The sequence below is a fragment of the Balaenoptera musculus genome, chromosome 11 (genome assembly GCF_009873245.2).
Source record: "Balaenoptera musculus isolate JJ_BM4_2016_0621 chromosome 11, mBalMus1.pri.v3, whole genome shotgun sequence".
NCBI classification, from domain to species: domain Eukaryota; kingdom Metazoa; phylum Chordata; class Mammalia; order Artiodactyla; family Balaenopteridae; genus Balaenoptera; species Balaenoptera musculus.
Genome location: NC_045795.1, coordinates 86,101,883 through 86,356,333, shown reverse-complemented (window position 1 = coordinate 86,356,333; position 254,451 = coordinate 86,101,883). Strand labels below are relative to the sequence as shown.

Genomic DNA, 254,451 nt, shown 5'->3' with positions numbered 1-254,451 from the left:
TACTGTAGCTTTGTAGTATACTCTGAAGTCAGGGAGTCTGATTCCTCCAGCTCCGTTTTTTCCCCTCAAGACTGCTTTGGCTATTCGGGGCCTTTTGTGTCTCCATACAAATTTTAAGATTTTTTGTTCTAGTTCTGTAAAAAATGCCATTGGTACTTTGATAAGGATTGCATTGAATCTGTAGATTGCTTTGGGTAGTACAGTCATTTTCACAATGTTGATTCTTCCAATCCAAGAACATGGTATATCTCTCCATCTGTTGGTATCATCTTTAATTTCTTTCATCAGTGTCTTATAGTTTTCTGCATATAGGTCTTTTGTCTCCTTAGGTAGGTTTATTCCTTGGTATTTTATTCTTTTTGTTGCAATGGTAAATGGGAGTGTTTCCATAATTTCTCTTTCAGATTTTTCAACATTAGTGTATAGGAATGCAAGAGATTTCTGTGCATTAATTTTGTATCCTGCAACTTTACCAAATTCATTGATTAGCTCTAGTAGTTTTGTGGTGGCATCTTTAGGATTCTCTATGTATAGTATCATGTCATCTGCAAACAGTGAGAGTTTTACTTCTTCTTTTCCAATTTGTATTCCTTTTAATTCTTTTTCTTCTCTGACTGCCGTGGCTAGGACTTCCAAAACTATGTTGAATAATAGTGGTGAGAGTGGACATCCTTGTCCTGTTCCTGAACTTAGAGGAAATGCTTTCAGTTTTTCTCCATTGAGAATGATGTTTGCTGTGGGTTTGTGGTATATGACCTTTATTATGTTGAGGTAGGTTCCCTCTATGCCCACTTTCTGGACAGTTTTTATCATAAATGGGTGTTGAATTTTGTCAAAAGCTTTTTCTGCATCTATTGAGATGATCATATGGTTGTTATTCTTCCATCTGTTAATATGGTGTATCACACTGATTGATTTGCATATATTGAAGAATCCTTGCATCCCTGGGATAAATCCAACTTGATCATGGTGTATGATCCTTTTAAGGTGTTGTTGGATTCTGTTTGCTAGTATTTTGTTGAGGATTTTTGCATCTATATTCATCAGTAATATTGGTCTGTAATTTTCTTTTTTGGTGGTATCATTGTCTGGTTTTGGTATCAGGGTGATGCTGGCCTCATAGAATGAGTTTGGGAGTGTTCCATCCTCTGAAATTTTTTGGAAGAGTTTGAGAAGGATGGGTGTTAGCTCTTCTCTGAATGTTTGATAGAATTCACCTATGAAGCCATCTGGCCCTGGACTTTTGTTTGTTGGAAGATTTTTAATCACAGTTTCAATTTCATTATTTGTGATTGGTTTGTTCATATTTTCTATTTCTTCCTGGTTCAGTCTTGGAAGGTTATACCTTTCTAAGAATTTGTCCATTTCTTCCAGGTTGTCCATTTTATTGGCATAGAGTTGCTTGTAGTTGTCTCTTAGGATGCTTTGTATTTCTGGGGTGTCTGTTGTAACTTCTCCTTTTTCATTTCTAATTTTATTGATTTGAGTCCTCTCCCTCTTTTTCTTGATGAGTCTGGCTAATGGTTTATCAATTTTGTTTATCTTCTCAAAGAACGAGCTTTTAGTTTTATTGATCTTTGTTATCGTTTTCTTTGTTTCTATTTCACTTATTTCTGCTCTGATCTTTATGATTTCTTTCCTTCTGCTAATTTTGGGTTTTGATTGTTCTTCTTTCTCTAGTTCCTTTAGGTGTAAGGTTAAATTGTTTATTTGAGATTTTTCTTGTTTCTTGAGGTAGGCTTGTATAGCTATAAACTTCCCTCTTAGAACTGTTTTGCTGCATCCCATAGGTTTTGGATCATCGTGTTTTCATTGTCATTTGTCTCTAGGTATTTTTTGATTCCCTCTTTGATTTCTTCAGTGATCTCTTGGTTATTTAGTAACGTATTGTTTTGCTTCCATGTGTTTGTGTTTTTTACGTTTTTTTCCCTGTAATTGACTTCTAATCTCATAGCATTGTGGTCAGAAAAGATGCTTGATATGATTTCAATTTTCTTAAATTTACTGAGGCTTGATTTGTGACCCAAGATGTGATCTATCCTGGAGAATGTTCCGTGCGCACTTGAGAAGAAAGTGTAATCTGCTGTTTTTGGATGGAATGTCCTATAAATATCAATTAAATCTATCTGGTCGACTGTGTCCTTTAAAGCTTGTGTTTCCTTATTAATTTTCTGTCTGGATGATCTGTCCATTGGTGTAAGTAAGGTGTTAAAGTCCCCCACTATTATTGTGTTACTGTCAATTTCCTCTTTTATAGCTCTTAGCAGTCGCCTTATGTATTGAGGTGCTCCTATGTTGGGTGCATATAGATTTATAATTGTTATATCTTCTTCTTGGATTGATCCCTTGATCATTACATAGTGTCCTTCCTTGTCTCTTGTAACATTCTTTATTTTAAAGTCTATTTTATCTGATGTGAGTATTGCTACTCCAGCTTTCTTTTGGTTTCCATTTGCATGGAATATCTTTTCCCATCCCCTCAGTTTCAGTCTGTATATGTCCCTAGGTCTGAAGTGGGTCTCTTGTAGACAGCATATATATGGGTCCTGTTTTTGTATCCATTCAGCAAGCCTGTGTCTTTTGGTTGGAGCATTTAATCCATTCGCGTTGAAGGTAATTATCGATATGTATGTTCCTATTACCATTTTCTTAATTGTTTTGTGTTTGTTTTTGTAGGTCCTTTTCTTCTCTTGTGTTTCCCACTTAGAGAAGTTCCTTTAGCATTTGTTGTAGAGCTGGTTTGGTGGTGCTGAATTCTCTTAACTTTTGCTTGTCTGTAAAGCTTTTGATTTCTCCATCGAATCTGAATGACATCCTTGCCAGGTAGAGTAATCTTGGTTGTAGGTTCTTCCCTTTCATCACTTTAAATATATCATGCCACTCCCTTCTGGCTTGTAGAGTTTCTGCTGAGAAATCAGCTGTTAACCTTATGGGAGTTCCCTTGTATGTTATTTGTCGTTTTTCCCTTGCTGCTTTCAATAATTTTTCTTTGTCTTTAATTTTTGCCAATTTGATCACTATGTGTCTCGGCATGTTTCTCCTTGCGTTTATCCTGTATGGGACTCGCTGCGTTTCCTGGACTTGGGTGGCTATTTCCTTTCCCATGTTAGGGAAGTTTTCGACTATAATCTCTTCAAATATTTTCTCGGGTCCTCTCTCTCTCTCTTCTCCTTCTGGGACGCCTATAATGCAAATGTTGTTGTGTTTAATATTGTCCCAGAGGTCTCTTAGGCAGTCTTCATTTCTTTTCATTCTTTTTTCTTTATTCTGTTCCGCAGCAGTGAATTCCACCATTCTGTCTTCCAGGTCACTTATCTGTTCTTCTGCCTCAGTTATTCTGCTATTGATTCCTTCTAGTGTAGTTTTCATTTTAGTTATTGTATTGTTCATTCCTGTTTGCTTGTTCTTTATTTCTTCTAGGTCTTTGTTATACATTTCTTGCGTCTTCTCGATCTTTGCCTCCATTCTTTTTCTGAGGTTCTGGATCATCTTCACTATCATTATTCTGAATTCTTTTTCTGGAAGGTTGCCTATCTCCACTTCATTTAGTTGTTTTTCTGGGGTTTTATCTTGTTCCTTCATCTGGTACATAGTCCTCTGCCTTTTCATCTTGTCTATCTTTCTGTGAATGTGGTTTTTGTTCCACAGGCTGCAGGACTGTAATTCTTCTTGCTTCTGCTGTCTGGCCTCTGGTGGATGAGGCTATCTAAGAGGCTTGTGCAAGTTTCCTGATAGGAGGGACTGGTGGTGGGTAGAGCTGCCATAGTTTCTTATTCTTGACATGTTTCATGTCAATTGTGCTTGAGCTCCCTGCCATCTTAACTCTAGGACCGAGGGTCAGAGCAGCCCCCATATGGCTTACTTCGAGTTACCAGAGCAGAATGGAAGAGAAAATGGCCAACTGTGACTGCCTCTTAAAGCTTCCATTGGGAAGTTACACAGTCATTTGATTGTGCTGAAGTTTAAGGAGGGACAGGGGAATATAATCCTACCATGTTCCCAGACTAGGGGATATAAGATATTTAGACCATCCCCAGTGACTACCAGACATATGCTGGCTCCTATGAGAACACAGAGAAAAGAGCAACTAACCTCCCCTTGGAGTAGAAAGGGTCAGAGCTGGTTTTGCAGAGGAATAAATGCTAAGTATGAAGAGTTTTTTTTTGTTTTTTTTGTTTGTTTGTTTTTTTAGTTAATTTATCTATTTAATTTTGGCTGTGTTGGGTCTTCGTTTCTGTGCGAGAGCTTTCTCTAGTTGCGGGGCAAGCGGGGGCCACTCTTCATCGCGGTGCGCGGGCCTCTCATTGTCGCAGCCTCTCTTGTTGCGGAGCACAAGCTCCAGACGCGCAGGCTCAGTAGTTGTGGCTCACGGGCCTAGTTGCTCCGCGGCATGTGGGATCTTCCCAGACCAGGGCTTGAACCCGTGTCCCCTGCATTAGCAGGCAGATTCTCAACCACTGCGCCACCAGGGAAGCCCATGAAGAGTTTTTTAACTAGTCAAGAACAGAACAGTGGGCTTCCCTGGTGGCGCAGTGGTTGAGAATCTGCCTGCTAATGCAGGGGACACGGGTTCGAGCCCTGGTCTGGGAGGATCCCACATGCCGCGGAGCGACTGGGCCCGTGAGCCACAGCTACTGAGCCTGCGCGTCTGGAGCCTGTGCTCCGCAACGAGAGAGGCCGCGATAGTGAGAGGCCCGCGCACCGCGATGAAGAGTGGCCCCTGCTTGCCGCAACTAGAGACAGCCCTCGCACAGAAACGAAGACCCAACACAGCCAAAAATAAATAAATAAATAAAAAAATTTAAAAAAAAAAGAAAATCGGGCAATCCTGCAAAAAAAAAAAAAAAAAAAAAAAAAAAGAACAGAACAGCATTCCAGGTAGAAAAACACATAAACAGTTCATTTGCCCAATAAATTTGCATGTGTTGGAGAATAATAGGGAGCAGAAGGAAAGGGTATGTGTGTTAGGCTGAAAACACAGTCAGGGGTTAGGTCTGATGAGGGACCACAGGCAGGGTTAAGTTTACGCTGTGATGACCAACACTGTCGTTATCGAAAATTTGGTCCTTGTCCCTGATGCCAAACGAGAATAACAAGGACGAGGTTTTGAGGATAAAGGAAAGAGAACTTTATTGATCTGCCAGCAAATGAGGAGAGTAGCAGACTAGCGTCTTGAAAACTACCTTCCTGCCTTGTGGGGAGAAAGCAGGCGTATTTAAAGGAAAGTCTGGGGCTGGGGTTAAGATCAGAGGAACAAGCAAAAACAGCAAGAATGCCCACCCACATTAATCAGTAACAAAGACTGCACAGTAACAAAGGACGTAAGTTTTAGTTCCCAGCAACAGAGAGAGAGGATGGGAAAAGCAGTTTCGCTTAGAAATTATCCATCACACGGTTTTAGACTTGTGGCCCTGTTACAGTATTTCATGATGAGGACGTTTGGGGGTGGGGCAATTCTTTATGTCTGGAACTGTTCGATCCATTGCAGGATATTTAACATCCTGGGCATCAGACACTCCATGCCTGTAGCACCCCCAATAATTATGACATTCCCAACTCCCATACCCATTCCAAACAACCCCAGATTGGAAGGAATAACACACCCTGTTGAGAACCACTGGTAAGTGAGATTTACTTACATTTTCTTCTAAGATGCAGGAAGTATAACCACGTTTTGACAAAACTCAAGAAATGCCAAGAAGAAACAAATTATTGCTATAAACAATTGCCACAAAATATAAACTGTAAAACAGTAGCAGTTGGTTATTACGGTATAAACACATTAGGCAGTAGATAATATGCAATTTACATCATACTCCTCTAACTCTGCCCCTCAAGAAAGGATTGTTTTCTCGAAGAACACAAGTGATTGAGAGTAAAGGATGGGAGAGAACTGAATCTGCTCTAATTTATTTTTTTTAAATACACATCACCAAGTTTGCTGCTTGAATAACATTTTCCAACACAGCCCAAAATGATTGTGACACACCACTGCTAAGTGCTATTATAGAATTTAAGTTGGGGAATGACTTTGTCTAACTTATATTTTTAACAGATCATTCTGGTAGCCTGATGTAAAGTAAGAGCGGTTTGGACTTTTGCAGAAGTCCAGCAACCGGTACTGAGGAATAAGAAACAGAGTGAACTGGTTGGATTCAAAACACCTTTAGGGAGGAAGGATCAACAAGATTTGTTGCCCACTGACTAGAAAGAGTGAGTAAAAGGGAAGAGAGGAGGCTGAGGAGAAGCCAGAAGCCATTAAGGAAACAGATGATGAGAGAGAGCATAATATAGGCATACGGTTAAAGAAGGAAATTTACAGAAACTGACATAGTGAATCAGCCAGGCCAACAGTCTTGAGACCCTGTTCTGCAAAACTCTAGTCCTGCAAAATGTCCTACATAAAAAGCATTCTGTGGTCAATTAAGTTTGGGAAATACTGTATACTCTCCCCACATGGAGATTTACTATATGTATTAGTAAGAAACCAATTTAAACTTTAATATTTGGTCTCAGAACCCTTTTTACTCAAAAAGCCCATTAAGATTCTGCAGGGGACTTCCCTGGTGACACAGTGGTTAAGAATCCACCTGCCAATGCAGGGGACACAGGTTCGAGCCCTGGTCTGGGAAGATCCCACATGCTGCGGAGCAGCTAAGCCCGCCTGCCACAACTACTCAGCCTGCGCGCCTAGAGCCTGTGCTCCACAAGAGACGTCATCGCAATAAGAAGCTCGCACACCGCAACCGAGAGTAGCCCCCTCTCACCACAACTGGAGAAAGCCCGCACGCAGCAACAAAGACCCAACACAGCCAAAAAATAAATAAAATAAGTAAATAAAAATAAATAAATAAGATTCTGCAGAACCAGTGTTCCAAGGAACACACTTTGGGAAACAGTTCAAAATCCATGTAGGAGAACTCCTCCAACTTAACAACAAAATAAGTCAACTCAATTAAAAAATAGGCAAAGCACTTAAATAGACAGTTCTTCAAAGAAGATATACAGATGGCCAATAAGCATATGAAAAGATGCTCAACTCATTAGTCATTAGGGAAAAAGTAAGAGCATATCAAAACCACATGTGATACCACTTCTCACAGTTCTGAAGGCTGGAAATCCAGGATCAAAGTGTCAGCAGGGTTGATTTCTTCTGAGGCCTCTCTCCTTGGCTTGTAAACTTTGCCTTCTCACTGCGTCCTCATACTACCACCCCTCAGTCTATGTTGTCTGTGCCCTAATCTCTTCTTCTTGTAAGGATACCAGTCACAGCAGATTAGGGCCCACCCTAGTGACCTAATTTTACCATAATTACCTATCTAAAGCCCTATCTCCAAAAACAGTCACATTTTGAGGTCCTGAGGGTTAAACCTTCAACACAGGAATTTGAGGGGCCCACAATTTACCCCCTAACAGAGGATAAGGTGGAGAAGCAATTAGACAAATGGACAATGCCAATTTACGAAGGAGCAAAGTTGTACTCTGATATATATACTAAAACTGCCGGTAGAAAATGAAAAGGCTTCAGTAGGATAAGAAACTAGAAAAACCAGAACTAAGATTAAAAGGCAAAAAAACACCTTGAAGAGAAATGTTCGCAAGTTTTGTTAACAACAAAGACTTCACTCTTTGATGTGAAGAGAGTCTTTTAAATCAATTTTTTAAAAAAATCCAGATGGCCCTGTAGAAACATACTAAAAGACATGAAGAGGAAAATCCAGAGGAATACAAAAAGCAATTAAATACAATCATGTGTAATCACTAGTTATCAAAGAAAAACAAATTAACACAAAATATTTCACTTATCACACTGACACGTATTAAAAACGCTGATCTGGTAAGAAGTGATTGTGGGCAATGTGCAGAAAACACAAATTATCACGTAAGTTAGTTCCAACAGATAAATTAGCATTGCCCACTCAAAGTGTATAATCTATAAGCCAGCAATTCCACATCCATTGCACATGTAAATTCATTGCAGACTTGCTGACAGTAGCCCACAAATTTGAGACAACTTAAATGTCTATTGTTGTGGACTGAACGGTCTCCCCCCACAAATACATATGTCGGAGCCCTGACCCTAAAGTCACTGTATTTGGCAACAGGTCCTATAAGGAAGTAATGAAGGTTACATGAGGTTATAAGGGTAGGACCTCAGTCCTACAGGGCTGGTGTCCTTATAAGAAGAGGAAGAGATACCAGAGATCTCTTCCTCCACACAAGCCCAGAGGAAAGGCCATCTGAGGACACAGCAAGAAGGCAGCTGCTCACAAGCCGGGAAGAGAGTCCTCACCAGTAACTGAATCTGCCAGCACCTTGATCTTGGAATTCCAGCCTCCAGAACTGTGAAAAAATAAACGTCTGTTGTTTAAGCCACCCAGTCTGTGGTAGTTTGTTATGGCAAATGCAAAATATCAGTCAAAAGTTGGTTACATCAATTACAGCATATTCATACAACTGGAGTACCATGGACGCTTTCAGAAGAAACGCAGATTGATTCACATGTAACGCCATGGAAAGATGTTCCACCTTTATTATGCGATAAAATACAAGTTATCAATACGTGTATATCATGGTCCCATTGAAAAACAAAGTGCTATATAGGCTCATGCAGATTTTTCCAATCTGGAGAGATTGTGGAAACAAGGAGGGAAAAAGGGGTAAGAAAAAAAAAGAAATACTCGCAGAAGTTTCACTTTTTTAAGTCATACACATCTGTAACTCTTATATTTTAAGAAAAAGCAAGGTTTTATAGTTAATTTGTAAATATATATATTAAAAAATAACAAATTCATGTTGACAGAATTTTCCAAACTCCAGAGGTAATTAACACCCCTTGAGTTTGCCTGTAGCATTAAGAGTTAATTCATTCCATAGCCTGGGTTTTATCTGAGTGATAATCCTACGTGATAGAAACCTGCCCTTTTTCCCCCCCAATATTTTATTACAAAAATTTTCATACACACGTAAAAGTTGAATTTTACAGTGAATCTCTATATGCCCACTATGTAATTCTACAATTCACATTTTACTATTCTTGTTTTATCTCATATCTATCCACTGCTCTATTCCTTCACCCATCCATCTTATTTTTTATATAAGAAATATACATATATTTCAAAGTAAGTTGCAGACACAAGTATACTTCCCCCTAAATATTTCCATATGTGTAGCATGCTAACTGCTTTTAAACACATAATGAAAACCCTTTCACACACCAGAAGAGACCACACACTTAACCTGAGACTATCCAAGGGAGAGGCTTAGAAAGAAATGGGGTTTGGAGGGGACTTCAAAAGGACTAATTAGATTTTGTGTGCCACCTTAGTCTAACCTTCACTGAGAAAGTGCAGAGAAGCATGCACACCTCATAGCCAAACATCAATATGTTTGTAATTAATCAAAACTGCAAGTTAAGAAAAAATCAGAGGGAAAATAAGGATCTGGACAAATATACTGCTGTGAACCTTTTCCAAGAGGAGTTGGTGGCTCAGACTGGGAGGTTCTGCCCTGGTTGGCTGTAAGCCTCTAGCTTCTGGGAAGATAACACCAGCCAAGCATCCTTTCAAGTCCTTGAAGATATGGTCTGCTTCTGTTTGCCTATAAATATTTGCATGTTGGTATCATTGAAAGTTCTCAGTTTTTTTCAAGCACTGTTTTAACTACAGAAACTAACCCCAAACAGCTTAAGACTGTTATGTAACACGCAGTGTAACAACTTATCCACCCTAACCTGAGAGATTTATTTATTCATTTTCAAGGTAGACCCAGGTTTTAAATTTTCCAATTAGCAAGTAACCTAATAGAATTAAAAAGCCATGCAAATCACCTTCCCTTTGATAGACGGGCCTGCCTGCCAACCTGGTTTACGAGAAAGCAAAGCAAAGCATTTTTCTTCCTAAACCAGAGATAACACTGGCTCCTGCTTTGACGAAGGTGTCCAGCACGGTCCGTGAACATAACTGAAGAACGTAAACGCTCGGATTCTTTGCTATGACTGTGCCTTTCCACGGGTCCTCCCAGAATTAGAACTGTGAATACCTCAGCCCCTTCTCGGGAATGTGACACCTCTGGGAACCTCCCCAGAACTTTTGTTTCCTTGAGAGTAGGTGCCTTCTGTGATCATGGAAACACCTACAGTTCCGAAGCTTAAGACTGCCAGAACTTTCTGCAATGAGGCACTATTTAGTAGAATAAAAACACCAATAGAACATCTGCCACACAGATTAGAAAATCATGAGATTTAATTATTTCACTACCTGGCCAGGATGTTCCCCTCCGCCCGCATCCCCCAATGACAAACTACAGATGGTACATGTAAGTACAATCATGTGGGATTCGTGGGTGCTTGGACGGCATGCTTGCATAAGGAAGAGGAGAATCCAAGGGGGGAAAGCAACTTACATGTCCATTTAAACGTATCTGTTCTAACTTACATTCCCATTTCTTTTTCCTACTTAAAATTCAACAATCCATTAAAAGCTAAATCCACTAAGACTTTAAATGGCCTTCATGGAGAGGAATAAATGACATTGCATTTATCTGTTGAGAACATCAATGGAAAATTAACTGGAGAAAGGAAAGACTAATTAATAAGAGCAGAAATGACTACTTAACTTCCTTTGATGTTAGAAATTATGAAAGAGTAAAATAACCACTCTATTTTATCAGGCACAATAAAACAGAGGAGGCAAAGCAAGAGGAAGCAAATGAAGTATTGACCTAAAAAGACAGGGGCAAACGTTCTGCCCCACAGCCCAGACTGCTTGGGTTTTTGAACAGAACTCAGGACCCCTTATTACTGACCTTGGGGCCGCCCACTTCTGTCTCTACACCAGAGATGGAAGTCAAGTGCTCTGAGAACCTAGCTGTCCCCATGGATCAGCCCAGCTTTGGAGGGAGGACCCATCAAACCCCAGCCTAAGAACTTTGAGCAACTCCCTAGAAGCAGCCATAGTTCCTGATCTCAAATTCCTGACAATCTAGTTGGAAAGACTAAATAAACTCACATATAAACCAAAGCAGTACACTTGGAAAACAGGAATGGAAGACAGAGAGAAGCAACAAGAAAGGAAGGTCCAGGAAGCTTTAGATCTCTAGGGAAGAGGGAGCAGGTCTCTGGAACCTTGGAATACTGAGAAATTAAACATCCATGTCAAGCTTAATCAGATCTCCAAGGAGCAGGCAACTGACATCTGGGCTGCCCAGCCAATGCCTGTGCTAACATGGAATCAGTTTAATTATATTTACACAAACATGATGGAACAATATAATCACAGCATCAGACTCTCCCAACTTCCATCCTCCCAAAGCATTATTTGAATATCACAAAATTGCTTTGTAAACAGAAAGGCACGCATACAATTTCTATAAATCTTGTAACGGCGCAATTATAGCTTGACCATTCTTTTGTTGTTGTCGTTCACAGGACTTAGCAAAATGCCTGGTCCTTGGTAGGTGCCCAACTAAGAAAAGCTAAATAAATCATCACGATGATAAAAGCAAACTCTTTATAACTAAACTTAAAAACCACACAAAGGAACTAACAATTTTATATGTATTAACTGGGTATCTTTTAGGGTTATTTGATTTTGTTGATTTCTAAAAAGAAAAGAAAAAAAAAAGCACAAGAGATGTTTTCCTGAACTGAAATCGCTTTGTACAGGAATCTGACTTAAGGCTTCTAAATCTTCACACTTAACAGAACTTCCAAGTCCGTTCCCCTCACACAGGCCTTTGAAATAACTGATAGCCCCTCCACTCCCCAGGCTGAGGAGACAAAGCAGGAGTTCCATATTCGGACGCCAATGCACAGCCAACGACACACATCCAGCTTAGGATGGACCAGGCCTGCCGTCCCCATTAAGCTTATTGCCCGGAGAGCTCAGCGAATTTGCATACAGCCATTGAGAAAGAGAACTGATACCAGAAGTGACAGCTCCACACTGAGTGCCTTGATTCATAGAGTGTTCAGTGACATAAATTTAAAGGCCAGGGCCCTCAAGCAACGTTTTAGGTTGGGCTCTTTTCCCCTTAATTACAAAATAAACGAAAGCAAGGAAGGTCTCTGCTCTCCAGAGGCCCCCTTTGAAACACTGGAGCGGGCTGTTTCCAATTCAATCCTATGCCCACCGCCCCGGATCAATAGACCCTTTGGTTCACTATGTCATCGTCTGCCTTCCTCCACCGCAGGTGCAGATGGGTGGCGACAGAGCCCAGCTTCCCTCCCAGAGGTTCCTTCATCTACAAAAGGAATAAAACCAGAGGAATTGAGAGGCGGTACCAGGACACTCATGTGACCAGGCAGCTGCACGTGACAGGCCTGAGAGCTATTAAATTAACACACCCTCAGCCAGGAGGGAGGGCACCCCAATCAGAGGTGGGAGACATCTGCCCGCTAACAGAGCCACTCCACGTGTGATCCACAGACGAGCAGTGTCAGCGTCATGTGGCTAGTTCTGAGAAATGCAGAGTCCCGGGCCCCACCCCAGACCCACGGAGTCAGAATCCGTATTTTTACAAAATCCCCAAGGGATTCACAAGCGTACCGAAGTTTATGGGATACTGTGCTAGAAGATCGACAAAAGAAAAAAGTTTCAGCAGCAACACTCCCATAATTAGAAATGCCTGTTGATCTGGTTTGGAAAGAGCCCTTGATTTAAATGATCAGAAAGCTAAGCTTTAACGTAGCCTCCGTGCACAGGGCTGTCACAGTAAAATAGGACCAAACCTGTGTGAAGGCCATCAGTGAAATGCTGGCCCTGGTGCTGCGATTATCACCCCTGGAACATGTGAAAATTCTGATTCCATGGCCCTGCCACCAGACACCCATTCAAAGGACTTTGCTAAGACCTAGAAACCTGCCTGTTGTAACAGGCTTCCCAGATGATTCTGACGCAGATGGTCCCGAAACACACTATAATAAACACCTCAGGGCTTAACCATTACACCGTGAACTCAAAAGAAAATGATGTTGGTGTTAGACGTTCTCGTCCCCATCAGCCGGAGGGGGAGACATCAGGACTATGGCATGAAGCTGGACAAGAAGTGAACCTTGTCTACTCCTAAATACATCTCTCTCCCACACACACGCACCCCTCCACATCTATGCATGTGCTAAGCTGTAGAGCAAGGTGCTGCTGGGAACATGGGATTCCCGGGAATGATGGGGGCCGTGGGGATTGTTTATAAGGCGGCTGGTTGGTAATAAATCTGTTCCTAATGAGGACAGAAGGGGGTGTCTGAACCACAGCTGGTGCAGTTAATTGGTGGGAAAGTTTGGGGCTCTGTGGTTCACAGTTTAGGGAGTTCTGTTTAGTCTAAGACAGATGACGACACGGTATCTCTTGCAGATTCAGCCTGAAGGTGGGCAGTCAAACCTACACTAACTCTTAGTGGTCCAGGTAAGATGAGTTCTTATATACGATAGATACTGACGAAATGATTTCCGTTGAGAGTTGACAAGACTTTAGAAAGCCTCTGGCCCGTGGACCACCTACATCAGAATCACCTGGTGGGCGTGTGGGGGGCGCTAGTTAATCATGCATTAGACCCACACACCAGGACTACTGCAGAACTGCCAGAGGGAGACGCCGGGATTCATGTTGTTTTAGAAGCCCCCATGGGGTTCTGGTGATCATTGGGTTTAAGAACCACAAAGACGTCACCTTCTAGGTGAGAAAAACAAAGTGACATGCCACAGTCCCCAGCCCTGATTCCCCATTGAGCGCTCTACTAGGGGAGCTACCTAGACACCCTCCTCTGCCCCTGGGGCCGTCCTGGGAACCAGGAAAGCAGAAGCACCACTTTGAGGGGACTTTGTGCCAATTGTGGCCAGATCTTTCTCCCTATTTTTATTTGTTACAACCCCCAGTGGAATCCTTAGTGGATACTTAAAATGCAGCATCTTATACAATCCAGTGTCTCTGGCCTCACCCCAGAGCATGGCTCCAAGCTGGAAGAATCCGCCCTCGAGAAAAGAGCTGATGTTTATACCCACTCTACATCTGTTTGGGATTATACACAGTGTTTAGTATGAAAAAAAAGGAGCAATAAAATTTACACAGGCATTATCACAGTCTCTTTCTGAATTTTGCTCCGGAAAAGAATACAAACCTAGATTTTAAAACAAAAAGCAATGTTTCATATGCTACCATTTGTGTTAAAACAAAAAGGAAGATAATTGCATATACATGTTACCTGCTTTCATTTGCATAAAATTTCCTCTAAGTTACACAACAAACCAGAGGCCTGTGATGGGAGAGGGCTTTCCATTGTGCAACTTTTATACTTTTAAAGTTGTGAACCTTGGAATTGTACTGCCTACCTAAATTATTAAGTTCAGTTTTACTTTCTTTTTTAATTGACGTGTAGTTGATTGACAATGTTGTGTTACTTTCAGGTGTACAGCAAACTGATTCAGTTATTTTTTTTTCAGATTTTCCATTATAGGTTATTACAAGATATTGAATATAATTTCCTGTGCTATATAGTAAGTCCCTGTCGCTTATCTATTTTATGTATAGCAGTTTGTATCTATTAATCCCATACTCCTAATTTATTCCTGCCCCCTTTGGTAATCATAAGTTTGTTTTCTACATCTGTGAATCTGTTTGTTTTGTAAATAGACTCATTTGTATTATTTTTTAGATTCCACACATAAGTGATATCATATATTTGTCTTTGTCTTACTTCACTTAGTATATTCTCTAGGTCCATTCATGTTGCTGTAAATGGCAAAGTTTCCTTCTTCCTTACGGCTAATATTCCATTGTGTGTATGTATATGTATGTATGTGTATGTGTATGTGTGTGTGTGTGTGTGTGTGTGTGTGTGTGTGTGTGTGTGTGTGTGTGTGTGTGTGTGTGTGTGTGTGTGTGTGTGTGTGTGTGTATGTGTATGTGTGTGTGTGTGTGTGTGTGTGTGTGTGTGTGTGTGTGTGTGTGTGTGTGTGTGTGTGTGTGTGTGTGTGTGTGTGTGTATATATATATATATATCTCACATCTTCTTAAGCCAATCATCTGCTGATGGGCACTTGGGTTGTTTCCATGTCTTGGCTATTGTAAATAGTGTTGCTATGAACATTGGGGTGCATGTATCTTTTTGAATTAGAGTTTTCTTTTTTTCTGGATATATACCCAGGAGTGGGATTGCTGGGTCATATGGTAGCTCTATTTTTAGTCTTATAAGGAACGTCCATACTTTTCTCCATAGTGACTGTACCAATTTACACTCCCGCCAACAGTGTGGGAGGGTTCCCTTTTCTCCATGCCCTCTCCAGCATTTATTGTTTGTAGACTTTTTGATAATGGTCATTCTGACTGGTGTGAGGTGATACCTCATAGTGGTTTCGATTTGCATTTCTCTAATAATTAGCGATGTTGAGCATCTTTTCATGTGCCTGTTGGCCATCTGTATGTCTTCTTTGGAAAAATGTCTATTTAGGTCTTCTTCCCATTTTTTGATTGAGTTGTTTGTTTTTTGGATACTGAGTTGTATGAGCTATTTGTATATTTTGAATATTAATCCCTTGTCAGTTGCATCATTCACAAATATCTTCTCCCATTCCATAGGTTGTCTTTTCATTTTGCTGATGGTTTCCTTTGCTGTGTAAAAGTTAAGTTTGATTAGGTCCCATTTATTTATTTTTGCTTTTGTTTCTTTTGCCTTGGGAGACTGATCTAAGAAAATATTGCTACAATTAAAGTCTGACAATGTTTTGCCTATGTTCTCTTCTAGGAGTTTTATTATGTCATGTCTTATATTTAGGTCTTTAAACCATTTTGAGTTTATTTTTGTATATGGTGTGAGGGAGTGTTCTAATTTCACTGATTTACATGTAGCTGTCCAGCTTTCCCAACACCACTTTTTGAAGAGACTGTCCTTTCTGCATTGTATATTCTTGCCTCTTTTGTTGTAGATTAATTGACCGTAGGTGTGTGGGTTTATTTATGGGTTTTCTATTCTGTTCCATTGATCCATATGTCTGTTTATGTGCTAATACCACACTGTTCTGATTACTATAGATTTGTAGTAAAGTCTGAAATCTGAATGGGTTATGCCCCCAGCTTTGTTCTTTTTCCTCAGGACTGCTTTGGCAATTCTGGGTCTTTTGTGGCTCCCTATAAATTTTAGGATTATTAGTTCTGTGAAAAATGTCATGGGTATTTTGATAGGAACCACATTAATCTTTAGATTGCTTTGGGTAGTATGGCCATTTTTTTTAATTGGGGTATAGCTGTTTTACACTGTTGTGTTAGTTTCTGCTATACGACAAAGTGAATCAGCTATATGCATACATACATCCCCTCCCCCTTGGACCTCCCTCCTCCCCCCCATCCCACCCATCTAGGTCACCACAGAGTACCAAGCTGAGCTCCCTGAGCTATACAGGAGGTTCCCACTAGCTATCTGTTTTACACATGGTAGTGTAGATATGTCAATCCCAATCTCCCAGTTCATCCCATCCCACCCCACCTTCCCCCCAACCCCGGGGTCCACACATCCATTCTCTACGTCTGCGTCTCTATTCCTGCCCTGCAAATAGGTTCATCTGCATCATTTTTCTAAATTCCACATAAGGGGGAACCCTCGTGCAATGTTGGTGGGAATGTGGATTGGTGCAGCCACTATGGAGAACAGTATGGAGGTTCCTTAAAAAACTAGAAATAGTTCTACCATATGACCCAGCAATCCCACTACTGGGCATATACCCTGAGAAAACCATAATTCAAAAACAGACATGCACCGCAGTGTTCATTGCAGCACTGTTTGCGATGGCCAGGACGTGGTAGCAACCTGGATGTCCATCGACAGACGAATGGATAAAGAAGATGTGGTGCATGTATGCAATGGAATATTACTCAGCCATAAAAAGGAACAAAATTGGGTCATTTGTAGAGACGTGGATGGACCTAGAGTCTGTCATGCAGAGCGAAGTAAGTCAGAAAGAGTATGGCCATTTTAACAGTATTAATTCTTCCAATCCAAGAGCATGGGATGTCTTCCCATTTCTTTGAATCATCTTCAGTTTCCTTTATCAATGTTTCATAATTTTCAGCATATAAGTCTTTCACCTCCTTGGTTAGGCTTATTCCTAGACATTTTTTATGCAATTTTAAACAGATTGGGGTTATTTTTACTTTCTCCTTCTGATATTTCATTATTAGTGTAAAGAAGAGCAACAGACTTATGTACATTAATCTTGTATCCTGCTACCTTGCTGAAGTCAATTATTAGTTGTAACAGTTTTTGTATGGAGACTTTGAGGCTCTCTATATAGAGTATCATGGCATCCGCAAATAGTGACAGTTTTACCCCTTCCCTTCCAATTTGGATACTTTTTTTTTCTTGTCTGATTGCTGTGGCTAGAAATTCCAATACTATGTTGAATAGAAGTGGTAAGAGTAGGCATTCTTGCCTTATTCCTAAATTTAGCAGGAAGGCTTTCAGCTTTTGTTTTTAAGAAAAGATGACAATGAATGCTGCAAAGTTGATAATCTACAGCACAAGCTATTCTTAGTCCAGCAGGACCCTGTGACTCACCCAACTCTCCTGTTTGTCCCCCTTGCTGGCACCAAAAAAGAGCTGGGATGACGTTTCCCCACTGGGCATGGGATAAAGCCCTCCATCCCAAGCATGCCCCAACCCCTACTCACCATTCACTAACTTAATCTGCACAGGATTTCGTTTTCCTAAATAACTTCAGAATTATGGCCACAGAACTAACCTGCATAGTAAGGAGAGGGACTGATCAGAACACCACAGGCTGCATACCTGGCACCACTTACCTGGCATCTCTGGCATCCAGACACCAGCCAGAAGCCACCAAATAACAAAAATCCTCAGCTCACGGACAAGCAAATATTTGAGGACCACGAGGAGTCCTCAAATAGAAACCAACGAAACCTGGGTGTTTCCCTGCTTAATGCTCCCAGGTGAAACTACTTACCCATCCCTATAAAAAAAATTGTAGCAGGAGTTCTTAATATAAGATCATAAAACTCAGACATTTTCAGGAAAGAAAAAATATGTACATTGTTCTAAGAAGATTCTCAAGGATTTCTGACCCCAAAAGATTTAAGCATCATTGTTCTAGAACATGCATCTCCATGTGTGGTCCCAAGACTTCCCGTATCAGGGCCACCCAGATGAGAACACTTTTTAAAATGCATATTCCTACATGGAACAGTATTCGATTCCAACTTCCTTGAGCACACGATGCTAAGTGAAATAAGCCAGACACAGAAAGATAAACTCTGTAAGATCTTTGTTTATATGTGGAATCTGGGGGGAAAAAGACTCCAACTCATAGAAGCAGAGAGTAGAATGGTGGCTACCAGGACCTGGGGAGGGGGGGAGCTGTTGGTCAAGGGGCACAAAGGTTCTGTCATGCAAGATGAATAAGTTCTGGAGATTTAATACGCAGCACGGTGACTATAGTTAATAATACTGTATTGCATGCTTAAAATCTGCTAAGATAGTAGATCTGAAGTGTTATCACCGCACAAAAAAATAGTAACTCTGTGAGGTGATGGATGTGTTAATTAGCTTGATCATGGCAATCATTTCACAACGTAAATGGATATCAAATCATCACTTTTTACACCTTAAATATATACATTTTTTATTTATCAAGTATATCACAATAATGCTGGAAAAAAATAAAATTTAGAGGAAAAAAATGCATTGTGCAGAAGGCACAGCATTTCCTGTAGGTGAAGAATTTATTTTCTCCTTAGAAAACTCTTCAGGGTGGGATGGGGGTGGAGAATGAAACAAAAACTCCACTTTTTTTTTTTTTCTTGGCTGTACCAGGCACGTGGGATCTTAGTTCCCCAACCAGGGATTGAACCCGTTCCCCCTGCATTGGGAGAACAGAGTTTTAACCACTGGACTACCAAGGAAGTCCCCGTAACAGCTTTTTAAATGCCATATTCAAAGGGCCAAATCTCCATCCTTATAAACCCTTCTTTAAAAAACATGCCTGACTTATATTTAAAGATTAAAAGAGGGCTTCCCTGGTGGCGCAGTGGTTGAGAACCTGCCTGCCAATGCAGGGGACACGGGTTCGAGCCCTGGTCTGGGAAGATCCCACATGCCACGGAGCAACTAGGCCCGTGAGCCACAACTACTGAGCCTGCGCGTCTGGAGCCTGTGCTCCGCAACAAGAGAGGCCACGACAGTGAGAGGCCCCCGCACCGCGATAAAGAGTGGCCCCCGCTTGCCACAACTAGAGAAAGCCCTCGCACAGAAACGAAGACCCAACACAGCCAAAATAAATAAATAAATAAATAGCGTTCCGTTAAAAAAAAAAGAAAGGGTGTGGTTCATCTTGGTTGGTCTGTTACTCTATTAAAAAAAAAAAGATTAAAAGAAAGTCTGACCTGTTTACTGATCATTAACTTAATTACCAAATATAACAGTTTGCATTCTCAACGTATGATTTATTAAGAATGCAAACCTGTTATTAACTCATGCCCAACTTGGTACAATGAGAGATAGCCTAATACGTGGAACTCCAAACATGTTGCACTGTTTTTACACCCTTCCAAGGTTTAATCCCATCATATCTGTCAACTGAAAAACCTCCTCATCTGATCCAGAGGGTTTTTTCTCCCAAGTTTTCTTCTTATGAGTCAAGATTTGTCCATGTAAAATTCCTTTTATGTTGGTATTTTAATTGAACACTAAAAAATAATAGTTCATGGAATACAAGATTTAGTGTAGCACATAAAAAAATAAAATGACAATAATAAAAAAAAATCCATCTCGCTCACATAAATTAAGGCAAAGCCCTAAAAATTCAACCTATGACTATCATATATTCTGCAGTTGATTTTCCATTTTCACCCCCAAAATGCCATAAATTACAAAGTATTAGCATGCAGCAGTGCAACTTGGTACCGATCAGACACATAATTCTTCTCTAAAACATCTCAGCCATTTCTTATCCTATCTGCCTTTCCAAATCTTTATTAACTCCACCAAAAGACCTTATTGAAAGCCCACCTGCATTTTGACCTCAGGGGCTTTCAGCCAGTAAAAACAAAACAAATTAGAACTCTGATATTCACATACATACAGGGGAAAATCAATAGTTTTAATTTTCACATGGAGGCCCACAATTTTCAACTGACGGCCTCAGCAGGTTTTAATGGACACAAACAATTTACTTTTACTGTTTTAATTGTTTTTAGTCAATCACTTTTTATTGCCCCTCTCCATCTGACTAAACAAATTAATCGAGCAATATTCATAAATGATGACTGGGTAAAACGGCCAGTTATGTATATTTTACTATTTGAGTCTCAATTACAGGCAGCATTAGGAAGTAGCTGGCCCAAAAGGTAGCCTCGGTCATTAAAGCAGAAAAGGGAACAAGTCAGAAGGAAAATGACAGAACAGTGGCCCTCTGTTGGCTTAGGGCATCCGAGGGCAGCTGTTGGCAGTTCCCCATCTCCGCTCTGAGTGCAAAGCGGCCATCCGCTGTCCCCCAGGGAGGAGAAGGGGCAGAGTTTCAGGTTACTGGGGTGGCAAAGGCCTTGAGAGCCTGCAGGCAGGTGAGGGCTGTTTTGTGTCGAGTTAATTAGGAGACTCGGCTACAGCTCAGGCAAGCCTGAGGTCACATATGCAGACTATGGTGCACGCCACCCACTTTCTTTGGAAGCAAACCCTCTCCTCTCTCCAAAAACCTGTGAAATCCTGGAGCTGCAAGCTCTTGCCTCTAAACAGTTCATCTGGGGTAGTTCTATGCCTCGCAGGCAAGCATGAGAAACCCCCCTGCTCACTGAAAAAGCTTCAACACAACCCACATTTTCCTGCTTAAAAAAAAATCCCTAAAAGTTGATCTGTAAGAGCCTTATCAAAGACAAAAGTCTTTGCCACCAAGACATTGTTACATTTTAATTCCTACATCTGCTTTGATCACATGGTCCAGCCCTGGGCTTGACTGGAATCACTAGTGAAAGTTAATCAATCCCAGCTGTCATCATGGCTTATAGGATGGAATTTTCCAGAACTGTCACGAAAGTGCTTTCTAACTTTGAAGAGTCATGGCTTCTTGGTATCTCACTAGGGGATGGCTGTATCCTAGTGGGTTTGGCATTTGCAGATTCAATTACATGCACTGGCCAAAAAGAAAAAAAGAGGGAGAAGTGGAAAGGGAAATAATTGAAATAGTGCAAATGACTTTGCCCTCCATCCACTTGATGAGCGTATGTCCCAGAGAGAACATGAGATTGGAAATAAGACTCGGCTGTCCCCACAGTCACTCTAAGCCTGAGCCAACTCTTAATCACATCTGGTCTCAACTGAAGAAACCACAGAGAGTTCCAATTCAGGGGGGAGAAGGTCCCTGTGTTGGATTTACTGTGAGAAGGAACCGTGGTTCTGGGGCTGCCCTCCACGTGCTCCTGACGCACTGCCTTTAGACCCTTCCCCGGTGCAGGAATTAACTTCCCTGAGCACCCGTGGGCATCGCAGTTAGAAAGTTCTGCTGTGCCTAACAAATCCAGAAGACTCTTCTACAGTAGTGTGATTTATTTACACGTCACAGCAGTCAAACCCTCAGAATCTCTGATTGACCAAAGGGCAAATAATTACTCCTTTTAATTGTGATAAATCACCCTGGAGCAGGCAAATATTTGATTCTCAATTAATTTCCTCGGCACTCCCGACAGTGACAGCACAGCTGCTCTGTCACTCCTTTCCCTTCCCTATTAGGACTGGGTGCAGATCTGAGTGAAGGGACAGGTGGCTGACAGTGACTTATAGGGGACAGGCTATGCTCTGAGAGCATGTGATAAAAGCCCTGTGATAAAAGCCAAAATTACGAGGAAATTAAAATGCAGCTCAGAATTGGCATTTAGATACACCAGATAAATCAGAGGCCATCCTCTGATATTGCAAAACTGCTAGAGAAGAAAAGATGCTGAGTGTGGGAACAGCATGTGCCTCCAGTGTCAAAACAAGCAATCGTTTGAGAATTCAGTTGCCTGCTTTCCTCCTCTCCAAAGACTGGGGTTATATGGAAGAGCAGGGGACTAGGAGAGCATCTTTCAGGCTCCACTCCTCACTAGCTACGAGGTGGTATTCAAATTACATAAATTCCCTGTGCCTCAGTTTTCTCACCTGCAAAATGGGAAGAGTCACAGTGCATACTTCTTAGGGAGGTTATTAGGACCTAGTAAGTTTATATAAATATTTGTTGCATAAATGAATAAAGAAATGTTAGTTGCTCTTATTACTACTCACAGCAATATCATCTTCATTACTTCGGAAGTTTTAAATGCAGAGAATAAAGCAATAACAAAAGGAGCTAATACATACAGCACTTCTATGTACCTGACTTAGCAACATGGCAAAACGTCCTCCAACTATATACCCTTTCCACAGGTACAACCCCTTTCAGGAGGGTCAATGTATCCTAGTGGGTCTAGCATTTGCAAATTCAATGTGTGTGAGGAAGTTGTGACACAGTTCTCTCTTCTGTCTTCTTTCTATACAGTTGCATGGAGAGCTGTGAAATCCAAGTCTAGGGTACTGGGGAGATCAAATAAAGTCTCATAATCTTCTTTGGTCTGGATCCAAATGACTTAAGAGGAATAGGGAACTCTACATGTGCCAGCCCAGATTATCAGACTTCTCAGTACTGAGATATGGGGTCTGTGGTAGCCATTTTCACAGAAAGTTCAAGGGCAGCACACTCAACCATATTACATAGTAAAGATGCACACATAAATTTGGATCAATATTACTGCCTGGACTCTGAAATATGGCTGCATGGGATATCTGGGTCCGAATCTGCGCTTGGAGACCTACAGGGAAGAAGAACAAAGTGGCATCACGTTGACTGTGCATCCTGACAGAGACGGAAGATGCCACACCCCAGTGCTGTCGAATTCAACATATTTTGCTGAATTGCCTCCTCTAGACACTTAGGATATAGTAACTGACTTAAGTACATTGTCCCAACCCCTGTGAGGCTTCACAGCCCACAGAGGCATCAACTCTTAACCTAAGGATGGGATAGAAAATTGCATCATCTATGTTCCTTGTTTATAAGCAGGACTGACTCCAAACAAAAGAGGAGTTAACTAGAAGGACAACTGTGGTCGCTTGCAAAGACGGCCCTAAATTCTCACCCCTCCCAATCTCCATGCACTTTGCATGTAACGTTGCAGCACCCACCCACCATAGCTGGGCTGACCTGCTCCTCCCTTTGACAGTAAGCTCAACAGTGACTTGCTTTGGCCAAAGGGATGTTAGCATATGTGATATAAGCAGAGGCTAAAAATGGACTCTCTGGGTAACAAGATGGTGTCATTCTCTTTTCTCGCACCTGCCCTCTAAGTACAACCAAGTACCATAGCAGTAATTGAACAGATGACCACAAAAGGAGGACAGAGGAAGGTGGGCTGGCTAGGGACCTCAGGACTTCAGGAACAAAACACAGTAAGTTCCCTGGGTTTTCTTCTCCCACATGTCCCAGACCGGGTACCAGATAGTGCATAACCCAGAAACATCAACAGGCATTAAAAAACAAAATAAAACAAAAACCACAAGAAAGTCTGCTATATCCTGGGCCAAGTCCTCATCAGGGAATTAGAAAGGAGACCCATATCCAGTGACAGTGATAGCCTGATCTACCTGCAACATCAGCACCAGCAGAGCTCCAGGGAACAAGCCATTTTAATCTTCCCACAGCATCAATAAGAGAGAAACGTGGGCAGGTGGGATCAACCCACATCTCACACCAGGTTACACGGGCAGAACTAGCATCTCTGGCACTCCACACAAAAGGCAACCCAGATCTGGCATTTCCAGCCCTTCACTCAGTAGCAGAAGGTGAACGAGGCCTGGACCCTCCTGGTTCCCCACCCAGTGGCAGAGAACCACCAGAGCTTGTGACTCTTGGCCATCCACCCAGCTACAGGCACTTTCCTTCCTGAGGCACTGCCAGAGACAGAGTGAGAAGCCCACTTACACCAGGTGGCCAAAGAACAGATTAGGAGAAACCCTCTCTGTCCTGTAGGTCCAGAAACCTTCAAGTCCCACCTAACAACACCAGGTGGCACAGGAAAGTGCTCACTCTCCACCCCCCAACCCTGGGCAGCACCAGGAGGGTCCAGCAGCTGGGATCAGGAGGGAGCCAGAGAACAAAGTAGAGCAAAGTAAAACTAAACTGTCACTGAAACTACAGCCCACAAAAGTAGCCAGAACCTACACACTAAACCAAATGAAGTGACTTTCTGCTAAAATTAAAAAGAGTTAAATAGGATTAAAAATGAGGAAAACCTCAACTTGAATGAGAAAAAACAATCAACTGACACCAGGGCTGAGATGAATAAGACGTTTGAACTTGATGAAGATTTTAAAGTAGCTGTCCTAAAACTGCTTCAACGAGTAATTATTAATTCTCTTAAACACAGTAAAATTTTCTTAAATTAAAACTTCAACAAATAAATAAAACATTTTAAAATGGAAATTACAGAACTGGAAAAAACAAAAAGTGAAATTAAGAATTCAATGCATGGGCTCAAGAATAGTGTGGAGATGACAAAATGTAGAGTCAGTGTGAGGACAGATAAATAGAATTTGTTCAATCTGAGCAAAAGAGAGAAAATAGAAAAAAATGAACAGCATCTCAGGGACCTATGGGACACTAAGAGAAAGACATTTTAATCTTTGGAATCTTTAAAGGAAAAGAGAAAGCATGGAGCAAAAAAAATACAAAGAAAAGAAAAAGAAAGTTCAAAGAAACAATGGCTAACTTCCCAAATTTGACAAAAAATATAAACCTATGTATTCAAGAAGTTGTGTGAACACCAAATATGATAAACCCAAAGTAATCAACACAAAGACACGTCATAAACTCTTGAAAACTAAAAACAAAGAAAAACCTTAAAAGCAACCAGAGAGGAACTGGTTACTTAACATTACTTACAAAGGAATGCCAATTTAAACAATTTATTTCTCATCTGAAACCATAGGGACCAGAAACGAGAGGCACATTTTTCAATGGATAAAAGAAAATAACTGTCAACCATGAGTTCTGGAACTGGCAAAACTGTTGTTCAAGAAAAAAGGGGAAATAAAGACATTTCCAAATGAGAAAAAAAATGAAACTCTGTCACTAGCAGACCTACCCTTAAAGAATAGCTAAAGGAAACTCTCAGACCAGAATGAGAACGATAACAGAAGGATAAGAAATTCATTTTAGGGCTTCCTAAAGCACAGTGGTGGCACAGTGGTTAAGAATCTGCCTGCCAATGCAGGGGACACGGGTTCGAGCCCTGGTCTGGGAAGATCCCACATACCATGTAGCAACTAAGCCCGTGAGCCACAACTACTGAGCCTGCGCGTCTGGAGCCTGTGCTCCACAACAGGAGAGACCACAACAGTGAGAGGCCCGCGCACCGCGATGAAGAGTGGCCCCCGCTCGCCACAGCTGGAGAAAGCCCTCGCACAGAAACAAAGACTCAACACAACCAAAAATAAATAAATAAATAAATAAATAAATTTATTTTAAAAAAAAAAAGAAATTCATTTTAAAAAAAGGAAGAACAATGGAACTGGTTTAAAGGGGGTTAAAATAATAGACTATCCTCATACTCGTGAATTGTTTAAATCATATTTTATGGGTGAAGCAAACACTGCAACATCATTTGCTGTGGTGCTTAAGGCATGTAGAGGAAATACTTGAAACAACTGTATTTAAAAAGTAGGGGTGGGACTTCCCTGGCGGCACAGTGGATAAGAATCTGCCTGCCAATGCAGGGGACACAGGTTCGAGCCCTGGTCCTGGAAGATCCCACATGCTTCAGAGCAACTAAGCCCATGTGCCATAGCTACAGAGCCTGCGCTCTAGAGCCTGAGAGCCACAACTACTGAGCCCGCAAGCAACAACTACTGAAGCTCATGTGCCTAGAGCCCGTGCTCCTCAACAAGAGAAGCCACCGCAATGAGAAGGCTGTGCACCACAACAAAGAGTAGCCTCCGCTCACAGCAACTAGAAACAGCCCACATGCAGCAGCGAAGACCCAATGCAGCTAAAAATAAATAAAATTAAATCTTTTTTAAAAATAAATAAATTAATTAAAAGTAGGGGTGGTACAGAGACCTAAATAGAACTAAGGTTTCAATACTTCATTCAATGTGACAGACATCAATACCAGCAAGAGTTATGGGCTGTGATAAACTCCATACATATATTGTACAACCTAGGGAAGCCATTAAAATATATATATAAATTACAATATAAAAGATAATACAAACAATAAAATAGATACTAAAAAAAAAATAAAAGAATTCTTTAAAATATTCAAGTAATCATAGGAAGGCAAGAAAAGAGGAGCAGAGAAATGAGAAGCAGAGGAAACAAACAGAAAATAATAAAACGGCAGAGTTAAGCTCTAACATATCAACAGTTATTATAAATGTAGGTAGTCTAAATATACTACCTATTATACTACCTATTAAATACTAAATATTAAAAGGGATTCACGGAATCCACAGAATTCACAGAATCGATAAAGATACATGACCTACCAATAGACTGTCTACAAGAAACTCACTTCAAACACAATGACAGTGTTTGAAAGTAAAAGAATGGAAAAGGATATATCACGCTAACATAAGTAATAATTTTAAAAAGCAGAAGTGGCTACATTAATTTCAAGTAAAGTAGACTTCAGAACAAAGAAAATTACAGGGGACAAAGAAGAACATTACATAATGACAGAACAATCCATTCATCAAGAAGTCATAGTGATCCTAAATGTGGATGCACTAAAAAACAGAGTTTCAAAACACATGAAGCAAAAACTAAAAAGAGAAATAGGTAACTTTACAATTATCACTGGGGATGTCAACACCCTACTCTCAGTAACTGACACATCTATTAGATAGAAAATAGGCAAAAATATAGAATAATTGAACACTACCATCAACCAACAGGAACTAACTGGCATTTATACAACACCCAACAACAACAGAATACATTTTTCAAGTGCCCATGGAACATTTACCAAGATAAACCATATCCAGGAACATAAAATAAACCCCAACAAATTTAAAAGAATTAAACTCATACATTTTGTTTTTCAACTAAAATGGAATCAAACTATAAATCAATAACAGAAAGACAAAAGGAAAGTCTTCAAACACTTGGAGATTAAATAACATGCTTCCAAACAACCCATGAGTCAACGGGAAAGCCTCAAAGGAAATATTTTAAAGTACGCAAAAACCAAATGAAAATTAAAATATAACATTTTAAAATATGTGGGGTGTATTTAAAGCAATGCTGAGAAAAAAATTTACAACACCAACTGCTTAGATTAGAAAAGAGAAAAGGTCTCAAATTAATAATCTAAGTTACTACATCAAAAAAATTAGGAAAAGGAAAGAAAAATAAACCCAAGGCAAACAGAAAGAAGGAAATAAAAATAGTAAGTGCAGAACTCAATGAAATTGAAAATGAAGAAAATAGAGAAAACTAATGAAACCAAAACTGGTTATCGGGAGGGAAAAAAACCAACAAAATTTAAAAACTTCTAATAAGACTGACAAAAAGAAAAAGAAAAAAGACACAAATCACCAATATCAGGAATGAAACAGGCAGATCAGTACAGATCCTGAAGCCATAAAAAGGAAGATAATAAGGGCACACTAAAAACAACTCTACACATAAATGCAACAATTTAGAAGAAAAACATCAATTTCTTGTAAACCACCAACTATTAAAATTAACCAAGATGATAGGTAACTTGAATACTCCTATAATCATTTTAAAAAAACTGAATATACAATGTTAAAGCTACCTATAAAAGAAATGCTCTGGATTAGACAGCTTCCCTGCAGAATGTAAAGAAGAAACAACACCAACTTCACACAACCTCTTCATCCAGAAAAAAAGAGGAGAAAGAAATGCTTCTCAACTCATTTCATGAGGCCAGTATTACCTTGATACCAAAAACCGAAAAAGACAGTAATAAAAAAGGAAAATTACAGAATATCTCTCATGCTACCTAGATGCAAAAATCTTTAATGACATACTGCAAATAGAATCCAACAATGTACAAAAAGAATTATACACTATAATCAAGTGGGATTTATTCCAGGTATGCAAGGCTGGTTCAACATTTGAAAATCTATCAGTGTAATCCACCATACCAACAGGCTAAAGGAGAAAAATTATATGATCGTATCAATTGATGCAGTAAAAGCATTTGACAAAATCCAACACTTATTTATGATAAAAACTCACAGCAAGCTGGGAATAGAGTGGAACTACCTCATCTTGATAAAAAGCATCTATTACAAAAACCTACAGCTAATGTCATACTTCATGATGAAAGGTTGACTGCATCCCCCCTAATACTGGAAACAAAGTAAGATGTCCTCTGTCATAATTCTTATTTAACACAGCACTGAAATTTCTAGCCAGCACAATAAAGCAAGAAAAAGAAAGAAAAGTCATACAGATTGTAAAGTAAGGAGTAAAACTGTCCCTATTTGCAGATGTTATAACTGTCTATATAGAAAACCTCAAGGAGAAAGAAAGAAAAAGAGAGAGAGAGAGAGAAAGAAACAAAGAGAGAAAGAGAGAGAGAGAAAGAGAGAGAGAGAGAGAGAGAAAGAAAGAAAGAAAGAAAGAAAGAAAGAAAGAAAGAAAGAAAGAAAGAAAGAAAGAAAGAAAGAAAGAAAGAAGAAAAAAGCCTTCTAGAACTAACAGGTGAGTTCAGCAAGGTATTAGAGTACAGAATCAACCAACACACAAAAATCAATCACATTTCTACATGTTAGAAATGAACATGTGGTAACTGAAATTAAAAACACAACAGTGTTTACCATTGCACCAAAGAAAATGAAATGTTCAAATATACATACAACAAAATAGATATCGGATCTGTATGCTGAAAATCACAAAATTCTGATTAAAGAAACCAAACAAGACCTAAATAAATGGAAAGCTATACCAAATTCAAGGATTGTGTTTCAACACATTAAGGATATCTATTCTTTCCAAATTGATCTATAGGTTTCATGTCATTTTTATCAAAATCACAACAAGGCTTTTCATAGACATAGACAAGCTTATTGTAACATTTATATAGAAAGGCCTAAGACTTAAAAGAGCAAAAATAATCTTGAAAAAGAAGTACAGAGTGGGAGGATTCACTGTACCTCATATTAAGGCTTATTTTATGCCTACAGTCATCAAGACAATGTGGTATTGGTTTAGAGAGAGACACATTGATTGATACAACAGAACAGAGAACCCAGAAATATACACACAAATATATACAACTTATTTTTCACAAAAGTGCAAAAGCATTTTAATGAACGATGGCCTTTTCAACAATTGGTGCTGGAGCAAATGAGCATCCACAGGCTAAAAATGAACCATGACTTAAACTTTACACATTATGCAAGAATCAACTCAAAATGAATCATGAACATAAATGTAAAATGTAAAACTATAAAACATTTAAAACAGACATAGGAGAAAATGTTTGGGACCTAGGGCTAGGCAAAGAGCACTTAGACTTAACACCAAAAGCACAATCCACACAAGGAAAAATTGATAAATTGGACGGCATCAAAGTTGAAATCTTCTGCTCTTCAGAAGACCGTGTTAAGAATATGGAAAGACAAACTATAGGCTTGGAGACAATAAATCCATCAAAAGGTATACAGCATATATAGAGAACTCTCAAAACTCAACAGTAAAAAAAAAGCAAGCAATCCAATTTAAAAATGGGCAAAAGAGATGAACAGACATTGCACTGAAGATAATATACAGGTCGCAAATAAGGACATCAAAAGATTTTCAACTTTATTAGCCATTCGGAAAATGCATATTAACACCCCAATGAGATATCACTGCACACCTATCAAGTGTGAGAGAAAACACAGTGACAAGCAAATGCCAACAAGGATGCAGACAAACTAGGTCCTTCATACACTGCTGGGAATGATAAGTAGCAAAGCCACGTTGAGTTTGGCAGTTTCTTATACAGGTGACCCGTGAACAACATGGGTTTGAACTGCTCAAGTCCACTTATACGCAGATTGTTTTCAATAATAAATAGTACAGTACTACACCATCTGTGGTTGGTTAAATTGGCAGATACAGGGAAGCACGGATACAGACGGCCGACTGTAAGTTACAGGCAGATTTGTAACTTCAGGGAGGGTTAGCACCCCTAACCCTCACCTTGTTCAAGGGTCAACTCTACAACTAAACATGCAACTACCATATGCCCCCCACCCCAGCAACTGCACTTTTAGACATGTATCAAGAGAAACAGCAACTTATAATCACACAAAAACCTGTACGCAACAAAAAAGCAACTGTTAATAGCAGCTTTGTTCATAACAACCAAAAACTGGAAACAAACCAGATATTTCTCAGTCAGTGAATGCTTAAACTAGGTCGATTCTGTGGAATACTACTCAGAAATAAAAAGGAACAAACTTAAGAGAAAAACAAATACCGTATGCTAACACATATATATGGAATCTAAAAAAAAAAAAAAAGAAAAGAAAATGGTCAAAAGACCCTAGGGGCAGGACAGGAATAAAGATGCAGACCTACTAGAGAATGGACTTGAGGACACGGGGAGGGGGAAGGGGAAGCTGGGACGAAGTGAGAGAGTGGCATGGACATATATACACTACCAGATGTAAAATAGATAGCTAGTGGGAAGCAGCAGCATAGCACAGGGAGATCAGCTTGGTGCTTTGTGACCACCTAGAGGGGTGGGACAGGGAGGGTGGGAGGGAGGGTGGTAGGGAGGGAGATGCAAGAGGGAAGGGATATGGGGATATACATATATGTATAACTGATTCACTTTGTTATAAAGCAGAAACTGACACACCATTGTAAAGCAATTATACTCTAATAAAGATGTTATAAAATAAAAATTAAAAAATTAAAAAAACAAAAAAAAAACAACAGCAAAAAAGAAATAGAAAATTATATGTAAGTTAAATAAAAAAATTTTTTCTGTTGCAAAAAAAAAAAAAAAAGGAAAAAACTTGATATCTCAACAACTTGGATGAATGTCCAAAGAATAATGCTGCAAAAAAGCCAACCCCCGAAGATCATATACTGTATGATTCCATTTAAATAACACTCTTGAAATGACAAAATTACAGAAATGGAGAAAAGATGCATAGTTTCCAGGGGTTAAGGACTGGGGGTGGGGTGTAGGGGATAGAGAAAAGTGGTTATGGTTATAAAAAGGGATATTTGTCGTGTTGAAACTGCACTATATCTTGACCATAACGGTAGATACAGAAATCTACACTTGTGATAAAATTGCAAAGAACTAAATATATACATGCACACATAAGTGAGTGCAAGTAAACTGGGAAAATCTGAACAAGATCAGTGGGTTACATCAATGTCAATCTCCTAGTTGTGATCCTATAGTTTTGCAAGACATCATCACTGAGGGGAATTGGGTAAAGGGTGCATGGGATCTTGCCGTCTCTCTTACAACTTCATGTGAATCTTTAATCATCTCAAAATAGTTTTTTGAAGGGAAACATTAGAATTTTTTCAGTGGACTCGAGTATTAGGACTTTATCTCTTGTGCCTCTACCATCACCATGAAAACATGCCAGGACGAGCCTGCTGGAGGATGAGAGACATGTGATGCATAGTCAGTCACCTTAGTTGCCCAGCCAAGGCCACCCTAGATCTGCCGACAGCCAGCAGATCTGCCCCAGTCATGTGAGCAACCAGAGCAAATCAGCAAAGCCAAATGGCAGCTGACCCCAGACACACATGCAACTAAGGCTTATTGTTGAATGCTACTGAAGTTTTTGTGGCTGTTTCTCATGTAGCATTATTATCCCAACAGATAACTGATGCAATAACCAAATCTCAGAAAAGACACAATCAAGGTAACTCAGAAAGGTAGGCAGCCCAGCTGTAACAAGGCTCCCACACGCAGCGACACAACTGCTCCCACCATTTTTTGTACTTGAGTCCTTTGGCTCAATTACAAAAGATTCAAATTCCCAGGGGAGTATCTACCTGCCTTCACTTGAATCCTGTGCTCACCTCTTTGCAGGAAACAGCAGGACACCTTGACTGCATGCAAGGAGAGCGTGTGGGACCCCAAAGGAAAAGTGGGGTACAAGAAAAAGAAGGGATTATGGATGTTAGCCAGGCAAAAATGACAGATGTCCTCTGCCAGGATAGACGGGCTGTATTTAGTTACACTAGGGTGATGATCAGCTTTTAAACATAGATTTAGAATTCACAATTCTAATTTTTATCATTTTAGGGGAAAACGCCTTTGAGAAAATAGGCCACGTTAAGACACAGCGTGACAGAATGGTTTAATAAATATTTGGACCCTGGAACCAGATTGTGTGGGTCTGAATTCAGCTCTTCTGCAAAATTACAAACATCTTGACTTTGGACAATTAATTTGAAAAATGCCATATCCTCTACCCACATAGTAAAGATTTATAATTCTTATTACTACATTAAAAGTTCTGGAAATCTTATGCAGTCTCAGTTTACCACCCACTACCCTTGTGACCTTGGGTATGTCACTTAACCTCTCTGTGTCTCAGTGTCTTCATCCATAAAATGGGGATAATAACAGCACCTATCTCCTGGGGTTGTTGTTGAGACTTAGAGAATGCATCTGTAAAGCCTTTAGAAGGGTGTCTGTTCTGGGACTTCCCTGGTGGCGCAGTGGTTAAGAATCCGCCTGCCAGTGCAGGGGACACGTGTTCAGTCCCTGGTCCGGGAAGATCCCACATGCCGTGGAGCAGTTAAGCCCGTGCGCCACAACTACCGAGCCTGTGCTCTAGAGCCCGTGAGCCACAATTACTGAAGCCCACACACCTAGAGCCCGTGCTCTGCAACAAAAGAAGCCACTGCAATGAGAAGCCCATGCACCGCTATGAAGAGTAGCCCCCGCTCTCCACAACTAGAGAAAGCCCACGTGCAGCAACAAAGACCCAACACAGCCAAAAATAAATAAATAAAAATTTTTTTTAAAAAAAAAGAAGAATGGTGCCTATCCTAAATAACAGTGTTACCTGGGACATAAACTCTTTCATTCTTTGTTTGAATATGGAAGCCCCTTGCTTTATCATTCCTCCTGGTGAGAGACGACAGTTTATAACATTTGATCTGTGAGCTTTAACAACAAGAAAGGCCATATGTCACATCTCATCCCTCTGCAATTGGGGGAAATAACTAAAGAGCCGTAAATCCCTAAATCTTTATTTTAACGGCTGTAGTGACAGATCCTTTGATACCCAACATCCCATTTCACTATTGTAAATGTCTCATTCCTCTCAAGGTTTCAAAAGGATGCTTTACAGCCATTCCTTCATTGATCACATGGCTTATTGACATGGCCCAGCTGAGCCAACTGAGGCTTTTCAGCAGCATGGTGCAGCTCTCCCTCCATTTGGGGGCGTTTTGATTAATAGTCGATTACCACAACAGCTGTGTGGCCAGCGCACATCAGGCCCCAGTGGAATCAGATTAAGGGGAGCCTCCTGATGTAGTGGGTTAAAGAAGTAATTTTTCATCTCTGGAGACCTGGGTTCAAACCTCACTGAAGCCACAAGAGAAAACAGGTTTTGTGGCCTCAGTCCATCCCACAATTTGTCAACATCCAGCAGGAGCAAAATCCATCCTGAAAGCCATTAATCAAAGAAAGTGGAGTCATCAGAGCTTAGGATTGATGGGACGTGGGGAAGCTAAGAGGCTACAAGTGACACTCTCAGCCTAGTTAGAAAAGGGTTTGAGGACACAGGCTCAAAGGTGGATAAAGGTACAGACGATAACATTGTCTGTACTTCCACTTCCCCTTCCTCCACCTCTGGCAACCACCCATCTACCTTGTATCTCTGGAGATTTGCCCATTCTGGACATTTCACATAAATGGAATCATACAATGTACAGCCTTTGTGTCTGTCTTCTTTCACTGAGCATAAAGTTTTTAAGATTCATCCACGTAACAGTACTACATTCCTTTTCATAGTTGAATAATATTCCCTTGTATGTATATACCACATTTTGTTTTCCTGTTCATCGATTGATGGACATTTGGGTTCTTTCCATGTTTGGGCTATGATGAATAATGCCACTATGAAAATTCATATATGAGCTTTTGTGTGCACATACATTTCCAATTCCCTTGGGCATATACCTGGAGTGGAATTTCTGGGTCATATGGTAACTCTTTAATTTTTGAGGCAATGATAGGCTGTTTTCCAATGTGTCTGCACAATTTTACATTTCCACCAGCCAAGTAGGAGAGTTCCAATTTCTCCACATTCTCACCAACATTTATCATTATTTATCTATTTTACTGTAGCCATCCTAGTGGATGTGAATTGGTAATGTATTGTGGTTTTGATTTGTTAAGCATTGATTTGTTAACCATTATTGGCCATTTATGCCTCTTGTAGAAATGTCTAATCATATCTTTTGCCCATTTATTAACTGAGTCATCTTTATTGTTGAATTGTAAGAGTTCTTATATATTCTAGATACTAGCCCCTTATCACATACAGTGATACGCAAATATTATCTCCCAGCCTCTGAATAGCCTTTTCACCTTCCTGATGGTGTCTTTTGAATCACAAATGCTTATAGTTTTGGTAAAGTTCAGTTTATTTCTCTCTGGTTGCTTGTGCTTTTGGTTGGAGACTCTATGGCAAAGCCATAGAGAAGACAGGAAAAGAGGAGGATTTTGGATCACTCACAAATGTTATAAAGGCTGCTTATTTGCTTTTTTTTTTTCTAACATCTTTATTGGAGTAAAATTGCTTTACAATGGTGTGTTAGTTTCTGCTGTATAACAAAGTGAATCAGCTATACATATACATATATCCCCATATATGTATATCCACATATATCCCCATATCTCCTCCCTCTTGCATCTCACTCCAACCCTCCCTATCCCACCCCTCTAGGTGGACACAAAGCACCGAGCTGATCTCCCTGTGCTATGCGGCTGCTTCCCACTAGCTATTTATTTTACATTTGGTAGTGTATATATGTCCATGTCACTCTCTCACTTCGTCCCAGCTTACCCTTCCCCCTCCCCATGTCCTCAAGTCCATTCTCTACGTCTGCATCTTTATTCCTGTCCTGCCCCTAGGTTCTTAAGAACCATTTCTTTTATTTTTAGATTCCATATATATGTTCGGATATATATATCCTATATGTGCATATATATATTACCATAGGGTATTTGTTTTTCTCTTTCTGACTCATTTCACTCTGTATGACTGTCTTGAAGTCCATCCACCTCACTACAAATAACTCAATTTCATTTCTTTTTATGGCTGAGTAATATTCTATTGTATATATGTGCCACATCTTCTTTATCCATTCATCTGTCGATGGGCACTTAGGTTGCTTCTATGTCCTGACTATTGTAAATAGTGCTGCAATGAACCTTGTGGTACATGACTCTTTTTGAATTATGATTTTCTCAGGGTATATGCCAAGTAGTGGGATTGCTGGGTCCTATGGTAGTTCTATTTTTAGTTTTTTAAGGAACCTCCATGCTGTTCTCCATAGTGGCTGTATCAATTTACATTCCCACCAACAGTGCAAGAGGGTTCCCTTTTCTCCACACCCTCTCCAGCATTTGTTTGTAGATTTTTTTGATGATGGCCATTCTGACTGGTGTGAGGTGATACCTCATTGATTTGCATTTCTCTAATGATTAGTGATGTTGAGCATCCTTTCATGTGTTTGTTGGCAATCTGTATATCTTCTTGCATACAGAAATACAGACTTTGCGGAAATGTCTGTTTAGGTCTTCTGCCCATTTTTGGATTGGGTTGTTCGTTTTTTTGATATTGAGCTGCATGAGCTGCCTGTATAGTCTGGAGATTAATCCTTTGTCAGTTGCTTCATTGGCAAATATTTTCTCCCATTCGGACAGTTGTCTTTTCGTCTTGTTTATGGTTTCCTTTGCTGTGCAAAAGTTTTTAAGTTTCATTAGGTCCCATTTGTTTATTTTTGTTTTTATTTCCATTTCTCTAGGAGGTGGGTCAAAAAGGATCTTGCTGTGATTTATGTCATACAGTGTTCTGCCTATGTTTTCCTCTAAGACTTTTATAGTGTCTGGCCTTACCTTTAGGTCTTTAATCCATTTTGAGGTTATTTTCATGTATGGTATTAGGGAGTGTACTAATTTCATTGTTTTACATGTAGCTGTCCAGTTTTCCCTACACCACTTATTGAAGAGGCTGTCTTTTCTTCATTGTATATTCTTGCCTCCTTCATCAAAGATAAGGTGACCATAAGTGTGTGCGTTTATCTCTGGGCTCTCTATACTGTTCCACTGATCTATATTTCTGTCTTTGTGCCAGTACCATACTGTCCTGATTACTGTAACTTTGTAGTATAGTCTGAAGTCAGGGAGCCTGATTCCTCCAGCTCCATTTTTCTTTCTCAAGATTGCTTTGGCTATTCGGGGTCTTTTGTGTTTCCATACAAATTGTGAAATTTTTTGTTCTAGTTCTGTGAAAAATGCCAGTGGTAGTTTGATAGGGATTGCATTGAATCTGTAGATTACTTTGGGTAATATAGTCATTTTCACAATGTTGATTCTTCTAATCCAAGAACATGGTATATCTCTCCATCTGTTTGTATCATCTTTAATTTCTTTCATCAGTGTCTTATAGTTTTCTGCATACAGGTCTTTTGTCTCCTTAGGTAGGTTTATTCCTAGATATTTTATTCTTTTTGTTGCAATAGTAAATGGGAGTGATTCCTTAATTTCTCTTTCAGATTTTTCATCATTAGTAAAAAGGCACGGATCTTGCCTTTCTGGTGGGCAGGAATGCAAGAGATTTCTGTGCATTAATTTTGTATCCTGCAACTTTTTCAAATTCATTGACTAGCTCCAGTAATTTTCTGGTAGCATCTTTAGGATTCTCTATGTATAGTAGCATGTCATCTGCAAATAGTGACAGTTTTACTACTCCTTTTCCAATTTGGATTCCTTTTCTTCTTTTTCTTCTCTGATTGCTGGGGCTAAAACTTCCGAAACTATGTTGAATTATAGTGGTGAGATGGGCAACCTTGTCTTCTTCCTGATCTTAGTGGAAATGGTTTCAGTTTTTCACCATTGAGGATGATGTTGGCTGTGGGTTTGTCATATATGGTCTTTATTACGTTGAGGTAAGTTCCCTCTATGCCTACTTTCTGGAGGGTTTTTATCATAAATGGGTGTTGAATTTTGTCAAAAGCTTTCTCTGCATCTATTGAGATGATCATATGGGTTTTCTCCTTCAGTTTGTTAATATGGTGTATCACATTGATTGATTTGCATATATTGAAGAATCCTTGCACTCCTGGGATAATCGCCACTTGATCGTGATGTATGACCCTTTTAATGTGCTGCTGGATTCTGTTTGCTAGCACTTTGTTGAGGATTTTGCATCTATATTCATCAGTGATATTGGCCTGTAGTTTTCTTTTTTTGTGACATCTTTGCCTGGTTTTGGTATCAGGGTGATGGTGGCCTCATAGAATGGGTTTCAGACTGTTCCTCTCTCTGCTATATTTTGGAAGAGTTTGAGAAGGATAGGTGTTAGTGCTTCTCTAAATGTTTGATAGAATTTGCCTGTGAAGCCATTTGGTCCTGGGCTTTTCTTTGTTGGAAGACTTTTAATCACAGTCTCAATTTCAGGGCTTGTGATTGGTCTGTTTATATTTTCTATTTCTTCCTGGTTCAGTCTCAGAAGGCTTTGCTTTTCTAAGAAGTTGTCCATTTCTTCCAGGTTGTCCATTTTTTTTGGCATATAGTTGCTTGTAGTAATCTCTCATGATCCTTTGTATTTTGGCAGTGTCAGTTGTTACTTCTCCTTTTTCATTTCTAATCCTATTGATTTGAGTCTTCTCCCTTTTTTTCTTGATGAGTCTGGCTAGTGGTTTATCAATTTTGTTTATCTTCTCAAAGAACCAGCTCTTAGTTTTATTGATCTTTGCTATTGTTTTCTTCATATTTTTTCATTTATTTCTGATCTGATCTTTATGATTTCTTTCCTTCTGCTAATTTTGGGGGTTTTTTGTTCTTCTTTCTGTAATTGCTTTAGGTGTAAGGTTAGGTTGTTTATTTGAGATGTTTCTTGTTTCTTGAGGTAGGATTGTATTGCTATAAACTTCCCTCTTACAACTGCTTTTGCTGCATCCCATAGGTTTTGGGTCATCATGTTTTCACTATCGTTTGTCTCTAGGTATTTTTTGATTTCCTCTTTGATTTCTTCAGTGATCTCTTGGCTATTTAGTAGTGTATTGTTTAGCCTCCATGTGTTTGTATTTTTTACAGATTTTTTTCCTGTAATTGATATCTAGTCTCATAACATTGTGGTCAGAAAAGAGACTTGAAATGATTTCAATTTTCTTAAATTTACTGAGGCTTGATTTGTGACCCAAGATGTGATCTATCCTGGAGAATGTTCCATGAGCACTTGAGAAGAAAGTGTATTCTGTTGTTTTTGGATGGAATGTCCTATAAATATCAATTAAGTCAATCTTGTTTAATGTATCATTTAAACCTTGTGTTTCCTTTTTTATTTTCATTTTGGATGATCTGTCCATTGGTGAAAGTGGGCTGTTAAAGTCCCCTACTATGATTGTGTTACTGTCAATTTCCTCTTTTATGGCTGTTAGCATTTGCCTTATGTATTGAGGTGCTCCTATGTTGGGTGCATAAATATTTATAATTGCTATATCTTCTTCTTGGATTGATCCCTTGATCATTATGTAGTGCCCTTCTTTGTCTCTTGTAATAGTCTTTATTTTAAAGTCTGTTTTGTCTGATATGAATATTGCTACTCCAGCTTTCTTTTGATTTCCATTTGCATGGAATATCTTTTTCCATCCCCTCACTTTCAGTCTGTATGTGTCCCTAGGTCTGAAGTGGGTCTCTTGTAGACAGCATATATACAGGTCTTGTTTTTGTATCCATTCAGCCAGTCTGTGCCTTTTGGTTAGAGCATTTAATCCATTTTCTTTTAAGGTAGTTATCGACATGTGTGTTCCTATTACCATTTTCTTATTTGATTTGGGTTTGTTATTGTAGGTCTTTTCCCTCTCTTGTTTTTCCTGCCTAGAGGAGCTCCTTTAGCATTTGTTGTAAAGCTGGTTTGGTGGTACTGAATTCTCTTAGCTTTTGCTTGCCTGTAAAGGTTTTAATTTCTCCGTTGAATCTGAATGAGATCCTTGCTGGGTAGAGTAATCTTGGTTTTTGGGTTTTTCCCTTTCATCACTTTAAATATGTCCTGCCACTCCCTTCTGACTTGCAGAGTTTCTGCTGAAAGATCAGCTGTTAACCTTATGGGGATTCCCTTGTATGTTATTTGTTGCTTTTCCCTTGCTGCTTTTAATATTTTTTCTTTGTATTTAATTTTTGATAGTTTGATTAATATGTGTCTTGGTGTGTTTCTCCTTGGATCTATCCTGTATGGGACTCTCTGTGCTTCCTGGACTTGATTGACTATTTCCTTTCCCATATTAAGGAAGTTTTCAACTATAATCTCTTCAAATATTTTCTCAGTTCTTTTTTTTTTTCTCTTCTTCTTCTGGGGCCCTTATAGTTCAAATGTTGGTGCGTTTAATATTGCCCCAGAGGTCTCTGAGACTGTCCTCAATTCTTTTCATTCTTTTTTCTGTATTCTGCTCTGCGGTAGTTATTTCCAACATTTTATCCTCCAGGTCACTTATCCATTCTTCTGCCTCAGTTATTCTGCTATTGATTCCTTCTAGGGAATTTTTAATTTCATTTATTGTGGTTTTCATCATTTTTTTTTTTTTTGGTCTTTAGTTCTTCTAGTTCTTTGTTTCTTGTACTTTCTCCATTCTATTTCCAGAAATGGATCATCTTTACTGTCATTATTCTGAATACTTTTTCAGGTAGACTGCCTATTTCCTCTTCATTTGTTTGGTCTGGTAGGGTTTTAGCTTGCTCCTTCATCTGCTGTGTATTTCTCTGTCTTCTCATTTTGCATAACTTACTGCATTTGGGGTCTCCTTTTCACAGGCTGCAGGTTCATAGTTCCCATTGTTTTTGGTGTCTGCCCCCAGTGGGTAAGGTTGGTTCAGTGGGTTGTGTAGGCTTCCTGGTGGTGGGGACTGGTGCCTGTGTTCTGGTGGATGAGCCTGGATCTTGCCTTTCTGGTGGGCAGGACCACGTCCAGTGGTGTGTTTTGGGGTGTCTGTGAACTTATTATGATTTTAGGCAGCCTCTCTGCTAACGGGTGGTGTTGTGTTCCTGTCTTGCTAGTTGTTTGGCTTAGGGTGTCCAGCACTGTAGCTTGCTGGTTGTTGAGCGGAGTTGGGTCTTAGCGTTAAGGTGGAGATCTCTCAGAGAGCTTTCACTGTTTGATATTACGTGGGGTTGGGAGGTCTCTGGTGGACCAATGTCCTGAACTCAGCTCTCCCACCTCAGAGGCTCAGGCCTGACACCCGGCTGGAGCACCAAGACCCTGTCAGCCACACGGATGTTCGAGGGGCATGGTTCGTTACGGATGGGTCACGGAGCTCCCTGCAGTCAGCCATGTCAGACTCTGAGCAGAGCTTAGACTTCCTGATGGACTGTGCTTATTTGCTTTTATCAAAAGTCACAAACTCTCCAACCCAAGAGACCAACAGTGTGGGGTGTGCATATCTTTTAGTTGGCTCACAGAGTGGTACTGTTTTCATGGATTCAACATTTAAGAATCTGGATTCCCATCAACTCCAAAAATATTTGAAGGGCTGGCCATACAAGGCCATTTTTTTCCCATGCCCTGCAGGAACCAAGCAGAGGCTGCTGCTTTAGCTGGGCATGTACTGTCCTGTTCATCATGCTCATTTGTCAGCGCCTCCATGGGGACCCTCTACATATTTAAGGCTTAGTCCTGGCTGTGTTAAAGACATCTCAAGTCACCATTAGCCCCATCTTACAGATGAGACCACCGAGGCTCAGTGAAGAAATAACTAGCCCCAAGTTGCATAGCTAGAATTTGGTTGAAACGTGATTTAAGCCCAGTTCTGCCTCATTTCAATTGCACATTCTTGACCGCCATGCCCTTCTGCTTGTGTGTCAACCACTCAGACTCTGCTACTCATCCCTTCCGCCCTCAACAACAGCAGATCATCAATACAGTCACAAATATACACTGAGCACAATTCTAGGTCCTGAGGATGCAGCAGAAAACAAAACCAGTCCCTCCTCTTGTGGAAATGACCTTCTAGTGGGAGGTAGGGAGGGATATAAAGACAGGTGAAAACCTACAAGATATATAACGATATGATGAAAACAAAAGCTTGGCGAGGGGACAGAGAGGAATGGGAGTGATACTTTGGATAAGAGGGTCAGGGAGTAAAATAAAACAGAGGTGTAAAAGACAAGCTCAGGGGGCTTCCCTGGTGGCGCAGTGGTTGAGAATCTGCCTGCCAATGCAGGAGACACGGGTTCGGGCCCTGGTCTGGGAAGATCCCACATGCCACGGAGCAACTAAGCCCGTGAGCCACTATTACTGAGCCTGCGCGTCTGGAGCCTGTGCTCCACAACAAGAAAGGCTGCGATAGTGAGAGGCCTGCGCACTGCGATGAAGAGTGGACCCCGCTTGCCACAACTAGAGAAAGCCCTCGCACAGAAACGAAGACCCAACACAGCCAAAAAATAAATAAATTAAAAAAAAAAAAAAAAAAGACAAGCTCAGTGCCATAGAAACGGGAACGTGATGCTCAGGAGGCAGTGAAAGGAGCTGCAGCGCGCAAGTCACAGTAGAGGCTGGACCGGAGCTGAATCGTGAATGTAAAACGTGCTAGAATCCTCAGTGACTGTCTATCACGTTCACACGCTTTCCCAAGTGAAACCTTCCACCCTCAGCCACTGGAGCCGAGGTAGCCACACTGTATCCCCTCCCACCTGCACCGCACGCCCACCTTCCTTGGACAAAGCTGACTGGATGAACAAGGGGTGCAAGACCTAAGGGCAGCCAATCAACCCAAGAGCTGTCCAGTGACCAGTGATGTGGCCTAGCTCGTAAGACTGAGCAGAGCTAGTCAGGTTCTTCTGCGCACACGTTTGGTCTGAGAAACACAGAAACAGCGGCAGCGAGCTGTGAAAGCTGCACGAAAGAATGACAAGCCAAGGCCATTTATAAGTTGAGGTTATAAAGGGGAGAAACTGAGTAAGCACAGGGAGCTGCTCCAATGGGCATAGAAAGGATGGGCTGGATAGACTGTGCTCAGCACCCCTCGTGCCCTTTTCCAGGCATGCCTTCCTCTTGAAGGTACTACACTTCCCAGAGCGCCTTGCAACTGGGGCTTGTCATATAAACTAGGTTCCACCAGTCAGACCCAAGTGAGAAATGACACAGAGGTTTCTGCTACAGAGCAAGCAAGCATGATAGTGAAGATGGGGTTGAATTCTTCCACAGCCAGTCCCAGCGGGCTGAAGTCCTGTGGGCATCTGCTTTTCCTGGCTCAGTGTGGCTCTGGAGCCAGCACATAGAGCAGCACCTTCAGGATCTCCAGAGAGCAGCTGCCGTGCATGGTGGTGTTTCCAGAGACAACAGTTCCAGCAACAGCGTCCCCAGTCACCTCTTCCCTGATTGTGGAGGAGGCAGCAGCTCCCCTGGTGGCTGAGTCCTGCAGTGTTCCTCAGGCAGTCAATCTTGGTGCCTGCTCCTTCACCCCTTTTTATGCTTTGGAAGTACCGTGTCCCCTTTATTAAATCCCTGTCTGCTTAAGATACCTGGAGTGATCTCTGTTTTCTGCCACAGTTATGGGCTAAGTTGTGTCCCCACTCCCTCCCCCACCAAAAATTCATATGTTGAAGTCTTAATCCCCAGTACCTTAGAATGTGACCATATTTGAAGATGGAGGTCTTTAAAGAGGTACCTAAGTTAAAGTGAGGCCATTAGGGTGGGCCCTAATCCAATATGACTGGTGTCCTTATAAGAAGAGGAGGCTATGTGCTCCTAGAGCCCATGCTCCGCAACAAGAGAAGCCACCACAATGAGAAGCCCGCTCACTGCAACAAAGAGTAGCCCCCGCTCGCTGCAACTAGAGAAAGTCCGTGCACAGCAACGAAGACCCAGTGCAGCCAAAAATTAATTAATTAATTTAAAAAAAAAAAAAAAGAAGAGGAGGCTAGAGCACAGATACAGAGGAAAGACCTTAAAAAGACACAGGGTGAAGATGGTCATCTATGAGCCAAGGAGAAAGGCCTTGCTCTCTGCCAACACCTTGAGCTTGGACTTCCAGCCTTCAGAACTATGAGAAATAAATTTCTGTTGAAGCCACCCAACCTGTGGTAATTTGTTACAGCAGCCCTGGAAAACTAAGAAGGTCACCAAACGCTGACTTATACAGAAAAGGAATGGAGCAAAGACACAAATGGGCAAAGATTCCACGAGCAAGACCCTGGCACCTACAAGCAAGATGGAGAGTAACCCCTTAAAAAAGGGTTTCTCTGACAAGCTGCATACTCCTGGGAAAGTTCCTCACCCTCTCTGGGCCTCAGTTTCTTCATCTGTTAAATGGGGGTAATTGCAGTTGTGAGGATTAAATTACATAATCCATGTAAAGTGCTGGGCACTGTGCCTTTATCGTTACAATAAATCCTCTCTTTGTGGTCAACTGAATTTGTTGCTTATAGCCTACACACGCCCAATAAAACTCATGGAGCCAATGCAGGCGACACAGGTTTAATCCCTGATCCGGGGAGATCCCATTTGCCGCAGAGCAACTAAGCCCATGCACCACAACTACTGAGCCTGCGCTCTAGAGCCCACCAGCCACAACTACTGAGCCCGCATGGCACAACTACTGAAGCCCACGCACCTAGAGCCTGTGCTCCGCAACAAGAGAAGCCACCACAATGAGAAGCCTGCGCACCACAACGAAGAGTAGCCCCCGCTCGCCACAACTAGAGAAAGACTGTGCGCAGCAACGAAGACCCAACGCAGCCAAAAAATGAATAATTAATTAATTAAAAAAAAAAAAACTCATGGAGGATATCTTGGTAGGTAGACCCTTACGGAGAACATAACCCGCGAAGAGACAAAACCTCCGATGTCTGAGTCCTATCCCTCCTCACTCAGGCCCCTTCTGGAAGGGGCAGTGTCTCCACTCTTTCCTGCCCTGGGCTGGTGCATGTGTGGCCTCCAGCAGTGGACAGAAGCAGCAGGCAGGGGCAGTGGGTTCAGGACCAAATCCCTGGTCAGCCCCGCCTCAACAATTATGTTCAATCAAGGAGTCATATTAAAAAAAAATACAACAACAAGACAGAGCCTGGCACCTTAGCCGTTCTTAGCACTCTCGTTAGTTACAAATGATAGAAAACTTGACCCAAACAGCTCAGGCAAAAGGGTGGACTTTTTTGGCGCACGCTCCCAAACCACCGTGCCAGGGAATGGCTACTGCGATAGGCCCACCTGGGTCAGGACCCACCCTTCAACCAAGGACTCCAGTCAGAGAGACATGGTTCTGTCCTTCAGATCAAATGGCTGCCGAGGGGCAGGAGGAGGAAAGCAGCATGAACCTGCCACTGTGAGCTCTGCAGCCCCACCAAGATGCAAATTAACCTAATTTCTAAGAAATAATAAAAACAAGATGATGATAAAAGAAGAAAATAATGCTCTTACATTACTTAAATCTATATCGTCAATCTAGCACTTACATTGTTTCAAAGAGCATGTCATTCACTTTTTAATGGCTCTTGTGGTCTTGTGGGGCCGTTATTTTTTTCTTTACTTTACAAATGAGGAAATTAAGTCAAAGATAAATTAGTTAACTTATCTCAAGTTCCCAAATTAACAAGTGGCTTTTCTTCTACTCTGGATAACCCCAAAGTCCTTCCTTGTCTCACTGTATTCCATACTGAGTTTTCTGTTGTTGTTTTCCTTCTGGGATGACAAAGGTTTGGAAACAGCAGGAGAACCCATCAGGGGTAATGCTAAGTCCCACCACCCTGACACCCCGCCCCTCACAAGACAAGGTCCCTACAGATTTGGGTTACCAAACAGATCTCATCTTGCTGGCTAACTCTGACTGACAAAGACTGCTCTGAAACAATACAGAGAGACTTTCGAAGCTGCCTTGAGTTCAAAGGGAGAAAGATGCTGTCATCAATTCGCAATGTCTGCATGGGCAAAGGACATAAAACTTACCATAAGAGTGCTATGTGCTTGTTAACTTTACCCCACAATTCCTAGGCAAAGGAACATCAACCCTGATTCTTTAGGCTTCCAGCTTACTTTTTATTTTCCATCTCTATCCAACTTGCCTTTCAAAACACTTTGGAATAACACAGCATTCTTTCCTAGCATCCTTCTTCCTACACCCCCCCAAGTTCCTGGGACGTTGCCTTGGTTGAAACATTATTTATTAACATCCCGTTACTATGCATTGGTCTTCAGTATCTGGATCTTGTGGCCCCTCTGTTTCTCTTTTCCAAGCAGGGGTCTGACCCAGCACCTGCAGAGCTCAAAGCATGACTCTGCAGCCTACGGTCTCTTTCTTATTTATCAAGCCTTTCTAGGAAGAACAGGATCTTCACCATCTTCACCAATGTAACTTTCTCATAGTCCCTGCAATATATATAACCATACAAAAGCAAATAGTACACGAAGAGATTCCATCGCTGCTGAATTCTCACACAGGTACACGGATCCTGCATGTATGTATAAACGTGCACGCACAAACTTCAACCTCATTTTTCTCTTCCTTAACCCTACAGAGAAAAGCTATAAACTCCAACTGTCTATATGTGTGTATGTGTAGAGATTGAGAGAGTTTCCAAATGTATACATTCTGCTCCTGTCCATCAGTGAGGAACAGATGAAAAAACGCTGGCATGGGATACCATGCAGCCACAGACATTAAACAAATACAGCAATGAAGCAGTGCATCAGTAAGTCCCAATATGGAAAAATCTCCATGACAGATTATTAAGCAAGCAAAGCAGATCAGCGTGTGGAAAACTGTCAAGATGTCACGAGGCATTCAAAGATACAGGGCAGCCACAAATACAAATAACCACCAACAGTGAACAAAGTGAAGACATATGAACGGTGCCTTTCTGTTAAGACAATCAGGTTCGTTCTTACATCAAAAATAAATTTGGAAGGATATACACCAAACCATGCTAAGTCATTATCCTTGGGAAATGGGATCATGAGAGACGTTTATTTTTGAGATTATTTCTATAATGATTGAATTTTAATTAGCAGGGTGTATTAAGGTTTTTTAAATCTACTTCATAACATTTGAACTGTCATTTAGGTTTAAGAGTTCCACTGAGGACTTCTCTTAGAAAGGAAGGGAGAAAGGAGGAAAAAGAGGGTGAGGGGGATTGAGAGAAACTCAGCTCCCCCTTTGATGCAGGATCCGAACCACTCTCATCCCTCGAAGATTATTTTCAACTATTGCATAAACAGGAACAATCAAAGGCTAACGTTTTATAGTTGGAAATGAAGCACAGCAACGCCCCAGAATGTAAACAGCCCTGAAACTAGACGCAGCCTCTCTCTCTAAAAGCCTGGAGTATTGTGTTCCTGGATCAGCTTCTCTCGTCTTCGCCAAGCTCACCTACAGGCTGTCACAATCCACTCTCAGGCACCAGGGTTCGGGCGCACCCTAAGCAGGGCACAGACCTCTTCAGCACTTCAGTTCCCGAGGGAACCACCGGGAACTCTCTCCCAACGACGCTGGCACTTCAACTGCTCAGTCTTGAATGCGGCTATGTGGCCCCAACATTACTGCTCACATGGAAATGCACTTCTTGACATCTTTTTTCTCCGAACTATTTCTCCTTTAATTGTTCTGGATGCCAACGGATGCCATCAGCCCCTTGATGACAACCGGGCGTCACCGTGAACTTCTGCGGGAGACTTCCTCCAGCCACCTCCTAGTGGCCGTTTGCGGCACATCCAGACAGGGCGGGAATCCGTGATTCCATGCGGACAGTTCATTCCCTTCACCAAGTAACTCCCCGCTCCTTTCATGCAGGTTCCTGCTGTGTTATTGCTGTGACATGCTCCCATCCTTCTGGTGCAAAGTGGCCTTTTGTGGTTTTCCTCAAAACCTTGGTTTGCTACAATTCATGCCTTGATTAAAAATGTGCTGTCGGGGCTTCCCTGGTGGCGCAGTGGTTGGGAGTCTGCCTGCCAATGCAGGGGACGCGGGTTCGAGCCCTGGTCTGGGAAGATCCCACATGCCGCGGAGCGACTGGGCCCGTGAGCCACAATTACTGAGCCTGCGCGTCTGGAGCCTGAGCTCCACAACAAGAGAGGCCGCGATAGTGAGAGGCCCGCGCACTGCGATGAAGAATGGCCCCCACTTGCTGCAACTGGAGAGAGCCCTCACACAGAAACGAAGACCCAACACAGCCATAAATACATAAATAAATAAATAAAATATTAAAAAAAAAAAAAAAAAAAAAAAAAAAAAAATGTGCTGTCGGGTGAAACATGCCATTCAGGGGAGGGTTCTTTGTTGATTAGTAAAACAAATCAGGTCAAATGTTTTTCATATTTTTTTGCACGTCTACAATTCTGAAACAGCTTACATTTGGCTCCTCAAGTGGTTTTGTTTCATAAAGAAGGGAGGCAAGAGGAAATTTACTTTTTTCTTCGGCAAGGGCTAGGAGTGGCAAGAGACATTATTTTTCTCTGAATTAATATCATCACTCTCAGGACTTCCCTGGGGGTCCAGGAGATTAAGACTCTGCGCTTCCACTGCAGGGGATGCGGGTTCGATCCCTGGTTGGAGAACAAAGATCCCACATGCCGCATGACGCGGCCAAAATATATATATACACACACACATATATATGTATATATGTATGTATATATATCAACATATATGTATACATATATGTATGTATATATATATCATTGCTCTGTAATAACATCATGAAAATAATTATGTTTAAATTATGACAAGTTTGGTGCCAGTTTCTTTTGCTTGAACTTAAAAGTAGCAGCTACCTGTCTGAGGCCGGCCATCTGACCCCTCCTGTTTGGGGGGAAAGCTGTTCTTTGGGGCCATCCATCCAACATTCCATAAAATTTCGATCCTTCCTGGACGAGTGGCCCTCAAACTCAGGTTGATTCCGTTTATGCTCTACCTGTGCCTAAAAGTGTCCAGGCAAGCTCTGTATCCGTCTCATCACCTCTCTGTGAGGGCAGGGGTTTACCTGTCTCCATTCACGGCCGCTCTGCTAGCACAGGGCCTGGCATTGTAAATACGTGTTGCTTTCATGAACTGACCCCGTGTTATTTTAAGTATGTTCCCTCTTTGTTCTTGATTGGCCTTCCCTTGGGCGGTGGCTCTCACTAGCCTTGAAGAACTAAAGGCAACAGACTGTGTCTTACTCATCATTTTATTCCTAGAAACCAGCACAGAGGCCCTTAACACTTTTTAAATTTGTTGAGCCACCAACTATATGCCGGGTATGGTGGAAGATACAAAGAAAAATAAGATAGGATTACTGCCTGCGATAACCTTGCCATTTGCTGACAATAAGATAAAAATAACTGACATTTGAATATTTAATATGGAACCCTGTGAATGCCTTACAGGTGTTGCATTATTTCACTCTCCCAACAAGCCTTCAGGTAGGGTTTTTATTCCCATTTTACAAACAAGGCCACTGAGGCTCTGAGAAGGTAAGGAATTCGCTCTGCTTATAACTTGCTCATAGTTAGGAAGGGGCAGAGCAAGGACGCCCACCCAGTGGAGCTAGTTAGGAATATTGGGCAAGAAAAGGCAGTGGATGGGTCCATGCTAACGACCGTGGGAGGGCAGAGGAAGAGGACCAAACTGTAACTTAGAGGAACAGAGACAAGTGACTGTTTCAACAGAACTCCTGCAGTTGCAAGTGACAGAAATAGAAATCCAACTCCATGTGGCTTTAAAAAGAGAACAGGGAAACTCACTGGCTCATTAAATGGAAAAGTCCAGGAATTTGACAGTGGCTGGATCCCAGTGGCTCAAACAATGTCAGGAAGGCTCGTCTGTAAGTGTGGGCTCTGCTTACCTCTGGGTTCATTGCCATGCAGGCCTCTGCACTGACGATGGCACAGATGTCACTCGCTCCAGGCAGACATCCATCAGCTTAGCATTCCCAGCCAAAAGTCAGGGCACCATTCCCAGGGATGCCAGCGATGTCCTGAGCCCTACACGTATCCCTAAACCAATCACTGCATGTCAGAAGACATCAACTCTGGCCACAATGTATATCTGCTCTCTGAGCACAACAAAAGTATATCAATGTGTATATACACCCCACTATATTTAAAACAGATAACCAACAAGGACCTACTGTACAGCACAGGAAACTCTGCTCAATGTTATGTGGCAGCCTGGATGGGAGGGGAGTCTGGGGGAGAATGGATGCATGTATATTTATGGCTGAGTTGCTTTGCTGTGCACCTGAAACAATCATAACATTGTTAATCGGCTATATTCCAATATAAAATAAAAATTTTTTTTAAAGTATATCAAAACTAAACTAAACATAAAATTAGATTAGTAAAATACTAAACTTTCATTGGGTTATTTGTATGGAAATATGTTAATATAAATGTTTCAGACATTACATGAAATTTCTAAAAATGTTATATGTTCTGATATAATGTTATAAGTCATAATCCTAGTTATTACTTTAAAATGTATATCTCAGAAATAACTAATTTTCTTGTCAACTGCATTATTATGAACTTTCATCAAATCTTTAACCGTGGTTATTTTTAAGTCTTTTGTCATTTACAGACAGTTCTGGGTGTACTCTGATGATTTTGCAAATATGTTCCTATAAAAGGGTTTCATCTTCAAGAAATTCATGGAAAAGACTCTGACAAGTACAGGTTTCTGGTAACTGACTGTACTGCTGAACTGAATGAATAAGCATTTTCAGAACTCTAATGAAAAACTGATGAACTCATAAAAGTGCTAACAAAAGATCAAGATAAAAAAAATTAATTACATGGGACTGAGTGAACTGATGAGGATGAGTATAATTTTTGTGACTTTCTGTTTGAATTAAAAAAAAAAAAATCCCACAAGGACTCAGAGGCAAAGAATATACAAATCAATTTTCACTGCAAAGTAAAGGAGCTGTTACAGTGGAGGATTACTGGACTGAATGTCAATATTATGACATAGTATGGGTGTGTTTCGTGTTTGGTAATTGCAATCATTGTTGCTTTTGTTGTGGTCATCCATGTACAATGCTTGGTGTCAGTCTATTTATCTCTTGTAAAAATAAAATACAGTGTGTGTGTGTGAAAAAAAAAGTATATCAAAACTAAACATAAAATTAGATTAGTAAAAATAATTATATCACAAATTACTGAGAATAATTTCAATTTAAGTAATACAAATTTAAATTTTAAATAAATTTTTTAAAAATAAACTTTTAAAAACATGAGCAGCCCTATGATAGGGAAGCTGTGAGATGCGGACTGGAAAAGGAGAGAAAGTCCCCTGTAAAATCCTTCTTCTTCCATGTGACCAAGGTGGGAAGCATGATTACGTTCCCCCAAGTGCACTAGAAGCCCTCATGTCTCACTTTGAAAGGCTGGTACTTGGTGAGTTAATCAGGAGTCTGTCCAAGTGACAATATGAAAAACAATAAATACTGCATACATAGTATTCTTTAAGTAAACATTTCATTTATTTATTTGTTGTTGTTGTTGCATTGGGTCTTCATTGTTGCGCGCGGGCTTTCCCTAGTTATGGCGAGCGGGGGTTACTCTTCGTTGCAGTGCGCGGGCTTCTCATCGCGGTGGCTTCTCTTCGCGGTGGCTTCTCTTGTTGCGGAGCACGGGCTCTAGGTGCGCGGGCTTCAGTAGTTGTGGCTTGTGGGCTCAGTAGCTGTCGCTCGCGGGTTTAGTAGTGGTGGCACACGGGCTTAGTTGCTCCGTGGCATGTGGGATCTTCCCGGACCAGGGCTCGAACCCGTGTCCCCTGCATTGGCAGGTGGATTCTCAACCACTGTGCCACCAGGGAAGTCCCTAAGTAAACATTTTATTTTGGAATGATTTTAGATTTACAGAACAAAGTTGCAACAATAGAATGGAGAATCCCATATAGCCCTCGGCCAGCTTCCCCCATTACTAACATCTTCTAATTTCATGATACATTTGTCAAAACTAAGCTAACAGTGATACATTACTAATAATTCCAGACTTGAGGTGGATTTCGCCAGTTCTCTTCATTAATGTTCTCTTTCTGTTCCAGAATCCTCTCCTGGCTCCACATTGCATTTAGCAGTCTGGCCTCCCCAGCCTCCTCTGGTCTGTGAGAGTTTCCCAGTCTTTCCTTGTTTTCAAGTCTGTGACAGTCTTGAGGAGTCCTGGGCAGATATCCTGTAGAATGTTCTTCATTGTGGGCTTGACTGATGTTTTTCTCAAGATTAGATTGAGGTTATATATATAACATTTTATTTTAACTTAAAATACATCTATGTACCCTCACTAGCCAATATTTTGATGAATGCTCAATACTTCCAAGGACAGGTTTCCTGACTGGAGAGGTACACCATCTTTCTTGCATGAACCGTACCGATAATGTACCATTTGTAAATTTTGATTTCAAGCTCTTCGAAGAAGCTGTATCAATTAAGAATGCTTTGAGTTGTAACTAACAATGGCTGAAGCAATGCAGACATTTAGTTATTTAATATATCAAAGAGTTTGAAAGTTGGCATTTTGGCATTGATGCTGTGGCTCCATGATGCTGTGAAAGACCCATGCTTCTTCTCTCTTTCCACTCTACTAGCCTTAGGTGTTGGCTTGTAGCCTCATGGTCACAAAATGGTTGCTGCACTTCCAGATATTACATCTGCATTCAAGGCAGGAAGAAGATGAAACAGTAGAGCCTAACACATTTGTTCCTTATATCAGAAAAGCCTATTTTCTCGGAATCACTCCCTCCTCAGGACACTTGCACCTATTTTTCAGTCAGAACTGAATCACAGACATATCCAGTTCCAAAGAAAGCTTGGAATTTATGTACTTAGCTTCTATGGAAGTGTCAGACCAGGAGGAAAGAAGGTTGAAACAGATGTTGAGTTACACAGTCAACAGGGTCTGCCAAAATAGAGAAAACCTACGAGCATTTCAAAGCCATCTGAATGCAGACTACTTCTACATTTTCACAAACTTTTTCAATATTTCAGTTTTCTTGCCCACATCTAATTCAACAGCATTTTTCCAGCAAATTATCTTTCTAATTCATTCATCTTAGTTTTCATAGAAATGAAAATTTTTGCACTTTTATCTAATTGGATTACATGATATTCAATTTAATTCATTTATTTATTAATCCATTTAATTGAATTGATTTATTCTAAATTACAACACAATCGACATAAACAGGTTTGGGAGCAAACTCAGTCCGAGGGGGGTTGGGGCATGGGTGCAGAGACATTCAGCTCAGTCAGCTGAGAACTACCTGGTGGGCAAACTGAGGGCCTCACTTAGAACCTTTCCTGAGGCATGAACACCACCAGCTGATCAGATGTTATGTGGGGTCGCTTGTGAGAGCTTCTACTGAGCAAGCACCATGCTATGCTCTGTGAGAAATATAGATAGAAACGCCATTTAGATGCTTCTAACAGCACTATCCGTCTATCTCACAAGGAAGATGGAGCAAACATAGATGGGCTTGAATGATAAGGAAGGTGCTGGCACAAAAACAGAACCATCCAGGTAGAAGAGACAAAGGATGCTGCCAGTACCAGCCCATATCCTCTTGGCCACTTCAGCACACATAGGTCAGACCTCCAATGACCAGCACCTGCGTCTCTTTACCTGGAGATTTCTCTGAGTACCACACTTTTCTCTGGCCCAAAATACTGGAGAATTCCCAGATGGCCAGCAGGAGCTGTTGTATAAATACCCTAGGCCCCTTGCCCTGTGGTGGGATAATGCTGGGAGGTGTGATTCCAACAGGATTAAGCTCCAGGTTCCTGCAGTGGTTGCTGGCTTGATAAGACAGACAATCTAGATTGATTCTTTTCCTGCCCTGTCTTACTTCTTAATTCCCCTAAAGATGTTTCTTGGGATTACCTCCCAAATAAGCTACTGGTACCTAAATCCCCATCACAGGATCTGAGAAGTAACAAATTAAGAAAAAGAGTATTAATAATAGCTTCCATTCATTGAGACTTTACATGCCTAGAATTATGCCAGGCAACTTATATGTGTTCTCTCACTCATCTTCACAACAATTCAACAAAGTAGGAACTACCATTATTGTGATCAGATAAAAAGTTGTGGCTCAGATATGTTAAGTAACTTGTTCAACAACACACTGCTCAAAAAATGGCAGACATCAACAGATGAACAAACTGTAGTATATCCATACAATGGAATATTATTCAGCCATAAAAAGGAATGAAGTACCGATACATGCTACAGCATGGATCTCACAAACATCACGCTAAGTGAAAGAAGCTAGACAGAAAAGACCACACTAGTATGATTCCATTTATATGAAATACCCAGAACAGATGAAATTCATAGAGACAGAATTCAAATAGGTAGTTGCCTGGGGCCATGGGGAGGAAGGGAATAGGGAGAAATTTCTTAGTCAGCACAAGATTTACTTTGGAATGATGGAAATATTTTGAAACAAGACAGAGGCAGTGATTGCACACCAGTGTAAATAAACTAAATGCCACTGAATTGCTCACTTTAAAAATGCTGATTTTAGGGGTTACAATTTTGCAGCCTGTGGAAGGAAAACCACATTCACAGAAAGACAGACAAAATGAAAAGGCAGAGGACTATGTATCAGATGAAGGAACAAGATAAAACCCCAGAAAAACAACTAAATAAAGTGGAAATAGGCAACCTTCCAGAAAAACAATTCAGAACAATGATAGTGAAGATGATCCAGGACCTCAGAAAAACAGTGCAGGCCAAGATCGAGAAGATGCAAGAAATGTATAACAAAGACCTAGAAGAATTAAAGAACAAAGAAACAGAGGTGAATAATACAATAACTGAAATGAAAAATACACTAGAAGGAATCCATAGCAGAATGACTGAGGCAGAAGAACGGATAAGTGACCGGCAAGAAACAATGGTGGAATTCACTGCTGCGGAACAGAATAAAGAAAAAAGAATGAAAAGAAATGAAGACAGCCTAAGAGACCTCTGGGTCAATATTAAACGCAACAACATTCGCATTATAGGGGTCCCAGAAGGAGAAGAGAGAGAGAAAGGACCCAAGAAAATATTTGAAGAGATTATAGTCGAAAACTTCTGGAACATGAGAAAGGAAATAGCCACCCAAGTCCAGGAAGCACAGTGAGTCCCATACAGGATAAACCCAAGGAGAAACACGCTGAGACACATAGTAATCAAATTGGCAAGAATTAAAGACAAAGAAAAATTATTGAAAGCAACAAGGGAAAAACAACAAATAACATACAAGGGAACTCCCATAAGGTTAACAGCTGATTTCTCAGCAGAAACTCTACAAGCCAGAAGGGAGTGGCATGATATACCTAAAGTGATGAAAGGGAAGAATCTACAACCAAGATTACTCTACCCAGCAAGGATCTCATTCAGATTCAATGGAGAAATCAAAAGCTTTACAGACAAACAAAAGCTAAGAGAATTCAGCACCACCAAACCAGCTCTACAACAAATGCTACAGGAACTTCTCTAAGTGGGAAACACAAGAGAAGAAAAGGATCTACAAAAATAAACCCAAAACAATTAAGAAAATGGTCATAGGGACATACATATTGATAATTACCTTAAACGTGAATGGATTAAATGCTCCAACCAAAAGACACAGGCTTGCTGAATGGATACAAAAACAAGACCCATCTATATGCTGTCTACAAGAGACCCACTTCAGACCTAGGGACACATACAGACAAAGTGAGGGGATGGAAAAAGATATTCCATGCAAATGGAAATCAAAAGAAAGCTGGAGTAGCTATACTCATGTCAGATAAAATAGACTTTAAAATAAAGAATGTTATAAGAGACAAGGAAGGACACTACATAATGATCAAGGGAGCAATCCAAGAAGAAGATATAACAATTATAAATATATATGCACCCAACATAGGAGCACCTCAATACATAAGGCAAATGCTAACAGGTATAAAAGAGGAAATTGACAGTAACACAATAACAGTGGGGGACTTTAACACTTCACTTACGCCAATGGACAGATCATCCAAAATGAAAATAAATAAGGAAACACAAGCTTTAAATGACACAATAGACCAGATAGATTTAATTGATATTTATAGGACATTCCATCCAAAAACAGCAGATTACACTTTCTTCTCAAGTGCGCACGGAACATTCTCCAGGATAGATCATATCTTGGGTCACAAATCAAGCCTCAGTAAATTTAAGAAAATTGAAATCATATCAAGCATCTTTTCTGACCACAACGCTATGAGATTAGAAATGAATTACAGGGAAAAAAACGTAAAAAACACAAACACATGGAAGCAAACAAATGGAACAAATGGGACCTAATGAAACTTCAAATCTTTTGCACAGCAAAGGACACCATAAACAAGACGAAAAGACAACCCTCAGAATGGGAGAAAATATTTGCAAACGAATCAATGGACAAAGAATTAATCTCCAAAATATCTAAACAGCTCATGCAGCTTAATATTAAAAAAACAAACAACCCAATCCAAAAATGGACAGAAAACCTAAATAGACATTTCTCCCAAGAAGACATACAGATGGCTAAGAAGCACATGAAAAGCTGCCCAACATCACTAATGATTAGAGAAATGCAAATCAAAACTACAATGAGGTATCACCTCACACCAGTTAGAATGGGCATCATCAGAAAATCTACAGACAACAAATGATGGAGAGGGTGTGGAGAAAAGGGAACCCTCTTACGCTGTTAGTGGGAATGTAAATTGATACAGCCACTGTGGAGAACAATATGGAGGTTCCTTAAAAAACTAAAAACAGAATTAGCATTATGACCCAGCAATCCCACCCTTGGGCATATACCCAGAGAAACCATAATTCAAAAAGACACATGCACCCCAATGTTCACTGCAGCACTATTTACAATAGCCAGGCATGGAAGCAACCTAAATGCCCATAGATAGACAAATGGATAAAGAAGATGTGGTACATATATACAATGGAATATTACTCAGCCATAAAAAGGAACGAAATTGGGTCATTTGTAGAGACATGGATGCATCTAGAGACTGTCATACAGAGTGAAGTAAGTCAGAAAGAGAAAAACAAATATCGTATATTAACGCATATATGTGGACCCTAGAAAAATGACACAGATGAACTGGTTTGCAAGGCAGAAATAGAGACACAGATTACAGAACAAACATATGGACACCAAGGGGCGAAAGTGGCTGGGGGGGGATGGTGGTGGTGGGATGAACTGGGAGATTGGGATTGACATATATATACTAACATGTATAAAATAGATAACTAATAGGAACCTGCTGTATAAAAAATAAATAAAATAGAATTCAAAAAAATTTTTTTTAAATGTTGATTTTAGGGACTTCCTTGGTGGTCCAGCAGTTAAGACTCCACATTCCCAATGCAGGGAGCACAGGTTCAATCCCTGGCCAAGAATTATATATATCCCACATGCCGCAACTAAGACCCGGCGCAGCCAAATAAATATACATTAAAAAAAAAAAAAAAGGAAAGAAATATTCCCCCTCTTTAAAAAAAGAATGTTAATTTTATGACAGGTGAGTTTCTCCTCAATATTTTTTTTTTAATGGCAGAGCTGGGAGTTTAAACTAAGGACTGAAATAAAAAGAAAAATTAAATTAATTAAATTAAAATAAAATAAAATAAAAATAAAACAGTGGCTCTGGCCAAGTGTGGTCCCTGGACCGGCCGTAGCAGCAGTACCTGTGAGCGTCTTAAAAACGCACATTCTGAGGCCCCACCGCAGCCCTCCTGAATCAGCAGCTCTGGGGCCGGGCCCAGCAATCTGGGTTTTCACAAGCCTTCCAAGGGATTCAGATGTACTAGAGACCGAGGACCACTGCCTTGTGCCCAGAAATCGAAACAAGTCTGATTCTCAGCAGCACTCAGCCAATGTCCACCCAAACACTTCTCGTGAAAATCAACTATTTGCTGGATTTCTTGAAATTAGGACTTCAAGGCTGGCGTGGGTGTGGGTTTGTGTGGGTTTAAGTCACCACGCACACCCGTTGCCAGCCAGGTGGGATTCAGCGTGTCTTACTTTCAAGGTGTGTGGACTCTCCCCAGGCACAAGCCAGAGCTGGGCATCGCTGCCCTGGCAGGGGGTGGCCTTGGCAGGTCTGGCACGCCCACCTTCATCTGACTGCCAGGAGGCTCAGGTGGGCTGGGCCGTGTGCTCACCAGACTAGCTGAGACCAAATCACAAATGTTTCCTCAAGATGAAACAGGAGGTGATTCAAGGGCGGAAGCAGCACCAATGCTCGTAAATAGCCCCAGGCGCCAACGAGTTCCAGACCCGGCCTTTTTTCAGGACCAGGAAAGCAAACTTGGTGTATTTACTAAACAGAAGGAATTAGGTATAGAATCAAAATTACGTTCATCTTTACAGTAGGGTTACAGTTTTAGTTCAATTCCAGGGACAAACCGCTTGAAAGCAATAGTTCATTCTAAAAACGAATTCCTAATGAAACAGCCAAAATGCCCCAACCTAACTCATAGGGTTCCCTGCCCAGTGTTTTCATGGAACATCAGATCCTGAAGGTGTTAATAGGAATGTCTGACAAAGGGTGCGTGGTCAAGTGAATCTGAGGAAAGGTGCTCCCTCCTCTGACCTTTTGGAGACTCACAACACACATCAGTGTATTAAAGGCTCTGAGAAGTCCTACAGCACAAAATCCTGCTGTGTAACCCAGGCTGTCACAAACCCCAGACCTATTTAAGAGGTGGCCGAGCACAGTGGTTTAGTGCAAGCTCTGGAACCAGTGTCTGGGTCCAAATCCTGACTCGGCCCCTGGCTGTGTGACCTCAGGAAAGTTACTCACCCTCTCTGTGTTTCAGTTTCTTCACTGATGAAAGCTGACCAAGTTCACAGAGGTGTTATGGGGATCAGCTGAGTTAATGGAGATAAAGCAAATACAACAGTGCCTTATGTCACCTAGTACAGATTCAATAAACGTTCAACGTGTAAACACACACACATTTTTTAATTACTTAACTGATTTAATACAACATGTTGCAGGACCCTAGTTCCCCTAGACACAGTTTAGGAAATTTAAGAGATATGATCTTACCTTTGCCTAGAAAGCAAGCAAAGGTCTGTGAGCTTTTCTGGATGAACAGGAAAAAGCTTAGAACCAACTGTCACTTTAAGAGACAAATGGGATACTGGCTGGTGAGTGTGTATTCGTAATTCTGGTTGGAGCCTTTCACCTATGTGCCGTTCTTCCTGTTTTTCATAAAAGATTCCTCTCTGTATAGATTCCCTTTGGAATGATCTCTAGATGCACAGAGAGAAGCAAAAGAGAGGGAAGTAAGGAGGAAAACTTTCAATGAAGATTTTGAATCTAAGTCATTAGGCCAAAGAGGGTGAGACAAGGTACATCTTGGAGGTTTGCTCACAGCCAATGTGACTGGATGAACTCCCAAAGATCTGGTCGCGACATGGCAGCAAAGGGCCATCCCTTGGCCTTGAGCACCAGAAGAATAGGCCTTAGCAACACCCCAACACCTGTCAAATGAGGTTCCATCTCAAGGGGCCACAGGGAACATCACCTCAGGCAAGCAGCCTGGGGCAGGTCACCCTCTCATCACTGAGGGCTACTGCTCCTCAGACCTCAAGCCCCAAAGTTCACTTTCTATTTTCACAGTTTTTGACCTCTGAAGACGGCTGCGTCTAAAATAAGCAGAGGAAAAAGAAACAGTAGTGATTTTTACCACTTCTCAGCCTAAGAAAACTGAGTAATGCTGACAAGCATCTCATGAGGCTCATGAACTTCTTCTTATTCAAGAAATATTTATTGAACTCTTAATAATATGTCTTAGGTTCCATCCTAGGACTGGGAATATGGCAAGTAGCAAAACAGACCGTGTCCCTATATTTCTGGAGTTACCAAATGGCCAGCTTGGGGCTCCGGGTTAGCCAAGAAGAGATGGGTGGGTGTCTGGGTGAATACTCACTGGTGAATTCCCTTACTGAGCACTTTACATGCATTATCTTACTTAGTTTTCACAACAACCCTAGGCAGGCATTTCTACTTTCTCCCTTTAATACATGTGAACTGAGACTCAGAGAGGTATAGCCACTTGCTCAAAGTCACACAGCTGGTCAAGACTGGTGCTGGACAGGTATTGATTTTAGGCAGCCTGATTCCAGAGACCACATTCCACCACACCACACTTTTCAAGAAAGAAAGAGAATATGGAAAGGTCTTACCTTCCCTTCTTTCCTTTTTTTCCCACAAATGAGAACCGTTTTAGTGTTCAGCTCCACGGAATGATATAATAGAGGTAATTTAACATTCTCTGAATTATTTTACACTCCTGCAATGATTATGAACTGTCAGAAAAAATATTTTTATTTGTCATTATTTTTTTTCCCAAATGAAGGATAAACGCTAGTTACAGAAATGTATTTACACAGGCAGAAGGGTTTTTTTGTGGTTCATTCAGCAAAGCTCTGAGCAGCTGCTGTGAGGGACACACAGCAGACAGGACTGAGACTGAAAACTCGCCCCCGCCTTCCTGGAATTGATATCCTGGCAGGAGCAAAGGATGACAGGCACTTCACTGGGGGCGGAGGAGGGACGGAGGCAGTCAGTGCAGGGCAGGATCTCTAAGAAAGTGAAGATAAGCTGGTAAAGGAAGGAGAGGGAGCAAGTGGGTGGGGTGGGCTATCAGGAAAGAAGATTCCCGCAAAGCAAAGAGTCTGTGCAAAGGTCCTGAGACAGGAAGGGACAAAGCTCGTTGGCGGAAAGGAGAGACAGCCCATGATGCGGTCAGACAACACAAGGCTTTGTGAGCAGGTCCTGTGAGGACTGGAAAGCTTCAGCCTAAGAAAAGTGAGCACCACTGAAGCGTTTTAAACGAGAGAAGTCACAAATAAAATCACCCGAATCCCACCATCCAGACATGACGTGTTCATATTTTGTTAATACGTTAATATTTTGCTGTGGATCCTTGAGAAATTTTTTCTAGGCACCTATGTTCACAAGCACAGACTTCTAACCTGTTCAAACGCAGAACCAGACAAGTGTCTTTTCTAGTCTGCTTTTTCCTCTTCACACTATGTGGTGGTCATCATTTTAGGTCAGTGAATATGGCTCTATGGCATTATTTTAATGATGGCTTGGTACACCATTTTGTTAAGAGACCAAAATGTCGTTGATAGACAGCGCCCGCTGACAGCCAGCTAAGTTGTTCCCATTTTCCTCCTTTTGTAGACAAACCACAGTGACCATCCTGGCACATGCATCAGCCCGGATTTTTCCTTCCAACTCAACGTGGCTGAATTCTCTTTTCCTCACGTCTTTGGTCATCCCAAAGGCCTGGCTTGCCCTTGATCTGAAGGTTTGGTGTCTGAGTGCCAGTTAGGTTAAAAAAGATGTAGGGCTGATTTTGGCAGAGGAGAAGATGGCAGTTTCTACCCTGATCAGAAGCAGATGGTGGGACCCAGAGAGAGATTAGAATAAAGAGGAAACTGGCAGCTGGGTCTTCCTTTGGGAATCGTGGTGTGGGGGGGGGGGGTCGGGTGGGGGGCTCGGGGATGCAGTAAGGATGAATTAAATGTTAAACCAAAAAAAAAAAAAAATGGTGACATGAGCTGGAATCCAGCCACAGGCTTGTCTTACAACTGACAGCGGCACATATGTCCAGAAGCTGGATTCTAAGGGGGAGAATTTCAGGGGCGTCTCAGTGCAGTGGTGACACACAGCGTCCACAGCCCAGCCTGCCCACCTTGTCCCCCGTCTCTGTCACCCCCGCTCATGTGCTCAGGCCACCTGGCTCTTACCCCAGCCCACTGAGCCTGTCCCCCCATCCAAGGGCTCTGCACTGGCTGGGCCTCCCTCTGGAATGCTCCTCCTTGTATCTGCCCCGAGATGGAAACTTCTCACCACTCAGATTTCACTCTACTGTCCCCTCTCCATGAAGCCTCCACCAAACATCCTTCTTAAAATGGTCCTTCTTCCCTGCACCACTCCCATGACTGTCTATCAAATCATCCTCTTTATTTTCTCCAGAGCACCCATCAAAAGCATCTTGTTTTTTACTTTACTTTAGAGTCTGCCACTGCCTACTAGAATGTAAACTCTACAAGGAAAGAAATCTCATCTTCCTTATTCTTTCTTTGCATCGCCATCATCACTCAGCTCACTGCCCAGAACAAAAGGCACACGGTACATGTCCAGTGAATGAATGAATGAGCAAAGTCACGCAGCCCTGGGTTCAAATCCCAGCTCCGCAAACATATGACCTGAGGTAAATAGTTAACTATGCTAAGCCAGTTCCTTATCTTTTTTCCTGGGTATGACGAAAGCTCCCACCTTGCTAGAGTGTCGTGAAGGTTAAGTGAGATGTCGCCCATGAAGTCCAGTGCCAGACACAGCCAGCGCCCAAGGCAGGGTAAGTGGAGAACGGAAGTCTTCCTAGAGCAAACCCAGGTACATCAGGCTGTGTTGCTACCTTCAGTTCTTCCCTGGGCTTCCAAATCCATAATTTTACCCGGAACAAGAACAGCACAGGTCTCTTTAGAGCTGCTATAGACAGTTGAAGATAATTATCAAACAGGTCTGGGGACCAAAGTATTATTAATTGTCACTTGTTTACAACTTGTCACTTGTTTACAAAGATCAGTTTTTAAAAACAGGGCCTCCGAGGCAGGTTCTGACTTACTCATTAAGGCAGGAAACAAACTTCTATCCACGTTCACTTAGAGCTGTAAATGCCACTTGACTACAGCCAACCAGCTCCACACCCACGAGCTGCCCAGTGGTATGAATTATTTACAGAGCTTAATATTTGCATTGTTGGACGTGTCTCTCCTTGAATTCTCAAATTCCCAGCAAGAAACCTCTCGCCTTATCTCATTAGCTGCTCTACGTGTGGAAGGGAGATGACAACTCCTCTGTTACACAGGGTCGGTAGCAAATAGGCCTCCCTTTTTCCAGGGTGGACAGGAACAATCGGGTGGTTTTCAAAGCGTAGTGCTCCCTCTGGTGGTCATTATTCGAACTGCAACACCAGTACCCACACCACCCCCATCCCCCAGCGCCTGCTCCCCGAAAGCAATGGGAATTGGCCTTGGGGACACAAAGACGGCCTTTTACTCCAGCTAACTGAATGATAATCCCCTCTCACATGTGACTTTTATTAAATTATATGTGAGAGGGGGGAGGGTAGTGGGTACAGACTCGTCGTAAGGTAATGGGAATTAAGGCTGATGCCAGAATGAGGCCACACCTCGAATCAAAGGTTCTGCTGTGAATTTCAAAGCAAACTTGAACCTTGAGGGGAAGGGAAGATGGGGGAAGTGCTCGACTTTGTTTATACTGAGCAAGAAAGGGCTTCCTGTTGCTAAGAAGACCGGATCTGAAGCGCCCAGCCGCCGCCAACGTTTCTTACGCAATCCCCTTTGATGACTGGTATAAATTTATGAAAGTACGTGGAGGTGATTTCCCTGGAAATCCACCCGGGCGGGGAATGAAAGGAAATCGAGGCTTGGGGCAGAAAGCTGGAGCTGGGTCCTGCCAAGCCGGAGACAGAAGGCAGCTGTATGCTGGTCGCCTGGACCATCCCCTCGAAGGCAGATCCCAGATCATCTGAATCTGGGGATGCAGTGCTGAGGGGTGCCAGCGCTGCTGGAAAAACCCCACCCAGTTCACTCCTCTCAACAACTTTTTTAATGTGTAGATATTTCCCAACCAGAAATCAGTATTATCCCCCCTTTCTTTTTTTTTTTTTTAATTTATTTAATTTATTTATTATTTTTGGCTGTGTTGGGTCTTCATTGCTGCGCGGGCTTCTCTCGTTGCGGAGCACAGGCTCTAGGCATGCAGGCTCAGTAGTTGTGGCACACTGGCTTAGTCGCTCCGCGGCATGTGGGATCTTTCCAGACCAGGGCTCGAACCCGTGTCCCCTGCATTGGCAGGCGGATTCTTAACCACTGCGCCACCAGTGAAGCCCCCCTCTCTCTTGATAACTGTTTTCTGTTGGTAAAGTTGAAAAATGCCCAATTTTCTTACCCTGTTCTGAACAAGAGCTAAACTCCTTCCAGCTCCCCATCACCCCTACCTACCGAAATTCCCCCTTGTTCATCTCAAGTGGCCAAAAACTAGACAGCAGGCTAAAAGCTGTCAATGTGAGAACAGTTAAATCAAGCAGGTATTCCACACTATGGAGAACTCTGCGCTATGAGAAGAAATGAGTGTAAACCCTGTCCACTGACCTGCAGGGGTGGCCGTGTGTACTGCTGAGGGAGGAAAGCTGTGGAGCCATGGGCAGGACACCCCAGAAGTGGCATCTATGTTTGTAATGTATTTGCATGAGCAAGAGTAGGATGCACATAACTGAACCGGGACTTCAAGGGGGCGGGGAATGGGGGGAGTGCGGGAAGCATTTTCCTTCTACTCCAGATATCACTCGTTAAGAAGATAATCCAGTCCTTCCATGGATATTTTTCCCATGTCAGGTGAATCCCAAAGGCCCCTCTGCGAAGCCTTTCCGTCTCCCCATCATCAGGCGCCCTCTCTCTCCTGCCTTTATTTCCCCCATGGAGCTGCTGCCGGTCTTCTTTGGCCTATTTTAGCACTCATATAGGGGTCTCATTTACCCCCATATGACTCTGAGCATTTGAACCCCTCTACCTAGGCCAGCCCGGCATGCAATGGGGGCTCAATAAATGCTTTCCAAAGCTCGGGAATGGGAAGAATCATTTAATCATTCATTTGGGGATAAATTCCTAACAACTGTGGGAAATGACTCGTTGAGAAATGCACACAAATTAAACTCCAGGGACTTCCCTGGCTGTCCAATGGTTAGGACTCCGTGCTTTCACGGCCGAGGGCACAGGTTCAATCCCTGGTCGGGGAACTAAGATCCCGCAAGCTGCACAGCATGGCCCAAAAAATAAAAATAAAAATAATTTTTAAAATTTAAAATAAATTTTAAAAAATTAAACTCCAGGAGAATTAAACAAGTCAATTTAAAGAACCAAATATTCAGTCCATTGCCATGGTTCCCAAACTTCAGGGGCACCAGCACCACCTGGAGGGCTTGTTACAACACGGGCTCTGAGCCCCACCCCAGAGCTTCTGATTCCACAGGGCTGCAGTGAGACCTGCGCATCTGCATATCTAACAAGCTCCCAGGTGATACTGATGCTTTTCATCCAGGGACCACACAGCCCCACATTGAGAACAGCTGCCCTGTGATCTTAGAGTAAGTTACTCCCTTTTAAGCAAAGGAAGAAAAGAGAAACAGAAAAGTGAGATTGGACCCAGGGTTCCCAGGCGTGGTTCCCCATCAGAATTAGACCCCTGCCTTCAGCTTCCTGAAATACAGAGTCCCAGGCCTGTTACCATCTGAAGCTGAGGGCAGAGCCCAGGCATCTGCATTTTTTGGAAACAAATTCCCCCAGGTAAGTCTCAGGCATAGCCAGATTTGGGAACTGCTGGATTTACCTGTACATAATGTAAAACCTTATGGGCTGAAAAATAACACTAGAATATAAAAGAAAAAAAACAGAAAGGTAGGATTTTTCATGGAATACGGTAGAAAGGTAAGTGACGCTGCTATATAGAGAGCTTGTTCAAATGTTTAAAGAAAACTTCGAAGCCCCAGTAGTTAAACAGAAAAAGACCTGAAAACACGATCCGATTCGTAGCCATCAGCCCCCTCTGGAACTCTCTAGAACTCTTTGTGGGTGACTTCTCTGATCAAACAATTCCCAATGCTTCTCTCCTATGGACCCACATGCACCCAGAGAGAAGGCTTTAGAGCAAAGGGAGCTTTCACCAGACTCCTCCCATCCCCCTGGCCGTCTGTCTCCAGAAGGACTGCAGGGTTCCCGGGCCACCCCAGCAGACATGGCCATGGCAACAGCAGTCCTGATGGCATCAGTCACAGCAAGTTCCTGCTCTGAGTCAGGATAGCACCAAAAGCTTAGGGACATTCTCATTTAACTCCTGGGTTATTTTACAGGAGGAAACTCAGGCTCAGAAGTGTTTAAATCCTATCAGTGGCAGAGACAAAAGGAAATTTGGGGCTCTCAAAATCTTCATGAGCATCTCAGTGCACCACCCATCATTAAAAATGACATTTTCTGGTTTATGTGAAGTCCAATGTAAGTGCAGATTCAAGACCCACGCCGAGAGAGCCCCTTAAGACCGTCCAAGTCAGCACTAAATAAAACCAACAACAGATACCATTTCTTGGGCCCAGGCATGGGCCCCTCGCTTGACCTCAAAACAAATCCGTGAGATTGTGCAGTTATCCCCATTTCACAGACAAGGAAGCCAAAGTCAGAAAAGTGAGGCAATTTACCTGAGGTCCACTGGATGGGTTTTTGTTTGTTTGAAGAGTCCCAGCTGTGTTTTCTTTTGCTGGTTTTCCAAAATATAAGGTGTGGCTTCAGGCCAAGTGAATCCAGTTCCATATCTGGAGTCTTTCCTGCTCCACCACAAGGAAGCAAAGTCCTGAACTGTCCCCACAGGCTGGGCTCCAGGGTCAGCACCGGGTGGGAGCCGCAAAGAGGAGACGCAGATCCGGGGGCCTGAGCAGGAGCTGGGTGGGCGGCGCCAGATCCCGGCGTGGAACACGTGGGGCAGGTTGTCCCTCAGACTCCTGGGAAGGCGAGATCCCTCTGCGGCCCAGGTGTACCTCCTGAGGGCCGTGAAACAGGGCGAGGCTGAGTGGAAGCAGGGGGAGGGAAGGCCTGGGAGGACCAGCCCCTGCTGCGAGGGCGCTGAGAGCTGCCTTGGGCGGACGGGGCTCAGGCCCTTCCCTCCCACCCTTGCAGTGCCCTGCTAGGGTGACCAAGCTAAAAGTGCACATACACACACACATGTGCATACACACATGTACAGGATGCCCAGTTCATTTGAATTTCAGAGACACAATGACATTTTTTAAGCATAAGTATCTCCCAAATAGTGCATGGGACACACTTATACTAAAAAGTTATCATGTCTCTGAAATTCAACTTGAACTGGCCGTCCTGTGTGTTACCTGGCAGCCCTGTTTGCCTGCCTCCCCAAGCCTCAAGGGGGTAGAACTCGGCTGGTATGGGGCTGGCTGGAGGCCCCTTTAACAGCCTCCAAAAGCAGACCCCCATCCAGTTTCTAAACAGATCTGCTCTGGGTCAGGCCCAGCACTTAAGCTACGTGCTAAGCACTGAAATTTTCATCATTATTTCTTCACTAACCGTTAAGTTACTTAGAACTAGTTTTACATTTCCAAACATGGGAGGGCATTTTTGCTGTTGTTGTTTTTTTTATTAATGTCTAACTTAACTGCGTGGGCCTGAGGGAGCTTGCTCGGTCCGCTCTCTGCCTCATTCCCTCCATTCCAGCCCCAGCGGCGGGGTTATTATTCCTGCTCTTCAGGTGGAAGTGATGGATTCAGATCCCAGAGAGGCCAAGTGCGCCCGCCTTTCTCCTTCCCTTCCCCCTCATCCTCACCAGCCGCTGAGGAGCACAGACAGTAACCCTCCCCGTCCCCAAGAGGCAGCGACACGCCAAGCACAGGGAGGTCCCGTGACCCAGCCCCTTCCGGAGCCCGTGTGAGGCTCATTGCCAAGAGTTGCCTCCGCTGCTGGAGAGGGCAGGTGGAAGGGGGACGCCCTGGTCCAGAGCTTCTCTGGCTATTGTGGGCATCGGAATCTCCCGGACCCTTATTTAAAACTCAGGCCCCCAGGATCCCCCCACTGGAGCCTCAGAACCCCCAGGGTGGGGCGTGGGCTCTCCAGGTGACTCTGAAACCCACCCCGAGGTAAAAACCGCTGCCCTCATCCCACCCCTGTATCGTTACCACTGGGAACCCAAGACCAAGGGAGGGAGTCACCCGGCAGGTTAGTGGCAGGGTTACGGCAGGAACTCAAGGGTAGGAACCCCAGCGCAGAAGCCTGCAGCCTCCCCAGGAATCCCTTAAAGCAACTTTCTCTCCGTAATCATTGTGTTCTCTGAGGCTGTCGGTTTATCAGACTGAGTGCTTTCAAATAAATGAACAGCAAAACATACGTCGAGGCTGGAATGATAAAGGTCACCAGAGCTTGGGGCAGGCCAGGCTGTTCCAATGTTGCCTCTTTTAATCCTCACAACAGGGCCAAGAGGCAAAATTACGACTGTGCCCATTTCGCAGACTGGGAAGCAGCAACCTTGAGCGGACAGCTGATTTGGCTGGGCTTGGGCAGAACTAAGGCCTCACGTTGCTGCTGCCCCCAGGTCCCTAATACTTAGCCCGCCTGTGCAATGCTGGGTTTAGCCCTTTACCGAGACTAAAGCACTTCAGCATCAGATCACCCCTGGGAGGTAGGAACTATTATTATTCCCATTTAACTGATGATTCACTGACAATAACATGTAGTGAGGCTTACTGTGTAGCAGGTGCCTTGCCAGCTGCTGTTTTCATGCCTCTTGTCACTTAATCCTTTCAACAGTAAGTCCAGTTTCTCTACCCATCTTAGAGACTGGGAAACGGAGGCTTGGAGACGTGAGAAACTTGCCCAAGTGCACACAGCTGCTAAATGGCACAGCAGACTCCACTGTGGTGCTCTTCATCTTGAGAACGTGGGCTCCCTGAGGGCAGCGCTCTGGCTTTGCACCCCATTTTCCCTCAGGACCATGCACAGCGGTGGGTGCATAGTAGATCTTTAATTAATCCAATTCAGTGCAATTAAAAATCCAACTCGATACAACAGACTGAAATGTTAAGCCTCTCTTGGAAACCAATAGAACCTGCCATGCACACCTCGCCTCCCCAGGGCCCAGCACAGGGCCTGGCACCCAGTAGATGCCAGTGAACATGGCTTCCAGAAGGAGGTGTTCTTTTCCCCTGTGTGTCCTTGGAGAGGGTCTGCAGAGCAGACTCTGTGTCAGCTACACAGCAATCCCCCCAGCAGGTGTGTGGCCCTTTGGAGAAGGCAGAGCAGAGAGCAGGAGCCTTGTTCTGAAATGGCCGAGGTGAGGCCTGAACTCCCCCTGTATCCCTCCCCTGCTCCCCCATCACCTCCCCCCACTCCCGCACTGCCCACTGACCCTGCGGACCTTCCTCAGCCCCTCCTGCCAATTGGCCTCTGGCTCCAAGGTCTTCAGGCTCAAAGCTCAGTCCCCTGAAGGGACTCGGTCTAAACCCATGTGATGTTTTCCATGAAGCTCTTTAATGGCCTACTGTCTGTCACCTCCGCCTGCCCTGGAGACCCAGCCTTCTCAAGTCTCTCCTTGGACAGCAAGATTTAGCTCCGTGAAGTTTTGATTTTGCCACTCAGTGTGCACAGCTGAGCCAGAGGGCGGGGAGCCGCCCAGGTCATCACTGTATCCCATGCTCTGCTCAACAGCTCCAGGCAAACTCAGCGTCTTCAGGACCTGACTCCCCAGGTGGCCCTGTCTGGACTCTCCCCATCTCAGTGGATGGAAGTTGCTCAAGTCAAAAATCTCGACATCACGCTGGCTCACTTTTTCTCACCGTCCATAGCCCATCTGTCAACAAACCTTGTCAGGTCCACCTTCAGAACGTACCCAGAAATGCACCCCTTCTTTCGCTGAGACCTTTTCTCTCCCTCTCTCTCTCCCATTTCTTTTCATCGCTGTCAATTTCTATCTCCATCTCATCATGCGGTTTTATTTCCTCCAAAGAACTTAGCACTTTCTGAAATTATCTTGTTTGTTTCCTTATGTGTTTATTTTGTCTCCCCCCTCCCATGAATGTAAGCTCAAAGAACACACATTGTCTTGTTCTCGCATGGACAGATGAATAAATAAAGGAACCAGAGAGCCTGTGTTCTTAAGAAATGGGCAGAAAGCTTGGCCTCTAGCACCAGAAAATTGGAAATGGGAGTTCTGTTCTGCCTTTACACTAACGCTCTGCCTCTGTTTCTCAGCGAGTGTTCTTTTGGGTCCCTGTCCTAATTCTCACACACCTGAGTGTGTTTTACCCCGATCCCCTTTCAGATCCTACGGTTTGTCCTTCAAAATGCTTTTGGCACATTCAACGGCAAGGCTCTGTCGCCAAGCCTCCATATGTGTCTGCATATCTTCTGTTGTGGTTACTTTGAAGTTTGTTGAATTGTTTTGTTTTGACAGGACTGTCACATCTCGAAACTTATTGCTGACTAAAAACATATGCACGACTTTTTTTTCTTCTCTTTTTTCTTTATTTTAATTTTTAAGAAAAACTCCATCACCGTCTTGCAACTAAAAACATGACCACAAGAGGGCACCCTGAGGCCGTGCTTTGCTCCGTGTAAAATGGACGGAATATTTAGAGATGGTGGGGATGGTGCAAAGCACCGGGACCCTTAATCATTCTTCATTCCAAGATCTGCATCTCTCAGTGGTTAGTACACCCTTCGGGGAGCAGGCTTGGAAGAGAACATTAATACTAATAACAACAACAGCACTAAATAACAAGCTGCAGAACTTTGTCCGGTTAGTAAGAATTTAACAAAAGTACCATATTTATTCAAATATGCTTCTTTCTAAGTTCTTTTATCAGGGTTGAGTGACAGTGTATAGATCAACAGCTATAAGCATAAACCAAAGAAATCTGAAACTCCTGTAAATTACAGCCTTTGGGAAAACTTCCTCCATGATAGAATCTCCAGACAAGACTGATGGAGAAGTTGAAAGGGATAAAGGGGACTTAGGCACTCTTGTCACAAAAAGGGCCATTGCTACTCCATCAACTTCTTAGATAGTAACACCCTCAGAGGGAACTTTTGACCTTCAGTAATACTGTAAACGGGATGGTTTGATGGATGGATTTGAAAGAATTGGGGTGGGTGGGATAGGAAAAGGTTTTAAACATGCAAGTACATGTTATCAGTTGCCCTGACATAAGGTTGAGGCCAAAGGGAAAACTGGCATCAGAGAACCCCTTTTGATGTTTAACTAACTGTGTGTCATTAGAGAGATTAGTTAGCCTCTCTGAGCCAACTTTTTAAAACATTTCTACACTAGGATAATAAGAGTACCTATTTCCAGGTTGGGAGGGTCAGGAAAAGTAAATCTAAATCATCTGATGCATGACGGATGCTTTGAAAGGGCTAAGCTAAATTATCATTTATCTCACATGCTCAGGCTGGACAGGTCAAATGACTGGAAAAATGACACCTCTGGGTGTCCATAAAAGAAATGTCTCTGTGTTGCTGTGGATTATGAATTAGGTCCCCTTTTGAAATTCCACAAGAGATGCTAGGAAAGATTTCAGGAGTTTTAAATTCAAATAAATTTGTGAAAATGATCACCGCTTGATAAATGCCATTTGCTTCAGAACTTCCTACCACAGCAGATAGAGAGATATTTAAGGACCTACTTTTAGATGTTGTTGACATCAACATCCGGTCAATGGCTGAAATAAGAACATCTTCAAAATACTTTAGGAAGCATTTGAATGACACGGGTTTCACAGAACATCCAAAGCCTGCTTAGCTCAAATTTCAGGGAGTGCAGGAGAGGAGCTGGGAAGAGGGGGACTCAAAAAGCCCACACCCTGCTGTAAAGGAGTCTCTCTCCATAAAAATGACAGGAGTTTAAATAACAGTTACCTCGAGCATTCACTGGAAGATCACATCAGCAAAATGTAATTTCAGGTGTCTAGCGATCACAAGAGTTTGTAACCAAGGCTGGTGAGATGCTACTTGGCAAATTCATCTCTTGATACACCAAGGTGTGGTTCCCAAACTCTGGGGTTTTATTAACTAGGACACTTCTGATTTCTGCTCGGCCAAGCATCACTTGTTGGTTTTTACCCTCATTCTGGTCTCCTCAAAGGAGAAGGCGGCTGTTCCCTCCAAGACTTGGGTCTGAGTTCCATGTAGGAAGAGGAGCTCAGGGGAGGGAAGAGAAAGGTCAAAAGGCAAAGGGCAAAAGATATAGAGGCACAGAACAAAGCCCTTCCTCCTGGTGAAGAAGCACTCCCTGTGGAACTCTGCCTTCACATCACTGGCCAGAGCTGTATGCCATGGCTGTTCCTGGGACCCGAGGGCCAGTAGTCACCTCTGCAGCCTCTTCAGTAAAGGCAGGCAAAGGGAAAGTGGACGGTCATGGCTTTGCGTGTATCTGTCAATAGTCTGCCGCGGGGCCGAGGGTTTTCATTGTTTTATTTTACCAACTAAAGACACTAACACAGCACCATCTCCCCTGCTACCTCCATCATTTCATAAAAGAGAGATTTTAACGCTTCAAAAGGAGCAAAGACAATCTCAGAATAATGATCTGTTCTATACCTCGCATCCATTTAGTTAAGTGAGAAATTCTCCACATCGTCCTTGGTTTCTGCATTTCTTCAAAACCCACTCTGGAAACGGTGTGAGGAAGGGCTGCCCTTCTCATCAGCAGGGAGACCCTGTAAGACACGACACCAAGGAGCCTATGGTTTTTGGAGACACAACACAGAAAAATACTTTTTTTTTTTTTTTTCCAGATTTGTTCATCCTCATGACCATGGAACAAATCCTAGTGGGATTAAGTCTGGGCACAAACTTTTATGAGCTGTCATAAATGAAGATGTACCATATTGGGCCAAACTAACACATCTGTCTGTTTCTGTTCCAGAGCATGACTAATATTCTATTATTAGAAACCAGGCTGGGACCTGCGGTTCCAGCTTCTGAATGAGAAGGAGGACACGGGAGAAGCCAGGCGTCAGTCATCCAAATGCAAAGGCCTTCATGAAGGGGAGAGTGGTCTGGGCCAAGTCTTGACCAAGTGGACACAGGGAGCCGGTCCTCCCAGGCTGGGGACCCCTGACTCGAGGCATCTGATGCCAACTCAATGACTCCACCACCGCTGGGACCACAACTGGCGATGACAACCACTGCGGGACAGTAGCTCCAAGGGGGTGAGCTGTCATTTCTCTTCTGTGAAGACATAGTTTGACACTTTCCCTCCTTTCCCCAAAGAAGACTGCACCTCTCACAAGAAACCATCCCATGTAAAGGAGGCAAGCAAATTTCACCTGGAAGAGAAAAAAAAAAACTTTCAATCTTTTGTCAATGGTTTTATAAATTACTTCTCCACTGGATAACTTATAGGTGTTTCAATTATTGGTAGTAACCCTTCAAGCCTGTTTTTCTGCAGGTTTTTCCTCAACCTTGGTTACGTTCTAAATTGTCTTAGATGTAGGACATAGCTAGCCACGAGTGATTACACGCCAGGAGGACAGCAGTACACATTAGAATAACAACCCCTTAGAACAGAGGTTAGCAGACTTTTTCTGTAAAGGGTCAAAGAGTAAATATTTTAGGCTCAGTGCACCATATGGCCTTAGTAGCAACTACTCAACTCTACCCTCATAGCAAGAAAAGATCTGTAGCCATTACATCAGAGAATAGGTGTGGTGCGTGCCAATAAAACTTTATTACAGACACCGAATAAAAACACTAAGTGTGTCTTTATGGCCCTTTATTGTATTTCAAATAATTTTCATGCGTCACAAATTTTACTTTTCTTTCCATTTTTTTCCCAACCATTTAAAAGTTAAAAACTATTTTTTACCTCACGGGCCATACAAAAACAGGCAGTGGCCCTGCTGTTTGCCCACCCCTGAGTTAGAGAAATAAAACAGATAATGCATTCAGGCGCAAACTGAACAAGAAAAACATGTAAAACCTACATGAGGAAATTAAAAAATTTTTTGAAGTCAAAAAAAGTAAACTTGGGACTTCCTTGGTGGCACAGTGGTCAAGAATCTGCCTGCCAATGCAGGGGACATGGGTTCGAGCCCTGGTCCGGGAAGACCCCACATGTAGCAGAGCAACTAAGCCCATGCGCCACAACTACTGAGCCGGCGCTCTAGAGCCAGTGAGCCACAACTACTGAGCCTGCATGCCACAACTACTAAAGCCCGTGTGCCTAGAGCCTGTGCTCCTCAACTAGAGAAGCCACCGCAATGAGAAGCCCATGCACCACAATGAAGAGCAGCCCTCACTCGCTGCAACTAGAGAAAGTCCGCGTGCGGCAACAAAGACCCAACGCAGCCAAAACTAAAATTAATTAATTAATTAATTAATTAAATTTTTAAAAAGTAAACTTAAACAGAAAGATATCACGTACTTGGTTAGAAAGATTCAACATCATAAAGATGCCCATTCTTCCACAGTTAATTTTAAATTGTGGACCTTTAAAATGTTTATGATTGATAAACAACAAGGCATCTGATAGCACAGCGAACTATATTTAATATCCTGTGATAAACCAAAATGGAAAAGAATATCAAAAAGAATGTATATATATGCATACCCAAATCACTTTGCTGTATAGCAGAAATTAACACAACATTGTAAATCAACTATACTTGAATAAATTTTTTAAAAGATGTATTGGGCTTCCCTGGTGGCGCAGTGGTTGAGGGTCTGCCTGCCAGTGCAGGGGACACGGGTTCGGGCCCTGGTCTGGGAAGATCCCACATGCCACGGAGCGACTGGGCCCGTGAGCCACAATTACTGAGCCTGCGCGTCTGGAGCCTGTGCTCCGCAACAGGAGAGCCGCGACAGTGAGAGGCCCGCGCAACGCGATGAAGAGTGGTCCCCGCTTGCCGCAACTGGAGAAGGCCCTCGCACAGAAACGAAGACCCAACGCAGCAATCAATCAATCAATCAATAAAATAAATAAATAAATAAGAACGTGAATTTCTTTAAAAAAAAAAAAAAAAAAAAAGATGTATTATGATCAAAAGAACCAACAGATGATTTTTCTGGAATCATACAAGCTGATTCTAAAGTTCATATGATATAGCTAAAAATACTGTGTTATATATTGGAAAGTTGGTAAGAGAGTAGATCTTGAATGCTCTTACCACAAAAAAACACATGGTAATGAGGTCTTGGCTAACACTATTGGTTATAATCATTTTGCAATACGTAAACGTATCAAATCAACACGCTGTACCCCTTAGACATACACAAGGTTATACGTTAATGATATCTCAATAAAAGTGGGAAAAAATTAAGTTCACATGAAAAAACAAACAAGAAAGATTAGGTCTAGAAAGCCCAGAAAATAAAAGAGCAGCGAGGAGGAACCAGCTGTACCAGAAAGTAAAATATACTACGAATATCAGCATTGAAACCAATGTGGTATCGGCCCGCATAAGGACAGAGCAACAGAACAAAGTGAAAGTCCAGAAATACACCCAAAAGCAGCAGCGTAGCACAGGAAGATCGTCTTGGTGCTTTGCGATGACCTAGAGGGGTGGGATAGGGAGGATGGGAGGGAGGCTCAAGAGGGAGGGGATACGGGGACATGTGTATGCATACGGCTGATTCGCTTTCTTGTGCAACAGAAACTAACACAGTATTGTGAAGTAATTATACTCCAGTAAAGATCAAAAAAAATTTTTTTAATAAAAATAAAAAATATATATATTTTTTAAAAAATACAGAAGTATACCCAAATGCACCCAGGAATTTACGATGTGATAAAGGTGGCCTATCAAATCATTGTGATAAAGATGAGCTTTTAAATAAATGATGTTGGGCCATAAAGACACACTACACATCAGGATAAACTCCTGATGGACCAAATATTCCATGCGAGAAATGAAACTATGTAACTTTAAACAGGGGACGCCTTTCTAAAAATAAATTCTAAAAAAATTTAAATCCAGAAAAGATTAAAAGAAAAAACTCAAATTCAGCTACATAAAAATAACGTTTGGGGGCTTCCCTGGTGGCACAGTGGTTGAGAATCTGCCTGCCAATGCAGGGGACACGGGTTCGAGCCCTGGTCTGGGAAGATTCCCACATGCTGCGGAGCGACTAGGCCCGTGAGCCACAGCTACTGAGCCTGCGCGTCTGGGGCCTGTGCTCCGCAACAAGAGAGGCCGCGATAGTGAGAGGCCCGCGCACCACGATGAAGAGTGGCCCCCACTTGCCGCAAGTGGAGAAAGCCCTCGCACAGAAACAAAGACCCAACACAGCCAAAAATAAATAAATAAATAAAAAATTTTTTAAAGAATAATAATGTTTGGCTTACGATTTTTTTTTTCTAAGCAAAAACCAAAGGAAAAAGACCAACTTGGGGAAAAAAAATGTAACTCATGTCATAGATTAAGGGTTAATTCCCATAATATATAAAGAGCTCCTGGAAATTCTAAAGAGAAAAACCAACAACCCAGTAGGAAAATGGGCAAGTGGGTGTGGGAGGGAAATAGCAACAGCCCTTAAACACATGAGAGCCCCACAGGGTTGGTGATGAGGCCATGGGAAGCAGGCACCCGCTCTCACAGCTGGTAAGAGGACGGAATGGCATCACCCTGTGGAGGGCAATTTCTGAGAACTACCCAAATGACCGCAAAGTTACCTTTAGACTCAAGATCCCACTTCTGGGAATCCACCCAACAGACACTGCTGTGCATGAATCAGATGATATATTGGCAAGGTTATGCACGGAGGCACTATCGTAGCAGCAAAGATTGGAAATGAGTGTCTATCGCCCTATGGGATACAGTAGAGAGAATGAGGATGGTCTCTACGTTGGGTGTGGGGTGAGCACCCGGATCTATTAACTGAGAAGAGCAAGGAGCACAACTGTACTTAGCATGATACCTTTGGGAAGGACAGAGACATAAGACTATGTATACTTAATTTGCTTGTATTTACGTCAGGAAACACTGAAAGGAAAAGCAAGATATTAATGAAAAATGGTTACCTATAGAGAGTTGGGGGAAAGGGATATGGAGACAAGGGTGGGAGAGAGCTTTATGTCATCTTGACATTTTAGCTATTCAAAAAATCTAATTTAAAAAAGGACTTCCTTCCCTGGTGGCACAGTGGTTGAGAATCTGCCTGCCAATGCAGGGGACACGGGTTCGAGCCCTGAACAGGGAAGATCCGACATGCCGTGGAGCAACTAAGTCCGTGCGCCACAACTACTGAGCCCGTGTGCCACAGCTACTGAAGCCCGCACGCCTAGAGCCCGTGCTCTGCAACAAAAGAAGCCACCGCAATGAGAAGCCTGCGCACCGCAACAAAGAGTAGCCCCCGCTCGCTGCAACTAGAGAAAAAGCCTGCGCACGGCAACGAAGACCCAACACAGCCAAAAATAAATAAATAAATAAAATAAATAAATAAATAAATAAATAAATAAATAAAGACGGACTTCACTTGTTCATTTTTTAAAACTTTGAACAATGTCTCAGGCTCCTATGAGTATGTGGGTGGGGGTGAAGAGTGCGGGGGTAGGTGGAGAATGTGATGCATGGTCATAAATACGTCTATTTTCACATATTCAAAACGGAATCTGAGTATCTTCTTTGGTGCACATGGAAAACAATTAAGTCCCATTATTAAGAAGCCAAATCTGGTTATTAATTGGAAGGGCATGAGTATGAGAAAGAACAAAGAATCAGAGAGACCCCCCTGAATTCTCAGAGACAGGCAGTGGCTGCCCTCCAGGGAGCTGAGCCCCTCCACGACCAACACACTGAACACAAAATGTCATTTTTGGACACCCGATTTAAGATAGAACTACTGCTCCTCCCATCCCCCCACTCCCCATCTTCCTCCCTTGCTTCACCTAGGTCCTTAGAGGTAATCACTGTCTTACATGCATTTCTACTTACCTTGTCTGTCTTCATTAATTGCTGTGTCTCCAGGCGCAGGTTCATAAGTAGCCCCTTAATGAATACGTCTGGATGAACAAAGGAGCAAATCACTGCCTGGATTGACTGATGGCTCTTTCTCAGATGCTGGATTCTAGCATGCTGGTTATATCTTCTCAGAAATCTGGATGCATCTCAATCACGGAGGGCCGGCGGGAGTCGTGGCAGTGGCCACAGTGAGGGCATGTGCAAAGCGGTTGTCCCCCTTCATACTCTTCTCCCTCCAATCGAGTGATGCGCACCATGTGTGGCAAAATTAATCGCCACTGGAAACGTCTTTAAAAGGCTTATGTTGTGATCCCTCATTGAGACCACAACTTATCATGTCCCCCAACCAAAATATATGTGTGTGTGTGTATGTGTTACCATGTCCTGAAAGTCACAGGAACAGAACAGCAAGGAGTAAATCTTTGACATTAGAAAAGCAAGTATTCGTTACTGGGGAAACGACTGAAACTACATATTTTCTTGCCAAGCAACAACCAAGAGTTTTGCAGAGTCTAAGAAAGAAAGAACACCCACAAAGAAGTGAAGCTGTGTTTTGTTTCATTGCAGGACCATCACAAGCCACAGCAGGGCAGACAAATTGCAAAATTTGCCAGCAGACGGTGAGGCTGCTGTGACCCGCGAAAGCTCTGTGCAGGAATACCACTCAGCCTGTCTCGTGCTTCCGTGGGCGGCTTATTTTCTTACTTTACGTAAAGTAGCGATGTATCTTACAATTGAGATGGCTTGAAATATAGTATGTGGTTTGCCTGACAGATAATTCATCCTTCCCTCCACCACTTCCCCAGGGGCAAGGACATCTATTTCACACACAATAATTCTTTAAGGATTCCTTAAAATCCAAAGGCTTGTTTAGTTGTTGTTTTTTTCCGGAGAGGGGGGGTTGGAGGGGCTGATTTTACATGTCCCAGTGTCAAACTGCTCACACCGAGCAAACAATGGCCACAAGTCAAAATATCATGAGGTCCCTTAAAGGAGGCCTGTTGTTAAATAAATTATGGTTCATCTACCACTGAAATACTATGCAGCCGTTAAAATGACGGGGGTAGCTTTCCAGGTACTGATGTCAAAGAAGTATCACAAAAATATATAGGGAAGAAAAAAGGCCGAGGGTATCTCAACGTGTGTAATGTACATTCACTATGGAAAGGGAAGTCGGGGGACAGGTAGGGACCACCACGGTGGTTTGCAACGGAATTAGGTTATCTTTGGAAAGATACAATTTCTTTAAAATGCTGTTTTTTTGAACTCATATGCAAGCAGCGCTTACTACATGCCAGACTCTTTTCTAATGGTTAGTCCTCGTAACAGCCCCGTGAGGTTGGGACCTCCTCCTCATCTTACAGTCAGAGGTCACACAGCCAGCAAGTGGCAGAGCTGGGACGGAAACCCAGGGAATCTGCCCCAGGATCTTGACTGTCAGGCACTAAGCCCGGCTGGTAAGGGCACCTCCCTTGGGGTTCAGGAGGAGGATAAAACTGAGGGATTTGGAAGGAACACTAGTAGGACAACAACAGTCTGGTATATACCGCTCTGCTCTATTTGAATTTTTGCCAGGTATGCATTGTCTAATTTTTAAAATAAATTTTAAAAAATAGAGGATATACTCAAAATGTCTAGCTGGAAAAACATGGGTGATAAAAAAAAGATGTGAAGCTAGATTGTGAAGTTCATGGAGTGTGAAACCAAGCGCTTGGGTTTGTGACTGACGAAGCCTTTTGATGTACCTGAACTTGGGCAGGTCTGAGTGTCTCTGAGAACCTTCAGATACCGGAATGGCTTCCTCTCTGCTGCCCTACTAAGTCTACAGGTCTCCTAAGCCTAGACAGCACCTAAGCGTAATAGGTAAAAATCATTGGGCTTTGGAGTTCACACAGTCCACTTTCGAAGGGTCCCAGGGCAAGTTGCCTTTCTTTACATCAAGTACCCCGTTTGTAAAATGAGATAATATTAAGCATCTCATAGGGTTGATGGGAAGATTAAATGAGATTATGCATGACACGTGCTAAGGATACATAGAGCATAAAGTCAGTGCTCAGTTGGTGCTTGCCATTATTACCAGGTACTGACCAGGATTGAAACCTCGACTTTGATTCCAGCAAAAATTGTTGTATTCCCCAGGGACAAACCCTATCTCCCCCTCCATGACTCTCTTCCTTAAAAGAAATGCCACGTCCTGGATTAGACCTAGCTTTATACCCATAATTACCTTGAATGCTCCCAACAATCCTACCAGGAAGATACAGTTATTTCCCCCACTTTACGAATGAGGAAACTGTAACTTACCCAAGGAACCTCAGGTGGGGACTCTGAAGCTATGACTTAACCCACGCCTCTGTACTCTGCCCATTTATACCGTGCTACCTCCTTGGTTGTCCTGCTCACCTCGCAAGGCCAAACTGAACCCCACCTCATCTGAGACGCCTTCCCAGACTGCCACAACAGCACTAATGTCTGTGCTGTGCAAGTCGCAAGCTGCCTTTTGCTAAAAACTTGCATAGTTATTGTTCTCCAAACATGACTGAATGGACTGAGTTTACTCTTGTAGCCCCCCAAATACACAGCAATTCATACAAGTTGCCACCTAAGAATTTTAGGTTCCCAGATTGAAAGTGGGAGATTATGTGCATTCCTAAATGCATATGTGAATTCTGTTGGTGACAATTAAAGCTTAACCTCCCATTCTGTAGCACTGCAAGCGATGGAAAGAAAAACGATCCAAAATGAAGACGGCCAAATACTAACCATGTATTTACCCCTCAAAGTCTCAGCAAACATAGGCACCATTAAAGGCCTTGCAAACCTATTCAACCGCCAAGATTTCTTGAAGCAAAGCATTATTGACCAACTATCAAGTCCCGTTATAGCACATTAAAGCAGGACTTCGCGGGGCTTCCCTGGTGGCGCAGTGGTTGGGAATCCGCCTGCCAATGCAGGGGATACGGGTTCGAGCCCTGGTCCGGGAGGATCCCACATGCCGCGGAGCAGCTAGGCCTGTGTGCCACAACTACTGAGCCTGAGCTCTAGATCCCTCGAGCCACAACTACTGAGCCCGTGTGCCACAACTACTGAGGCCCGTGCACCTAGAGCCTGTGCTCTGCAGCAAGAGAAGCCAAGGTAGTGAGGAGCCCACACACGGCAATGACGAGTGGCCCCCGCTCGCCGCAGCTAGAGAGAGCCCGCGTGCAGCAAGGAAGACCCAACGCAGCCCAAAATAAATAAATAAATAAAGCAGGACTTCACTAGTTTAATGACACAACTTACCACTTCCAGAAACACCTGTCCCCTATCAGGCAAGGGTGTAGTGTGGTGACTTTCTATAGGTCAGGGGAGCTGGTCACACAGTCACAGAAGTTTGTCATTTGGATGCACATTTTCTGGCGATTCAGTCTATCTGCCCCTGGATTTAGGAACATCCAATGGCGTGTACTGCTCCCAAATCCACAAACTTTGCAACAGTGAAAGGCTTCAGGGATGAACTTGGAACCCTTCTAAAGCAGGGAGAAAGTAGTCACAGGAATCAAGTGTTTGTGTAGCCAGTATCCACAAAGCCCATTTAATTTCAACTGTTACCACTTGCCATGCGCATAGGACTAGCTTGCAAGATTATAAAAATCAGTAAACCAGTGGTGTCTTCTGACTAGGACACTGGAAATTACTGGCATTTTTGTGTATTTGTCATTATTTTTAGTTAAAAAAAAAATGCATTGCCTTTGGGAAGAAAAACTCTGAAAGCGTACAAATAAATCCAAAGACCCCAGACTCAACTGCTGAATTTTACACTGGAAAAAAAAAAATCTGTTAAAATACGACAGTAGCGTACTCTTCATTCTAGATGGGCAAGTGGTCAGAGATCATGCTTCTTATTCCTAATCAATAGAAGAATCAGTCTTCGTTATCAGTAACCCAAAACTCTATGCTAGCTATAGCATTTAGTAAATAATAAAGTGGGGAGAAGTTAGAGATCAAATATGAGAAGAGAAGCTGAAACTCAGTATTTAAATTCAGAAACATGCTAATACTCCTATCTTCTGAGTTGAGAGCCACAGATGTCACCATTTACTATCACCTACTGTGCAGTAATACATATGAAGAAATGAGAACCCACAACGGAAAATGGAATCCACCCTCTCCACTGAGGGCAACTCTACACTTTTAACCATGTAGTTGTCTGAAACTGCCATTTCTAAAATGATTCTAATACAAATGGTGTAGATCTGTGCATGACAACTAGTGCCAAATTATGCCAAGAGAAATTTTTACATGGTAAATCTCTATTTTACAGATCCCAGGTACAAGTTGCCCAGCAAAGAACAATCGTCCATTCAACTCAGACGCACCATCTCTGCAGAAACACCCTGTTATCACTTAAGCAACAGACCTGTAATGAAGTCATGCAGCTCCTCTCCCTATGGATCAGGAAATGCTTGTGGATCTTAACCTACCTAAGGTGAGAGAAAAGGGGGCATTGGAAGGAGGGAGTGTGAGCTATTATGGCAAATAAAGTAATTCCACACATAAAGATAGTCTTCTAGTTTATATTTTATTGCATTATGAAAATAATACATTTATTTGGCAAAGTAATCTAGGCTCCAAGTTGATGAAATAAAAGAAAATTCTGAAGAAAGTGTACTAATTATTTTTAAAATGTGAAATATTAGATGTATTCTAACCAATACATACTAGCATTCTTGCTAGGCCAATAATCCAATAAACCTAATTATAATAATTCCATATGAAATTACAAGGTGTTTTTGCATTCATCCATTTTATGATTAGCACAAATCTCGAGAGAACTAAGCTTCATCTGATCAAAACCAATGTATTTAAGAAACTCCTGTTCAGAAGACATTGTGAAACACTATCCAAAATTTTTATTTCCTTTGGTTCTACAAATTGCATTTTTGTCCTTATCACAAGTTACATTTCTCATAATCAAACATCGCAGCTTTAGATTCTGCCCCAAGTATCTTTATAAGTAAACTAGTATATTACATTATTTGAAAAATTGCTGACTTTACAAATGCAAAAATGCATAAGTACATGCCTATCTACACCAGCAAAACAAAACACTCTGAACCTCCATGCTTTAACAGGCCACACCTTCTTACCCAGGGTTTCTGGGATGCCTTTCCAAGCCAGAGGGTTTTATAGCTCTGACAGGCAATTTCATTGCTCCATCCACACTTTTGAAAGGTGTAGTTACAATAAACCCTACGTGGATTAAATTTATCTGATAATCAAACATTTAAAATATGACATTTTCCACTACTCATTTCTGTTCGCCAACATTTTCAGAACTGAAAAGATACATTTTTAAAAATGTACTGGGATAATGTTTTCACTGTCTCAAAAGGGAAAAGTGCTAAAAGTGTATTCCATGTATATTCTCGCTCTCCTCATCAGCATTTCAAATTCTTTTTACATGTTGGGTTCAGAGTCTAGAGTCTAACAGGTAAACAATCTGCTCAAGGCCAAAACAGAAAATAATATTTTAATCACCAAGGTCCTAATTCTTTAGATTTTTTAATATGACTTTGCTGATGTGTGTTAAGAAAATGTGCCTAAAATTAGCCTTCTAAAAATACACATCTGAATCAGTTACTATTAGAACTGACATTTCCATGAAGCAAAGTCTATGTTAAGTGCACCTATGCATATACTCGAGGAAATTTACTTCCCAACGGACATCGTATCTCAAACCAGCTGAACAAGGTTTCCCAGTTTAACTACCTAAGTATTCCACCTATCCTAAAGAAAATATTCCATGAGCATTCTACAACTATCTGTATAAACAGCAACAAGTTAGATCTATGATCAACATAAGAATATCTAATAAATATTAAAACTATTAAACTATAGATTAAAATTCAGATCTCTCATAGAGTTGAGTGATGGCATTTTGGTACATTCACCATTATTGTACTTTATTTAATAAAGAAATATATTTGCCCTTGCCAAAATAGCAATTGCAAGTTTACAAATAAAACCACAGACCTCAAAGTCATGATGCTAAATCTTCAACTTATATTTAATAAAAGTAAATCAGTTTAAAAGTGGTCCATGGCACAATTAAAATAAAAAATATCAAAAGGTCACAGGATCTTAAAGAATAGGTTTATTGACAATAATTTCATAAATATTCTAAAGAAAATTTCAAAATTTCTAAACTTAAAATGTTTAAAATCTGCTCTCACTGGCAAAATATCCCTCAAGAAAATAAAGAAGAGGTCACTACAAATGAATGTCACATTTAAAATTTGCTTCATTTTAACATTTCTGCAAAATTTTTTTTAAAAATTTACAATGTGTGGTTTTTTTTTCCCCTCTTGGATAACAGTAAGTAAATCAATACTCAGTTTTTATTTCAACTATGAGACATATTCACAAATATATCATCTAGCTGCTGTAAACCTGACAGTCAAGTCAGTCAGTAGTATCATATCCTACAGACATAAACGGAGCCAACTCATTTTGGTATTTTTAGTCATAGCAACTGAAGTAGGCAAAATGCAAAACTTGTGGTTGCCGCCCAAATCACCCCAGAGCATATGATACAGTGTCAGAAAATGTTTGCATCAGTTTTATAAGTTCATCTGTGTACTTCAGGTATCTGAAATTAAAAAAAGGGATTCTTATATATTTTGATAAAAATGTACTCAAATATTTCATAACATTAATATTTATTGCTTTATATGAATACTGTATTGAAAGCCCAAGCATTCAGTTTACACACAGAAATTATACAATTATATACCGCTTCACAAAGGCAGTGAACACATTACATTCTACAAAATCTACTTTACAGAAATTTAAAAATTCTAAATATCAAAAGGTACAGCTGAAGAAACAGGTATAAATTTGGCAGCCAGTAATTTAGACAGGGAAATTGCAGCTTGCATGACTTTAAATTATGTGAATTTGAAAATATTGAGTTTAGAATAACCATTGTGCTTTGTGTTGATCTGAAAAATATAACACTGGCTGTCGAAGAAGCATGTTCAAAAATATTTAATTCACTTCAAAATGTCATACAAATTACGGTGGTTTTTATGTACCCCTAAAGCTTCAGTCATTTAGCTCCGGTACATTACTAAAGTAATATATTAATTCTTCCAGTACAGTGGTGTTTCATACCATTGACATCTGTATACTCTAGAATAATTTAGAAAGAAATGTGTAGTATTCACACTGTTCAGAAAAGCAAGCAAAAGGTAAAGGAACCTGCCTGGTTCTTCTGAGATGGTCTCGTGTCAGCTTTATAAGCATTCATTCTATAAAATAGTAAGCTAATGTTTGAACACAATTTCCAAGATAAAGCACATTTTCTCATAAATAATGAAGTCTTTTTCTCAGGCACCTCAGAAGTATACAAAAGAATTTTAGTTTGAACAGATCTCTTGGAATGTGTTTAACCTGGTATTTCAACAGACTTAAGATTTCCAGGGTTTCACAAGGGCCAGATTTTATTTGAATTACTCAGAAGAGAAAGAAACTGTCTTCTGAAAGAGGTGAACTCAATCATTACCAATAGAAAAAGTATCCACTGTATTCATCTCTTATAGAAAAAGAAAAATATAACATTTCCCCCCTTAGAATAATATATATATATGTATATATGACTTAAAGTTCCATAGTACATAGTCAAACAATAAAATCTGGAAACCAACATGAAACCCTATAATTCACATGTTAAAATGTTGAAACTATGACCAAAATATGAAAACTGCTAGAGCTGTCAGAAAGAGACAAGACAAAAAGCTTTCTTGCATATGTATAAACTAAATGTGATAATCTCCAAAAGTTTTCAAAATTATAATTATCTTCCAGTTTAAAATTTTTAACTCTAAATTTAAAAAAAAAAATCTATACACAAACCACTGATTTGACCAGACCAAAAAAAGTCAGCGGTAAGCAGGACCCAGAGGAGCTGATATTCACAGTTCTTACATGTACAACTCTTTCAGGATTTATCCCATAAAGTACTTTATTTTACAACCTGCTTCTCTTGTAAAACTAAAGGTCCACTTTATTACATAAAAGTTTTATACAGTGTAAAACCAGAACTGTATGTAAAATACTGCATCTAAATATTTCTAAATAGTTAGTCTTGTTCCATTGGTTCATCTGTGACTTCTGTGGCTTCCATGGATGATTCTGAGAGAATCTCTCCAGTTTTACTGGAATTGGATCCTATTAATTCTTCCGTTTCATGGCAATTGGAACTACTTACAGGGCCTGTATTTTCACTACCTTCAGAATGTAAACCTCTCTCAACTTGAGTCAGATCAGATTCCTCCATTTGATTATTTTCCTCAGAAGTCTCTTCATTCACAGTTAAGGCATCATCAGATTCTTTTTCTTGATTTTTTCTTTCTGGGATCATTTCTCTTGATGTCATAAAAGACTCTAAAAATAAGCAAATGTTGTTGTAGTTAAATTTGATTTTCAAAATACCTCCACAGTTAAGTTTCATGAATTCTGATACTCTACAGTTCAAATCATATCCCTGAAACTCAGCAGCAACTATAGAACACATACAGGTGGGAGAAAAGCCCAACATCAGCATTATAAGGAGTTCCATTATGTTAAATTCTTTCACGCAAAAATGAAGTACAAGAATTTGAGGATCTCCTTACTCCACCCTTTTACAGATGGTCTCTAAATACCTTCTTCTTCCTCTTCATCCTCTTCTTCATCCTCTTCTGTACAGTGCTGCCTGGTACAACTACTTTCTTTGTCTTTATTCTGAGATGAAGATGGAGCTTCTGTTTCTTCTACCATAACTGAAGAAATTTCACTGGAAGATGTTTGACTGGCCATCTCTCTGACGTCACTTTCTTTGTCAAACCTGAGTCTTTTTACCTCATGCCCCTCAGCTTCCACAGTATCTTCATCTGGATGTTTATTTTTTATAGGGCTCACTGAGGAACCTTCTGATTCAGTTGTCGAAGAGTCACTGTAAATATTGTTTTAAAGTGTCATTAATAAGACTGTTTCTTCATCATCTACATTCTCATTTTTAAGGTCTAATAATGTTTAACTGTATTTCAGTGTCAAAGTTAAATTATAACATCTGGGCAAAGAAAAACACAAGAGAATAATTTCGAGGACACCTAAACTGTTTAATAAATATTTCCCACTAGCAACTTGTCAATAAGTTACATGACCTTTCTGTTCAATTCTCCAGTAAGTTAAATGTCCTCCTATAATAAAACTACAAGTCTTCCACAGGGACATACTCTTTTTTTTTTCTTAAATAATTTATTGTGAAATATTTTTAAACTCACAGAAAAAGAACGATCATATCCCCCTAAAGCAGATCCCCTTAATTAGCAACTCACTGCATTTGCTACATCACCCTGTCTCCATCTCTGTTTATTCTTATTGTCATTAGTAATTTTCTGAACCATATGAGAGTAAGCTGTAGATAAGATGCTCATTATTCCTGAGTAAGTCAGAACATAGACACCTTTCTGCATCATCACCAATTTAAGAAATCAGTTCTGATAAGACCCTTTTGTCCAGGCAGGCCAATACTCTTTAATTCCTCTCACTCATTCAGTGTTCCTTCCCTTAATGTGATGTACAAAATTTGAGATGGGATATAAATAAAAAGGTTTCCTTTTATGATCTACAATGAGAAATGATTCACAAAATTTCAAATCATTTATAAATCTTCTCTTTTCAAGTAACTTTCAAAAAGAAGAAAAAAAAATGTATCATGACCACTTTCGTAACACCCTATTATAAATAAAATCTCCCCAAATTAGCAGTTTAAGTCTTTTCTCTGCCCATCGTCAGCATGTGCTAATGCTGCAAAAAGCTGCAACCCCTTTTAACTGCATTAAAACCTTTTCTACCCCTCAAAACAACAGTAAATTGTAAATAATAAATAATGAGGGCTGAAAAACTATCAATAAATGTTAACTCTTTTGGAAAACATGTTTTCTTTTAAATATAAATCACATACAAACCTGTGATTTTTGTCCTCATTTTGCTTTAAGTTTGACTCTTTGCTGTCTGTGCTCTCAGGTAAGCCATTTGTTGTCATGGGGACTGACAAAGAAACCTTTGGTCGATTAAGTGGCCTGGGTGTTCCAGGTCCATTTATATTAGACCTACGGTAAAATAAATGAACATCATTTTCCCATTTTTGTAAAAAGTCATCCCTCCCAAGGTTTGCTTATATGAACATATCACAGAAACATTTTCTTTAATTTTGACTTTCAGAACCATGGGTTACCAAATTAACTAATTCTGTTTGGTATATCCTAAACCGCCATAAAATTCCCAATTCTTAAAAAGTATATTGAATTTCCTACCCAAAATTAAGAAACTGCAACTCTTTGAATAATAAAAATCAATAATCTCACCTTTCAGTGTAACTTGGTGAATTTCCAGGAAACATAACACCATTCATTCGATTTAAACTATTGGAATTGTTCTTCCTACAAGAAAAAAACACTTTTATGGATAGTTTAATTCTTTAATTTTGATGAGAATCACGGGTCTAAAAGATCTTTTGTAAGATCTGTCACAGAACCAAATGAAAGACTTCTAAGAAAAATAACTATGGGATTATCTTAGTATGTTATTTAACAATAACAGGTACACTCTTCAAGAGTTCTAAAACAAATTCACCGTTATTGGTCTATGAAATCAGATATTTTAACCATTAAACCAGTGTTTCTCAACAGGGGGCAACATCTTCCAACAATCCCCCTTCCCTCACTCCGCATCCCCAGGGGACATATAGCAACATCTAAAGAAACATCTTCCAACAATCCCCCTTCCCTCACTCCGCATCCCCAGGGGACATATAGCAACGTCTAAAGAAATTTTTCATGGGAAGTGGTGGACACTACTGGCATTCAGTGTGAGCCATGGACAGTGCTAAATCTCCTGCAATCCCAGGACATCCACCCATAATAAAATACCAGTGGTGCCAAGGAGTGTGCCCTAAACTGCTACCTTAATTTACTATGTAAATCTTAGCAACTGGAAATAATTTTCCATCATGAAGAGCGATGTCATCAAGTAGCTATTACAAACCTAAGAATTATGTCCTAGAAATGACCTGTCTCAGAAGGGATACCAGGGTCCAGACAGTACATAAATCCAACAGTGTTAAGACTGCAGTAAATCATGAATCTCTTTAATACAAATCTTTTCACTGGAAAAACATATAGGTAATGTTATTGGTAATACTCTACTTTGAGGACTGGATGGTAGTTTCATAAGCATTTACAAATGTTATCATGCTTAATTACATATAAAATAAATGCAACCTATTTTTAAGACTAATACATTAGAAATGATTTAATAATTAGAATATACTAGAAAAAGAAAAATCTCTATACTTACTCTGAAGAAGGATAAACACAGCTAACAACCATCACATTCTGCAATAACAAAAACTGGTGATTAATATGAGGAAAAGTACCACAAAATAAAGTTTAATTATTTGTTTTTAATTTCTCAAAATCTCCCTGGTATTAAGTTTCCATTTTATTACATTTTTACCAATAAAAGAAATGGCTAAAAATAAAAATCTCTAATCAAGCAATGAAAACTGAAACAATAGCGAAAGACCAAACTCTAATATCCCACTAAACTGTTTTTTGCCAGCCTCATTTTTTTTTTTTTTTACTCTACTCTAGTTACTTTAGAGCCCTCACATTATGTATTACAGGTAATAGAATAGAACCACGGTCTCTTATTTGAGACAGAATCACACCAAGATATTTAGAGTTTGAAGTATTTAGGCCTACTATAACGAACTTCCTTTTAAAGCAGTACCCAATCAAAAGCTTGATGTATAGCATGATATACCTCAAGGAAAGAGACTCAAACCTTTTATATAATATAATCTTCCTGGTAACAATAACTTTATTAATAGTCAATATTCATTGAAAGTTTGCTGAGCCAAAGTAAGTGCTTTTACATTTAATCCTCCTCACAGCCTCATTATGATCCACACTATACAGATGAGGAAACTGAGACTTAGGTTATGTAGCTGGTCCATGGTCACACAGCTATGATTACTGTGACACTGCCTCGTTATCCAAAGATTGCCCAAGTGGAATTACTGAAAGTCTCTGAACTGAAAGTATGTACTGAAGAACCATCTCAGTTTCCTGCCCTTCAGGAATCTTACTAAATTGAAGGTACAGAAGCTCAACAAAACACATTAATCCAGTAAGGCCCTAAGATCTATTATAACTCACTAGGGTAATGATTTTGGATTCCTGCTCCAAGGGTAAAATAAACTGAACTTCAGTTACAACCTTAAAATAACACTAGACTATGTTTTAGGATCAATCACTAAAACCAATGGTTTTAACAAAACCACTGGTCCACAATCTTGGTTCCCATGGGGCTCCTTCATTCATTTTTCACTCCAGACAAGTCTGTCTTGCTTTTCATTCTCTCAGACTGTTTCCTTTGTCCAGAATGCCCTGCCCCTTTAACATCCCCTCACCCACTAAAAACCTAATGCTTCTCTCACTCTTAAACATGATATATATTCTTCTCAATATCTAACTTAAATGCTGTGTATTAGCGATTTTCCAAGTTGTGCACCTCTGAACTCCAGAACTAAAGAAATGAATTCTGTGGGTAAACACGTTTGCAAAACCCTCTATTATTAAAATATCAATTATAGAACTTCTTGGAGCTATTAATATGTTAAGATACACTAAGAATTTCCACGAGACAATAATAAACTGCTTTTCCCAAGCTTAACTGACCTCAAGCATTCCTCCGCCTCCCTCCTATTAAATCTTTCCCTGAAACTTAGGACACAATTTGGAAAACAAATTGGGAAAAACTTCAGGTAGGCTGAGAAACCTATTTCAAGAAAAGGTGCCTGAAACAGAGCCTACTCAAAGTTCTTTTCTGAAATCTATTATGCTACAGTTTAATATAATTCCAATAATAAAATATATACCTTTTCTACTCCTCTGAGAAATTTGTCTGTTCCTGTATAGTTTCTCCTTGGATCTGTGAGCAATTCACATAGTCGCTGAATAGTAAAAGGTATACTGCAAAAGAATATAATTTTATAGTTTGAGGTCATTAATTATCAAGAAAATTAGGAACATTATTACTCCTGCTATTTCAAGCTTTATCTAGTCACCCCTGTGTTAAGCTACAAAAGAAAATGCTACAAATGAACGGATGAGTCACTTAAAAATAGGCAAGGCAATAAGCACACCTGTCCTCTTATTTAAAAAGAAAACAATGTTCCCTCCCTTGCCTTAAAAAGCAATAAAAAAGAACATTCAAAATTAACAGAAAGCTTCAAAACTGAGAAAAAATTTTAACATTCTTAATTCTGACAATTCAATTTTAAGTTTACAAGAGAGGCAACACAAATAATAATCAAGTAAGAGTTTATTTAAATACAGAAACTTTCTCAAGTATTCTTTTGCACACAAAGATTTTTTTAGTGTTCAAATAAAACTACAAATGTTTTGTTATCAGACAGAATAAGACAAGTGATTCCAATGAAAAAGTATTATATAGTTATGCTCCATAATTAAAATTTTATGTACAACCTACGTGTTTCATCAAACTTAAAATACATACAAATACACTCAATATTTTGGTAGGTACCTTACTGTTTACCAAATACTTCAACCACAATCAAATTTTCACTTGATCACAGAAAATACAAAACTGAAACATAAATTGGACCTAAAATCATGTTATAAACAGCAGTGTTTATCTCACACACTATTAGCATTCCTGAGAGTTACAATATGAACAGCAAACATGTGAGCAGAGAGATGACAAGTGCAGCTAAAAAGTGTAAACGTCAACTTTAGACTTCAGTTATTTGCCACACAAATCTATTTATTCTCCTTATAAAGACAATTACAAAGCTTCAGATTAACAGAGTTATTATTCACAAAGTTATTTCTAAACGTTTACAGGCAGATCGACACAAAATTCTCTCCCCCCCACAAAGTAAGGCCACTAGTGATTAATAATGCAGGACTCAAAAACCCAGTCTCTCTAACTTCAAATCCCATGTTCTCCCTTCCACTACACCGCACATACGTAAAATCGTAAATGTTTATTTTCTAGTTGGACAAACGATGTTTAGTTCTCGTATTCTTAGCACCAACACTATTCTTATGTTCTTTTAAAAATTCAATATACGACCTATGACAAATTTTGAAAAGGTATAAAATAAATATTATTCATATGAAAACAAATATTTTAGTTATGCGACAGACCAAGTATCAATCTTCTCTCAAGTCGTATATCAAAGCCTAAAAGTCAGAAAACTATCATTCTGCCAAAAGATTGAGCACTAAGAGGCGAAACATGTGTCTCATTATCACAAATATTCAGAAGCAACCAGAAATACAGAACAACTTCTGATATTAATCAAGACTGCTATAGGAAAGTTCTTTGGTTTCTGAGAAAGAGTAATGTTTTTTTCTTCTTAAAATTCATAGTAAAGTACACTGTCAAAACTAATTATCTTTGTTTTTCCAAACTGTCTTTTTTCATATTTGACTGAAAGCTTCTTAATGGCAGGATATCTTCACATACAAGATAGTCAATATATAATTTATTTATATACATATATATCTGAAATGCAGTACCATCATGGATTTCAAAATATTACTGGTATACCTGTACCTTAGCCCCTCTTTGAGTTCACTACCTTCCAAATCCTAAACACACACACACTTCCAAATGCTATTCCCTCATTAATGACCTCAGAGTGATACTAAAATTAAAAAGGAGTTTTTACACATTTTTCAAAAATTAGCAAAATAGCACCCAGTGTTAAGAACATTCGAATACTATTTAACCAGCAAATACTTAAACAGACATTGTCTAGTTAGGTCTATTCCTCCAACTAAATTTCTTTCACACACTGATACTAGTACTTTCTCTTAAAATTAACTTTAAAAGATGTGTATCTTCCAACCCCCTGCTTAACAATGTTTTTACACTAAATGTTTTGGCTAATTTTCTCTAGGAAGGTAGGTAAAATGTTAGTCAATTATTAACACCGTATGCGTGGGTGAATATTAATACTGCTTTATGAGGAAAAATGTATTATGTTTGCATAGCCATGTCAGCCTGTGACAAAATGAGTTTATTCTTAAGACACTTTCAGAAGCTTTTAAAGTCATTTTACCAAGTGTCCAATAGATGGCACTAAAATGTTATACAACTCTCCCTCAAGTGAAGAGGCTTAAAACACAAACATTACTTGCAAATCAAAGTATCCACTGGAAACAATATTATAATTCTGACAACTGCATTGAAGATCTCTTCATAAAGTTTGTACTTTTTAACCTTTTAAGTAAACATGAGAGCCTACTATGAAGCAGAAATATTCATATTTACTCGATAGCAGACCCGACAGACACGTAATAATTACAATTAAAAACAACCCAATTACAACAAGAAATGCTAATACAATTGTGTATTGTGTATACAGTGCTACGGAGACAGAATAAACTGTATGCCAGGGAATCGAGGATAAATGTGGGAACACTGAATTTAAGGTGGGTCTTTAAAAGGAGGTATAAGAATAAACCATATAAATCCCAAATGAACGCCTGGTACAACTATATGAAAGTTCTGCTTTCTGTTACTCTTCATTACACATAAGCACACAAGATATTTTATTCTAACTCTGGAGAATATTAACGCGTTACCCAATAAATATCACTAGCTAAATTAAGACACATGCTAAGAAGAAAAAAAAAGCAAAAATGCATGCTGCTAACTCTCAACGAAAAGCATGAACCAGAATCCCGAAAACGGGAGAACGGGGGAGGATGTTCATTAGCAAAGATGTATTGTAATTTAGTAGAAAAATATTTTGGGTTATTTAAAATAAAATGCAGTCAGTTTACTCTGCAAGATGTCACCAATATATTACCTTATTTACCCACATCATAAGATGAAAACTAAGATTATATAAGGAACTGAAAGAAAAAAACTTTTAAAAAGGATATGACTAGCTTGCATTTTATTAAGCAAACCAAAAAAACCTATGTCTACAATATCTAATAAAACTTAAAAAAAACATTAAGTATTTCAAATTGTATTACTCAGAAATGGTACAGAACGCTATCAACCAGTCCACTTTAATGCACAAATTACGTATAAGGCAGTGTGGCTTGAAAAAAAAATACTGGCTAGCCCACTGGGACACCTTGCCCGAGTCGAATTTACCTCTTTAAAGCCTTCATGTCCTTTTCTGGAAAAGAGAGATTCTGAAAGTGCACTTCTCGTGTGATTATCATGAGCACTGAATACGACATCATGCATATAAATCACTTAAGGCCTGAAATATTTTAAAGTGTTCAATAAATCTTAGTTCCTATCATCATCCTGATCCCATCTGACCTTTAATGTAGATTGTGAGAAGGCACAAACCCTCCAAAGACCAACTACAGTGAAACAAAGCAAAAAATGTTTTTAAAAATATTCTTTTTAGGACTTCCCTGGTGGCGCAGTGGTTAAGAATCTGCCTGCCAGTGCAGGGGACACGGGTTCAAGCTCTGGTCCGGGAAGATCCCACATGCCGCAGAGCAACTAAGCCCGTGCGCCACAACTACTGAGCCCGCACTCTAGAGTCCGCCAGCCACAACTACTGAGCCCTCGCGCCACAACTACTGAAGCCCGCACGCCTAGAGCCCATGCTCTGCAACAAGAGAAGCCACCTCAATGAGAAGCTCGCACACCACAACGAAGAGTAGCCCCCGCTCACCACAACTAGAGAAAGCCCGCATGCAGCAACGAAGACCCAATGCAGCCAAAATTAAATAAATAATTTTTTTAAAATTATTTTTCATTCCAAAGAAAGTAACTAACCCTGATGAAATAGGATCACACATTTTACATTACTTATATACCTGAATTTGACTGCAATCTGTCCCCATCTACTGACTTAAAAAAAAAAAAGACCAAGTCTTGTATATCTAAAACCTATGGGGATTCAAATACCAAGAAAGCTGCTGAACATCAGAGAAAGACATCTAAGCACAAATTAGAAGTTTTAAACACTAACACTAAGCCCTAAAGATAGAATCTTCTACCCTGTATTTTAACTTGAGAAAGACTCTAAGTAACTAAAATTTATGTTTTGTTTTTAATTTATCTTCGTCTTTTTAAAGGTTTGATCATCAAGATGTGCCAATATTCTGGATATATACCAAGGTATTAAGGCATCCAGAAAAAAAGAAATGCACATTTCATTCAGAGTCTAAGATTTTAAAAATCAGATAACCTATATCTTGCCTTTATGTTATTATATAAGCAACGTTCCTCATAAAAAAAGATAAAGGAGTATAAAACACAGAAGCCATTAAAGTAAAAGGCTAAAGAGATAACCACAAAACCAGACATCCTATTTAAAAACTGCTAAAACAACCAATCACTTTTTTTTATGCATAAAGATGTGATTTTTACCACATCTTTATTTTCTATTAATGACCACATTTATACTGTGTCTTAGTTAACAGAATTACTCGTTTGACCTGAACTATTTAAGTAGAAATTAACTTATATATCTCTTAGATATCAAAGGTTAAATGGGTTAAGTTTTGTTTACTCTTAAGTCCTACAGAAGTCAGAAATCACCACTGGAATCTTGTGATATTATCTGACCTAAAACAATATGCTCTTTCTGGATCAGGCTTTATTTAACATCTGTATCAATATACACAACATAAATATTCATACGCATATATTTTACAACTCAAATCAAATATTAGTAATTGAGATTTACTGAAAACAGCACTGTAAAATGGCAAGTATAGAAAATTAAGAAAATGAAGAATTAGCCTCTTACAATAATGGTAAATAACCGTAAACTAGTATCTATACCATTCCCCACTCCAAAACAAATCTATAGCAATTGTCAACACTTTTAATCAAGTTAACCACCTTCTACAGTGCCTGAATTACTTTACTTGCCTCAAATAAAAATGTTAAGAAAAATTAATTAGGTTTCTGCTATTTCCTCTCTTTTTTTTAATACAGCAGGTTTATTTCCTCTCTTTCAATTATAAAATTTTATTATAGAGAGCATCACATCAAACCCTATTACCACCAGACAAGGCAAGGCAGGAAGGAGAATAAGGAGGGAAGGGTACTAAATAATTCCGATTCTCAACTAGTTATGCTAAGAAAGGGAGTAAAGAAAAAGAAATAAACAAATTTCAGCTAAAGGACTCAATATGCTCAACAAATACTGGCACAAATAACTAATAAAAAATGCAATAACTCTATTTTTCTCAACAGAGGAGCAGAAATTCCAGCAAGCAATAAAATAGGTAAAAGGAGTAAAGGAACAAAGTAACAAAAGGCTGGAACCCATTCCATCCCTGAATAATATGAGCTAACTGTAAAGCAAACAATACAAAATCAAAAAAGGAATAAATGTTTTATATCTACAATCCAGATTTTAAAGTATTAAAAACCTTGTATATGAACCTTTAAAAAAAAAAAAGTATGAAGAGGCAAACTCTCAGGTGCAGAAACTTACAAGATATCTGCACTTGTGCACACATGCATATAAAACAATCACATGAAAGTTTTCAGGACTAAGCAAAATCTAGTTAATTATGTACATTAAAATAACTTTAGAAGATGCACACGTAGAGAATGGACTTGAGGACACGGGGAGGGGGAAGGATAAGCTGGGACGAAGTGAGACAGTGGCATGGACTTACATACACTACCAAATGTAAAACAGATAGCTAGTGGGAAGCAGCCGCATAGCACAGGGAGATCAGCTCGGTGCTTTGTGACCACCTAGAGGGGTGGGATAGGGAGGGTGGGAGGGAGACGAAAGAGGGAGGGGATATGGGGATATATGTGTATGTATAGCTGATTCACTTTGTTATAAAGCAGAAACTAACGCACCATTGTAAAGCAATTGTACTCCAATAAAGATGTTAAAAAAATTTTTTTAAATAACTTTAGAGAAGAAATTCTATAGTCAGACTATAATCATGCCAAAAGATATGCACTGGACGCCTTAGAGATGATGTAACAAAGATTTTTAGGTATCAAGTAGTCGTGCAGTGTGCCTAGAACCCCTCATAAATACAGAGCCATGCCGTTTTAGGCAACTACCCACAATGAGTGAAACTTACTGCTTATTTTAGAGAGGGCTTAGGTCTAACAGACTGTCAAAGGTGGAGGAAGAATTAAGTAATTAATTTATATTCATTATTCTTCCATTTCAATAATTAGGATTTAAAATAATCTTTTTAAAACTACTAGGAATGTAAGTTATTCTCTCTACCTCTCGAAATCTCCCTCTGTGTACCATTATAGGAATGAACTACTAACTACAAGCAATTTCTAAATTATATTCATGGCGTCTAAGACAGGAAGAGGATTTTCATAAATGGCCTCAGTTTGAGTAAGCCTACATATACTCTTGTTCATTATAAACCCACATAGAGGGCATAAAACGGCAACTGTCTTTTAACCGACCATTCATTGAAGTTTCTAATTTCGTTAATTTTTAATTTTTGGTGTTTCTCACCTAAGAAACTGTAACTTCAGTTCTGGAGAGTAGCTATAATCCATCTTCCCCTATAAAATTTTAAAGTTCAAAAGTAATTTTAAAAGGACAAGAAAATATGACTAAAAAAATTTTTTAAAGAACTTTAAGCATTCAACTATGTAATTCTATCTACCCTGCCCCATTAAACAAAATACAGATATAGAAACATGCTTTTATTCCTTTCACTCACTCATTCAACACCTGTTTGTTTGAAAACCTACTATGTTCAGGCATTCACTGTGCTAGGCCTTATATGGAAAAGATAGTCCCCCCTGGTGTCCAGAATCTGACAGTTCAGGAAGTCAAGCAAACAAGTGAATGGACAATTTCCGCTTTAAAGAGGGAATATTTATATACTGACAATACTAATTTTAGAAAACAGATAATCTTTTCATGCCAATATATGTATTTTAAGATATACGCACCATGTGGCACATGGGATCTTAGTTCCCTGACCAGGGATCGAACCTGTGCCCCCTGCAGTGAGAGCATGGAGTCTTAACCACTGGACCGCCAGGGAAGTCCCCATGCCAAAATATTTTGAAGCATTTAACACAGAGCTTTCACTAATTAAAAGCAAAAAACAAAAACAACAAAATGAAGTTACCAATAAGAAAATCACCAAAAGATTTAAAAAAACAAAAAAAACAGATATGAAACCACAATTCATAAAAGAGTCATTAAGGACATGGATGTTCAATTTCACTTGCAATCAGACAGACACAAATTCACGTACATACCCACAAAAATACTGAAGAAATAAACTATGTGCATTTATATAAACATAGAAGCATAAATGAAAACATTTTGAGGTCAATTTGGCAATATTAATAAAAGTTTTAAGTGTGCATACACCATGACCTAGCAACTCCTTTTCTACAAATTAAAAAAAAAGCAACACCAAATCTATACATATATTCAACATATGACATTCATCAACACAAAAACGTATTTACAAGGAGGCTCACTACAAGCACTACCTGTAACAGCCAAAAAATAAATGCCCATCACCAGTGGGAACAGAGAAAATGAACTATATACATATAATCTGTTCACATAACAGAAAATAATGCTGCTATTTCAAATAAACAGACAAACAGAAGACACAGCTGTAAATGTACTGATATAAAGAAGATTTCAAAGCTCTTCTAAAAGTAAAATACAACTAGCATATAACATGTTCCTATTTTCTTTATATATTCCTAGGACAACTGGGGATCTTTTTAAAACTATGAACATACTTATGTTTTTTAAAATTTAAAAGATGATCTATTACAAATAGCAGGAGAGGTATACTGGCAAGGACATACTCTCAAACTAGCTAAAAAAGAACAAAATGCTACTTCTACCCACCACTCTTAGCAAAAATTTTTTTAAAAGCAACAGCTTATCTATGTCTATTCAAACACAAAAGTAAATTTGAAAAATATTACAGACATGTTTTTATGTACCATGTACCAATATATTATGATACAGACAAAAATGGTTGAAATGAAAAATATTAATGTATCACTGATTAACACTTGGACTCTGAACTTCCCTGGTGGTCCAGTGGTTAAGACGCCACACTTCCACTGCAGGGGGCACAGGTTTAATCCCTAGTCAGGGAAGTTCCACATGCCACATGGTGTGGCCAAAAAGTAAAATTAAAAAAAAAGACTTGGATTCTGCCTGATTAAGAAAAATAATTTGGGGCTTCCTGGTGGCGCAGTGGTTGAGAGTCTGCCTGCCAATGCAGGGGACACGGGTTCGAGCCCTGGTCTGGGAAGATCCCACATGCCGCGGAGCAAATGGGCCCGTGAGCCACAACTACTGAGCCTGCGCATCTGGAGCCTGTGCTCCGCAACAAGAGAGGCCGCGATAGTGAGAGGCCCGCGCACCGCGATGAAAAGTAGCCCCCGCTTGCCGCAACTAGAGAAAGCCCTCGCACAGAAACGAAGACCCAACACAGCCAAAAAGGAAAAAAAATTAAAAAATCAGGTACTTATAAAAAAAAAATTGTTTAAAAAAATTTTTTTAAAAGAAAAATAATTCGTAAACTGCCTTTCTGAAAAATCAGAGAAAAAAACATAAATTCAAAGTATTTATGGTTCAAAGATGAAAAATATTTTAAAAGTAATTATGTTTATGTATGCTTAGGCATTTAATGACTGTTCAAGTCATTTTCAGAGGTAGGTCGACTACCTATTTAGCAAATTAAAACATTATACAAATATTTAGATTAATTTAATACCTACATATCTGTGTTTCATCCAATTTAACTTGAAAGAATTGAAAATGGTATTACTAAATTCAGAATCACAAGTAGCTTCACACCCACAAAGCAGTGGTATAATTTAACCTGTTTCACCATAACTCGTAATTTTAAATGAGAGCCATAACTTATTGAAGTAAAAGATGAGTTACCATAATGTCTAAGTACTATCTAACTACCTCTGCACTATTTATAAACAACCCCAAGAAATATTCTTAACCACATCAATTCAATAGTAAATCTTACGTATGCTTCTAATACATAGCATGTCTTCATCTTGGCATGTGCTTTAAAAAAAAAAATTAGTATTGATAAGTAAACATATGCATACAGTTAAAATAATTTTCAACAGTACAACAGGGTACACAGTGAAAATAAAGTCTCCCTCCAATCCCAAGCCCCCAAGAGCAGCTCAATGATAAAGCTTTAATTTCTCCCAAAAGAAAAGTATTTTAGGAACATACTTAAAACCAAAGCTTAAGAATTTGATATTTTAAGCCAAACTGTTAAGCAGGAGAACATAACATGTAATAAAGGGTTAGGTGAATTACACTATCTTGTTGCAAATCCCATGTGATTAAGTAACTGAAGAAAAAAATGAGACCATTTATGCTACCTAAAAATACTCACAAATGAAATGTGATCAAATAAAAACTGCCCCTAAATATGAATTCATGGTTAACATACCCACAATTCATTAAATTAGGTATTGTCACTCCACGCTCCAAATTGTTAATGCCAATTTAAATACTGAACAATTCGTGCTTCCCTGGTGGCGCAGTGGCTGAGAATCCACCTGCCAGTGCGGGGGACACGGGTTCGAGCCCTGGTCCGGGAGGATCCCGCAAGCCGCGGAGCAGCTGAGCCCGTGCGCCACAGCTGGGCCTGCGCTCCGGAGCCTGCAAGCCACAGCTGCTGGGCCTGCGTGCCTGGAGCCTGTGCTCCGCGGCGGGAGAGGCCACCACGGTGCGCCCCCCCCACGCCCCACGGCAGGCAGGTGGCCCCTGCTCGCTGCAGCTGGATTTGGGGGGGTGCCGCGCACAGCGGCAGGGACCCAACGCAGCCAAAAATAAAAATTAATTAATTAATTAAATACTGAACAATTCAACTTAACAAATACTTCTTCCCTTCAATAAAGGGAACCCTAAAAATATAAAGTCCTGAAAAGAAAGTATTTAAAATAACACAGTGACACACAATTTAAAAGGTCAGCTTCATTTTAGTGGAGAGTAACTTTTCAGTACAATGTTTTACCAAGGGCTAAAAATAGTTACTTACTGGAGGGAAAAGAGGGACTCTAAAAAAATGTTTTAAAATAAAGTCACTAAGTAGAATCTTTTCATAAATTGTTACTTTTCATTTTAAAAGAAATGTTACTTATTTGAGTGATAGAAAGGTTCTAGACAAAGTATAAAGATTTATAATATCAAATATAAAACAGAAAGAAAAAATTTTAAAATATTTGATTAATGTTTCCACTGTCATACACATTTAAAGTCTAAATGCCACTGACCCACATAAAGGTGGTTCAAGTTTTTTTTTTTTTAAAAGCTGTCAATATTTTAAATATTTGTAAGCTGGAAATCAATAACTACTATATAGATCACAAGACATAGAACTTGTTCTAATGGATAATCAGTTATCAAACAACCAGACACATCAAAACTTAAGAGAAAAATCTAATGTTCTCCTAAAAATTAAACCTTTAAAGTAGAATTAAATGCATACCCATTAAATCCAGTGACAATTTTCAGTATCCTTTCCTTCATTTCATCAAAGGGAATATATTCGACATTAGGGTTGGGAGGACCTCTTGGTTCAGGAGCTGAAGTTCTGAAATCATCCATCACTTTCTCCAGTTTGAAAATAAAATAGCCTTTAAACTGGGACCACTGAATCCTATAAGCAAAAAATTAAAAAAATATATAATACCACGTAGGGTCACAATTCTTGAACAAAAAGCACAAATACAGAATTTACCATGACACTAATGCTAACAAAATTAAGATCTGGAAAAGTAGTCGTGAAAGTGTCTTCGTTCAGTAGCCTGCACCACGCCTGATCAATCTGACTCACAAGGTCCAACTTGGTTCCATCCAATTCTCCCAAACTCCTGACCCAGACAAAACCTAAATCAGATTAAAATCTTTAAAATTAACTACTTCTGGCTGAAAGCTTATTGTCTAAGTCCCCCTCTCCACATTTTTAAAACATTATCTTGTTCTGACTCTATCTATCCCTCATAACAAACCTAACCCAGGAGGCGTTACTGTCCCCATTTAAAAGAGGCTATTGGAAATTGGCCCAACCTTACATTTATAATTTTAAGTGGACAAATGAGAATGACTCCATACCCTAAGCTCTTAACATCCAAGGTATAGTGCTTATATAGACTAGTAAATGTTTCTTGTTTTTTATCTCTTAAATAGCAAAATAAACTTCAATTTCTCCTTTTTCTTTTGCTTTTAACTAAAATTTTTAGTATTTTGTCATTTAAAAGGTATATATCATAGGTTCTATCCAAGATGTAGCCTGCAAAGTAAAAAAATACATAATATCCTTGTGTAATTTTCACATCTGTTCATGAACTTTTAATATAAACATCTTTTTACCCCCTCTCCCTCACATTTTACCACTAATATAAGGATATTTTGTGACACCTGCCTAAATAGCCTAAAGTCTAGGAGATGCAAGAGTCAGGAAGGCCAACCATTCCTCCAAACACTATAACCATTACTGGCAGCAGATAGATCTCTTACACAGGAGATGACTTAAGCAAGATAAGACTGCTAGTCTGCAATCACTCTTCCATCCCATCCAGCAACCCTACAAATAAGGCGGCAGTTCTCAAAGTGAGGCCCAAGAGGTCAAAGCTATTTTCATAAGAATAGAGTTGACTTTTTCAATGACAGTAGGTGCAAAAGCAGCAGTGGGTAAAATGGACAACACTTCAGCACAAATCAAGGATGCAGTACCCAACCATACTAGAAGTAGTCGTTACCTTCTTTATCAACAGAGACTCACAGTTTAAAACAAAACAAAAAAACCTCTTTCACTGGAAAGTTTAATAAAACAAATTTACTAACGTAATTAAATCTGAACCTTTGAAAACACACACATCTTTTTAATATCCTGTGTAACAAGATAAGAAGTATACATAAAGGTCATCTGTTGCATAACAAAACATTATGGACATCTCAAGTCACAAAAAGTTAAATACTGCTGCCGGTTGAATGAAAGCCATTTTTACTTGAAAGGAATGTCAAACAAATAATGCTTATTCAGACCAAGAAAAACTGCTAGACATTACCTCAAAAATGAACAAGTGAGTCTATCACTTGAAGAAAATCAACTGCAATATTGGTGGCCACTGATAAGATTTCAACTTCAAAATAAAAATGTAAAATCTAGAAAATGTTTGTTATTCACTGTGAGCTTCAAAGGTTCCCGATACATTCCCAAGACATTTCAAAACCTACCACTGTTGATATAAAAAATATTGTGACACACCCTCCCAAAAGTAGAGGCAACAAGAGAAATAAATTGAGCTGTATCAAAGTCAAAAAGTTGTGTATCAAAGGACACTATCAGCAAAGAGTGAAAAGGCAACCCACAGAATGGGAGCAACTATTTGCAAGTCATCTATCTGATATGGTTTTAATATCCAGGACATATAAAGAACTCCCACAACTCAACACCAAAAAAACAGACAACTCTATTTTAAAAATGGGCAGGGCTTCCCTGGTGGCACAGTGCTTAAGAATCTGCCTGCCAACGGAGAGGACACGGGTTCGAGCCCTGGTCCGGTAAGATCCCACATGCCACAGAGCAACTAAGGCCGTGCACTGCAACTACTGAGCCCATTTGCCACAACTGACATATCTGCACGCCTAGAGCCCGTGCTCTGCAACAAGAGAAGCCACCACAATAAGAAGCCCGCGCACCACAATGAAGAGTAGCCCCCACTCACCACAACTAGAGAAAGCCCGCGCGCTGCAACGAAGACCCAACGCAGCCAAAAATAAATAAATAAAAATAAATAAATAAAAAATAAGTAAAAATGTGCATGAATAGACATTTCTTTAAAGATATAGGAATGGCCAACAAGCAAATGAAAAGATGCTCAACATTATTTAGGGAAATGAATATCAAAAATCACAGTAAGACAGAACTCCACATCCATCAGATTGATTGTTATCCAAAACACAAACAAACCCCCCACACAAAAAATAACAACTACTGCCTGGCAAGTATGTAGAGAAACTGAAACCCATGTGCATTGCTTGTGGGAATGTAAAATGGTGGGGTCACTGTGGAAAACAGCATGGCGGTTCCTCAAAAAAATCAAAGAATTACCATATTATCCAACAATTCCATTTCTAGACACCCAAAAGAGGTGAAAACAGAAACTCAATCACATGAAACTCACTTATACACAATGGTAGAAACTACCCAAGTGTCCCTCAACAGATGAAGAGATAACCAAAATGTGGTATATACAATAGGACATAGCCTTAAAGAAGAAGAAGATTCTGACACATACTAAAACAATGATTAATCTTGAACACATTATGCTAAGTGAGATAAGCCAAACACAAAAGAACAAGTATTTTGATTCTACTTTTAAGAGGTATCCAAAATAGTCAAATTCAAAGAGACAGCAAAAAGGCATATGCCAGGGTCCTGAAGAAGGGATGGGTGAGATGTTACTGTTTAAAGGGGTACATAATTACAGAAGATCGATAAATGGCCAATAAGCACATGAAAAGATGCTTGACATTATTAGTCATTAAGGAAATGCACATCAAAACCACAAGATACCATTCCACACCCACTAAAGTTGTTATAATAAAAATGACGGACAGTGCTTGCTTCAGCAGCACATATACTAAAACTGGGGCAATACAGAACAGGATTAGCATGGCCCCTGTGCAAGGATGACACGCGAATTCATGAAGCATTCCATATTTTTCGTGGATGGAGCTAGAGACTGTCATACAGAGTGAAGTAAGTCAGAAAGAGAAAAACAAATATCGTATATTAATGCATATATGTGGAATCTAGAAAAATGGTACAGATGAACCGGTTTGTAAGGCAGAAACAGAGACACAGATGTAGAGAACAAATGTATTGACACCAAGGGGGGGGGCAATTGGGGCAGGGGGGATGAACTGGGAGATTGGGATTGACAAATATACACCGACATGTACAAAATAGATAATTAACAAGAACCTGCTGTATTAAAAAATGAAATACAAAAAAAAAACTACAGGCTTTTTATCTGATTATAAAAGTAATAAAGCTCAATGTAGATATGCCAAGCAAAACAGGAAAAATATAAAATCATCGGCAATCTCACCTCAACATGACCATCATTAATATTATTAATATCCTCCAGAGAGTATTTATGAATTTTCATATGCACTACTTCTTTCATTTTATGTAAATGAAGTTTGAATTATGTACATTTTTCCATTCAACAATGTGTCATTCACATTTCCATTTTCAAAATATACTGACTTTCGTTATTCTAATGGTTCAGTCCACTGAATAGATGCATGACAATCTCTTACTGACAGATATATATATGTGTGTGTGGGCGTGTATTTCGTTTATCTTTCACAGTTATTGCACTAAAACCTATATTCTGGTAAACATTCTTGTGCATACCAATTTATATTACCAATAAAGGTATATGCAAATACTTCTAAAAAAAAATGATGGACAATAAACAAGTGTTGGGGGACTTCCCTGGTGGCGCAGTGGTTAAGAATCCGCCTGCCAATGCAGGGGACACAGGTTCAATCCCTGGTCCGGGAAGATCCCACATGCCGCGGAGCAACTAAGCCCCTGCACCACAACTACTGAGCCTGCGCTCTAGAGCACGTGAGCCACAACTACTGAGCCCATGCACTACAACTACCGAAGCCCACGCGCCTAGAGCCCAAGCTCCGCAACAAGCAAAGCCACCGCAATGAGAAGCCCGCGCACCGCAACGAAGAGCAGCCCCGCTCATCGCAACTGGAGAAAGCCCACGCACAGCAATGAAGACCCAACGAGCCAAAAATAAGTAAATAAATAATAAATTAAAAAACAAACAAGTGTTGGGAAGGATGCAGGGCAATCGTTGACGGGAAGTGCAAAATGGTGTTGATGGGAATGCAACCTACATATTGTTGATGGATGCAGGGCAATCGTTGATGGGAAATGCAAAATGGTGTTGATGGGAATGCAACCTACACATTGTTGATGGATGCAGGGCAATCGTTAATGGGAAATGCAAAATGGTGTTGATAGGAATGCAACCTATACATTGTTGATGGGAATGCAAAATGGTGTAGCCATTTTGGAAAATAGTTTGGCTTGGCAGTTCCTCAAAAAATTAAAGAGAGTTGATGTATGACCTGACAACTTACTCTGTTAAATGACTGAATTACATCGTATGTAAATTTTACTACTATTATTTTTAAAATATGGTGAGGGTGATTATCTAAAGCTAACTGCATGACTACGTTTTCCCTCCTTTCCCTAGTCTTCTTTGGGAAGGGGAATTTGAGATTTAACAAGCAGAGGCAGCATATTATAATCTCTAACATGCCTAATATTAATTTCTGAGTAGTATACAATTGTCAATGGTTACTAAAATTTATCTTTAAATTTCACTAGACTCCCTACAGTCATTTAACTAATACTTAAACACACCAGGGGAGGGTACTGAAATAGGAGTCTTACACTTTTCATTTCTTAAATTAAGAATCTTTCTGTAGTTTTAATAATCACCCACTAAGTCATAACCTGTTTCATTAATTAGAATTTCCATATACACATGGGTTTCTTTAACCCACCTTTCCACTAACTGCTTGAGAATCCACCCATGACATCCAAACAACAGCAGCAACACATTAATGGGAATAGGGAGACAAGGGGTGATAGAGACCAGGTAAAGCAAACCATGAGGAGCTTCAAAGACTCTAGATCACCAATTCTAGGTCAGATGGTAATTAAGTCCCATAAAATGAAATGAATTATGTACAATTTGTATTTTAAGTTCCAAATGTATCAAGCACACTTACTCTAAATCAGATCCAATAGATGCAAGTCAAATTCCTATGCCATATATAATTGAAAAAATGCTTCTATAAAATGTGAAAGATAATGTTTTTGATGTAACACAACTGATAAAAACAAAAGCAGAAAATGCTTCCCTGAAAATTATGTAATGTGAGCACAAAAACAGGCCAAGAGTAAATCAACTAAAAATTTGGCAATAGAAATAATTTTCTTAGGAATGTACTCACAGGACAAGAAACTACAAAACAAAAACAAAACAAACAAAAAAACCCTTATTTTTCACATGAAAATAAAATTATTCTAAACAGATGCTCATGAAACATAAACATGTTTTCAACTTTAGAATCAACTCCTCCACATAAAAATTTCCTCCAAAAGTAAAATACATACTCAGAATTTAAATCTACTTTGCTAAAATTAACTCGAGAATTTACTGAAATTCATTACTCATTAATTTTTTTAAGTAATTTTTTTAAGTAACTTAACCTCCCTTCACTTGCTTTTCTTCTTTCCCTTCATGCAGTTTCTCCTCTACGAAGGCAAAACAACTCTCATCACTAATAAATATATCCTCCTTCCAAACGCCACACTGACCTTTTTCTTCCACAGGAACTCTCAAGTACTAATAAAACAAACATGTTTCCCTCACAATTCTCAGGTTAAAGGTATTTTTCAGAGACTCAAGAACCAAAAATCCATCTCTTATTTCCCAGCTAGTTCTAGAACATTTCAGTGACCAGTAGCCACATCTTAACTTGTTGCCCCTTACAGTTCCAAATTCTATTAAGATTACTTCCTATTCAGACTAATTGCTTTCCACACAAAATCTGTGTGGGAAGCTAACAGAAGAGAGCACAGGAGAGCCCTACACTATCTCCAACGGAGAGCAGATACTGTACCATTTGTAAACAAAGGGGAATATGGAAAAAATGAATGAATGAAAACAAAAAGAAAATTAATAGGGCTGATCACTGACACAAGGTGACAGGCTTTGAATCAGGAGACTTAAAAGTGCCATAGAATTCAGTCGTAACTATCTGACTGGAGCAAACAAAGACAAGTAAATTTAATCTGAATATTGAATTACGTGAGTGATAAAGATGGGCAAAAATCAGAACACAACTGCTTACACAAAATCTTGACATTTTTAAGAACTTCCTTTAAATTACAAATCACTAGCTCAGAAAACCTCTACAAGTGGGGTCCCAACCAAGAGAATATTCCTTGCATAATTTCTTTTGCATAATTATACCTTTAAAATATATTATACTTTATCAATTAATTGAGCAAGCATTAAAATGTCAGTGGAACAGAGAGCCCAGAAACAGACCCATACATAAATGGAAACTCAGTATATGGGAAAGGACAGATTTTTCAGCAAATAGTATGAGAAATGACAGAGCTACTACAAACTTTTACTACAGTTTAAAAATTTAAAAGATGTCTGTTCCCCCCCCCTTTCTGATTATATAAATAGGACAGTCATCAGAAAAAATTACAAAACACAGAAACAATGAAAATTGTCCATAATGTGCCCAGTAGTCATTACTAAAGTACATGTTTAGTGTATTTTTTCACTAATATTTATTTATTTAAATTGGGTATCCTTGATTAATATCCCTTTGTTTCCCTACCTCATTCACTGTGGGTATTGTCACGGGACCAGTAGTCTCTGAAAGTAAGATTTTTAATATGTATCACATATGGTAGTACCATTATTTAATAACCACCATTTTAAACAAAGAATTTAGGTTTGCTTCCAGCTCATTACAATTAAAAATAACTGTGTTTAATATCCCAATAATAAACTTTGTAGGCATCTGTTTATTACCTTAGGATAAATTCCTGTAAGTGGAATTACTGAGTCAAAAGTATGAAATATAAGGACTTTTCATACATATATTCAAAAGCCCCTCAGAAATGCTGTACCACTTTATAGTGCCATCAGTATAGAAACACCTATTTCATTCCAGTATTACATGCTTTCAAAACTCTTGTATATTTAATAGCAGAAAAACACTTTAATTTGCCTTTCATTCATTGCAAGTGAAACTGAGTATTTTTACCTATGTTTACTACCCACAAAACATTCCTTTTGGGTCTGAATAGGTCCTTTGCAATCCCTCATCCTGTAGTCCCTCAATTTTGGCACCACTGACACTGTAAGCCTGATAATTCTTTGTCAAAGACGGATGTCCTATGAACTGTAGAATGGTGAGCAGCAATCCTTGATCTCTACCCACTAGAAGTCATTAGCACCCAACCTTCAACTGCCCCCCAAATTCTGACAATAATAAATGTCTATAAATATTGCCAAGTGTTTCCTGGGAGACAAAAAGCATCCCCAGTTAAAAACCACTGCCTACTCCACCCCTTTAAAATTGTCTTTTTCTTACTCTCATGGTATTACAGAAAAAGTAAAATTACTATGTAACACAAGTATGAACATAACTTTTGCATTCTCATTTTGTACCAACTGCTGCAAAAATAAAAATTGTCTTCATATGAATGTTGAAGTGACACTAAAATATTTATCTAACTGTTCCTATGTTGAAATTATCTTTGAAATGTCATACATTTCTTTGCTCAGAAACTCATATCTGAAGATGGAATGGTACCTGCTCCAAAGCAATAAAATTATGACACAAATTCTGAAGGGAAAGTATTTGACACTAAAAGTGAAGTTTTCAAATTAAGAGTGCTAAATATCTAATGATAATTATACACAAAAAGGATCCAATCAGATGGAAGAGAAAGCTTCAGCAGGTAATGCTAACGTTCAGGTAATACCTTAGTGCAAACTTGGGTTTCTTCTTTGGCAACTTGTATATTCGTGATAAGGACTCTAACATGTCTAAAGATTCAAGTTGCACTCCTCTACTCACCCGTCTCTCTCTACCAATTAAAACAAAAAGTTCAAGAAACAGTGTGTTCTGGTTAGCTTGATTTATGCTTAACTCTTAGCTAAACTTTGACCCTTTTTTGAAAATCTTTCTCAAATTTACTAACAGATCAACATGGATCCTTCCCTTCCACACAGACAGTTGAACCAAACAAGTATGAACCAAAGATAGATCTCCTCTAACAGTATGACTCAGGCTGAAGACAGCCAATTTAGAATTCAGAGGGTACTAGGTTTTTTTAAATAGCACTAGTTTAATGGCTGCAGTGGATCTACCCTCCTCCCTGCTACTAGAGAGTAACTCTTCTCATCCCATTCACCACTGATGCTATCCCTTCTTCCATAATCCATTTGATACTAATGCCAAACTGCCATCAACAGAGATGAGTCCATTCTTCTACCACCACATTTGCCAGAGCCTAGGTAGGCCATGGGCCCTTTTTTCATTCTACAAACTCACAATGTAATGTCAGTGTCAACAGCAGTTAGAAAGCCCAGAAACAATGTAAGACATTGATCCTTAACAAAATTAGTTTGAAAAACAAGATACATAAACAATAAACAAATAGAAATAAAACAGCATAAACTATCAGATGCAAAGATTTCAGTGATGGTATAATAGAACAAAGAAAAAGGAGAGATGAAATGTAGGTTTGGAGCCATCAAGAAAAGCCTTCAGGACAAAGTGAGACTTTAAAAGGGGAACCTTAAAAGCATGAGTAGAGTATGGAAAAAGGAAGTGGGAAAGTATAGGACTTAAACATAGAAGTTTAATATGGACAAATGACTTTTTCAAACTCAGCACTACTGACAGTTTAGGCTACAGAGTTCTGCATTGTGGTAGGCTGTCCTGTGCATTGTAGGATGTTCAGCAACATCTGCGACCCCTACACTGTGATGCCAGTAATCCCCACCACAAATGGTGACAATCAAAACTGTCTCTAGACCCTGACGAATGAACCCTGGGGTTGGGGGGAAGGGAGGCTTGCTCCCAGTTGAAAAACACTGCAATACACAATCTCTTTTGTTGAGAATTACACTGGTTCCTGAAAAACAGTAAGGCTGGCAAAATCAGAGGTGCAACACCAAACTCTCAAAGAATCTGAAGAATAAAACAGCACGAATATATATATTTTTAAGAGACAGAGGAGAAATTCTAAAATGTACATGAGTCATTCAAAAAATACTCATTAGCATTAAAATCTATCTCATGAATCACTTCTAGTCATACAGGAAAATGCGCTGTGGAGATATGATCTAGAATTTATTTTTCCTCGGGTGTAGTCTTCTGTTGAGAAAGGTGAAGGGAAAAAAAACAACAAACAACAGCAAAAAGTCCTTCCACCTGGACCCAGATATCAATTCATGTGGTGCAAAGCAAAGGAAGCTTTAAATACTCAAGTTTTTAAAGGAGGTTGAATGAACATACATAAATGGTTTTATAATTTGTTAATGAAATATAAAATGAGTTAACACAGTAGTGGTGGTAGATTACTGTACACTTTAGTACACAGTGTTTCATCCTGGAGAATCCTTTCAGAGTTTGAAGGTGAAGCTCAAAGTGTCTTTATAGTGTTTGCAATATTGGCTTTTTATAGTGTGGTATGTGTCTATTTTGTGCTATTCCATTTACAGATTATTTTTATTAGCGTTTTGAAGTATGACCCAGAGTTATGCTATCTTACAATTACTAATAAAGATATAATTATTTAGAAAGCATTTTTCTCTATCTACATACTCTCAAAACAAAGAAAAAATAATAACCACTAAAAGCATAGTATCTACTGAGAAAACAACTTGTACTCTAATCCAAGAACTGTCTGAACATGTGAAAAACGAACACATCAACACTGAAATGGATAACCCTTCCTGAGAATCTCCATCTACATAAGATGAAACTAAGAAGATTAACTGGAAATTTTTTTTCAGGGAAATGTTTTTAAAACAAGTAACTGACTAGCCCAAAGCTAACATCATGCTCAGTGGTGAAAAGCTGAAAGCTTTTCCTCTAAGATCAAGAACAAGACAAGAATGTGCACGCTCACCAGTTTTACTCAACATAGTACTGGTAGTCCTAGCCACAGCAATTAGGCAAGAAAAAGAAATAAAAGGCAACCAAGTCCAAAAGGAAGAGTAAAACTATCTCTATTTGCAGGTAACATTATATTATGTATAGAAAACTCCAAAGACACAACCAAAAGACTGTTAACACTAACAAATGAATTCAGTAAAGTTGCAGAATACAAACTCAAGATAGAAAACTCAAGTGTGTTTCTACACACTCATAATTCACTACTGGAAACAGAACTTAAGAAAACTATCCCATTTACAACAGCATCAAAAACAATGATATACTTAGGAATGAATTTAAGCAAGGAGGTGAAAGATCAGTACACTGAAAATTTTAAGACACTGATGAAGGAAAGTGAAGACACAAACAAATGCAAAGATATTCCATGCTCATGGAATGGAATAATATTGTTAAAATGGCCAAATACTACCTAAAGCAATCTACAGATTCAATGCAATCCCTACCAAAATGCCAATGGCATCTTTCAGAGAAACAGGAAAAAAAAATCCTAAATTCTTATGGAACCACAAAAAACTCTGGATAGCCAAAGCAATCTTGAGAAACAAGAATAAAGATGGAGGCCTCACACAATCTGATTTCAACTATATAACAAAGCTATAGTAATCAAAACAGTATGGTAGTGGCATAAAAACAAACAGATCAGTGGAACAGAACAGAGGGTCCAGAAATAAACCCATGCATGTATAAATACAGTCAATTAATTTTTGGAAAAGGAGCAAAGACTATACAAGGGGGAAAGGATAGTCTCTTCAATTAGCGGTGCTGGGAAAACTGAATAGCCACATGCAGAAGAATGAAACTGGATCACTATCTTATACCTACACAAAAATCAACTCAAAATGGATTAAAGACTTGATCATAAGACCCAAAACCATAAAACTCTTAAAGATGATTTTTTGGATCTGACTCTAAAAGCAAAGGCAAAAAATGCAAAAATAAAGAAATGGAACCACATCAAACTAAAAAGCTTCTGCACAGTGGAGGAAACCATCAATAAAATTAAAAGGCAACCTATGAAATGGCAGAAAATATTTGCAAAGCAGATAGCTGACAGGGTTAATATCCAAGATATACAAGGAATTCATACAACTCAATAGCAAAAAAAAAAAAAAAAAAACCTTATTTTTAAATGGGCAGAGAATATGAACAGACATTTCTGCAAACAAGACATTCAAATGGCCAACAGGTACAGGAAAAAGTACTCAACATCACTAATGCTGAACTGTACACTTTAAAATGACTATATATCAATTACATCTCAATAAAGCTAGCGGAGAATGATTAAAATGGTAAATTTTATATTATGCATGTTTCACCGCAGTAAAATAGAATATAAATTTAAATAGCCATATTTAAAAGATACTACTTTTCAAACTGAGAGAGCCTCACAAAGGTTGACAAACAGATTAGGGATCAGACATCATAGTAAAACTGCATAATTCTGGAATCAAAAAGAAGATCCTGCAAAACTCCAGAGATACAAAACAGGTCACATACAGGGCTTCAGACTTAACAACAGTGCAGGAAGAAAGCAACAGGAAAATGCCTTTAAAATTCAAAAAAAACTCTTTTCAACCTAGAATTTTGTACCCCAACTATCCATTTAAGTAAATGGGTAGGGGGAAAAAAACATTTTCGGACGTTGAAAGTACAAAAAAAGATGTATTTCCTATCATGCTTTCTCTCAGTCCACCAAAACAATGAAGTAAACCAAGAAAGAGCATGTGACATGCTATCAAGGAAACTAAAGACCCAAGACGAGAAAGTGAATTTCAGAATAATGATAAAGGCAGATTCCAAGAGCGGAGGAATAAGGCAGGTCTAAGAGCAACCACTCCAGAATGGAGCAGTTAAGAAGGCTCCACAAGAGATTTTTTAAAAATATAGAATTGGTAGAAGACCTAATATGTCATATTTTGCAATGAGATCTAAACAACTAAAGTTTGGGGTGGAATTAGCCATAAGTATACAGAAAATTAAATGGAAAAAATAGCATTCACTGAGACAATGAATGTAACAAATGCTGAGCTGACCAAATTTTCAATATAATTATACTGAAGACACTGGGCAATGGAAGTGAGAAGTATGTATGTCTGAAGGAGAGCAGATAAAAACAACTAAATCCTCACTGCGATTATTATGAAATCAATAATTAATTCTAAAAATTTAAAGAAAAAAGTGATTTTCTAAGACTGTAACTTAGAAATAGGCAGATTAACACCCCTTCCCCCAAGAAAACAATGATTTTAAAGTGGTTATCTCTAGGGAATAGGGGAAAAAAGGAAAGCACACAGAAGACTTTTTTTTGTTCCCTTTGTTACATTAATAAACTCCCTAAATCCTGTGCATGTAAAACTTCGATGAAAGTAAAAATCACATGGTAAAAAAAAAAAAATTAAAAAGCATTGGTGGGGCTTCCCTGGTGGCGCAGTGGTTGAGGGTCTGCCTGCTAATGCGGGGGACGCGGGTTCGAGCCCTGGTCTGGGAGGATCCCACGTGCCGCGGAGCGGCTAGGCCCGTGAGCCACAACTACTGAGCCTGCGCGTCTGGAGCCTGTACTCCGCAACAAGAGAGGCCACGATAGTGAGAGGCCCGCGCACCGCGATGAAGAGTTGCCCCCACTTGCCGCAGCTAGAGGGAGCCCTTGCACGGAAACGAAGACCCAACATAGCAATGAATCAATAAATAAAAATCTTTAAAAAAAGGAAAACAAAGAAACAGAACCACATATCCCTTTAGGAGTTGATATAGTGCAGCAATATAACCCAGCCGTTCACATTTAAAAAGCATTGGTGCTAGAGTCTGAAAGCTTGGTTGGGTTCAAATTTTAGTTCAGCCACTTTTTCATTTGTATGACCTAAGAGAGATACTCCCTTTCTTTCCCATCTCTAAAATGGAGGTAACAGTATCTACTTCACAGAACTGCTGTGAGGATTACATTAGTGTAAGCAGACTGCTTAGCAAAGTGGCTGACACCTAGTAAGCACTCAGTCAATGGCTGTTTGTCCTCAAGAAACTCAGGATGTGGAGAACATCTGAGTAATATCGTAGAAATATGCAGAGAGTTTTCCAGACGGCTTTCCAGGTGTAAGAATGGATTGGGACAGTGAGAAAGACCTCTTTTAGGGCATAAGATGGTTGGGCTTATCTTATATACTGTCACATAACAGATATATAACAAATTGAGGCAATCTCTCCAGCCTAAGAGCACTTTCTAGAGCCTCTTTAATTATTCCCTTCTATTAGAGAAAGGAGAAAATTTACCCAATATTCCTTCTTCACCCATTCACAAAATTATTTCCTTTTAAAAAGTAAATGTAATATTTTAGCTAACGTAAGAATTTAGAACAGGAAAAAAAAACCCTACACATCACCCAGCTTTGTCAAACCTTAGCTAGTCATATTTTTAATAGTTCTGAACTGGAAGATATTTAAATATATTGCACTTACTGCAAAAATTCTTTGACTCTACCAGTACCTCCAATCCATTGATCCTACCACCTTTTTACTGTCCCTCACCACCTTCATTATCAAGATTAAATTATAATTAATCATTAAACATTAGTCATCCCCTTGCATACAGCTGATTCTCTAGCCCCTCTCTGGCTTCACTGTACTCACAAAATCAACTTTACTAGTAGGTTAAAATGCAATCCCCACCAAATCTGTGCCTACACAGCAACACACATGGGCACAAACACGAAATTAAAGAAAAATGCACCACTATGCTGGGTTGTTTCAAGTACACTACCAGATTAATATTTTATTTCCCTAGTTTATTCACTCCCAGACTCTTCTAGGTAACTATTTCATATCTTCTCTCTCCTCAAACCCCCACTGAGCTCTCCCTCACTCTGTCACACTTAATGACCTTGAATTTCCAGAGTCCCACCACATTTATCCACCTACTAGGCTCATGCACACCCCGAATTCCCACCTGTTATAAACTACCCATGTTCTCATCTACTTACATGCCAGATTCTCCATTTGCACACCTACTCAAGAGCATCACTTCTGTAATTCTCCCCTTTCTTCTATCACATATCAACTTTTTAAATCTCTAGTGGATCCTTTCCACTACCTTACAAATACATTTATATTTCTCCCATCTCAAAATTTTGTTCTTCCCTCCACTTACCCTCCTAGTTCCCCCATCATTTATTTGCTCTCCTTTGAAGGAAAACTCCTTGAAATAGTTGTCTCCCTCCCATTATCCCTCAAACCCACTCCAAACAAGCTTTCAGTCCCACCACTAAAATTAATCTGCTCTAATCAAGGTCATCAATTACCTCCATATTGCTAAATCCAACGATTTCTCACACCTCATCTTAACAGCCTATAAAGAGTACTTCACACAGTTGATCCTTTTTCCTTAATTACTTTCTGATACTGTCTTTTAACTTGCTGATCTTTCCTACTCATTGTCCTTTTCTGGTTTCACAAAATGCTCCATGCTGGAGTAATCCAAAGCTCAATCAATCAATTCTCTGTCTACACTTGGTGATGCTGTCAAGTCTGGAGGTTTTAAATACTATTTGCCCATGAAATCTCCAGATCTCCACATTCACCCATTCAACCACCTGCTCCACATCAAAATAGCATTCAGCATGTCCAACAGTGAACTGCTGGTCTTTCCCACAGATTGCTCCTCCCACATCTCTTCCCATTTCAGGTGTGAAGAAATTCCATCCTTCTAGCTGCTATGGCAAACCGGAGTCATTCCCGACTCCATTTTTTCTCTCACACACCACACCCTATCTTCAGGAAATCCTGCCAGCTGCACCTTCAAAATGTATTAAAAATGTTGACTAATTCTCACCACCTCCTGCTACCACTTAATCCATCTCTTCAAAAACATTATTATCTTCAATAACTACTGCTTCTAGTTTACTTTACCTAAAGTCTATTGTCAGCACAGCCGTTCATACAACTCTCTTAACACTTAAGTCTGACAATGTCACTTTTCAACTCAAAACTCCACAGTGGCTCCTGATTTCACTCAGAGTAAAGTCTAAAAAGTCCTTACCATGGTCCACATTGCCTACATGATTTGACCCCAATCCTCTTTAACCTCTCTGATTTCCTCTCCTTGGTCAGTCTACTCCAGCCACAGTGGCCACCTTTGTTAGTCTGCAAAAAGGTGAGAGACACTCCTTCTTAAGGGCCTTTGCACTGGAAGTCCTCTGCCTGGAATGCTCTTCTACTAAATATATGCATGGCCAACTTCCTGTCTCGCTCAACTGTCACCTTCAAAATGAGGCTTACTCTGACCACCTTATTTAAAAGTACAACTACCTCTCCACCCTTAAACTCTCATTTCCCTTACCATTTTTCTTATTCTTCCATTGCCCTTACAATCTAGTAACATAATACAAAATGTTATTTATTATATTTATCTATCTGCTCACATATTTGTTGACCAGTACATATCACAAGTACCAACAATATGTATGGCAAAAAATAAGTGCTCAATAATTATTTGGTAAACATCCTGAAGCCTACTCTGGAATAATATTCACAACCCACCTACAGTGGAAAAAAAGAAATCAGAAAGAAAAATACCACTTTCCAAGCAGATTTGGGAAGTATTATATGTGCAATTGTTTTAGCAATAGGAGCATAGATTCGTATTTGAACTGCGATGCTTAATAGTAAAAGCAGCAAGCACATAACCACTAATGTCAAACACTGTTCTAAGCATTTTGTACTTAATAACTCAATGCTCACAACAACCCACGAGTCAGGTAGTATTATTTCACCCATTTTATTATCAATAAAGCAACTAAGAATAAAGTGGTTAAACAACTTGCCCATGGTTCATAGCAAGTAAGTAGCAGAGCCAAAACTTCAACCCAGGCACTCTGGCTTCAGAATCTATACTCTTAATAAGTCAATACATCTAGTTATAGGAAGAGTATAAGGGAAAAAAAAAAAAAAAACCCCACAAATCTGCATCTCTAAGCTACACTGTAGTGGGAAAAGATTTTAAAAAGTCTACTTGCCTTCAGGGAATTCACAATCTAAACAAAAAATAATAACATAACAAAATACACATAAAATGATAGAAGCAATCATGAAGTACTGTAGCAGACTAAGGCACACCTAACCCAGGGTCAAGGAAAGCTTCCCAGACCCTTAGTATATCTCTTAAAAGATGAGGAAAAAGGAAAAGAAAGGTCTTTGTTCCAAGGAGAGGAAATAATATGGGCACAGGCACTAAGATGAGGGAGCATGATCCACCAGAGAACTGTGAGTAGTTTAGGAGAGCAGAAAAACAAAGGAAGCAAAACTGGGGGACAACAAGTAGAGACATGATCATTTTAAATATCATTATAATGATCTTAAACTTTAATTTGAGCAAGGGGAAAGGTGCATAAGGATTTTAATTATGGGAAGAACATATTTACACTGTAGCACAACCACTGCTAAGAGCATAGATTAGACAGACTTTCTAGAAAGGGCAAGTAAAACTCCAGTTAGGAAACTATTTAGAAAGCCTATACAGAAACTCAAGCAAGATGGGAATGACGGATAGACAATGTCTAAAGAACCATAACCTGATGTGGTCTGTGAATCCTCATGTCCATTCACACTAACACTACCCTATTTCAGGTTCTCATTTCCTCTAGATTAAACTCCTGTAATACCCTCCTGAGTGACTGCCCTAACTCCCAAGTTTGCCAAGGCAAAGCTCTATCTCTCCCTTGCTCAAAAATCATCAATACCTTGTAAAGTCTTTGTAAATGCAAAATTCTATACAACAGCAAGACACTCTCTGATCTATCACAAATCTACCTTCATAGCCCTGCATCTTTCCTATTTCTTTGTTCACTGTTCCTTCTAGCTGGACTAAGCATGTCTCTTATACCATGAAGCTCTTCCTAATTCTCCCTGCCAGAAATCAACCTCTGACTCTACCGTTCCCAAAGCATTTAATGTGTAACTCCCTTAAAACAACTATTATATTCTGCTCCAGACCATGATCACTAGTTCTATGTCTTTTTTTCCTTACAAGATCAGGTTAGAAATCTTAGGAAGCTAAGAATCATATAACAGAATTTCTCTTTTGGGAGGGAACTGTCTTTGTCATGAAAACACTTTGAAACTAACTTAGCAAAAGCTGCAGCTTTAAATCATAATTAAGCGTTTCAGCAACTCAGAGAGGTTGGTAAGTATACTGAATTTCTCAATAATAGAACAGGGGTTAGTTCCAACCTCATCTAGATCCTTAAAGGTCAAAGACACTTCCTGCTGACATGTAAGTCACAGTTATAACCTCACAACTGTGAGATAACTTTAATACACTTTACCTGTATGATGAATTGGGGGTACTGTATATGCATATATGCTGGTTACAGCATATACCAATGAACTGGTTCCCCACTTTCCCAGAATAATACAAGGATGGACCTCCAGTAGCCAGCTGCTTCCCTAACCACACCACCTGCTCCCCTTCTAAAAGTGAATTAAGCCTGGGGTGGGCCAACTGGATGCTCTCCCCCAGAAATGTGAAATAGGGAGGAACAGGAATTTATTGGAACTAAGTCACCCCTTTGGCAGGAACCTAAAAAACATGTCCAGCAACTTCTACTGCTGATGCCCTGAAGTACCCCATCCTCATCACTGGCTTGGTGATATAGGTCAAACTTTGATTCCAAGTGCTACCTCAATATTCTTCCAATAAATCTTTCTTTCTCTTCTTGTTTTCTTTTGGGCTTACGTGAACCAAAATCAGTTTGCGTTGCTTTCAAGCAAAAAACTTTTAAATTAATTTGATGCTTTCAAAAAGCTAAAGATTCCTTCAGAATTAAATCTTTAATGTCCTAGCTTTAAGCAGAAATCTGAGCTGTGAAAAAAAGGCTCTTCTGAAAAAAAAAAAAAAAAAAGGCTCTTCTGGATTTTCAAATTACAACTTAAAAGTTTATTTCTTATATTTTCTAATTTAAAATGCTGTGATCCTAGTATATTAATTTAAGTCTGAGTGGGCTTTCCCAAATGAGCCATTTGAATATTCAGTCTAGCAGAATACCCACGGTATTCAGAGAACTGGGGTTTTAAATTTCTCCACATGTAACTCCAGAATGTCAAAGATCTGGCATGTCATTATACACACTGAAAATCTCTTTATGACACATCATTTTATGGCTATTTTCTTCTTTATCAGAACTTCAACACTGACTATAGTTTGGTGAATTTTATCTTTTTCCAATATAAATATCCTAGGCCTTCAAAATACATAAATGCTCCTGCATTGGCCCTAAAGCTTGATTTTCCTACATTAGAAATTAGATCTGAATTTATAAATGTATGTATTTATGAATTTGAAAGACTAAAGGTTGCTTTCAGCCAATCATATCTTCAAATTTTTTTTCAATGTGAGCTTTTCGCCTTTTAAAGGTATAAAAAGTGTAATTAATTGCTTAGTCAGTGAAATTACAAATTTAGAAAAATTAAACCACGAATGGTGAAACTTCGTAATAAAAACATTCGAACTGGAAACTAAAAAGCAAAGTTGATCCAATTACATTTGTAAAGGGCTACTGGCATTTCTTTTTCACATATGCCTGAAAAATGTGAATTTAATTCCTCAGAACACAAAGGTTTGCTCAAGTGTGCTTTAGTTTTTTCAGATGACTTTTTTTAAAGCTACTATTAAATTCTCCTTTTTTATTTTACTGAAGCATATAAATATTAAGCATATTTGGGGGCACAGAAATGGGAGTGATTTTCACTTCTTTTATGAAATACTGCAATGTTCAAATTGTTTTAAATAAGGTACCCTATCCTGATCTTATAATTAAAAAAAAAAAACATTTTAAATACTCGGCCACATTTCTCAACACTATGCCTCACACCAATACCAAATTCAGTAATTTTAAAAATTACCACATTTAGAAAACTTCATTCCATTAATGCGATTCTATAATTTGAAGTTTTTGTACAGTTCAACTACAATGTTTCAAAAAGCAAAACCTTCAATCAATCACAAACAAGAATATGATTTTATCCACAAATCCTCATACCAACAACTTTTAAAGACTACCAACTAAATATAAAAGGAATATACTTTTAAAATGTTTAAAATCTTTTCTTACTTGAAACATGCCAACACTTAAATCAATCTACTTACACTGTAAACTCAGAAGCCTTTCTTTTAAAATAATTCTTCCAAACTGTCTCTACTACCCATCCAAAACATTTAAATATGTACTTTTCCTAAACCTTCAAAGAGCTAACAACACTGTATTAATCAAATCTAAATCAGGAGCAACTGTAAGACTCTCCATTATTTTAAGAAAACTAGGACACTATTAACGTTTGCAAGACATTCACTTTCAAAGATATTAAAACGTGGAAAAAACACACGCTGATGAGGAATATTTACAAAAAATTAATTTTAAAACGTCTTTGTGGGTAGCAAAGAGATTCTAGGCTTAAACTATTAATTTAATAAAATTTGTAATTATGTCAAAATTTTGAGGTATATCTGGAATTTATATACATAGCAGAAAAAACTCAAAAAGCAACATCTTAAAGCAATTTCAATTTTATTCCCATCAAATCTAACCAAGCTCTACTGCACTTCACACATTATGAAGCTAGTATTACTTGACACTAAAGCTTTCACCTCCCCACCCAAAACTTAAAAATAGAAATGTATATCAAAAATGATAATTATTGATATCAGATTACTCTTAGGCTTATAGCATATGCTGACTTAAGGATCAACTGAAAAAAATTACTCTCTTAAGGAACTACATTTTTAAGTTTCCCCAGTCCTAATTTTAAAGATAAACTTAACATAGTTTATACCGGCAAATACTGATAAAAGCAGTGAGCAAAATATTAAATGAAATATAACACATTTAAAATAATAAACACTATAACGGACTGTGGTTTGTGTGCTCACCAGTGCATCCCAAGGTACCTAGCACAGTACCCAGGTACAGAATATATGCTCAATAATCATTTGTTGACATCTCAATAAAGATTTGAAGGAACTTAAGCAAACTTGATACACAGAAATTACACAAAAACTAACTTGAATAGTATATAACAAGGAAACCTCTGCATTCCGAAAATTTCACACCAGCATTTTTTACATAAAATGTCACATAATATGCATTTACTATCACATAGTATGCATTCAATAAATCCCAGCCCCTTTTCCTTCCACTTTCTTTTTAACAGTGTACACCTAAAGTGTTTACTTCATAAAACTCAGTTAACATCAAAATTTTTAAGAATACATCTGCATAAAACAATCCATATCTGAATGTAATCAGTAAATATAAAAAGACATACAAATCATTGGCGAACGTTACGGAATGTGTTTGTGTCCACCCAAATTTCTTATGTTGAAGCCCCTAGCCCACAGTGTGATGGTATTTGAGAATAAGGCCTTTGGGAGACAATTAGGTATGAGCGAGGTCCTGAAAGTAACACCCTCCTGATGGGACTACTACTTTTAGTATAAAAAATGGGGGGTGTGGAGGGCAGGCAGGAGAGCAGTCCCCCAGGCCCCACCCCCCTCCATGTGTGGCCACAGCAAGAAGGTGACCTTGGGCAAGCCAGGAAGAGTTCTCACCAGAACCCAACCATGCCAGCACTGTGAGCTCAGACTTCCAGCCTCCGTAACTGTAAGAAAATAATTTCTGTTGTTTGAGCCATCCAGTCTACGGTATTTTCTTACAGTAGCCCAAGCTAAGACAGCAAGTCTACTACTTTGAAGGAACAGTGACATATAATACAGAAGCATATAATAATCAAAAAACAAATTATGGCCTCCAAGGGCCTAGCTTGGTAGAAAAAATAATACTTATATTAAAGTACCCATACAGGGACTTCCCTGGTGGCGGAGCGGTTAAGAATCTGCCTGCCAAAGCAGGGGACACGAGTTCAATCCCTGGTCCGGGAAGATCCCACATGCACAGAGCAACTAATCCCGTGCGCCACAACTACTGAGCCTGCGCTCTAGAGCTAGCGACCCACAACTATGGAGCCCGCATGCCGCAACTACTGAAGCCCGCGCGCCCAGAGCCCGTGCTCCGCAACGAGAAGCCACCGCGAGGAGAAGCCCGCGCACCGCAACGAAGAGTAGCCCCCACTCGCCGCAACCAGAGAAGGCCCACGCACAGCAACGAAGACCCAACGTGGGCAAAAATAAACAAACAAACAAATAAATAAATTTACTTTAAAAAAAAAGAAAAAAAAAGCTGGGCTTCCCTGGTGGCACAGCAGTTGAGAATCTGCCTGCCAGTGCAGGGGACACGGGTTCGAGCCCTGGTCTGGGAAGATCCCACATGCCGCAGAGCAACTGGGCCCGTGAGCCACAATTACTGAGCCTGCGCGTCTGGAGCCTGTGCTCCGCAACAAGAGAGGCCGCGATAGTGAGAGGCCTGTGCACCGCGATGAAGAGTGGCCCCCGCTTGCCACAACTAGAAGAAAGCCCTCGCACAGAAATGAAGACCCAACACAGCCATAAATAAATAAAATAAATTAAAAAAAAAAAAAAGACAAGTTGAAGTTATCCCATGAGGAAAAAATGTCAGAAGCAACAAACAGAAAGATGCTATTAGAGGGACTTCCCTGGTGGCGCAGTGGTTGGGAGTCCGCCTGCTAATGCAGGGGACACGGGTTCGGGACCTGGTCCGGGAGGATCCCACGTGCCGGGGAGCAGCTGAGCCCTTGCGCCACAAGTACTGAAGCCCGGGAGCCTGGAGCCCCTGCTCTGCAACAGGGACAGGCCACTGCGGTGAGGGGTCCGCGCACCGCAGTGAGGGGTGGCTCCCCGCTCGCCGCAGCTAGAGTGCGCCCGCGCGCAGCAATGAGGACCCAACGCAGCCAAAAATAAATAAATAAATAAATTTTTTAAAAAAACAGATGCTATTAGAATTTAATACTCGCAAAATAGAGCACTGCATACTCAGTGAACTGCAAGTCACTTGGCAAAGTTACATACAGTGGCAAGAGACATATTGGAAAGGTAAAAGAAGCCCAGATCAAGAAACCAGTTTAAAGTATAAAACAGTATTTGCCTAACTAATAGGATAAAAGTATAAGAATGAATGATACAAACTAGTAATGCTATACAAGGGAGAATTCAAAGGAAACAGAGACAATACATCCTAGTTAGAACAGTCCTAGTCTACACCTGGCGTTCTGCCCAGTTTACCATGTGTATCGTATTTAATGAAGTATTATTAATAATTACATTAAAATATGCAGGTTTGGTAGACTTCTCTACTTTGTGCTTCCAATTTCTCTCACCTTGTCAGACTGTGAAATGCATGAGTAATGAAGAGAGTCCTCACTTTAACACACAGTTAAATCTGAAAAATGAGAGAAATCTTTCTCACCTGTTCCAGGCTCAATTTAACCCTTCCCTTTCAAACACAGTATGCAGGGGGTGGCTATGGCAGCTAACTCCTCTGGAGGTGGGAGAAGTGGTCAACACTGCTGCCACTAATGTCCCATTGGTGTACTGACCAGTTGTGTAGTGGCCTGTGACTTTGTGACATACACACAGCTGCCAAGCTATCAGTCAGCAGAGTTCATGGGTAATTACAGATTAGGTATATGCAGAACAGTTAATTAAGACACAAAGCTAGCAATCCACCAATGAAGGGAGAAATTAAAGGTTCTCTCTCTCCCCTACGCATGTAAGAATGGTCCAATGAAGCTAGCTAATGGATATATTTGTGCAGTAATAAGAACCATGCATACTGCTCTCTGCTCCCAGATCCTAACAGAGCTCCTAAAACCCTTGAAAATAAAGGCCCTAGGAGAATCTTCTGTTGTAATATTTAGTCACTGGCCCCAGTTCCTGACACAGAGCTACTAAATCCCTTGGAATTTCCTGGGTGATAGAAATGTCTTTTATTCTAATGAGGCAACTCTGACTCTTGGTAGGCTCCTAGATGGCGGCTGGTCACCAGAAAGATGGAGTCATGATCAGAAGCTTGGAACTTTCAGCCCCACTTCCCACTGTCATTCTCTGGAGAGGGCCTAAAAGTGGAATTCATCATCGATCATGCCCTCCTGATGAAGCCTCCATAAACATCTACCAACTATGGGGATCAGAGAGGTTCTGCGTTGGTGAGCAAGAACGTATCCACGTGCCGGAGGGTGCTGCACCCAAACTCCACAGGCGTCTGTGCTCAGGACCCTTCTGGACCTCACCCTATGTATCTCTTCATCTGGCTACTCCTTCATAACCTTTAACATCCTGTGTAACATTAGTAAACGAATAATCTAGATAGTAAACTTCCTGAGTTCTGTGAGCCACTCTAGCAAATTAACAGAACCTGAGGAAGGGGTCATAGAAACCTCTAATTTTTAGCCTGCTGGTCAGAAACACAGGTATAACAACCTGGACCTGTGACTGGTGTCTGAAGGGGGTAGGTAGGCAGCAGTATTGTGGGACTAAGCCCTTCACATGTGAGATATGATGCTAACTCCAAGTAGAAAATGGCACTACTGAATTGTCGGAGACTCAGGTGGTATGACAGAATTGCCACATATCTAACGTCAAAAGTGCTGTGAGTATGACCAGCAAGGAGAAAGAGTTCTAGACAATATTTGATTAGATAAAAGGCAAAACATTTGGGACTTTCATCTTAACTGAAAATCAGGGAAGAGAACACTTTAAGCTATCAAATCTTCAATAAGTAGTATTTATTTCCCAAAATCAGACTTTTCTAAGTTTGTCAAATAGAATCCTGAAAGGTATCAATAAAACTAGAAGCCTTGGTTAAGGACCTTGATGGTCTTATCATACCCATCACTGTTTTTATTTCACAGGTCACAGAACAAAACTATCAGACACTTTTTAAAGCTTAACGTATGCTTTTTCCTATGAAACAGAAATCTTTCAACCTCAGCACTGAGATTTTGGGTCTGATAACGCTTTGTTGTTGGGTGTTATCCTGTGCAATGTAGCGTTCTTGGCTTCACACTATATGCCAGTTGCGTCCCCCACTTGTAACAACCAAAAACGTCTCCAGACATTGTCACCCCTGGTTGAGAACCACTGTTAAGAATTATTGAAACAGAAAGTGAAATAAATATTACAGAATTAAATGCAAATTTGAAGAAAAATCCCACATCTCAAAAATCTCACACATCTTCAATTACTTTTACTTAGACACCATCAGTATTTTACTTACATTTAAATAAAAGTATGTATTTATTCAAAACTAATTTTAAGATAGTAGGAAACAATCTTAAGATACGTCCCTTTTTTGGCATAGTATTTTCATTTCTTCTGCTTGACTAGGACTTTATGACACTTTTGAGATCTCAGCGTGTTTTCAGTATTCAGCCAACCTAAGGACACAATGTAGTTTTGTTTTGTTTTTTTTTCTCTCAAACTAACTGGTTGTTTTGGCCTATTTACAAATAAATAGACCAGGACCACATGTCGGTGGAGGGGGGGGGGGATTTACCAGGACAAAATTTCAAATACAGTCATAAAAATGAAAGACATTGCTCATACTTTGTATTTGAAGTTTCTTTTACTGATAAATACACCTACCTGTCTTTGGAATGTGAATAAAAACACAGATACATGCCAGAGTCTAGACCATCCTTTTTAAACAACTTGCTGCTTGAGACTGTCTTTTTCTTTTTTTTTTAAGAATGAGAATTTTTTTTTAATTTTATTTTTGGCTGCATTGGGTCTTTGTTGCTGTGCGCGGGCTTTCTCTAGTTGCAGCGAGCAAGGGCTACTCTTCGTTGCGGTGCGCGGGCTTCTCATTGTGGTGGCTCCTCTTGTTGCGGAGCACTGGCTCTAGGCACGCGGGCTCAGTACTTTCGGCTTGCAGGCTTACTTGCTCAGCGGCATGTGGGATCTTCCCGGACCAGGGATCGAACCCATGTTCCCTGCACTGGTAGGTGAATTCTTAACCACTGCGCCAACAGCGAAGTCCTTGAGACTGTCTTAAACTCAAATTATTCCTAACACAACAAAAGTATAACTTATTTAGAAGTTAACTTTATCAAGGTACTCTATTATTTTATCAATAAAAATCTAGCAAAAAAAACGAAGGGACAAATCATAGCTTAATAAATGAGGGAGACAGAAAACTACAAATCGCAATAAACAAATGGAAAGATGCTGGCATAAAATAAAAGAAAGCAAATTAAAATGAGATACCATTTTTCATCTATCAGATTTTCAGACTTAAAAGGCTAATAATGTTCAGTGCTGATACTGGACGGGTAACTTTGATACACTGTTTCTATAGGTATATGTTGAAACAAAAAGATTTCTGAAGGCCAGATAATAATGCACATAAAGTCCAACCCATAAATCCCATTCTTGCATCTGTGCCAACATAATTATGCTCACTTAAGCATTGTTTTGTTTTAACTGTAAACAATCTTTAAGACCATCAAAGTGGACAGATTAAATGAATTACAATACAGCCAAAATGATGGAATACTATGCAACCCAAAAAAATGATGTTTCAATAAGAGAAACACAAATTGTAGTATGATATATTTTTTAAAAGAATTAACATATATACACATATACGCATAGAAAAATTCTATTAAGAATATACACGAAACAGGTTAACAACAGTCTAGTTTGATTTTTCTTTTTTCCTGAGAGCACTTTTGTAATAAAAAACTTTTGAAACTAGACAGGCTTATCTAAAGGAGTATTAATTTCCATAATCTTTGTACATGAGTTTTTTCATATTATGGGCACAATAATAATTATTTAATTTATGTGATCCATTAAACTCAAAATGCAGTTATTCTCACCAAACTTCTTGTTAACCAATATGGAGATGTGAATTTTAAAAGCATATATATATTCTCCGTACTTAAGATACTTTTAGAAACACTAAAAGTTCTACAAGTATTTATATTTACCACCTGTCCATATACTCACCTAATATCAATATTTTGGAATTTTTTAAAGTGGCCAAATCCTAGCTGTGGCATTCACTTCTGCCATATGCTAGAGCAACTAAGATAGCAAAACCAAATGCCACAGACAATACTTACAAGAAAAGTGGATGACAAGGTAACAAGGTATTATCCTCATGAACCCTCTAATATGAACAGTTAGGACAAGATTAGAGAGGTATTAATAGCTATACAGGAGCAAGAGAAAGACAACTTGTCTTACAACAGCTTATTAACAGGAAAACCCAGGGTTCACCAACAGTCTTCACTGGGGAAAAAAGAAAACCAGGCCACATTCTATCTACATTTAAGATTACTCCTTGCAGAAATACTCTTAATGTGCAAAGGCCCTAGAAAAGGCGGACTAGTCTCCACTTAAAGAACCACTGTGAGAAAATAAATACCCACAATCTCAAAAGTTACCCTGGAGTCCTCATGAATAATACCCCTAAAATAAGACCAGAATAAAACTATCTCCAGAAATATTAAATTCACTTTACCACAAACAATTCTGAATAGAAATATTTTGTTGTTAATAAAAAAGCTACCTCACCCGCCTTCCCAGCAGTACACAACAGTGCAAAAATTACAAATACACCTGTAAGACCTCTTACATATCTCAAATTTCAAATCCTTCTATAATATGTAGTTTCTCGTTTCATCACCTGTAAATATTATCACCTATCTCCCAATACTGCAAAGGTAAGATTTTGGGGTGACAGAATAACAAATCCAAGATGCACGTATTAAAGAGGCTTACACATTCCACCTAAAATACATACATCAGTTCATCACCTATATGCTTCATATGTATACTGCAAAATTACAATTACTGAAAGGTTTCAGCATTTGGGGTCACCAGAAAATGATCAAAATCACAAATGTTAGGGTACATCAAGTCATCTACCTTACTGACCCTTTCAATAAATATCCCCTAACATAGTTTTTCTTAAACCACAAACCACCACACCCAACCTCCCCATACTTGCCACAATTCCTCCCCCAGGAAACCACCTGTGGTGTCAGTGCCTAGAAGGTCACATTATAGCGTAGCACAAGGAAAGGAGGGGTGGACAGGTATGTGGGATCTGGCTTAGGTAAGCAGCATGAAAGTCTTAGAATTTACAAAAATAACAGCGGTAATAGATTCCTACCAAATGCATAGCTTTAAATTCTAAGTAGTTTTGTAACGATTCTAAGATAGCTACAGTAAACAGGAAAAGATGTGAGAAGACAACTGAACAAGTGACAAGTGGTATAAAGTACTGGTTATGGGAGAAGCTGAAGTCAGACTGGCTGAGTTTAAGTCCCAATTCTGTCACTCACCAGCTGCACAATCAAAATTATTTAAGTTCTGCAAGCCTCAGTATCCTTATTTTTAAAAAGGAGACACCTACTTCAAAGAGTAGTAGTGAAGATTAAATTAGGGTAGGCATACGAAACATTTGATAGTGTCTGGCACAAAAGAATCGTTCATTAAAAGTTTGCCTTTTAGGGGGCGCTTCCCTGGTGGCGCAGTGGTTGAGAATCTGCCTGCTAATGCAGGGGACACGGGTTCGAGCCCTGGTCTGGGAGGATCCCACATGCCACGGAGCAACTGGGCCCGTGAGCCACAACTACTGAGCCTGCGCGTCTGGAGCTTGTGCTCCGCAACAAGAGAGGCCGCGATAGTGAGAGGCCCGCGCACCGCAATGAAGAGTGGCCCCCGCTTGCCACAACTAGAGAAAGCCCTCGCACAGAAACGAAGACCCAACACAGCAAAAATAAATAAATAAATAAAAATATAACCCTTATGTTAAAAAAAAAAAAAAGTTTGCCTTTTAGGAAGAAAAAAACCCGATAACCCAAAACAGGAGTTCTTATGTGAAAATCCTAGTCCCTTAAAGCTTTCTGATTCACCACTTTACAATCAATCAAAGACTCTAACTAGGTAGGAGTACTCACAAGCACCACATACAACAAAAAATGACATTAGGAGAATAAGATTTAAAGAGTCAAAATACTCAAGAGGCTCCACCCCCTGCAGGGAGCCCAGACAAATCATAGGGAGATAGTACAAGTACAGGTACGCACATCTGAGACAGTCTAAGTCAGACCTGGCTACAGGAAAGAAGGAAACGATAATAGCTGAAGCAAAGTTTTGGCAAGTAAAATCAACAGCTAGCTCAGTCACAAGCATAAAGAAGCCTGATGAGATTAGGGAACTCTTCGACCTGAAAACAGATCACTGTTACTCGTCAGTATGTTTTCATTCTTAGGATTTCATTTCAGTAAGCTGCAAAAACTTTTAAGTATCAAAACTGGTATTAAATACATGTTATTTTTACTATGAATTTTTATTTTTTATATCACAGTATATAAACAAGGCATCTAAGATTTGCTGAATGCCTGCTATTTCACAAAAACTCTGCGACCTAAGTGTTGTTATTCATATTTTCAGCTGGGGAACAGAGGAAAAGAGGGCATAGGTGACTAACTTGTTCCATCACGGTCATTCAAATAGGTTACAATGAAACTAGAATTTTAAGGACAGCCTGCTAACCTAGAGTCAAGCAGATTATAAGCAGAGAGACAACAGAGATACCTTGACATACACAGCTCCAAGTGTGTCTTCACTCTACAATAAAGCTATCCCCCTCACCCCACCCCAACAAAGTCAAACTGGTAAGTGGTAACAAAAAAGCCCTACTTGAACTACCACACATATGGCACCTTTTTTAAAAGCAATGGGTCACTATTACTATTATTTTACATTTTTACTAACTGAGACTTAAATTAGCTCTTACACACTATACAGTCAATGGTGTATGTTCTCAATAATATTCAATCTATTTTGGTAGGAATGGAGTTTGGAGGGTGGTTACAAGAAGTGCCAAACCCAGGCAGCCTGATATACGAAAAGGATCACTGTGGGTGAAACCACAGAGAACAAAGATGAGCAACTGAACACATCTGAAGGCCTAGCAAAAATGAAGATCTAAAACACATTTCTCACATTCATCAGGTATTTTAAAGTACAGTGCTTTCACAGGCATATGTATTAAATGAAATAACAGCCAATGTTCTCCCCTTCAACTGTCTATACTCTGTTTTAGTAAGTGATTTAAGTTTTTTTGCTATTGATACTGATTTAGGTAGAGAGACACAAACATACACACACACTCACTCACTCCCCCACCCACCCACCCACCCCCCAATAATAAACTCCCATATCAGAAAGGTAAAAGACCTACAGTCCACAGAACAGAACAGAGGGAAACCACTGTAAATTCTGGACCATAAATTCCTCATCTTCTTACTAATAAGATGTTTTGAAGCCACATGAAGTTGGTGACAGGCTTCCAGTAATAGTCCATAAGCATTATGAACTCCAATTTATTGGCAGGCACAAAGAGATCTCTGGATATAGATAAAAAGGCACACGTGTAGGTAACACTAAGACAGACACTCTGGGAACCGCTTTGTGGCTCTCATCAGTTAGTGGTAACACTGACTGGTCTCTCTCATCCAAGTACAGACAAGTGATTCTCAATTTTTTTACTGTCTCCAAAGCACTAACCTATGTAACATACTCCCAAGAGGTAACATCTTCACCATCAGCAGACATTTAACGACAACCACTGTGCCTGTGCCCCACCCTTTACCACTGTTACTGCAATACCACCCCTGGTAACTACTGCCACAACACAGACTCCCACAGGCTTCTGAAATGGAAGGAAACTTGGAAATCATCTTTTATAAGCTCCTCATTGAGTACCTGAGGGAAGTGTGGCCCACAGTAATTTAAGTGACTTACTGGAGACTAAAATAGTAGCTATGGGGAGGAGGGGGTTGTCACTATGCACAAGTCACAGCGTTAAGCACTTATAAAGTATAAACTCAGTGAACCCCCATAACATCCTTTGAGATGGATTTACTTTATTTCCCATATCTTACGATAAGGAAATTAAGGCACAGAGAAGTCGGCCTTGGTGACAGAGTAACTAAGTGGTAGAGCTGGGAATTCAAACCCAGGTCTGTCTTGTGCTCTCGTGACTCTCCAACCAGATTAAGTACCTCAGACTTGTTTCATGAGCCAAATGCACTCTATTTATGCCCAACACACAGACAATTCTAATTTTTACGCTCTCCCAAATTTTAGTATCTATAGCTACATATTTTCATTTATTCAAGTCCTCACAAAAGCTGAGGCAACTACATGGTATAAGCCCCATTTCTGAAGTGAGGAAACAAGCTCACCAATTATTTGTCCTAATTCACACAGCTAATTCTGACAAGCTAATTTCAGAATCAAGCCATGCTCCTTCCCAGAATGACGTTACCACACGCTAACTCTCATGAAATTAGAGGACTAGCCAACTACTAGTAAAAACTGGACTGAACATGGAAAATATGAACTCACCTGCACACCAAAAAGATTGACGATTTGAATTTAATTCCAGTCAGAAAACAGAGTTGACACATCTAGCTTCCAGTGCATCACAGTAGATTTTGTACAGCATACATGACACATCAGATTTACAGGTTTGAGGTGATGAAACAAATGAAAACTACAATTTTCTTCATGTTCCTATCTTAACCACTGCAGTTACTAAAATATTTAGATGCAAAAGGGCAACCATTTAACTAATATCTACTCAAAATCCACTGTGCTTCCTCTGTGTACCACTGTGATAATGATACATGATAGGAATTTAGGTGGCACATGGGTAATTCATATTAATATTTTAGTATTTACAGATTTTAAAATGACATAGAAAAATATAACTAATGCAACAAGCCACTGGTTTCAGACCTCCTTATTTCTCACAAGACTAAGAGGAAGAAATTAACAAGTTGATTATACTTCTGGGGAGGGGTCAAATGAGGGCTTAATCTCTATCTGTAGTATTCTTCCATCTTAAGAAGAAAAGTAAACTGACCTCAAAAAGAGCATTAAGTAAATAATTATACAGATACTACAAGGATGTGGCAAAGAATCCCAAAGGCAATATGTGAAACTGACATTTTAGAAATAATGTTCCAGTGTTCGATACTATGCTAGACAAAACAAAATTCCCTCCCTAAAGAAAGCCACAGAAGGATCTAACAGTCACATGGACTTAAGAAGATTTTATTTATAATAATGCAGATCTCAGTTGTTGATTACTACTACTTTTTAAGTAACTTTTATTTTCTTAGTAGTATTTCAAAATTGCTGAACACAAAGAGTTTGAAACTGCAGGGAGGAAAAAAAGTAGACTCAACATAAGCATTATCAACACAATAACAATTACTATTTATTGAGTAAATAAATAATGTTAACACTGTTTATGAAGCAGTGTATTTCCATGTACTACATACTCATGCTATGAAGTACTGTTATTATTCCCTTTTATAGATGAGGAAACTAACTTAACAGGGACTGACTTAAAAAGTTCTCTAAGGGACTTCCCTGGTGGCACAGTGGTTAAGAGTCCGCCTGCCAATGCAGGGGACACGGGTTCGAGCCCTGGTCCGGGAAGATCCCACATGACACGGAGCAACTAAGTCCGCGAGCCACAACTACTGAGCCCGCTTGCCGCAACTACTGAAGCCCGCGCGCCTAGAGCCTGTGCTCCACAACAAGAGAAGCCACTGCAATGAGAAGCCCGCACACCACAACAAAGAGTAGCCCCACTCACCACAACTAGAGAAAGCCTGCATGCAGCAACAAAGACCCAACACAGCCAAAAATAAATTAAAAAAAAAAAAAAGAAAAAGTTCTCCTAAATAGTGTAATTCTGAGAGGATGGCAGAGGTGCTACAATTTTTCATCTCTCCAAAACCCCTTATATCAAACGTAACTAGACAGCAAACCCAAAACCAATAAGCAAAAACATTTACAACAAAACTCCCTGACAAGGTTATCTCACAAACCCCAAAATGTAAGTTAATGAGGAAATACTTATGGTCACATGACCTGTACCATTATCAGAATCCGTACAAGAGAAAACAGAAGTCGTAGTGAACAGGAAGGGCCTACAAATAGGAGAACCACAAAATAGCCAACAGGTGTTCACAAGAAATCATGGCAGGTCAATGTGAGAAGAGTAGCTGAAACTGAGATAGGTTTTGCCCACTCAGAGTAGTAAGTGAAGAGAAAGGACGTCCAGTGAGGGCTGAAAGGGACAAAGTCTTGCTTCATGAGCTCTTGAAAGTGACCCACCAGAGCTCCCGTCCAGAGGAGACCCCAAAGACAAGAGAAACAGACAACAGAGATGAAAGAAAGACAAGGTCCAAATAAAAGTATTGATAGAACAGAGCCTAGAAATTTCAGAAAGAACGCTCCATATTCTAACACTTCACAAAAATAATGAGCAAACTCTGTGAAGTTAGGACAGCTACTCTGAACCATGCCTCCTCCTCAAAGTGCAGAAAAACTATTCTCACATAAAAACGCAAAACAGAAAAGTATCAAGGTCAAATCTAATATGAAATGTTGTAAGAAAAAAGGAGAATAAGGAGCAAAATAACATCCCTCTAGACAGCAAAGGGAAGCTAGAAAGACTTGCTCAGAAACAGATCTAAACCTTACACTATTTTCAAAATGAGCTAAACACATTGAGAAAAATGATACAAGTCAGAATTAGAGAAACTCAGAAAACGAAGCAATAGAATACAGCAAAGAATCAGAAAAGAAAGAATTACTTCAGGAAATAAAAGACTAAACTAGAAAGCACACAAGAACAAACGATCACAACACACAACGCAGTAAGAATCCTTCAAAAGAGGAAATTTTAAAAAATCAAAATGGAATTAAATTTTAAATTTCACTTTAAAAGACACCGTTAAGAGAATAAAAAGACAAGCCACACAGTGGTAGCAAGTATTTGCAAACCACATTAATAAAGAATTTGTATCCGTAACATATAAAGAGCTCTCAAAACCCAATAACAAATCAAACAACCCCATTTTAACATGGGCAAAAATGTGAAGAATCAATTTACTGAAGGAGATATACAAACAGCAAATAAACACATGAAAAGATGCTCAACATCATTAGTCATTAGGCAAATGCAAATTAAAACCACTATACAATAGGCACCTATTAGAATATCTAAAGTGAGAAAGACTGACCATACTAAGTGTTGGAAAGGATGTGGAGAAACCGATCTCAACTCCCATGATACTGGTGGAAAAGCACATTGACACAATCACTCAAGAAAACAGTTCAGTACTTTCTAAAGTTAAACATACACGTACCATATGATCCAACCATTCCACTCCTGGATGGATTTTTACCCAAGAAAAAAAGAATGCATACAAAGACACATGCACAATGTTCACAGGAGCTTTGTTTAATAAAGAAAAAACTGGGGCTTCCGGGGTGGCACAGTGGTTAAAAATCCACCTGCCAATGCAGGGGACACGGGTTCGAGCCCTGGTCCGGGAAGATCCCACATGCCGCGGAGCAACTAAACCCATGCGCCACAACTACTGAGCCTGCGCTCTAGAGCCCGCGAGCCACAACTGCTGAGCCCGTGTGCCACAACTACTGAAGCCCGCACGTCTAGAGCCCGTGCTCTGCAACAAGAGAAGCCACCGCAATGAGAAGCCCGTGCACCGCAAAGAAGAGTAGCCCCCGCTCACCGCAACTAGAGAAAGCCTGTGAGCAGCAATGAAGACCCAATGCAGTCAAAAATAAATAAATAAAATAACTTAAAAAAAAAAAAAAACTGGAAATAACCCAAATGCCCATCAACCAGTGAGTGAAGCAAGAACTGTAGGATATCCATGTAATGAATACAACTCAGAAATAAAAAGGAATGAATTGTTGATTTCTGAACAACGTGGATCAATCTCAAATTATGTGGAGTAAAAAAAGGCAGACAAAGAATATACTGTATGATTCCATTTATATAAAATTCCAGAACATGCTAACTAATCTACAGTGACAAAAAGCAGATCTTTAGCTGCCTGAGGAGAGGAGAGGAGAGCACACACAGGGAGGGGAGATTACAAAGGGCGTGAGGAAACTTCTGCGAGTATTGGATATATTCTCAATCTGGAGTGTGGTGACAGTTTCATGAGGGTAGATGTCAAAATTTACCAAACTATATATTTTCAGTAAACGAAGCTTACTGTTTTCAATAAATGAAGTTTTTTAAAATAAGCATTATTAAGTAAAGCTATTTTCTAAAAACAGAAATGAGGAAAAAAACCCAGGAATTCTTACCTTAAGAAACTCATCCATCCTAAAACATCAAAAAGATCTGAACTGCTATCTTTTAGATTTTCATTCTCGTATTTACAGTCTTAGAAGTTAGACAAAGCTCAGTTTAGCCATAAATGATGACAGAAACTGCAAATTTCAGTATCAAAAGTTAAGGCATGCCCAAGTTGATTTAAAAAAACAAAAAACCAACAAAGGCTAAATAAAGCTAAATGTAAAAACACCAGCTGTTTGAATCATAAATTAAAAAATATTTTCCAAACTCCATAAAGAATCTAACACCACCGATCATTTTAATACAAAATACTCTCAGTAAATGTACAAAGACCTAAAGATTTGGGTGGGGTGGGAGGGTTGGACAGGGATGGGACAACTGATGACCTTTTTAAGTCCTCTCTCAGGACAAATAATTGTCCAGAAAAATCAGGTTGAATTTCCCTAGCCACTTACTGATCCAGTCAAACAGGATATTAAAGAGCTTTCTTGTAGAAACTTTCAACTGTTTATACATTTACAGCCAAAGTATTCTACCAAAAAGGGACGGCAGTTTGTACACACCTGGTAAGAGGTGTTAAGTATTTAACTCCAAATAATCTTGTTTATCAAAACTATGACGTAAAATACTTTTCCTCTTGATACTGTAGAGAGGTATAAGTTTGGACCAACTAGCAATCAGTATAAATACAAATTAGTTATTCTGCATCAATTTTTTTAAATCAAGATGTTCTAAGAGACTATAATTCAGAGGCAAGAGTTACCTTTCTTTCCTGAAGCGTTCCATTTTTTAAAAGCACTAAATAGAAATTTAAGATTGAACACATCACAGTCACATTCCTAAGGTGACTGGTAATTTTAATAAGCACCAAGGAGTTTCAGCTTGTCTGCATGACCATTAAAGAGGGTTGTTGTTTTTTTCCTTTCTAAAATCAGGCCAGTTATTAGAAGGCTACGCTGCAACCATAAGCAAATCTTGTGAGAAATGAACATTTGCTAATAAAGCCAAAGAAAGTATACATCATTTGCTGAAGCTTACACTCTTTTATTAGGCCTCAAAAAGAATTTTAAAACTAGGCATGAAGTAAAGGAGCCAAAAGAAAGCCCACTTTTTAAAACTACCCCCCAAAAAAACCTCTCCCCTTCCTGTTCCCTGCCTCCTACATAAAGACTACAAGGCACCAAATCTGCACTGCTCTCTACAAATAAAGTTAGCCTGAGTGTGAAAACAACTCCTGCCAAACAACTACACACACAACAATGAACTGAAATGTTCCTCTGAAAACAGTGCTAACTTCATAGTATAAGTTTCAGATTCACAGCATTTGGAAACAAGCCTAATAAAATGCTGAGCGTATGTTAACAAGTTAGCTATCCTAGAAAGTTTACAGGACAGTAAAGACTGTAGCATCTGGAATTTGTCAGATAATCATCCTGAGTGCTCAAGAGAATAAATATGTGACACTTCAAGCACCCACATATATAAATATGACAACAAAAGGTTGCAAACAGGACAATATGAGAAAATACCACCAATAAAAGAATTTGAAACAGAATCAAAGCCACAAAATTCTGGAAATAAGCCTGTTTGTTATGGCCAAAAAACAGTCATAATGGAACATGCATTCTTCTTTTTCTCTGGCTCTTCTAGACTAACACATTCTAAATGCGCAGAAGCATAAAGAAAATTTTAACGAAGTTTTAAAATTCGTTACTGGCCACATACAAAGTAAATAAAGCATATACACTTAGTAAATACTTTAAATTACTGGAGCTTGTGCAGTTTAGACAGATGGAGTATTCAGTGCTTCTGAAATACACTCCTGTCCCTGTCCTGAGCAATTCTGAAGGATACACAGATCTATAACAACGATTACATGTTTTCAACTCACATTGTTTCTCCAGTCTTGGCTACATGACAAAGAAACTGATCCAGGACCGGACAAACTTCCTTTTTCCCCCTCTTCTCAAAATCTAGATAAGGGAAGAAAGAAAAGTTATTAGTATTTCTAAAAGTCCACCAACCATTTCCAATGCCTTCTAACAACAAACTTTCCTCCCAGTCCTTCCTCATATTAAGCAGCAATTTAAAAAAAATTTTTTTTAATTTAAAAAAGCCTCTCAACGAAATATCCACCTCTTACTCTCCAATTTCAAACGTCACTCTTCACAGGTAACGAGACCCCTCCTAAAGCGGGCACTCAACTTCGCCACAAACCAGCCCTAACGCAGTGCTTCTCAAAGTGTGGTCCGGGGGGGAACACCAGGACCACATTCATCTCAGAGACCGGCTAAAATACAAACCCCAGATCCCGACCCCACAGACTGTTTATTTACGTGAAGTTCATAAATCTGCGTTTTAAGAAAACACCAGCTCCCTCTCGTAGCCGTCCCCCAGTGATCCTGGGTATCAAAGCCTAATTCTCAGAACGCTGAAATCATGCTCTCCTAAGTTTGAGAAGCACTGTTCTCAAGCCTGTTGCTTGGAAGGCGAGCAATTCAGAGCCGGGAAGGCGACCACCTGAGAAGGAGGGCGCGTGGAAAGATGACTTCAGAAGCCCCGAAAAAGGCTCCCTGAGACACTTGAAAGTTGCTTTGCCGCCCCCTCTCCTCCCCCCACCCCGAAACCTTTCACTTTTCTTCTCCCCCCCGTGGCCCGGCGTGCTGGGGCCTGATGGAGAACGAAGCCAGCCTGGAAGGGAGCTGCGGGCCCAAGACCCGTGCCCCGGGAGTGGGAGAGGGGCCGGGGCCCCCGCGAGAGCTTCCCGGCTCCCCTCCCCCAGCCCAGACGCCGGCGGCCGACACAAAGCCCAGAGCGGGGCGGGAGGGAGCTGCCCACGGGGCTCCCCGCCCCCGGGGAAGCGGGAGGGGGATGGGAGCCGGGGAAGCGCGCCCTCCCCCACCAGCCCGGCCCGACCCCGCGAAACCACTTGCCCCGAAGGGAGATAGGACCGCGGAGGGTGAGGAGGAAGGGAGAGGGGGCAGCTTCCCCCACCTTTCAGCGCCTCCTGCAGCCTCTCGACGTCCATGGCTTCCCGGAGTCCCTCGCAGCCTCCGCCTCCTTCCGCGGGTCTCCTGGGGACCGGAAGGCCTCCCCCCACCCCCCCGACGCCCTCCCCCTCCCTCGCACACACTCCGGCACGCAGGCGACCGGGGGGGGCACCGAAGGGAGCCGGGGGAAGCGAGCGAGAGAGCGAGACCGAGAGAGCGAGCACCTCCCCAAGCCGCTACCACCAGCCCTCCAACATGGCGCCCGGCACGTCATCGCGCGCACGCTCCCCGCCGCCGTCCTCGCGCCCGCGGCGCGCCCAGACCCGGAGCCCGAGAGCGCGTGCGCGGCGAGGCGTGTGGCCCCCGGCAGTCCCCCGCAGACCCGGCAGGGCCGGCCGCCCCGCCTCTCCCCGGGGATGGCCCTAGCTACCTGCGCCGACCTGAAGACGGAGTGGTGTAGGCAGGGGGGTGGGACGCAGACCCCCTGGATGTGAGTCCCTGCCATTTGCTAGCTGTGTGACCTTGAGCAATTTACTGAGCCTCTCTGAGCTTCACTTTCCCCATCTGTACGATGAAAGCACTAGTATGGACCACCCTATAAGGTGGCTGCGAAAATCAAGTGAGAGTGTGTACACTTGGCGATCAGAGTACGCATTTAAAAAGCACTCAGTATTACTAGTAATCGGAGCAAAAATACCTCCTTGCCTGAATCCAAAGCTCGTCGATGACCCACTCTTGAAGAGAAGCAATGCACACAGCAAAGGGATGAAAAGCTTAGGCAATGGAACCAGCTGGATTTAAAGCCCAACTCAACTATTTACTCCCTGTCTGACGTACTTAAACTCAGGTAGCCTCAGTTACCTCATCCGCAAAATGGGAGTTTGTAAAACAGCCCTGAGACCTGAATGAAATGGCGACGGTGAAGCACTGAGCGCACAGGGTGCCTGGAACTTAAGCACACAGTTAATGTGGCTGCTGTTTTTATTATTATTATGATTTTGATTACGTTACATAAGCGCCCAGGAAGTTAGAGAGGGCAGAGACCACAGAAGTACTCTCCCGCCCTGACATTTTACAAATGAGATAGATGAGGCACGGAGAGCTAGTCTGGCGAAACAGCAGCAGAATCCAGAACATCTGGCAACTAGCTAGTGTGTGGACATTTTTATTATCCTCTCATGTCTGTGAGCTTTTCAAGAGAAAGACACTGAACTGTTCCACCTTCTCTTCTCAAAGCCTAACACAAATCTATGAAAGGAAGGAAGGGAGAGAGGGAGGAAGGGAGGACAGAAAGCTATTTCTTGACTGGTGTTAGAAGGTGCAAATTTGGACACAGCCGTCACAAGTGCTGACCCTCTTAAAAGATAGTGGCTCTGACCCTGAACCTAGGTGGCAGATGTAGGCAAAAGCCCCCCGCTGCAAAAAAATACTTTTCTCGATTTTGCCATCAGAGAACCAGTCCTAATATCTTGAGACCCTTTCACTGTTCTAAGCATCCTGCTCAGTTACAAATAGCCTTGCAGGGGATGTATTAGGGTGGCATCATCACAGTGGGCCAACACTTTCAATGCCCTGGATTTAGTTTATTATGGTCCCTTCCAGTCTGAAGGGGCCTATCCTCTACATAGCAAAGCTTAGCCGCCACTCTCTCTGCCACCCGGTACTGTCTTTAAGCAGGTGTCTTCCCGTATGGCCTGTGCAGGACAATACAGTTGTCACTAGCCATGTGTGGGTATTTAAATTTAAATTAATTAAAATTAAATAAAATTTAAAATTCAGTTCCTGAGTTCGTCAATGAAATTCAGTTCCTCAGTCATACTAGCCACATTACATGTGTTCAATAGGCCCATGTGGCTAGTGACTTTTGCACTGAGAGAAGATTCCATGATCGCCAGAAGTTCTTCTGGAACTTTCTGTTAGAGAACGTACCATGCTAATTTCTTCCACCCTGCTCTGTCCCTTTTCATCAGCTGTTCCCCTCACTTGGAGATGCTTCAACTTCCAAAAACTGGATGAGGTCCATGAAAGGAGACAAAGTACACACAGCAGTGACAGCCGAAGGGAATCAGGGAAAGTTTCCCTAGAGGAAGTAGAAGCGTTTAAGCTTGAGAGATGAATTCTGAGAGGAAGGTAGCCAAGTGAAGTGGAGAGGAGATGCTTTCAAAGACAGAAACTCTAGGTGCACGGGCGCTGAAATGAGACAGAAGATCCAGGTAGGTTCAGTCTGGCTTAAGCTGAGAGTGCAAGGGCAGAAGAAGCAAGGGATGAGGCTGAAGAAATATTTTCTTTGGTTCATTTCTTCCTTCTTCCTTGGAATGCTTCTCTAGCCGGCATGCTTCCCAATGTCTGCGATTGCTAGAGCCTCCTATTGGTACTAACTCCCTTAGAGCAAAACAGAATAAAATGTGACGTCCAGCCTCCACGAATGACCCTGAAGATCCTAGCCTCCTGGGGTTCATGTCCCAGTGTAGTCTTCTCCCAGGTGAATCAGGGAGAGCGGGTCCGTGTGAACAATAAGCGTGGAGGAAGGGATGGTACTTGACTTCTAAGGCTAGGTCATAAAAGGTGCTGAGGCTTCTGCCCTGGGCGCTTGGATTGCTCTTTCTAGAGGAAGCCAGCTGCCATGTCACAAGAACATCAGAGCAGCCCTGTGGAAACGCCCAAATGGAAAGGATTGATGGCTTTAACGTGGGCCCTCGAGCCCCAGGAAATCCTTCCGATGACTGCAGCCCCAGCTGGCATCTGGACTGCAACCTTATAAGTGATCCCAAGTCAGAACCACCCATCTAAGCTGCACCTCAAGTCCTGATCCACAGAAACTATGAAAGATGACAAATCTTTATAATTGTTCTCAGCTTCTAAATTCTGAGGTAATTTGTTACACAGCACTAGATAAATAATGCATAAAGGAAAATATTAATAGTAACAACTAATATTTATCAAGTATTCTCTATGTGTCTAGCATTTTTCTAAGCACTGTATAAAAGTATTTAATTTAATCCTTGCAAAAATCCTGTAAGTGATATATTTTTTAAAATATTTATTTATTTATTTTTGGCTACATCAGGTCTTCCTTGCTGTGCGCAGGCTTTCTACAGTTGCAGCGAGAGCGGGGGCTGCTCTTCGTTGCGGTGCGCGGGCTTCTCATTGCGGTGGCTTCTCTTATTGCGGAGCACGGGCTCTAGGCGCGTGGGCTTCAGTAGTTGTGGCACCAGGGCTCGAACCTGTGTCCCCTGCATCGGCAGGCAGATTCTTAACCACTGCGCCACAAGGGAAGTCCCCCTACACGTGATATTATCATCCCCACTTAACATAAGAGAAAACTAAGGTATAAAGAAGTGAACTAACTTGTCCAAGGTCACACAACTACACAGGCAAGGGACTGACCCATGATTCAAAGCCAGACTGGTTTCAGAGGCCCAGACTCTTTCTGGTCCTCAGGAAGTTTGCAAACGACCAGGAGAGATAAGACACAATTATAGACGCTGATGCAAAGTAGAAGGCAAGTATGCAAACCTGGTGGTCAGAGGCCTGCGACATCTCTTTCAGGCAGAGATAGAAGTTTTACTTTTTGGAAGGGCCTCACTTAAACACTGGAAAGGATTTGCACCAAAAGAGAAGAGGCTTCCAGGCAGAGGGAACGGTAATAACCCGGCAAACTGTCCATGAGGGCCTCCTAGGTACCACAGAGAACGCGTGCTTGGAATCTGTTCCCCCACAGAGTCAGGGTGTAATGGAAGAGATGTCCCTTAAATGCAAACATGCAAGAAGACTGGCCCGTTCCTCTGAGGGTACACAAGAGGGGGAAAGCCTGATGACACAGAGGAGAAGGTAGAAGATAGAGACAGAAGAAGATCGGGAAAGAGAAAACAGCTGGGACTGTGTCAGAAAAAAATGTGCAAGGATCTTCAAATAACCCCAGGGAGAAAGAATGGAGTTGGGCCATGCCTCTGGGATGAGCCTGTGGGGAGGGACAAGAATGGGAGATTGAGGAAAAGTCTAGAAAAATCCACACACCGTCTACAAGGGCTGAAGGGCACAGAACAGGCTGCGTTAAAATACGAATAGAAAGACTTAGGCCTTCCCTGGTGGCGCAGTGGTTACAAATCCGCCTGCCAACGCAGGGGACACGGGTTCGAGCCCTGGTCCAGGAAGATCCCACATGCCATGGAGCAACTAAGCCCGTGCGCCACAACTACTGAGCCTGCGCTCTAGAGCCTGCGAGCCACAACTACTGAGCCCGCGTGCCACAACTACTGAAGCCCGTGCACCCTAGAGCCCATGCTCCACAATAAGAGAAGCCACCGCAATGAGAAGCCTGCGCACCGCAACAAAGAGTAGCCCCCGCTCACCGCAACTAGAGAAAGCCCGCGCGCAGCAATGAAGACCCAACACAGCCAAAAATAAAATAAAATAAAAAATAAAATAAAATAAAATAAAAAAAAAAGAAAGACTTGGAGGCTCTTTGATTCTCAGGGCCTTTTATCCATGCTTTTTAGTCTTTATTTGTATATCGCAACGAGTGGCAGGATGAAGCTGAGGTTGGAAGGTGGACAAATTAGAGTGAATCCAGGTTTCTAAACAAATAAGAGAATAGCTTCACCTATCCTCAAGGTTCACTTTTTTCCAAAGACTTTCAAAAGCTAACTGTTTCTTTATTGGAAATAAGGGCAACAAAGGGTGTGCTCCGAAAGACCCAGGGTTGTTCTCTGTGGTGCCATGACAGTGCGGTGGCCACTGGCAGCCACTCTGGGCTGAGAGCAGCGTTAAGAGAGGAGGCTGGCCGAGAGTAGCAAGCACTGCATGGGTGGATGCCTGAATGAAGTCTGACTGCAGTAACGGGGCTGAACTTCAAACTGTGTGAACGAAATGGGAATTTATGAGGAGCGAAGGGTACGCCATAGGATCAGGGACTCTCTGTTCTGGAGGCCAGGAGTCTGAGATCAGGATGTAAGGCAGCCCACGTTCCCTCTGGAGGGTCTAGGGAAGAGTCTGTTCTTTACCTCTCCCAGCTCCTGCTGACTGTGGGCGTTCCTTGACGTGTAGCTGCATGCATCCCTCCCATCTCTGCCCCTGCAGTCACCGTTGCCTCTTCTGTCTATCACTTCTCCCTTGACCTTACTCTTAAAAGGACACTAGTTATTGGATTAAGAGCCCATCTGGTTATCCAGGCTGATCTCCTCAGCTCAAGATTCTTAACTTAAATTACATCTACAAACACTCTTTTTCCCAGGAAGATAACAGTCACAGGTTCCAGAGATTAGGATGCAGACAGAATCATTTTGGGGCTACCATTCAGCTCACTTTAGTAATTAAACGATTTTTGTGGGAAGGTCCTTTGACGCTTTGTAAATATCCCATTTCTCATCAAATTTTCACTCCTGAGTTCTCGCCTCCATTGACGTTTCTTGGCTGAATTAATTATGACTATGATGGTTGCCAAATGGTGGTTTTCTAATTCCATCATTCCTTTTACATTTATTAGTTGGCATCCTACCAAAAGGAAAGTGTCATCTCCTCTCATTTATTCATGTTTTATTTATAATAATTTAGACTCACTGATTCCTATTTTATTCAATGGGTTATGATTCATTGCTATCATTATTTATTTTGATACCTAAATTGTCCTATACTTGGCCAGTGGGACCTTCTTCAAGCTGGCTTCTGCATCCTTTTGACATGTCCCCATCATTCTTGGAGCGCTTCTTTATGGTCGGGTACAAAAAGGTATTCCAGGCTCATCTTGCATCTTCCTTCCCCAGCCCTGGAATTAGCCATTTCTCCAAGAAGTCCCAATTCCTTTTCGTGGAGAATGCGATTTAGAAACCTAGATGAGGCTCCTAGGGTGTTCATGACCATTGGGATGTCATTGCTTCTAGGCCCTCCACATATATATTTATTTCTGTATCTAGCTATATCCATCTATCTATCTATCTGTCTGTCTATCTATCTATAGATAGATAGCTAGTGAAAACTATGAGTTCTCAGCTTCCAATTCCAATCCAACACAGGAGGATTCATTCTAGTTTTCTCCCTTTGCATATACATAACTCTCCAACATTGAACCTGGCTGCCATTCTCCTCAATATATTCTTTTATTCTGTCAATCTCCCTGTTATGCAAGCGACCTATCACCAGTCCCTTTAACAGTTGCCTTTCTCACCTGTCTTGGGCTCTGACACCCTGCACCAGGCTACTTTCCCCACCCCCTTGCAAATTCCTACTTTTCTTGGCCACACTTAACTGGTTTGAGGCTGAATTATTCCAGAAGGAAGGGTAAATATTATTAGTATTTATAATAATAATAATAGTAATTTTAAACTTTTCAAATAACTGATAAATAATGTTTTATAAAGCAATTCAAAGAATACAGGGCAAGCAAACATCCCTTAAGATGTTCTCCCCCAGCCAGTACCCACCACAGCTAGATGGAGCTTTATGAGTTTGTGGTGAATCTTTCCAGATGTTTATTAGGTGTTTACGTGTCTTACCTGTAGTATTACAACAGCCTCCAAATGTTCTCCTGCCTTCTGTCCTTGCCTTCCTACAATTTATTTTCAACACAGCAGCCAGGGTTTTCAATAAGAAGATCCGATCATGGGCCAATCCCTGCAGTCGCTCCTCATTCCACTCAGAGTAAAAGCCACAGCCCTTGCCCTGGGGCCTCTACGCACAATCTGCCCCTCCCTCCCCCAACCTCGTCCCCTGCCCCCAGCCCTTCTTCAAGCATCCGGGCCTCAGTGACCTCCATGATGTACTTTTAACCTGCGAGTACACTCCCCACTTAGGATGGTGCCCTACCTCTTCCTTCTGCCTGGATCCCTCTTCCCTGGGATATCCACGTGACCCTCTCATCCCCTTGAGTACCACCTTCTCAACGAGGCCTACTCAGGCCACGCTAAGTGCCGTGGCACCCTCCATCTTCCCCTGCACCCCTCAGCCACCTCCTCTCTCCCCAGCCCCCGCTCTATTTCTTTTGCTCCTAGCCCTTCTCATCTCGTAACATATTATGTCATTTCCTTTTTAAATTTTGTTTATTGCATGTCTCTGCATCACTAGAACATAAACACCCCGAGGACAGAAAACGCTTTTGTTCCCTGGTTTGTCCCAAGTGTCTTGAAGCTTTATGCAGTGTCTGTAACACCACAGGGGCTCAATAAATAAATATTTGGTGCATGAACATTTATTGAAGTAGTTCTTCTTGGCTTAAATTTCTCTCAAAAGGTAACGTATTCTTCTGCAGTTTGAGTTTTTGTTTTTCACTTAACAATATGTCTTGGGATCTTTCTGTTTTATTTTAGATATACTAATTAAAATCTTATTTTGCGTAGTACTTTGAAGTATAGATGGAGTATTATTATTCAACCAGTCGTCTATGAATCACACGTACAGCTACTCCAGTTTTTCTCTGTTAAAAACCAGGCCTTGCATAATTCAAATCTCGGTGTCCTCCTTTATAAAATAGACAATATTCACCTCATCAGACTGAGGATTAAAAGAGATCCTGGGGTAGGACTTGGCAAATCTTTTTTTTTTTTAATTTATTTTTGGCTGCGTTGGGTCTTCATTGCTGCACGCCGGGTTTTCTCTAGTTGCGGCGAGCGGGGGCTACTCTTCCTTGCGGTGCGCGGGCTTCTCATTGCGGTGGCTTCTCTTGTTGTGAAGCATGGGCTGTAGGCACGCGGGCTTCAGTAGTTGTGGCACACGGGCTCAGTAGTTGTGGCTCGCAGGCTCTAGAGCGCAGCCTCTGTAGTTGTGGTGCACGGGCTTAGCTGCTCCGCGGCATGTGGGATCTTCCCGGATCAGGGCTCGAACCCGTGTCCCCCGCATTGGCAGGCAGATTCTTCACCACTGCACCACCAGGGAAGCCCAGGACTCGGCAAATCTTTTATTGCATTTTTATGCTGTTATTATTACCTGTGCTGTTGCAGCTACTACTGCAAGCCTCCTCATGACCATTTCTCCAGGATAGTAATTGTTGGAGAAGCACGTTTTTAATCAGCAGTGCCTATGGACTTCCTCAAACAGAGCTGTCACCTTCTGAAAGTATGTCACTGTACACCCACTTGTGGACTCAGTAATTTTGTCAATCTGATGAGTACGAAAAATAATACCTCTGTGTTGTTTTTTGTTTCCAAGATGTAACTGTTAGTTGGAATATTTTTTCCTTTTTTTTTTTTTCTGCCAAGAGTGTAATTTCATCTTTTATTCCATCTCAGTCCCTAAAGACTTTCCAGACAACCCCAAATCACATTGATGGGATCTATCTTCTGGGTTGTCAAAAGCTATGTCACTTCTGCAATGGCCTAATTATATGTGGATTTTGTTAGTGTCACCACCCAAAAGTGTGGAGTAGGAAAGTGGGGAAGGAGTCAGCCTCGATCAGCAAAGTCACAGACTTAGAACATAAAGCTGAGCCCAGGAAATTCTGAGAGTGTGTAGTTTATGCCAGAAACTGGTCTGTGGAGACTGTGGTGAGCAAGGCACAGTCTCCTGGACCTTACAGTCTAGTGGGACAGAGAAACGTAAAGGAAGTAGACAACTAAGTAAAGGCCCAGGATTTACAGATCGTAGTAAGTTCTAAGAAGGAAATATACAGGATAATATGGTATGAAAGCCATGTGGGGAAGCCACTTCCAGTGGGGTGATCAGGGGAGATCTGTCTGAAAAGGTGATGTTTGGGTTGAGGCTTGAAAATGAGCCATGTCGGGGAAGAGCTGTGGAAATTAAAGATGCAGAGGCTTTCAGACAGCAGGGGGAAAGATGTGTTCAGGGAAACTGGAGGAGGGCTGGAGGATGGTGGGTGAGGGAGAGGAGAGCAAGGATAAGGAAGGCAGAAGCTGGAAACTGTGATTCCTTCTAAGCCATGTTAATGAGTCTGGTTCTCATCTTTAGGGTGATAGAAAGTAGGATGTTTTAAGCAAGGAAATGGCATGCTCCAATGTGTGTTTGTCAAAATCACCATAGTTTCTTGTCTGGTCTTCCTTTCTAGGAGCGCCCAGTGCCTTCTCTTCTTTCAGGGGTTTCCAGTTCCTGTCGTTTCCTCTAGCATCCTAATATCTACAACTGATGACGCACCACCTAGACTGTCATTCTCATGGTTTGGAGTGAGTAAGCATTACTCGGGGAGCTTGATAAAAATGGGTATTCTAGGCCCTTACCCCAGAGATCCTGACTTAGTAGGCTGGAGGTAGGAGCCAGAAATCTCCATTTCATCAAATTCCCAGGTCAGTGGTTCTCAAATCAGTCTCCATCAGAACTACCTGGAGGGCTTATGAAAACACAGATTACTGGGCCCCACTTCTAAAGTTTCGGATTCAGTAGGCCTGGGGTGGAGCCCCAGGATCTTTGACTCTTTTTTATTTGTTTGTTTAATTTTTATTTTTGTCTGCGTTGGGTCTTCGGTGCTGCGCATGGGCTTTCTGTAGCTGCGGCTAGCACGGGCTACTCTTCATTGTGGTGCGCGGGCTTCTCATTGCAGTGGCTTCTCTTGCTGCGGAGCACGGACTCTAGGCACGCAGGCTTCAGTAGTTGCAGCAGGTGGGCTCAGTAGTTGCAGCATGTGGGCCCTAGAGCGCAGGCTCAGTAGCTGTGGCACGTGGGCTTAGTTGCACAGTGGCATGCAGGATCTTCCTGGACCAGGGATCGAACACATGTCCCCTGCATTGGCAGGTGGATTCTTAACCACTGCGCACCAGGGAAGCCCCCCCAGAATCTTTATTTCTAACAAGTTCCCAAGTAATATTGATGCTACTGGTCCAGGAACCATGTTTTAAGAACCACGGTCCAGGGTGATTCTAATAAAGGTGATCCCTGGGACCACACTTTCAGAAACACAGGCCCAGGGACTAAAGCTAATCTTGCTAGTATTCCATAAGTGTTCTTCCTAATATCTCCCAGCCTATCTCTCTGGCCTCATCTTGGTCCACCCACTCTCTGCCCTAGGCCAACCCCTAGCATTCTTTGCTCTTGGCACAGAAAAGTTCTCATCATTGCTAGAACTTGTCATGACTGTGCACTTGCTGGCCTTTGCACATGCTGTTCCTTCTCCTTGTAATGCCCTTCCCCCAAGCATTCCCTTAAGACCCTGCTCAAATGTTATCCCTTCTGTGTTGAGTGTTCCCCATCTCTCTGCTAGACATTTGTTGCTCCTTTCATTGGATTGCCTGACACTTTGTACATATCTCTAACATAGGAGCATGAAAACTTTTTTGACCAAAACCAGTAGAAAAAATTCATTTTATATTGCAACCCGATAAACATACTGATATATTACATAAAATTAACATATGATTTTATAAAATAATACTCACCTTAACATGCACTCTGCTATTTTTTTTTAAAGCTGGCTGTGACTTTTTAAATTGATTGTGGTATGAAACACACAGCTTTGGGGGCTTCCCTGGTGGCACAGTGGTTAAGAATCTGCCTGCCAATGCAGGGGACACGGGTTCGATCCCTGGTCTGGGAAGATCCCACATGTCGCAAAACGACTAAGCCCGTGCGCCACAACTACTGAGCCCGCGTGCCACAACTACTGAATCCCGCGCGCCTAGCGCCCGTGCTCCTCAACAAGAGAAGCCACCGCAATGAGAAGCCCGTGCACCGCAAGGAAGAGTAGCCCCCGCTAGACACAACTAGAGAAAGCCTGCGCGCAGCAATGAAGACCCAACACGGCCAAAAATAAATAAATTCATTAATTAAAAAAAAAATACACACACACAGCTTTGGCACACTTTTCTCATACTACATTGTAGTTATTTTTGTATTTATCTCCTCAATTAAAGTGTAATCTGTTTGAAGGTTAGGGTTGGATCTTATTCATCATGTGTTTCCAAAGCCTACTGGGGCACTTAATAGATAGTCAATAGGTATTTATTGAATGAATGAATGAATAAATGAATGAATACAGGGCCTATTGCTTTTTTTTAAAATAAATTTATTTATTTATTTATTTATTTTTGGCTGTGTTGGGTCTTCGTTTCTGTGCGAGCGCTTTCTCTCTAGTTGCGGCAAGCGGGGGCCACTCTTCATCATGGTGCGTGGGCCTTTCACTGTCGTGGGCCTATTGCTTTTGATTGTCCTTATCCAATATTGATCCAAACATTAATATTTAGCTAAATACAAGTCAGTTGGATCAATGGTTGAATCAACTGGATGCCCATAGAGAAATCAATGAAGGTCAACCCTTATCTCTTGCCGTACATAAAAATTAATTCAAAATAGATAGTGTATCCTCACATGGCTGAGAGAGAAATAGTGTCTCTCATGTTCCTTCTTATAAGGGCATTAATCTACCCTCATGACCTAGTTACCTCCCAAAGGCCTCACACCCTAATACCATCACATGGGGTTTAGGATTTCAACATATGAATTTGGGGGGGGGACACATACATTGTCTATAACAGTATAAAACCTAAAACTATAAAATTTGTGGTATAAGACACAGGAGAAAAATCTTTGCCACTTGGGACAGGCAATCATTTCTTAAAACACAAAGCATAAAACAAAAAAGAAAAAGTTGAGAAACTGAACTTTACCAACATAAAATCTTTTGCTCTTGGAAAGACAAATTGAGAAAATGAAAAGACATGACACAGGCTAACAAAAAATATTTGCAACATGTATATCAAAGGATTTGTGTCCAGAATATGTAAAGACTCCCAAAATTTAAGAATAAGACATGAAAAACCAAATTTTTAAAAAATGGGGGGACTTCCCTGGTGGCGCAGTGGTTAAGAATCCGCCTGCCAATGCAGGGCACACGGGTTCAATCCTTGGTCCAGGAAGATCCCACATGCCACAGAGCAACTAAGCCCGTGTGCCACAACTACTGAAGCCCACGTGCGTAGAGCCCGTGCTCCACAACAAGAGAAGCCACCGCAATAAGAAGCCTGCGCAGCGCAACAAAGAGTAGCCCCTGCTCGCGGCAACTAGAGAAAGCCCACGCGCAGCAACAAAGACCCAACACAGCCATAAACAAATAAATAAATAATACAAATAAAAAATGGGCAAAAGATTTGAACAGACTTTTTACCAGTGAAAACATATGAATGTCAAATAAACACATGAAAGGATGCTAAACATCATTAGTCACTAGGAAAATGCAACTTAAAATCACAATGAGATACCACTTCATACTCACTAGACTGGTGAAAATTTAAAAGATTGTCCACATAATCTTGGCAAGCACGTGGAGAAACAGGAACTGCTAGTGAAAATGTAAGTGGTACAACCAACTTGGAAAACAGTTTAGCAGTTGCTTGAAAAGTTAAACATACATTTACCATAGAGCTCAGACATTCCAATCCTAGATTTTACCCAACAGAAATGGAAAAATATGTCGAAAGACATGTTCAAGAATGTCCATAACAGCTTTATTTGTAATAGCCAAGAACTGGAGACAAGCAAATCCATCAATAGGAGGAGGAAATAAAAAGGAATGAACTATGGATACATGCAACAATATGGATGAATCTCAACGATGCTGAGTGAAAAAAGCCAAGCAAAAAGAGTACATGATGTATGATTCCTTTTATGTAAAATCCTAGAACATGCAAACTCATGTATAGTAACAAGAATTAGATCAACAGTTAGCTGGGAACAGGGGTGGAGGAACGGATGGATTGAAAGGGGTATGAAAAGACTATTAGGGATGATGGAACTATTTGTTATCTTGATTGTGAAGATGGTTTCAAGGGAGCATACATAAGTTACAATCAATCAAGTTGTACCTTTTAAATATAAGTAGTTTATTGCATTTCAATTATACCCTAACAAAGTTGTACAAAAATATTAATGACTAGCTAAACACAAGTCATAAATGCAAAAACGAAACAAAAATCCTAGTCTAAAATACAATGCATTTAAAATGCATAGCTTAAAAAGGAAAATAATGGATAATAGAATTCAAAGCATTTGGGGATCTAAGGTGGGGGAGAGGGAGGAGGACAAGGAAGAAGAAGAATTCTCATAATAAGTAAAATAAGATCATAAGTATTATTGAAATTCGATTACTCATATAAAAAAATTATCAGTTGCAGATGATGGAACACAGATTTCAGTACAGTGGGGCCCAAATCCAAGGAAAGACTGGTAGAAGAGCGGGGAAGTGAGACAGAGAAGGGAAGGAAGCCAGTAAAGAATATATTATCAAGGAAGTTACTAGTGCGGGCAGTCTGAGCTTGCTCCCAGTGTAGAATTCTGGGATGGAACTCCAGAACAGACAACTAAGAGTTGAGAGGAGAAGGAGCTGGGGTATTTATCCACCAATTCCCGTCAGTCAGTGGTTGAGAGCTACTTCCAGATGTGTTAATTTTCCAACACTTCCAGACTGCCCATAGGCAAGTAGAGCAGGCTGCAGTGGAAAAGGAGAGCCTTCAGGCAGAGAGTCACAGGGGCTGGAAATTAGATTCTAAGCTGGCATGCATGGAAATAATGCGTGTTAAGGAAATAAGGCAGGGCATGCTGTGCTGGTCATCCATTGCACGCCACATACTGTGGTTATTTACATAGACAGCAACCTTAAGAAGCTTACATTTCAACATGTGATACACCAGCTATTTTCCTAATTAGTTCTTGACTTTATCTAAATTTCATCTCAACTGAACACGACCTCTTAATTTTATGTTGACTTTCTCCTAAATCACCATGCACATGCAAAGAACAGCAGAATATCAGGGGAACCATTATAAATAGCTATCAAGTTTTAAACTTGATTTTTAAAAATATTTATTTATTTATTTATTTATTTATTTATTTTGGCTGCACCGGGTCTTAGTTGCAGCACTCAGGATCTTTGTTGCAGCATGCGGGATCTTTTTAGATGTGGCATGCGGGTGACATGCAGACTTTCTAGCTGCAACATGCGAACTCTTAGTTGAAGCATGCATGTGGGATTTAGTTCCCCGACCAGGTGTAGAACCTGGGCCTCTGCACTGGGGCTGGAGTCTTACCCACTGGACCACCAGGAAAGTCCCCTTGATGTTTTGACCCATGTTGACAATACCATTTTTTGGCTGCACTCAGAGACAATGTATTTTTCCAAAGACGGAATGATTCTATTGAAATGACATGAAAATTTTATGGCTGGAATCCTAGAAGGATGTGTGGTTTTCAGTAAAATATTAATGAAACAAAGCATTGTTAGAGTGACACATTTCCCTTGGCATCGATTAAGCCTCTGAATCCAGAGCTATTTCTGGATTTTTCACTTACATGAGCCAATACATTCTCTCTCCCTCTCTCCCTCTATATCAATTTGAGTTGTATTTGCTGTCACTTGCAATTTAAAAAGTTTTTAACTAATACAGAAATTGGCACCAGGAGTGGGGTTGTTTCCATGCATCCAAAATCCCACAAACGTCCACAACAGAGACATAAAAGAGAGATTACGTGAACACAGAGCATTCAGGTAGAAAGGAACTTAAGCACCGACTGACCCAACCAAGTCATTTTATGGGCAAGTAAATAAATCTCCAAGAAATTAAATAAATCAATATACTTTTAGTTAATGATAGTTTACAGAATGGATTATTATAACCCAGCACTCTGAACATTTGTAGGAGAAGTAGTTTTTGGAAACAACACTCAAAATAAGTGTAGTGTGTTACGAAGCTTCTCTGATAGGAACCGGTCCCAGTTCATGGTGCAGCGGTATCACTTTACTTCTTTTCAGTAAATATTTTTGGAGCACCAGAAATGTATTAGCCATTGAGTTAGGTGATGCACATAGAGCAGGGGAAAAGAACAGCAAGGACTGTACCCTCAAAGAACTTTGTATCTAGTGGGAAAGGCCGTCAGTTAACTCAGAGTTTCACGCAAATAAGTATTGTTCCTGTGATAATACATACCACAAAGAAAAAGTCCAGGATTATATGAGGGAATGTAAGAGGCAGAACTGCCTTTATGTAGGGGATCCAAGGAGCCTTCCACAAGGAAAGGATATTTAAATCGATACCTGAAGGATAGTAGAATTTTGCCAGGTGAATTTCTAGGGTAAATGATTCCAAGCATGTGCAAAGCCCCCTGATGGGAAAGAGCTCCGCTTCCTAAAGGAACAGAAAAACAAACTAGCATAAGTGAGCATTAGGGGAGTGAGGAAGAAGAACTCAAATGAAGCCAGGGAGATGGGTAGGGTAGATACACAGGGACTTTCTGAGAACTTTGGACGCTATTCTAGGAGCAAAGGGGAGACACTGAGGAACTTTACACAGGGTGGGGATGGGTTAGGGTTTGGAGGGGACCAGACTGAATGCAGAGAAATAAGAAAGGCATTAGAACAACAATCCAGGTCAGAGAGAAGAGGAATCCAGCGAGTAATGGTTTGAGTGGACGCAACAGTGAAAATAGAGGAATTTCTGACTGACTCGGTGAATATTCTGGAGGTAGAAGCAATACAGTTTGTTTTTTTTTTTTGGTACTAGTTTGAGTTGTTTGTGCTGTCACTTGCAATCTGAAGAGATGTGCAGAAATCGGTATCAGGCGTGGTGTGCGTCAATGGGGATGTGATGATTTAGTGATGAGGGTGATGTGAAATTTGACAGAGGGCAAAACAAGTAATGAGCAGGCTTCTAGGATAAGGCAGGGGGTGGGTTGGTGACACTGACTGACTTAGGGAACCAGGAAGGAGGAGAAGAAGGGGGAACCTTATGAGATCATGATCAAGGACAGGAGGGCTACTTGTAAGCTATGAAGAGCTAAAGGGCATGATAGGAACCAAACAGAAACAGGATAGCTTTGGGAATCGTGAAACTACTGAAGCCGGAGAGTTTCAAACTTTTCCACGTACGTTCCTCTAAAAAGACAAGGAAGGCAGAACTTCAGCATGTGGACCCTCTAGTAAGAAAACATCTGACCCCACGGCAGACTAATAAATAAAAATGCCATTTTTTCAATATGATACTTTTTAAGAAATCCATCAGCCATTTATTTACTGGAGGTAAGGGGGCCACAAACAAGGAATTTTTAGAATCTTGGAATTTCATGTTTTTGTGTTTATTGCTCACAACAATCTATGAGGAATCCTTGTCCTGTTCTAGTAAGTGGGAAGTCTGAAGCACAAAGATGGTCAAAACGGTTGCCTAGGTCACATGCAGGCAGAAAATGGTGGAACTAGGATTTAAAGTCAATGCTGTCTAAATATAGTACCTGACTCTCATATCTCACATAATAATTTGATGTGGGTTCCCAGTTATTCCAGAAAACCATATCCAAATACCTTAGCATTTTAAAAAGTTTTAAAATATGAGGAGGAAGCTCAGATGAACAGAATACCTTGTGCTGATTTTTAAGAGTCTAGGGATTGGGGGATAAAACCCTTTATGTAGACTCAAAACCCTTGGTATGTTATTTTTGATTATGTTAGTAGCTAACAAGTCAGGTTCAATTTTGCTAAATAAAATATAAGAATGCAAGAACTAATTTCACATTTTCCAAATTTTCTTCATTGTATCTCAAACACCAGACACCTTTAAAACCAAATAACATAACTTATAGTGTGGTATTTTATAAACAAAGAAGATTTTTAATGATTTTTTAAAATAGGCTAAACTACTTGCTAAACCAAATATCTCTTTAATAGCTGGAAGGACTTAAATATTACTATTTAACATTATAAAATCTTAAACTTGAAATCTTACAAAAGAAAAGCAACACACTTCCAAAATAACACCAAAAGACAAGACTTTTTTAAAAGCTTTAATTAAAAAAAAGTAAAACAGGAGATGGCATTTAAAAAGACAAGATAGTAATTAAATCATAATACTTATGTTCCTTTTAATTTGCTGTAATAATTCCTTTTCTTTGGAGTGTTCTTTCATATGCTCATTTCGTCCCAAAGAAAAATCACTAAAAAATAAGTTTTCCAACATAAAAAATGCATTCAGGTTCTCCTTGGGAGCTATAAACAATTGGTGCACTTTTCAGTGACAACACAAACATGTAAAACTGATGAAGCAGAAATTGCACCTGATTCTTACATGTTCATGCATATGGTGATACAAACAAAGTGCTTTATCTTGAAGACTCAAGAGAATATTTCCAGTTTTGACCTGTGAAAATTTCTCTGTTTGCCAGAGAAATCTCATCAGCTTTTTAAATGCCAGCACGGCAATTGTGAAATGATTTCACCTAAGGTGTCACCATCTATGATTCTTCAATTCACAGAGCACAATAGATGCTGGGTCTTTCTTTAAAAAGCACGTGAGGGGTGTGTGTGTGTGTGTGTGTGTCTGTACGTATTGTGTAAATTTTTTTTTAATTTTTGGAAAATTCTCATCATAAAGATTTGATTTTAGGATTAGAAGTTAGTTCTGCCTGCACAGGCATCCCCAAGTGCTCTGGCTCTGCCACTAATGCCAAGCATCTTGGTACCACTGAGAAGTTAACATCAAAGCCAGGAAGGGAAAGGAAAAAATGAAAAAGAGGAAGATGAAAAAGTAGAAGAGAAACAAGGACATAAAAAAGCTTGCTTACCGTACTGATAAACGGGGATATAATGATTTGTACTCTCATGGCATTCAACATATTTCTGAATTCAACATATTTCTGAATTCAGTCATGAAATCATATTCATTTTGGTTTATCCAACACATGCGATTTATCTGTTTTGTATAAGTATCAGGCAATATTTATACATAACCCTAAATCTGTGTGTATGTTGTGGCATCTTCAGGGTAGGTTGGAGTGATTATTCCATTATTGGATCACTATTTTGTGACTGTGAATAAGGTTTTATACAGTTTGCTTGTTTTATAAACACCATAACTGCAATGAAATAAATATTCACAAACTTCTACAAGTCCGTATAAATATCCATTTCAATAATAAATTCAGTAGAAGTCACAACAATTTGCAGTGGAAACACTGAATATGGAATACACATTTCAAATAAATAGTTAAGCTTGGAGCAATATACCCTAAATGCTAAATTGTCTTGGAAGTTGAAAGAAAACTTAGATTTTCTAGCCAGTTAATTTTTCAAATACTGGAATTTCTGATGTAAGTCACAATTTCAGAGATTTATACTGGGAAAAGAAAAACTCAGCAAGAAAAATATGGTCAGCATTTCTAGTGACCCTGCTATTGAAAGTTCCAATATCCATGCACACAAAAATACTACACTTTGCTATTAGAAAGTGTTCTTTCATTCTCCAATGGAACTCTGTAGTCATGCCTTAAACAGAATTTTAAAGGAAACAAGGAGAGGACAGGAGAAGATAGAAGGACAGAAGAGACCCAGTCTCATGGTCGTCCCACAGATTCGATGTGCCACAGGGGGCAATGTAACCTTTGGCAAACTTCAGACCACAGACGGCATGTTTCAGGAGTCCACTGAATTAAAATTGTGGTTATCATATTTCAAAGGCGCTAATGTAGTAGTTTTCTGGAAATTATCAAAGGCAGAGAAAATACTGCCTCATGGCAACATCCTAACTATAAAAAATAATTAGCACTTTTTGGCATGGGGATTAGAAGATCAGAGTTTTTCTAAATTCTCCACCAAACTCACCTAACATTTCAGGATACAGCAAAGGAAATCCCAGGGAGAAAACCACACCAAATTCTAAGGTTTCACAGTCTCATAATGCATCATTCTAGAATGTTCTAGAGTTCTATCATTGACCTTCGCTGGAAATCCTATTGTGCATCTTCAGACTAGAACCCACAATTGAGAGTTGTGGGTAAGCCTGACTCTCATAAAAGAAAAGGAATTGCTGTATGCCAAGTCTTTACAAGCAGATTTTTTGTGGGACTTGCCAAAAGAGGAAAGGAACTTCTTTAGGTCTGTGAGCCACCAGCAAATCTGAGTGACATCTGTGGGGTTTGCTGGCTGTGCTGAACAAGTAGAAAGAAAACTGTAATGGAAGTCAGGGGATCATCTTCACATCCTGGCTCTTTCACCAAAATCCTTTTTGTGGGATACAGAATGCATTTTCCCCGTCCAAAGCACAATCTCGAAATTCCCCCCACATGCTTTAGAAATCAAATAATGAATGATGTCACTTTCAGTGGTAAAATGAGGAAACATAAAATACAACAGCAAAGATAAGAGTTTCACACCATAATGGTAATTTCCCTTAACAAAAATAACAAACCACAGGTCACCCAACTTATCAAAAGGAAAGTACGGGTTATTACTCAACCATTTTAGATTTAAATTTGTTACTACCATAATGGTGCTGCATACTAATATTGATTGATACCTATATATTCTTTGGTAGTGCTGAGACTTTCATATATTTTTTCAGGGTAAGACTTTTTCTGCTGTTATAGAACCTATGATATCCTACTGGATTCCAATATATCGGATACCATATTTGCATTACCAAAACAAAAATTTTCATTTTATACTTTCAGATCACTGTCTATATATGATGAAAAATATTTAATATTTTTGTTTTCAAAAATTTCTCTGTGAAACGGGATGTATCTTATACACATCTGTGTGTCTTAACAGAACAGTAATTATATGGAATATATTTGTTTCTTTGTATTACAATTTCCTTATTTGCCCAGTGGAGATGATACAGGCCCCTACTAAGTTCACTAAGTTGTTGCAAACATCAAGGAGATCATTTATGCACACATTTTTTGAGATAAATGAAGCATTATGCAAAATGCCCTTATGCTAATAGCAGCTACAGGAGCAACTAGGGATTAACTTTGATTACTTTGGAGAAAGAATACCGAACATCCTCTACTGTAGCTAGGTGATAAGACACACTTTGGCTAGAGAAGAAAAAAAAAATTTGAGAGACCTTTCTAAGGCTGGTGGGAAGATGAATTTTCTTGCCAGTGGAATCCACTGAACAATTTATTTGTACACATTACATTCCAAGTCGGCCTTTAATTTCCACCTATTGCCCAAGAGTTTAAAGAGAGAAGGCCACACCTACTAAAGTAAGAGATAAAACGCTTTTGTCTCTGGGTCAGCACAAAATCACATCTCTGCTAAACAGACCGCTTAGGTTTAACAATTACTGAATTTCCTTTCAGAAGCTGTGGCTGCATAGACATGTCTTATGATTTGGAAAAATCTGAACAATTTTTCTTAAAAAACACCCCCAGATATGCTTCATCCTTTATCACTGCCCAATTAGCTAAAATCCGAATGCTTCTCCCCGATGTATTTTTTTGAAGTAGAAAAGGATAGCTTTATTGCTTTGCCAGGCAAAGGGGGATAGAGCAGGCTCCTGCCTTGATAAACTATGTGTCCCCACCCCAGAGGATTTGATGAGGGGTTTTATAACAATGGTGAGGTGGGACGTCTGACAAGATTAGGGTGTGAGCAGGGCTTGTGCTCCCTTAATCTTGTCTCACGTGGTCGGTCCCCTAATCTTGATCTCTGTCCCAGATGTATTTTAAATAAAGCGTTGTAGGCATCATCATTTTGTCTAAATTTTTAGTCTCCTACATAAAAATCTCAGCATAGGGTCCCACTTTCACTTAGACTACCTGTTTTAGATACATGTTTATATGATGGAAAAGACAAAGGCAAGTAAAAAAAAGGCTAGAAGGGACTACACTAAAATAAAAATCTTTTTCCCTGGTTGATAGGATTATGGCTAATCTCATCTTGATTTTGGTCCAATGATCTATATATTCTCTATAAGTTTTAAAAATTTGTTTTACAACAAGCATGTATTTATTTTATAACAAGGGGTGGGGCGAACCCATTGCATAGAAAGAGTCTCAAGAAAAGTGGATAAAATGTGCCACATCAGATGCCACTGACATTGTCTCAGACACTTGGGAATCAGAAGGCTCACAAGAGTTCCTTTTCACAGCTAGCTCAACCTACTTCAACAATGTTAAGTGAGCAACAATATCATTTTTTTAAAAAAACAGAGAGATAAATAGCACTTTAGAAAAAAATTAAAGCATATTTCCATGCAGGGGCAACTGATTTAGCAACATTTAACAAGTCTTTTTAAACTCAGTTGTCATAGAGCACCATGAAATATTCACATAAAAGAGATGCAGGCAGCTTGAAGATGAGTATTTCCTCGTTCATGAGATGCCTAATTGACTTGCGACAATAGGAAATACTCAGCGCCTCTGGTTCGGGCCAACATGGATGATGACATGTTTCTCATAAGCCCTTTTCATGGTTTTCTCAATTTGCTTCAGAAAAACTTGTGGGATTCGTCCACATAAAGTGTGCACAGTCTCCAAAAACTTCAGCTGAAGAGGGTAATACATGGATTGAAAGAGATTGTCTTGAAAGGGAAACTGAAAGATGAGTTAAAAAAAAAAAAAAAAGTGTATTTTAGTTACTGAAATGCCATTTAAAACGCAAATAACTTACTGAGAAATGACACAGGGAATTACTGTAAGCATGCAGGCACAGCTTGGTACGTTTTTAGATACAGAGGAAGGGACCGCCGAGGACCGAGGTTCAAATCCTGATTCAAGGTTCAAATCCTGATTCAGTCCTGTGCAACCTCAGGCAATCACTTACCCTTTTGGGGCCTGTTTCTTTACTTCTTAAAAAAAAAAAAAAAAAAAAAAAAATGATTTATTTGGGTTCTAAAAGCTCTTAAAATCTAAGAGTGAAGTATATTTCCCAGGACAGGATATTCTATAGCATGCTCTTGCCGAGTAGAAGCAAGACTCAAGTATAAACAGCAAGGTCCTACTGTATAGCACAGGGAACTATGTTCAATATCCTGTGACAAACCCCATAATGGAAAAGAAGATGAAAAAGAATACATATATGTATAACTGAGTTACTTTGCTGTACAGAAGAAATTAACACAACATTGTAAATCAACTATACTTCAATAAAATTTTTAAAAAAGATTCAAGTAGATACTTGAAATCTACTAAAATAAAACACTGAGTTGTTCATATATCTTGCCTTTGTAGCAATCTTAATGAAGGAACTATGGTAATCTCATGAAGTTCAGAGTTTAACAACTACTAGTGAAATGTATCATCAGTGAACTTTATTTTAGTAATTCAGGTACCAAATATTGGTTGTTGGTTTTTTCCCACTTAATATTGGACTTTAAAAAGAAATTATCTTCTTTTCCTATGGAATGTGTCTGTATTTCCCAAGATAAGTCTTTCAGACCACCTAATTATGAGCATGAGTCCAAGTTTTATTACAATCTTGTCGAAAGGGAAAAGGCCTCTAGTAGGTCAAGTCAAAGATTCATTGTTGGCAAGGACATTCTAAACAAAAAGACTAGAGAAAAAAACAAAAGGGAAATAAGAATGATGAAAAGTCAGATACTATTGCCTGACAGCAGAGTGGGTGGGTGTCTAGTTTCCTAAAACAAGTCTTAATCCCTTAAAGTTCATCAGAAATATTGCTTAAGCATGTTTATCAGAAACGTGAATTTCTTCCCAGAAGGAGATTACACATTATGTAATGCAAAAAAAGCGTTCTGTCCGAGACCATGTTTGGAACACTTTTTCTTTCACAGCACAATTTAGACCATTGATAAACTCCTTTTCATCACTGTATCCCCAGTGACAGGAACCGAATAGGTCAAAACCGTGGAGCCCTCCTTGATTCCTCTCTTTCCCCTACATCCTTCACCTGGTGCAACAACCAAGTACCGTAAACTCTACCTCTACAGCACGTCCCGAGTCCGGCCTCTCATCTTCCCGACACCACACAAGTGCACGCCAGCACCATCTCTCACCTGGAAGGCTGCAGTAAGTCTCACAGATAGCCTTTTTGTTTTCACTCTTGCAACCCCTGCACCAAGTTACCATGGAGGTATTTTTAAAGCATAAATCAGAGCACATCGTTTTCCTGCAGGGGCTTCCCGCTGCAATTAGAGTAAGATTCCAACCCCTCTCCTGTCCCCAAAGGTTCAATGTGACCTGGAACTCTCCCTGCTCATCTCCTCCTCTCTTCCCTTTTCTGTTCATTCTGGTTACTGTGGCCTCTTCCCTGTCGGTGGGCACACAAACTTACTCCCGACTCAGGGACTTTTCCCAGGTTATTTCTTCTACTTGGCAGGATCTCTCCCCAGATTGTCCCAGGGATCAAGGCTCAGGCTGGCCGAAGCCTCCCTGAGGACCCGAGCTCGTGAACCTTCCTCTCCATCCTGGATGCCCATCACCCTGCTCTGGTCACCTTTTAACCTTCCACTATCTGATAAGAGTTTTATTGATTTCTTGGTTTATGTGAGTACTGTCTGGCTCCTCACCCAGAATATACGCTTCATGAGGAGCGGGCTTTGTCAGTCTTGTTGACTTCTGAGTTCCCAGAACCTAGAATTGTTCCCGCATAAAATAGGCTCTTCAGAGATGATTGTTGAAAGAATTACTGGCAGAATGTCTGCCTCGTATATAATTTTCCTTGGGTCATGATGGGGGGAGATCACACTTACCCTTCACACAAACATACACACAGGGTTAGGGTATGTGAGTATGTGTGTTTGTGTGTGTGTGTGAGAGGGAGAGAGAGAGAGAGAAGGGGAGGGAAGAGAAGGAAGAGGGAGGGACAGGAGGAATATTTTCAGAGAGAGATAAAGGAAGAAAGAGACATACAGTGAAAGAGAGAGAGAGGAAAAATATTTATAGAGGGGAAGAGAGAGAGCAAGTGAGAAAATGTGGACAAGATAAGAAAAGAGTGTGAAACTTCTAATTATTGAGAACAACTCTATGTCGGGTGCTGTACTAAAAGTGTAAAAACAATCATTTTGCTGAATTCTCACAACACATTTTATGAGGTAGATAATATTATTATCCCCATTTCACAGATGAGGAAACTGAGGCTCAGTAAGTCAAGAGCACAGAGTTAATGACTAATCACCAGAAAGTGACAAAATTGGGACCTGAACCCAGGTCTGTCGAAGCCCAAAGCCAAGCCCTGACCCCACTGCACTGGGGTGCACAGTGGCGAGTGGAGAAATAGGTCTTTTATGATGAAGTCTGTCTATATTTACTCGAGTTTCAGGATGGGGTTAGTGATTGTCCTGATTGAAATGCATGAACGAAAACTGTCTTTTTAGTCCCAACTGAGGAAAATCAGTGAGTGTATTATGCAGGATCATTTATGAAACAGTTATTTGGCCCTCTTTCTGATCCACCCAGAAAACAAACAAGACCGACTGTAATTCTAGAACCGCAGTTGCTCAATCCCAGGCCAGATTACAGAACAACCTGGGGCATGGCTCTGATGTCCATGTCTGCTGCATTCTTATTTAACTTCCGTTTGTACTCCTGAATGGGTTTGCGCCTGGAGTCAGTGTTTGAATATCTAAATGTGATGTCACTAAGTACAGAACAAATTTTCTGTGTAATTAAATCACCTGGCTTTTGAGAAACAACAGCAGGAATCCCAGGAGAAGAAAGAGGTGTTAGTTTATTGGCACATGAAATTCTTTCCCTCCACAGAAGACAATTCTGGGGATTCCAGAATTGGAATTCTCTGGGATTCTCCTTAGCAAAATGCGTACTTTCACACGTGCAAAAACGCATTACTATGTTGCAGGATTCACCCTCGCCTCACTCCTGCCAAATCCTTTTCATGAATCATGAAGGTTCCCAGATCCCCAAGGAAAAAACCCTCTAATAAAATCTACATGCCTTCTGTCAGGGGTTGGCAAATTTTTTCTGTAAAGGGCTAGATAGTAAGTATTTCAGACTCTGTGGGCCGTACAGTGTGTCACAGCTACTCATCTCTGCCTTTGTGGCATACCAGTGGCCACAGACAATACGTAACATGAACAGTTGTTGCTGTGTCCTGATAAGACTATATGAACAGAGAAATCTGAATTTCATAAAACTTTCCTGTGTTACGAAATATTCTTCTGTTCATTTTTTCCCCAACTATTTAAGAAACCATTCTTACCCCACACGGCTTACAAAAACAGGCCAGATTCGGCCCAATATTTGGCCCAAGTCGGCCGACCCCTACACTCTATGTTTTGGAATGAAAGTTTCAAAAGGGAAATCTCTGAAAGCAGCTGTTGCTGGTTCTGCCCCAGCAACTTCAAGGGGAAAGGCAATGTGGAAAGCAGTGTTTCCCAAAGTGAGGGATGCAGGTACCAGCAGGCAGTACTTGAGGTGTTATTAGGTGGTGAACCACAAAGCAAGGTCCTTTCGACCTTCCCAGTTACTGCAAGGAGACAGCTCACATAGGTCTTTAACTGCTCCTGCTAACCAACCTCCTCAAGGGAGTAAGAGGGGGCCTCAGCTCCAGGCCAGAATAGTTGGTGTGATCTTCACACTCAGCCAGAGGCAATTACAAGGCTGTCTGGCCGGTCTCAGGGGGGGAAGCTGCCCTCCCAGACTTGGTGCATGGCAGCGAGCTGCAGTTTTCTTTGTGTGTATAAGCCACCCTGGCTTATACGCACGTCTGCATCCCTGCCCCAAGCACCTCCATGTGGAGGCCTCCTTTGGGAGATGTGTGTGGGGGGGTACCTTTCTCCTCCTCCCCTCTTCCTTCCCTCTCCTCTTCCCCAAGGTTCATGGGTCCGTAAAGATGCAAAAGCCTTTTATTCAGGAGATATTCCTGCCTCCGTGCTGCAGCCACTTGACCCTCAGCCAGCATCCTTTGGTGCATAAAAATGGACCACCGAGAGCCGGTGCCTCTTCTTGCCTCTTGCTTGCACTGTGGCAGTCCATAAATAAAGACTTGATTGTCACTTTGGTTTGGCTCCTGGTCCTAACTCAGGAGTCCCCAGCTCCTGGTCCTTGAACTGGTACCGGTCTGCGGCCTGTTAGGAGCCGGGCCGCACAGCAGGAGGTGAGCGGCGGGCGAGCGAGCGAAGCTTCATCCACCGCTCCCCATCGCTGGCATTACTGCCTGAACCATCCCCCACGCCCTCCCACCCTCCCACCCCATCCGTGGAAAAATCGTCTTCCTTGTAATGCGTCCCTGGTGCCAAAAAGGTTGGGGACCGCTGTCCTAAATGACCACCTCGACACCTGCTTGTTCAATAGGGTGGAGTTGGCAATCAGGCAACACACTTAGCTTGAGCTGAATAATATTTTATTTTTATTGTATTACCTATATCCTAACCTCTGACCCTTTATTACGGCAAATGGCACAGAGTTTCTCTCTCTCTTTTTTTTTTTTTTCTTTCTGTTCTCTTTTTTTGGGGGGGGGATTTTTTTTTTAATTCAAACAGAAAGTCACAAAAATTATAATCATCCTCATCAGTTCACTCAGTCCCATGTAATTAATTTTTTTTTCATCTTGATCTTTTGTTAGCACTTTTATGAATTCATCAGTTTTCCATTAGAGTTCTGAAAATGCTTATTCATTCAGTTCAGCAGTATAGTCAGTTACCAAGGTTTTCCCTTTCTGATAGGACACTTCCTCCTTCAGCGAATTTATTTCAGAGAAAAAAAAATGAGTGACTTTCTTGGAAATATTAAGTCAAGAGTGGACAAAATATAGTATCAGGTGGCAAGTGGATGGAGTGACATAGCGTGAGTGAGGTTGGGGAAAAGTGGTTAGAACTCAATGCTTCTGGGAATTATTTGGCCTTCAAAGGGACGGGTGACCAAAGCGCCTGCACTGCTTCATGCTGATAAGTACATGTCTGCTGAATGGGGGGTGAGAACACACTTACATCTCGGATTGCTTCATAGAGCGCTTTGAAAGTTGGCTGCTTCTCGTCATGGTAGACGCCTCGGTTCCCATGCAGGACAGACACGCCTTCCCGCTCGGCCGCTCTGCAATTGCTTCCGTACATGCAGTGATCAGGACGGTAGTTCCACTGGCAGGGGAACACGTACAGACACTCTGGTGGTGACAAGAGAAAGATATGTGTGTACAATCAGTGTCAGCGATGAAACCAACGTTTCCATAAACTGCACACCACACAGGATTTCAAAGCATGTGACTGTGATTGTGACTTGTAGCTCAGATTTTACCACGTTTGTCGATATTCTGAGATCAGGAATTGAAGGAGCACACATTAGTGATGTTGGAGGTTTTACCCCAAAGAGGAGGGCGATATAGCATCTTAGACAAGAAAGCAAATAAGGGCAGCAGACAGCCTGGATCAGAATCCCAACTCTGTCACTCAAAAACAGTGCAACCTGGGTCCAGTGACTTAACCGTCCGTGGTTCAATTTCCTCATCTGCAAGATGGATGTAACAGGATTGCCCTGTTATTTTGATGATTTCATTTTTAAAAAGCTCATGTAAAATGCATAGCAGAGTGACAAGCACACGGCGGTGGTCCACAGCATTAGCAGTTACAATCAACTCTTTGAAAAGGTTTTGTGAATGGACCACTTGAAAAATTAGAATCAAGATTGAAGCAAAGGGGCTTCCCTGGTGGCGCAGTGGTTAAGAATCTGCCTGCCAATGCAGGGGGCACAGGTTCGAGCCCTGGTCCAGGAAGATCCCACATGCCCCGGAGCAACTAAGCCCATGTGCCACAACTACTGAAGCCTGCGTGCCACAACTACTGATGCCCACGCGCCTAGAGCCCGTGCTCTGTGACAACAGAAGCCACTGCAGTGAGAAGCCCGTGCACCGCCATGAAGAGTAGCCCCCGCTCGCCGCAACTTATGAAAGCCCGTGTGCAGCAAAGAAGATCCAACGCAGCCAAAAATAAATAAATAGATAAATAAATACATAATAAATTTATAAAAAAAAAAGATGAAGCAAAGGTTCTTCTTCAGATTAAAAAGCAACCAACCAACAGAAACAAAGTAGGAAGAAAAACAACAAACAAAATACTACAATAGGAAAACAACAACAACAACAAAAAGCAACACAAAAAGAAGTCCGCCTGTCAAGGTGACTATGTACACTGTGGGTGAGCATGTGCGCACGTGCCCTTGTGCGCGTTTGCATCTCTAAGCCAGTGGTTCTTAGCCAGGGGTGATGCTACCCTGCAGTCTCCCGGGACCACCTGGCGGTGTTTGGAGGGAGACATTGGTCGTCATACATGACGAGGCTGCTACTGGCATCTAGTGTGTAGAGGCCAGGGATGCTGTAAATATCCTCAGTGAACAGCAAGCCCCACCACTGTAGTAGTGCCAAGGTCGAGAAACTCTGCTCTAATCCTGACGGACTCAGTAAATTTCCTCTTGGTGACTAGGGATTATAAAATCAGCAATAAGCTTATAACCCCTGAGCTTCCCGGCTCCTCCTTCCTGGTGCCTTTAAGGGCCAGGGCTAGAGGAGGATGGATCAAAGTTCTCTGCAAACGTGTGCCACTGACCATGAGAAAGGCCCCATGTGACAGCACAGAAGGCTTAGAGGAAATCAATTACCAGTGTCAGAAGAGCATCATAAAGATGTGCTTGTTGGTTGGGTTGATGGCATTCCCTTCTCATGGAAAGGACCCCTGCTTAGAGGTTATTTACAGAAACCTTCGAGATGGAAAGCAAAGAATGAAGACATCATCGGGCATCCCCTCTGGCAGACGGTGTGTAAAATTTCTACCACTCAGAAATTACATGCCACTGGGGAATTCCCCGGCAGTCCAGGGGTTAGAACTTGGAGCTTTCACTGCCGAGGGCACAGGTTCAATCCCTGGTCGTGGAACTAAGATCCCGCAAGCCGCATGACGCGGCCAAAAAACCAAACAAAACATAAAACTCACAGACTGCTGTGACATCCACGCACCCTCTAATTCCTAATTGTTCACAACACACTATGAGATTTTCCTTTTCTTGGGAGGACTCCATTCCACCAGGATGTTTCCCTTACTTGCATTCACCTCCACGCTTGCGCATACACGATCCACAGCTGGGAGAGACCGGTGCTCATCATGAAGTTATACTATCAAGGTCTGAATCCCATCTCCTCTATTAGTTGTGTGACTTTTCTGCACTTCAGTGCAGAGGGTGGATGTGAGGACAGTGGGAGTGAAAATATCTAAACATGCTTTTGTGCTTCTGAACTGTGACCTGACCCCAGCCCAATAGCTGCCTTTTTTTAATCCAATGAGTCACTTCACTCCTTTCTGATACCTGCCCGGCCATTTGGATTTGCAGTCCCTGCTTAAGCACCTGCCAGTATTCTCTGCTGACTGAATTGCCCTAGACACTACCTCTGTTTTTGTAAACACACGGATTGATGGAATCAACAAGTATTTATCAAATGCCTGAAATAGACCCCACACTTTTCCTCTCTTTGCAGCCTCCTTAGAGGACCGAGCCCAATGAGGGCATCACTCAAAGGCAAAACACAAAGACACAGAGTCTAAACAATATGTTACTAAAGAACTGATGGATCACTGAAGAAATCAAATAGGAAGTAAAAAAATACCAGAGACAAATAATAATGAAAACATGACAATCCAAAACCTATGGGATGCAGCAAAAGCAGTTCTAAGAGGGAAGTTTACAGCAATACAACCCCATCTCAAGAAACAAGAAACATCTCAAATAAACAACCTAGGGCTTCCCTGGTGGCGTAGTGGTTGAGAATCCGCCTGCCAATGCAGGGGACACGGGTTCGAGCCATGGTCTGGGAAGATCCCACATGCCGCGGAGCAACTAGGCCTGTGAGCCACAACTACTAAGCCTGCGCGTCTGGAGCCTGTGCTCCGCAACAAGAGAGGCCGCGATAGTGAGAGGCCCGCGCACCGCGATGAAGAGTGGTCCCCACTTGCCACAACTAGAGAAAGCCCTCGCACAGAAACGAAGACCCAACACAGCCATAAATAAATAAATTAATTAAAAATAAATAAATAAATAAATAAACAACCTAACCTTACACCTAAAGCAATTAGAGAAAGAAGAACAAAAAAACCCCAAAGTTAGCCGAAGGAAAGAAATCATAAAGATCAGATCAGAAATAAATGAAAAAGAAATGAAGGAAACGATAGCAAAGATCAATAAAACTAAAAGCTGGTTCTTTGAGAAGATAAACAAAATTGAGAAACCATTAGCCAGACTTATCAAGAAAAAGAAGGAGAGGACTCAAATCAATAAAATTGGAAATGAAAAAGGAGAAGTTACAGTGGACACCACAGAAATACAAAGGATCATAAGAGACTACTACAAGCAACTATATACCAATTAATGGACAAATTCTTAGAAAGGACAAATTCTTCCAAGACTGAACCAGGAAGAAATAGAAACTATGAACAGACCAACCACAAGTACTGAAATCGAAACTGTGATTAAAAAATCTTCCAACAAACGAAAGTCCAGGACCAGATGGCTTCATAGGCGAATTCTGTCAAACATTTAGTGAAGAGTTAACACCTACTTTACTGAAATTCTTCCGAAAGCCTTTGTAATAAGACAGGTAGGTTCAAAGTTGGCTTCTACCACCTCCTAGTTCTAAAAACTTGGGTGAGTTGCTGAAACCCTTGGCCTCAGTTTAGAAGCACTAAAGAGAAGTTAAATGATGCAGATTTGAATCCCAGCTCTACCATGTGTTAGCCATGACCTAACAGCAGAGTGGCTAAGGAGCAAGCTTTAGAATCAAGCTGTTGGGTTTCAGTACAGAACTCTGCCATTAGTTGCATGAACTCAAGCAAATTACATGATTTTTCTGGGCCTCAGTTTCATTATCTGTAAAAGGGGGAAGAATTGTAAATATCACTTGTAGCATTTGGGGAAGTACTAAATGAGTTCATATCTAGAAGTACCTGGAACAGTGCTTGCTGCACATAGAAGGTACACCCCGTAAATGTAAGCTGTAATCATTACTATTATCATTGCTATTGCCATAACAAGAACTATTGCATTAGGCTACTAGAAGGATAAAACAAGATAACTTAAATGGAATGAGCCTGGCATCCTTCCGGACACATAGCACATTGGTGGTAAATGTTTTACAGCAATTGCCTCTAGACATGCAGGTGGCCAGACTTTCTTAACCTTTTATGAGTCACAGATCTCTCTGAGAATCTAATGAAAGCTTTAGACTCTGTCTTTGGAAAAATATATGAAGAATATCTGCTTACAAATTTAGGGGTTTGTAGATTTCCTGAAGATCAGCTAGGAACCACAGCTACTGAATATCACACGTGAAATTCGGTCCCAGACAGAATTCAATTCACGTGTTTACCTTCCCTTCAGAATTTTCCAGAGGAAGAAATGCGAAGTACCGTGAGAATAGAATTGAAACAAGTATTTGTTCACCACAATGCAAGGCATTGGTGTCACTGGGTGATAAGGCACTGCCCCTGCCCTTGGAGAATTTATACTCTTCTAAGGGAGATAGTACAGAAATGAACATTTTTTTATTAGAGTTTATAGAAAGGAAGGCATTTTGGTAAAGCTTTACTTAAACTTAGACTTATATAGTAAGGATAAGATTCTGACAGTTAGAAATAGAAGCCTGGAAGAGCATTTGAGGAGGAGAAAATGGCCTGATCATGGCGAAGAGTTTGGAAATCAGAGTGTGTTTTAGAAAAGATAAAGCATTTAATTTTGGGGGGGCAAACTCGATTTCTTCCAAGAGGTAAGATAATGGTAGGAAAGTTGTTATAGATATAGACCGCTTTGCCCTAAAATATTCAAGAAATATAAATCTATATTAGGTTGCAAATAATCAACTTTGATTCTAGCAGGTGAGGCAAAAAATATTTTTTTTCCTTTGGAAAGAGAGGAGGTAGCTCAAAAAGTCAGAGGGAAAGCTGAATTGGGGCAGGAAGTGGGGTGGCTCCTGGGATCTGGTGTGGGGACTAATTACTGTCAGCTTCTCGGCATTGCTGCCAGGATGAGCCAGCCTTGCCTACTTTCTGCTCTTGGATTCCCAGACTCAGGTTCCCAGGAGATGGTCTGACTGGTTAAGTGCGAGTCAGGGGCGGGCGGGGCTCTAAGACTGCATGCAATTGGGGTGGGGGGGAGAGAAGAGTAATTCCCCTGAGAAAACTGCGTGCTGTTACTAAAAGAAAGGGCAATCAAGAGTGCACAGGTGGACATTTAGATGAACCTATTTGCAGGGCAGGAATAGAGCCGCAGGCATAGAGAACGGACGTGTGGACACAGAGGGGAAGGGTAGGGTGGGATGAAGTGGGAGATTAGGTCTGACATAAATACACTACCATGTGTAAAATAGATAGCTAGTGGGAACCTGCTGTATACATATAGCTGATTCACTTCATTGTACAGCAGAAACTAACACGACATTGTAAAGCAATTATACTCCAATAAAAAGAAAAAAGAGTGCATAGGTGAAAATAACAGATGTGCCTTTTCATTCACAGATACATTTGGCGTGGGTTACATTGCGAAATCTCCTTCTCCATGGGGTGAAGGAGGAGGAGAGGGGCTACACCAGCACCCTGGGCTGGGCTGAAGATGGAAAACCTCTGTAGAGCAGCTGATGAACACGTAGCGTGGATTAATGACGGTTATTTGGCACACGATGAATAACTATACTGAAACGAATCTAGTTTAAGCAAGATTATCATGGCTGTCAAAATCTAATGTTTAAAAATGACAGCACGGTGAAATGTGCAGGTTATTTTTTTCTGCTGCTGAGGAAATAATACAGTGAATGGTTTTTAAATTCCAAATCCCCAAAGCCTCAAAACACTGCAATTTATTAAAAAAATTTTTTTCAAGCCAATCTCTCTTCAAACCCTGGGTCTTTGCTATTTTTCCTCTCCATTTTACGTAGATAAAGCAGCTCATTAATTGATTATTTATGAGTCTGAAATCCCTTAGTGATCCTTTTCCGGAGTCTATGTTTATTTCCAGAGCCTCCTAACTACTTGCAAAGTACTGTGTGAATTGATTGTTCCTTACATTTCTGATCATTTCCTACTCTTGGGGTCTCTAAGATTATGGAATAGTTTATGTCTGATCATTTTAACTTCCTGGTGGAATAGGCTTGCTACTTACTTACTACACTATTATCAACAGAACAGAGGCTGTTTGCACGACTCATAGCGTTTTGTTTGTTCTGCTTTGTTTTTTAATGTCTCATTCTGGAACTGAGCTTTCCCAGCCTCCTCTTCTTCCTTCTTCCAGAATGTACCTTGTTCCAGAAAAGGGCAATTCATTCCTCCAAGAAGATGTCTCTGATCACACAATTTAAAGATGGAACCCTTGACAGTTCCATCAGCCTTGACAGTGGCTCTCTCAACCCCTTATTTGTTTCCTTCATAGCACTGATCACAATTTGTGATTTTGAATGACTCATTGTTACTCTTTGGAAGTTGACCTCTCCCAATACAAGGTAGGTTTTGTAAAAGTAGAGACTCTGTCTCCTCTGTATGCCACCATATCCCCACTGCCTAGCCCTGTGGCTGGCACCTAGTAGGTAGGTGCTCACTGAATGAACAGGAGAATCAAAGCATAGACGTTCCTCTACCCTCTCTATCTTTCCCCTTTCTCTTTCTCTGCTTTCTCCCTCTCCTTTCTCTCCCCAACATCCCTTCCTCTCACTTTCCTGGCTGTGCTCTTTCTCTTCCATTTCCTTCCTTCTTCCATTCCAGTCTCTTAATCCCATTCCTCCAACCAGCCAACACCTCTGAAGATCAACTCCAGTTAAGGCATTAACCCTCACACTGGAATCACTCAATGAAGACAAAGTAGACGTAACCCCTTCTCACAAGGACCCTACGATCTTCATTCTTGAGCTTCGTATCAGAGCTCATGAACTTCTCAGACTCCCAAAACAATGATCTGTTTCCAGTTTTCCAGGACAGTCCTAAAACCAAATAATTGGACCTGTCCACCCCAAAACACATTCACAACTACCAGCTGCTGGAAGCTTTTGGTGAGGTGAGTATATAGTGTGGTTGCACACCCAGGCAGGATGAGAACAAGGCCTGGCAGGGCCTCTGAAGAGGCCTGTTCCATGTGACTGTGTGTCCTGCTCTCTGCGGCCCCAGCAAACCCTCCCGACTCCCTAGTATCAGGTTCAACTCATGGACGATCTATGTACATTCCATGCGCGTTTCAGCTCTTCTCTCTCTTCGTGGACAGAGCCCTAGTGCTTCTCCTCTGGCTGGATGCCCTGCCTTGTCATCTATACTCGGCTGGTTTCATTTCTTCCCCTGGCCACCCCCACTTTTCTAGAAATTGCTTTGAAAGAAGGGACAGACCTCGGTGGTCATCTTTGAGAGAGGAAAATGCCACGTGATCTTGCTATTCTGGCCCCTGAGGACCGGATCAAGGGTGGTCTCCCCATCGAAAGAGAACCAGTTCATAGCTGGGCTGGGAATCAGTTAATAGGCTGGGACAGGCCAACACTCCGTCCCCCCCCTTCTCTCTTACCTTCCAGAATCCGAATTAAGAAACCTAGTCAACCCATCATCATTGGCATGGGCTTGTAAGGTTGTGTTGACTTGGGGTTGGGCCATGTACATGCAGACATTATTGCTGGACAGACGGAATGGAATCAGATGGGCATGGAGAGAAGCAACACAACAGACACCATGAGGACTCTGAGGGATGAAGAAATGAGCTTTGATCCTGAGCAGCCGCCCAGAGATGGTTCTCATGAGGCCTGGCATGATCTGACCCAGGTGTTCATGGGACTGGCACCTGGACCTTTACTTAGCTGGTCTGAGTTAAGTTTTATTCCCTGCAACCTAAGCGCATGAATCCAAGCATATCTTTCTACATAGCCTTCTCTTTTAGCCCTTGTCAAATCTACCCTTTCTACGGAAGTCTGCTCTTGACTCAAATTCACCCGTAAATATGTGAGTTCAGTCTTTCACCCCTTGAAGAAGTTGCCGTGGCTCACCTGCCAGGAAATGTCCCATGGGATGAGCTACCTGCATGTCCCCCATGGGCTTCAGCTGTCTTCTTGTGAGTCAGTCTAGTACCCAGCAGAGCAATTACACATCCACAGGCATTTACTATCTAATTATAGAAAGAGTTTTAAAACATTTTTAAGCTAATGGCTTTTAAACACATTTTAAAAGCGATGGGATTGGCTACGAGAGGCTATAATAATAAAAACATTCTAGATATGGGCTTGGGTTTTGTGTGTATTGCTTCACCAATGGCAACCCAAAGAATCATAACAATAAGCATGTTTATCTCCTGAGTCATGGCCAATTTTCTCTCTCTCCTTTCCAGGGATAAAGGTGACACACTTTTTTTTTTTTTCAAATATAGTTAGTTCTGGTTTATAGAAAATGCTCCCAATCAATATAAACAAAGAAAAACCTTTCAATGTGATGGATATCACTGGATTTCAGGTCAAAGAGCTCATGTTTGATAAAGTACCTGGATAAAGTATGAAAGATCAAAGGCAGGCCATACAAAGAACAATCAAGGAATTACCTAATACTCATTGACCTAAAGTTAGGAAACTCGGTTATTTACTTGCTACTGCTCAGACCCAAGATTTGGAACAACTTCATAATTATTTTATAATATCCTTGTACTCAGTGGACCTAAGATGGGCAGTGTGACGCCATTAAACTCAGCTGGTTTTCAGCCCTAATTAAAGACAAGGGGCTTGCATCTAATGGCAGAGCTGCTTGCGACCGTCTTTGAGTGTTATTTACTCACTGATCACGTCCTCAAATAATCTGCAACAGGCTAAGAGGATTTCTAGGGAGGCAACTATGCGAATGTTTTGAATTCCTCAGTTTGGGAATATGGACAGATAGGCTTATGGAAGAGAGTTTAAGCCACACAACACAGAGGAAAAAATGCAATATTTAAAGGGCAGAAATAATGCGGGAGAGAGAGACACATTTGGGGATACCTGCCCAGCTCTCTAGAATTCCCCCTTCTCTGGGACCTTCCCCTCACGCCCAAAGACACGGGGCCACAGTTGGAGTGGCCTGGGTTTGTGCCCCTGCTCTGGCACTCATTAGCTATACCACAAATTATTTAACTCTCTTTCCCTTGGTACCTTTGTCTATAAAATGGGGATTCTATTCTCAGGGTTGTTGTGAGGATTAAATAAGAAAATGCTTAGAACAGCACCTGACACTCAGAAAATAATCCATGTCAGCCATGATTCCTTAGCTCCATGCTCCTGGCCTAGGGGACCCACACTGCCAACATCTGATTTCTCCCCCAGGAATTTGGAACTGGGATGAAGTTAGTCTTTCCATGTGGCTGGACGTGGAGCATGAAACCTTGGTACTTCGCTTTGAGCACAGAATGAGAACCTTCAAAGAGAGGAATACACAGTCTCACCAGGAGAAGCAAAGTCCAACCTGGGTTCCTCATCCTTTTTCCTCTCCTGCTTTAGGTCCTGGGCCCAGCCTGCTGGCCTTTCTGCCCTAGGTTTCTACAGGACACCAGTTTGCTTATTAAAAAAAAGTATCCTTTGTGCTTAGACTAGCTCCAGGGACCTTTTATTTGTAGCCAAGAGTCCTACTCAGTATAACTACACCTAGAAAAAAAGATGAAATCCGCTTTAGAAGAAAAAGGAGGGGCAGACTTTCAAATCCCCGTTGATCCCTGTTGCTATCAAAGTGAAATGGATTAAAACATGCCACAAACGAACAGCCAACACATCCCCTTCATCAAATGAATTAGTATTGGGACTCTTTGCCAGAAATGCACCCCGTTCCATATCAACCTGCTTTTTTTCTTTTCCAGGATTTGCTCCTTTTTGATCCAAGGGCATGTGAGATTAGGTTTTATTTCAGAATTTTGTTAAAAAACAAAAAAAAAGGTACATACACAGAAGTCTTTATAAACAGGAGTCTCTACTTCAGGATTTTTAAAGACACAGGAGAGGCCTGAGGAGGTTGGGGTGAAGAGTGCTTTTTTCCCTAGAGATCTTTCTCAAAGAGAAAACATGGTTTTGGTTTTAATACCATTAAATAAGGTTGTAGCAAAGATGAAAGAAAAGAAGGAAAATCTTTAGCTTTAGGTGTCAATACAAAAACACAGACCAGAAATATACATCTCCTTTCCTTCCCCAACTACCCAAACACTGACTTAACAATATAAGAAGAATTTCTTTAGCCCTAGGTGAAAAGAAAGAGGGATGTGGGAATCCAAGTCCTTCTTCTAGACCCTTTTAACCCTGAACAAGTCACTTTATTGTAAGGATCCCAAGAATCAATTCCCTTCAATCTAGCAATTGTTCAGGCTATGGCGGGCCTCATGCCTAGATTATAATGTTTTCATTTAGTCCTGTGCCGCCCATTGATTTTGCCTGTACTTCTTGGAAGAATGGCGCGGCAAAACCTAAAAGATATTCTTGAAAAACGGAGCCCAGTGTCGGGGGTTTCAACATTTGGCCTTTTGTGTCAGCAGCGAGAGGACCGCCCGCGTGAGACCCTGGGGAGGGGGTGGGGTGGGCGATGAAAAGGCACCCTTTGCAGGGGACACAGGCACAATTCAGGCTTCGCCAATGCAGCCCAGGCTGGAATGTGCTCTGTGGGGCGAGGTGGGCGGACTCCTCCAAGAACTGCATTCTTGAAAGAGAACCTACCTGGGTTGAAATAAAAAATAATATTTAATAAGTCCTGGTCTCCCCATGTGATGGCATTCTTGTACTTCTGGTACAGAGGGTACAGCATGTCCTCCCAAGCCAAGCCTGTTGGAATCATGCTGTTCTGGAAAAGAGAAAACCATCAGAGCGGCTAAGGCATGGCAAATACATCTCATCCGCTGAGAATCAATGTACAGGGACGGGTTCTCCCCTTCACCGCCCCGCTCCCCAGAATGAAAATGAAATCAGCAGAGGAGGGGACCTGTTGGCCTCAAGGCATAGGACAAAGCAGAACTAGGGCTAGCGATTACAGGTGTACACATGGATGGTAGATGGACCAGAAACTGGCAGTTGGGCCTATGGCTTCTGCTCAGAAAATCATGCCCCATGTGGCGGAGGGATAAATCAGGAGCTTGGGATGAACATACACACACTAGTGTATATAGGATAGATAACCAACAAGGACCTACTGTAGAGCACAGGGAACTCTACTCAATATTCTGTAATGGCCTATATGGGTAAAGAATCTGAAAAAGAGTGGATATACATATTCACTTTGCTGTACACCTGAAACTAACACAACATTGTAAATCAGCTACACTCCAATAAAATTTTTTTTAAATTATTTACTTTTAAGACAAAAGCAACATATTCAGACTAAATATTCAAACAGCACACAAAGAAGTAAAAAGTAAAAATATTTTTCCTCCTGCCTCCTGCAATTCCCATTCCCACTTTCCCTAGATGTATCCACAATTAATGACCAGTCTCTTAGATACTCTTCTGGAAGTTTCTCAGGCATAAAAGGGATCACCTCTATGGCATCATGCTCTGTTGCATTTAATTTTTTCACTTAATATTTTTTAGAGCTCTTATCTCACTTATAGATTTGATCTAATTCTTTTTAATAGGAAGATAATTTTTTTGACTTGTTCTCTACTGATGTTCACTTAGGTTCTTCCAGTTTTTTGCTAGGATAAAAGACAAGGCCATGAACAGCCTTGTACATTTATCTCTGTACATTTACATAAATATATCCCTAGGGTAACTCCAAAAAGTTTTCCAGGGTTTTTGAAGCCTGGGATACACAGAGCGTTTAAACATGCAATTCAGAAATGCAACACAATATTCCCCAATAGTAACTCTGCTGAACAGTTTAAATTCCATTATCATCTGGAATTTTCCTAAGCCAACAAACATTCCATAACTCTCCAAATACTCTTCTCTTCCCTGGCTTCTTCCATTCTCACCTGCAAGCCAGCTACTTCTAAAATCAATACACTGACACTCCTGGAATGTCACTGTTGAGGAGACAAAATCCCAATGTTTAAACAAGGAAATATAACATACTTCCTTACCTTGAACTGGGCACTTCTTATCCGAGTTAAGTTCATCAGCATGACTCCTGAGTTAACTCCCGCGGAGCCATAGAAAGGGTGCCGAGCAAAGCGGCTGTACCAGCCGATCTTGGGGATTTCATGCTCGGGGGCCATGGCCGCAAGCTGTGTGGAATTAAATTGCCTCAGAAGCTTCCAGATGTCATCAACAGGTCTCAGGAAGAGAACATCGGTGTCTACGTAGAGGAGGGAGTCCACATCTTTTAAAATCACCTTTGTGTGTATTGGGTGAGGAGGGAGAAAACAAGAAACAAAGGAAGTGGCCTGATAAGTCAACGCTGCCAATGATTTTGTTGATTAATGTTAATTCTAGAAAGGGTCTCACTCTTAGCTTCCATTCCTCCCTTCTCCTTGGACTTCAGGGATAAGGGTCAGTCAAAGGGTAGAGACTCAAAGGAAGATCCATCTTGATTCAGACTGGTCCAATTCCAGGACCCTGGACTATATTTGGTAAGGGTTGAAGGTCACAAGGAATGAAAACATTAGCAAATGACTGTGGCTTTCTTCTCCTCCATCCTCCAGTAAGGCCATCTGTCTTTCTCAGTTTTTTCTTGGAAAAGCTAGGGCTAGCATTAGACTACTTGAAGTGGACAATCCGTAGATTAGCTCATGCCAGGCTTTAGGGTAAATACTCTGTCTCTGGATCCATTTCTTTTAGTGTTGATGGATATGGCTGTGCATCTTTTTGAAATAGTATTTTCAGCTAAGATTTAGACTTGGAAATAGGCAAAACAAGTCATTGGCCAGCTTTGTCTGCAAGGATTGGCAAACATTTTTCTCTAAAGGGCCAGAGAGTAAATATTTTAGGCTCTGTTGCACCTACTTAACTGCTGTTAGCATAAAAGCCGCCATGGACAATATATAAACAAATGAGCATGGGTGGTTCCAATAAAACTATTTAGAGACAATAAAACTGGAATTTCATTTAATCTTCAGATGTCACAAAGCCTTCTTCTTTTGATTTTTTTCAACCATCTGAAATGTAAAAGCCACTCTTGACTCAAAGGCTGTGGTTTGTCAACCTCTGTTGTAGATCATTCAAGCCAGCCACCTTAAGTAAATAAGTTCTGCTATGCTAAATGCTTAGTTTACCAGAATTTTGCCCTGGGGTTTGAGACTTTAAAGTCATAGTGAGTAATAGAGTTATTTGCCTTGTTTTGCCATTGTTCCCCCAATTTAGAGGTAGCTGAACCAAAGAAGGATCATCATCCTAAAACCACAACAACACTCGTTATGGACTGAATGTGTCTTTACAAAATGCATATGTTGAAGCCCTAACTCCCCAATGTGAGGGTATTTGGAGATGGGGTCTTTGGGAAGTAATTAGGGTTAGATGAGGTCCTGAGGGTGGAACCCTCAAGATGGGATTCATGTCCTCATTAAAAGAGACACCAGACAGCTTGCTCTCATTCTCTCTCTGTCTCTCTCTCTGTCTCTCTCTCTCTCTCTGCCACTTTAGAACATAGTGAGAAGGCAGCAGTCTGCATGCCAGGGAGAGTGTCCTCACCAGAACCCAACCATGTCAGCACCCTAATCTCAGACTTCTAGCCTCCAGAACTATAAGAAAATAAATTTCTGTGGTTTAAGCCATCCAGTTACGGTATTTTGTTATGGCAAGTTAAGACACCACTCCATTGAGATCCTAATATTTAAAACTGATGAACATGGGCACTGTATGATACAGGCATCATGGGGATTTCAGTCTTGAATAATTTCAAAACTTACATGATTAACTGCAGGATTTACCTTTCCTTCCTCATCTACTAGAGGAATAGAATTTACAAATCAATAAAATGAAATAAAAAAAAAATGATCATCTACCATGTCATAAAAGAAGACATCTGTCTTAACAGTTTAAAGATCCTAATTCCAGAATTAGGATGAATGCTTTAAAATGAACACACAAACTTAAACAAACATCTACCACACTACACTTATTTTTTCTTATTTAACCATGGACAGGTAAAAACTTTGCCACAGATTGGCACCAGTCTGCTGAGTTGTTTTCTTTTTAAATCACAACTCCAGAGCACTGTGGAAGAAGGGCAAACTCTCTACAAAAGTAATAGTAAATTATACAATCATGATGCAAGTTACTTATCACATGTGAATACAATTTTGATGTTTTGCATGCTCAAGACCATCCAAAGAACTCAACATCCTGCCAATCCTATTTTACTGGGAAGGAAAACTAATGCACAGAAAAGTGTTCTGTCCAAGTTAACGTGTCAAATAATGCTAACAGTCGCTGGATTTGGGGCTAATAAAGTTGCAACACGGTAAAGTCACTTTCTAGAATGTGTTTAAGGAAATGAGAGACTGCACAGTGTTTCACTAAAAAGCTAATTTAGAATTACAGAATCAGAGGACGAGAAAGCTATTTCAACCCATGTGAAAGAGAACAGATTTCTCTTTATGGTTGATTATCTAATAAGGCCTAAATAAAACTGTATTAATATTAATGTTTTAATCAATTAAGGGTTATGCAGACATCTAGTCCCTAAATTCAAGCTCACTGACGATTAATTTTTTTCTCGGTCTTAAATCAATACTATTGTTAAAGCTATCATCACTTTCTTCAATAAAATAAAAGTGTTACCATCTTTCATCAAAACAAAAAAGAAAGCAAGAAGAGTTGAAAAAAGGTCTGGAAAAGGAAAACTAAAAAACCCTTCAGGATGGAGGCATTCCATCATGAAATAATAAGCAAGATAAATATATTGATTATACAGTATAGAAGCTGGTTAAAAATAAAGTAGGGAGAGGGGCGGGGGTCCCAGGTAGGAAGGGGCTTGCAACTTTAATTAGGGACGTTGGGAAGGACTCACTGAGAAGAAAGAGGGCAAGTACAAATAGCGGAGGCTGGACCACTCTTAGAACAGCAGGGAGCCAGGGCGGCTGGACCACAGTGGGCAACGAGGAGCCAGGGATGAGGATGGAGCAGAGTGGGGGCCGGTCACTTCACTTAGTTAGGGCTTTGTTTGCCTTTGAAAGAACCTGTTCTTTCACTGTCAGTGAGATGGAAGCCATTGAAGGGCTTTTACCAGAGGAGTGGCATGGTCTGACTTGGATTAAGGATCACTTTGGATGCTACACGGAGAAAAGACAATTGGGGCACACAGGGGAAGCAGGGAGACCAGTTAGGATGCTATTTTAATAATTCAAGTGAGATGCGATGGCGGCTTGGCTCAGGTGGTAACAACCCAGGGAGTGAGAAGTGGTTGAATCCATAACACAGTTTGAAATGGAGCCAACAGGATTTCCGCAACAGATTGGATGTGGAATGTGAGAGTAAGAGAAAAGTCAAGGGCAACTCCATGGATTTTAACCTGAGCAACAGGTATGATGGAATCGCCTTTAACTGAGATTGCAACTGATGTGTGTCAGTCCCGAGTTACCTGCCTGGCCCTGGCACATAGGTACTGGAGTTGGCAGATGCTAAAGCCTCGCTCCCTCCCTCTTCCTCTGCATCTGCCCTTCCTGAAATATAAAGAAGATTGTAGTGGTCCTAGGAAGGGATGCATTGATGGCGGATTTCTGGGGTGATGGTCGTTTGTCTAGTTCTCGACCACAGTAGTGGTTATACAGGTGTGAGTGTGCTAAACTAAGCATACAGCGTTTTGGGGGGCTCTTTTTGGTAGGTAGATCATATTTCAAAACTGACACACAAAAGTAGCCCTAATGGTATATCTCAGAGACGGAATAGATGATAGTCCTTAGGAATCCTGAGTCTGGCATTCCTGAGTTCAAATCCTGGCATCATGTGCCCTGTGACTCTGGACAAGTTCCTCAGTTCCCCGTGCATAAAAAGTGGAAAGCAAGACCTCCACCACGGCCCCTGTCTTTGGGTTGTCACTAACATCCAGTGAAATAAAACACACACAGGGAACTCGGTACAGTGGCTAGTACGTAGTAAGTACTCAATAAATAGTGGTGTTGCTACTATAAGAAGTCTCTGTGTTTTTTCTTTTAAAACTCACGTGTAATTAGTTACCATTCACATCATTGCTCACAGCACTTCAAAGCATGTGTCGACCACAAAGTGTCTTTTATATAAACAAAGTCAAGCTGAGAAAAGTTGAAGTTTTCGAACATTTCTAATATCGTGATCCACATATTACCTCGACTGAAACAAGAGCACCAGGCCTTTTTTACTCTTTATCTGAAAAAATAAAGACCAGGAGAAAAACTCCACTCTTCCTATAACATTGCGTCTCTGGAGGCTAATTCTGCAGCAATTATTGGTGGTATTAATTTGAAGGGGATCATTGTGGCCACTTTATAATGGGCAGAGGAATATTTACCAAAAGGATATAAAATTAGCCATTCTAATTCCCTTATGGCAATTAGCACTAGAAATGAGCCCTCTGTTTTCTTAGAGAAGGGCGAGTAGAGGACGGACAACAGCTATTTGTATATAATGCTGCTGTGGCTCCGTTCACCACCCCAACCTGGGCAGCTGCCTCTGGCCACAGGCAACAAGATGATCAGGGGCCACTGGCTCTCCTTCAAGTTCATTTTGCTGCAACCTTGTTCTGACTTCGACAGTACAACTTTGTGGTTGAAAGTTCGGGGTTTGAAATCTAACCATTTGTGTTTGGATTCTGTTTCCACTACAAACTGTGGTCTTGGGCAAGCTGCTTTAAGCCTTCTAAGCCTTAGTTTCCTCATCTTTCTTTTGGCCGTGCTGGGCGGCATGCAGGATCTTAGTTCCCCGCAGGGATCGAACCCGTGCCACCTGCAGTGGAAGCATGGAGTCTTTAACCACTGGACCGCCAGGGAACTCCCTGTTTCCTCATCTTGTAGATGGGATTGGTCACTCACTTCAGAGTGCTGCCGGGATGATTAAATGAGATAATGCATGTGAAGCCCCTGACATACACACAGTAAGGACTCAATAAATGCTATGTGACATTCTTATGGGCTCACTCTCAGGAGGGCTAGCTCCTTGATTCATAGCCCAGTAACTGGCTGCAGTAGTGGTGGTAGTAAAAGAATGAGGCCTGTGCTCTGTTCCCAAAGAGCTTTGGTGGGGGAGACAGATAAGAGGCAAAGCCAAATAAGATGTGGCTAACGGTAGGAGTAGTACAGAAGCACTTGGCAGGGCTGCTAAACCATTCTGGAGTGAAAAAAGGACAGAAGTGACAACTAAGCTGAGAGATAGGCAAGTGAAGAGCAGGGCAAAGAGTACTGAAGATAAATAGAACAGCATGTGCAAAGGCCCAGAGGCCAGGAGAGAGCAACACACCAGGGAGGATGGCCAATTGGTTGGTGGGGCTGGAGCTTACAGTGGGAGAGCCAGGAGCCAGGGGTGGGGAGAGATTAGGCTGGCCAAGTGGGCAGGGGCCCGATAGCAGGAGCTATGCTGACAAATTTGGACGTGATCCTAAGAGCCATGGGGAGATGTGAAATGACATGAACCAGAAACCTTGAGGTCTGATGTTTCCTCTCCTATCCCCATTGCCCACATCCAATCCTCAGCAAGTCCCATATGCTCTTCCTCCAAAATACATCTGAATCTGCCCATTTCTCTCCCTTTCCACTGCCTTACCCTGAGTTCAAGGCACCATTGCAGCTCCCCTAGAATTCTGGAAGGGTCCATTCACTGGCCTCCCTGTGCACACACTTTCCCCTTCAATCTATTCCTCACAGAGTGGCCAGAGGGATTTTTAATCTCCAGTGTCATTTCTTCTTTGACCCATGGGTTATTTACAGGGGTGGCTGTTTAATTTCCAAATATTTGGGATTTTCCAGATATCTTTTTATCATTCATTTCTAATCTAATTTCCTTGTAGTCAGGGAGCACACTCTGCATGATTTCAATCCTCTCAAATTCACTGAGACTTGTTTTATGGCCCACATATGGTCTATCTTGGCGAATGTTGAATGTTTATTATTCTGCAGTTGTTGGGTGGAGCATTCTGTAAATTCTGTAGCTGCCAATTAGGTCAGTTGGTTGATAGTGTTGTCAAGGATTTCTAGGTGCTAACTGATTTTCTCTTTGCTTATTATAACCACAGGAGCTCTATGGAGTTTTATCTTCAGACACAAAGAAAGAGGGGAGAAATATGAAGTTACTGCAAATTCATTTACATCAACAGATATGACTTGGGAGAGTTCCCTGGTGGCCTAGTTTTTAGGATTCCGGGCTTTCACTGCCATGGCCTGGGTTCAATCCCTGGTTGGGGAACTGAGATCCCACAAGCCACGTGGCACAGCCAAAAACAAACAAACAAACAAACAAAAAACAGATATGATTTGGGAGCCATCATTTATTTTCACACTAACAGACAATTATCAAAAGAGGAGTGTTGAAGTCTCTCAATCTGATTGTGGATTTGTCTATTTCTCTATTTCTCTAAGCATGGTTTTGCTTTGTAGATTTGGAAGCTCTGTTGTTAGGTGCATACTCATTTAGGGTAGATACACCTTCCTCATGGACTGAGCCTTATCGTTATGAAAGATCCAGAGGGCTTTTTAAAAAAACTTACATTAGAGGATGCCACTTTCATCTTTAAACCCCTTCAAGACTTTTCACTCTGCTTTCATTACACGTGAACCATGGTCCCTAAAACGCTCTGCAGGATGGACACACTGTGTCTCTACAGGGGACCGAGTTCCTATCAGTGGTGATCTTTCACCTCCTAGCACAACTTTCCATTATGGCTCAGTTACTGTCAAAGTCAACAGAGGGTGAGGAGGAAAATGGACTTAATAGGAAGTTAACGAGCTCCTACTTCTCTTCCTGCCTACAGCCAGGGTTTCCTCTGTGGAGATGCTCTTAAGTCTTTCTTTAGATAGAAACTAACACATAAGTGTGTGTGTCCCCCCCCCCCCCCCCCCCCCCCCCCCCCCCCCCCCCCCCCCCCCCCCCCCCCCCCCCCCCCCCCCCCCCCCCCCCCCCCCCCCCCCCCCCCCCCCCCCCCCACCCCCCCCCCCCCCCCCCCCCCCCCCCCCCCCCCCCCCCCCCCCCCCCCCCCACCCCCCCCCCCCCCCCCCCCCCCCCCCCCCCCCCACTTTCAGAAAGAAAACATAAAGTAGAAACTATCTCATTTAACAAGGGAATCATCTTTTGGAATGTTCTTTCTCACTTCATTCCCGAAATTCAATGCACCCAAAGTGAAGAAGATAATGTGCTCAAATTTGCTGAAAAACAGTATCAATTATGAAATACATGTGCAGCCCTGATGCTTTATTCAGTTTCATTGTTTGTGAGTTCTCATTTTAGATAATTGCCTAAAGTATCAAAACTATGATTAGGGTGAAAATTAATGATGTCCCCAAATTGTATCTGTTGATGTAAATCAATTAGCAGTAACTTCACATTTCTCCCCCTTTCCTTGGGTCCGGAGATTAAGCTCTAGGGAGCTCCTGTGATTTAGGATCAGCATCTTCCCCGGCCTGTGAGTGAAGTGCTACCAACAGCTTCCCGGATGTGAGGCAGAGCTTTCCACTTACCATTCTCGAATGCCCAGCTCTAACTCTTGCTGTAGATCTGAGCTCAGGTGTGACCTCCTCAGAAAGGCTTACCCTAGAGCCTCCTTCCTCTCTCCCTCCAGGCTCCCCATCACACCACTCTACGTACCTCTGTCTGCAACCAATGGCCTTTTGTTAAATTATTTTCTCGTCTGTTGCTTGCCTCCTCCAACTAGACTAGAAGTTCCGAGAGGACAGGGACCTTCTGGGTCTAGTTAACTCCTAAAAGTTTATGTGCCTAAGGCAATGCCTAGTAGCTATATTAGGCATCCAATAAATATGTACACAAAGTAAGGAATTCAACTGCTGAACTGTCTCAGAAACATTGTAACTTTAAATATGTTTCAAGGCCGATTGCAGAGGAAAGGACAGGCCCTGAGAGATAAGAAGGTCTGTGAATAGTTGAAGAATAGAAGACCCAAGTTCCTGAAGAGAAAACCAACATAACCCCTACCATGCTGAATATCATTCTTTTGCTGGTGTGGTCCAGGGCGTCACCCTACAGGCCTCTGTTGATGGTACAGCTAAGTCACTTTGTATGTATATCATCCCATTTCCTTACTTCGCTAGCATTTTTAAAAGACCCTAAAAACTAAAGGAATGGAAAGGGAGCTGGAGGAGGCAAAGGACAGAACAAAAGCAAAGACAAAAACGCCATTTAGATTCAAGTAGGACTGAATTCCAGAGGAGGGAATCTTTGTTAAATGATGTTAGTGATAATTAGGAGAAGGAAAAAATATTCGAAGAGGATTAAAGCAGGAAGTGGAAACAGAGAGGAGGAAAGGACAAGTTTCAAGAGGAAGTAAAAAAGAAACACGTCTTTTTTTGTTTGTTTTCTTACCAAGGGGGAAACATCTCCTACATTTATGAAAAATAGAGACTTGAATATAACTAAAATAGCAACAATTCATTTGTACAATCTGAAAGCCACAGTCTCCATATACACTAAGTCAGATCATGACTAAAGAAACGAAGGTCTCCATGGAAAGGCACAAGAAATGCAGCCACCGTTTCAGTCTGGGAAGATGAAGAAGTTCTGGAGATGGATGGTGGTAGTGGTTTGCCCAACAGTGTACTGAATGCCACTGACCTGTACACTTAAAAATGATTAATTAAAACATTTTATGTTATGCATATCTTACCACAATAAAAATGGGAAAAAACGAAATACAGATACCACTATTACATTTTTTCAATTCAAACAATGTACTCAATGGTGTTTACTCACCTATTTCTACCTTTGTGAATTTTTATTTCCCTCAACAAAATGTATTCTAGGAGTTATTCTAAGATGATCTTTAATTTCCACAATTCTATCAGGTTCCTGTCCTTTATTTTTTCTTCTTTTCCTGTTTTGAAGAGTAATTCGTTCCTAGAGCACACACCTCTCCAGGTGAGATGTCCTTCAAAGCTGACCGAGAGCCCACCTTTGCCAATGAAGGAGCCTGGGCAACGTCCCCTGCCACCTGCCTCCTTCTCTCTCTAACAGAGAACTTTCCCCTAAGGGGGTAGATTCCCAGGAAAATGTTTGGGGTCCCCTGCCCCTTCTCATTCTACAGAAAGATAAATTGAATGGGACAGAATTTCTCAAGCTACTTGGACTTTCTCCTCTTGGACCAAAATTCCCAAGTCTCCAAATCAAAATCAGAACAAAAAGGAAATTCTACGTTTCAATACATATTTGCAATTTCATCAAAATAAATTCCCTTTTCCTCTACCATCATGTCACATTCCTTTTCAAAAAATGCATACTGGACCTATCTTGAAGCTATTACAGAGAAAATAATTACTGAGGAAAGGGAGAAAGTCAGGTGATGACAGACATGTCCACTGATGGCTGGGTAACCTCTCAGAGATCCTCTAGTAAACAGAGTGGAAATCTGAGAGACGCAAAAACCATGGTAATTTAATCCTCATTTCATCCTCACGACAACCTAATGAGGTAGTACTATTATGACCCCCATTTTATAGATGAGGAAACTGAGACAGAGAGAGGTTAAGTTCCTTTCCCAAGGTCACACAGCTATAGAAAATATTCAATCAGCAGATATTTTTGTCAATAAAGTAACTTACAAACATAAAGGAATAATAATCCCTCTGTTTTTTTAGCACGTGTTATGTGCTAAGCATCATTCCAGCCATTTCCTATACATAGTACATTGTTTCCAGTGCCTCAACAACCCTGCCAGAGTGGTATTATTACTCTCATACAATAGATGAGCTTAAATAACTTACTTAAGGTTAGCACTAGTAAATGGCAGCACCTGGATGAAACCAGGGCTCTCTGACACCAAAGCTCACACTCCTTGTGCTCTACCATGTTGTTTTTCATCCACCACAAAGCAGTAATTGTACTTGTTCACAATTGGAATGATGGATGTGACTAGTGCTAGAGCAATTGTTCTTAAACCTCAGTGTACATGAGATTCATTTAAGAAGCTGGTTTGAAATGCAGATTCCTAGGCCCTACCTCCAGATTCTGAATTATTAGGTCTGACCTGGACCCCTAGAATGTGCCTGTATGTATGTATGTGTGTGTTTTTTAAATTTTTTATTTTGAGATCATTTCAGACTTATGGAAGAGTTGACAAAAGTCCAGAGAGCTCCCATGTACTCTTCACCGAGCTTCTCCTGTGTTAATATCTCATATAACCACCCAACATTTGTTAAGACTAAGAAATTAACCTTGGTACAACTCTATTAACCACAGAATTACTCTGATTTTACCAGTTTTTCCACTAATGTCTTCTTTCTGTTCCAAAATCCAATTGGTATCTCACAGTGCCTTGAGCTGTTAGGAGTACTTACTCTTCTCCAGTCTGTGACAGTTCTTCAGTCTTTCCTTGTCTATTCACGAGCTTGACAGCTTTGAAGAATACTGGTCAGCTATTTTGTACAAAGTCTCTCAATTTGGGTGTTTTCTCATGATTAGACTGAGCTAATGCACTGTCAGGAAAAATACTACAGAGGTGAAGTGTCCTTTCTCTGTGCGTGCCCGTCTCTGGGTGTACATGATGCTGATATATCAATACGTTACTGGTGACGTGACCCTTGATCCCTTGGTTGAGGTTCTGTCTATCAGTATTCTTCACAGTAAACTTACTATTTCTCCTTGGTAATTACTAAATATTGTAAAGGAGACACTTTGAAACCATGAAAATATCCTGTTTCTGGTTAAACTTACACCCCCTAATTTTAGTATTCACTGGCAGATCTTACCTGCAGTAATTAGTACTGTAGTATTCTGATGGTGATTTTCTATTTCCCTCATTTCTTTCTACATGTATTAATTGAATTCTTCTGTAAGAAAGAGTTGTCATTTCTCCCCATCTATTTATTTGTTCAGTTATTTATTTATATTAGTATGGACTTATGAAAATTATTTTATTTGGGGGTTAAAATTTGATATATATTTTAAAATAAATAATTATTTATTTTGTTGCTCAAGCTGTTTCAACTTTGGTCATTTGGAGCTCTTTCAGATTGGCTCCTGTGCGCTTTCAATATGCACGCCCTTCCTTTTTTTCCACATCCTTACTTTCTAGCACCACAAGACACTCCAGGCTCGTCTTGCACTTTCCCTGCCCTCTGTTCTAGAATCAACAAGTTCTACAAGGAGCCCTGGTTCCTTTTCTTGGAGGATGGAATTTAGAAACCAAGATTTGGGTGCAAGGTGTGCTCATTGCTACTGGGGTGTCACTGCTTCTAGCCTCTCTTAGTGGATCTCTAGGAAGTACTTGTATGTATACTACCCAAGGTATACATACATATCTCTATCTATCTAGTTAACTACCTATCTTATCTATTAAAAAAAACATGAATTCACATTGATACCTGATCTCATGAGCCTGTATGTGCCTTTGAAAAATAATTTGTTAAAGAAACAGAAAATTTTGAGCTTAGATTATCAGGGTATTGGGCTGAGTTTTGAATTATTGGGCATGATTTTAATAACTGAGGCTGGAGGTGGAAGAGTGGAGAGGCGTGGTCCCCAAGCAACAGTATGGAGGGGGTTAATCTGCACAGCATCTCGGAAAGACAATGGCAGAGCAGCCTGGCTGGAATGGGAATTCATGATTTGGAATAACGCTGAAAAGTTAATAGGTGCACTCGGTCGGAATGCAAAGGGACCTGAACACCAGGCTGAGGGGGTGCGACTTGATCCTACAGGGACTCTGGGAAGGCTCTGGGCTGAGAATCCACATGAGAATGTCATTCAGAAACCAAAAATCCAGGAGTGACATGCACGAGGGAAGGGACACAGATGGCAGGGATACAAATAAATAGATCAGTACCATCATCATTTTCTCTATTATCATTGCCACATTTACTGTTTGTATTAATGTAAACATACACAGAACCAGCACACCTGGTCAGAAAGAGGCCAGCACCTTCTGTAATTCTCTGTAATTCTGGCATGCCTGTATGTATTTGCAAATGTGAACAAAAAGTTTCTATACATTACGAAAAGCTTTGATGCTCTTTTTTTTTCTGACTGGTTTGCCATTTAAAAAAATTGTCTAAATTATACGATATACAAATTCATGCTTGTGTGTTATAAAAGTATGGACAATTTAGCAATCCACAGAATAAGAAATTCAAATTTTTCTTTTTCTGCCTATCCCCACCACACCATCACTCCATGCCCCTGCCACCCTCTCTCCTCTTTTTCCCATTAACTAACCATAATGGTTCAGTGAATATCACCCCAGACAGTTTCTACACATTTATCTATATATGTGACCTTTGCAAGGCCAGGAATTCAGACCTCAACTCAACTGTTAACCTCCTCAGAGAGCCCCACTCCCCATCACTCTCTAAACACTTTAATTTTTCCCCATTATTCTTAGTACTACCTGAAATGAACTGTAATTGTCTTTGTCATTCTTCCCTGACTAGGATGTAAGCTCCATGAAAGCAGGAAATCTGGATAACTTGTTCTCAGCCATATTTCTAGGGCCAGTCACATAGTTGGGGCTGAATAAGTATTACTGAATGAATGTTTGTGTATATGAATGTTTGTGTGTATACATACACACACATAAATGCACATACTTTTGGATTTTTTTAAATTGAGGTACAGTTGATTTACAATGTTGTGTTTTATTGGTGTACAGCACAGTGATTCAAATATACACATATATATTCTTTTTCATATTCTTTTCCATTATAGTTTATTACAAAATATTGAATATAGTTTCCTGTGCTATATATAGTAGGATGTTGCTGTTTACCTATTTTACATATAGTAGTGTGTATCCGCTAATCCCAAACTCCTAATTTATCCCTCCCCACCCTTTTCTCCTTTGGTAACCATAAGTTTGTTTTCTATGTCTTTGAGCCTGTCTCTGTTTTGTAAATAAGTTCATCTGTATCATTTTTTAGATTCCACATATAAGTGCTATCATATATTTGTCTTTCTCTGACTTACTTCATTTAGTATGATAATCTCTAGGTCTATCCATGTTGCTGTAAATGGCATTATTTCATTCTTTTATTATTAGATTCCACATATAAGTGCTATCATATATTTGTCTTTCTCTGACTTACTTCATTTAGTATGATAATCTCTAGGTCTATCCATGTTGCTGTAAATGGCATTATTTCATTCTTTTATTATGACTGAGTAATATTCCATTGTATATATGTACCATATTTTCTTTATCCATTCATCTGGCAATGGACACTGAGGTTGCTCCCACGTCTTGGCTATTGTAAATAGTGCTGCTATGAACACTGGGGTGCATGTACCTTTTTTTTTTTTTTAAATGATAGTTTTGTTTGTTTGTTTTTAAAATTTATTTATTTAGTTATTTATTTTTGGCTGCGTTGGGTCTTCGTTTCTGTGCGAGGGCTTTCTCTAGTTGCGGCGAGCGGGGGCCGCTCTTCATCGCCGTGCGCGGGCCTCTCACTGTCGCGGCCTCTCTTGTTGCGGGGGACAAGCTCCAGACGCGTAGGTTCAGTAGTTGTGGCTCACAGGCCTAGTTGCTCGGCGGCATGTGGGATCTTCCCAGACCAGGGCTCGAACCCGTGTCCCCTGCACTGGCAGGCAGATTCTCAACCACTGCGCCACCAGGGAAGCCCCCGCACGTATCTTTTTGAATTAGAGTTTTCTCCAGATACATGCCCAGGACTGGGATTCCTGGATCATATGGTAACTCTATTTTTAGTTTTTAAGGAACCTCCATACTGTTTTCCATAGTGGCTGCACCAATTTATGTTCCCCCCAACACACACTTTTGGATTTTTAAAAATACCAATGGATTCACTCTATGCATACTTTCTGATTTTCTACTTTGAGATATTTCCCTTTTGTTTTGGATATGCAGAGAACAAAGAACTATCTGTTTGATTCTATGTATTCTCAAACATCCTTTATAATGTTAAAATAGTTTAAGGCAGGGGAGAGAGTTATGAACATTTGAAATGTATCATTCCCATATAGTGTTTTCTTCCCTGTTCCATTGGGAACTTGTACAAAAAAAATATCCACTCTTGATTAAATAGTGACTCACCACTTAAACTGTTTTGAGATTTTTTAAGGGTCACTAAATTGCTGGCTTAAAATGCAGTGGCCCAGGAGAAAAATTACATCAATTTTTATTTTTGCTTCTATTGTGCCCTCTTGTGGAATGACATATAACTCACATACTCATTTTTGTGAAGTTTTAACAAAGAGCAGATTGTACCCATGTCCTGGCTACTACATTCAGACATGTTCCCATCAACGAAGTAGACTCTTCTGATCAGTGTAATCTCTGATCTCCAGGCAAACAAGATTCAGATTGCCTCTGAGTTGGGCAAATCAATGATGGCTTTGTTCAGGATGCTTCTCCTAAAAGTCTGGCTCGTCGAGCTTGCGTTTGGTCTTTGATTTCCTCATCTCAGCTGTTGGGTCAGCGGTTATAACTGCAAGCAGGACATTTTCCATAGGCCTTGTGTTACTGAAGGTGTCTGGTTTCTCTGGCATGCTCTGAGATAATGGCTCTCTCAGATCTTCCATCTGCTTCCATCCCTTTGGCTTGCTTCCTCCTCTTATCAGGTGTTGCAATCCCAACCAGCAAGTACACACTATCTTCTCTTGCAGGCTATAGACATCCTGTTAGCCCTGGCAACTGTCATTTAAAGCAGAGACCAGTTTCTTAGTCAGATGATGCCTTCCCAGACAATGTGCTCTCTGCTAGGGAGTTGCTGGAAACAGGATCATTGGGTCACAAGGAACTGTAGCTCTTCCCTCGAATTGGACTGGTTTTCAACGAATGTTTTCATTTTCCCTATATTTGAGAATCCAATCCAACTAACGTGTACTGAATATATACTGGGTTCAATCTAGCAAGTTATAAGTGTTAAATCTTCATATCCTCTCTACGACCCTTTGATGAACTTGGTAAAGCCCTTATTGTAAGTCCATTCATTCATGCATCCGATCGTCCATCCTCCCTCCCTCTTTCCCTCCCTCCCTCCCGTCCTTCCCTCCTTCCTTTCCTTCCTTCCTTCTCATCCAAACATCCCAATAGTTTTACTGAGTGCCTTCTGCTAATATGTGCAGGGCACTACTCTACTTGTTGGAGACCAAAGACCTTTCCCATGATAGGGCTTACATGCTAGTGAGAGAAACCCAAAAATAAAACGAATAAGTAAAGTAGGTAGTATTCTAACTTTGAAGATAGCAGCATAGAGGAAAAAATAAAGTGAGGGAGGGGAGCAATTTTAAGTACAATAGCTTGACTGAACAAGTGAGTCTGAACAAAGACATGTGTACTACTTTTATACCCATTTAACAGATAAGGATGGAAGGTTCCAGGGAATCTTCCAAAGGAGGTAGTTTGGAACATTTTGGGAATCTTTTCTACAAATACAGGAGAAAATTCTGGCATCTAGAAACTACAGGAAGCAGGGCAGAATGACTATACTATGGGAGAAACTTGGGCTCCAATCCAGGCTCTAAGATTTACTCCAGGAAAATGATTTAACTTCCCTCAACTTCAGTTTCCTTGTTAGAAAAAAATGGTACTAATTAGTACTTTCTTCAAAAAGTGAAGAGTTGATGAAATCATGAACCTGAGGATCCCAGCATGTACTAGTGTGACAGTCACTGCCTGGTCACTGCCCACCAACCATTCAGATCTCTCCTTTCAGTGGTATGTCCTGAAGACCTGTCTTAAAGCCTCATTTCTCACACTGCTTTCAACTGCACCCCACAGTAAGAAATGCATTTATATCATGATACTAGGAGTACGTGCACACATAAATATATAAAATGGAAACATTTTCAAAAATATATTTGTCCTCACTATAGTGACGCATGTCCCTTATTCGATACTACTTTAGTTATTTAATTTTTTAAAGAGCTGACCATTAGCCACTAAACTGATGTCAAGAGTTACCAGTGAGTAATTTTCTAGTATTTGAGAAACACAGGGGTCGAACCGTTAACAAAGGCTTGGTAAATAATTTAACGTAGATAGACAGACAAACAGACATATGAACAAATACATAAAAAATGTCCTCAACATCTCCCACCACATTTCCCTCTCTCACCGGAAACAACCAATTCCAATTCTTTAAACGGATTCTTTGGGTATGTACCTCCACACCTCTAAATAACACGCTAAAAGAAAAACCATTCTCTGAACTCACAACTTCTGGCACCAAATGTGTGGGGCTTTTCCCCACACCAACCAATTCGCCAACACTCCAGACACCAACTGGGTGTCCTACAATTCAATTATGACACTGACTACGTAGGGTGAGGTCCAGAAGGGTCCTGAGCCCAGGAGCTTCTGTCTGCATAAAGTTTGCACCACCCTCCCAGCACATGGATGTGTTCACCCATCCAAAATCTCTCTGGATCTCATCGTTTACAGACTTTTATGGAAGCTTCATCACGTAGGCATGATCAATTATTAACTCAATCTCCAATCTCCCTCTCCCCTCCTAGAGGATGGGGAGTAGGGCTGCAAGTTCCAATCATGGCTTGGTCTTTCTAGTGACCGGCCCTCATCCACAAGCCCACCAAGAGTCACCTCATTAGAAAAAAAAAAGACATGCCTATTAACCAGGAAATCCCAAGGGACTTAGAAGCTCTATGTAACATGCCTCTGTCACACCCATTATTCAAGAAATTACAAGGGTTTTAGGAACTCTGTGTCAGGAACCGGGACCAGAGACCAAATATATATTTCTCATTCTGTCACATATGCCTCATCTACTGACTTCTTACCCTGGAAGAGAATTTAGCTGCAGTACTCGGGATCTTCGCTGCGGCATGCGGGCTTCTTAGTTGTGGCATGCATGCAGGATCTAGTTCCCTGACTAGGGATCGAACCCGGGCGTCCTGCACTGGGAGCGTGGCATCTTACCCACTGGACCACCAGGGAAGTCCCGAAATTTTCTTGAATTAGTTTCACTGTTGATTTCCTATCCTTTGTGTTCTATGTTCTCTTTCCAGGGCTCCTGTTCTTTAGATGTTTGATCTATCCTCTAATTTTCTAAACATTGTATTGCTATCCTCCATATCGTTGGTTTTTATTGTTTTTTAATTCTACTTTCTGAATAAAAACCTTTTCTCCCAATTCTTCTATTGATTTGTTCATTTCTACTACCACAGCTTGAATTTATGAGGTTTTTAAAATCCTCTAAATGTTTCATTTTTTAAATAGAATCCTATGCTTCTTTATGTAATACCTTCTTTTATTTCTCTGAAAATACTGATAATTTTTTTAGAAGTTTTATTCATCCTACATAGATGATCTTCTCTATGTTGATGTTTTTCTCTTTATTTGTCTTGACCTCTGTCTTTCCTAGTAGAGGGTTTCTCCAAATATCTAGTGATTTCTGGATTTCCATTAAGATTTAAGAGCAGTTTGGAAGTATGTGGAGGGAACTTGTCAGCTGTATGCTTCAGTGTAGGAAGCTCTGGCTGGGCCACCTTAGTGGGGAAACTCCTGATGTCAGTGTCCTTAAATCCCCAAACATATTTCTTCCAAATACCTGTTTGGAAGACATAATTTTCCTTGCAAGGTTCTGAGAGCTATATGGGAGGAAAGGTCTGTGGTCTCAGCATTCATATTTAAGTTTTAAATTGAACCTCATGTTTCAACATGACGCCCACCACTGTGCCTGGATTCCTATAGTCCAGAAATAATCTATTTTATCTTCTCTAGAAACGGAACCTCCAATCTTTTGCCCAGGGAAAGAGAGAGGCAGAATCCCAGTTACATGATATAAAATTGGCAATCTGGGGGTCTAAGTGTTCCTCAAAGAATCCTGCAATGAAAACACTGATTTTAGGAATATTTTCACTGCCAATTCCAGCTGGTGCCACCAGTTCTCTGGCCTTTTGGGATTGTGTCATGTTAGTCATTTGCTCCTGGGCTTTCTCCATTGCTGGTTAATGATACAGATGTCTCAAGCGGACTAAGTTGGTTACCACCAACTTAGTGGTAAAATCTATTTCAAGCTTTAATTGCCTCCTCTTCTGTACTTTTTATCCTAGAATAGAAGGTTTATGCTACTTATAAAGTAAATTATCCATTTTAGTATAGTTTTGGGAAAGAATGAATATAAATCAAATGTTTTTTGTTTTTTTTTTTTAAAGAATTGTGTTGCATTCTTTTTTTTTAAAATTTATTTATTTATTTATTTATTTTTGGCTGTGTTGGGTCTTCGTTTCTGTGCGAGGGCTTTCTCTAGTTGCGGCAAGCGGGGGCCACTCTTCATCGCGGTGCGCGGGCCTCTCACTATCGTGGCCTCTCTCGTTGCGGAGCACAGGCTCCAGACGCGCAGGCTCAGTAGTTGTGGCTCACGGGCCTAGTTTCTCCGCGGCATGTGGGATCTTCCCAGACCAGGGCTTGAACCGGTGTCCCCTGCATTGGCAGGCGGATTCTCAACCCCTGAGCCACCAGGGAAGCCCCTCATTGTAGTTTTGATTTGCATTTCTCTAATGATTAGTGATGTTGAGCATCCTTTCATGTGTTTGTTGGCAATCTGTATATCTTCTTTGGAGAAATGTCCACTTAGGTCTTCTGCCCATTTTTGGATTGGGTTGTTTGTTTGTTTTGACATTGGGCTGCATGAGCTGCTTGTAAAGTTTGGAGATTAATCCTTTGTCAGTTGCTTCATTTGCAAATATTTTCTCCCATTCTGAGGGTTGTCTTTTCATCTCGTTTATGGTTTCCTTTGCTGTGCAAAAGCTTTTAAGTTTCATTAGGTCCCATTTGTTTATTTCTGTTTTTATTTCCATTTCTCTAGGAGGTGGGTCAAAAAGGATCTTGCTGTGATTTATATCATAGAGCGTTCTGCCTATGTTTTCCTCTAAGAGTTTTATAGTGTCTGGCCTTACATTTAGGTCTTTAATCCATTTTGAGTTTATTTTTGTGTATGGTGTTAGGGAGTGTTCTAATTTCATTCTTTTACATGTAGCTGTCCAGTTTTCCCAGCACCACTTAATGAAGAGGCTGTCTTTTCTCCACTGTTAATCTACTTTCTATCTCTATAAATAGATTTGCCTATTTAAGAGATTTCATATAAATAAGATCATAGAATATGTGTTCTTTTTTGAATGGCTCCTTTCACTTTGCATAATGTTTTCAAAGCACACCCAATGTTGTAGCTTGTATCAGTACTTCATTCCTATTTATAGCAAAATATTACTCCATTGTATGAATATACTACATTTTATTCATTCAGTCAACAGTTGATGGATGTCTGGGTTGCTTCCATCTTTTGGCTTTTATGAATCATGTTGCTATGAATATTTGTGTACATGTGTTTTCATTTCTCTCCATTATCTAGGAGTAGAGTTGCTGGGTCATATGGTAACTCTATGTTTAGTCTTTTGGGGAAGTGGCAGACTGTTTTCCAAAGTGACCACACCATTTTACATTCCTACCAGTAGTGCATGAGGGTTCCAATTTTTCCACATCCTTGCCAACACTTATTACTATGTCTTTTTGTTTAAAGCCATCCTAGTAGTGTGAAGTGGCATCTCAATGTGTGTGTGTTTTTAAATTAATTAACATTTATTTATTTATTTTTGGCTGCATTGGGTCTTCGTTGCTGCACACGGGTTTTCTCTAGTTGCAGCGAGTGGGGCTACTCTTTGTTGCGGTGCACGGGCTTCTCATTGTGGTGGCTTCTCTTGTTGCAGAGCATGGGTTCTAGGCATGTGGGCTTCAGTAGTTGTGGCACGTGGGCTCAGTAGTTTTGGCTCATGGGCTCTACAGAGCAGGCTCAGTAGCTGTGGCTCACGGGCTTAGTTGCTCCGCGGCACGTGGGATCTTCCCAGACCAGGGCTTGAACCCGTGTCCCCTGCATTGGCAGGCGGACTCTCAACCACTGTGCCACCAGGGAAGCCCCTCAATGTGGCTTTGATTGCATTTCCCTGATGACTAATGATATTGAGCTTCTTTTCACATGTGTATTGCCCATTTTTGAACCTTCTCTGGAGACCTGTCTATTCAGATCCTTTGCCCATTTTTAGTTGGGTCATTTGTCTTTGATTACTGAGTTGTAAGAGTTCTTTGTATATTCTAGAGAAAAGTACTTTATCAGATATATGATATGCGAATATTTTCTCCTATTCTGTAGATATCTTTTTGCTTTCTTGATGGTGCTCTCTGAAGCACAAAAGTTTTCAATTTTGATGTAGTCCAAGTTATCTAGTTTTTCTTTTGTTGCTTGTGCTTTTGGTATCACATCTAAAAAACCACTGTCTAATCTAAGGTCTTGAAGATTTACTCCTATATTTTCTTCTAAGACTTCTTTATTTTCAGCTCTTATATTAGGTCTTTGATCCATTTGAATTAAATTTTACATATAGTTTAAGGTAAATATAACTTAACAGAATATAACTTCATTCTTTTGCATGTGGATATCCGGTTCTTCCAATACCATCTGTTGAAAAGATTACTCTTTCCCCAACTGAATTGCCTGGGAACCTTTGTCTAAAATAAATGGACTGTGAATATGAGGGTTTATTTCCAGACTCTCAAATCTCTTCCACTGATCTATACTTCTGCCTTTATGCCAGTACTACACTGGGATAGTTACTGTACTTTTGTTGTAAAATTTGAAATCAGGAAGTGAGAGTCTTCCAAGTTTGTTCTTCTTTTTCAAGATTGTTTTGGATATTTTGGGTGTCTTGAATTTTTAAAAAAACTTTATATATATATATTTAGCAGTTTTAGGTTCACAACAAAATTGAGAGGAAGGTACAGAGATTTCCCATACACGCCCTGCCTCCACACAAGCATAGACTCCCCTACTATCAACGTCACTCACCAGAGTGGTATATTTGTTACTAGGGATGAACCTATAGTGACTCATCATAATCACCCAAAGTCCATAGTTTACATTAGGGTTCACTCTTGGTGTTATACATTTTATGGGTTTGGACAAATGTATAATGACATATAGTCATCATTATAATATCATACAGCGTATTATCACTGCCTTAAAAATCCTCTGAGCACCACATATTCATCCATTCCCCCTCTCCAAACCCCAGGCAAACACTTTTTACTGTCTCCATAGGTTTGCCTTTTCCAGAATGTCATATAGTTGGAATCATATAGTATTTGGCCTTTTCAAATTGGCTTCTTTCCCTTAGTAACATGCATTTAAGGTTCCTCCATGACTTTTTATGGTTTGATAGCTCATTTCATTTTAGCACTGAATAATATTCCACTGTCTACATGCACCACAGTTTATTTATCCATTTACCTCATGAGGGATATCTTGGTTGCTTCCAAGTTTTTACAATTATAAATAAAGCTGCTATAAAGATCCAAGTGCAGGTAGACATAAGTTTTCAGCTCCTTTGGGTAAATACCAATGAGCACTACTGCTGGGTCATATGGTAAGCACAGATTTAGTTTTGTAAGAAACTGCCAAACTGTCTTCCAAAGAGGCTGTACCATTTTGCATTCCCACCAGCAATGTATCACAATGCTCGTTGGTCCACATCCTTGAGAGCATTTGATGTTGTCAGTATTCCAGATTTGGGTCATTCTGATAAGTATGCAGTGGTATCTCACTGTTGTTTTAATTTGTATTTCTCTGATCACATATGATGCGGAGCACATTTTCATACGCTTATTTGCCACCTGTATATCTTCTTTGATGAGGCGTCTGTTAAGGTCTTTCGCCCATTTTAAAATCAGGTTATTTATACTCTTGTTGTTGAGTTTTAAGACTTCTTTGCATATTTTAGGTAACAGTCTTTTATCAGGTGTGTCTTTTGCAAATATTCTGACCCAGTCTGTAGCTTGTCTTCTCATTCTCTTGATATTGTCTTTCACAGAGCAGAAGTTTTTAATTATAATGAAGTCTAGCTTATCAATTATTTCCTTCATGGATTGTGTCCTTACTGTTGTATCCAAAAGGACATCACCATACCCAAGGTCATTTAGGTTTTCTCCTATGCTATCTTGTCAGAGTTTTATAGTTTTGCATTTTACATGATCCATTTTGAGTTAATTTTTGTAAAGTGTGTAAGGTGTGTGTCTATATTCATTATTTTGTATGTGGTCATCCAGTTGTTCCAGCACCATTTGTTGAAGAGACTATCTTTGCTCCATTGTATTGCCTTTGTGCCTTTGTCAAAGATCAATTGACTATATTTATGGGGGTCTATTTCTGGACTCTCTATCCTGTTCCATTGATCTATTTAAGGTTTTATTTCTATGAACTGGTATAACATCTTTCTTAAATGTTTGGTAGAATTCACCAGCAAACCCATTTGGGCATGGTGCTTTCTATTTGGAAGGTTATTAATTATTGATTCAATTTCTTTAATAGATATAGGCCTATTAAGAACATCTGTTTCCCCTTGGGTGCATTTTGACAGATTGCATCTTTCAAGGAATTGGTCCATTTCATTTAGGTTATTAAATTTGTGGTCATAAGAGTTGTTCATAGTATTTTTTTTTTTTTTTTTTTAATTTATTTATCAGTAATAGTGGCTCACGGGCTCTTAGTTGCTCCGTGGCATGTGGGATCTTCCCAGACCAGGGCCCGAACCCGTGTCTCCTGCATTGGCAGGCAGATTCTCAACCACTGCGCCACCAGGGAAGCCCCATAGTATTTTTTTAATTGTACTTTTAATGTCCATTAGAAAGAATCTGTAGTAATGCCCCTTTTTCATTTCTGATATTAGTAATTTGTGTCATTTCTTTTATTTATAACTTGGCTAGAGGCTTATTGACTTTATAGATCCTTGAATTTCCATATAAATTTTAGGATTAGCTTGTCAATTTCTGCAAGTTTACTGAGGCTTTTATATGGCCTAACGTATGGTCTATCCTGGAGAATGCTCCATATGCACTCAGATGGATGTGTGTTCTGCTGGTATTGGGTGGACTGTTCTACAGGGGTCTGTTGGTCCAGCTGGTTTATAATGTTGTTCAAGTCTTCTATTCCCTTGTCGATGTTCTGCCTACTGCTTAATCCATTACTGAATGTGAGGCATTGAAATCTCCTACTCTTATTGGTGGATTACTTATTTCTCCCTCTAATTCTGTCAGCTTTTGCTTCAAGTATTTTGGGGGCTCTGTTGTTAGGTGCATGAATGTTTACAACTGTTATATTTTCTTTGTGGACTAACACATTTATCATTATAAAATGTTTCTGTTTTTCTCTAATAATGTTGCTTTTTATATTCTATTTTATCTGATACTAGTATAGCCACTACTGCTTTCTTGTGGTTGCTGTTTGATTGACATATCTTTTTCCATCCTTTTGCTTCCAACCTATTTGTATTTTGAATCTAAGGTGTGTCTCCTGTAAACGGCACACAGGATTGTATTCTTTATCATCTATCTCTGGCAATTTCTTTCTTTTGATTGGATTTTTACCCATTCTTATTTAATGTTATTATAGATAATAGTTGAGTTTATGTCTGCTATTTTACTTTTTGTTTTCAATATCGCATGTCTTTTTTATTCCTGTAGTCTTCTTTTAACTGCTTTCTTCTGCACTGAGTATTTGCTAACGTAGCATTTTGATACATTTTTCACCATATTTTTTGAGATATTTCCTTGGTGGTTGCCCTAAAGATTAACATATATGTATCTTATCAGAATACACTTCAGATTTATACTAACTTCATTCCAGTGAGATATACAAATGTTAGTCATATATAATTCTATTCCCTCTTCTCCATTTTATGACACTGTTGTACATATTGCATCTATACTGTTACAAACCCAACAGTATAATTGCTACTTCTTACAATTTTATGTGTTTAAAGAAGCTGAGAGAGGAAGAAGAGCAAGTATATATTTATGGAGTTTGTTATATTAACTTTTTCATATGCCATTTTTAATTTTCTTTATTTGTTCCTGTGGATTCAAGTTACTATCTGGTGTCATTTTCCTATTCCATACAATTTTTCTCCATTCCAACCTCCTTTGTGCTATTATATATATATATATATATATATATATATATATATATATATATATATATATATATATATATATATTTATATATTTATATATTTATATTTATATTACATTTCTATGGTACAGGCTCAACACATGATTATTATATACATAATGTTTTATACAATTGTTTTTAAAATCAATCCAGAGAATAAAGGGTAAAAAATACTCACTTATATTGTCTTTTGCATTAATGCCTTTATTGGTGCTTTTTTTTTTTCTTTAATGTGTTTTTGAATCACTGCCTGGAGTCCTTGCTTTCAGCCTGAAGAACTTCCTTTATTCTTGTGGTTCTGCTGTAAATGAATTATCTCAGATTTTGTTTATCTGGGAGCGACTTTATTTCACCTTCATTTTAAAAATTATTTTGCTGGATATAAGATTTTTGGTTGACAGTTCCCCCTACTTTTTGGCACTTCAAATAATGTTATCTCATGGCCTTATGGCATCCACAGTTTCTAATGAGAAGTCAGCAAACTATCTCATTGGAGTTTCCTTACATGTGACAAGTTATTTTTCTCTTGCTGCTTATAAGATGTTGTCTTTGTCTTTCTGGACTTTTACTATGATTTACCTGTGTGTGGATCTCTTTGAGTTTATCTTACTTGGAGTTAATTGATTTCTGATGTGTAGATTGTTTTTCATCAAATTTGCAAGTTTTCAACCATTATTTCTTCAAAAAAAATTTTTTTTATATTCCTTTCTCTCTCTCCTCTCCTTCTGGTGCTCTCATCATACATGTCCTGGTGGATCTGATGGTGTTTCACATCTCTGAGTCTCTGTTCAATTTTATTTGTTATTTTTCTCTGTTCTTCAGATTGTATACTCTTTATTGATTATCGTCAAGTTTACTGATTCTTTCTACTTTAAGTTCAAATCAATAGTGAGCCCCTCTAATGATTTTTTTCACTTCAGTTATTTCACCTTTCAACTCCACAACTTTCATGTGGCTCTTTTTATAAAAAATAATTTAAATTTCTTTATTGATAGTCTCAATTTTATGAAACATTGCCATCACATCTTACTTTACTTCTTTAAGCACAGTTTCCTTTTGTTGCTTGAATATATTTATAATGGTTGTTTTGAAGTCTTTTTCTACTAAATCTGCAGCTGGGTCCTCTCACCAGGCAGTTTCTGCTGCCTGCATTTTTCCCTGTGAATGAATCACACTTTCCTGTTTATTTGCCTGCCTCATATTTTTTTGTTGAAAAAAATTTAGATAATATTTTTAGCATGTTAATATATTTTAGCATGATAATACATTTTAGGATGTTTTAGCAACTCTGGATAACTCTCCCCTGCCCACCTCACGCCCCAACTCAACGTACAGGGCTTGTTGATGTTGTTTGCTTGTTTATTTGTTTAGTATCTTGACTGGACTATTTCAGTGAAGTCCACTTTATCCACTGTGTGAAACCTACGATGTTTTTCCTCAGTGGGTGCAGCCTTGTGCATGACCACAGTCACCCAGGATGACAGTGGTTTTATCAGGGCTCTCTCTGATTGACTCTTCTTTTAATCATCCTCTTAGGCTGTGCATCTCTGTTGGTATTACACCCAGCTATTAGCCTTCACTAATTGCCAGCTGATTGCTCTACTGTTTTTGACAACGGCCTGAGCTCAAGTTGATCCTGCAGTATGATCCATTAAATTTTGGCCCATTTGCAGGGATAGTTTTTGAGGTTGGTCTTTGAACTTTGTTCTGACACCAGGAGGGCACTTTTTATTTGTCTCTTTCCTTGGTTGTCCCTTGTAAACTAACTAGCCTATCGTTTAGCCTGTTGCTCTCATGAAGTTTTCTCTTAATGAACAGAGCCTCTGAACCCTTGGACATACTTACCTGAAATTTAAGCTCTGTAAGACATAGCTAGTAGAGATGAGAAATGCTGATGACCTGCCCCTCCCAAGGAAATACCATATCCCTCAACTGGGAGCTGGGAGGATCCCTGTGTTCTTGACTGAATTGTCTAGAGTTGGGTTTCCACCATGCAGAGCTAGAAGGGGAGAGGGAGGGAGTGGGTCATGATTCAAGTGTCACAGACTCTTGCTCTTTCTTATTAAGTTTTAGTAGATTTTCTTGAGTAAGAAATCTGGTTCTTAATGTGCTTAGGCCCTTAGGACAATTTCCAAAGACTCTAGATAGTTGTTTTAAAAATAATGTTCACAGTTATGCTTGTTTCACTGGGGAACAATTTCCAGAGATCTCATGCCACCATTTCAGATGTCATCACCCTGCCAGGCTCTTTTTCTGCTGCAGTAGCTAAGCTTTTAGAATTTGTCTCTCAGGCTGCTTCAAGCAATCATCATTCTCACAGAGTGAGCCCTGCAGGGGACGGGGAGAGAGACAGACAGAGCCCTGGTAACATTATAGGAGCCTCGGGATCTAGCTGTGCTTGAGATTAGCCCTCTGATCTGGACTCCACAGTCAGATAAGTGAATAAATTGCCTTCTTTGCTTAGCTTGTTGAAATTGAGTTCCTCTCACATGTAACCAAGAGTTGTAACTAATACCCTGAATGTCAAACTTTTAATAATGTGTGAGTAAATGATAAGTACTGTGGAAAGCTTGTTCAACAAAATTAGTATCTAGGGTCATTTTCATGTGATATTTAGGTAGTTAATCTCATCCTGATAATTTATGGCCTCTGAGTGCTTGATGAAATATATAGACATCACTTATGGTGATTCTAATTGATGTTCCTCTTAATAAGGATTTTTAATACATTTCTATTCACCTGTCAGTATTTGTTGCTATCCAAAGCGTTGTTTCCAAGGAAGTCTCAATGTTAATTGCTAATTCTGAGGTATAATATTAATAATAATACAGAAGCCTAACCTTAATCATAAAAAGTTCTAATAAGTCAGGTAAACCTCTCTTTTCCATCGGTCTATGGCAAACTTATTAGAACATTTCTGGTAAGCATACAGTTTTCCAAATATTTGAACCAGATGAAGACCTCTTTAACAAATTAGAAGTAGAAAGAGGGAAGACTTATGTTGTTGCCCTTGATGTGATATAGAAAACCTAGGTAATTAAGATTTTTGCTTACTTGGCATGCTACTACTTTGATATATTAAAGAATGGGACAAGTTTGTTGGAAACATAAGAGTTAGAAATTCTCAGGATGTATTTATAGTTCAAGACTGTGAGCAATTTTATCCAGTCTCTCTTGATAATATTCTTCCCTAACTCCTTCCTTGAATGTGGATACTTATTACAAGTTTTATGAGCAAGACATCAGACATTATTATAATCCTGGAACTTACAAAACTTGGTTAAAAAAGTCTTTCTCTGGATGAGGACTGGAAAGCGCCTTAACCTACCTCATATTACCATGTTTGGTGCCACTTGCCAATAAAGTCTCTGTAGATTCTGTAATCCAGTGATCTCTTGTCATATTTTAAATACCTCTAGGATCTCCAGAGGAGCACATTATTGAGAAGACAGGTCTTTATAATCAAACAGGCACAGTGTGTAACAAAATGTAGAGATCCATTATGCAATCTCACTAATTCCTATTAAATGAGGAAAAGGTGATGTGAATTCACAAAACTCAATTATTCTTATAGAATAAAGCCTTTTGGCCTTCACTAAGGAAAAAGGGAAAAGTCCTCCAAGGTCAATTTTAATTGACAGATTTGATTTATTTGTGATTGGCATATTGTTTTAAATACTTTGAGCTTCTGAATTACCTGAAAGCAGAATGCAGTCTAGGGAGCTTAATCAAATCATCTGCTGTTTACTTTGCACTAATAATGGTCCTTAGATCCACCATTCACAGAAATAGAAAAGTAAGCATCCACTGATTTAGGACTTCATAAATCTTGAATTGGTGGGATCTGAATTCCACTAATTGTACTTGAGAATCTAACAGTCTTGAGTTGCAAAGACTCATGCTCTGATTAGTAAAATCTTACCTGAGAAAGGGTTTCATCTACAGGTTTGTGGTAGATGACACTCCCTCAGAAAAGAGGTAAGGGCTTCCCAGGTGGCACAGTGGTTAAGAATCCACCTGCCAATGCAGGGGACACGGTTTTGAGCCCTAGTCCGGGAAGATCCCATATGCCGCGGAGCAACTAAGCCCATGCACCACAACTACTGAGGCTGTGCTCTAGAGCCCACGAGCCACAACTACTGAAGCCCGCACACCTAGAGCCCATGCTCCGCAGCAAGAAAAGCCACCACAATGAGAAGCCTGCACACCGCAATGAAGAGTAGCCCCAACTCCCCACAACTAGAGAAAGCCCGCGCAGCAGCAAAGACCCAACGCAGCCAAAAATAAAAATAAAATATAAAAAAAATTTAAAAATTTTAAAAAAGAAAGAAAAGAGGTAAGACTGTGATTCTCAGTCAACTGACTAACCAGGGCTAGAATGTTTGCATTTTATTTTATTTTATTTATTTGGTTGCACTGGGTCTTAGTTGCAGCTCGTGGGCTCCTTAGTTGTGGCATGCGAACTCTTAGTTGTGGCATGCATGTGGGATCTAGTTCCCTGACCAGGGATCGAATCTGGGCCCCCTGCATTGGGAGCAGGAAGTCTTAACCACTGTGCCCCCAGGGAAGTCCCTGCATTTTAGAATCTCCATCTCCTCTGCAGTGCCTCAGCAGCACACTAATCTGGTTTTATAGAGACGAATTTCAAGGAAAACATCACCTAGACTTTATTTCAAATTACCCTGAGGATCAGTATATCTCACTGATGTCCAGAAACTCCATGTTTATAATCTGCTGTTATGATATACAACTCAGGGAAGGTAAATGTCCTGTCAACCGCAATCTCTCTTTATTATTTTTAAGGAGGGCTAATTTCCATTATCAAAAGCAGATAAGGAATGCCAGCACTCATTTGTCATTCAAAATGGAATAGATTTGTTTATCTGGGGATGAATGAAAACCATCATGTGGTGGGTTTGTTTTTTTAGTAGTGGCAATAAAGTCACAATTCAAGGTCAGGGAAAATTCAAATGTGTTCTACTGGGTTGCTACTATTTTTTTGCATAGGTTGGGGAGACAATTTTCCAAAAATAACTTGGGATTTCTAATATTTTTTCCCCTAAAACAGAGATAAGAAGCAGAAGCCTGAGATTTTCTCTCGTCTTCTCAAACAGTAGTTAGTTTTCATTTCACCAATCTGGAGATTTTGGTTCTGATTTGGGGTAGTCTTTTCTTACTCCCATTTTTATGCAATGACTCCCATCTCACAACCTGCATAAAAGGCTGTGGCATGTGAAAAAAAGGTCATTTAGTAGTGAGTGGGCTTGTGCAGCAAATCAGCACCAAGAGTACAGCCAGGCCTTGTTTTTTTCACAGGTTCTGTACAGGAAATGCTAAAACTGCCATTTGCCATTTGGGATTTCAGACCAACAGATGGTAAGACCTCCCTGTGTGGGTGTTTCCCAGGCACCTCGAAATCAAAATATGACCCAAATTAAACTCATCTTCTCCCTTACAAATAATGGTCTTTCTTTAGCCTTTTCCATCTCTAAATAGCACTGCCATCCATTTTGTAGGCTGAACTATAAGAAACTGCCTTTTTTGTAGGTCATAAATAGCTGAATACTGGCAATTTCAAACAGATCAACCTCCATAGTTGTTCAGGTCAGAAACCTGGGTGAAATCTTTATCACCTCTTCTCCCCTTCAACTCCCACAGCCAGCCAGTCACGGGGACTGGTAATTCTATTTCTCAGGCAAGGTCTGCATCCATCTCTAAGGCAACCGCCATAGCCGAAGTCAGTATTAATTGGCCTCAGCAATTCCACTGTCCACACTTCAATGAACCGGTGAGTCCTCTGTATTACCCAAGTCAGATCATCTCACTTTCGTGCTAAGAATTGTTCAATGGCGTCTCACTGCCCTTAACGCAAAGACCAGACACTCCAACATGGTTTATAGAGCCTGCAAGCTCCAGCCCCTGCCGACCTCTTCTATCCTATCGTGCTCTATTTTCTGGTTACTGGGACCTTCTATCTTCTCAAACATGTTCCTGTCCACTTTTGCAGTAGGGCCCCTTTGTACCTACTATTCCATTTGCCTGGAACCCTTTTCTCTCATTACCCACCCCAGGCCCTAGTCTCTCAGTAACCCCCTACTACTCCTTCTTTCATGTCTCAGCATAAAAGCCATTCCTCAAGAGAACCTTCTAGACATCCCCCAGACCAGAGTGGAACCCCACGTTACATACATCCATGAGACTCTGTTCTCCACCTCAGCATGGATCACATTCCTAATTACCTGTTCAATGCCTTGCTAGACTCAAACTCCAAGGAGGCAAGACCAATAGATAACTAATAAGGACCTACTGTATAGCACAGGGAACTCTACTCAATATTCTGTAATGACCTACATGGGAATAGAAACTAAAAAAAAAGTGGATACATGTATATGTATAACTGACTCACTTTGCTGTACAGCGGAAAGTAACACAACATTGTAAATCAACTATATTCCAATAAAAAAAAAAAAAAAGACCAGAACTGTCTTGCTCACCACCATATCGCCATCACTAAGCCAGGGCTTCGTACCTAATGGGCGCTCAATAAATGTTTACTGAAGGCATGACCTTCACAAATGTCAAGGTTGCAATTCACAGTTCAAAGCTGCCATCTTTGTTCACTGATATTCTCAGTTTTGGAATATCTTCGGTGATTTTTCTATTTAGAATTTTAAAGAAGGAAACAAAAACATTCAATGTGAAAATTCAAAATGGAAAAGGTAAACCAGAACTCTGGACCTTCTGTGAATTATGCTCTAGCATAGCTACATCTAGAAATAGTTATTATTATAAGAGAAATAATAATAATCTAAAATAACATTTATTGAGCACCAACTATGTGCCAAGCTTATGGAGGAAAGTGAGGCTTAGAGAAGTTAAGAGATTTAGTGAGGTCCACACAGTTAGTAAATGGTGCATCCATAGTCACAAAGACCCATAATCCAAGACATGCTTTGGATGCTCTCAGTCCCTCAATCTTTGGGAAAGACAATTTCTCAACTACAGGGACCCTCTCCCTACACCCTGAAGACTAAGAGCATCAACTACAGAATCCAAGAGGAACATACTTTCCACTGTAATTAAAACGTCTCTAAACACACCCTAGTTAAATCCATGATGTTTCCAAGAGCAGTTCTCTCCCAAGCAGCATCTTATTAAAAGCAGGTGTTCCTACCGGAAGAAAGAGTCTCTGGGCAGCACACGGTTTGAATAATTTCTTCCATTCCTGAGGGTTTCCAACCGAAAATGTGATGGGGTAGATTCTGTACTCAAACTTCTTTGTATATGAGTCTGGCCACTGTCGTAGCTGAAAAACATGGAAGGTCAGGGGAGGGTGATTAGAGCCCAGAAATATGAAAAACACCTAAAGCTTCTGCATTGCCAGGTGGAAATTATTCAGGTAGCATACAAAGAAAATCTAACTTTATCGCCACAATTTATGCTCACTGAATAAAAAGACCATTGCTAAGATTTTAAAAAATAACATCCAGAGTTGGCAAGGATGATGGGAAACTGGCACCGAAACTGCAAGGGTAAATTTAAACAAACTTCCAAGATGGCAATTTAGAGACTAGTAACAACAAATCCCAAGACAAAGGCACAAGGACTTTCACCGAAACATAGTTTGTAATAAAAACAAACAAACAAACAAAAAAACCTTGCTCAATACTCAATGCTCAACGATAAGGAATTGGGAAAATGCATTATGATTTAACTACAGTTAAAATAAAGTAGATCTATGTGTGCTGTCATGAGAAAATGGTTACAATATATAGTTAGGTTTTAGTAAAAGCAAAGTACAATACGAAATTTATAATATGGTTCTATCTTACAGGGAAAAATATATGCATACACTAACACGTAGAGAAAAATCTGAATAGATATGCGCCTAATTGTTAAACATGGGTACCTGTGGTGGAGGTGGTGGTGGTTTCATTTTCTAAGTTTATATTTCTGTGTTCTTTAAGACTTTTATGGACAGTGTATATTACTTTGTCTGCATAAATTAATTTTATAATAAAATTATTTTAATTTATAGACTTTATTTTTCAGAGCAGTTTTATGGTTACAGAATTAAGCAGGAAGTACAGAGACAGTTCCCATATACCCTCTCTCCTTCCCCTCCCACCCCCCAGTTTCCCCATCATTGACATCTTGCATTAATGTGGTACGTTTGTTACAACCGATGAACCAATATCAATACATTGTTAAGAAAAGCTCATAGTTTACATTAGGGTTCATTCTTTGTGTTGTGTAATTTTACGGGTTTTGACAAACGCATGATGTTCTGTGTCTACCACTATAGTATCATACAGCATAGTTCCACTGCCCTAAAAATCCCCTCTGTTCCATCTATTCATCCCTCCTCTCTCCCTCCTTTTCATCTCTGAACTACTGGCAACCACTGATCTTTTTACTGTCTCTCAGTTTTGCATTTTCCAGAATGTGATATGGTTGGAATCACACAGCATACAGTCTTTTCAGATTGGCTTTTCTCCTTGGCAATATGCATTTAAAGTTCCTCCATGTCTTTCTGTAGCTTCACAGCTTATTTTTTTTTATCACTGACCAATATTCCATTGTATAAACATATCACAGTTTGCTTACCTATTTATCTATTGAAGGACATCTTGGTCGCTTCCGGTTTGGGGTGACTATGAATAAAGCTGCTCTAAACATTCATGTGCAGGTTTCTGTGTGGACTATCTATCAATTCATTTGGGTAAATACCAAGGAGTGCGATTACCAGATTGTATGGTCAGCCTACATTTAACTTTCTAAGAAACTGTCAAACCGTCTTCCAAAGTGGCTGTACCATTTTGCATTCCCACCAGCAATGAGTGAGAGTTCCTGTTGCTCCACATCCCCTTCAGCATTTGGTGTTATCAGTGTTATGGATTTTAGCAATTCTAATGCTATGTAGCTGTATCTCATCATTTTAATTTGCAATTCCTTAATGACATGTGATCTTAAGCATCCTTTCATATGCTTATTTGCATATGTATCTGTGTATCTTCTTAATTCTTTTTAGTTAATGCCTTCCCAGTGCCACAGTAACTCCACTTCTAAGAACTTATCCTAAGGAAAATTCCAAAAGTACATACACACTTATTACAAGGTTGTTTACTGTAGCATTGTTTGTAACAGTGAAAAATAGGAAACAAGGTAAATAAGAAATTGGTGAAATAAGCTCTGGGATAGGCTTACACAACAGAATGCTATGCAGCTACTAGTGACAATGTTGCAGAAAAAGGTCAGCAAAACATGGTAGTGGAAGAGCCAAACCCAGCCTGCTACAAATAGCACACAAGCCAAGAATGGGTTAAACATTTTAAAATAGTTGAAAAAAATAAAAACAAGAATAACATTTTGTGACATGTGAAAATCACATGAAATTTGAATTTCACTGTCCATAAATACAAATTTTATTGGAACTTAGCCACACCCATTTCTTTAGGTATGTCTATGGCTGCTTTTATAAGAAGGAATAGAGGTGAGTAGCTGTGAGACCAGACAGCCTGCAAAGCCTAAAATACTTACTATCTGGTCTTTCACAGAAAAAGTTGGTCAACCCCTATTTTAGAAGAAATTCAGTAATATAAGTAACAGTGATAGAAAAGAAAATATAGAATATAATCCCATTTCTGATGTTGATATGACAAGAAAAGAAACGTAAATAAATACACCAAAATTGTTCTCCTCAGCATTAATATGATGGTTGATTTTTTTCATTTCTGATTTTATAACTTTTTTTGATAGTTTACATTTTTACTCTCTGTCCACTAATATAACTTTTTTTTTACAGTGCACATATATTGCTTATATAGTCCCATAAAATTTTTTGAAAAACCACACCATTGGGAACACTTTAAATTTGCAATTTTGAGATGGATATTTGGGAGAGAAATCTTCAGGCATAAATACCCAATACAAGTGCACGAACACATCAGAACCGACACTGGGCATGAACATTCAGTGCAACAGTACCAACCAATCAGAACAGACACTGGGCACAAATACCCAGGACAACTGTGCCACTGCACAACAGCCCAAAATCATCCCTGGAAGGAGAACGGGAAGGTCCCATAGTCCACTGATTCCCTTGACTCTTTGATCTGTAGCATCCTATCTTCTAGAAGGGTTTATCTACCTTTGCCAATCCATGTCTTTTAAGTGGAATATCCAGTCAATTTATATTTGTTTCTATGTCTATATTTGAATAGCATACTGACTCCAGCCACTAGAAATTCCTGTTGACACCTCTTCCTATGTCAGAGCTACACTCACACACAAACACGATGTCAATGCCCCACGGGGCCCCACCTATCACCAGAACGGATTGGTGGCCATCCCCGCTTCTGTGTCGCACTATTTCCCGATTCTGAGTCTGGGGCAGGAGCACAGATTAACCAAACTTAAATCATATATTTGATCCTGAACTTCCTGGAGAGGCTAAGAAATCAACCAGCTGGCATTTTCAGCTTTTATACTGGGAGATGACAAAAATAAATGAAACTTTCAAATATTAAACACCAACAACGGAGACAGTAAATACCACCAGTGTACTTAAGCAGCTTTAAAAAAATTTCTACTTAAATATAACAGAACTTGTCCACAATGCCATTTCCAGAGGGATAATGATGGCAATTAGCATTTTGTTTTGTTTTGTTTTGACCCTGAGGTATGTGGCCCTGAGCATCTCCGGAAGTTATCACAAGACATTCTGGATACTCCCACAATGCCTCAGTGTTGAAACTGACAGCCTTCAGAAGGATGGTATAACCTGCCCCTCCACACCAGCATCTCATGTGGCTGAGTGGAAACCAACTGCTGCTGATCTATAGCTTCAGGGCTAACACAGTGCCCAACCCAGGGAGATGTTCCAAGGAATCTTTGTGGAATGAGAGAATAAATAGGTTATCTGATTCAGCCTCACAATTACACTCTGCAATAAGCAGAGCAAGAATCGTTTGTCCCTTTTGTATATCTATTATAGATTTTTGCTTGATACAGATGAAGAAATTGAGATTGAGAAAAGTTTTGTGACTTATGGAAGAGCCAATATTTAACATCTAAACTTGCACCATAATCCCAGCATGGAAAAGAAAGGGGTGACTCCATATGCCCTGCCGTGATGTGAACACCCTATTATAATCTCCTTTGCCAATGAAGCTTCACTGGTCTAACAAAGAACTGAGGAAATAAGCCATGAGAGGGATAAAGTCAGCAGGGCGACGTAAAACGTGGCTCAGCTTCACAAGTATCTGCAATATTTCCCCATACTTTAGCTCCTAATTTATAATGTCCCAGGTACTATGGCTCATAACAAATTACCCCAAAACTTAGCAGAATAAAACAACCATTTATTATGCTCAGAGATTCCAAGGATCAGGAATTCAGACAAGGCACAGAAGGCACGGCTTGACTCTGCTCCCCAATGTCTGGGGCCTCAGCTAGAAGGCTTGGAGGCTGGGGGCGTGAATCATCTGAAGGCTCGTTCTCACGTGTCTGGTGGTGGAGGTCAGTTACCGACTGGGGACCTCAGCTCCTCTCTGTGAGGGCGAGTTTGGACTTCCTCACTGCACGGTGGCCAGGTTCCAGGGCCAGGCATCCCAAGAGAGAGCCAGGCACAAGCTGTATCCTTTCAATGATCTAGCTTCAGGACATTTGGCATACTCTATTTTATATACACATCCATATTATGTATGTAGACGTATTAGCCCTTGCCTTATAACAAATTACTCCAAAAGCTAGTAGCTTAAAACCACAAACATTCATTAACTCACATCATTTTTTAGGGTCAGGAATCTGTGAGTTGGGTTGTTCCAGCTCAGGACCTCTCATGAGGGTGAGTCATGTGAAGGCTGGATGGGGCTAGAGGTCCTGTCTCCAAGCTCAAGCACACGAGTGTCGGCAAGAGGCCTTCATTCCTTAACACATGGGCCTCTGCAAGGGCTGCTCTGACATAAAAGCTGACCTCCAAGAGAGAAAGAGTGCAACCAAGATGGAAGGTGCAGCGCCTTATTAAACCTAATCTTAAAAGTGACATAGCATCACTTCTTCCCTATGCTACTGGTCACACAGGCCAGGCCTGGGACAGCGCAGGAGGGAAATATACAAAGGTGTGAATAACAGGAGGCGGGACCACTGGAGGCCCTTTGGAAAACACAATCTGTTACACATCTATAGTTACACATACACATCTTCCTTCTCTTGTCTTTTTTAAGTCCAAGCCTGTATTGTGTTCTGTTCTATCCTCATGCCCCAACTTCTAGCATGCAGTAGGTACTCAATAAATACTTGTCCAATGGATATTGTACATGACCTGACTAGTGGTGACCCATAGCCACTTCTCCTCCATTCCTTCATGTAGGATACCTCTCAGCCCCCTTGGAGTTGGGTGGGCCTTGTGACCAACTGCTTCTGGACAGTTAAATAGGAGCAGAAATGTCACTGTCAAGTTGAGGGAGTGAAAAGCACAGTGGGGATCCGATAGTCCCAATCTTTCCTTTAGTGGCATCTCAAGAACTGCAGAGGCCAAATGTTCCAGCAGGTGCAGCTACGTGCATGAATGGTCTCTGTCAACTGTGGTCCCAGGCTGAGGGGGCCGTGCGGACAGGCACCCTGCTGGGCCTGCATGAGACATGCAGCAGGCATGTGGGAAGTCTCTGAGCTTTCTGGAAGCTGTCACTGCAACCTGAGCTAGCCTATCAAGATTACAGATAAGCATCTCTTGTATCACTTCTGCTGCTCCCAAGCTACAGAGGGAGAAACCGAAGCCCAAAAAGCCCACAAGACTTGCCCGAGATCACACAGCAAGAGTGGAGCTAAATTTTGAATTCAAGACTTCCATCTACTAGTTTGGGAGGTAGTATGGTATAGTGGTTAAGTTCGTGGAGGTCTGAGTCAGTAACCTTGAACTGACACCTGATGAGCTAATCACTAAGACTCTCTGAGCCTCAATGATCTCAGTTAGTAAAATAGGGACATGGTTATTACCATCTTCAAAGGATTCTTGTGAGGATTAAGTAAGAGTAAATCATAAGTCATAAGCCCTTGATAAAGGCTATTTTATGTTTAAAATTATTATTACTATTATTGTTATTATTATTAATTATAATTCCCCTTATACCACAGCTTCAGAGAAGCTACCTATGTGTGTTTCCATGTTTTTCTTTGCCCCTTTCACGGACTCAGACCTTTCTCAAGCCATTTTCCAATCAATTTCAAAGCCCCAAGACTGTTCTTCCCTGACTTCTCTTGGTGAGGATGTCGAGGTGATTTTTTTTCTTCATTTTTTTTTCTTTTTTTTCTTTTTTGCTTTCTAATAAGCTTTCTGTTATTAGCCTTTCTCTGCCCAACATGCTGCTTTGGCCTTTCTCATCAGCATGGCTACCCCAGCGGCAGGATGTACCCTGGTGACACAAGTCGGTAGATACAAAAAAAAGAGCTTCTCTCTCTGCCAGCGCACAAGAACTCACTGCAAGAGAAGCCTCTCCAGGAAAACAAAGCTCGGTCTGCAGTCACACACGTACCAAGCCTGGGGAGAAGAGGCATTTCCAAAGCTCTCCTGCACTGGGAGGAAACTGTTACTTATTCCTCAGTACAGGAAGAGTCAAATAAATGATGACCCAGCCACATGATAAAAGACTGTGTAGTCAGCAAAAAGGGATGAGGTGAGAATCTAGGAGTCCTCACCTGGAACGATGTTGATGTATGGCTTTAAGTGAGGAAAAGCAAGTTCCAGAATAATACATAGAGAGTAATCTGGATTTTGTAAAAGAAATATGTTTTGATAAATAAATATAATAAATAAGTATATTATATATTTATATATACAATAAAAGAATACATGCATGTGCATGTGTTATACATGTATGTGTCTATACTTATACAAATATACATGTATACACACAAACATACACAATCACACAGATATGTAAACACACACACACCTGCATATGAAAAAAAATATGGGAGAATCACTCAAAAGTGTTTGACTCTGACAGTTTCTTGTGTGGGAAAGAACAGTAGCAAGGACTTCTACCTTTTTAATTTATAACATCTATACTGTTGGAATTTATTTTGATGAGCGTATATTATTTGTCATTCAAAAAACATGCATACATAGATAAAAAATAGCTATGTGACTCCCACTAAGAACAATGTCAATAACACCAGGAGGGATGGAGCCCTAGGTTAAGTGCTTTAAGTGCATCATCTCATTTAATCCTCACCATGTCTCTCTAAGGGGGGGTGCAATTATCCCTACATTATAGATGAGAACAGTAAGGCTCGGAGTCAAGGGTTCATGGGCGCACAGCTGAGTATGCAGCAAAATAATTAGGAAACAGGATAGGCATTTCCCGCAATGCAGTCTGTCTGCACTCAGTAAACACCGTGCCACAGTTTCTGCACATTCACCTGTTTGTCAAACTCGGGCTTCAGAGAGTCTTCGGTGAAGATGTGAAATTTCATCTTCCTGTGGCTGAAGAGCACGGCCGATTTGAGCATGACCAGTGTCTCCTCCAGCCGATTGCCACAGGCCACCACGGCCAGGTGGATCCAGAGCTCGGGGGGCAGCACAGCTTGGAAACTCCTGAGTTCTCCAGGCCTCCTAGAAAGAAGAAAAACAGGTGAAAGCTGTTATTAAACTCATAAAAGAAAAAAAAAAAACAGCTAGTGAAAGGTTGGAACATTTCAAAACATGAACAGGCACAATCTGTTATATTTTATAAAATGATAAGCATTTTGACAATTCTTCCTGCTTAGAGAAAAATACCGTTTATTCCCATATGTATCCTGGCAATAGCAGGATGAGTCACTGTTTGGACTGCTATAGGTGTCTGAGGCTTTTTCCGCCAGCATTCAGCTGTCTAGTGCCTGCTAGCTGCCTACTGGCCCACGGTTGGAAATGGTATTGCTAAACTCTGACAGCTGACACAGGGCTGTGGAGCTCCCACTCACATGGGCCATGGAAATTAGATTTGAACGCAACTTGAACAAGAGGAAGGTGGGCGGTGGCTTTCCCATGTGAAACGAGCAACATGATACTCCCATGATCTGGACGGTTTCAGCTTGCAGTGGAATGCATGACCACCGGACCAAAGGAAAATCATGCACACCCGGGAAGTGAGCAAAGAAAACAACGCATGGGCCTCCATTCCATCTTGGGAGAGTCTTAAAGAAACAGGTGTTAATCCTAACTGTCTCGCTCAAGACTGCGGAGCTGGTAGGTAGGAAATTCAGCTTCCAGTGTGAAATGCATATTAACGAGAAGAAGGCAGGAGAGGGGGCAGGTTAAGCTGAAAATTACCAAGGTATCAAATATCCAGTCAACAGCTGAGAGGGGAATAGGGTCCAAGAAGTCCAGAATCATCATCCAGCTATTTCCTCGTAATAAAAGATTTGTTCCAGACAAGGAGACACAGCCAAGCCTCAGACACACCACTGAGAAACATTTGCAGGCAAGCTGGAAGAAGTTGGCCTGGAAAAGGTGCCCTGAGACAAATGAAACTAATTTACTTGCACAAAAGATCTGGAGACCAGGGGAACTTGGACGTGGAATGCTACCTTCCTTCCAAAAACTTTGAGTTCAATCAGCGTGCTGCTCCATTATTCACTGCTCGGTCGAATAAAGGCAGCCTTGCTCCAGATTTCTTTCACCAAGAGGAAAGTTGAAGATGTGGGTGGAGCACTTTCGATAGCTTTCCAGTTTGATTACTTAAGAGCACAGCCTCCTGGCTTAGTTAAGCCCAGATTCGGGGAGTTACTGAGATTCCAGTTATTTTGGGGATCGGAGGAAAAGACAAGTAGAGATGTCCTACGTATCTCCTGAAATTGTCCACGTCTCTTCATGCCCCTGCTGCTACCTGATGAGATCACCATCTTCCCTCACCTGATCGCTGTGACAGCCCCCTAGATGGTCCACCTGTCTCCAATCTGATCCTTAACCCCCATCCTATGATTTCTTCTTGTGGGTGCCAGAGTGACGTTCTTCTAAAAATGCACATAGGATCGTGTTATTCCCTTGATAAAAATCATGTAAAGCTCCTGACTGCCTTCAAGGTCAAGTCCAAACTGCTGACTGTGGCTCCTACTTGTATCTCTTGTAACTGCCTCTAGCACCCCCCGCCTGCATGGGCAGCCATTCGTAATCACAGTCACACTTACATTGCAACTCTCCAGCTCACTCCTAGTCATGAGACCATGCTGGGTTGCCTTCGGGCCTTGGCACATACACTGTCTCTCAGAAATGCTCTTCTCTGCTCTCTTTGCCTTGCTAACTGCAGCCCATTTATTAGTCCACAAATCTATACTGAGTGCCTACTACGTGCCAGACACCGTTCTTGGTGCCAGGAAGACAGTAGTGAACAAACCAGACCAAGATGCCTGCCCTTGCAGAAGTTACATTCTACAGGTGGTAGGCAAAAGACAAAGAAAGAATAATGGTCATAGCAAATAATAACTAAGTAACTTATATAGAAAGCTATCCAGTGGTATAAGTGCTAGGAGGAAATAGATAATGGAGCCAGGAGGGATACAGGAGTGGCTGATGGGCTGGAATACATTATATAGTGCAAAGTAAGGGAAGTCCTCACTGAGAAAGTGAGATCCGATGACAACCTGACGGTGGGGAGGGCAGGAGGGAGTCACGTGCTTTTCTGGGCGAGGAGGATTCCAGGCAGAGGGGACAGTCAGAGCAAAGACACTAAATCAGGAGCATGCCTGGTGAATTCAAGGACCCTTGCCTTCAGGACTCAGATGTCTTCTCTCCCTCAGCTTCATGGATGGGTTTTCATACCTGCTATTAAAGCCAATTCCCAACTAATTTATGCAAAGGGATGGGAAGGATGTGTCACAGATAATGCTAAAATCACAGTCAATTAAAAAAAAAAGACAGTCAAAATACCAGCCAAAATATGCTACAAAAGAGATTTAATGCAAACTCCCTTGCTTAAAATTATGTTCAATATCTAAAAACACAGGTATCCAAAGGTACTAAAATAATAAATACAATAGCTTAGATATCTTAAATACGAACCATTACCCCACCCCCAAATAGAACAACTCCGCCTTGTTTAGCTTTACACCTTGGGCTTCTACATAAATTAAAAGTTTTAACCTCAGTAATCAGGGAAATACTAATTCAAACAATAAAGAGATTCCACGTTATTTTCGCACTGGCAAAACATAAAAAATAAAAGTTGGACCATACACGTCTCAGAGTGGATATGGAGGTGGGGGACAGCTCAGATGCCGCTAGTGGCAGTGTAAGTTGACCCAAACACTTTGGAAAGCCTTTTGGCAACATCTATCAGGAGTGAAGATATATATATATATGCCCTCACTCTTCTGGTTCTACCCCTACATATGTGACCTGAAGAAACTCTTGCACGTTTGCACAGGACCCACACAAGAACGCTCACAGCAGCCCTGTGTATAATAGTGAAAAGCTGGAAAAAACTTTTCTGTCTACACACAGGAGAATCATGAATATATTTGACAAGTTTAAGTGGACTACTACACAGCAGTGAAAACGAACAACTCAGAAAGTCATGTGTCAACATAAGGATAAAGAGAAGAAAGAGCAATTTGTAGCAGGATACTGAGAATGAGACCATTTCGATGAAGCTTGAAAACCAGCAAAATAGCACTGCATGTTGTTCACAGACATATGGAGTAAAAGTCATCATGCATGAGGATGAGAAACATCAAAGGCAAGGCAGTGGTTATTTCCAGGGACTTAAGTTTTTATTTCTTAAGATGAGTGCAGGGTTCACAGAAATTCATGATGTAATTGTCTGTTTTATTCATACGCCCAAACTATTTGACATATACTTTTTTTTTCTTTTTGATTAAAAAAAGCTTGCACCTCCCTGCAGCACAGCAGACCACTTCTTTTCTTTGCAGGCTTCAGTGATATGGGACTGCACGGTACACAGGGCAGGGGGCTGGGGCCTGCAATCTTTTTTGGTGTCTGGTGACAGGTACTAAAAAAGACAAATAAAAGCCTCTCCTGGTGGCAGTTCAAGTATCAGCGGCTGGGGTTTAACGAGACCTTTGCTGCCCCTACTGTGTTACCTCTCACGTTACGTTAAAAATCCTGGGCTTCAGGTAATAAGCGTCTGGGCTGTGTGGTCACACGGAATAATCAAGTTTAAGGGTGCTGAAACGGTGTGCCTTTCACCAGATCTTACCAACAGCACACTCAGCCCCTCTCAAATGTCACCTGAAGGCTCTGCAAGGATCAAGGGAAGTCCAGTCTATGAACCTAGGACTTCTTAACCCCTTGAGTCACCAGGCGTTGGTGGCAAATGGGAGATGGGGAACTGCACTTCCCCTGCTCTGACTGGTGGTTAACTATGTTCATATTTACACTTTATAAAAGAAGACTGGAGTGGATGTTTGCTGTCCAGGATTTTTAAAGACATGTTGCTGAGGCTGGAGCTGATGGCAGGCACCTTGGCCACCACACTGGTGGAGCCTGGAAGGCAGTGAGCGGAGTAGAAAGCAGAGCTATAAGATGGTGGGTCAGATCTCGGGTGGCATTACTTGAGCACCTGAATCCAGGTGCACTGATCCTAACCCTGGAAGTTCATTGATCAAGCCCATAAATTCTCCTCTACTTAAGTCAGTTTGAAACAAACTTACAACTTAGCAATCAAAAGTGTCTTAAGGTAGGTCTTAAAAATAGGTTTCTAATCACCTTGGACTCACTCCGCCTCTCTCATATTCTCACCGGGAGTCATCCTTGAAATGCTCCATGAATCCATTCCCTCTCCGTAGCTCACTGCTAGGACCTTGATCAAATCTCCATCACTCTACCAGTTTCATAGGTGGAGGAGACACCAGATACCATCTCGCACAGCGGATTCCCGACCTGGCTGCATATCATCATCACGGGAGGTGCTTGTTAGTATTGAAACCCCAGCTCACAGAGATTCCGATTCCGTGGGTCTGGGGTGAGGCCCCAGAGTTTGCATAGTAACACACTTGGACCACAACCACCTGCAGTTCATCTCCAGCCAGGAACTCATCGTCTGAGCTGACCTCTCACCTCTCCTCTGTCTCCCGAACTCTTCCCCGAGCCCTCAGGAATGCCCATTCTATCCTCTGCCTTTTCTCACGGTCTCCTCTTCACCTCTTGCCTTAATGAAAACATGCTGCCTTGTGAGGACGCCCCCTCCCCAGCAGACCCCTCGAGTGGCAGCTGTTCTTCCTGCCCTGTCCTAGGAGCCTCAGGGCAGTAGGCGGGGCTGGTTTTCTCCTTGCTCCTCACTGCGGCGCCCAGACACGGACCACGTCTCCATGGCGAAGTCCGTGGATGCAACTATTCCACCCTCCTCGTTGCTGTCATCTCTCAGCTGCCGGTTTACTCCTCGTCATTCACTGAGGAGTTGAGCTTCTTGCCCACACTGTTTCTCCTCACCCCAGTTCCTCAACATCCTTCGGGACTTCATCTGCTCTTTAGCAGATGGTTCCCGATCCTTCAGTTTTGTGAGCTGAACACCCTGCCCCTTTTCCTTCTCACTTCCTGAAGCACCTAGTGCTGGGCTCACATCCTCGACCTTCACACAAACTGTTCCACCTGGAATGTTCTTCCATAGCTCTTTGCGAAGCCGCCTCCTTCTCTTTTGGACAGTAGAATGGCCTCCCCTCACACCTCATTGAAGGAGCACCGTCCCTTTTATTTTCTATCACGGTCTTTGTTTATTTCATTCCAAAAATGAACCTCAGCTGGTGATTATATAGTCTTTCATTGTAATTTATAGCAAGTACACAATATTATTTACAGTCAATATAAGACAGTGTATCAATAAATAAAAAATATCTTTAGAAAAAAGACTGGAATAAAACACACAATGCACATTTTCAATTTAAAAAATGTAAAACATGTGGTGAAATAGTAAAGTTGGTACATGAAAAAACTTCTTGCCCCATAAAAAATGGGTTTTTTTGCATGTTACGTTCTGGTCTTTATTCCATTGAATACATATTTTTACAGCTGCAGTAATGCTGTACATATAATTTTATATCCTACTTTTTTCACCTGATTCTTTTATTTTTCTTGTTACTTTTTAAGTCTTCATGACCATCATTTTATTCCATCCAGCTAAAACACCATGGCTTATCATCATTTCCTTTGTGTTGTTGTTTCCAATTGTTCTCAGTTATATATATTAAAAAATCTTGCACTAAGCATGGGTGGGCCAATAGATTTTTTTCTTTCTTTGCATTATTTCCTTACACTACATTCCCTGGAATGGATTTACTGGGTTAATAGCTATTATCCTAGCAAGAATGTAGTCATTTTGACAGTTTCTCAGATTTACCCAAGAGTTCTTGGAAAACACCAGACCATGAGAAGGAAAACAAAGAAACGTAACAAACATTAGCCCAGCCACCTCTGAGCTCCTTGTATGAGGTAACCGTGTAGCTGACTGCTGAAACAAGATGAAACACACTTGCCTATGGCATCAGTGCCTCCAAATTCCTTGTGTTCTGAAGGGGTGATGCTTAGGTTGCAGTTATCATTTAGACACTGCATCAAATAACACTGAGTCTCACAGTGAGAAGTTATTCCATTTTCAGTTCTTTTTCAACAAGGGCAATAAGAAAGTCTTAGTTGGTGCTAATATGTCTTGAACACCTTTCTTTTTCTCAATATTTATTTATTTTTGGCTGTGCTGGCTCTTAGTTGCAGCACGCGGGATCTTTAGTTGTGGTGTGCAGACTCTTAGCTGCGGCATGTGGACTTCTTAGTTGTGGCTTGCAGACTTCCTAGTTGCAGCATTCATGCGGTATCTAGTTCCCCGACCAGGGATCAAACCCAGGCCCCCTGCATTGGGAGCACGGAGTCTTAACCATTGGACCACCAGGGAAGTCTCCTGAACACCTTTCAAATGTTGCCTAATCCTCCCTTTCAACTGAAAAGACAGCAGACTTTAGATACAGAAACTTCAGCAGGAGTATCAAGTTAGAAATGAACAACATTGTTTGGTTTTCTTAGTGTTTGATTTGACAATTACATTCTGTTTATGTTTTTGCTGACAATTCATGGTGATGTTATAAAATTTCCTTTAAAAACAAATATACTTAGGATGTGGAGAAATTAGCACCCTCAAACATTGCTGGTGGGATTGCAAAATGGTGCAGCCACTTCAGAAAGCAGTTCTACAGTTCCTCAAAATTTTAAATATAGAACTACCATATGACCCAGCAATCCTATTTCTCGGTATCTACCCAAGAGAAATGATAGCATTATGTTCTCACAAAAACGTGTACATTTATAAATGTTCATAGAAGCATTACTCACAATAGCCAAAAAGTCCAACCCAAATGTCCATCAACTGATGAATGGATAAACAAAATGTGGTATATCCATACAATGGAATATTATTTGGCAATAAAAAGGAATGAAGTACTGATGCATGTGACAACATGTATGAACCTTTAAAACCGTGAATTGTGAACCTCGTGAAAACATAAAAGACTGCATGTTTTATGACTCCATATGTATGAAAAGTCCAGGATAGAAAAATCCATAGAGACATGGTTACCAGGGACTCACAGAAGGGACAAATGGGGAGTGACTAGTTTTATGGGTATAGGGTTTCTTTTTTGGGTGATGAAACTGTTCTGAAATTGGATAGCAGGGATGGCTGCACAACTCTGTGAGTAAACTAAAAACCTCTGCAGTGTACACCTTTTAAAGGTATTTGAATTATATTGCAATAAAGCTGTTTATTAAATACATAAAGGCACACATTTATAACAAGGATAGATTTAAACTTTTTCCTTTTAAAGTTAGCATATGGTAGTGTAGTCATGTTAAAAGAATCATGATACTGGGCTTCCCTGGTGGCGCAGTGGTTGAGAATCTGCCTGCCAATGCAGGGGACACGGGTTCGAGCCCTGGTCTGGGAGGATCCCACATGCCGCGGAGCAACTGGGCCCGTGAGCCGCAACTACTGAGCCTGCACGTCTGGAGCCTGTGCTCCGCAACAAGAGAGGCCGCGATAGTGAGAGGCCCGCGCACCGCGATGAAGAGTGGTCTCCGCCTGCCGCAATTAGAGAAAGCCCTCGCACGAAACGAAGACCCAACACAGCCATAAATAAATAAATAAATAAATCTATTTTAAAAAAAAATCATGATACTGACGTGGGAACAACTGAGGCTTGGCAAACGCCGCCCCCATTGTCCTGGCTGAAGCCAGCCCTGTGATCCAAAGAGAAATGATGCTCGTAATGACACAGAAGGCTTACAGCAGAAGCAGCCTCACCACCTCCGCGCTGCCCGAGACGAAGCGTCTCCTTAATTGCTTAAAAAGTCTCAAGCGTGTGACTTAATTAAACTTCAATTTCTGGAGTGTATAAATAATGAAATACGGCATTTGTGTGTATGCTATTTACTTTGGAGCCTATTACTGCAAAACACACTGAATTATTAAAGCGAGTAATTGCTTCTACTCAGACCCGCTTTTCTGCCATCTGCTGCTACCTCTGTTTCCAGGGCTTCTCCTTCACTGACAGGCTAAGTTAACTCAGGTCAACCTGATGCTATGATACGGGCCGGCAGTGTGAGCTGGATGGAAAAGAATCACAGTTCTTTCAAACACAGCCTGAAACAGTTGGTGACTAGTTTTAACAGGGAAGGAAACACAGAAATATGAGGGTGGGGAGGGAAGCAGACAAATTTTAAGAGGTTGAATATGCTCACCCTAGGAGAAGACTTGACTAGCAGAATGCCACTCCCCTCTCCCCTAGTGGAATCTCTTACAAGACGAAGCCATGGCTATCTGAATGTGGAAGTTTGCAAATGAGGTCAGAGTGGCAGCTGAAGACGTGAAAATACCTTGATTCAGCCCCTAGCAGGAGCGTCTGGTGATGGGTGGTTATATCTGCCTTAAGTGTTGGCAGCCAGAGGCACTAGTGAAGCTCCTCACAAACCACAGGTCTGGGAACACGGGAGACCCTTGACAAAAAATTTCAGCGCTGAAGCTGTAAGTAGAGCCTTCACTTAGCAACCCAGACGTGACGCTCAGGACTGTGCTAACAGTTAAATCACTTTTAACGACCCATGGTTTGGAGTTAAATCAACTATCTTTAATATTCCAAGACAGACAGAAAAGCCTGAAGTCCCAGCATTACATGAAGAGTGTTGACACAGTGCCAAAAATATCTGCCATGAGGGGGAGGCTTGATAAAATCATTTGATAAGTGCATGCAATTACTAATAGTTTGTATTTAGTTTGGATCATGATATTTGAAACATGGCTGTGTTCCTAAACAAAGTCTAGGTCTAATGCACAGGAGGTGTTCAATGTCCAAAGTTGGTGACTTTGTGCGTCTCTAGGTGTATGTGTCTGCTTTTAGCCATCATTGTACACATACACATGCTTTATGATTAGGAAGTAGCAGAGCAAGGATTCAAACTCAGGGAGCTGGACTTAAGAAGCCCTGCTTTTAGTTATGACGCTGTATTTGGGGTCACACACAAGCGAGTCAGAAAAGGAGCCCCTCTGGGCAGATGAGGCCTTTATCTCTACTCAGAGCTCCTGACTCAGTGATCCGAAGGTGGGCTGGATTTCAGTCCTCACCCACAGCCCCGCCAGGTGTGACTCGCACGGCACACCTGCACCATCTCTACCTCCATAATCCATCCTCTCGCCCTTAGCTGAGGTCACGCACAATTGGGTTTATAATTCTTCTCCTTCCAAAACTCTAGGATGCTGCCTGGACTGATTCTCATTTCATTCTTATCCGCCCCCCGTGATTGTTCCTGACACACGGGGGATTCTATTTCTCCATCTCCCTCTTCTTTTCAAATTAAGATGTTATTGAGATTTTAAAAATATGAACCAGCAGCGCTGGTTTGAAATAAATGTCTGGTGACATACGAGGGAGAAGAATGAGGATAACATATTCTGCGAATGGGCACCTCTATCTCATGTCCTGAAAAAGAGCATAAGGGACTTACCAATTTAAACGAAGGAAAAGTGGTCTCCCCAGCTAATTTCCATCCTCTTATGCCTCAGGCCAATAGGGATTTTAAATTTTTATGATAATTAATATACTTTAAATTGTTTTATAAATATATAAGTAATGCATATATTTATCACAGAAAAAAGTGTAAAATACAGACAAGCAAAGGCGGGCGAGGGGTAACCAAACCAACTTCATAACCTCTGTCAACGTTTTGGTATACCATCTCCCAGAGTTATAACCACTATATGTGGGTGTGAGTATATAAATATGTAAATATATAAAAACCTTTAAAGAATGGGATTTTTAGAAACTGGTTTTTTCCCCTTACAAATACGAACAATTTTCAAATTTTAAAAAAGAAAAGAGATTTTATCAAAGGGATCTTCTTCAAAGGGATTCTGGAAAGCCATCAAATATTTCAAATTTCAAGATTTGTTCCCAAGTACAGTATGGTCGTAAGCAATATGGATCTAGATGCACACAGACCTGGCTTCAAATTCTAGGTCTGCCACTTGGCTGTCCCATCTTGGGCAAACACTTTACTTCTCACCCTCAGTTTCCCCATCTGTAAAAAGGGCTTGTTGATTCTAATGGCTCTTTGCTTTTGGTTTTGGTGTTTCTTACTAGCGTCCATTTCCAGGTGTTTCTGGTAAGAGCACCTCAGTTTTCTTCGGGGGAAACCACGGTTCTCAGTTCACGAGGTTCGGAGGGACTGAAGCATCCTCCCCCAGGTGCGGCCATCAGGGGTTGGTGCGCATGTGATCCAAGCCAGGGCGGTTAGAGGCAGCCCTGGGACTCTTGCTGGATGGAGTCTTTCCCTTCAAGGTTGCTAAAGGAGGAGGACTTAAGCCCAGACCCGTTGGAACTATCACATGGAAAAATCTGATCTGAGAGTGTGGCCCACACAGAAGGAAGCAGAGTTAAAAGATGGAGGCAAGATGGTCACACATCCTGGACACACCCGTGACTGAAGCTTTATCTCCTTTGCACATCACAGTTTTATGAGCTAGTAAATCCCTTTTTATGATTAAGTGATATCAGCTGATGAGCTGGGATTCCATCACTCCAAATGAAAACGAATTTGACCTATCCAGTAACAGTACCCACCCCTTAGGCTGTTACGAAGATTAAAAGAAATAATGTGGTGAAGTGCTTCATACGGTACCTGACATGTTTTAAGTCATTATTAAATATTAGTTGTTATCATCATTATTATTAAATATTAACTTAGATGCATCAGAAGCCTTCATTTTTCTCCAAATATTTTATGTCCATGCCCAAAATGGGCGAGGCAGAGCAGCAAAAAATTTATTTTAACTGTCAATACTCTAAATTATTGCAAACGAGATTTGAAGTGTTTGTACATTTTTAAAAGTTCTCAGACATTAACACCGACGTCCGTTAACCCATTCCTCCTGAGGGATGAAATTTGATACTTGAACACTAAGGCTTGTTACTTTGGAACCAGTGGTCAGACAACCCGGCTCCTTTTAATTCCCACAAAACTGGGATGAGGAAAAAGCAGAGCAAGGGTTCAAGCCCAAGCAGAGACACAGGCCCCTGAAGAGCAGTGTCTGTGAACAAAATTCTGCATTTTGGTGCCTGAGGACACCTCCTAATTCCCGAAAACCCTTCACTTACCCTCTGCTTTTCTAAGCTCGGAAACAGTAGTTCTCTGCCTTTGAGTAGAAATCAAAGTTACAGACAGCCTGACTTCCAGGTCTCAAAGTCTCCAGAACAATCGCCCAACTCAACCAGAGGCAGTGAAAAGGGTCCTGTCCCATCTATTCCCCGAGCTTTTACTAAGGACCAGGACACTGGGGTTAGGGTAGCATTCATTATATGCGGAAGCTGTCTTCATTTCCTCAAGACACAACCCAGGGAAAAGCCTGCCTAAATCCACATCTTAGCTCTGGCTAACATTTGCTGAGACCTTCTCGTGTTGCAGGTACCGTGCCAGCCTTTGACTCACATCGTTTCACTTCCCCGTTGAACTTAGGAGAAAGCCTAGATTGGCTGAGGAGCACTGACTCATTCAAAGCCACACAGCCAGTCAGCTGGATCTAGTTAGGATTCAGTTGCTAAATAAGAAAGCAACCACGGCCACTAACAGGGCTCAGAACAGCACGTCACTTGCTGAGTGACCACCACGAGCTAGCCCTGTGCTTGGTGCTTTATGTGCATTATTACAATTTTAGCTCTTTGGACCTCAGTTTCCTCTTGTATAAAAGGAAATCACGCTTCAGATTATGTGTTCTCTATTGCCTCCTATTTATGGAAAGCTTGGACTCTAAATTGTACCATGATGAATTTTCACCAGAAGATGACAGTCTTCCGTGTTGCGAAAAGAGGCCGGGGGGAGGAGCATCCAAACATCACCCTCAAATACACCACAGTCGCTCTTGGCTGCCAAAAAAAATCACGGACTCCCAATAAAGGCATCAAGTCAAGAAACTCCTCTTTCCAGGGGGCAGTTTTCAAAATTTCATCATATGAGATAAATCAAGCGCTGGGGAAGATCTGGAGGGGAACATAAAATGAATTCCGTCTTCAACTGAAGCCTCTTATTTTCTTTTTCTTTTTTTAATATTTTAAATGGTGGCAAGATAGATATAACATAAAACTTTACCTCTTATTTTCCTACAGTAAATTATAACATGAAGAGAAGTATTTCCAAAGAAAACAAATCTGTTCTCAAATTTTCTTCCAAGGACTCTCACCTATGGAGTTTCTAGGGAGATGTGTCAATATGGCCACTATTTATGGAATTTTCTAAAGGTGCTAAAAGCAGGTGCTACATATCCACATCAGTCAGGACGTTATGGTGGTGAGTGACAGAAACTCAATTCATGGAAGCTAGGACAGGGACGGGACAGTGGCAAAGGGCAGAAGCTGGCCTTGGGAACAACGTCAGAACCCACCCCCACCCCAGTTGCTGGATGTTGCTTCTCACCCCTCCAGGTCATCTTGGGTCCATGAACTCTCCATGCAGACCAGCTTTCTCTACCTGGCAGAGACACAGCTGCCGATTCCTGAGTTTCCTATCATACAGCTGCAGCCACTAGAAACAGTCTTCCCTTATGCTGTCTCTGACCCCAATTTTTAAAATCCCTAAAAAAAGGCTCTAATTTGGCTTAGGAACCTATCCCAGAATCACCTGCCGCCTGGGACAAGGTCAGGTGCACAGAATGGCCACTCCAGGGTGTGATGGACCTTCATTTCCTGTGTGCCCCCTACAGCCATTCCCCTCTCTCTCCATCAACAGCACTGAGGTTATGATTTTTTTTTTTTCTGAGGTTATGATTTAAAGAACCATCTGGTTCTGTTAAGAGGATTCTGGATTCAAATAACAGAAACCTCAACTCCAGCGTAAAACAGAAGGGCCCTAGATAGGGCAGGCCTCTGGATCTGTGGCTCCCAGGACTCAGTACTGTCCTCAAGGACCCATAGTCTCCTTCTTTCTCTACTCTACTGCCCAGAGTGATGACTTCAACCAAAGCTGGTTTTCTAAGGATCGCGGTGACAACTGGGACTATTTGTTGCCTTGTTCATATCTAGAAGATAAAGTCTTTTGTCCAATAATGTAAAATAAGTCCTTCCCTTCTTATTCCGTTCCCTTCTTTTTTTTTTTTTTTTTTAATTTATTTATTTTTGCCTGTATTGGGTCTTCGTTTCTGTGCAAGGGCTCTCTCTAGTTGCGGCGAACAGGGGCCACTCTTCATCGCGGTGCGCGGGCCTCTCACTGTCGCGGCCTCTCTTGTTGCGGAGCACAGGCTCCAGACGCGCAGGCTCAGCAATTGTGGCTCACGGGCCTAGTTGCTCCGCGGCATGTGGGATCTTCCCAGACCAGGGCTCGAACCCGCGTCCCCTGCATTGGCAGGCAGACTCCCAACCACTGCGCCACCAGGGAAGCCCCCGTTCCCTTCTTAATCAGGAGCTGATTGGGCCAGCTTGGGTCATGTAACACCTGTAGACCAGTAACTATTGCCAGAGAAATGAAAGTATGTCTTAGCCTTGGATATATAAAGTTTACACTACGACAGGGATGGGACTGTCATGGCAGGCTTAGACCATTGCCTGGAGGTACAGTTCACTGTCAAATTGGGGGTGGGGTGGGAGAATGGAGGTCAGGAGCCAAAGACAAGTCTATTACATCACCCTCCCCCCAGTGGTTTAGGTGGTCTTGGCTTCATCCCTAACTCAAGGGGTGGCCCTTGCTTGGTTTACTTCAATTAGCTAATCTCGTCCCACCCCTCTACTCCTTCCCATTTCCTCATCCACACTGTAGGCATTTAAACCAACCAAAGCCAATGAGATGGGAGAAAACTTTTGCTGGCGCTTCTAGGGAATAAAAACACTCCCTCATCCAGAGAAGCAAGATGAGCCTGGAGCATCTTGTAGCGCCAGAGAGTAAGAAAGTGCTCAGAAAGGCAAAACTGAAAACAAAAAGCCGAAACACAGTGATGGGGGTCTACCAAAGGAGCAGAGCAGCCAACTGAAAGAGCTACTAATCACCCAGACTGAAACAATTTCAGCAACAAAATAAAGTCATATGGATTGTAACTCAAAGTACAAAATCAATATCTACGAGTCCATCCTGACTTATGACTGAATAATAAAGGGGGGAGAAGAAACACAACATCCCCCACACAAAAGAATTTCAAATTATTTATATAGAGATACTCCGCCCTCAAGGAAGGGGAACATAAATCCACACTCCTTAGGTGGGAGTTGTGAACAGTGACTTCCTTCTAAAGAGTAGAATAGAGTGAGGGGGGAAAGAGTAAGTCTAGAGTGGAGAAAGCTGACAAACACTAGCTCAGCCAGTGACCAAGGTCAACGTTAAATCATGTCGATAGTATATGCACTTGATAGGACATGATGAAAATGGCACTTTACCGCTACAGTTTTCCTCCAGATAACCCATAACCCCGGTTATCACCATGAGTAAAACATCAGACACATTCCAACAGCGGAGCACCTTATAAAATATCTGACCAGTGCTCTTCAAAACTCACAAGGTCATCAAAAACAAGGGAAGTGGGGCTTCCCTGGTGGCGCAGTGGTTGAGAATCTGCCTGCCAATGCAGGGGACACGGGTTCGAGCCCTGGTCTGGGAGGATCCCACGTGCCGCGGAGCAACTAGGCCCGTGAGCCACAACTACTGAGCCTGCGCGTCTGGAGCTTGTGCTCCGCTACAAGAGAGGCCGCGACAGTGAGAGGCCCGCGCACCGCGATGAAGAGTGGCCCCCGCACGACGCAAGTAGAAAAAGCCCTCGCACGGAAACGAAGACCCAATGCAGCCAAAAGTAAAATAATTAATTAATTAATTAAAAGAAAAAAAAATTAAAAAAAAAAACAAGGGAAGTCTGAGAAACTATCACAGCCAAGAGGAGCTTAAAGAGACATGACAACTAAATGTACTGTGGTGTCATGGATAGAATCCTGGAACAGAAAAAGAGCACTAAGTAAAAACTAAGGCAATCTTGGGGCTTCCCTGGCGGCGCAGTGGTTGAGAATCTGCCTGCTAATGCAGGGGACACGGGTTCGAGCCCTGGTCTGGGAAGATCCCACATGCCGCCGAGCAACTAGTCCTGTGAGCCACAACTACTGAGCATGCGCGTCTGGAGCCTGTGCTCCGCAACAAGGGAGGCCGCGATAGTGAGAGGCCCGCGCACCGCGATGAAGAGTGGCCCCCGCTTGCCGCAACTAGAGAAAGCCCTTGCACAGAAACGAAGACCCAACACAGCCAAAAAAATAAATAAATAATAATTAAAGGTGCTAATAATTAAAAAAAAAAACTAAGGAAATCTAAATACATTAAACATTAGTAATAATGTATCACTATTACTTGATAAATGATAACAAATGTATTATAACAGTGTAAGATTTTGCTCAGAGAGGAAACTGGGTACAGGGTATATGGAAACTCTCTGTACTACATACTCCCCAACTTTTCCACAAATTTGTTCTAAAAAATAAAACCTCTTAAAAAGAAAAACATTCCCTCTCTTGGAAGTATGTTACTATTAGAGATCCTTACTATTTTCCTAAAGGGTGTAAGATTGTTTTGAATATTATTAGATAACATGTAACTCAATAATATAAGTAAAGTCTTAGTATCAATATAGTGCTGGCACAAGGGGGGGGTTGCTGCATTTACTCATTCAGTAGTTCATTTGACAAATATTTATTGAGTACCTACTGTGAAATCATCTCTGTTCTAGGTGCCAGTGGTACATTGATTAATAAGACATGAAGTGTGCATGAAGGGGGGAGGAGCAAACAAAGTAGGATTTTCATACAACGATGAGTGCTATTTAAAAGAAATACGAAATAAGAGTAAGGAGGTAGAAGATGATGGGCAGGGTCCTCTTTTCTAGGGCAGCTGGGAAGATCCCGCTGAGGACAGAATCTGAAAGCAGACCTGAAAGAAATGAGGGAGCTAGCCACACAAGGTGTGAGCAAAGAACATTCCACCACAGGAAAAAGTAAACAGTGCTGAGGTAGGAATGAGTGCATTTGAAGGCCAGTGTGGCTGAAGCAGAGTGAGTGAAGTGGGGAAGGGTAGGAGATGAGGTCAGAGAGCTAAATGGGCTGAAATCAAACACGGGTTCAAAGGCCACACTAAGAAATTGAATTTTACTCTGTATGATGGGAAGTTAGGCTCTGGAACCAGCAAAGTGACCCGGTTACATATTTAAGATTATTCCAGCAGATGTATGGAAAAAGGACTGTAGAGGGCGCTAGAGTGGAAACCCCAAGCCAGAGAGAAGCTACTGTAGTCGTCCATGTGTCAAACTATGGTGTTTAGCTCAGTGGTAGCATGGAAGTGGTAGATATAGTGGGACTGGGGTTATATTTGGGGATAAAACCAAGAGGGCTTACTAACTGAATACACGGAGAGGGTGAAAGAGGGGTCTCACGGACGAATCAACAAAAATGAATTTGACAAGAATCAGGACTCACAGTGACAAAATATCATAGATGGTCCCCAAGATCTAGAGATCTGTAATGTGTTCTGGGGCGACCAGCTAATCACAGGATGGCCACAGACTTGGCATTTTGCTGTATAACATCATCCCTCTTTAGTGAGACATTTATTCAGGCTTGAACCCTCTGAGAAGACTTGTCTCAGAGACCAAAGAGAACTGCAGGAAGTGCTGTCTCTTGATGAGCAAATACGCACGCTTCCTCTCGGGGCAGCTCCAGAGGCTGCCAAGTGTGTAATGTGTTTCTGTATTGTCTCCCCTCCCCCCTCCCCCAAATTCTGGGAGGGAAGCAACTCCATTCACCATTGCACACTGAGTACCTGCCCCAGGATACATGTGCAATAAACATTTGCTGAATGACTGTGGAATAAAATGACAGAGGTAGCCTAAGTCTCCCTTAGAAGCCATATTTTAAGAGAAAACAGCAATAGCCAGGCTAACACAGAGACAAAGAATAAAGTTCAGGAGGGGGTTGAGGCTGACTAATCACTTGGAGCTCTAGGCTACAGCCAGTAAATGAGAAACAGTGATTTTGCAAGAGATGGCACAAAGGGCTAAGCAACAGTCATTGTTGGGATTTTGCAGCTGAACTTGTTGATCTCATCACAGGACCATCGAATGTCAGAGCTGGAAGAGATCTTAGAAAACTTGTAGATCGACCCACTCGTTTACAGATAAGCAAATTAGGGTGAAATGGCTCAGGACTAGCACCCAATCCTCCGGACTCCAGACGCCAAATTCTTTTTCCTATCACACAGATGGGCAGTTATACTGAACTTCCTCTTCCGTACGTAGGCTCGAAGAGGAGTTTTCAGAAGCAAGCTGGAGAGATAGTCTTCTGAAATCCGAAGTCTATACTAACGTAAAATTCTCATTTTAGAATTCAGTTCCATGAAAAATAAATGATCCCTCTTGATAAACTTTTCCCCTTATCATTCAAAGAAAATAAGGCAGCCCATCACAGTTCCCTTTTTGACATGGCTGCCAGGAAGATTAGAGCTAAATTGAACACTTAATCCTCATAACAACAGTGGCCTCAGTGGTTAAGAATCTGCCTGCCAACGCAGGGGACATGGGTTCGAGCCCTGGGCCAGGAAGATCCCACATGCCACAGAGCAACTAAGCCTGTGCGCCACAACTACTGAGCCCGCGTGCCACAACTACTGAAGCCCACCCGCCTAGAGCCCATGCTCCGCAACAAGAGAAGCCACCACAATAAGCCCGCACACCTCAACAAAGAGCAGCCCCTGCTCGCCACAAATAGAGAAAGCCCGCGTGCAGCAACGAAGACCCAACGCAGCAAAAATAAAAAATAAATAGAATTCAGAATTGGAAAAATTAGTAATTAAAAACAAAACAAAACAAAAAACAGTGGCCTTAGTTTTTGACAAAAAGTACTTCTTTCCCACTCCTCTTTATGACTTTTCATGTTTCATAAGTATTTCAATGGCCTTATTGTATATGTCTCTGTTACTGTTAGTCGTCTCAAATTTGTTTTGGAAGTCAGCCAGGTCTAAATCACCAAAAAAAAAGCAAAATAGAAGGAAGATTTCATTTCTCTTGTGCACTGGAACGGCTACTTATAGTGTGGTGTACGTTTTCAGATCCCACCCTTGACCTAAAACTCAGACCTTACCTCCCGGCTTTATATTTATAGAAAGGAGAGCCCACCGCAGGACAGACTGCATACAAATGACTAGTTATAAAATTGTAGGTCTGCCTGCTAACTAGGCAAGTCCCTGGAAACTTCTCCGAAATGAAAACAAGATGTGGAAGGAGAGTGCCATGCTTGCTGTGCTGACGTGGCAGGATTTCACTTACACCAGGACCCTGGGGGGGGAGCAGGGCAGCCTGGCCTGAGGATGGTCAGCAGGTGGTGGACTGGGTCCCACCTAACTCCACGCTTTCTGCCGACTACTCCCCAGGCTCGAGGTACGAGATCACGTACGTAGCCGTCGTCTCTTCTGGATTCTAGCCACGTAAAGAGATTAAAGCACTCATTTTCTGAAAACATGAGACTTTCTTTTCCCTCCCTAAAATGAAATTCCTCCTAAACCACAAAAATTTAACCCAGGCAGGATTAGGAAAGCAACAAAGGCGTCCATGCAGAGATCTTTCCTCTTGCTCCCTTACTGCTCTGTCGCTATTTCTGTCCAGGTAGCAAAAGAAACATTAATAAGTCCCTGAAAATGTCAACTTCGCCAGAGGACGCTAGACTTTCATGTTTATGCATTCGAGCCTGAGACTTCCTGTGGCTTTTTTGTTTTTTCCTCTTTCCTGAGTTTGAAAATTTTGTTCTTTATTCTTATGGTGTTGCCCATGATTTCCATGATAATCTAAGAGATAACGTTTAGAAGAAAAATGGCTTCAGGAGGTACTGTTGCTCATGGAAATAGTCCTTCCCAAAAACAACCATTTGGATTCTGCTCATGATCTCTTCCGAGTCAGAGCCAATTTGTTCAGACAGAGACAAGAAGATGCTGCCCCAATGTTCCCAACACCTTGAAGGATGAAGACAGTTCCAAAAATCTACGATGTTTCTTCAGAAAAATTTCAGGAAAATTATGAATGCAGGCAAGCCTAGTGTATGACATCTGCATTAGTACGAAAGGGCTCAACCTGTACCAAGACTGCTGGGATCTGTATCCTCATCATGGAACCTTGGACAAACTGCTAAACCTTGTGTAATATTTTCCTCATCTGTAAAATGGAGATAATATTAGTGCTTAATCGGTGCTTACTTCACAGAGCAGGGTCTCAAAGTTTGGTGTGCATCAGAAACAAGGGGAGGGCTTGTTAAAACACATACTACTGAACTCAACCTCTTGATTTTTGATTTCGTGGGCCTGGGTGGAGGAGGGGAGGGGTGAGACTCAGCAGCTCCAATAAAGCCCCAGGTAACTATGGTGCTGCTGGTTCATAGAGAACTCCAAGAGAACCACTATCATAGGGTTATGGTGCAGATGGCGTAGTTAATGAACGTAACCTAAGTGTTAATAATGACTATTTTAATGTACTGTGGTTAACACTATGCCTCGTAAAAAGTTAGCTGTGATAAATGGTGTCCATTCTAATTATCTTCCAAGTTGTCCCATCAACTTACAAATCATAGCAACTTTGCAGTTAAACCGTAATAGAATCCATTACAAGAAACCTCAGTACATAGGAGGGAAAACCCTATTAGCTTCCTAACAGAAATATCCTTATTTTAAAGAGTGAATACATTCATAAGAGATTGTAAATGGTTCTAAATAGACTTAAAAGCAATTCTATACATCACTGGGGTTTTTTCCCCTAAAACTTGTCCATACCCATCTGTACATCTCTTACCAGGCAGAAGAGAAACAAAAGCTGACACAGCTACTTACTGAGGTTTCCTGACTTTTCTCTCACAGTAAAAACGCCAAACCAAATTTAGTCATTACGGTGAAAAAGAAGTCTTCCACTCGTTTCGAGTAATTAAGGAGCCCAGCAAATGTGGACGTTGCAACTGGCAGTTAGAAACATCAACAGTCTCCAAAGGGTAGAGGAAACAGAGGGCTACAAGACAAGGGGATTGTTAAAAAGCTCTCCACAACAAAGGAAATGAACGCAAATCCCTAACCTGCGGGCTTTCCAGCAACCCTAAGGCCAAAGATGAAAAGCTGTGGCGGGTTAAGCTCTGTGCAGATAAAGAGGATATCAGACAGAATGTCGAAGGCTAAGATGTTTTCCTTGCAGGGCTCTGACCACACATGAGTCTGAAAAAGAAGGAGGAACAGGGAAAGCCCCACGCTTCCAAGGAGAACACTTCTTAGTACACTCAGGACGAGCGCCTCTTCTAAGCACAGGCGGAGATTCGCGGTTCAATGAGAGGCAGCCAGTACTTAGTAAACATCTAACTTTTCCAACTCAATCAGATCTAAGTTTTTGGTAGAAATTCTCCAGTGAAACATGAGAGTTAGATAAAGCATTCTTGCATCGTGATAGCTTTTGAGAAATTCGACAAAGGGCGCATGTTTGCAAGAATGCAAAAAAAAAAAAAAAAAAAAAAAAAAAGCCTTTGCCCTGACAGTTAAAAATGTACCATGCAGACCACTTTCCCTGACACTTCTCTTTCCAAAAGGTACGTGATGACCAGCACTGCGCTGTTACCAGGACTCCACGAAGACGGTTTTTCATTTCTAGCGGGGAAAGAAAGAAAAGTGGGCAGCCCGTGGGTGAACTTGGAGTTTGTCCCTCCAGCCCACAGCCTCCCTTGGAAGGGACACGGGTGGAAGGAGGGAGACACGGGTCCGCGGATGGGATTCTGGGGCTGCCACGACTCACCTCGCCAACTTCTTCAGGCTCGCGGCGCCCCGACGGCTGCCTCGGGGGCGCGGACGCGGAGGCCGGCGCCGGCGAGCGCTCTGGCCGGCCCCCGGGAGGGCACCCGGGCCCGGAAGGCGCGCGGGGGCCGGCGCGGGGCGGCGCGGCGGGGCGGACGCGGGGCGAGCGAGCGGCGCGGGGGCTGCGGCGCGGCGGGCGCGCAGGGACAGCCCCGCGAGCAAGAGCGCGGCCAGCGCGAGCAGGAGCAGCGCCGCCGCCTTGTTGCGGAGCTTCATGGTGTGGCGCGGCGGCGGCGGCGGCGGCGGCGGCGGCCCCTGGGCAGCGCGGCCCCTCTGCGCATCGCGGCGCGCCGGGCGGCGGCGGCGGCGGCGGGGCGAGGGCAGCGGCGCGCGACGGCCGCCTCCTCAGCCAGCCCGCCGGGGACTGGGGTCCGGGCGGCTGACGGGCGAGCGGGCGCGCGACGGAGGAGGAAGAAGGGGAGGGAGGGGGAGGCGTGAGCCGGCCCGAGGAGGGGCAGCCCGCGCCTACCGTACTGTGTGGAGTAGCCGCCCGTCCGTCCGCGCACCCGCCAGCCGCCAGGCGCTCCGTCTTCAGGTAGGGCAGCCTAAAAACCTCTCAGCTCCTCATTCATCCATTCATTCACTCATTCATTGATTCGTTCATTCATTCATTGTCTCCCACTCCGTTCCATTCCCTCGTTTACTTCCTCAATTCCGTCACTCATTCACTTACTCTCCCATTCCATCTTCTCTTCATCGGATTCTCTCATTATTCCATGCCTTTGCCCCATCATTTATTTTTACCCATCTATCCACGCACTCGTGCACCTATCCATACATCCAATCAAGCAGGAACATCTCTGTCCCGTTTTCCCAATGCAGGGCCTGGCACTTGGTGGGTACCTGTAGGATAACCACTCCAGATCCACGTTGTCTAAACAAGTTACAGGGTGAATTCTAGAGTCTGGGTTTGAAATCTGACTCTGCCGCTCATCATCTAGGCTAGGTGATCATGAGCAAGTGGCACTACTTTCTTGAGTCTTAATTTCCTTACGTGCAAACTGGGATTGTATTGCTGCCCTCCGCAGAGCCGTTGTGTGGACATTACATTAAACAAAGCATTCGAAGAAACTTGCACAGTGCCTGGCTCACAATTGGTGCCCAATACAAGCTCTGTGATAATTAGTACAATAAAACAGAGCTTGTCATATATACATAAATGCACATTTTTTCTTTCTGACATAGATTTGATATAGAGTAATATTCACAACCTAGTGTAGAAATGAATTCTTCTGAGACTTTAACAGCCACAATCACCAGATCAGGTTTCCAGAGTTTCCCAACTCTTCTTCCAGGGCATCGCCAATCATAAATGGGAAGCATGAGGGCACCTCCTCTTATTATTCACCATGAACTGACAGCCAGCATTCTATTAACTCTCTTTTCTGCTTGGCCACAGGACAAGGAACAGCAGTTATGACAATGTCTCTGAGATTCTACAGGATTCCATGTTGCCTTATAAATCGTCTAAAATTCAGGTATATTCCGAATGGTTCTCATATTAGCATTACATTTTAATTCTTTGAGATCCCATTGTATTTAAAGTTCTAGGAATGAGAATATTTAAACACCTGGAACCTCTGGCCAAGTAGGCACCTAAGAGATGGCAGGATGCAGGCTCAAGGTGTGCACAGCAGATGTTGCAGGTGAACGAGCACAAAAAAATCCATCGATTTCCACTGAGGGTGAGGTATCGTCCCGCTAGGATGCATTTGGAATTGTGGGAAGGATGTTTTGGGTTGTCACAATAACTGGCAAGTTCTACTGGCACATACTAGACCTCCCACAATGCTCAGGACACTCCAGCAGCACAAAGAATTGTCCTGGGCCAACTGCCAACAAGGGGGCACTGTGGAGAAACACTGGGCTAGGCTAAAGCCTGGTGTTCAGGCCTTCCAAGTTTAGAAATGGCCACTATTATGTTAGTATGTGGCCCAGTGAAGCAAGAATTCCCAAACTCTGTCTTGCCACTTCCTCTGTTCCTCAAGGAGACACGTGCAATAAGAATAAAATAAGGCAAAGTAACACTTGGCTAACAGCTAAGGTTTTGGCCTCAGACACCAAAGTAGAACTTGGAACAGCTAGGTTTGACCAAACAGAGGGCTCTGTTTTCTTTAACTTTGCTGAAACAAAGGAAAGGCCTGATTTATCTCCTTCCCCTGAGTCCAAATTCATGTTTTGGTTACCATTCTGATATCTAACATCATGGAAAAAAGATTCCAGATACCATATCTATGAGTCATCCCATTTGTCACTTGGATGTCAAATATACCAAATGCTTGTGTATTTGTCCCCCTACCCCAGAAATCTGTTTCTCCCCTTGTCTAGATACTCAGTTGCTCAAGCCAGAAATTAGGTGGGAACCATCCTTGGTTTCTCTGTTTCCTCTCACCTCCTGTATTAGTTATCTGTTGTTGCATAACAAACTACCCCAAGTGTGGTGGCTTAAGATAATACACATACAACCTCATGCTTTCTGTGGGTCAAGAATCCAGCACAGTTTAGCTGGGTCCTGTGCTTCACAGGCCCTCAAAAGGCTGTAATCAAAGTGTTGGCCCGGGGGTGGTGGTCTCATCTGAAGGCTCAACTGGGGAAGGATCTGCTCCCAAGCTCACTCACATGGTTGTCAGAAGGGTTTCAGGTCATTGGACTGAGGGTTTCTGGTCCTTGCTGGCTCTTGGTCAGAGGCTGCCCTCAGTGCCTTGCCAGGTGGCTCTCTCTATCAGAGTAAGTACATCCGAAGAGCCAGAGAGAGAATGCCATCAAGACAGAGGTAACAGTTTTTTATTATCTATTTTTGGAAGTGACATCCCATCACTATGCCATCTTCTCCTTGTTGGAAGCAAGGCATTAAATTCATTCTGCACTCAGGTGGAGAGGATTACACAAGGGCCTGAATACCAGGATTACTGGGAGCTGTTTTAGAAGCCTGCTTCCCTCACCTCCCATATCCAAAGAGTCAGCAAGTTCTGTTGACTCTGCCTCCAAGACATAATCGGCATCTCTCCACTTCTCTCCTGAATTGTCAATAGTGTTTGCTTGACAAGATCAAACCTTGCCCAATTCCTAATGGCCTTGTTCCCATAGTGTTTCACATAAGTTATTCCCACTCCATCCCCCATGACTCTGAATTATATAAGTGGCTCTTCTATGGCCTAGAAACTTTCTAATTGATCTCCTTGCTTTTTCCCATGGCTTCTTCCAATCCTTAAACCAGAATAATCTTTTAAAAACATAAACTGAATCCTATTTCTCCTTTGCTTACAACTCTTCAGGGATGGCAACAAATTTTTAGATATAATACCCAAGGCACAATCCATGAAAGAAATGATTGATAAGCTGAATTTTATTATAATTAAAAACTTCTGTTCTGTGAAAGACAAAAGTCAAGAGATTCGGAAGACAAGCTACAGACTGGAAGAAAATATTGGCAAAAGACACATCTGACAAAAGACTGTTCTCCAAAACATGCAAAGAACTCTTAAAACTTAACAGTAAGAAAACAAACAACCTGATTTAAAAATGGGCCAAAGACCTTAATAGATGCTTCACCACAGGTGATATACAGATGGCCAGTAAGCGAATGAAAAGATGCTCCACGTTCTTTCACCAGGGTGGTTCAGTGACTAACGCTCCGCGCTCCCAATGCAGGGGGCCCGGGTTTGATTCCTGGTCAGGGAACTAGATCCCATATCCCGCAACTAAGAGTTTGCATGCTGCAACTAGAAAAAGATCTTGCATGCCTCAGCTAAAGACCCTGCATGCCGCAGTGAAGATCCCATGTGGCACAACTAAGACCTGGCACAGCCAAATAAATAAATAAATATTAAAAAACAAAAACAAAAAACAAACAGTGAGATACCACTACACACCTGTCAGAATGGCCAAAATCTGGTACCCTGACACCACCAAATGCTGACGAGGATGGGGACCAACAGGGACTCTCATGCATTGCTGGTGGGAATGCAAAATGGTACAGACAGTTTGGTGGTTTCTTACACAATGAAACACACCCTTAACCATACAACCAGCAGTCACACTCCTTGGTATTTATTCAAAGTAGCTGAAAACTTATATGTATACAATAGCCTGCACTTCAGTGCAGGTTATTACTAATTAGTTATTAGTAATTTGTAATAGCAGCTTTAATAGTAATTGTGAAAACTTGGAGGCAACCAAGGTGTCCCTCAGCAGGTGATGGATCAATAAACTATAGTGCATCCACACAGCTGGATGTGGACTTTGGGTGATAATGATGTGTCAATTCATATTCTTCAATTGAACGAATGTACCCCTCTGGTGCTGAGGTGTTGATGGTGGAGGAGGCTGTGTATAAGAGGAGACAGTACGTGTATTGGAATTCTCTGTAGTTTCCCTTCAATTTTGCAGTGAACCTAAAAAATTGCTCTTAAAAAAAAAATCTATTCTTTTAAAAAGCAGGTATGGGATTTTTCACTCAAGTACTCTGACTCTACTGTGTGTGTTGTTAACCATGCCCCCCAGAGTATAATGTATATATGTTGCTTGAGCAAAGAGAAGGCTGTGAAATGACCTCTACAAGAAGGTAGCCAATAAATACCTCAGTGGGCAGGACAGGAGGTTTGGGGTTATGTCTGTATCAGTCAGAAGGAACGGAAGAGAATATCTGGCTAACTGTGGCTTAATCTATGGCTTTTCCAACTTTAATGGGTGGACAAATTATCTGGAGGTCTTGTTAAAATGTAGATATCAAGGTAGTGTGTCTGAGCCATGGCCTGAGAGTCTGCATTTCTAATAAGCTGTTAAACATTGCTTCTGCTGCTAGTGGTGATCCAACATTTTAAGTAGCAAGGACTTGAATAATAAAGACATCTTTATCTTACATAGTAAGAAATCCAGAACAGATGGAGGACAGGGGTGGAAGGAAATGTTTCCACTGGATACCTACTGTGAACATTTTTGTATTTGTCTTTTGGTGAGCATATGAATGCATGTGTGTCGGATATATACTAGGATGGAAATTGCTGTGCTACAAAGTACGCATAAGCTTACCTTTAGTGGATGCTACCCAACAGTTTTCCCACGTGATTTTATCAACCTACCCACCTACCAGTAATGCATGAGAGTCATGGTTGCTAAATATCTTTGCCAACATTTTGTTTCTTTGTTTTTTTTGTTTCATTTTAACCACTCTGGTGGGTGTGTAGTGGTATTGTGGTTTTAATTTGTATTTCCCTGAGGACTAATGAAGTTAAGCATCTTTTCATGTATGTATTGGCCAATTAGACTCTTAGTTTATGTCTTTTATGAAATATCTGCTCCAGTTTTTTGCTCATTTTTCTGTTGAGTTGCCTTTGATTGATTTGTAGGATTCTCCAGAATCTGCATAAAGAACCCTTATCAATAAATATAGTTTCATTTTTAAATGTAAATCTTTGATTAACTTGGCATTTATCCTGGGTGAGTATGGACCCAACTTTTTTTTTTTTTTTCAGATGGTTTTCTCAACACCAGTACTGCACAGTCCATCTTTCCCCCATCAATTTGAGATGTCACCTTGGTCATGTGCTGCATTCCTAGGTGCATTTTGAGATATTTCTGGGTTTTCTATTCCATTCTGCTTGTCTGTCTCCCGTGTGAGAGTGCAATTTTACATACTTAGCATTAAAACATGCTTATATATCAATCAGGATGAGTCCTATTGTTTTAGAGCTTCCCAGGCTATTTTTATTTGTTTTTCCGTATGAACTCAGAACTAGTTTGCCTCATTGTAAAATTAAAAGAACAACTTTATTGGCATTAAGACAAATTTTTAAATTAACTTACAACAAATTAACATCTGCACAATCTTGTTTTTCCAATCGAGAGTGATTAAATGTCCCTTATTGGTTCAAATCTTATTTGGTATCCTTCAAAGATGCATAAACTTTTGATAAGCATAACTGAGCGGGTGGGAAAATGAGGAAAATCTCTGAGGCCAAGAAACTACAAGAAAGTAAGAAACCTGAGAGATTATTCAGCACTGTAGTCAAATTTTTCTTTGGACAGGAAATAAAACCTAGAGCCCAACCAAGCAAGGTATGAGGTTGGAGTGGGAACACTTGAATAAACTGGGTCCCCCAAAGAGTGACACTCTGACTATAACAGTCACAGACTATATAAAGCATCACTCAGCTGAGCAATACCATCTTATCAGGCCCATCCCTAGAATTCTCAGTGTCTGGGGCAAGAGTAAAAATGCAGACCCACCGTTATAGCACAGGGAACTCTGCTCAGTATTCTGTAATAACCTAAATGGGAAAAGAATTTGAAAAAGAATAGATACATGTATATGTATAACTGAATCACTTTGCGGTACACCTGAAACTAACACAACATTGTTAATTGACTGTACTCCAATATTAAATAAAAATTTAAAAAAAATGGAGACCCACCTACCATATGCTTAACTATTTACAAGTTATAAGTCAAACTAACCACTGTCAGATGACATATGTTCTATGCTCCTGCATGGCAAATATGTTTTGATAACAACCTTGAAGTCCAGGAGGAGCTTTAAGATTTCTACATGTATGCCCGGGGGTGATAGAGAGCAAGTACTCAGCCCCAGCCTTGAGCTCCTCCCCTCCTCCCTCCACCCTGGCCCATGCATGGACACCCCTGTCCATATGTCTAAGCTTTGTCCACGCCCCTGCAAACAGCTGCCCTTTGGCCACGCTCAGGTCCAAGGGCGTGTACACTAGGGGCCTTTTGCCCTCAGAAGGACCACTCAGGAAGGAGGCCTGCACCAACCCTGGAGATGGGCTCAGGAGCATTTAGATAAGGAATCACAGAGTCTTGGCTATCCAGAGTGTGTTCTAGAAGGAGGAGGGCCCAGGGCTCTGGATGGGCACTGCCTGGCAAGGGCCACAGTGGGTCTCAATAAAACATGGGGCCCAGCAGGAGCCACTCTACCTGTGGTTTGAGGACAATAAACGTCCTTGCGCTGATGAGGGGATTTCTCAGCGGAAACTGGAACGGACTGTACAGCTATGACATAGGACTTTGGATGTCTCCGTAGATGGTAGTATGGAGAGATGACCATGACTGAGGATCACACAGGACTGGGCATTCCTGCACGTGTCTGTGTAACAGAAATGACTCCAAGCATCAGATGCCCTCTCAGACCCACCCCACTCTACTCAGTTCCATGATGTTTGAAAAACTTCCTAGAAATAAAATGACACCTTGGGGTGAATTAGGGAGGCAGAGAAAAACCTTAACCCCTTGAGTTTACCCCGAAGAGATTAAAGAAAAGCTCTGAAGTGACTGAGTTTACCATAAATTGACAGGCACACTGCTGCTAGAGAGAGAAATTAAATTCAGATATGGAAAAATCAAAGTTACATTTTTTGGTACCTGAGTTGAAAGTTCATACCTAACACGGATTGTATTGGTGCTTTGTAGGTACACTAGGGTTTTAAGATCCATCTACTTTTTTTTTTTTAATTTATTTATTTATTTATGGCTGTGTTGGGTCTTCGTTTCTGTGCGAGGGCTTCTCTAGTTGTGGCAAGCGGGGGGCCACTCTTCATCGCGGTGCGCGGGCCTCTCACTATTGTGGCCTCTCTTGTTGCGGAGCACAGGCTCCAGACGCGCAGGCTCAGTAGTTGTGGCTCACGGGCCTCATAGCTCCGCGGCATGTGGGATCTTCCCAGACCAGGGCTCGAACCTGTGTCCCCTGCAATGGCAGGCGGATTCTCAACCACTGCGCCACCAGGGAAGCCCAGATCCATCTACTTTTGAGAACAGCCTGACTCACAGTTCATGACCATCTCATCACAGGGACAGGAGAAGGAGTGCAGAACTCCCATCTGAATAGAACGTGGTGGTCATGTGGGGGGAGTAGAAGATGATAGACAAAGAGGGACAAGAGGGGGCTATTGATACATGGATTCCTAATAAGTAACCCCAAGGTCTCTTCAACCAGGAGTTCTCTTGGTGAACTCAGAAAACAATTTTGCTATTAAAATGTGTGAATTTTATCTAAATTTCCAGGATACACATATTAACTAAAATTAGACTTCTGAGGATTTTTTGTTGGGGAACTGCACAAAAAGAAACAAGATAACATTGAAGGAAGACTAATGCTGCTATGTATTATCATGCTCTAGTCAGCTCTGATTACAGCAGGATGTTATTGGCACTTAAGTCACTTGATGAAATAGAGTAGAAACCTAAGAAATGATTCTGGATAATATCCATCTGTGCTGTGAATTAAAGAATGCTTTTTAAGTCAGTGTGGAAGGATGACTTTGGGGTAAACAAATGCCAAAATACCATCAGGAAGAAATAAAAAGTTGAATATAAACAATAAACCATAAAAGAGCTGAAAGAACACAGAAGTAAATAGTTTTATGAATTTAGTTTGGAGACAGCTTTTGTGAGCATAGCCAAAGTCATTGTTGTTTATAACGGCCAGCAAATTGGATGTAACTGAATTAGCTAATCATTGAGATCAGATAAATTGTGGTACCTCAATTCAATACAATGTAATTCACATAGAAAGGTTATTCATGACAACGTTAATTTAAAAATAAGCTATCAAGGGACTTCCCTGGCTGTCCAGTGGTTAGGACTTCACCTTCTAATGCAGGGGGTACAGGTTTGATCCCTGGTTGGGGAGCTAAGATCCCACATGCCTTGAGGCCAACAAACCAAAACATAAAGCAATATTGTAACAAATTCAATAAAAGACTTTAAAAATGGTCCACATCAAAAAAAAATCTTAAAAAAAATAAGCTATCAAAAAAGTAAGTACAGTTTAATCTTATTATAAGAAAAATCTATGTATTTAGCAAAAAAGTGTAGAACATTAATAGTCTGGTTAATGGTGAATTTATATTCTTCTTTATGTTTTTCTGTATTTTTTTATTTAAATAAACAATCTCCACAAAACTCCCAAAACTTCTGTGAGACTTCTCTATACTAAGCAATCCTTACTACTTTTAAAAATTAGTGGAAGCAGCTTTATTCACGATAGCCAAAAAGTGGAACCAAGCCAAATGTCCACTAACTGGTTAATGGATAAACAAATATGGCATATCCATACAATGGAATACTATTCAGCAACAAAAGGAAATTAACTACTGATTCACATTACAGCATGGATGAACCTCAAAAACATTATGCTATGTGAAGGAAGCCAGACACAAAGGACCACTTATTGTATGGTCCAATTTACCTGAAATGTCCAGAAAGGCAAATCTATAGAGAAAAAAATGTAAATTATTTGTGACCTGCAACTCAAAGCAGGAAGAAAGATTAATTGTAAATGCAGAGAGATTTTGTTGGGAGGGATGGGAATATTCTGGAACTAGATTAAAGTGATGATTGCACAACTCAGTAGAAAAAATCGCTGACCAGTACACTTAAAACAGAGTGAATTTTATTAAATGTAATTTATGCCTCAATAAAGTTTTTTTAAAAACTTAATGGAGAATTTGGTGAAAATTCAGAGCCTAAAAGGTTTAGAGGTTTTGTTTTGGTTTGGTTTTAACATGGAAGGAGAGGATGAGGAAAGAATGATTAGAGACTTTACAACTACAAAGGAAAGAATCTGGCATTAAATACTACAGGATCTGTCCAGATATTTACCAGATATTAAGGATGGATATACCATGGTGTTTGGTTTTTTTAAAAATTAATTAATTAATTAGTTTGTTTGTTTGTTTGTTTATGTCTGCGTTGGGTCTTCCGTTGCTGCATGCGGGCTTTCTCTAGTTGCGGTGAGCGGGGGCTACTCTTTGTTGTGGAGCAGGGGCTCTAGGCGCACGGGCTTCAGTAGTTGTGACATGCGAGCTCCATAGTTGTGGCGCACGGGCTCTAGAGCGCAGGCTCAGAAGTTGTGGCTCACAGGCTTAGTTGCTCCGCGGCATGTGGGATCTTCCCAGACCAGGGCTCGAAGCCATATCCCCTGCACTGGCAGGTGGATTCTTAACCACTGCACCACCATGGAAATCCACCGTGGTATTTTTCATGCCAGGAGAGAAAGCTTATCTAGAGTTAGGCACAGAATCATGATTCTATTTCCTTAGCCAACTGTGGGCTCCTGGAGAAAAGAAACTAAGTCTTAGCCTTATTAACTTTTGCTACCAACTTGCTATGTGATCTTCCCCCAATCACTTCATTTCTCTGAGTTTCAATTTCTTTATCTTAAAAAAAAAAAGTGGATTGTACTAGATGGTTTTTATAGTCCTGTTCAGCTGCAAAATTACCTTCCTTGGCGTTCACCACCCTTATGAATTTGCCCCAACCTGTTTTCCAATCCTAATGCTTGTTGCTTCAGTTTTTGTATCCTCCACATCAGATAAGGTGACCTGGTTCCACCCCATTTATCTGTAATTTTTCTCCCGGGAGCCTTTGCTCAGGCCCCAGACTTATCAGAAATGAGAGTTTTCTAATTGTTCCAACCCCCATGCATTTCTCTATTTCTGGATCTCTCTGACTGAATTTCTACACTGTATTGTCTTTCATTGCTATTCCATTTATACATTGCTGCATTGCAAACCTCCCCCAGACCTACCAATGTGAAACAACAATCATTTTCTTAGGCTGACAATTTTGCGAGTTAGAAAGTAGGGCACAGCGGGGATGGCTTGTCTCTCTTCTGATGTAACTGGGGCCTCAGCTGGGGTGGCTCAGATCCTAGAGGTGGGTGGGATGGAGCCATAAGCCTAGAGCTGTGTTTCTGGCTGACAGTGAGATTCCTCTGTTCTTCTTCATGTGACATCTGCTGAGGCTTGAAAGTCCAAGGTGACTTCTTCACTCTTGGGAATGGTGCCTGGGCTGGGATGGCGGAGGCAGCTAGGGCCAGCCACACAACCTCTCCATGTGGCAGTTTGGGCTTCCCCACAGCCTGGTGGTCTCAGGAGTAGCTGGATTTCTTGCACTGTGGCTGGCTTCCTTCAGAGCATGCATTTCAATAGTGCAGTTGGAAGTGGCAAGGTTTTTTTATGACCTGGCTCTCAGAAGTCATGCAGGGTCACCTCTGCTGCATTCTGTTGGCTCCACAGGGCCAACCCAGATTCACTGTGCAAAGGGACCACACAAGGGTGTGATTACTGGGAGTAGTGGCTCATTGTGGGAAGACACAGCTTTGGAAATTGGCTACCACAACTGCTAATCCTTCTGTGTTTTATTTTCATAGCTAAAGTCTAAATTATTTGAAGTTAGAGATCATTTCTTTCATCTTGTATTATCTCCTCTCTCTCCTCTTCCCAGATCATCAAGAACAGAAACATGTGTTTTATAGATGTTGGACTAGAGGTGGGATAAGCTCAGGGGTCCCAATCCTGGCTGTGCTACTTATAAGCCATGAGACCCGGGCAGTCATTCAACCTCTTTAAGTCCAAGTTTCCTCATCTATAAAATGAGGGTGCTGGTGATATAACGGCTGTTTCCTCCTAGAGCTGAAATAATGACATTGTTTGCAAATCACTTGGAAAAATGGCTCCTATGCAATAAGTGACCAATAAATACCAGCTATTATTGTTGATTAAATTTATACCATAAATTTATGATAACTTGGGGACAGTATTGCCCAGAGGAAAAGGAAAGAACCCAAGCACTATTTTCCAGGGTGAAAAAAAAATTCCATAAACTATGATAATGAAGGCAGCAGGCTCTGTCCAATTGGCTGGAGACGTCTGATGCCGTGAAGACGTAAGTTTAAATTTTCTTATTTCTTCATGTCTCATATAAGAAAGAAGACATCTAATTGGCTACAAATTATGACTTAAAAAATCACAATAAAAAGGTTGTTAAATACTGAGATGACCAAGAAAAGCAAGTGTAAATAAACAAAACCCATAAGGAAAAAATATTGATTTGAAACGAAGAAAATGTCAAGGTAGGAGAAAAAGTGTAAATAAATTGAGGGATGAATGAACACTTAGAAACTATGCAAAAACCAGAGTGCAGAATGGAGCAAAGCCAAGGGAGAAGATTAGGAGAGGATTCAAGGCTAGGTCTTCATTATGTACCATTGACAATGACATAATTACTACCTACATTTCAAATACTATGGCCTCTAGTTGAAAGGATTTATTCTTATTTAGGAAAAAAGTGACTAATGTGAACTATTCTGGGAAAATAACGTAAAATAATCCAGTTATGCTATTTCAGTTTTACAGAGAAGTACTTACAATGAGTTTACAATACACCTAACCAACAGAAATTGTTTCAAATTGCACAGGGACCTATTTTTCTCCTCCTTAGAGCTCATAGTTTTGCTTAGTATTTTCTCCAAAAGGCTGGTTTTCTTCTGCATGGCTGCAATAATCAAAAGGCATTCAGGAAGAAAGAGAGTCTTGGCAACAGTTTTTTTTAAATATAGGAAAAATCATGGCTTCAAGACCCCTTGATGAAGAAATGCCAGGAAATGACACTGCAGAAAAATCAAGAAGTAGGCTGTTGAGTTAATTTTAGGAATTTCGATATTGAAAGCAAGGTGGGCATTCCACTCTATTTGGAAGAGTGGACCTGTAGCACAGACGGCATCTTAGATTGGGGCTCCTGGAAACAGAGTCTAAGGAGGACCATTGAGTGAAGGTGGTTTTAGGAGGGATGCCTTGGGAGATATACCTGTAAAGAGAAAGTGACACTGGACAGAGGCCCACAGTGCCATTGCAACCAAGGCCTCTGCCAATCCTGCAGGGAGCTTTGGAGCCGGGATGGCTTTCAGAGTTGTCCCATCTGAGGCAGCGAGCCGGACCTTTGTATCCTGCGTTAGCCTTTTGGAGGTGGGTAACTTTGGACAAGGCAGTTTTCTGCGGTCAAGGGCAATGCCCTGTGAGGGACACGGCTGTGAGCCATCAGCAGCCTATACTCCCAGCATCCAGGGGTGAGTCAGCTCTTCTTATTGTTTTCTAGTCATGCACAGAATTTCTTTTATTATATATTGATTAATTACATACAGTAAGGTGCCCAATCTTAAATATGTGTGTGGCTCTATGAATATTATGTAGTATATATCCACATAATTCCCACCCAAATCAAGATATAGAGTAAATATTTCTCACCCAGCAGACTTCCTCATGCCTCTTCCCAGTCAATAACCATCCCCACAAAAGTAATCATTATTCTCACATCTATAACCATAGATTGTTTTGCCTGTTTCTGAACTTCATGTAAATGGAAATGTCTAGTATGAACTCTTTTGAATCTGGTCTTTTTTTTCCTGACATATAAATGTTCTTTAATAACTCTCTTATCTGAGCGATTTTATTACTTAGAAAGGCAGAGGGTATCTGTTTTTTGGATTAAAAATTTTTTTTTCAGTATTTTTAAAAAATTGAAGTATTGTTGATTTACAATGTTGTGTTAGTTTCAGGTGTATAGCAAAGTGATTCAAATATATACATATATTTGAACATATAGATATATTTATATATACGCTTTTTTCAGATTCTTTTCTATTATAGGTTATTGCAAGATATTGAATATAGTTCCCTGTGCTATACAGTAGGTCCTTGTTTTTTATCTGTTTTATACATAATAGTGTGTATCTGTTAATTCCAAACTCCTAATTTATCCCCCCCACTTTCCTCTTTGTTAACCCTAAGTTTGTTTTCTATGTGAGTCTATTTCTGTTTTGTCAATAAGTTCATTTGTATCAGTTTTTTAGATTCCACGTATAAGTGATGTTGTGTATGTGTCTTTGTCTGACTTGCTTCACTTAGTATGATAATCTCTAGGTCCATTCATGTTGCTGCAAATGGCATTATTTCATTCTTTTTTATGGCTCAGTCATATTCCATTGTATAAATACCACATCATCTTTTGGATCTGGTCTTTTTGACTTAACTTGCCTATGCAATTCATGCATGTTGTGTATAGCTTTAGTCCATTCTTTCTTACTTCCGTTTAGCAATATTGAGTGAATATACCACAATTTGTCTATTCTACTCTTGATGGGCATTTGAATTGTATCCAGTTTGGGCTGTTATGAATAATGCATCTATGAGCATTCCTGTACATGTCTCTTAATGGACGATTACCACTCATTTCTGTTATGTATCAAACAGAGGAATTGTAGGGTGCTAGCGCATACATATGTTTAGCTTTAGTAGATACTGCCAAATAATTTTTTAAGGTGGTTGTACCAATTTACAATCCCACCACAATCTTTGATGCCAAAAGAGCTGGGTAGAAATTATTTGTGCGTGATGGACTAAAAACGTGTTCACTATGAATTAAGGAAAAGATTAGTTATGTTAAGGATAACAGGATTATAAGAGCTTTTAAAAAAGTAACATAAAAACTTGTGTCATGTATTCTCCATAGATATTGTAGATACTTTTCTCCAGTAGTTTTGAGGGACTGTAAGGAGTGTTAAGGGGTTCCTCAAGATGTGCACATAGGTCAGGTACCTTCAACCTATTCCCTAGAATGAGAACCTGAGACAAAGATTCGGATGCATGGGATTTATTGTGGGGTGTTATCAGGGGAAGCCTGTAAGGGAGGAAGTGAAGGACAGGGAAAGGGGAAGCGCTGAGCAAAGATGTGGGCAGGGAAAATCTACCCTTGGCCCTATCCCTTAAGGAACTCTGGAGCATAAGCCACGCCAGAGTCATCTGCCCTTTAAGGCGGTCTTCTGTACCCCATACCGGTCCTCACGGTTGTGGTGGTAATTACTTCCAGGAGCCTCCCATCAATCTAGGGCAGTCATTCTCAACTGTGGACAATTTTGTCTCCTAAGAGACGTTTGGCAAAGTCTGGAGGTATTTGTGGTTCTCACCATAGCAGGGCTGGTGTTGGCATTGAGAAGTAAGAGGCCAGGGATGCTGCTAAACATCTCACAATGCACAGGTGGGTCCCCCACGGCAAAGAATTATCTGGCTCCAGATACCTGAGGTGGAGAAACCCTGGACTAGAGAAAGTCTTTGGAGAAGAGGTCATCCCCAGTGTTTGCAGCCAGTGACAGATGGGCTCCCTAGTTCCATAAAGAACATCTGGGCAGGGCATCAAAACGGTACCTTCTGTAGATGTCTTTTAGATATACAACATTAAACAATGAAGGAAGTTCATGGGACTTCCCGGGAGGTCCAGTGGTTGGGACTCCAAGCTCTCACTTCAGAGGGTGTGGGTTCGATCCCTGGTGGGGGAACAAAGATCCCGCAATGCTGCACAGGGCGGCCAAAAAAAAAAAAAAAAACAATGAAGGAAGTTCAAAATGCAGTTTGGTTAGCATTCCCCTGTGATCTGCATTTCATCTAATGAGATGGGACTAGCATCTTGAAATATATGTTGCTAAGCCCTTAGCTACACACTGCACAAAAATGTCCGAAACAAAACAAAACAAAAATACCCTGGGATCAGCTGTAACTGTTTTAGATTTTCTTCAGAACTTTACTGAGCTTGTATACAATTGGAATCAGGCTAAATCCTACCAGAAATACCCATGACTGTGCTATATTATTGCTAACACTGTGCCCTTTTAACAACTGTAATTTGAATGGGCTGACGGATTGGTGCAAGGATCAAAAGTAGTTGTGCTTAACTATAAAGGGGTTTAAGAAACTTTGGAGACATCACCAGTGTTAGATTCATGGTCTGCTCTGTCTGTATCCTGTTGGGACCATCCTTTAATCCTCTTTTACAATCCAGTATTTATCTGTAAGTTATCCATGAATTCATCCAAGCCCTCTTAGAGTTAGTTTATAACTCAGAATTGCAAAACTTAGGATATCTAGTCCCATTGTATATAAAAGGATAGTTGTTTTTCAAACTTCAAAATGTGCTATCTAGTTTGTATTCCAACTTTTGTATTTTTATTCTAGTTTTGTGATCTGTGCTTATGATTTTACTATTGGTTTCATTTTTTTCCTCTCTCAAAATGAATCATCACCTTGTTCACTTCTTAAGAATTAACACTACTAACAGTGATAAATAAGAAGGGTATAATTATGCTATAATATTCTTGACAAAAAAGTAGTCAAATTGAAATATTATAATGCTAAGTTAGGTGGAAAAAGTGAAAAGAAGAGTATGATACCATTTTTGTTTAAAATCGTTCTGTACTTTTTATGAATAGAAATATACTTTTTATGAATTTTATGAATAGACTGAGTCTGAAAAGATGTATTGTAAAAAAATAACAGTGGTTAAGGTGTAGTTTGCAGGTTCTATGTAAGATCCCACCATCTCCCCAAAATGGCTCAGAGAATGAACTAGAGTTACAAACAGCTTATTCAGGAAGCTATTTCCAACATAGGTTAAAAGTACGTTCTTTAAGATAACATTGTCTTACTTGCCTAAATGCCTGCCACCTTCTGGAAGCTAGGAGCACTTCATTAAAAAACTCCTAATAGTAGCACTTTGTAATAGGGTTGAAACTGGAATTGTTTATGGAAAAATTTTTTTAAAATTTGACATTTAATCTTGAGCCTTGTGAATCACAATCAAGTTTGTTAGACCAGAAGAGGGGCTAATTTAATATAATTGGAGATGGCAGGTTATATGCTTGTCCTCAATAAATTGGCCACAGAAAAAACTATTTTTTTTTTTTAAACTGAATTTATTTTATTTATTTATTTTTGGCTGCACTGGGTCTTCACTGCTGCTCGCGGGCTTTCTCCAGCTGCAGCAAGCAGGGGCCACTCTTCGCCGCGGCGCACGGGCCTCTCATTGCGGTGGCCTCTCCCGCTGCGGAGCACGGGCTCCAGGCACGCGGGCCTCCGCAGCTGCGGCACGTGGGCTCAGCAGTTGTGACCCGCAGGCTCCAGAGCGCAGGCTCAGCAGCTGTGGCGCACGGGCCCCGCCGCTCCGCGGCATGTGGGATCCTCCCAGACCAGGGCTCGAACCCGTGTCCCCTGCATTGGCAGGCGGGCTCCCAATCACTGCACCACCAGGGAAGCCCAGAAAAAACTATTTTTAAAGTAGTGAAAGGCCATCCAAAAGTAAGCCTTAAGAAAATGGAAAAACAAACAAAAATAAATAAATACAGCAACTTCAAATGCTCAAAAATGATGAAACTTTTCATTCTTGTTTGTTTTCCCTCTAAAGCAGAGTTAAAATGAAACGTTGAAATGATTTGTTTATTTTCAAGCAATGTCTATATCTAGAAACAGGAACTCAACTGGATCTTTGAATCGATATTGATATGCCTAAAAAAGTACCCAAGAAAAATAATAAAATAATGTTGCAGATTTACATTTATAGTGTGATAATGTACCCATGCACTTACAGATATAAAGTAACAGGGTACCTAGAAATATGTACATAGAAATATAAAAAGCTCTGCAAGAGTGGCTAGAGGGATTACTCTTGGGGAAGCAGAAGAAAAGACCGAAGTTGGACAGCAGTCAAGGGAACTTTATCTGTGGTATTCTGTTTTTTAAAAAAGAGAATGAGCTTCTAACTTGTGTAATTTACCACTAATTAGAAATCCAAGTAAACAAATCCCTGTTATATATATATCAGTATTTTATGATATAGCAAATGCAATATATATTTCATATAAATAAATAAATAACAGCAGCAATGTACCATATAGTCTTTCTGTGTTGCAATCTTGTGTGTGTGTGTGTGTTGCCAAACAAAGTATAAAACATCCAGGAAATGCATAGCTCTACTTTGTAAAGTGCTTTCAAACAGACTTTCCTCATGCATAGCTTTTAATAATTTAAAAATATTAATGCTTGTGACCTCCAGGAATGAGGTCCCATGGTAAATGTAAAGATTCTTTTTAGAGAAGCTAATTTGGAATGATCCAGCCAAAGGTCTATCTCAAGGGACCTTTTGAGAGCTTTACTATTTCCAAGTTTGTATCAATTCATTTTCATTATTGAGTGCCTATTATTTATAAGGCCCAATATGTTCTAGAGCAGCGAGAGTTGTGCTTCCAATGGGAAAAAAGTTGGGTATGTGGTGATATTAAAGGGAGGCAGCTCTATAGTATTTTAGAGCTTGGGCTCAGTAATCAGACTCACTTGGGTTTCAATTTCCATGGCACCACTCACTAGCTGTGTAATCCTGTGCAAACCATGGGGATATATAAAGCCTAGTTCATGGAGCTGTCAGAATGGGGAAATGAGATCATTATAAAGGATACGGTGCAGTGCTGGCACACAGTGAGTATTCAGTCAATTCAGTTAATTCCTCTGCCACCCAAGGAATGGATAAATGTGTAAAGAGTGGTCTTTAAACTGTTTTACACGTAACCTCTTTGTCTTTATCAAAACTCCTAGATTTAAGCTGAATGATTTTTATTTTGAATTTTTTATTTTATTTACTCCTGTTAATATGCTTTAATGAGTCTTAATTAATTTTCAAGACTCATAAAAAATTGGAGGTTGAAAAGCCTTTTGAGGTTATCTGGTCCACGGTTCCCAGAGATGACTGTCACCCATCTTCCACTGATACTTAAACCCAGGAAATAAAAACATTTCCTGGACTACTCTAGTTACTGGTGGAATAACAGGAAATAAAATGAGAGGGAAGGAAGGCCAAGGGAATATGCATGGGAGGAGGGAGACTAGTGAGAGAGGCATTGGGAGAGTATGACCAGCATAGAGTAAAGAGGGGAAATACAAGGAAGAGAAGGAAAAAAGACAGAAAAGAGGACCTCGATTAAGTGTAAGGAGAAAAGTGAGAAAATGAAAGAGGGGAAAGTACAGAGGCATTGCAATTCGTCAATTACAGGCACTAACAGTGTTTAAGAGTCAGACGTTCTGGGTTTTGGTAACTGTAAAATGCATGATTATAAGACAT

At 40.8% G+C, this 254,451-nt stretch overlaps 2 protein-coding genes and 1 non-coding gene across 4 annotated transcripts; 1 reads left to right on the top strand and 2 right to left on the bottom strand.

The window, feature by feature from the left end:
• Positions 1–81,451: 81,451 nt before the first annotated feature.
• Positions 81,452–138,055, bottom strand: PPP4R2 (protein phosphatase 4 regulatory subunit 2). 2 transcript variants are annotated; one of them, XM_036868766.1, is made up of 9 exons: positions 137,797–138,055; positions 136,694–136,775; positions 100,359–100,529; positions 89,765–89,858; positions 88,180–88,217; positions 87,189–87,263; positions 86,790–86,933; positions 85,482–85,771; positions 81,452–85,221 (listed from the first exon to the last, which is right to left on the bottom strand). In XM_036868766.1, the coding sequence occupies exons 1-9, from the start codon at positions 137,828–137,830 to the stop codon at positions 84,917–84,919; spliced, it is 1,233 nt and encodes a 410-aa protein (XP_036724661.1). In that variant the 5' UTR covers positions 137,831–138,055; the 3' UTR covers positions 81,452–84,916. The 2 variants fall into 2 exon arrangements, with proteins under 2 accessions (XP_036724661.1, XP_036724662.1); XM_036868767.1 differs by lacking the exons at positions 136,694–136,775; positions 137,797–138,055 and adding exons at positions 96,356–96,405; positions 98,877–98,917 and having other exon boundaries at positions 100,359–100,377.
• On the top strand, positions 103,495–103,602 carry LOC118904649. The gene has a single exon (XR_005022096.1). It is a non-coding gene; the product is annotated as a U6 spliceosomal RNA (small nuclear RNA).
• A 17,529-nt stretch (positions 138,056–155,584) lies between the features above and the next one.
• GXYLT2 (glucoside xylosyltransferase 2) lies at positions 155,585–235,935 on the bottom strand. The gene is made up of 7 exons (XM_036869947.1): positions 235,661–235,935; positions 214,794–214,986; positions 207,544–207,675; positions 176,415–176,666; positions 175,057–175,180; positions 164,339–164,511; positions 155,585–159,026 (listed from the first exon to the last, which is right to left on the bottom strand). The coding sequence occupies exons 1-7, from the start codon at positions 235,933–235,935 to the stop codon at positions 158,844–158,846; spliced, it is 1,332 nt and encodes a 443-aa protein (XP_036725842.1). The 3' UTR covers positions 155,585–158,843.
• Between the last annotated feature and the right edge of the window lie 18,516 nt (positions 235,936–254,451).

Coding starts and splice junctions, on each gene's coding strand:
- PPP4R2 (XM_036868766.1), bottom strand. CDS start 137,830: ATGGACGTCGAGAGGCTGCAGGAGGCGCTGAAAG. Junction 88,218..89,764: donor TTCTCAGAGGAGTAGAAAAG/GTATATATTTTA, acceptor TTGTTATTGCAG/AATGTGATGGTTGTTAGCTG. Junction 85,222..85,481: donor GGATGAAGAGGAAGAAGAAG/GTATTTAGAGAC, acceptor GCTTATTTTTAG/AGTCTTTTATGACATCAAGA.
- GXYLT2 (XM_036869947.1), bottom strand. CDS start 235,935: ATGAAGCTCCGCAACAAGGCGGCGGCGCTGCTCCTGCTCGCGCTGGCC. Junction 214,987..235,660: donor AGCCTGAAGAAGTTGGCGAG/GTGAGTCGTGGC, acceptor TCTTCTTTCTAG/GAGGCCTGGAGAACTCAGGA. Junction 159,027..164,338: donor TCTATGAAGCAATCCGAGAT/GTAAGTGTGTTC, acceptor CTCATCTTTCAG/TTTCCCTTTCAAGACAATCT.